Raw genomic sequence first — 245,345 nt, forward strand, 5'->3', positions numbered from 1 at the left:
AGGAGAGTCTGAAACGGTTTGTGACCAGGGTGGGAGGGGTCAGCTTTAATCTTTCCTGCTTGCCTCTGAGTCCTGGAGGCATACAGTTCCTGAGCGGAAGGAAGACTGCAGCCAATCACCCTCTCTACAGAGCAAATGATACGATGCAGCCTGACCTATTTATCCCTAATGGTGGCAGCAGCGTACTAGATGATGATGTAGAAGGTGAGGATGGACTCAATGATGGCGGATTAGAAGTGCACCATCATTGTCTTTGGCAGCTGAACTTCTTCAGGTGTTGCAGCAAGTACATTTCCTGCTGAGTGTTTTAGTGAGGGAGGTGATGTTCATCTCCCACTTGAGATCCTGAGGTATGATGATGCCCAGGAAACGAAAGGAGTCAATAATGGCGACTAGAGAGTCGCACAGGATGATGGGGGTGGGTGGGGTTATGTTCTTTCTGAAGTCCATGATCATCTTCACTGTTTTCAGAGCATTGATCTCCAGACTGTTCTGGCTGCACCAGGACACCAGATGGTCAATATTCCTCCTGTAGGCAGACTCATCCCCCCCAGAGATGAGCCCAATGAGGGTGGTATCATCCACAAACTTCAGGAGCTTGACGGACTGGTGACTGGAGGTGCATCTGTTGGTGTACAGGGAGAAGAGCAGAGGGAAAGACCACAGCCATGAGGAGAATTGGTGCAGATGGTCCTGGGATCAGAGATGTGTTTTTCCAGCTTCATGTGCTGCTTCCTGTCTATCAGGAAGTTTGTAATCCACCTTCAGGTGGAGTCAGGCACGCTCAGCTGGAAGAGCTTGTCCGAGAGTCGTTGATGGAGTGGGGGGCTTTGGGTTTATAGTTTGTGATCTGTCTGAACCCCCTCCAGACAGATGTGGTGTTGTTTGCAGAGAACTGGTCTTTTAGTCTCTCTGACTACAGCAGTTTAGCTTCTCGCACCTCAAAGGGTATGGCATGCAGATTGAGAAAAGTCATTGAAGTTATCCATGTTAAACAGTCTTACTGCATCCCTGGCATATAATAAGGGATAATATATCATTAATTCAAGACTATTTTGACATCTCTAATTTATTGGGAATAAACCTTGGTCTGATTTCCCTCAACCAAGAAAAGGCATTTGATAGGGTGTAGCACCAATACTATGGAATACTTTGAAGGCTTTTTGTTTATCCTCTTATTTCATTGCCATGATTAAAACCCTCTATTGTGACATTGGGAGTGTTTTAAAGGTCAATGGCGGTTTAAGTGCTCCTTTTAATGTAAAGAGAGGTAATCGACAAGGTTGTGCAATGTCAGGTATGTTGTATTCTTTAAGAATTGAACATTTGTTATGCAAAATTAGAAAAAGGTTATGGGGGGTAAAACTGAATGAAGTTTCTTCACCTTTTAAGCTTTCTGCATATGCTGATGACATTGTTGTGGTTATAACAGGAAACTCAGATGTTCTCATTTTAACAGAGATTATTGAATGTTTTGGTTGAATGTTCTATTGATTGTTCTTCATCCAAAGTAAATTGGAGTAAAGATAAGGCTTTATTAGTAGGTAAATGGATAGGAGAAGGGCCAAATAATTATAATGTCAGGATCTGGGTTGTGCTGCCTTTTCTTTTGCTTTTTCATTGCAGGTTCTGTTGGAGGGCGGAGCTGTGCTGCCTCCTTCCCTCACAGCTGTGAGGGATCAGGCTCATCAAGGGAGCATATAAGGAGTAGGCTGTGAATCATTCGATGCCTGAGTGTCAACCCTAGTGGTACCTCTAGCCCTCTGAGCCTTGTACCGATTATTAGGCCCGAGAAGCAAAGCGCTGCAAAGGCCTATTGTACGAGCAGCAAAGCGCTGCGAAGGCCTATTGTAATTGCTCCGTTTATTATTATTATTCAGGCAATAAATGAATTGCCATTTTCGCGGCTTTAACATATTCAAAAAGTCAGCAAATTTGGCGGAGCCATCAGTCATGGTGAAAATTTAGGTATTTTAAAGGTTTCGCAAAAGTCGCAATAAAAATGGCTCAACAGCGACCCCCTGAAATTTTCAAAACAACCTCCGCATTGACCTTGCTTTACCGTACAGTTATGAAATTTGGTACACTTGTAGAATTCCCCAAGAACTACTTAAAACTCTTGCACCCATGTCCTACACCAAACAGGAAGTCGGCCTTCTTGGATTGAAGTTTCAATTTTGACCCTATTTTTGCTGTTTATAGCCTCTGTATTTGATCAAGCCTCTCCTAGAGATTTTGATTGATCGCCTTGAAATTTGGTCAGTTTACTCAGAAGGGATGGGGGATCTAAAGTTATCAAAATTGTGACTTTTTGAGCATGCTGAGGGGGCAAAGCCAGGCCTCAAAGTTTGACAACTCGCCGAAAAAATTTGAAATTGTTATAGCTCTTACAAGGAAAGTCGCAGACACACAAAACATTCTGCTATTGATCCACATCTGGCCCCAAACAATATTCAATGGTCAGATCCTGCCATCATCTAAGCCCTGCCCCCTGAGAACAGGAAGTGTCGTGTCATGCTTTACTGTGAAAGGTCCAAATTTCACCCCCGTCACATAATCAACACCAAACTGTCCCCAGTGACAGATAACAAGATGGTCTAAGTTGATTTAGAACACAGAGACTTTACGCGGGAGGGTGTGGCCGTGGCGGCGTGGTGAGGAGAGACGTCACGCCATGGCCTTACGTTTGCCTGTGATTTCCACATTTCTAAGCCAATCGCCACCAAACTCAATATGATTGATACTGGTCCAGCCCCCTAAAGATTTCCAGTGAAAAATCGGTGGGCGTGGCCTAATTGCTGCACAGCGCCCTCTAGGAGCACTAAAACAACCAGCCCCAAGGCATGCTGTGTCTGAGGTTTATGAAATTCAATACACTTTTGTAACTTATCAGGACCTACAAAAAAGTCTCTTGGACCCATTGTCCAAACCCCACAGGAAGTCGGCCATTTTGGATCAAAGGCGCCATTTTCTCTCCTACAGCTTTTGACTTACAGACTTTGAAATCAATGAGTATAGTCTTAAGGCACTGGGGATCAAAAGTTATCAAAAGCTTTTTGCTACATGAAAGTATGTGGGCATGGCTAAGTCTCAAAATCTGACTTCTCGCTATGAAACACGAAACTGTTATAGTTTCCATTTGATGACTGGAACAATATTCAATGGTCAACTGCTGACATCATTGAAGCCCCGCCCCCTGAGAACAGGAAATGTAATGTTTCACTTAATTTGGGCCATATTTCATCTCCTTCATCTAATCAACATGAAACTCTCTCCAATGACAGATAACACGATGGTCTAACTTGGTCTCCAGTACTACTGGTTTGCCTAGAGGGTGTGGCTGTGGCGGCGTGGCGAAGTCTGATGTCACGCCATGGCCATACGTTTGGCTCTAAATTACACATGCATGTTCCAATTTACTCCAAACTGAATATGGTTTATCTTTGTCAGCCCCTAAACACCTCTATTAGATTACATTGAAATTTGGATCAACAGCGCCCCGTAGGACATTACAAGTGCTCTATCTCCTTCATACATCATCAGATCCACTTGAAATTTAATATACATCATCATGGATCAATGCTGGACATGTTGACACAATCGACTGACGACATTAATTTATCCCCGCCCACTAACAAACAACTGAGTGCAGCTTCCATCAGGAAGGTTGTATTTCAGCCAAATTTGGAACATTTCTTACCAGAGCAGAACTGAACATGACCCAACAATGGATGAAAGGTGGCTCGCAGCGCCATTTAGTGGGAACGTGCAGAATCAAGCGGCGGGCTCCTTGGTGGCTTGGAGGAGGCAGTGCCAGGCTCCCGCGGTCGCTACACAAGCCGAGCAGAGCTTGGCTTCGAGGGCCGCCCAATGCTGCTTGCAGCTTTAATTTGAGTTTTGTAATCGCTCTAACCTTAAGTTCTCCCCTTTTCTGAATGTGCCTCCCAAAGTCCTGGCTGTTGTTTCCTCTTTGTTGCTTCCAACACAGCAAGCCCGGACTCTGTCTCCTGGATTCCATGCTCCCGAATCTCAGTCTGACTCCTACGCTACTCTGAGCTATTTCACTCCTCATGCCAAGACCCTGTCCGCCCTCCAACAAACTGCTTCCTCCGCCATCAAATAGACAAGACCACCTTCCTACATCCGACATCAGCTCACGGTCCGGGAGTGAAGTAAGCCATTTCCCCCCCAGGTTATTTTCTCCTTACACTGAACCCCTTCTCATCCTCTCTGTTCTCTCTCCTAGTGGCGAGCCTGACCTGTCAGGATCTGGGGTTTGTTGGTTCTGTTCCTGTCTGTTTTTGTCCTGCAGCTATCCACCAGGGGGCCTCCTGCAGTCTGCTGCTGGCTGAGCACTCCTCCTGCTGCACCTTTTCACAGGTGCAGCACATCAACTGTAATCAGCCTGACAGAATAAAGAGGCTGTTAGCCAGTCACTCTTCGTCACTGGTAACAAAAAGCCACCTCTTGTTATTCTGAGTATTCGTTCTAGTATCTAGCTACCTCTGAGCCAAGCCTGAGCTTTCTCCTGAGCCTTTTGTGTTGTCCCTCCACTAACCTTCGTTTTTGTGTCTCCCCTCTTCAAGGGTTTCCTCATACCAGCCCAGACTATGATGATCATTTGTGGACTCACCTTTTCCGTTCCAAGCTTCCTGTGCACTCTGGATCACTACTTCGGCGACTGGCTTCCTCTTTACTGCACTACCTGTCCGCCCAGCATCGCAGCCATCCGAGCCCACTGGATTGCACCTCCGCTGCAGGCAAGCAGACCACAAATCATTCTCTCACAACATCAACATCTCTCACTGCCTTCATTCCTCACAGACCTCTCGTTCTCCCCCCGCTTGGCGGATCCTTCTCCAAACACCCAATAAGCCTCTCATTGTTTATCCTCATCTACCAACTTCTCCTACTTACCTTCGTTTCTGTTACCGAGCTCCCAGTCTCCCCGCGTTGCTGTTTCTCTCTGGACCTGATTTCTTGTTCATAACAATTCATTGTACAATAAACCTTTTAACTGATCTTTTCACTCCTGAGGGTCTTCCTGCATGTGGGTCAGAAATTTCCCCAAAACGATGACATGACCGAACTGTCGAGGTTCTCTTCTGATGAAGCTTATGATGTGCTTTAAATAAACATCCTAAAAACGTATTAGTCTCCTGGTAGTTTCTGCATGTGGGTCAAAAAACTTCCTAAAACAATGACAGATAAATCAAATTTGGTAAACAAATGGTTTAAAATATTTAGGTGCTACCTGTATGACCCCTTCTCTTTTCCAATGGTTATAATCAGTCTGACAGAGAGAGGAATGCCGATCCTTGTGGTTTTTAGTATAACAATGGCCATCAGTGGGCTCTAGATGGACAAACTTTATCAGTTTATTATTTTACTTAGTGCCCCTACATATAGCCCGTTCTGGGGTGGCCAGGCTCTGGCACTCGGTGGTTTGGTCTGGCCTCCCCGGCGGCCCCGCGCCGTTCCGGACCCTTTGTGGGGTGCCTTGAGACGACATTGTTGTACATAAACGCTATATAAATAAATAAACGGAAACTATCTCTATAGTTATGCTGCTATAGGCTAAGGCTGCTGCAGGACATAATGACCACTTTAACCCTCTTCGCTACATTCTCACACTACTCTCCAATTTTGCATTATTTGCTGTTATTTCAGTTTTTCACTTTATGTTCTCTCTCTTTTCTCTTCCTAGAAGCTACACCTGGCCTGACTCTATGTCTAACTGTGACACCTTTCTGGAGAAGGGCATCATCCAAGCTTCTGCTGGCAACAACTTAATGCTCACCTTCTACAGATGATCCACTTGGCCCTGTCTTTCAGTGTTTAACCCTTTCTCTCTCCTAGATATAGCAATAGACTGAGCTTTTACTGTGACTAACTCTATGTGCTCTCTTTCAGACTCTAAACTTGAAAACTAGCTCAAAGTTAATCTGTTCTTTCTTTCTAGGTGAAACAACTAAAGGAGCTACATCCACTAACATTTACTTTTCCTTCCCATAGAATGTACTCCTGGATCAGTGCTTCTGTATTCTTTATGTGTCTCTGCTCTGTTCTCTCAAACCCCCAGTTGGTCGTGGCAGATGGCTGCTCACACTGAGCCTGGTTCTGCTGGAGGTTTCTTCCTGTTAAAAGGGAGTTTTTCCCTCTCCGCTGTCACTACATGCATGCTCAGTATGAGGGTGTTGGGACCCACAGCCATGGAAACATTAAAACTCCGGTACAAACTTTTCTGGAACTTTCAAAATAAATTGCATTTAACTGACTTCCAGCAACTGAGGAAAGGGGGGTAGCAGCGGACTTCCCATGATGCCACTGGCTGTATAAAAGCACCCCCTTTCCAATGGTCCGATCTCTTTCTACTGCTCCTCTGCCGGACCAGGATAGGGGAGGCCCTGCGCACTAATGTCTCTTTGCTGGCAAACAGACATAAACTCTTCAACTGGATCCAAGGGTGTCATAAGATCATGCGATCATATGCACAAGATAAGTAGAAATGAATTACTGTCTGCGTATCCGGTGATTTTCATTCATGAACGGGGTTGACTGTTCTCTCTGAGATCTGCAGAAGCGAACTGTTTCCAGAGTTCCTAGCACAACGCCGAGTGCAGCATTTTCCCAAGGAAGGACGACGGAGGCCGCATCACCATGGTAACGTGCAGTTTCGTGGGCCCGACAGAGCGGCTGCACCTTCAAACTCCTCCGCAGCTAAGGAGGTTAGCTGTAGCTAACCATTATTCACTGTGGATGCTCTCTTCAAACTTCTTCGCCGCCCCGGACAGCTACTCCTCAGCATGGTCAGAGGTTAGGTTTGGGCAGAACAATAATAGAAAGATTTAGATTGAAATGATCTAAGCATTTTTCATTTTATGAAGTTTGGTTTTGTTTGTGTTGAACTCAACTATCTTGGTTTTAGCAGAATGTCTGCAGCACATGTGTTCAGGTTGTGTTCTTTGTTTGTGTGTTTTTAAAGTTAAGACAAACTTTATTTAAAGGGAGATTTTAAACACAGAAGATTGCTCATAACGTGCCGTCCGCGCTTATGCATTTTAACCCTTTTATTAACACTGGTATTTTAAAGGTATGTGTTTGATTCTGGTACTAAGCTATCAGCTTCTTTTGTTAGCTCAACTGCTAACCGGTAAGAACACCTGCTTGCTACTAACGCGTATTTAACAGAAAGGCTGTTAGTTTTCAAGCTTGTGAATAATAGTCCCTAAACACAATTTTACTGAATTTGATAACTAAGTAAACACCATTAAGCCCCATTTCTCCAGAAATATTTGGCTCTTTTCCAAAATGCTGCCTTAATAATATTTCTTTAAATATTATTTTAGTAAATAAAAGCAGCTAATTAGACGCCGTTGAGAATTCATCCAGAAGGCTGGTTGTATTCAGCAGATCATTTTTTAAAACATTATTTTATTAAAATAATATTTTATCTGATCTTGCATTGTGAATGGTTGGAGAATTATGGTTGTCTAAACGTTTGCTGATTATTGCCTAAGTTGGTTCCAAGACTAACTTAACTTCATTTCCAGATTCTTCAAGATAATCCTTGGTTCTCAAACATAAATAACATTGCATGGTAATATTGCATCACTCTTTCGATCATGGTTTTCAATCATCTTTAATCAACTTGTTTATATTGTACATATCGCATTAGTCTTCATTATTCTTTAATTCAGCTTGGTAGTTTAGTTGGATTATTCTAGTTTAGTAAAGAGTTTGTTGATTGAAATATGTTTTGACTTTGAGTTGACTTATTTTTGTTAATAAATTCTTGTATTTCAAGAAATTGTGTGAATTCATTCCATGTGTGTGCAGAGTTTATGCTGTTCAATAATGTCAGAGCTCATCTCACACCTTTCTATTTTGTCCTAATACCATTGCCTTACTGGGCTGGTATTCACAGGACAACCCTTAACAGACCGAAATATTATTTGATAAAATATTTAAATATTAAATAATATTCTCAGATTAATAATCATAACAAAGGATTGCTGCAAAGTCAACGTCAGTGACTGTCCACTGTCTCTACAAGCTCATCCAGGAGGAGTGACTGGTACAAATCTCTGACTCGATGCAATCTGCTGGGTTTCCTTAGAAAAACTTTTTATCCAATTTGAATAAATAACTGAATCTGACTGCACTGTTCAATGGTTAGGATTAATTGGAATGTATGTACCTGACTTTTGTGAAGTGCCTTGAGACAACATGTGTTGTAAATTGGCGCTATATAAATAAACTGAATTGAATATGGGAGATTCCATGGAGATTATGAAAAAAACTGGGAAGGTTTTGTTTGGGCTGATGGAGGGTAAGTTAAATAAGTGGCATTGCCTTTTGACATGAATTTATTATAGGGGTAGCTTACTTAATAATAATCTTGTTGCTTCATCTTTGTGGCATTGTTTAGCTATTTTGAAACCTACACCTTGGTTATTAATGACATTAAAGAATATAATTTTAAACATTTTTGGGACAGATTGCATTGGGTCCCTCAAAGTGTTCTGTTTTTGCCAAGGAAGGAGGACAAGGTTCGATACATGTCTGAATCTTTACACTGGCTCTTGCTTTTACAGTGGTCATTGACTTATTATTAATAATCTCGTTGCCTTTGTTGCATCATTTAGCTGTTTTAGAGACTTTACCTAACAGTCATCAGTCAGTGATTTTCTATACTACTTATTCCATAGTGGGTCGCGGGGAAGCTGGTGCCTATCTCCAGCCTCTCTCCATGGGCGAGAGGCGGGGTACATCCTGGACAGGTCGCCAGTCTATCGCAGGGCAACACTCAAGCAACCGAGCACACACTCATTTAGAGAGACCAATTAACCTAACAGGCATGTTTTTGGACTGTGGGAGGAAGCCAGAGTACCTGGTGAGACCTTTACCTAACATATTAATGAAATTACAGACTATTATTTAAATTTGTTTTAGGACAGAAAGCATTGTCTCCCTCAAAGAATTTTATTTTTGAAGAAGTCAGGAAGGATTAGGAAAGGTTTGATTCATTTAGAAGAAAGGCAGCTTTGAAGTTACAGTTCTTAGAGTTTTGGTATGGGGATCAACATGTTTTGGAGAAGCAAGTTGAAGAATTTTTTTTTCTCAATCTGGGTAATCTTGATTTTGGAAAAACCCAGATTACAAATTGGGCGGAAACCCACCCAATCTGGCAACACTGGCTGCAGCCTGCACATGCCCTGACCCGAACTGATGATGTTTATGGTCTGCATCTGTTATAACTTAATATTCATATTTTTAACAGCTTTTATAATACCTAATAATGTCCACGAACAAAATTAAAACTAATAATATCTCGGAAAATATAGCAGCACAAATGAAGCACTGAAGAATGGGACCACTCAAGTTAATTTTGGAGCAAGCTAGGCGGATGATTTCGTCATCACCCAAAATTAAAAGTTATATCTTAGAATTTATATCAGCAGAAACGAAATTTTTGATGGCACAAACCAGCACAAACGAAGCACAAAATCGCTTAGAATCTTTGCCCCAATTTTTCATGTAGGTGGGATGTCAGCTTCTTCCAGCGTCTAGAACCCCTTCCCCTCTGACCCTCTGCCTGCACAACAGCTCACTGAGGAAGACAAACAGGCTCTTTGAGCACCAGAAGACCAAAAAAGCTCCAGGACCTAATGGTGTTTTATCCATCTGCCTGAAAGAATGCACTGACCAACTGACGCCCATCTTCACCCAGATCTTTAACAAGTTACTGGAGCTGTGTGAGGGTTCTTCCTGCTTCAATCATTCCACCATTATCTCGGTCCTATATAAACATACCTTTGCAGGATAATATCATATGTTCTCTGTGGGTAAATAAGTAAAAATAATATCATTATAAGTGCAGCAGTGAACAGCAGCTAGTCATGTCCGGACATTTCCAATAAAGGCATAGGGTCGTTGCATGGAGATATCAGAAGTGTGTGATTATCAGAAAAAGAGCGCAAACCAATTATAAGGTAGATATATTCAAATAGATATAAACATGAAAAATCTATTGTGGCATTTTATGAAGGTTTCTTAAATTGCTTTGGCTTAAAATTTCAAGTTGTCTGTTGGTCATACACTATTAGGTCTACAGAGGAGACAAATACTTCAACAGGAAATGTAAGGTTATTCAAAATAGTGATTAAATTTTCTTTCTGTGTAGCAGTTTGTTTTCAGAGCAATGAGATCTTAATCCAGCAGATATGTAGTTGAAGTTTGGCATTGCTGTGACAGATGGCACCAAGAATCTGTGTTTGTTGTGAATTCAACATCTGTTGGATGGGTGCGAGGACTTGTTATCACTCATGTAAAAACTTTGTGCTGTAATGCACCTGCAGTCTGCTCTTTGGTATGCAGCTTGTCTCTGAGTGCAGTCCTCCCTCCTGTGTGCGAAATCACCGTTATCTATTTCCCAAGAGAACCAGCCTCCTACCAGCCACACACACACACACACACACACCCTGTCTGAACTGTCTGTTGAACTGTGCATATGAATAAAGAGATAGGGTGTCAAAAACTTTGTAGTTGCACTGCAAAGTGGGCTACCCTTGTCACAAGTAAAACTGAGTGTATCGTTCTTACCTCTGAGTTGACTAAATAATACCTAACATTATTTGGTCCTTCGTAGCCAGATTAATTCAATAACCTTATTTCTCTTTGCTTTAACAGTGACTCTGGGATCCGTGGGGGAAGCCTGACGTCGAGCAAAGCACCGCTGCACAGCCTCCATTAGCCGGAGTGACTGAAAGTCCCGGTGTGTGTGAATTTACACCTGGCCAGTGGGTTATCGCCTTACCTCTGAGTTGACTGAATAATACCTAACAGCATCTCTTTCATACTTTCGCAATTGGGCTGAAATATTTCCCAGTCACTGACTACATTAACTAGATTATTTTTTCACTATGTACAGGTCCTTCTCCAAAAATTAGCATATTGTGATAAAGTTCATTATTTTCTATAATGTAATGATGAAAATTTAACATTCATATATTTTAGATTCATTGCACACTAACTGAAATATTTCAGGTCTTTTATTGTCTTAATACGGATGATTTTGGCATACAGCTCATGAAAACCCAAAATTCCTATCTCACAAAATTAGCATATTTCATCCGACCAATAAAAGAAAAGTGTTTTTAATACAAACAACGTCAACCTTCAAATAATCATGTACAGTTATGCACTCAATACTTGGTCGGGAATCCTTTTGCAGAAATGACTGCTTCAATGTGGCGTGGCATGGAGGCAATCAGCCTGTGGCACTGCTGAGGTCTTATGGAGGCCCAGGATGCTTCGATAGCGGCCTTTAGCTCATCCAGAGTGTTGGGTCTTGAGTCTCTCAACGTTCTCTTCACAATATCCCACAGATTCTCTATGGGGTTCAGGTCAGGAGAGTTGGCAGGCCAATTGAGCACAGTGATACCATGGTCAGTAAACCATTTACCAGTGGTTTTGGCACTGTGAGCAGGTGCCAGGTCGTGCTGAAAAATGAAATCTTCATCTCCATAAAGCTTTTCAGCAGATGGAAGCATGAAGTGCTCCACAATCTCCTGATAGCTAGCTGCATTGACCCTGCCCTTGATAAAACACAGTGGACCAACACCAGCAGCTGACACGGCACCCCAGACCATCACTGACTGTGGGTACTTGACACTGGACTTCTGGCATTTTGGCATTTCCTTCTCCCCAGTCTTCCTCCAGACTCTGGCACCTTGATTTCCGAATGACATGCAGAATTTGCTTTCATCCGAAAAAAGTACTTTGGACCACTGAGCAACAATCCAGTGCTGCTTCTCTGTAGCCCAGGTCTGGGGAATGTGGCACCTGTAGCCCATTTCCTGTACACACCTGTGCACGGTGGCTCTGGATGTTTCTACTCCAGACTCAGTCCACTGCTTCCGCAGGTCCCCCAAGGTCTGGAATCGGCCCTTCTCCACAATCTTCCTCAGGGTCCGGTCACCTCTTCTTGTTGTGCAGCGTTTTCTGCCACACTTTTTCCTTCCCACAGACTTCCCACTGAGGTGCTTTGATACAGCACTCTGGGAACAGCCTATTTGTTCAGAAATTTCTTTCTGTGTCTTACCCTCTTGCTTGAGGGTGTCAATAGTGGCCTTCTGGACAGCAGTCAGATCGGCAGTCTTACCCATGATTGGGGTTTTGAGTGATGAACCAGGCTGGGAGTTTTAAAGGCTTCAGGAATCTTTTGCAGGTGTTTAGAGTTAACTCGTTGATTCAGATGATTAGGTTCATAGCTCGTTTAGAGACCCTTTTAATGATATGCTAATTTTGTGAGATAGGAATTTTGGGTTTTTATGAGCTGTATGCCAAAATCATCCGTATTAAGACAATAAAAGACCTGAAATATTTCAGTTAGTGTGCAATGAATCTAAAATATATGAATGTTAAATTTTCATCATGACATTATGGAAAATAATGAACTTTATCAAAATATGCTAATTTTTTGAGAAGGACCTGTATGTTCTAAGATCTGATTGATTTTTTTTTTTTTTTTTTTTTATACTGCTCCTATTTCGATTACTGCTGGGCAATATTGTATTGTTAAGGATGTAAGAGCTGAAATTTCAAAATCCTAAAGCTGTGAAATCTTAAATATTCTAAGTCAAACTTGATAATTAGAGTAATACTGTGTTCTTATTTTAAGCACTGAGGCTATAACTACGCTACAACAGAGACAGCATACACTTGCCACTTTGGTTTAAAGCAGGAGTCAAGTACGGCTGGGGAACATAGTCTAACCTTGAGTTTTACTGTTGTCCCACCTCACACTAATAAATGATTCAACAATCTTTTTTCAATTATTTCCATTTCAATCCATCTAAAGCTCTATACCCAGACAAAAACACCCTAATGTTGTTTTACGTCATTTTACGGAGTCATGCTGACTCCTGTGGAAGCTTTTCAGGAATATTTAAAGAGAAAGTTAAATCAATCTTGTCTTATATCAGGCGTCAGCTTGGCGCCACAGACTCAGCAGCAGCATTTAAATCATCTGCTGTCAGGCCTGACAAAATCTGTAAAACATCATTAAGTACCTGCTTCGAAATGCAATCACGTTCATTAGATCAAATTTGTTTAACGGAGCATAATGTCATTACATTTATACACTATGAGCATTATAATACCAAATTTAGCTCCAAGCTAAATGTAGGTGGTTGAGGATATTTCATCAAAGCTCTGTATCAGCATTGTTTAGGATCACAAAAACAGATCTACTTTAAAGCTTTACAGATAAATCAGTCTCCTCTTCTGCTCCTAATAAAACAGAGAAATGAGCCATATATTAATCCAATGACACCCCACTGAATCTTTTAAAACATAAATGCTCATGAACATAAAAGCATTAAATCATTTTTGGTCATGGGTGTATGGATAAAGGTGCACATGCCAAAGTCCCAATAAATACCGGCCCACCAAGGACTGGCAGAAAATTAAGAAAAGCCCAGATCTTGATCGTATTGAGATGCTTTGAGGTGTAAATCAGTTATGTCGGAAATAACTGGTACCCTTAATCCCTTTGTGTTATATGTAATTACATGAGAATTCCTGGTTGCACAGAGATCGAAAGCTAAGAGTATATTTAGGTAAGGACTGTTTTACAATAAATTTTGAATTTGGTTGATTGCGCTTATTCAACTGTGGTCAAGTAATATCCTCATCTAAGTTCTCTCAGCCTCCCTCAACCAATTTACAGTTATATTCAATAAACTAGATGTGCGTTCCATTGAGGCACGTTTGTCAGATTAAATTATCTTTCTAAACTAACAACCTTTAAGCAGGTTATTAAACATACTTTTCATTAAGCCCACATTTCTGCATTAAAAATGTTTTTTTTATTGGTCTGATGTAATATTCTAACCTTAAATGTCTCTTTTTCATTAGCTGTAAGCAAGAAATCATCATAATTAACAGAAATACAGGCTTTAAAACATTGGTCTGTGTGTAAATAGTCTATATAATGTGTTTTACTTAGTTAACTGAGTCAGTAAAAATAACTTAACTTTTTAGTAATATTCGAACTTCTTGGATATGACCGTATCTCTGTCCTCATAATCTTGGACCTCCTTCTCACTCTGTTCTTCCTGCCTGCCCTCCAGCTGTCTGACTTTTCCAATCTCTTTATATCTGTCCTCCTTACTGTGGTCATATCTTTACATAAACTCCAATTAAAACATTTGAAATGAGCAAGCTGTAGATACAAAAACAGCCTATTGTATGCCTAAACCTATTTTATTACTTACCACGGAACCTTCCTTTGCCCTCTCTGAAACTGATGCATCCTGAAACTGCCTATCGTAAACATGCATGGTGTACAGTTAACAGAGTAGGCTTCAACCCAACTAATATCATGACAAATATAGATAGCATCTATTTGAAATAGGCTATAATTTAACCTCAGCATTTTTCTTTGTCTGCTTACAGACTTTATGTTGAAAAAAGAATCAATCTTATCTGCCTTTTTCTTTTGTGCATCTTAATACGGTCTTGAAAAAAGAGTGTGGTAAATCTAATAGTAATCTGGGTCTGGGTGACAGGACTGTGACACTGCTAACCTACATTTACTGGCACTAACTCATCTACAATAGCCCTTCAGAGCCGTGTGACAAAGTGGGTGAGAAAACCATTTGCCCAGAGTTTAGTTTATTATTTTCATTTAACATTCTTGTTTGTTTTGGTTTAGCCATACTTCATCCTGTAGTCTGCAAACATTTACTATCCAGTTTTGCATCCTAATTGTAATAGGTTTTGTTAAGTGCATTTTTTATTTATGTAGTGCAATTGATTTGTGCATTTTATTTTGGGTTATAAACTTGCCTGACTTACCTGTGTTCCAGGAGCAACTGGAGACAATGCTTCCCGTATTTATAACTTCCTGTAAAAAGCCGATTTTACAGGAAGGAACCAAATGAAGAGTGGGATAAGAAGCTGTGGAAATCAGTATGGTGCCATATGAATGCCAACATCTTACTAGCAAAAATTAGATCAATCTACAGCAATGCATCATATTCAAGATCATGTTTGTAGAATCACTGTCCTTGGAGAATCATGTATCTCTACTACACCAACGTTTTATGAGCTTAGGAACATCTAGTGAATTCAAGAGAGTACCTCATTCATTGTTAGTAGTAAGAATGTTCTCAAGCACTTCATCCTTCAGTCCCAAACATTCAAAACCAACACATCTGAAGATAGGTTGTGTATACTTGATAATTTTAAGATGCAGTGCAGTATATGGCTATAATTGCATATAAGAGAAATACTAAATAATAGTATAGTAAGTTGTCAGAAAATATATTTTCTTGGTGGTTTACTATTCACCATTTTAGAATTAGAAATTGACATTGTGGACATTTCATTTCTTTTTGTTTTTCCTTTTGAGCACCTGAGTATTCTAATCTTGAAAACAGAGAAATGATGCCCATGTGATGTTGCGGGGTTGAGGGGAGGGGGTTAAGCAGGGGTGTAGTCAGGAGGATGAGGGAAAGTGGCATCACCCCCTCATCATCATCATTAAGAGAGGCTTTACGGAGCCCAGCGGGCCTAAATCTAATCAGTTCGAGCCGCTGACTAAAGGCGCTGACAGCGATGTCCGAAGCCAGCACTGCTGCAGCAGTGGAGGAACAATTCCGTAATCTGACTCGCTACGAGTCGTGTCGGAGTGACATGGTTTTACCCGAACGTGGGGCTGTGACGTAAGCATTTACCAAGCTGTACTGTTTGAACCAAGTGGAACATTCAACTGCAGTAACCACCATTTAACCCAAAGAGGGCAGCACTAAGATGGTTTTAGGACAAATATTGCAGAATTAAACAAGTTTGCATGAAATTAAAGCTGCAAGCAGTGTTGGCAGCCCTCGCAGCAAAGCACCGTTTTGTAGTGACCACGGGAACCTGGCATCACCGCCTCCTCGTTACTGTCAAGCCTGCCGTGCCATTCTGCATATTGCCACTAGGGGGTGCCATGACCGAGCATTCATTCGACCTTCGTTCATGCCGAGTTGTGCTCCCAAATTTGACAAAAATCTGACCATCTCAATGGAAGTTGCGCTCACTTGGTTGTAAGTGGGCAGGGCTAAAGGGATGTCATCAATTGACTGTGCCAACGTGTTCAGCAGTTGTCCATGATGATGCATACCAAATTCGAAGTGGATCCGATTATGTATGTGGGAGATAAAACAGTTTAAGTTTCCTAGGGTGCACCATTTATCCGCATTCCAATGTAATGCAATAGAGCTGTTTGGAGGATGAAAAAGATCAACCATATTCAGTGAGCAAATCGGATCATGCATGTATGATCCTTGGTCAAAGCATGGCTTAGGACTGATTTTTTTAAATTTCTAGGGGCCGGTGTGGAGAATTTAGGCAACGCCCACCAAATATTTCACTAGATCCATTTTCAGTTCCATTAAAATTCAAAATTGAGTTTTAGTTTTAGCTTCGCCTGGTTCAAATTCTGTAAAAAATCTCCAATTAAGCAACTGTAGGAATCCAATTATTAATCAATTAATCAAAAAAATAGTGTTCAGATTAATCGATTGGCAAAATATTCATTAATCTGGAACTGATATGTGACTATGTAGCTATTCAGGTCATGTAACTATTTTACATAGTCACATGACCTGAAAATAATAGAGTTTGTAAATGTTTCTGTGAAACATACAGTGTATTTGTAAATCTTTTCTTAAAATGATGTTACTAGGAGCTACTTTTAGTCTACTTTTTGAAACAAACATGACCACTGTTTGTTTCATGACCAAACAAACAGTGGTCATGTTGATATTAAGTTTTTGTTTGTATTGTTAATGTGCAGCCATTTGAAACAATAAAATGGTCTCTTAATGCAATGACACACTGCTAAATACCCTTACATAATGTTTACAGCACACTTACGGTTTTGTGAAGATGGTTTAGTGACGGGGCATTCCTGAACAAGGCAAGCACCCGCCTGGCAGAGTTTTGCAACTGTGCCTGTTGTATGGACATAAACGACAAAAAAAAAGACATGTCAGTCAGCTAGTGTTAGCTGATGTCAAGTTTACAACTACATGCGGCCAGCAGATAGTAGCTGCAATGTAAGTTACTAAAATATTTTAAATGAATGTCGAGCTAAGGAAATGATAAACTGGATTATACCCAATATGCACAGAATATTATGCATTGTAAGACATAAATAATTTACCTCCTGACGTTGCCGTCATCTTCTTTATCTTCTGACAGAGGACAGGGACTGTAACCAATCATGAGTAGAGATATAATGCAATATAATGTCTAGTGAATTTATTCACAAAAATAAAAAAAAGTAAACAAAAACTCCCACCAAGGTTTTCCAAACAATCCGATTTCAAGTGACTATGCCAATCTGAGATTGACAGACGTCATCCACGACAGCTTACCACCCAGCCAGCGGGGCATCCTGAAGTGACATATGACCCGTGGATTTTACCGTTGCTGAGTATATAATGGCCTGGCCCAAGAGGAGATACAAGATCTCAGAAGAGAACATTGTCACGCTTTAATTAGCTAACTTCTGTTCGGGTTCTTATTCTTTAGCTGGGACCATATAGTAACACAAAACCAAAATACACAAGTAATACAAATTAGTCAAATGCAGTTCAATGTGATATTATTTACAGTGAACAAATTGTATAATACAGATATCAGTTCTGTTTTTGGTTTAAATCCATGTCCTTTTTACACACCAGCAAAAAAGATAAATCCAATCCATTCATTAACTCCAAATAAAAAGCTACTCATATTCCACTCAGTACTTTACCACGGAGACCTTCACAGCAATGCTGCTAGGTAAACAACTCAGTAAGTGTTCTGATCGCAGTTCAGAGTTTCCCAGCACTTTTTACAATAGATAGGAAGTACTCAGAGCCCCTTGACTTGCCAGAAAAGTAGCAGCAGATGATGAATGATGTCAGATTTCAAACCATAAAGCCAGTCAGATTGAATCTGGACAAGGGTCTAGAGTCCTGTGGTATATTCAATCCAAGACAGCGGATCCTCCAGTTAATAGATGTGCGCAATACTGCAGATTTGACTCACGACTCCCCTGCGTTGGTGAGTAAAAGCGTGAGGATCTGACATTCTGATGGCTTACACCTGACAGTTGCACTGAGATGTCTTGATACCTCCTGATTCTGTTTAAAGTTTGGTACTAATTTAGCTGGTTGTGATTGGTGATCAAAATGATGGGTTTGACTGTGGGCATTTCAGTGGTTGCAGATTGGGAAATTCAGTGGTCCGCATATTGACCACCCCTCCGCCCCCATGTGAAAGCCAACCAAACGTAAGGCATTACCATGTCTTCAACACAAACCGTGACATTTTCTTAGATGGACTTTAGTGAAGTGGAGTCATTTTGGAGGTTGTATAAAGACCTTTATTCGTCTGCCTTGCCTATGGAGAAGTGATAAGTGCAGGAGCATTAAAGGTTCTTTTCCATTAGTACCTGCTCAGCTTGACTCAACTCAGCTCTACTTGACTCCCCACAATTTGGGTCGTTTTCCATTACAATTGAGTACCGCCTCAATGTAGGTGGGGTCATCATACCAAGGAGGTTCGAAAACTAATATGTTGGATGACATGGATGCAATTTTACACCTGCTGCTCAACCTGCTTTTTATCAGACTCAAAATAAAAGAAGAGAGCATGAAAAGGCTTTCCTGCTGCAAAATAATCGTTGCAGATGTCAGCCTGGTCACGTGATTTGTGTGTGTACTAGATGCGCTACGACTGCGCAAAATCACAGGCCTTCGGAGCTAGCTTGCGCATTGCCCCGTTAGCTTCCAGCAGTGTTCTTTCTAGATTATCGATCATTTATAATGGCACAGAAGAGGAAAATAAGCATTTGGAAGTTTTGTACAACATTTGGTGGACCAGTGATATGGAAAGGGAATATTCTTCAGACAGCTGCATTGTGTAGGATGAGGAAGAGGATGATGAAGATGCTCTTTGAAGGAGAGGGGGCTAGTTCATGAGTGTTATTTCTTATTTCTAGCAGATTTACATTACATGACTACTCTTTCTATAATGTTTTGCTTATTTTAGGTTTATAAATACTTTTGTGTAGGACAGTTGTTACGTAGGACATCTGTAAACAACAATCATCCACCCCTTCTGCAGAACAGAGAGTCTACATGATGGCTGTTTGAGTGAGACTGGTTCAAGGCTTGTTTGTTTTGAGTTTGATTCAGAGTCACTATCAACTTTATTGGTTAAATTTGTGTCACAAACAAGGAATTTGACTTAGGGTTCCACAAACAAGAATATGTAAAAACATTTTAGAGAGAAACAAATAAGGACAAAGGGGGGGGGATTGATAATTTTTTTTCCACATCTGTATACTTAGTTTTTCATTGAATATTCTTTTTGCACAATGGTTTACATAGTTTGTGGATTGTTTCTTTTTTTCAATAGAATTCCTCCAGTTGGAGACAAAAGAATACGATTTAGTTTGATTTCTTTTCATTATATTGATTTGTATGCTGTGCACAAAAGCACATTTTGATGATACAAATGTCATGACCAAAGGCTATGTCATCTGCAGAAGGAGTCCTACAATGGAAATCAGCACTTTTATTTGACCAGATTCCATTTTATGAGGTGAAAGACTCATGTGGCGCAAATTTGGCCCATTTGGCCCAATTGGCTAAATTTGTGCCAAAATGCCATCTCCCCCTGGCACATGGCCCACTAAAACTTTTCTGGAACAAATATGCTTCAACTGATTCCGTCCAAATTGCGGCAGTTATTGTCAGTATGTTGATGAAAACAATTTGAGACTTCTCTTAGGTTTTCAAAACAATTTTTATGGTGTTTTGCAATTTTAATTACAAAAAACATTGACTACGTTTTAAAAAAATGTTTTTTTTTCTTGGTTTACTAACAAATAAGCCAGACATAGTAACAGTTGCAAAATGGTTCCACTGGAAAAATCTAATTTTATGTCTTAGTTTTACACGGGTAACAAAGGTTTGCATTAGAATTTCTAACTGTGGAGCTATATTTAATTTACAGTACAGACCAAAAGTTTGGACACACCTTCTCATTCAAAGAGTTTTCTTTATTTTCATGACTATGAATATTGTAGCTTCACACTGAAGGCATCAAAACTATGAATTAACACATGTGGAATTATATACTGAACAAAAAAGTGTGAAAGAACTGAAAATATGTCTTATATTCTAGGTTCTTCAAAGTAGCCACCTTTTGCTTTCATTACTGCTCCGCACACTCTTGGCATTCTGTTGATGAGCTTCAAGAGGTAGTCACCTGAAATGGTTTTCCAACAGTCTTGAAGGAGTTCCCAGAGATGCTTAGCACTTGTTGGCCCTTTTGCCTTCACTCTGCGGTCCAGCTGACCCCAAACCATCTCAATTGGGTTCAGGTGACTGTGGCGGCCAGGTCATCTGGCGCAGCACCCCATCACTCTCCTTCTTGGTCAAATAGTCCTTACACAGCCTGGATGTGTGTTTGGGGTCATTGTCCTGTTGAAAAATAAATGATGGTCCAACTTAATGCAAACTGGATGGAATAGCATGCCGCTGCAAGATGCTGTGGTAGCCATGCTGGTTCAATATGCCTTCAATTTTGAATAAATCCCCAACAGTGTCACCAGCAAAGCACCCCCACACCATCACACCACCTCCTCCATGCTTCACGGTGGGAACCAGGCATGTAGAGTCCATGCGTTCACCTCTTCTGCACCGCACAAAGACACGGTGGTTGGAACCAAAGATCTCAAACTTGGACTCATCAGACCAAAGCATCCAGGTCCTTCTCAAAATATTAGCATATTGTGATAAAGTTCATTATTTTCCATAATGTAATGATGAAAATTTAACATTCATATATTTTAGATTCATTGCACACTAACTGAAATATTTCAGGTCTTTTATTGTCTTAATACGGATGATTTTGGCATACAGCTCATGAAAACCCAAAATTCCTATCTCACAAAATTAGCATATCATTAAAAGGGTCTCTAAACGAGCTATGAACCTAATCATCTGAATCAACGAGTTAACTCTAAACACCTGCAAAAGATTCCTGAGGCCTTTAAAACTCCCAGCCTGGTTCATCACTCAAAACCCCAATCATGGGTAAGACTGCCGACCTGACTGCTGTCCAGAAGGCCACTATTGACACCCTCAAGCAAGAGGGTAAGACACAGAAAGAAATTTCTGAACGAATAGGCTGTTCCCAGAGTGCTGTATCAAGGCACCTCAGTGGGAAGTCTGTGGGAAGGAAAAAGTGTGGCAGAAAACGCTGCACAACGAGAAGAGGTGACCGGACCCTGAGGAAGATTGTGGAGAAGGGCCGATTCCAGACCTTGGGGGACCTGCGGAAGCAGTGGACTGAGTCTGGAGTAGAAACATCCAGAGCCACCGTGCACAGGCGTGTGCAGGAAATGGGCTACAGGTGCCGCATTCCCCAGGTCAAGCCACATTTGAACCAGAAACAGCGGCAGAAGCGCCTGACCTGGGCTACAGAGAAGCAGCACTGGACTGTTGCTCAGTGGTCCAAAGTACTTTTTTCGGATGAAAGCAAATTCTGCATGTCATTTGGAAATCAAGGTGCCAGAGTCTGGAGGAAGACTGGGGAGAAGGAAATGCCAAAATGCCAGAAGTCCAGTGTCAAGTACCCACAGTCAGTGATGGTCTGGGGTGCCGTGTCAGCTGCTGGTGTTGGTCCACTGTGTTTTATCAAGGGCAGGGTCAATGCAGCTAGCTATCAGGAGATTTTGGAGCACTTCATGCTTCCATCTGCTGAAAAGCTTTATGGAGATGAAGATTTCATTTTTCAGCATGACCTGGCACCTGCTCACAGTGCCAAAACCACTGGTAAATGGTTTACTGACCATGGTATCACTGTGCTCAATTGGCCTGCCAACTCTCCTGACCTGAACCCCATAGAGAATCTGTGGGATATTGTGAAGAGAACGTTGAGAGACTCAAGACCCAACACTCCGGATGAGCTAAAGGCCGCTACCGAAGCATCCTGGGCCTCCATAAGACCTCAGCAGTGCCACGGGCTGATTGCCTCCATGCCACGCCGCATTGAAGCAGTCATTTCTGCCAAAGGATTCCCGACCAAGTATTGAGTGCATAACTGTACATGATTATTTGAAGGTTGACGTTTTTTGTATTAAAAACACTTTTCTTTTTTTGGTCGGATGAAATATGTTAATTTTGTGAGATAGGAATTTTGGGTTTTCATGAGCTGTATGCCAAAATCATCCGTATTAAGACAATAAAAGACCTGAAATATTTCAGTTAGTGTGCAATGAATCTAAAATATATGAATGTTAAATTTTCATCATTACTTTATGGAAAATAATGAACTTTATCACAATATGCTAATATTTTGAGAAGGACCTGTAGATTTCCAAAGCGGGTATTGTTACATTTTTATCTTCATCCATTATAAAGTCTCTACAGTATCCAGCCAGATTTGTTTTTGGTTCTTTCTTTTTGTGTCACCCACTGCTTCCACTATATTTGGTATACATTTTATGATAAGAGACAGCCTAGGTTTTCAGACTAAGCATTTTAGATGTTAGTGGAGACGGTCAAATTCAGTCCAGATTCTTTAAAAAACTATAAAATGGTCTTTAGTTTGAAAAACTGAGCTAGGTCAGATAGTATTAGCAAAGTTCTTTCTATTTCCTAAATGCCAGAATAATGAGAAAAATACATTTTTAGGGGCTGTTTTTACTTCAGTGTCAGAGGTTTACATACAGTTGGTTCTAAAATATTCAGATTTAAAGTAATCTTTTTATTTTACCAACATTTATCACAATATGCTAATATTTTGAGAAGGACCTGTAGATTTCCACTGGTCTAATGTCCATTCCCTGTGTTCTTTATCCCAAACAAGTCTCTTCTGCTTGTTGCCTGTCCTCACCAGTGGTTTCCTAGTAGCTATTTTACCATGAAGGCCTGATTCACACAGTCTCCTCTTAACAGTTGTTCTAGAGATGTGTCTGCTGCTAGAACTCTGTGTGGCATTGACCTGTTCTCTAATCTGAGCTGCTGTTAGCCTGCGATTTCTGAGGCTGGTGACTCGGATGAACTTATCGTCCGCAGCAGAAGTGACTCTTGGTCTTCCTTTCCTGGGGCGTTCCTCATGTGAGCCAGTTTCTTTGTAGTGCTTGATGGTTTTTGTGACTGCACTTGAGGACACTTTCAAAGTTTTCCCATTTGTTCGGACTGACTGACCTTCATTTCTTAAAGTAATGATGGCCACTCGTTTTTTTTTACTTAGCTGCTTTTTTCTTGCCATAATACAAATTCTAACAGTCTATTCTGTAGGACTATCAGCTGTGTCCTGCACAACAAAACTGATGGTCCCAACCCCATTTATAAGGCTTGAAATCCCACTTATTAAATCTGACAGGGCACACCTGTGAAGTGAAAACCATTTCAGGTGACTACCTCTTGAAGCTCATCAACAGAATGCCAAGAGTGTGCGTAGCAGTAATCAAAGCAAAAGGTGGCTACTTTGAAGAACCTAGAATATAAGACATGTTTTCAATTGTTTCACACTTTTTTGTTCAGTATATAATTCCACATGCGTTAATTCATAGTTTTGATGCCTTCAGTGTGAAGCTACAATATTCATAGTCAGGAAAATAAAGAAAACTCTTTGAATGAGAAGGTGTGTCCAAACTTTTGGTCTGTACTGTATTTCAGTTATGTAATTTCAGGCGGAAACTGTTCTAAAACCCTTCAGGGCTTAACAGGTTAATGCGAACTTTCTACCCATGGAGGTTCGGTATCACCGGTAGACGGCGGCACTGAGGAGCCGGGGGTTGAGCCAGTCCCAGGCTGGCTGGAGAGCAGCTAAGCGGGGGAGAACAGTCACACTCAGAGGGCTGCTAGGAGGAGGAAGGTCCACTCGACGGTTCATGGTTTTCTTGGGATTTAAACAACCTGACGTGTGCGGGTATCCGAGGAAGAATTTTAACAGGGGAAAATGAATATTCTTTGGGCGTGGACGATGTTGACGATTGCGACTGTGGAGGTAAATATTTCTTTCATTTTATAGAGAGAGAAAGAAAGAAGAGAGCAGCTGTAGCTGCAGGAACAGATAGATGCGCTCGGAGGAAAATGGGACGTTGCGATTGGGTCTGAGTTATTCTGTGGATTCTCTGCTGTTCTCACTGATTCAGGATGGCCAGACATCACATATATTCATGGCTGTATGTCAGAAAGGTTCCACTGGTCCCAGACCTGGCTCCGTGTTGCTAATTGCTCATAAACAAGATGAATGCAGGCGGTGCGTGACGGTTTGAAATGTGTGCTGAGAGGCGCAGTCAGTCAGGAAGGAAAGAGACTAACATCCTTCTGTCCTATGTGCTTCATCCTGACGGTGGAGGCTTTTTCTCCCTACTTACGGTTCCTCAGACTTATTGAAGGTTGAGTCAGACTAAAACAAATGCTGAGGATAAAGATGGCAGTTTTCTGAGCTTTAAAGATTGGCGTCGCCTTCGATATGACTCTTTAGCTACATTTGTGTCTGTGCTGACGGCCTAACCTCCGCTTCCATGGATTTGGGACAAAATGAGGGAACCTGGATTCGGTGTGAGCAAGAGTGTTTTGCCTGTTGCAGCACACATCATTCAAAACATTCCATAATGTGACCTAGTATATGGTACAGATATTATCTGTGATGATGGCTCAGACCTTTTCCCACCAGTAGTACTGAGCCACTAACTTTGACTAGACCCCCTCCGAATTTGACATTTCTGCTAAGCGCGTTCTTATTTCCCCTCAGTTATTATCGATAATTTCAATACTTTTTAGTTGTGTCTTCATAGAAAGGTGGGTTGGTGGAATAAATAAATCTGAAATCAGCAATCATCGGCATTATTCGGAAGGCTGGGCTGGCTGGTAAAACATGCTGAGCTGAATACAACAAAGGAACATTTTTTCACTTGTGTGCACAATTTAATATAAGGGGTCAAAGGTCAGATTTTCAGATACAACCAGCAGCAGTGCCTTACCCTCAGAACAGCACAGTCAGCACTGTTGAAGCTTTCCTTTTGTCCAGTCAGATCTTCCTGCTTTTGTCCGCCTGCAGCTACAGACTGTAGCTTTCTATTTTCTTTAAGGCACTAGGGATAACTGGTAGTATTATTTCCAAAATGCCTTGATTCCAATTTTATTGAAATGTTTTTGCTTTCAATTAGAAATTTCTAAAAAGCAATTTTGTTAGTATTCCAAATGGGAAAATATCTATTGAAATTGTGGGAATTTTCTGGACGTTAGTAGACACTGGGTATAATTTAAACAAACTGTATCATATCAACCATAAGTATAAACATTTACTTTTGTCATGGGCACACATGCATGTAAAATAATACAGGGTAAAACCATTCTGTTTCAACAGATTAAACAATAAGTAGAAATACACTACCGGTGTAAAACCTTTTTCTCATTTAATGTTTTTCTTAATGTTTATGACTATTTACATTGTACGTAGATTCTCACTGAATTCATCAAAACAGTGAATGAACACATCTGGAATAATGTAGCAAACAAAAGATTGTAAAAGAACTTTAAATATGTTTCATATTTTAGATTCCTTAAAGTAGCCGCCCTTAGCTGTGATGACTGAAATATTAACCTTTGGCCGTCTCTCAATGAACCTCTGGGAAGTTCTTTTAAGACTCTTTAGAAAACCATTTCAGGTGACCACCTCATGAAGCTCATGGAGAGAATGCTAAGAGAGCAAAGCAGTCATCAGAGCAAAGGGTGGCTATTTGGAAGAATCTAAAATATAAAAATGTTTAAAGTTATTTCACACTTTTTGTTATAAAAATAACAAAAAGTGAAACAATTCCATGTGTGTGTTTTCTTATAGTTTTGTTGCCTTTGGTTAGAATCTTTGATGTAAATAGTCATGAAAATAAAAAGACCCATTAAGTGTCATGTTTTGTTTTGGACATAGGACCCAATCGCAGGATGAGTGGAGTTGGTGAAAAGTTTTAATAGAAAATAATCAAACTTACAGCTGACCAGGCACAGGAAAAACATAAACAGGTTGGAAGCAGGCGCATGAAAATCCAGGCAACACAAATGGAAGGAATCAGGATTGGACCAGGGCAAAGACACAGGGTAGGTAACAGGATGATAACGGGATGTTAATGGAAGGATCCAGTGGAGAACAATGCAGACCAGAGAGCTTATAACCTGAGGGAGGTGAAGTGAGAACCAATAAGCTGGCAGACACAGTAATCAGAAGTGAATATGGCTCCGGTGTGGACCAGGGCGGCAGGGAGACAGAGGGAGTGACCAATTAACACAAATGAGCATGGGGAGCATGGTGATGACCAGAATACAAGAAAACGATGACTAGACTAAGAACATAAACAATAACCAGATGTATCTGAATATAACTAAACGTATCTAACACCAGAACACAGAAAAACAACTAAACTAACCAGAAGGAATCTAAAGAACCATAAATGAACAGAAAAGCACCAGGCTGAGCAGTAAGTAAACAAACACAAACCTAACATAAAATAAAACTTGACCGGTAGGGTATATGAGGTGTTAATCATTTTATTGAAGAATAATTTATTTTCCAGAACCTGAAAAACATGAAATATTAAGTAAAATATTAATTATCCTGGGCTGCACGGTGGTGCAGTTGGTAGCACTGTTGCCTTGCAGCAAGAAGGTCCTGGGTTCAATTCCCAGCTCTGCATGGAGTTTGCATGTTCTCCTCGTGGATGTGTGGGTTCTTTCTGGGTACTCCGGCTTCCTCCCACAGTCCAAAGTCATGCCTGTTAGGTTAATTGGTCACTCTAAATTGACCTTAGGTGTATGAGTGTGTGCATGGTTGTTTGTGTGTTGCCCTGTGATGGATTGGCGACCTGTCCAGGGTGTACCCTGCCTCTCGCCCATAGGCTGCTGGAGATAGACACCAGCTTCCCCACAACACACTATGGAAGAAGCAGTATAGAAAATGACTGATTACTAATCCCCTCACCTCTTCTTTAATTTCTTAAGCTAAAGACACAGCTGCTGATTTTTCCAGTGATAACCAATCAAACAACAATATATAAGCAACAGATAAAAATAAACTAGCTAAACGGTTGTAAATGGTACAGTAATATCACAGAATTAATGTCACCCTAGAAGATTATTTGGTCAGTAGCCTCAGAGGTAATCATCAGAGCAAAGCGGGTATTGTTACATTTTTATCTTCATCCATCATAAAGTCTCTACAGTATCCAGCCAGATTTGTTTTTGGTTCTTTCTTTTTGTGTCACCCACTGCTTCCACTATATTTGGTATACATTTTATGATAAGAGACAGCCTAGGTTTTCAGACTAAGCATTTTAGATGTTAGTGGAGACGGTCAAATTCAGTCCAGATTCTTTAAAAAACTATAAAATGGTCTTTAGTTTGAAAAACTGAGCTAGGTCAGATAGTATTAGCAAAGTTCTTTCTATTTCCTAAATGCCAGAATAATGAGAAAAAGACATTTTTAGGGGCTGTTTTTACTTCAGTGTCAGAGGTTTACATACAGTTGGTTTTAAAATATTCAGATTTAAAGTAATCTTTTTATTTTACCAACATGTCTCTTTTAAATGGAAGTAATACAGTATAAACATTTAGGAGCGGCCCTGCCAAAGTTTGGACTTGAATCAGTTTAGGGGCAATGGAAACGAAGGCGTTCAAACCTAAAAGACATGGAGCTCATCACCAAAGATGGATTGTCAAAAATACGAGTTAAATCATGTAAAAACCTTGTCAGCAATTATAAAAATCGTTTACTGCCGCAAAGTCAAAGATCATTAAAAGGGGTACAACAAAAAATAAACAGATAATTGTTTTTTCAACAAAACTGTTGCTGTTTGTACATTGGCTTTACATCTTACAATATTATAATATTGTATTGTAATTGTATTGCAAATGTTGGTCCTGTCCTCTTACAAGGGACAATGCAACAGATCACCAGTCCTGCAACAACAATAGGTCAGAGACTCTTACCATCATGGGAGAAGAAGTGGAGGGGTATAAATACCTCGGTGTTCACCTGGACAACAGTCTGGAGTGGAGATGCATCTGTGAAGCCATCTACAAGAACAGACTGTATTTCTTGAGGAAGCTTAGGTCCTTCTGTGTTTGCAGCAAGATGCTGCATATCTTCTATAAGTCTGTTGTGGAAAGTGTGATCTCTTCTGCCATCATCTGCTGGGGAAGCAGCATCAGAGCCAGGGACTTGAACCTATGGAGATCATTGTACAAAGAAGGATCCGCTGTAAGACGGAGCGCTACAAGAGAACCTTCCTGCCCACAGCCATCAGCATCTACAACGGCTCTTTGAAGAAACCTTCATAATGAGCTACAACAACATTTCATTTCACTTTAGGGTGAATAAAGTATTTTGGATTTTGAACCCCTGTACTTCACAGTTGGGATCATCTTCTCAGGTTTGCAAGATTTCACTTTTTTCCTCCAGTTATAATAATGGGCATCTTGGCCATAACACTTTAATTGTAGTCTGATTAGACCACAGGCCATGTCTCCAAGGATATTTTTCCCAGTGTAACTGAAAAGGTAGTTGTTCAACAACTTTGTGTTTGCTTTGCCCAAGTACAGCCAACCTTAAACTAAATAAAAATTATTCACACCTCTAAAGTAACATCAGCAATGAAATGCACAAACATTGTGTGCTTTAGCTCTGAGGAGGACATGGTTCATTTTTTCTGGTCCTTTTGATCATGTTTTTTGTCTGGGATGGTAGAATTTAACCAGTTCAGAGTCCCTGTCTGCTCATCATAAGAACCACAAAGAGCATGTTAACTGGCTCTCAGCCAGTTTCAAGCTAATAAACACATCTACACAAGATGTGTTTTCTGAGTATTAAATCAAAGGCATTTAAATAGCTCACTTTTTCCTTTTGATGTGATATTTTGAAGAAAATATCACATCAGAAGCATTAAAGCAGCATAATCTCCTAAAACAAACCTTTTACTCCAAATTTTAGTAATCCGTATACTAATTCTTTGTCACATGACTTCTGTGATTAAAATCAAACAGAACTTTGTTAGAATAATAGATGTTCATAGACTTAATTAAAGGCAGACACATAAAGTAATACTTTGCTTTTCATGAATAAAATTTTAGGGCCCTGTTAAATCTGGATTATGTTTATGAAAATTCCACTTATTCCACTTGTTTTTTTCTGACTTCCATGTTTTTCAGTACACATATTCTCCTGATCAAAGCCAGATGTTTCTGGGATACTGCTGGGACCAATGATGCACTTACATTATTTCATTAAATGAAAACATTCCCAGATCATGACGAAGCCTCATCTCCAGTGGGATTTTCTTGTTATCTCAATATTGTTGAAAGCCATCAGGACAGCCCATATTATAAAATAAATTTTTCTTCCAATTTTGAATATTCCATGTTTCATACTTCTTTCCATGTCCAAACCAGGCTGGTTTTTGGCATGGTAGGAGACGTGACCTTTGATGTCCGTGTTCTTTAAACCATGATTATTGGGCTACTGCCAGGATGAGTAAATTTGGGTCAAGGATCTGCCTGTGTCTTCTTGGAGAACCCGCTGGAGCCTAGGACTCAGCGCAGGGGAAATGTTTGGGGGTCCATCTCTTGACCTTTTGTTCCATAACTCTCAGGATTTTTAGGAAATTTAAAATGACTAGCTTACTCCCTCCACTCGCTGCAACCCTGTTCAGAGACTGAAAGGCCGTTTGCTGTCAGGGGTCATGTCATTGCAAAGGCCAAACCGACAATAACATGAAAGGCTGATTGATATGCATGTTTTGACCATTAAAATACTATAGTCAGAAACTTTTATAACCTGATAATTTTCCTTGATTTGTTTGAGTTTTTAATAATTTGTTTGGAAATGGAAATGTTTGTAGCTTCTTTTATCATCTTTAAAGTTTGATCAGGAGTTCTTTGATATAAAAAACAACCAGGTTAAAAAGTTCAACATGTTACTCATTCAGATTTTGGGAATGGAGGGACTGCTTCTGAAGAAGAGCTCATTAGAGCAGAATGTCCCTTTATTAATTCCCCCTAACACACCCCCACCCCCTTCCCGAATTCCTTACAAACACACTCACGGGCAAATGGAATGTCACAGTCTAAAGTTTTTGGCTTAAGCGGAAGTAAAACAGGGTCCTTACTTGAATCATACAAGTACTTGCCTCACACCCTTCTGAGCAACAGCAGCTGCTCTCAGTATCCCTGTGGAGTAGAAGGCTGGTAATATGTTCTCCTGTCTGTTTCACTCTAAATGAGGAACAGGGAGTGGGGCTGGGTGGTGGGGTGGGGGTCATGTCCAGCTCAAACAGAAGACACTAAAGTTTAGATGCTTATTGTTGTCGAAATAATTGAGCCAGTTATCTGCTGCTCGTCCTGGTGATTAATAACAGTGTCTGACTGGAGATTAGCAGAATGTATTTGCCATGTTGTGCTCTAATGGAGCAGAAAATAAATAAATAAAAGAAACGTTGAAACAATGTCATACTTGTCTGAGCTAAGTGCTGCTCTCATAACTGTAGTTTGTCATGCTTTTATTCATTCAAAAAAACATCCAAGAAGAAAAGCAGGGGCAGTTATAAGATTTCACTTGGCAACATATTTTAGTTTAATTCTTTGTCTGCAGCTCTTTGTTGCAGTTTCAAAGTGTCAAAGGGTTGTTATGGGAACAAAGTGAGAAGATCACAAGAGTTTTCTTTCTCTCATCTCCCCCTGTCTGCAGGTTGCTATTCTGGCCGTGCAGTCGTCAAGCCGGCAAGAATCTTTGGCATGCACAAGGGGCTTTTCACAAGATGAATACTACGCTAAGACTGAGCCAGAGATGGCAGAGGGGCAGGCTGTCTTCAACGGTCAGCACACACACACACACTCACCCAAACACACACAGACACACAAACACACACTCTTGAATGGACAACTCCAGGAATACTCCCTACAGTGAGTGGGAATTGTTGGAGTGTCCTGCTGGTTTCTGAATTACTTGTTGGAGCTTTAGGACCGACTCAGTGGGGATTATTGATTTTGAATTTGACTAGACGTTCTGTTAGGGATGGATGGACTCTGGTCTGTGTCACTCTGGTTTCAGCAATATTAGAAACAATGCCTGTAATGTTTGTGGTAAACTTTTGGTTGATGATTAGTTTTTTCAAAAAGCAACCATTAAAACTTTAACTTGTTTTTCCTCAGTATGATTTTAGACAGTCTTAATCCCAGTTCTAACAGATGCCCTGCTGCATTGGTTTGAACATGATGATTACTGCTTCGGATGTGTACAGGATAACTCCAGCAGCTGGAGGTATTGTTGAAACACAAGAATGTGTAAATTGTCTTACTTTTTCTGCAAAGTAAAGCTTCTGTATTCTGCATGCACATAAAAAGCATAGTAAGAAAAAGAAGCCTAACTGGTCTCTTCACTTCAAAAATCATTCAGTAACAACTTAAAAGATTGGTTGCCTTCAATATTTACAAGTCACAAGCCGTGCTGTGTAACTTACAGTAGTTCTTCATATCCAGGCCCACCCAGTCCACTGAAACTTAATTCAACTTGTTGTTCTAACAATCCAAAGCAAAATAGGGTGCTCATTTGGGAAGTTAATGCTTCCTCAGACTAGGAAGCTTCTATGTACGGAAAAAAATGTAATCACAATTATTTTGGTCAATATTATTATTTCAAACTGTTTCTCATTGACTTTGGAAACACATCACATCTGTTGCTCTGAACATGAAAATGTTCAATGTTGTTCCTTTTGTGATCATTTGGAGCCAAAACTGAAATAGAAACAGAGGCGTAGCTCAGGCGTCACCAATAGTTTGTAAAGTTATTAGGCCTGTTGGAGAGATCAGCGGCAGTTAGGAAAGAGTTACTGTAAAATATCCAAACACGATATGTACGAAAGGATCCAATGAGAAATTCCATCGGAAAGTTTTTAATTGAGACTTACAACTTTTTACTGCTTAATGATAATTGACTAATAGTACCCAGCTGAAAGCATCAGACTACTTCCAAGTAGACAATGTAATGGTTTTTGTTGCAGTAGTAATATTTCAACTGGGCACATACTAACATGTGGTTGTCTTTGCTAGTTCAGATCACGCTTCTTTAGTTGTCATAACAAATGTATTTTTAATGGCTAGGAAGCTGTGTCTCCTCTGCCTCCTCCTGCACCACAGAAACATTTTGGGATGACCTGCAAAGTTACGGAAAACAGAGAGATTGATTGAGGGGGGTGGCCATAGTTTCACTTCACTGAAAAGCTAATCTTCTGGCGATGACATTGAGTTTTCTTTTAGCCATTCAATAATCAGAAGTGAATACCTGACTTGTCCCCGAGTATCTGTGAAGAAAGAGGTGCTGACACCAGTTTTTGTCCTACAGGAAGTGCTTGGATTCTCTGTAAGGGTTCTTGCATCAGTTCGTATTGTTGTTTTAGCTTAAACATATTGGTGCTCAGCTCCCAAACTAGCTTTTGTGATTATAAATTGATTACAGGGAGAAACCTAACAAACACGCAGCCTGAAGATCTTATATTTGAGAGCTAAGGTGTAATCGTATGTTTTTGGGCTTTGATGTGTTCTCTCAAGTCTAACAGATGGGATCTGAAACATTCAGTTACATCTAAAACAAACACAGGGTTCTTTCTTTGGAAATGCTTTTGATATGGCCTGTTGGAGGAGGACCCCTTTCACCTTAGTTGACTCCCAGCTGTTTAACCACCTCACTGACAAAGGCCCCAAAACACTGCTAACACTGGTGTAGCCTCAGGTCCAAAAACACAGAGCAGACTAGACTTTGTGGTCGGGGTCATCTCAGGAAGGAGATGTGTGTGAAGGGCAGTGTCAGGATGGATCATTTCTTTTACCAACTGTTTTTTTAAATACTTTTTACTGCATTGTATGAAATGACATCCTAACATTTTCAACAAATTACACCTGTAAGTCTAGGTCACATAAAATAAAGGTTATGACCATGAAAATAGAGTGCAGCAGAGATAAAGAATACAGCTCTCTGTATAACAAGAAAAATGCTGCAGTTGCACCTTTTTTTAACCAGGAACCGACAGTAAAGACACTCTGGTCAAGATTAGCATTAAAGTTGAAAGTGTATGAAAAAGCTGGTTATTGTTATAGCACATTAGAGGAAACTGTAGATGTGTTAGTCAGGTTTCTGGAAAGTTGATTCAGCTGTGATCAGAACAGTGTTTTGGCAAAGGCCGTTTTTGAACTTTTGTGTGTTTATGGTAACTGTTAGTACTATTAGTCAGAGAGCTTTCACTGCCCTAAACGTCTTTTGAAGTGCAGAAGGCCTGAATGCTCTGACCTTTCCATTTTCCCATCCACCCTTCCTACTAAGGCAGTGAGTGTTAGTCACTGATACTGCCCTGTCCAGTTGGTTGCTTGTTAGTGCAAACCCGCCCAGCTGTGGAAACTCCCCATTCACTGGGTCAACAGTCACTGCACACATTCAACTATCCAACCCACCTATGAAATCTCCACCACTTTCTTGTTTGTCCCCTGTTCGTATTTTTCTGCTCTTGACATTGTCAAAATAAGATGAGATCTTTCCATGTAATCCATGCAACATTTATTAACTGCTCACAGTTAAATCCATAAACATTTCAATAAATATCCTTTTTGTAATCCATGCAATAATTATTAAAATACACAGTTGAAGCAGTGGAGAGTGACAAGTATATTCTCATATTCTGGGACTGAGAGAATGGAGAGGCCTGTATGGAGTCACATATTATCTGTCTTATCTTTTGCAGAAATATAAACAAGTGTATCTAAAGAAATGATGTATGATGATTTTCCATTATTTTACAAGTATTAAATGAAATTACTAATCTTTGATTTTCAAGTTAAAAGATGTATGATTGAAATATGGTTAAGAACTGATAATTAAAGTAAAAAATCAGCTATATACGAAAGAGATATAATGTTGATCAGTTGTGAAGCATGAATAAAAGGAATGAAGTGATGGTTTTGTAACTGTGTTTTAAAGTAAATGCAGAAAGCTGAGAATGGAATGTGTAATATTGTGTAAAGTTTAAGACTGAGCAGATTAGGGAGAGAACTGTAGGATGACTAAGAGTGACGAGAGCCAGCTACATGCTGACAGCGAATCTTTTGAAGACCAACGCAAGGAAGGGAGGATGAGTCTACAGCCAGCTGCGTGGCTATTACCAGCATCTCCAAGGTCACAAGCCGTGCAGTGTAACTTACAGTAGTTCTTCATATCCAGGCCCACCCAGTCCCCTGAAACTTAATTAGGCCCGAGCAGGAAAACTGCAAGGGCCTATTGTAATCGTAGGATTTCTTATTCTTTCTTTCTTTATTTCGCGCTGCATGCTGGGTGTTGGTGGTGATGGTGAGGCTGCACGTGGTGAGTCTGACAGAGTGGAAGAGTTGTCTCTAACAGTTTTTCTGACCTTTTATTTTTTTTATGTGTTGTTTTTTTTAGTATCCTTTATTTTGTACTGATTCTAAGTCTCGGAGTTGTTGGATTTTTTTTTAGCGTTGTAGCGCTGTTTGTTTGCGGGGATGGCGTCTTTAGGGGCGCCACCCCTCTCTTTAAGGAATGGGATTTGGATTCAACCTGACCCGTCAATCTCAGTTGAGACAGTTCTCCTGGCTGTAGGAGATATTGTCGGTCACATCAATTTAATTTATGCTTCAAGAACGAATAAGGGAGTAGTGGTTTTTTTGAAAGAAGAGCGCTTTGTTACTCAGTTGATTGTCAGCGGGCTGACAATAGGCGGAGAATACCTGCAGGTGTCCCCGCTTGCAGTGCCCTCCACCCGGGTGGTTGTTTCGGGTGTGCCGCCCTTCATTCCGAATAACTTGCTGGAGAAAGAACTCCAACGTTTTGGAAGACTTGCTAGCGGTTTCAAAACTGTGGGTTTGGGATGTAAGGATGATAAACTAAAACATGTCCAATCTTTTAGGAGACAGGTGTTTATGTTTCTAAACTCTGCTTCACAAACGCTGGAAGTGTCTTTCAGAGTTAAATATGAGGAAGGATCTTATATGGTTTACGCGAGCACTGGAAACATGAAATGTTTTGAGTGTGGGGATATCGGACATAAACGAGCCGCTTGCCCGCACAAAAACCCGACAAGGCAGGTTGAGATAAATCCAAATGGAGAAGTGTCGCTGGCTGCTGGTGTTCCTCCGGCTGCGGAGGGGGCGGTGCCTCCCCCGTCAACTGTCTCTGAGGCTGGGGAGGGAAGCAGCGATCTGGTTATACAGCCTGTTAAGAATGACCTTGAGAAAATTGGAATCGTTGTTCCAAAAGATTCCCTAATCTGTGGCAATTTTGATTTAGAAACAGATCCTACAGCTAACTCGAACCCTGGTGCAGCGGTGCTGCCCGCAGGTGAGGGTGTAGCGGTCCAGCCTGCAGCTGAAGATGAACAGGTAGAAAATATGGAGTATGACAGTGATTCAGACAGCATTTCAATAGCAGATTCCCAAACATCCAGTGGTGATTTGTACACTTTGGATGAAATCTATGTTTTCCTTGATGAAACTTTTGGAAAACATGTTAAAGTTCTTGATTATTTTCCTGATGCGGAAAAATTTATCAAGAGCGCTCTCATGGTACAGAAAATAGTAGATTTTAAAATGTTAGATGAAAAGAAAAGGTTCCGGTTAAAAAAGCACATGACAAATGTCCGGAAACAGTATTTAGCAAACAAAGGAAAAGGTTCAAAACGGTTAAAAATATAGAAATGAGACTGATTATAATACACTGGGTGGTCTTATTTTTGCTGTTTCTGTCTGTTTTCCCTCTCCGTTTCACCTGTATGAATAATATCAGGGTGGGATCATTAAACATCAATGGTGGGAGGGATCCACAGAAAAGGATGGTTAGTTTAGAGCTGATTTTTCAAAAGAAGCTTGATGTTGTGTTTTTACGCATACAGATCATGAAAATGAGGTAGAGTGGGGTATGAGTTGGAAAGGGAAATATTTTTTGTCTCATGGGACCAGGTCATCTGCTGGTGTAGCAATTTTATTTTCACCAAGACTGGATGCTAACATCATTTCCTGTATTGAGTTAATCCCAAGCAGGGTCCTGGGGATTAAAGTAGAGATAGAAAGTTTCTCTTTTTGCTTTATTAATGTTTATGCACCAAATCAGCGGGATAACAGGATGAAGACTTTTGAGAAAATATACAGTTTTTTGCAGCAGTCTAATCAAAATGAGTGTATTGTGATGGGTGGGGATTGGAACTGCACTATTCATTTTACAATAGATAGAACAGGAGAAGAACCTCATTTTCCATCATCCTCTAAATTAGCTCAGGTGATATCAGAGCTTAATTTGGTTGATGCTTGGAGGATTAAACATCCGCAAGCTAAACAATATACATGGGTAAAAATGAAAGAGGGGACAGTGAGTGGGGCCAGGTTGGACAGATTTTATATTTCAGAAATTCATAGAAATAGACTATCCAACTGCCTAATTTATCCAGTTGGTTTTTCTGACCATCATTTAGTTTGTATGGATTTCCTTTTTTCAACCACTACTAGATGCAGATCTTATTGGCATTTCAATATAAAACTACTTCAAGACAATTTTTTTTGCCAAAGTTTTAGTAATTTTTGGCAGATATGGAAGGCAAGAAAATCAGGTTTTACATCCTTAACTGACTGGTGGGAGGTTGGAAAGGCTCAGATAAGAGTTTTTTGTCAACAATACACAAGCCATTCTACAATTAAAATTAAAAATGTGATTCAGAATTTAGAAATTGAAATAACACAGTTAGAAAATGATGTAGTTACAGAAATGGCTAATAATGAACAGCTTAAACATAAGAAAGATCAGTTAAGTTGTTTCTTGCATGAAAGAGCTAAAGGGGCTTTAGTTCGGTCAAGGTTTGCTACCGTTAAGGATATGGATGCCCCTACATCCTTCTTTTTTAATTTGGAGAGAAATGTCAGCCAGACAAAGCAGATGATGTGTCTTCGGCTTCCAGATGGAACTCTGACCACTAATCCCACCGTCATGAAGGAGCATGCAGTGACTTTCTATAGTGACCTTTTTAGACAGCAGGCCTGTAACAGCAGCTGTGTGGATGCTCTACTGGATGGTCTTCCTCAACTTTCTGCTGCAGATCAGGCAATTCTGGATGCTGAAGTTTCATTGGAAGAACTGACGGCTGCTGTTGGACAAATGGCTCCTGGCAAGACTCCAGGTCTAGATGGTTTGCCTGCAGATTTTTATAAACATTTTTGGAGGCTGTTGGGAGAGGACTTGTGGGAGGTGCTCAAGGAGTGCACCTTGACAGGTATCTTGCCACCATCCTGCCGGAAAGCTGTTCTTTCCTTACTTCCAAAAAAAGGAGACTTGACTTTGTTGAAAAACTGGAGACCTGTTGCCCTCCTTTGTGTGGATTATAAATTATTTTCTAAAGTGCTTTCGAGTAGGTTGAAGAACATTCTACCTGACAGATCTATCATGGATAATCTTTTTCTTTTAAGAGATTTGTTTGACATTTGTAAACTTTATGAAATTGATGTTGGTATTATTTCTTTAGATCAGGAAAAAGCCTTTGATAGGGTTGACTATTGTTTTCTTTTTTCAACATTAAGAGCTTTTGGATTTGGTGATGGGTTTATTTCTTTGTTGGGTTTATTGTATAATGAAGTGTTTTGTGTTATTAAAGTTGGGGGAGGATTAAGCTGTCCAGTTAAAGTTCAGAGAGGTATTAGACAAGGATGTCCCATATCGGGACAGTTGTATTCTATTGCAGTTGAACCTCTTTTACACAAACTGCGCTCTACACTAACTGGTGTAATTCTCCCAGGTTTGTCAAATTATCCAAGTTTAGTGGTTTCTGCTTATGCTGATGATATAAACATTTTTATAAAAAATCAGAATGATGTAATGGGTCTTCAACATTGTTTGGAACTTTATGAAAAAGCTTCTTCAGCTAAAGTGAACTGGGAAAAAAGCTCTGCCTTAAAAATTGGTCCATGGACTAATAATAATCTCCCTAAATTACCAGGTAATATTCATTGGGTTAACCAAGGTTTAAAATTCTTGGGTGTTTTTTTGGGGACGGATACCTTTTTAGGAAAAAATTGGGAGGGTTTAATGGAGAGAGTGTGTGCCAGATTATCCAAATGGAAATGGCTGCTGCCTCAGCTGTCTTACAGGGGAAGGGTTTTGGTAGTTAATAACTTGGTTGCTTCGGCCCTCTGGCATAAACTGACAGTGTTAACACCACCATTATCTCTCATACAACATCTCCAAAGGACTCTAGTGGATTTTTTCTGGTCTGGACGACATTGGGTGAGAGCTGCAGCCCTGTACCTACCAGTAGAAGAGGGAGGACAAGGACTCATAGATATAACCTCACGGATCACGGCTTTCAGGCTTCAGACAGCGCAGAAACTGTTATATGGTGTTGGATTACCATGGCTGGATACTGCACGTCTTCTTCTGAGGAAAGCAGGACGTATTGGATATGATAAACATCTCTTTTTGCTACGACAAAGATCCTTGGACTTGACTGGTCTTACTCCTTTTTATCAATCGATATTAAATGCTTGGCAGATTCTCACCTTTGAGAGGAAGACTGATGCAACGCCAGGGATGTGGGTTTTTGAAGAACCTCTGTTTGAAAATAATTTCATTTCGTCACAGCTGTTTTCATCTGTTACTTTAAGATCTAAGATGAGAGAAGCAGGCTGTGTGAAGCTGGGTCATCTGATGAAGTTGTCTGTGTCCAGTCTCACTGAGAGTCTTGATGTGCGATCTAACAGATTTGTGTTAAGACTGAAAGAGGAAACCTGCGCTTCTCTGCCAGACTCCATCAGAGGTTTTGTTGCTAATAGTACTTTATTTGACCAATCGGATGATGAGTATGAATATGTGTTTCCTTCCCTGATTGTCTCTCCTGCAGTGGACCCATGGCAGGATGAGCCAGGAAAACTGATGTCTCTACAGCATGCACCACTAGGTTGTTTTGAAGGCTTGGGGAAGAAAGTCTTGTACAATATCTGCGTGAAGGTTCTAAATTTACGGTATCTGGCAGAGGTGAGGGTGTCAAAGTGGACTGGTTTTTTTGACACCAGCTCGACCCCAAGAGGCTGTTGGCGGTCCCTATACAAACCCCCTATTGAGAAACGGGTGGGTGACCTCCAATGGAGGATTGTGCATGGGGCCATAGCTACAAACAGGTATCTGGCACACCTTAATCCTGACATTAGTGTTGCCTGTCCTTATTGTTTGCAGGAGGAAACTTTGTATCATATTTTTGTTGAATGTTCAAGATTGAATCCTCTTTTTGTTCTCTTGAATCATTTGTTTGGTGGGTTTGGTGTACAGTTTTCTAACTGTATTTTTATTTATGGTCCACGGTATTGTGCAAGAAAGAAATCTATTTACATACTTTTAAATTTTATTTCTGGGATGGCAAAATTAGCAATATGGATATCAAGAAAGAACAAAATTAATGGACATCAAACGGAAGATGTTTGTGTTTTATTTAAGCGACTAGTAGTTGCTCGTGTTCGTGTGGAATTTGAATTTTTTAAGTTGACAAAGAACATAGCTGTCTTTGTAAATAAGTGGGGTATTAATGATGTTTTGTGTTCAGTGGATGATGCATCTTTAGTTTTTGCTTTTTTTTATTTAGAATGTTTTTTTGTTTTATGGATTATTATTTTGTGTTTTTTTATTGATGGTTAGAGTGTGAAATACAGTGTGAAATAAAGGTATTTTTAAACTCAAAACTCTTTCTTTCTTTCTTTCTTTCTTTCTCTTTGCCATGCACGAAAACTCACCAGATTCTACCCAAAAATTGAAATTGTGACATTCGTGTTCCTTAATGTCGTTGTCAGTGGGTGTGTCCAAGCGGCTCTAGAGCGCCCCCTAAAGTGAGATAGGCCGAACCGTAAGTCGTAGACATCTGAAATTTGGCACACAGGTAGAGCTCCTCAAACCAAGAAAAAAAGTATCTTGGGGGTATACCCTAAACGCACAGTAAGTCGGCCATTTTGGGTCGAAAGCCAATTTTGTCCGTTTTTCACTTTTACTCACCTCGAACTTCAACGAACTCCTCCTAGGGATTTTGAGCTATCGGCTTCATATTTGGTCAATATGCAGTTAAGGCATGGGAGATTAAAAGTTATCAAAATCGTGAGTTTTCGGCCATGTTTAGGGGGCGTGGCCGGGGCACATAAACAAACGGCAATCGCGCCCAAAGTGAAAAAATGCAATAACTTTCCCAAAGACATGCCAAATCCCACCAAAGTTGGCATGAAGGAGGACCTTTGGGTTCCCGAAGATTCTATTGGGTCATATGCCGACATTATCAAAGCCACGCCCCCTGGGAACAGGAAGTCACTTTTTTTTACTTGGAAAGGTGGCTATCTGCCCGTCTACATTCAATCTGCTTCAAACTGTGTCAGGTGACTGATAACTAGTTTTGTATGCAGAAGTGAATTCAAGATGGCGACACACGGTTGGTTGGGCTCCGTGTTTGCTTCCCACAAATTCAACTTTAAAGCCTTTAAAGCCTTTTCACCCAGTATAATTCTAACTAAGGAGTCATCTGAAGGATTGATGCAGCAACAATGCAAAGACACAAACCAACAATGGATTTCTGGTGATCTATTCACCGCACGCGGTAGGCTTGCTCCAAATAGACAAGGAAAGTGGCCTCACTTCCTCAAAATCTTTCTGGCTCAATTGTTTCTTCTGTTTGTTGTGGGATTTCTGCTACGTCGCCTTTTTCAAACTGAACAAAAACAGGACTTTCAAAGTGAAATCACCGTTCATTTGAACTATTTCGGACATGGTCATTTTGCAGTATATTATGCTATCTACAGACTAACTTCGAGGCGTACTACAACACTTAAGAAATCAAGCCGCTCAAAGGACATATTGACATCAGTACATATGGCCCTCCTGCTCTTGTTAGCGGGTGATGTACAGCTTAATCCAGGACCAAATACATCTGCTGATGCCGGTATCGAAGGGCTACTCACCAACGAGCCAGGGCTGGTTGCTGGAGACCGGGGCTCCGGTGGTGTTGGCGGTGATGCGTTGGAGGGCGTGTTTTACATCCAGGAACATGTTGGACAGCAGTTTCATCAGACTGTTTTGTGTGGCGAGCGCGGCGTGACTAGTGGGAGAGCTGCGGCTTGCTACGTTGCTACAGCATCTGATGTATCAACAAGATTGATTGAACAAACGTTTGTAATGACCATTTTCATCTTGGAGATCTTGGGACCGCCCCCCTGTTACACTGAATACTACTTTTGGGATTATCACCAACGAACTGTTACAAAGAAGTGAAAGTGAGAACTCGATGGCCAATTTCAACAAGACCAAGAGACATAGACCGGGCCGACGTAAGTTAAAGACATTACAAACTGAAGCAATAAACAAACAAAAAAATTATCTATTTTTTCAAACTGTTAACCATGCTAGAGTGGTCTGGGACCTTGCACTTAAACCTAAAGGTATCTTTGGAGGACATTTAAATATAAGAAGTCTCATACCCAAATGCGAGGAAATAAGAACATTGCTAACCGGATCTAACTTGGATTTTTTATGTCTAAGTGAAACCTGGCTAACTAATAACATTCCTACTAATATGATTGATGTACCGGGATATACATGTTTCAGAAAGGATAGAGTTGTAGGCCGAGGAGGGGGAGTATTAATTTATATACAAGACTTATTTAACGTCAATGAGATATTAATAGATATTGGAAGTATGATTATTGATTAAGTAATCTTGATCAATAATTATAATAAAAAATCATAATTTGACAAAATCAACTTCTTAACCAAAATCCTCATATATGAATCGAGACCAGAGATGTTTCTGGTGTTGTAATTGTGGCTCAACGACTTTGACAATCACAACCGTTAAATACTCCGTAATAATTAATAACTATTGCCGGAGATGTCACTGTTTAATCGACCGTTTCTGCCGAAACGTGTGGAACTTTAACCTTATCTTGACTGACGAATCACTTTTGCACACAATGAACACAAAACGCCTTCTGTTACCATCTATGTGAATATTTATTAATCTTCACCTACTCAACATGCAAAGTTCTACATAACAAGGGTAACACATCTAACTAAGCAAAAATAAAGCAAACAGCAGTGGGTGTGTATTGAATCAACCAGCAGTTATGGCAAAAAAAAAAGAAGGAATGAGAATATGAAAAGGGGTGTGGTGGCGAGTGGAGGTGGGTTGCAGCTCCACTGTAACTCAGTGATGTCCAATCATAAAACCCCCAACTCCTTAGCACACAAAGAATTATAAAACTTTTGGCGGCAAGCTAGCGAGCAGTGAGATTGGAGACAAAGGAAAATGGGGAATTTCACCATGAGGTTATTTTAACAGTCAAGTCTTACAGCGCACCTGCGCTGACTCTCAGATGGTAAAACACGCCCAGAGCTAGGAGCGCAGCGGCTTCAGACATCAACACAGTATATCAAAGTCTCAATAAACAAGGTTACATGCACAAATCATTCAGAACACATTAGATTCTGAATGCACTAAAAATCTCCTCTACCCTGCCCGGCTATTCCTAATAAAGAAATAAAAGACTAAAATAAAGGATGGGTTTTACTTGGTGAAGTTTCCTTCTGGGGCAGCGAGTGAGAGGGAAAAAAAAAAGGGGGTGAAGCGTTGCTGCGCATCCGCAGTTAAACTCCAAGAAAGCGGTCAGTCCTCGTCCTTTGGCCTTCTTGGCGAAAAGGAAAAATTTGATCTGACCATCAAAGTCGACTTGGGATGAAACACGGTGGCGGTTCGTTTCCTCGAACTCCATGTTTTTAGTTACGTGTTAAACTCACGTCTTCGATCGGCAAAGTGAAATTTGTGGCCTTCTTATTCCAGAAAGCTCAGTTATGAATTGTTCGTTGGCCAACGAGCGAGAATAAATGAAATCCACTCAGGACCCTTCTCCAGGTGATGCTTCAGATGTTGGTGATCGGGTCACGATCTCCAGCTGAAGGCGGGGTGTTCAAAACAGAGGCCTTCCTATATAGTGTCTTGTGACGTCAGACTTGGGATGCTATATCAGTCGCAGTGCTCGACGGGATATGTAGTAGAGGGCTGTCCTGGATACAAAATGGCCGATGCCTTTGGAGAGGCACAGTGACGTCCAACAACGTGCAGATAGTCCAATACTCAGCAAACAAGTGGTCCAACATAGATGAGCATGTATTAATAGAATGTGTATGTATAAATGTTTGCCTTTCACCTCGTATGAATTTTAATATTATGGTAGTGTACAATCCTCCATCATGTTTCTGCTCAACTTTTTATAATAACTTAAAAGAATCGTTAACAGGATTTAAACACAACAGTGAAGTAATCATTTTGGGAGATTTTAACATTAACTAAATGGACAATAAATTGAAAAAACCACTTAAAGAACTGACAGCAAAATTAGATTTTCATCAATTAATCAATGGTCCCTCCCGTATCACCAAAAACAGTCAAACATTAATAATTTACATTTTTTCAAATAAACCTGGTCAAATCATAAAAGCCTATAACTTAGTGTGCGGCTTATCCGACCATAATATCACTCTCATTGGAAGAAAATTATCCCGAAATCGTTTTGTCAGTCGTTATAATACACAGAAACAGATTGTAATACAAATTCCAAGAAAGGATGTACCCAAATTTGAGGCCGAATTGGCAAGGGTTAAGTGGGATGACGTCTTAAACTATAATCAGGTAAATGATTGCTGCAATACATATATTCTCAAAGTTTGTAATTCTATGAATACGTTTCTTAAAACTCAAAAGAAGGGACGAAGAAAAATACAGCTACCTTGGGTATCGGATGACATTCGGAAGTTAATGAAAAAGAGAGACTATGCCCTAAACTCTTTTCTTAAAAACAAAAGGACCACAGATTGGCTGCTTTTTAAAAGTCTGAGGAACAGAGTAGTTAAAGAAATGTTCAAATCTAAAGCTAAATATTACAAAAATGTTTTGTTAGAATCAGGAGGGAATGGTAAGATGATCTGGAAACAATTAAACAGTCTACTGAATCCCAATGCATGCACTAAGCACAAATATGGAAAGATCATAACTGATCCTGCTCAGCTAGCAACAATGTTTAATGATTTTTTCCTCTCTTCAGTTAAAGACTTGGCATCAAAGTTCTTACCAGCTCCAATGGATATACATGGTACAAAACAGACGAAAAAGTGTTCTAATTTGTTTGAAATAAAGGAAATTCATTATTCTGACGTTCACAAAGCTATCAATAGCTTAAGCAATTCTTACGCAAAGGATATGTATAATGTGTTGTCATTAATAATAGTAAATCTGTCTTTTGTAAAATAGTAACAGGGACTCCACAAGGAACTATCCTAGGACCGGTCCTTTTTAGTCTGTATGTTAACAGTCTTCCTGAAATTTGTTAACCTGCAAATGTATGCTGATGACACCATTGTTTACACATTGGACAAGAGCAGTATTGTAGTTAGTGAAAAACCTCAGGACAGCCTGCGAAGATTATCATCATGGCTAAATGACTCTTGTTTAACTCTCAATACAAAGAAAACAAAGTGTATTTGCTTTTCAATCAAGAAAACGTCATTACAGTCCTTGAATATCTAGATCAATGGGGATCCTATCGAGCAAGTATCACGAGAAAAATATTTAGGAATAATTCTGGATGCTCAGCTAAATTTTAGGAGCCACGTTGATAAAATCAGCAAAACTGTTAGATCAAATATAAATTGTTATAAAATTATTAGAAATTGTTTAACACTTCACTGTGCAGAGATGTTTTTGAACTCAACGATTCTCTCACATTTTTTGATATGGAGCCACTGTCTGGTCTCGACGGGTCAAACTATACTCAAACCATTAGCAAGTCTCTATAATCGGGCTTTAAAGGTTTTATATCAAAAGCCAATCAGATTCCATCATTGTCACATTTTGGCCAAATTTGGCATTTTAGACTTTACTAAGTTTATAAATTATAATCTTTTAAAATTGATTTTTAAGTGTTTACATGGATATGCACCTACACCATTAAGCGATTGCATACAGAGACTGCAGGGCAATAGGAGATCTACCAGAGCGGCTTCAGATGGAAATTGTAAGGTCCCCTTTCGAAGAACCACTTTTGCTCAAAGTGCTCTGTCCGTGAGAGGAACTGCAGTTAGGAATTCACTTCCTGTTGATTTAAAGTCTGTAACCAGTTTCAGTACTTTAAAAAAACAAACAAAACTCTGTTTATGTCAAAAACAGAATTGTACCCATTTGTGATGTTTTATGTTTCACTGTTTTGTTTGTTTGTTTGTAGATGTTGTCAACATTATGTTGTGCTATTTTAAATGATTATTACTTTAATTTTTAGAGGTACTTTTAAAAAAAAAAAAGCCCATCTAGGGACAAGTGCTGCGAATTAGCTGTTGCTATTGCACTATGACGCAAACATGGGACTGCTGTTTTGTTCAGTTGGTCTATGTCAATGTGTGTCTGTCCCTATCAAATAAACTTAAATAAATAAATAAAATAGTGGGTCTAACCTAGTTTGAAGCACAATGACTTTTCATAAAACGGCATGGCCGTGGTGGCGCGGCAAAGTTGGACGTCACGCCATGGCCATACGTTTAGCTCTAATTTCCACATACACATCTGATCTGCACCAAATTCAATGTGATTGATCCTAGTCCAGTCCACAACAGAGATCTGATGACATATTTGGTGGGCGTGGCCTAATTCGTCCACAGCGCCCCCTAGAAAAAAAAAAAAAAGAAAACAGCCCCAAGCCATGCTTTGACCGAGGAATCTGAAATTTGGTACACATATGTAACTTGTCAGGAACTACAAAAAAGTCTCTTGGAGCGTTGGTCCAAACCCAGCAGGAAGTCGGCCATTTTGGATATAAGTTGCCATTTTGACCCTGTTTTGGGCGTTTCTAGCCCGCATATCTGAGCGAACTCCTCCTACAGCTTTTGACTTGGAGCCTTGAAAATCACTCAGTATACTCTTAAGGCAATGGGGATAAAAAGTTATTAAAAGCTATTTGATACATGAAAGCATGTGGGCGTGGCCAAGCCTCAAAATATGACTTCTCGCCATAAAAGACAAAATTGATATAGCTCCTACAAGGAAAATCACAGACACATGAAACATTATCGAAGCCCCGCCCCCTGAGAACAGGAAGTGTAATGTTTCACTTAGTGTGGGCCATATTTGATCTCCTTCACCTAATCAACATGAAACTATCTCCAATGACAGATATCACAATGGCCTAACTTAGTCTCTAGTACTGACAGGTTTGGCTGGAGGGTGTGGCCGTGGCGGCGTGGCGAAGTCTGATGTCACGCCATGGCCATAGGTTTACCTCTAAATTACACATGCATCGTCCGATTTGCTCCAAACTGAATATGGTTGATCTTTGTGAGCCCCTAAACTGCTCTATTAGATTACATTGGAATTTGGATCAACGGCGCCCCCTAGGATATTTCAACTGCTCTATCTCCCTCATACATTATCGGATCCACTTAAAATGTAGTATACATGATTGTGAGTTAATGATGGACATGTTTACATGGTCAATTGATGACATCACTTTAGCCCCGCCCACTAACAAACAAATGAGTGTAGCTTCCATATGGAAGGTCCAATTGACTCCAAACTGAATATGGTTGATCTCTGTCAGCCCCCAAACAGCTCTATTGGATTATATTGAAATTTGGATCAACAGCGCCCCCTAGGACACTTTAAGGGCTATATCTCCCTCATACATCAACGGAGCCACTTGAAATTTAGCTTACATCATCTTGGATCAATGGTGGACATGTTGACATAGTAAATTGATAACATCACTTTAGCCCCGCCCACTAAGAAACAAATGAGTGTAGCTTCTATCAGGAAGGTCCGATTTACTCCAAACTGAATATGGTTGTTCTTTGTAAGCCCACAAACGGCTCTATTGGATTATATTGAAATTTGGATCAACAGCGCCCCTTACGACATTTCAAGTGGTTTATCTCCCTCATACATCATCAGATCCACTTCAAATGTAGTATATATCATCTGGAATCAATGCAGAACATGTTGCCACAGTCAGTTTAAGACATCATTTCAGGGCCGCCCACTAATAAACAAGTGAGTGCAGCTTTCATCAGCAGGGTGAGATTTCAGCTCCATTTTTAATGCTTCTCACCAGAGCAATACTCGGCTTCACCGAAGATTATACGACAGCCTGCTTACACTACCGCCTACTATTGATGTGCACAACTGAGCAGCGCGATCATCGGTGGCGTGGAGTAGGCGATGCCAGGCTCCCGCGGTTGCTGCACAGGTCGAGTTGCGCGGAGGTGCGAGAGGCTTCAATTTGTTGTTCAATTTGTTGTTCTAACAATCCAAAGCAAAATAGGGTGCTCATTTGGGAAGTTAATGCTTCCTCAGGCTAGGCAGCTTCTATGTATGGAAAAAAATTAATGTAATCACAATTATTTTGGTCAATATTATTATTTCAAACAGTTTCTCATTGACTTTGGAAACACATCACATCTGTTGCTCTGAACAACATCAATGTTGTTCCTTTTGTGATCATTTGGAGCCAAAACTGAAATAGAAACAAAGGCGTAGCTCAGGCGTCACCAATAGTTTGTAAAGTCATTAGGCCTGTTGGAGAGATCAGCGGCAGTTAGAAAAGAGTTACTGTAAAATATCCAAACGAAAGGATCCAATGAGAAATTCCATCTGAAAGTTTTTAATTGAGACATACAACTTTTTACTGTTTAATGATAATTGACTAATAGTACCCAGCTGAAAGCAGCAGACTACTTCCAAGTAGACAATGTAATGGTTTTTGTTGCAGTAGTAATATTTCGACTGGGCACATACTCACATGTGGTTGTCTTTGCTAGTTCAGATCACGCTTCTTTAGTTGTCATAACAAATGTATTTTTAATGGCTAGGAAGCTGTGTCTCCTCTGCCTCCTCCTGCACCACAGAAACATTTTGGGATGACCTGCAAAGCTACGGAAAACAGAGAGATTGATTGAGGGGGGTGGCCATAGTTTCACTTCACTGAAAAGCTAATCTTCTGGCGATGACATTGAGTTTTCTTTTAGCCATTCAATAATCAGAAGTGAATACCTGACTTGTCCCCGAGTATCTGTGAAGAAAGAGGTGCTGACACCAGTTTTTGTCCTACAGGAAGTGCTTGGATTCTCTGTAAGGGTTCTTGCATCAGTTCGTATTGTTGTTTTAGCTTAAACATATTGGTGCTCAGCTCCCAAACTAGCTTTTGTGATTATAAATTGATTACAGGGAGAAACCTAACAAACACGCAGCCTGAAGATCTTATATTTGAGAGCTAAGGTGTAATCGTATGTTTCTGGGCTTTGGTGTGTTCTCTCAAGTCTAACAGATGGGATCTGAAACATTCAGTTACATCTAAAACAAACACAGGGTTCTTTCTTTGGAAATGCTTTTGATATGGCCTGTTGGAGGAGGACCCCTTTCACCTTAGTTGACTCCCAGCTGTTTAACCACCTCACTGACAAAGGCCCCAAAACACTGCTAACACTGGTGTAGCCTCAGGTCCAAAAACACAGAGCAGACTAGACTTTGTGGTCGGGGTCATCTCAGGAAGGAGATGTGTGTGAAGGGCAGTGTCAGGATGGATCATTTCTTTTACCAACTGTTTTTTTAAATACTTTTTACTGCATTGTATGAAATGACATTCTAACATTTTCAACAAATTACACCTGTAAGTCTAGGTCACATAAAATAAAGGTTATGACCATGAAAATAGAGTGCAGCAGAGATAAAGAATACAGCTCTCTGTATAACAAGAAAAATGCTGCAGTTGCACCTTTTTTTAACCAGGAACCGACAGTAAAGACACTCTGGTCAAGATTAGCATTAAAGTTGAAAGTGTATGAAAAAGCTGGTTATTGTTATAGCACATTAGAGGAAACTGTAGATGTGTTAGTCAGGTTTCTGGAAAGTTGATTCAGCTGTGATCAGAACAGTGTTTTGGCAAAGGCCGTTTTTGAACTTTTGTGTGTTTATGGTAACTGTTAGTACTATTAGTCAGAGAGCTTTCACTGCCCTAAACGTCTTTTGAAGTGCAGAAGGCCTGAATGCTCTGACCTTTCCATTTTCCCATCCACCCTTCCTACTAAGGCAGTGAGTGTTAGTCACTGATACTGCCCTGTCCAGTTGGTTGCTTGTTAGTGCAAACCCGCCCAGCTGTGGAAACCCCCCATTCACTGGGTCAACAGTCACTGCACACATTCAACTATCCAACCCACCTATGAAATCTCCACCACTTTCTTGTTTGTCCCCTGTTCGTATTTTGCTGCTCTTGACATTGTCAAAATAAGATGAGATCTTTCCATGTAATCCATGCAACATTTATTAACTGCTCACAGTTAAATCCATAAAAATTTCAATAAATATCCTTTTTGTAATCCATGCAATAATTATTAAAATACACAGTTGAAGCAGTGGAGAGTGACAAGTATATTCTCATATTCTGGGACTGAGAGAATGGAGAGGCCTGTATGGAGTCACATACTATCTGTCTTATCTTTTGCAGAAATATAAACAAGTGTATCCAAAGAAATGATGTATGATGATTTTCCATTATTTAACAAGTATTAAATGAAATTACAAATCTTTGATTATCAAGTTAAAAGATGTATGATTGAAATATGGTTAAGAACTGATAATTAAAGTAAAAAATCAGCTATATACGAAAGAGATATAATGTTGATCAGTTGTGAAGCATGAATAAAAAGAATGAAGTGATGGTTTTGTAACTGTGTTTTAAAGTAAATGCAGAAAGCTGATAATTGATTGTGTAATATTGTGTAAAGTTTGTTAGGTATTAATTAGTCAACTCAGAGGAAAGAAGTATGACACAGGGCCTCTGTTCTTCTTGCGCAAGAGGTAGCTCACACTTTGCAGTGCAAATCTACAAAGTGTTGGCACCCCTCTCTCTTTATTTATACACGCTGGTTCACACACAGTTCAACAAACATTCAGTGTGTGTGTGCGGTCTGAAAGGTTAGGGTTCATGTGTCTTGATTTTAAACAGAGAGGGAGTGGGGACTTGGTACGAGCAGCCCCTAGATGTTGCTGATAAAAGCATAACTCATTCCTCTCCCCATCTCCCTTTCTGTGGCATGTGGGAGGGAAAAGCACTTTCCCTCCCACATGTTTCAGGGTTTCCTTGCAGAAGACCAGCAAACAAGATCGGACGGAGCGAACAAGATCGGACGGAGAAAAGACGCTCAGATGAAAAAGGACCAGAGACACAGCCCAGCTGATCGACTGCATTAAAAAGAGGATCAACCCATATGCCCTGGAAGGACTGTGCCTCAAGATTAAAAATCTGATTTCATCTACAGCCTTTTTATCCAGACAACAGAAGTGAACTTGATCGGTGAACAGCTGATTGCTCTAAGTTTCAGACTTGTGGAAGTCCTGAATCAACCTCATTTATGTCACCGGGGTTTCCTTCAACTCTTCAGCCTCTGGAAGCTACTGTCTTCTGAGACATATGACAACAAAGTTCCTGTTCAACCCTCAAAACCTGGAGCATCAGTGCCCTTCCACTAGAGGAAGAAAACTGAAGATTAAGTCGTATTCCCTTCAAGGAACCACTCGTTACCAGAAGAAACATCTCCATCAGGTGCATGGATGAGCCTCCGTCTTCAAAGCCTCTCCAATCTCACTAGTTTCAGCATCAGGGAAAGACAGGTTGAGTTGATTGATTAATTTCTATTATTGAAATTATTATGTGTTGCCGAATTTAAGCTGTTACTGACTCCTGCATGAGCGTTACTAATTAGAGAAAGCATATACAATTCTAGTTAAATCGTGGACATTCAATTATTTGAGTCACCTTATTTTTGGTTTTTCATTGGTGGTAAAAAGTCCTGTTGCCTGGTTCTAAGATATTTTAGGAGATTTTTATAGGTTGCCTTAGCCAAGTTTGTTAAAACAGCGCCCTTGGGGCTCGTGCCAAGCCACTAAAATTAACCTAGCCCATATACCAAGAGCCAGTTGTAATATTAGGTTAGGGAATGAGCAGCCATGAACAGAAGTGACTGTCGAAGTGTGAATGACTGCTGTGGGCTGCTCAGTCGTCCAGACCTCCAGTTGAAGAATGGTGAGACTTTTGAATGAAGGCTGTTAGAGGCTAGGCGAGTCATTTCCCGACACCAGCTTAAACAGAGCTTTCAGTAAACCTGCTTAGTAAGATCTTCCAGGATTAGGGAAGTCCAGACTCGTTGGATGGAGAGCTGGATTGAGCAATCCCCTTAGACATAGGGAAGTAGGAGGGAGGGGTTAGCTCATCTGACAACAAAAGGCTGCAGGAGATTGCCCTAATATTCTCCAACCTCTCCCTTTGAGCCAGGTTGGGCATTTACAACTGATATAGTTATGAGAGAGTGAGACTTTTCACTCTTTTATTTTTTTTTACAAGTATCTATCTCTTTAAAATTCTGATTTAACCATTTCTTCCTCCCCCTGAAGGGCTCGATAACACTGTTGTAGTGGCAAAGTCTTGTTAATTTCAACGTATTAGCCCCTTCTCTACCGAAAGCCCCGGAATTTAAATCCCCAGGATTTGTTTTACCAAGATAATCGGAATTGCATGGAATCTTGTACTTTCTTTTTCCATTGCCACGGACCATTTATTTAGATCAGCCTAATGATGTATAGGGAAGTAGTGAAAAAAACTGCAATACACCTTCATTCCTGCAGATGGCGTTACTCCTTTACTCCTTTCACACCAAACGCGATTTCTGCGAAAGAAGCGGCCAATTTACATGTTATCCCTATGTAGAGGAGCGTTCAGGAGCGGAGCGGCGGGGCGCGGTGCGAAGGACGTGGAGGGCGCGGCGCGGCAAGCGAAGCGGGAGTGGAGCGGCGCGATGGACGAGTTGAAAAATCGGAACTTTTTCCTAAATTCGTGTCGCGTCAACCAATTAGGGACTGGATGTGGCTGTGACGTAGGGTGAAGGACCAAAGCGGAGAAGAAGCGGTTGTCAGTGAAGATGGAGGACCAGATCATAGTGGCGGTGTGCGGCAAGCCAGAGTTGTATGACTCAACTAATTACTTTTACTGAGACAAGTACAGAAAGGACCTGGCCTGATTATGTTTAGGCACAAATATCTTATATTTAGGAGATGTGGACATTAAAAATCGGCTGTTTTTTTACTGAGCTGAGATTTATTTATTCACCGAAGACAGATGGACAGGCGTTCAGCAGCGGGGATACAGTGCCGGTAAACCACGGTGAAGTTAGTTTGAAGTTGGATGTTCAAGCTCCGCGGAGTTAGCGGCATTAGCTCACGGTTGATCCGATTCAGGCACTCCGATTTTCCATGATTGTTTGGTTCGGAAACTTATTGACGGTCCTTAGTGAACCACCGCGCGTCAGAAGAGGGAGCAACAGAGAGCAGCTAGCCGAAATCTGGGTGCCTGACTCAGATCGGCCATGGGCTGGATGCCGCTGGCTCCGCGGAGCTTGAGTGTCCGGTGTCCGGCTTCGGACTGGCTTCACTGCGCTCTCCGGTAGTTGGCGTCCCGGAGGCCGATTCGTCTCCCAACGCGGGGCAGCAGATAGTCAAACTGGGTCCTGGATAGACGGAAGTACCGCTGAAATTGATCGTCATCCAGATGCAGCTCCTGGAGTAGGTGGTGGTACTCTCCGAACTGTTCCCGTCCCTGAAGAATCTGGTGAACCCAGGGACGTTGACGTCGGCAGTGTTTTTCGGCTCTCCACAGGTAAAACACCGTGATTATCCATGAAATCCATGTCCACTATGTTCAGTTGAAACCAGCAAGCAGCAGATGGAAACTCCTATTTGATGACGCGGCGAAGCGTTGCTGCTTGTTGCCGAATGCCAGCGCGGAGTTCACGCGGAATGTGAAGCGGGCTAAAGCACACAAATGATGTGAACAATTAGCAGAAATCGCGTTTGGTGTGAACGCACCGTTACTCTGTTTAAAAGATAATAAATCATTTTTTTGTGTTAACTGATAAATAACAGATGATGAGCAGGTTTAGAGTTATAAGTTTGATTAATTCCCTCCATTACTCCATAGGTTGCACTGGATCATTGTTTTACATCAATTTTTTTTGCCAACCTGCATCTGGCGTTATCTGGAGTTGTTGCTTTACAACAGCATGATTCATTTACAGTAACTACTAAACACTACTTAACACACTTATTTTTCTTGCATTAAGATCAGGTGAACTCATATCAGATAACTACATATTTTTAGTAAAAAATATATATATTTATTTGAATAAAAAAATGATAATTAGTCCCGCATTACAAGGAACTGATACCTTGACAGTCTAATCATAAGCAAATAGTTATATAAAGCAGAGAAAGAATTGAGAATAGCGCAGAGAGTAGGAGGATCACAGAGCCTCTGCATCCAAACCCGGAACTGTGGTTTCTCCTCCTGCAGAGCCGTTTGCATAAAACTATGAAAAATTTAAAATATTAAAAATTTCATACTCCACTAGTTAGATTTACATGAAAAGACAGTCTTAGGGAAATGTGTATTTTTTATGTACATGGAATATTTAAAGTTCTCTGATCATCAGCACTGCAATAAAACATTTGTCTTACAGAACTGTGGCTGAATAGACAATTAATGCCAACAATAACTTAGGAGTAACTCAGCATCACTCCTAGATGGGATAATTCTAATTCTTGCAATATTCCAGAGGTGAAAAAGGAATTCACCACATACCTACTAAATAGTTTATATTCACTTTCAGCCGCCACAAACAGTTAACCGGTTCCGGGAAATGTCTGAGTGCCCGGCCAAGATCAGGCAGCGGTTAGTGGGGAAGTCCCAGTCCAGCTGCCTGGTTAGCTTAGCAGCCAGACCAGCCTGTAAGCGGAGCTCCACTGCTCCAAAAACTCTGAAAAAACATTTAAATGTAGGCTCATTCTGGATTAACTGACTGCACAGATGAAGTTTTGAAGTCTACTTTCTCGATTAAAAACATCTTAAAACCAATGTTTGTGACAAATAATGGTATAAAAACTATTAATTTGTATAGTACCCTCCGCCATTACTGCAGCTGCCGGTACCAAGCCTTGCTGCACACAGCTTTAACAAATTCCGGGGAAAACCGAAAAGACCTAGTCTAGAGTAAGACCATTTACCCGTGAAAGTAAAGACTCGGGGAAAGTGAAATTACCTTGGGAAATTTGTATTGAAATACATCCTGAACTTTACAAAGCCAGGGCTTTTCAAAAGCTTGGGGCTTTCTTCAGGCAATGGCAAAGGGGCTTTTGTATCTTCTAATCTGTTTTGAAAACGGTTTTGTGTTTATATTACAAATGTTAAAACGTAGGAAGAAACTGAGAAAGTGTCGAGGTGTGTTGTAAAAGTAACAGATGGGGTCAAGGTTGGGATTACATCAGGGATAAGATCTGAAATCCTTCTGTCTGTCCAAAAATCAAAATAAATAAAAAGATGGATTGTTTGCAATATAAGGTTGAATTGACCAAATATAGTGGTTTTGAGCTTGTGTGTTGCAATAAAGGACTCAAGTGCTGACATAGACAGTTCTGTTAAAAAGTATTTTTCCCTGTAGAGTTTTCTTGTTTTTTTTCTTTTTTTGTAAAATGTTTTGTCTTTTTTTGTTGATGTTGTTGTTGATGTTTTAAACTGTCAGACAATCTAAGTAAATACAAAAAGCAGCTTTCAAATGATGATTTCATTTATTTAAAGAGAAAAAACTATCTGAACCAACCTGGCACTATATTAAAAAGCAATTATTCCCACTGTCAGATCATAAATTGATTTTAATTAATCACCTTTCTGTGGTCAACAGAGTTAATTTCCACTCAACACTAGGGTTATCTTAATAATAAAATTTTAAACTTGATACCAATACTAAAACACTTATTACCATTTTCGATACTACACCAATATTTTTTGAAGGCACAGTAGTAATATGGTGTCAAAATGGTAGGGAAATATGTATAATATCGGTAAATATTGGTTTCAGAATCAGCTTTATTGCCAAGTTCGAACATACAAACAAGGAATTTGACTTCGGTACACTTTGCTCTTTTGTTCTGTTTTTGCATTACAGAATATACAAATTTACAATGTACAATATACACATATATAATAAAAAGGTGCATTTGCAACATCTGTATGCTGTTGTTTTGTACTCTATTGAATGTTCATCAGAGAAACAGCCTGGAGGAAGAAACTGTCTCTGTGGTGGCTGGTTTTAGTGTACAGTGCTCTGTAGCGGCGGCCTGAAGGTAAAGTTCTGAACAGTTTATGTGCAGGGTGTGTGGGGTCTGCAGAGATTTTAGCAGCTCATTTCCTGACCCTAGATCTGTATAAGTCCTGGATGGAGGGAAGGTCAGCCCTGATTATTCTGTCTGCATTCCTGATTATTCGTTCGTTGCAGTCCGGACCTGTCCTGTTTTGTGGATGAGCCAAACCACACTGAGATGGATGAAGACAAGACAGACTGAATGATGGCAGTGTAGAAGATACCCAGCAGCTCCTGTGGAAGGTTGAACTTCTTGAGTTGCCTCAGGAAGTACAGTCTCTGCTGGCCCTTCTTTCGAACAGTGTCTATGTGTGAAGACCATCTCAGGTCCTCAGAGATGGTGGTTCCTAAGAACCTGAAGTGGTCCACAGCCGATACAGTGTTGTTGAGGATGGTGAGGGGGGTGTATGGGGATGGTGTTCTTCGAAGGTCCACCACCATTTCCACAGTCTTGAGTGGGTTCAGTTCAAGGTAGTTCTGACCGTACCAGTGTACCAGCTGATCCACCTGTTGTCTGTATGCAGACTCATCACCGTCCTGGATCAGTCCAATGACAGTGGTGTCATCTGCAAACTTAAGGAGTTTCACGGACGAGTCCGATGAGGTGCAGTCATTTGTGTACAGGGAGAAGAGGAGTGGGGATAGAGCACACCCCTGGGGGGCACCAGTACTTATTGATCTGGATCGGGAGAAGATGCTCCCCAGTCTCACCGGCTGCTGTCGGTCCGTCAGGAAGCTGTTGATCCACTGACAGGTGGAGGTTGGGACGTTGAGCTGGGTGAGCTTCTGGTGGAGGATGTCTGGTATGATGGTGTTGAAGGCCGAGCTGAAGTCAATAAACAGGATCCTGGCGTACGTCCCTGGGTGGTCGAGGTGTTGCAGGATGTAGTGTAGACCTAAGTTAACAGCATCATCTGCCGACCTGTTTGCTCAGTAAGGTTTTTGACCATAACAGCAACAAAAATATTTTCACAGCACTGTAAGAAGAAAGCTCAAATTGCCCAGCCAAGGCTAACCTTTCCCTCTTCTGGTGACTATATTTTGCTGATGTTTATTTAAACAGACTCCTTTCCGTCTAATTTAGTAATCCTGTTCAGCCTTACTCTCAAAAATGCTTAGAAGACAGTCTGTCTACACACGACAGATGGAAGCAGACATATTTTCTTAAACATGCTATATTTATAATAGCATTTGTATATTACACTGATAAAAGCCAGACTCTAAGCCTCACAGATATGGCTGGAATGTGTGTAGTGTTAGTGTGTGTGTGTGTGTGAACACACTCCCACGGTTTCTACTCCTGTTGTGGTGGTGCATGTTCAACTGAATCCTGTCCTTTGTCTCTTTTTGTGTTCCTTTCTCCCTATCTGTTTCTGTGTTCCAGACATTGTCTCTTTAATGAATGATGGCTACATGCCTGACCTCACATCAGACTAATGAGTGTGTGTGAGATGTTGCTCTGGGTACTTATGAGTGGTGCAGCAGGTGCTTTAAGGGTACATCACTGCAAATGTGAAAATAAAATTGCTTACACACTTGATATTTGCACACAAGGTGTACTTCCACACCATGAAGAGCAATGTTCTTTAACACTGGTGGGTTGAGCGGAGGAATGCCCATTTTTCGACAGCTCTAAAAGTCGGTCAAACACTGCCCGTTTTTTTTTTTACCTAAATCCCATGAAAGAGGAGCCTTTATTGTTTAGAAAGCAATTCACTAAATTAGTTTTTCACAAATAGTTTTGGTTTGACAGCGATTTAAACACATAAGATGATGCTTAGTGGTCCTTCAGACATATCTGAGTCTACATGTAAATGCTACAGGAAGCCATGTGCTTTCTCTCCACTTTTTTGGTACCAATGGAAACTAGAGAATCCCACCATTGCGACTAGGTATCGTATGTCTTTGTAAGACATTTTCCGGTTATGTAATTCCTGTGCGTATCTGAGGTTATAAAAGTGGTTGTAACTTTCGCTTTACACACAGCTCGTTTTACACACAGGTACGCACACATCTTTGCTCGTTGTTTCTGTGTTTTGTTCGTAAACTTCGAACATTATAATGTCGCAGAAAAGAAAAAAGCACTTTGGAAGCCTTGGATAAGCACAATGTTTTTAAGCGAAATTGTAGCTGTGTAAACTTGACATATCTGTTTGGTTTATCAAGAAATATAAAGTGGCAACTGACTGGGTGGTCGATGCTCTGTATACCTGTGGAGAATGGCTAACTCCGGCGCACAATGTTATTAAAGTCCTTCTTACTTTCCCTGCTTAGTGGAAGTTAAATACAGATATAATTCAGTCAGATGATATCTAACGGATCATGTTTGTTTTATATCAGTGTTTCATTTGTCACTGAGCAAATCGGTTTGACTGAGATTAATTTTAAGCTGAATAAAGGGATAGTTTTATGTAAGTTTAATGTCTTACTGGAGAGTTGGAGAGTATATATGGAATGAATTCTTAAATCTTTATTCCTTGACGTTGATGCTGGAAATCCAGATGTTGTAAGTCAGTGGTTTAAAAACTGAAGCTGAGTTAGCAAGTGTCAGTGAATGCACCTGTTTTTTTCCAATTACCAATGAATCTAACATCAAAAGATTGTTAAAATTTCCCCCTTTATATAATGTTTTAATTTATTTGTTTACACTTGTAGTGTAATGAAACACTGTTATGTCCCCTTAAATTATCGACATTTGAGCTCTCAGCCCGGTAACATGTATAACACAGCGATGTCTGTCCAAAAGTCCGATGTTGTCTTTCAGTTATGTTGCTGGGTCTAATATGTTTACTTTGAAACAGATGCAAACCGTCTATATGTACATTTACACCTTGCATTCATGTGGTATTTTAGTTATTTGCTGACTCCAGCTAGCTGTATTCCACCTGTGAAAGACCCACTGTTGACATGTTTGCAGAAGTTTAGCACCCATGGCAAACAAAGCGAGGTATGTCATGTTATAGATTTATATTGTTCTAAGTTTTAATTGTGAGGAACTTTGCATGTTGTGTTTGGTTTTATGAATATAACTGAATGTAAATGGCACATATGTGGTTTTTTTGCCTTTATTTTACATTTTATGACAGAATGTGTGATAATGTTAATGCATTCAGTTATGTTTAGAACCTTGTTTATCAAACACTGTATGGATATCCATTTACGTTTATTTTGTAGTTTTCATGGTGCTGGAAAGTGTTATGGAGATTATCTTGAATTCTCTGAAATAGTTCTAGGATTTGTTATCATGTTAATGTCATGCCTAGCTAGTTTCTGAGTCTGTGTTTGTGTTTTTGCTCTGTGTCCCTGCAGTCTATGTCACACCTGTTCCTATTTTTCCCTTGATTACCCAGTCCCTCTATTCATTGGTTCTCCCTGTACTTTCTGTTTGTATTTAAGCTCCTTAGTTTTCATTGTTGGCCACTGGTTCATTGTGTGTGTTCCCTGTGTTCGTCGTGTCAGTCCTGTTGTCTGGTATCCTGGTCTGGTTGGAGTATGCCATACTCCTGTTCTTGTTTCTGTGAGTAAGGATATTAAAAGCCTTCTTACCTTCATTCATCTTGCTCCCGGCATCTTCTCTGCACTTTGGTCCTAACCACAACATGAAATATGACAGTTAAGGGGTTAAACATGTGGCCTGTGAAACTTTAAATGATAATTTCTAATCAGTCTGAAATGTAAATTTCAGTGTGTAGAGTAGAACAGGTGAGTTAAAAGATTTTTACAAGCAAGTAAAGTGTCAGTTTCTATCATAGAAAATGATGATGGAGATCCTAAAACATAATTGGGACTAGTCCACGATATGAAAAAAAATAATCAGTAGATTAGTCGACTATTAAATGCACTGCCTCAGGATGTAATTTTTATTTATTTTTATCTGGTTGATATTTATTAGTAAATCTTAAACTAGTTTGAAAATTAGAAAATGTATCTACATCAAACATTGTGTATTGAAGTAGTCTAAGGAAGTAGACTAAGTGCTATGATATGTCAAGACAGACATAAGTGCGAAAGCTTTAGGTTGGATGCGCTTGTCCTCATACAGGTCTGTCTGTGTGCTGACACACAGCTGCCCTGTCTGTCTGATCCTGCTTTCCCTCAAGCTCATAATGTAATTTACTTGTGTATGTGTAAAGCATAAGGCTCTTCTCTACATGTTGCTCCCTGTCAATGTGTGTGTGTGTGCTCAATGTAAGGGACTGTGCTGCTGTCTGATACTGAGATGATGTAGTTAGTAGAGTCTGCCATGGTTTATTAGAGTTTCTCTGTCACGATTTAAGGCCTCATTCAGCCATAGCCCCTAAAAAGCATGCCATTAGGTGGTAGACACGTGCATATATACATGTAATGTGTAATGTAATGTGATGAGACATGGAATGCTACCAGAATATGTACAGTTGATATGTGTAGGTGACATGTTTTAGGTTAGCAATTAAAGAGTTAACAGTATTTACATGTAATGTGTTAATGGGAGAGTGAAATGGGTGTGTTTCCTCTAATGTGGGGAAAAATGTCCTGCAGCTGTTCACAAAACACATCCAGTGAGGGATACTCAAACAGAGATAGTGGCACACCCATGGCATGCTATCAACAAAAATAACACATGACCATGCAATGACATTGTCACCAATTGTTAGCTACAATGAAGTCACATAAAAAGGATTGTCTTAGAGCCAGTAGTGCTTAGAGGCTCCTTCATAAAAAAACTCTCCATGTACCTTTACCACTGTGCTACTGAACCCATACAAGGGTCTGTATTCTGTTTCCCTGCGGTATAAATATGACACATAGAATCTAATTTCTGTTGGCCATTGGCCACTAGGTGGAATGAGTATCCTTTGTCTTTATCTCACACCACACACAGTGAGCAGGATGATAAGGGATATTAAACAAAATCCAGATATTACTGATGGAGAGCGGCAGAGTGACATCTGGGGTCACTAAGTTTTAAAAACAATCATTAGAGGCCATCTACATTGAAACTGGTTGTTTGTGAGTGATGCCAGAAATAAGTATTTTCTCTCCTACCATCGCAAACATAAACATGTGGAGTTGCTAAATTCCACTTGTGACAGACTTCCCAACCACCAGTTTAGAACTAATTCAACCAAAAACAGTCAGTCTGTCATTTTCTACCGCTTATTCCATAGTGGGTTGCGGGGGAGCTGGTGCCTATCTCCAGCAGTCTATGGGCGGGAGGCGGGGTACACCCTCCATCATGGGGCCAAAAACAACTTGCACCAAATATCAAGCAGTTTTGAATATTTTCTGGAAATATTTGTGCAGTGTGAATAGTTCTACAACAAACGTCTAATTTTTTTTTCCTTCAGCCATGAGTGCTTCTTCCACTGTCTCTGCTTGGCTGTCCCTCTATTTCTGACATTGATAAAAAGTTAATTAACACCTGTAACTTGCAGTCCAATTATTGATGGACTGATCTGTCTGCCGGATTTGTCTGACACTACTGTGCTGCAGCAACAAGTCATGCATGTGGCATCGTTCATTGTGTATGTTGCCTTAAGTTGCGGTCATGTCATGCTTGCACAGTGTGACATGTTCAAGAACTGTGCCATTTTTGGGACCAGTAATGAGCTTTTCAGCTCAAAAGCTGAATTACTATTAATATTATTTAATTTATTTGTAAAGTGCTTTACAAACCAAAAGGCAACTCAAATAAAAACTAAAACAGAGGATAAAAATAATAAAATAAAACTATAAGCGATGAAATATAAGGTTCACAGTATATGCAATAAAAGGCATAGAAAAAACAAGGATTGGCCAAATGGTCATGCTCTTAGGAATGAAAACCCAGTTTAAAAAGATGAGAGTTTTTAAAAGATATTTAAAATCATGACTGACTGACTGACTGATTTAAAATCAACAACTACGATCTTTTGGTCTTGAGATCCTAGAGCTCTACAGGGGAGGTGTGAATGCAAAAGCTCCAGGTAAAGAGGTGCCAGACCATTTTGACATTTAAAAATGAAAAGCGAAATCTTTAAATCTAACTCAAATCAATACAGTTAATTTATATATTCACCACACGTCTTAGGCACTTTACAATTAAAAAAAAGTCTATTTAATCGAGTCACACATCTTCCAAGTCAAACCGGTGATTGCATCCCAGTTGACCATAGTTATCAAACAATGTAGTCAAACTCAGTTTATTATTTAAATAAGTTAAAAGGATTTCTACCTATGGGACCCCAGCAGATTGTATTGAGTCAGTTATTTGCAGCATTCACTCCTTATGGATGAGCATGTAGCAATAGCAACAGTGGACAGTAACTTGGATTGTGTTGGTGCATCCCTCATTGAGCATGCATGTAGCGACAGTAGAAAGGTAAACTCCCATTTAACAGGAAGAAACCTCAAGCAGAATCAGGCTTGTAAACGACCATCTACCACGAGCGATTGGGTGTTTGAGAAGATCAAGCAGAAACACAAAAAACAAAGGACTGTTCCAGGAGTAGTTTCAATGTGGCAGAAAAGTAAAACGTTAAAGGTAGTAGTAGCTCTTTTAGTGGCTTCATCTAGAAGAGAAACGCAAATAAGCTCTGAGCCAGTTTTCAGATCTTTAGGATAAAAGAATACATGCAGTTAGTCACAGTAGACGCTTAGCCAGTAACTATGTCTAGGAGAGACAGGGTTACACACTGAAACACAGGCAGCGTAAGTCTATAGCAGCATAACTCAGGTATAGCTCAGGATATCCTAAGCCTGTGGTTACTTCCCTTTTTTCCTTAGTGCCCCCTGTCTTACTTCCAAGCCAAGCTAAGCCCCCCAATCCCTCGCTACTCCCCACCTCTTCCAAAGATGCGTTCAACCTTAATCTCTTCATCAAAATAAGAACATAATAAAGTGAATATTTAAAAGCTCCTCCTTGAACCGCCACCTTAACGTGGTGGAGGGTTTGAGTGCTCAAATGATCCTAGAGGCTATGTTGTCTGGGGCCTAAATGCCCCTGGTAAGGTCTGGCAAACAGGCTCTAGGTGATGGGTCAGACAAAGAGCGGTTCAAGAATCCCTCATGAGGACCAAAGTATCGAGGCACGTGATGTCGCCCGGTACGGCAGAGCCGGGGTCCCACCTTGGAGCCAGGCCTGGGGTCGGGACTCGCTGGAGAGCGCCTGGTGGCCGGGTTGCTCCTCGCAGGATCCGGCCGGGCCAAGCCCGAACTAGAGACGCGAGGGAATCCCCCAGTGGGCCCACCACCTGCAGGGGGAACCGTGAGGGACCGGTGCAAAGAGGATTGGGTGGCGGACGAAGGTGGAAACCTCAGCAGCCCGATCCCCAGATGCTTAGGCTGGCTCTAGGGACGTGGAATGTCACCTCGCTGGGGGGGAAGGAGCCTGAGCTTGTGCGGGAGGTCGAAATATATCGACTAGAAATAGTCGGGCTCGCCTCCACGCACAGCGTGGGCTCTAGAACCCATCTCCTTGAGAGGGGTTGGACTCTCTTCTACTCTGGAGTGGCCCACGGGGAGAGGCGGTGGGCTGGTGTGGGTTTGCTTGTTGCCCCCCAGCTCAGCCGTCTCTTGTTGGGGTTTACCCCAGTGGATGAGAGGGTCGTATCCCTGCGCCTTCGGGTTGGGGATAGGTCTCTGACTGTCGTCTCGGCCTACGGGCCGAGCGGTAGTGCGGAGTACCCGGCCTTCTTGGTGTCCCTGTCGGGGGTGCTGGATAGTGCCCCTCCCAGGGACTCCATCATTCTGATGGGAGACTTCAATGCCCATGGGGGAAACGACTGCTGACCTCGACTGAGGACATTATCGGGCGGTGGAAGGAGTACTTAGAGGATCTCCTCAATCCTGCCATCACACATTCTGTGGTGGAAACAGAGGCTGGGGACTCGGGGCTGGACTCTTTCATCACCCAGGCTGAAGTCACCGAGGTGGTTTAAAAGCTCCGCGGTGGCAAGGCTTCGGGGGTGGATGAGATCCGCCCTGAGTACCTCAAGTCTCTGGATGTTGTTGGGCTGTCATGGTTGACACGCCTCTTCAACATTGCGTGGCGGACGGGGACAGTGCCTCTGGACTGGACGACTGGGGTGGTGATCCCCCTTCATAAGAAGGGTGACCAGAGGGTGTTTTCCAACTACAGGGGATCACACTTCTCAACCTCCATGGTAAGGCCTACGCCAGGGTATTGGAGAGGAGAGTCCGTCCGATAGTCGAACCTCGGCTTCAGGAGGAGCAGTGTGGTTTTCGTCCCGGCCGTGGAACACTGGACCAGCTCTATACCCTCTACAGGGGCTGCCCTTTGTCACTGGTCCTGTTCATAACTTTTATGGACAGGATTTCTAGACGCAGCCAAGGGCCGGAGGGGGTCTGGTTTGGGGACCAGTGGATTTCGTCTCTTCTTTTTGCAGATGACGTGGTCCTGCTGGCTCCCTCTAGCCAAGACCTACAGCATGCGCTGTGGCGGTTCGCAGCCGAGTGTGAAGCGGCTGGGATGAAGATCAGCTCCTCCAAGTCCATGGTACTCGACCGGAAAAGGGTGGCTTGTCCTCTTCAGGTTGGAGGGGAGTTCCTGCCTCAAGTGGAGGAGTTTAAGTGTCTCGGAATTTTGTTCACGAGTGGGGAAAAAATGGAGCGGGAGATTGACAGACAGATCGGTGCGGCTGCCGCAGTAATGGGGGCACTGTGCCGGTCCATGGTGGTGAAGAGAGAGCTGAGCCGAAAAGCAAAGCTCTCAATTTACCGGTCGGTCTACGTTCCTACCCTCACCTATGGCCATGAACTTTGGGTCATGACCGAAAGAACGAGATCCCTGATACAATTGGCTGAAATGAGCTTCCTCCATAGGGTGGCCGGGCACTCCCTTAGAGATAGGGTGAGGAGCTCGGCCATCCGGGAGGGGCTCGGAGTAGAGCCGCTGCTCCTCCACATCGAGAGGAGCCAGTTGAGGTGGCTCGGGCAGCTATACCGGATGCCTCCTGGATGCCTTCCTCAGGAGGTGTTCCAGGCACGTCCCACCGGGAGGAGGCCCAGGGGACGGCCCAGGACACGCTGGAGGAACTATGCCTCTCGGCTGGCCTGGGAACGCCTTGGGCTCCCCACGGAGGAGCTGGAGGAGGTGTCTGGGGAGAGGGACGTCTGGGCGTCTCTGCTGAGTCTGCTGCCCCCGCGACCCGGTCCCGGATAAGCGGACGACGACGAGCACGAGTATGAGTATTTAAAAGCTTTTATTTGCAAAAGGAAAACATGGTAGTTGTACAGTGTAAATTATAACTACAAGAACATTGTTGTGACAATTAAAACAAAATGTTTCTTTAAAAACTGACTAATCATACCTTGGTACCTTGGGCTTGCATTTTCTGGCTACGGCTTTGATGTCAGGTGTGGTGTCTGTCACAGCCAACCTAAAGTCTTGGTGGACATGACGTCTGTTGTAGGCTTTTGTTTTTATTGACACAAGAGTGCTGAAGGCTTACTCAGACAGGTAAATGGTGCTGAACTGCGTTTTGTAGACATCCTGATGGTAAAGAATTAGAATAGTCCAGCCTGGAAGTAACAAATGCATGGACTAGTTTTTCAGCGTCACTCCTGGACAAGATATTTCTGATATTTCTATCTATGGCAATGGGGGATTCTAAAGTAAGATAATGCCTGTTTTTCTTGTTGATCTAATAATTTATACTTTTTAATATTATTTATAATCATGTGCACTTTCCGTGTAAGAAATTGGATTGAATTCATATTGCTATTAAAATATGAGGTCTAAACTAATTATTTGTAAAATGTTTGTGTGTGTGTGTGTTTGTGTGACTGTGTGTGAGTGTGAGACAAAGGAAAGAGTATTTGTTTTTGAGAGACAGAAAACGACAAAGAAATGACGGTGACAATAACCGCAAAATGGTAAAAGGGAATATCCAAGCAGACGGTCCCCAGCATCCAGATACAACAATGAAAGCATCATAGAAAACATCTGGTATTTTTAACTGTTAACTCTAACTGTTGCTTTTAATAAAGCAGCAGATGTATCTCTTAGTCCCGGAGGACCTGGTGACCATTTTACATAGGGTTTTTCTGTCATTACCGCTGACCATGCTCCCTCTGTAGTAAATCTCCTCCTAACTGGGAACAGGGCCGATCCAGGATTGCCTTTGAGAACAGTTTTTTTATACTGTTGTCCATGTCATTTAATTTCATTGAAATTCAAACATACTTTATTAATCCCAAAGGGAAATTAAATGTTGTAGCTCATATTATACAGGTTTCTTCAAAGAGCCGTTGTAGATGCCGAAGGCTGTGGGCAGGAAGGATCTCCTGTAGCAGTCTGTCTTACAGCAGATCTGAAGAAGCCTCTGACTGAAGACACTCTGTTGTTGTACAACAGTCTAATGAAGAAGATGCTCAGGGTTCTCCATAATGTTCTTTGTTTTATGAGAATCCTTCTTTGCACAATGATCTCCAGAGGTTCCAGAGGAGTCCCCAGAACAGAGCCAGCTTTCTTTATTAGCTTGTTGAGCTTTTTTAAGTACCTGGCTACGATGCTGCTACCCCAACAGCTTAAATTGCTTGAATTTTGCTATTATAGATCTAGTTCAGTGGTTTTATTTAACTCTGTTACATTCATTCATTTATTATTTGAAAAGAACATGGCTTTTGTTTGGCGATTATTTCTGGTAATGAATGCCGAGGAACTATAAGGTTTTTAGATATCTTTGGAAAGTTACTTTACCTTTGGAAAGTTGTTATGATGTGTAACCATAGCAAGAAGCTGTGTTTTTATAACCATGAGCAGCTAATTTACTTCTCAAAAGCTCAAATAAGCTCCAGCAGAACTAGTAAGAGATGTGTGGTTAGGGATGAAGAGGATTACAGGCTTCAAGCAGGGTAGATGGAAGTATGCACAGAGCCAATCAGCTGAACACATTCTTCAGTATGTTCAGTTTAGGAACAAGCTCTGCATTCTCCTCTTCTGCCACCAGCCAGACACCCTACCCTTTCTTGACCCACAGCCTTCGTCACACCTGTAAGGTTTTATCTTCCACCTTGGCCACAGACCATTCTACTATCACTTTGGGTCTTCGACTGAATCAGAAGATGCTAGTGCTCTCTTTGCATCCCCCTCCCACCTGTCTGTCTCTAGAAGCGAGGTGAAGAGGCAGCAGTAGAGACTAAACTAAAATAAGTATGTAGGTCCAGTTGGTGTCAGCAGGAGATAGTTCTAGTGTTGTGGAATGAGTCAAGGAAGATATCCTGCCATGTTCCAGTACCAAAGAAAGCTCACCAATCAGTCCTCAATAACTATAGCCCTATTGCCTTGACATCCATATCTTGATGGTCCTGGAGAAACCTTTGTTGACCTGGATCACCTTGATAAGTGACTACCTGACAAACAGACTGCAGTTTGTGAGTGTGAAGAGGTAATCTCACCATTCCTTTTCACTCTGTAAACCTCAGACTTCCAGTACAAGACTGAAAAACATTTTCTTGTTTTCTCCAGACAGCTACTTAATTTCTTCTCTAAGTTTTTCAGGTGTCCGGTTCTCTGTTTCTGGCTGAACTTCAGAGATTTAATCAACTCTTGAAATGCCTTGTGGACAACTTCTACAAGGACAAGTCTGGCATATAGACTGGATAGCTTGTGGACAATGAAATCTAGGAATGTTTTGCTTCACTTCTCCTTCCTATCTCAACTCCCCTTCCATCTAACCTCAGATAGGATTGATGACAAGGTGAAGTCCAACCTGGAGCCCAACCTGCACTGGCGACAAACTAGACTTTTTCCTAGAATGCAAACACCGCTCTGGCTTTTCTTATACAAGAACTGTAAATTCTAAAATGTCAAATAAAAAATTGGTTAATCTTGAAGTTTTGATTACTGCAAAATCTGTTGAAATGTGATGTTTGTAACTGATAGTTTCAACCCAAGAAGGTGTGCTACTGTGATGAATGGAAAAATCTGATCCACACCAAAAGCCAAAACACCACATTATCTTGGTTTTGCTGTGCTTGGGGAGGTTTTAGTGCAGCAGGAAATCCCAGATCTCAAATATTTTGTCACAGTGTCCCAAACTGCAGTGTGTGCTCCCATCTAAGGGGTGGAGCTGGGGTTCAGAGGGGATTATGGGATCTGTACAACTGAAACAGGTGGATGTTTTCTCTTTTTAAGATTTTTTGTCACAGCACTAGTGGCCGTAATTTTTGTTAGTTTTTAGTTTTTTAAGGCAAGCAGACAGAAAGCAGGGTGGAGCAAGGGGGAAGACAGCAGCACAGGTCTCTGGGGCTGGGACTTGAACCTGGGATAGCTGTGTCAAGGATGGAAGCATCCATATATGGGAAGCATGCTCTACCGCTACACTATGCGCCATGACCCAGTGGGTGGATGTTGATTTTAAGATGAAGTACGCCTTCATTCCATCACTTTAGCCTGGAAACAGCCCACAGCTTTATTCTCTTTACTTTATATGCCTGTGTGTGTGTGTGTGTGTGTGTGTGTGTGTGTGTGTGTGTGTGTGTGTGTCTTTACTGGATCAATCAGGACAGGGTGACAGCTGTCCTGTATGGATTAGCTGTGTGTGTCTGTCGTGTCTGTGTCCTGTTGTTCCAAGTGTTCTGCTAGAGGTGTGTAGTGGAGCACATCAGCGGGCTGACTCTACTCTTGGCCTACAGATCTAATCACTTTGCCCTGTCACTCAGATGTTTCTAACCTTCCAGTCTGGTTGGATCTTCGCTGCACAAGATGTCGTTAAAATATAACTACAGCTCTTAACATTATAATGGCTTTTAAAATACCCAAAGACAACCATATTGTACAGACATACAAGAGGAAGAAGGTGTTTATTTTTTTTAAATGAGGTTGACTGTTTTAATGATGTCTTTGTGTACGGTTCAGTAATTCAGGGATCTGGAAGTAGTGATGAATATGTACAGAAATCTCTTGACTCTTCTCTTCTGTGTTCAGGTGGTTGTAGTAACAGCTAAAAGCAAAATTGACAGTGTGAAAAGTGTCAAATTGCGCAGCAGAAAATGTTTCCTTTCTCTCTAGACATCCTGCATCCATGACTTAGCTGTAATATTTCTGAACCACATGGGGAAAGTGTTTTTATACAACTCTATATGCAGTTTTCCTAAAAAATATTTGTCTTCTTACATTTTTGTTTTTTGTGCTTTTTGTCGCATTTAAGTGAATCATATCTATTTATCTGTGTTGTTTTATTTGTTTATTTTCTTTGTTTTAATTGACATGTACAAGTTATAAATGGAAAAGAAAGTACAGAATTCCCTGGGATTCCTATTACCCGGTTATAACAAATTCTGGGGCTTTTAATCCTGGTGCTTTTGGCGGAAATGGGGCTATTATAACAACCTTAAACAAAATTGAATCAATAAATGATGGAGTTTTTCACATGCAGTTGATAAAGACAAAAACTTAGAGGCTTATGTAAGCAAAACTTTACAAAAACAAATTATCACGTTTGTTTTCCGTATGTTTGTTGTTAGGAAAATGGATTTTGATTGGAGTAGAGAACTGTTTTAGTTGCTCTGTCAAATTACTCCACAGTAAACTAAACCAGTGGGTGCTGTCACTCTGTAGTAACACACTTTGATCAGCTGTTCAAAGTGTGTTACACATAGATGCCATTCAATAGAGATAAAGGAAGAATTTATTTAACAGATTGCATGACTAGGCAACCAATTATTCATGTTTATAAAGTACATTTCATTTTCCTTTTTTTTTTTAAAATAACAGATCTATATGAAAATTGGAAAGACCTCTTGTTTTATTCAAAATAGGGCAATTTTTTTATGGTTAAAGACGTAAATCATTAGTGGATCAATGTGTTTTAGTCTTTTACTGCCATACAATGTGCTTAATCTGCTTTATGTGTGCAACAGGGTAATTTGGCCGATGTAAGAAAACAGAAAAACAGAAAGAAATAGAAAATTTCAAAAGTGCATGTTTCAACCAAATGAACAACAGCAACTCTGTACAACTCTGTGTAAACCACCTTTAGTTTCCCAAAACTTCAAACACCAGCATAGCGCTGCATTTAATGATTCATTTACAAATAAATTATTTGATTGATTATTCTGATGATTAATCAGGCAATCTGATAAAAAATATACAGATTCTGCAGATCTTTCATTTTACTATGTATGCTTATTTTTGAGTAATAGAAATATATGAAAGAGAGAATGTAAGCAAAAAATAATTAAATACCAGTTTTTAAAAAAGAAAAAAAAATGTATTGCTGAGACTGCAATAATACAGCATGCCACTTGAACATTTGTGGAATGGGATTCATCTGCAGCTAAAAAAGAACTTGTAATATCAACATGTGAAAAGTTCAGCCTGTTCTGGTTGCCCTAACATCAATACAGTGCTCGCTACTTCTGTAGTGAAAATTTTTACAAACAAAAAAGTGCATAATGGTTGACTTGCATATTGCATTCTGGATTTTTAAAGAGATTTACCATCAAAAAGGATAATGTTATTCAGATAAAATAGAACCTTGTGTCATATTGGTAGCTAATTTCCTGACCCACATGCTCAGACAGGGAGGCAAAAACAGTTTTTAACAAGGTTTATTTGTCCTTAAAACTCGGGTTCGGAACGTAGGCCTTAATGGCTGGAAGTGGCACGTTCTGCAGAGGAGAGACTCAGTTAGATGCAAGCTTATTGAGTTTAGATAAAGGTGCAGTGATGAGATGATGGTGCTTTTACTCTTCAGGGTGTGGGAATGTTCTGGGGAGGCGTTACGGTTCCGTCGTTTCTCCAGGTGGTGATCGGTTCTTTAGGATCCGTGGAGACTCTGCTGGTACGTGGGAGAGCGGGCAGGCAGGTGTTCAAAGCGGCTTGGTTCTGCGGGTACTGACTTGAGGATGGTTTTCACTGCCCTTGAAACCTCACTTTTCCTCATGCATGCACATGAGTGGTCTCCCACTGCAGACATCTTTTATTTACAGAAGTGTTCCTCCAGTAAAATACGTCTTTCTGGTGTGCTTTTGAAACACGAGCTGATTGACACGTGATGGTCCACTGCTGCAAAGGATGTTTTCAGGTATTACAGCGTTGAGGACATTACTTGTACTCATTGTCTTCTGCTTTATCCGGGACTGGGTCGCGGGGGCAGCAGACTTAGTAGAGAAGCCGACACTTCCCTCTTCCCAGACACCTCCTCTTGCTCCTACAGGGGGAGCATTCCCCAGGTCAAGCCACTTTTGAACCAGAAACAGCGGCAGAAGCGCCTGACCTGGGCTACAGAGAAGCAGCACTGGACTGTTGCTCTGTGGTCCAAAGTCCTTTTTCGGGTGAAAGCAAATTCTGCATGTCGTTTGGAAATCAAGGTGCCAGAGTCTGGAGGAAGACTGGGGAGAAGGAAATGCCAAAATGCCAGATGTCCAGTGTCAAGTACCCACAGTCAGTGATGGTCTGGGGTGCCGTGTCAGCTGCTGGTGTTGGTCCACTGTGTTTTATCAAGGGCAGGGTCAATGCAGCTAGCTATCAGGAGATTTTGAAGCACTTCATGCTTCCATCTGCTGAAAAGCTTTATGGAGATGAAGATTTCATTTTTCAGCACGACCTGGCACCTGCTCACAGTGCCAAAACCACTGGTAAATGGTTTACTGACCATGGTATCACTGTGCTCAATTGGCCTGCCAACTCTCCTGACCTGAACCCCATAGAGAATCTGTGGGATATTGTGAAGAGAACGTTGAGAGACTCAAGACCCAACACTCTGGATGAGCTAAAGGCCGCTATCGAAGCATCCTGGGCCTCCATAAGACCTCAGCAGTGCCACAGGCTGATTGCCTCCATGCCACGCCGCATTGAAGCAGTCATTTCTGCAAAAGGATTCCCGACCAAGTATTGAGTGCATAACTGTACATGATTATTTGAAGGTTGACGTTGTTTGTATTAAAAACACTTTTCTTTTATTGGTCGGATGAAATATGCTAATTTTGTGAGATAGGAATTTTGGGTTTTTATGAGCTGTTTGCCAAAATCATCTGTATTAAGACAATAAAATACCTGAAATATTTCAGTTAGTGTGCAATGAATCTAAAATATATGAATGTTAAATTTTCATCATGACATTATGGAAAATAATGAACTTTATCACAATATGCTAATATTTTGAGAAGGACCTGTATATATGTTAGCACAGGTCCAATAACAGCATCCCCAGGTCCTTTTTTGGATTTTAATAATGTCTCCCTGTCCTCCACTCTCCCGACCTTCACCCTGTATGTTACCTGCCACACCAGAGAGAATAAAACCCTGCACAGCTAATTTGGAAGTGTTAATTCAATTCCTAGGGAGTTAAATTCAAAACTTTTAAAGTGTCTATATTGGTCAACTTTAAATCGAGTTAAAATAAGTGAAAGTGTTAAACAGTTAACACTCTGATGGAGTTGGAACAACATTCTTAATAGTTGTTATTCACTTATCCCATAAATTCAGTCGGTGTTGAATTTATATATTTATTTTTATATAACACTGGTGTAGTGTAAGAAGTACACTATCAATGTGTTTTTTTAACACTTGATAAGGTTTAAATTATATTGACACTATAGTGTTAAACATGACATACAAATATTTTATGGTTGGTTTAAATAAACAGTTGATTTAAATAAAAAATACTACTACAAATAATCTAAAATTTCACTGCAAAACAACACGTCACTTGAAATTAAAAATAACACCACATAGGATGCTGGTTGAATCAACCTGTAATTTAAACCAATACACCACATAAAACAGCACTATCTTTGCAATAAGCACAACACAGGTCACACAATATGACAATGTGGCACAATGTGTGTTTTTTCACACATCTCATTAAATAACTGTTCGCCATAGGGTCTGTAGAAAATCTGCTCCATAAATGGAAAAACAGAAAATAAATCTGCTCTCTCTCATAAATACAATATGCACTGAAATGATCATCAAAATAAAGAGTGTCAACTTTGCAAGTCAAAATAACCTTGTTCATCATGTGTAATGATGATGTTGACCTTTCTAAAAATAGGAATTTCCATATTTCTAATACAAACAAACATACAAATCTGATATTCTGTTCTATAGTAATATACATAGTAATTATGTTTGGACTAAAACTTCATGCACCACACATTAAGGACTGGACCTATTTTTCTAATACATCGTGGATAATGAATCATCAAATGATGCTTTGGGATTCACCTTTTATGTGAAAACAAAGATCTAAATAGCTTGTGGTGCTCATTAATCAAGTGTTTCAAATAGTAAGTTATACCATTAATTACAATAGGTGTAAACACAATATTCACAATCAGAATCAGGAGGAGGAGCAGATTATTTCTTTCCAACATGTCACCAAAAATAAGGTTTGGATCCTCTGTGACAATGATTCTAAAGAAAGATACTTATGACGGACAAGATACTGAAAGACAGGTTTTGAGTTCGTACTGTACAACGCTTTCAAGTAAATCGTGCAATATGTCAACTGCATAGTTGTCACAGGTGTGGAAAAAAGGTTTACTCAATGTATTGAGTAAACAGAGATCAACAAGGCAAGGATGCTGTCTGTCACCCACTCTTTCTCTCTCTTCATAGAACCTCTGGCACAGGCTGTTTAAATGGATTTAAATAATGGACTAACAAAGGAGTCACGGCATGGGTGTGTTTTGTTGTAATTGTATCAGTTTGTTCTAACTGATTGTAAAAGGAAAAAGCTTGTACAAAAATGTTGGACAATGTCATGAAGCTGTGTCAGAACTGGAGAGCTCCATTCTGCATCCTAGGGGCACAAAGAAGCGTTGTCGCAGATCCTTCCACCACTGTTAGACTTTTAATATTTCACTGCTCGCAACAGTCTAAAAAAGTGTTTACATCCTTGCTGTTATATGCATGGTTTTACAATTTTTTTGTAAATAATGTGGGTTTTTTTTATGCACAAATATACAGGGGTTGGACAATGAAACTGAAACACCTGGTTTTAGACCACAATAATTTATTAGTATGGTGTAGGGCCTCCTTTTGCGGCCAATACAGCGTCAATTCGTCTTGGGAATGACATATACAAGTCCTGCACAGTGGTCAGAGGGATTTTAAGCCATTCTTCTTGCAGGATAGTGGTCAGGTCACTACGTGATACTGGTGGAGGAAAACGTTTCCTGACTCGCTCCTCCAAAACACCCCAAAGTGGCTCAATAATATTTAGATCTGGTGACTGTGCAGGCCATGGGAGATGTTCAACTTCACTTTCATGTTCATCAAACCAATCTTTCACCAGTCTTGCTGTGTGTATTGGTGCATTGTCATCCTGATACACGGCACCGCCTTCAGGATACAATGTTTGAACCATTGGATGCACATGGTCCTCAAAAATGGTTCAGTAGTCCTTGGCAGTGACGTGTCCATCTAGCACAAGTATTGGGCCAAGGGAATGCCATGATATGGCAGCCCAAACCATCACTGATACACCCCCATGCTTCACTCTGGCCTTGCAACAGTCTGGGTGGTACGCTTCTTTGGGGCTTCTGCACACCGTAACTCTCCTGGATGTGGGGAAAACAATAAAGGTGGACTCATCAGAGAACAATACATGTTTCACATTGTCCACAGCCCAATATTTGCGCTCCTTGCACCATTGAAACCGACGTTTGGCATTGGCATGAGTGACCAAAGGTTTGGCTATAGCAGCCCGGCCGCGTATATTGACCCTGTGGAGCTCCTGACGGACAGTTCTGGTGGAAACAGGAGAGTTGAGGTGCACATTTAATTCTGCCGTGATTTGGGCAGCTGAGATTTTATGTTTTTTGGATACAATCCGGGTTAGCACCCGAACATCCCTTTCAGACAGTTAATCCTGTTGGATGTGGTTGGTCCTTCTTGGTGGTATGCTGACATTATCCTGGATACCGTGGCTCTTGATACATCACAAAGACTTGCTGTCTTGGTCACAGATGCGCCAGCAAGACGTGCACCAACAATTTGTCCTCTTTTGAACTCTGGTATGTCACCCATAATGTTGTGTGTATTTCAATATTTTGAGCAAAACTGTGCTCTTACACTGCTAATTGAACCTTCACACTCTGCTCTCACTGGTGCAATGTGCAATCAATGAAGACTGGCTACCAGGCTGGTCCAATTTAGCCATGAAACCTCCCACAATAAAATGACAGGAGTTTCAGTTTCATTGTCCAACCCCGGTATATGCACAGGTGGTACATTTTTTATTATCATACTCAGTTGCACATTTCTTTTAATCTGAGTATTCTATTTTGGATCATTTATTTTATCTTTTTTACTTTTGCATGAATCTGCATGCTTCAACTTGACTATCACTGCTGGTACAACTCAATTTCCACACTAAGGGACAATGAAGGTTAATTCTGTTCTGTTCTATTGTATTCTGTTGTATTCTATTTTGTTCTATTTCTATTCTATTCATGAGGATACCATACAATAAACAGCAAACTGCAGAAAGACAGTCCATTGTTGCTGCTACCTAATGATCTAATACAATACTAAATGTAATTCATTTAGAGGTACATTATTTGCAATTTTCTTGAACATTTCCATTTTCTCTTTTGAAACAGTATTCATAGATTTGTATGATCATCTACAGAATCATTTTTTGAAATTAATCAGCAGACTGACTGCTGTAAAAGAAGCGATGTGCTTGAAATCATACACAGCTTGCCTGTTATGTAACAAAAGCAGATCCCTGAAGGAAGCACCACTATGTAAGGGTCATATTTTTTTCTATCTTTCTCTGCACATCTCATTCTTAGTTAACTGAAGCGCTAACAGAGCTTTTTCTGAAATAAAACATATCAACCAAATCTTACCTCCAAACTTACTGCTTTAGCATGCTGCATTTTAAAGTTGTACCAAGGAGGTACTAGAGAAACAAATGGCAAATTTATCAGGTATGCTTAATCAAAGTGAACATCATTTCTGCTGTGCATCTGATCTACCTCTTGGGGTCATTATAGAGCTGTAAAACATTGGGTTGTCTGGTTCATGAGATGCTTTTATTTAAGCATCTAAATATTTCTATAAAAAGCACAACACATTATTCATCTGACTAATGGTTTTTTCTCCCTTTATGGTGTCTCTGTCTGTTTTTCTTCCACAGTGACATTCAGGAACTGCAATGTTGGAAATGTTCTACTGAAGGCTGGAGATTCCTATGCTTTCACTGTGAGTCAGGAAGGTGTAGTTTACACCCTACAACGGCTAAGCCTGGTGGGTAAGGAAAAGGCTCAGGTGATGATCTATGCTCAAGACCTGCAGTCCAATCAAATTTGGCAGGCCAGAGTCCATCTACAGATTCACCAAAATGGCAGCAACACAACACCAGAGCAGGTACGATGCAAACACACAGCCAGAAGTATAATAAATGCTGCTTTTCCTCAGCAAAACATGATTTATTGTTAACAACCAAGTATTACCTCAATTAACTGCTTTTTTTAATAGAACAAGGAGAAACACCACATTTGGAATTTGGAAGACAGCTTGAAACATAATTTCTTCACCACTCTGTTTTCATAATGCTTTTTACTGCATCTTGCTTGAGACTTGAGTTAAAGATTCAATAGTACTTTTGTGTATTTGCAAACTCATAACTGTCTGCTACAAGCCCAAAACAAGTTTCACCTCAGGTTTCACAAACAAAGCACTGTGTTCCAAAGATGTCATCAGGCTAAGAATTAGCTTAAAATACACTCACCAGCCACTTTATTATTAGCACATATTCCAATGCTTGTTAAGGCAAACAATGACTCAGTTAATCACAGGACAACTCAGTGTCTTCACACTTCAAGACATGGTGAAGACGACTTGCTGAAGCCTTAAGTGGGCATCAGAGTAAGGCATTTAAGAGACCTTGTATGTGACAATGTTGTTGATTCCAGACTGGCTGGTCGGAGTATTTCAGAAACTGCTAACCGCTAGGTTTTTACCCACAACAATCTTTCCAGTTTTACAGAGAATATATTGTTGCTGACCATGTCTTGAAAGGCTACTTCCAGCAGAATAATGCTCTGTCTCACACAGCTCAAATCATTTCCAACTGGGTTGAGACTGATCATTACACTGCTTTTACTGTAGTCTAATAATGTCCAGAGTCAACAGATCTCAGTCTAGTAAAGATTTGGGATGTAGAGGAACAGGAGAGTCGTATCATGTGTAGCTAACAAGTCAGCAACAACTGCCTGATGCTTTCATGTCAATATTGGCCAAGATTTGCTTCAGACACCTTGTTAAATCTAGAGAATTAAGGCAGCTCTGAAAGCAAAATGTTTTCACCCTGGTACCAACATGGTGTACCTAATTCTGTATTGTAGATATATGCTGCAGGCTGCTCAGGCCTATAACCAATCTGCAACACGTAACCTTTTTCCACAGCTAAACCTGAATTGTTTCTAGTTACTAATGATGACTTAATAATAATCACAAATGTTTACATATCATTTGTTTTAGTCCAGTAAGAAAGACCAAAGTCATTTCTATTTGCTAAACTAATGACAAATTTTTTCTTATTACATTCTTGATATTCTGTAGTTTGAGTTCACAATTCAAGAAGTATAAACACCCTGATAGTGTTCTGCTGTCATACCATTCAGTTAGGCAACAAGTTGTGTGTCCTAGAGATGAATGTGCAAAATATGTGAATCAGCCCAAGAACAAAAGCAAAAAGGCTGCAGTTGGGTGTCTTGTAAATCACAAAAGGTATGGAAGGAATTTGTGAAAATATTAATGTAAAATCTCAAGAAAGCAGCCAGGTCTAAATGGACATTGACCCTAAGCATACCATCAAATTAGTTAGAAACCAATTAATTGGAATGGCCATCTAGAACCTTTGAACTTAGACCAATAGAGTATTTGTGGGCATAGCTGAACAGCTGTGTTTGAGTGGCGCACCAGCCCGACTCTGTTCCAGCAGTTCTGTCAGGTGGAATGGGCCAGAATCCCAGCAAACTATTGTGAGTAAGCCATGGAACGGTACACAAATTTTCTGCCCCATTCATACTGTTTAAAAGGCAATTCTACCAAATGAATAAAAAGGATGTATAAATGTCTAACTTTAAAGGAAGTTTAAAAAAATCTCTAAATCATATTAATCTGACATTGAAGAAATACAAATAAGTTGGCTAAAAGAATAGGTTTAGTCTGATTTACCATCAAACAGTAAAAATAAAGTTGACTTTTTTATGTATTTTGTTATTTAGTGTATGTAAACTTTGCTTTCAACTCTACATTATCTGCAAACCTTAATAAGCTGCTAAAAACTAATTCAGATTAATATTTCCTTTCTCTTGTTTTGTGTAAGTTTATGGTTTATATTCTTTACTTTTAGTTTTTTATAGGTTTGTGTTAACATAACTCTATTGGTGGTTTTGTTTGCTGATGTATGAAAGACATTCGTTCCTCCAATGTTACATGTAGCCTGATGAAATTCAGTTTAATGCCACCTTCAACAGTCATAGCCGCAGAGCCAGCTTGGTTACTATCAGAAGAGGGATGCTGTTTTCATTCATTAGTGATGTTAAGCCTCTTTCTCTTCATCCTTTTTAATCAAACTTAAGCCATGTGATTGGAGCCCAGTGTTTCCTGTATGTACTTATCAAATTGAATCTTTGGAAGACACAACTGCGTCCATGCAGTGGGAATGCCACAAAATGTCCAGAACAGGTCACGTTTAATTGGCAGAAACTCTAATGAAGCAATTAATTATAAGTGATATATTTTAAGACTGAATGCAGGAAAACATGAACATGTCAATGAAACACAATTTAACCTCATGTTACTGCAAGGAGTGTTTCCTTTTTAGTAATTCATCAATTTCTACATTTCTAACTACAAAAAAAAAAAGTCCTTATTGAGAGTAAAGTGGAACCGAAACCAAATTCCTTGTTTGTATGCACAAATTTGGTAAATAAAGCAGATTCTGATTCTTCACTCATTTTTAGTTAGTTGAACTATCTTGTTTGACATCATTGAACGATTACTAGAGTTATGTAATGAATAAAAGTTCTTAAAGTATTTAACATTGCATTCAGGGAGATCTTACTGTATTTTATAGGTTTTTGTACAATTTTAAAGTAAATATTCTTCATCCTCAGCTGTCAGTGTTCATGCTTACCTGGGTCACAGTCTGAGAATGTCATCATGTGAGACATGTACATCTTCCATCTACATTTGTCTACATCCACAAACTGACATAAAATCACATCTTTTCCAGCCCAGCAGGCGTCTGAGGATGGCCGAGTCTTAACTGCTGAGAGAAAATGAGTAAAGCTGCCATCTGTTAGTTTGTTTCATGTACACCAGTAAAAATAAGACCCTCTGCATGTGTTTAGACAAAGCAGTGATTGACTCTTCTTCCAAACACAGCCCAGAAATAGTTGGCTACCATATGGTTTTAATTAGCATTTTCATCGCTTGTGGCAGTCAGTGAGAATCCAAGATAGTGGAAAAAGATCTCAGCAGATCTCTGAAGACTGTTTGAGACACCTTCAGACACAGGTGTGCGGAGCAGCAACGGAAATTAACAGCCATTTGCCAAATGAGGATTGTCAGCTCTAATTCTACAGCTTTCAAACAGGAAAAGGAGATTAAATTCAAATAAAGCTGAGCAGTGATACAACCAAGACATCATATCCAAAATCCAACTAAAAAGATTGAGTGCAGCTGAGTCACCAGTTTTTTTTTGTCAGATTCAGTGTAGAGCAAATGTAAGATATAATACTCAGATTCTACTTTCAGGATCTTGTGTCTTAAGTATGTCTGTATTTACACCCATTTTCCTCTTTGTGCCTTGAAATTCCTCTACTTATTAGTTGTCTGTTATTTCTTGTAACTGACTAATTGGTACAAATTAGCTACTGCTAAGATAAACACATATTTTAACTGTAGTTACTTTATTCTCAGTGCAGCTTATGGACTGGTGCTCAGAATCTTAAGATAATGTATAAATAGATCTGTCATCTAAGTCACTTTTTTACCTTTAGTTCCAATCTAGTATTTTATACTAATATCTGGTTTAATAGATTGGCACATTGTATATCAGGTTTTTATAGGAAAACATGTTGCCGTCGCTATTTAGTATTTATCACAACATTCAGAGGGAACTTGTAATTAAGAGAACTGTGAGAAGATGGTCACAGAATGATGATGAGGCCCTGCAGGGTTGCTTTGAGGCAACAGACTGACACGCACTGTGCCAGCACATGGAGAGGACATCAATGCCACCACTGAATTTGTGACACAATACATAAACATATGGATAACACCATTCACACCAGAACAGTGAGATGCTTGCCTAATAACAAACGCTGGATTATCAGTGACCCGAAGGACCTGCTTAACAAGAAAAGAGCAGCTTTCAGAGAGGGAGACAGGGAATTATTGGGGAATATGTAAAAACAACTTAAAGTAAATATTTGACACAGCATGAAAGCGTGATCCCCCCCCCCCCCAAAGTTTGGTTGGTATCAGCCCCAAAGACCTGAAGGCCTGTGCAGAGCAGCTCTGTGGGATTCTGCCGCACTTCATCAACCTTAGCCTGAGCCAGGAGAAGGTTTATGTGTTGTCTGAGACATCCTGCCTTGTTCCACTACCAAATAAAACACCCACTGGCCCAGCTGTGTAAGCACACAAGGACATATCAGGACCCCTGCAGTTTGCTTATCACCATAGAGTTGGAGTTGCAGATGCCATCATATGCATGCTTCAACAAACCCACTGTCATCTGGACAAAGCCAGCAACACTGTAGCCTCTTTCACTGTAAAAAGTCCTGTTCTTGAACCAGTTTGGTTTGAGTGCCTTTGGACCTGGGTGTTTTGTTAGGAACAGACACAGGTTTCCACCAGCTTCAGGAACAGCAGAAGTAAGTGTAGTAGCACGGTAGTTCTTCGTCTTCGCCACCATAAATTGTTGTTTCTATTATCTTCCTCTTTGACCTGCCCACAGGTGATGTCACAGTTTGCGCAGAAAACAAAATATTCTGCAGTGCCCGAGTTAAACCATAGCTTGTCCTCTGGAACCTCTTTTTTTCAGTCGATACCGATTTGAAATCACGTTCGGGAACCAGAACGTGCACCCACATTGAGGGAAAAGGGGTATGTGAGCATCATGTTCTTTCATTTCTCCAGTGCATTTAACACAGTTCAGCCTGAGTTGCTTTGTCAGAAACTCCAGAAGACTCAGGTGGAGGTCTTAACAATCTCCTGGATCAAAGACTACCTGACAAACATACCACAGTTTGTGAGACTGAAGGGTTGTGTGTCTAACCAGGTAGTCATCAGCACAGGAGCACCACAGGGGACTGTACTCTCACCATTTCTCTTCACCCTGTACACCTCAGACTTCCAGTACAAGACAGACTCCTGTCATCTGCAGAAATACTCAGATGATTCTGCAGTCGTGGGGTGGATCAGAGATGGACAAGAGCTGAGTACAGGAAGGTGGTGGACCGCTTTGTGGCATGGTGTGGAAACAATCATCTTGAATGTGAACAAAACAAAGAAGATGATTGTAGATTTTAAGAGAAACAGGAATAGATCAAACACTAGTTCCATCTTGGGAGAAGAGGTGGATCACACATGAGACACGTTAGTGCTAGGTGTGGATGAGGGCCATACACTTTCCACAGTCACTGTCCTAAACACAAGGTGTCCTTGATGAATGTCATACCTTTACACACTGGAAGTAAAAGCAACAGAAAAAATATTATCAGGAAGTACACTCAAATGCAAAAACAAATGTAACTAATTAATCTGCGCACTGCTTATTTAAATTGTAACGGTTTGTATTGATGGTATTTAAAGCAACACAGTTCATGTATTGGGATTACTCATAACACCTTATTACTGTAGTTACACCCAGTCGTAATGGACATGGGTAACGCTGTTTTAGGACTTACCGATGCTTTCAGCGTTTCACTGTGAACACTGAATATGTCGTCCTCCTTTTAACACAAACTCAGCAGGCCAAAACATTTTCACTATCTAGTTTGAGCAGTGCCAACATGTACTTGCATGTAGTGGTCTCAGCCAGTCTGTTTACCTGGCCTGATCAAATAGTGTGAGTTGTAAAATTAAATGATGATTTATTATAAAATGCTTTGTTTCATTGTTTGTTTTTTTGCCATTTGCTAGCTTTTTGTGTCAATCTAGCTATAGACCCAATTCATCTTTCTATCTTTGATTAAATCAAGTTGATAAACTAGATTTAACTGAATCAATTTATACTAAGAATAACTGTAACATCTGATATCATCATGAGCCCAGGCTGTTTGGAGGAAGGTACCAAGTCTCTGTTTACCCAGTAGTGTTACTGCTCATGTCCATTTAGTAATGGGCACAATGACAGATGATCATTTGGTCATTTATTAAGACTGTAATAAGGTCAGTAATCCGGGCCTGGGAAATGAGCTCAAAAATGGACAGTGTCACCATGTTTCTCCAAGTCTGCTCTTGGTGTGTTGATGCCAAGTGCATGATTAACACTTGCTTGTTAATTGTCTGCAGGTAATGCCTGGTGATGCAGCACTGACTCAGCAAGTTCCAGAAGTCCTGTTTCCATGGCGTAACACAGTTGTCAGTGGTGATGGCACTGTGAGACGGGTTAAGAGGGACTGGGTCATTCCACCTATCAATGTTCCGGAGAACTCACGAGGGCCGTTCCCAGAGGTTCTAGTTACGGTAAGTTTCAATCCCACACATGATGACATACAGGTACATCCCCAAAAAATTTGAATATTGCGTAAAAGTGCAATATTTCTTGTCGGTCATCTCAGAAAGTGAATTATATTATATAGAATCATTACACATAGAGTGATATTTCAAGCCTTTTATTTTTTTTTATTTTGATGGTTATGGCTTACAGGTAAAGAAAACCCAAAATTCAGTGTCTTAGAAAATTAGAATACTGAGAAAAAGTTCACTATTGAGCACTCATGGTGTGACACCCTAATTGGCTAATTAACTCAAAACACCTGCAAAGGTTTCCTGAGCCTTTAAGCGGTCTCTCACTCTGGTTCATAGGTTACACAATCATGGGGAAGAATGCTGACTGGACATATGTCCAGATGACAGTCATTGACACCCTTCACAAGGAGGGTAAGCCACAAAAGGTAATTTCTGAAAAAGCTGGTTGTTCACAGAGTTCTGTATCCAAGCATATTAACAGAACATTGAGTGGAAGGAAGAAGTGTAGCAGGAAAAGGTGCAACAGGGAGAACCGCAGCCTTGAAGGGATTGTCAAGCAAAACCCATTTAAGAATTGTGGGAGCTTCACAAGGAGGTAACTGAGACTGGAGTCAGTGCATCTAGAACCACCACACACAGACAAATACTAAACATGGGCTACAAATGTTGCATTCATTGTGTCAAGCCACTCCTGAACCAGAGATAACATCAGAAACATCTTACATGGGCTAAGGAGAAAAGGAACTGGACTGTTGCTCAATGGTTCAAAGTTCTGTTTTCAGATGAAAGTAAATTCTGCATTTCATTTGGAAATCAAGATCCCAGAGTCTGGAGAAAGAGTGGAGAGGCACATGAGAATCCATGTTGCTTGAAGGTCCAGTGTGACGTTTCCACAGTCAGTGATAATTTGGGGTGCTATATCATCTGCTGGTGTTGGACTACTGTGTTTTCTACCAGGAAATTCTAGAGCACTTCATGCTTCCCTCTGGTGACAAGCTGTATGAAGGACTTGGCACCGGCTCACACTGCCAAAAGTACCAAAAGCTGGTTCAATAACCATGGTGTTCCTGTTCTTGATTGGCCAGCAAACGTCCCTGACCTGAACGCCATAGAAAATCTATGGACTCTTGTCAAGAGGAAGATGAGAGACAGCAGACCCAATAAGGCACATGACATGAAGACAGCTATCAAAGCAATCTGGGCTTCCAATACACCTACGTACCACGGGCTGATCACCTCTATGCCACGGTGCACTGATGCAGTTATTCATGCAAGAGGAGGCCCAACCAAGTCCTTGGTGCATAGAAATGTGCATACTTTTGAGAAGTCTGACATTTGTGCTTAAAACATCCTTTTTTGATTTGTCTAATGTGAGATTCTAAATTTATGAGGTCCTACATTTTAGGTTTTCTTTACCTGTAGGCCATAATTATCAAAATTACAAGGAATAATTAGAAATATTTTACTCTATGTGGAATGAATCTCTAAAAAAGAATAATTTCATTTTCTGAGATCACTGGCAGAATATATTCAACTTTTACACAATATTCAAATTTTTGGGTATATAGCTGTAAGCTTCACACAAAAACATTTTAGGTTGATTTTTTTAATTTGAATGAATCAATGCCTCTTGGCAATAAATCTTACCACCGAAAAGCCAATTTATTTTCACCTAAAAAGTGCCACGTTCTTAGGAAAAATGCATTTGTAGGTTAAGCACCAGTGCTGAGTATATGGGTTGCACCCATGCAAAACTTGCCAAATCCTGTCTGTGTACAGTTTTTTACTACTGAGACCCATGTTTGTTAAATAAATAATTTGGTATGTCTTGTTTGTTTAAACTTCAATCATTCAATCTAGTCGATGACACCAAAAAAAGTCAATAATAGAATAAGCTGTTTGAAATTAGCTGAGTATTTGGCCAAGACGTTTTTCTATCTAGATAGTACAGCATCAATTTTGTCTTGGGAATGACATATACAAGTCCTGCACAGTGGTCAGAGGGATTTTAATCCATTCTTCTTGCAGGATAGTGGCCAGGTCACTATGTGATACTGGTGGAGGAAAAGGTTTCCTGACTCGCTCCTCCAAAACACCCCAAAGTGGCTCAATAATATTTAGATCTGGTGACTGTGCAGGCCATGGGAGCTGTTCAACTTCACTTTCATGTTCATCAAACCAATCTTTCACCAGTCTTGCTGTGTGTATTGGTGCATTGTCATCCTGATACACGGCACCGCCTTCAGGATACAATGTTTGAACCATTGGATGCACATGGTCCTCAAGAATGGTTCGGTAGTCCTTGGCAGTGACGCGCCCATCTAGCACAAGTATTGGGCCGAGGGAATGCCATGATATGGCAGCCCAAACCATCACTGATCCACCCCCATGCTTCACTCTGGGCATGCAACAGTCTGGGTGGTACGCTTCTTTGAGGCTTCTCCACACCGTAACTCTCCCGGATGTGGGGAAAACAGTAAAGGTGGACTCATCAGAGAACAATACACGTTTCACATTGTCCACAGCCCAAGATTTGCGCTCCTTGCACCATTGAAACCGACGTTTGGCATTGGCATGAGTGACCAAAGGTTTGGCTATAGCAGCCCCGCCGTGTATATTGACCCTGTGGAGCTCCCGACGGACAGTTCTGGTGGAAACAGGAGAGTTGAGGTGCACATTTAATTCTGCCGTGATTTGGGCAGCCGAGGTTTTATGTTTTTTGGATACAATCCGGGTTAGCACCCGAACATCCCTTTCAGACAGCTTCCTCTTGCGTCCACAGTTAATCCTGTTGGATGTGGTTCGTCCTTCTTGGTGGTATGCTGACATTACCCTGAATACCGTGGCTCTTGATACATCACAAAGACTTGCTGTCTTGGTCACAGATGCGCCAGCAAGACATGCACCAACAATTTGTCCTCTTTTGAACTCTGGTATGTCACCCATAATGTTGTGTGCATTTCAATATTTTGAGCAAAACTGTGCTCTTACCCTGCTATTTGAACCTTACACTCTGCTCTTACTGGTGCAATGTGCAATCAATGAAGACTGGCTACCAGGCTGGTCCAATTTAGCCATGAAACCTCCCACACTAAAATGACAGGTGTTTCAGTTTCATTGTCCAACCCCTGTATATCTATATATATATATATATGTAGTGTAATTTAAAAAATACATTTTCAAGTCAATGGCACAAAAAAATGCAGGGGGGCAAACAGATTGCTCTATGTAGTTTAAAGGGGAAAAAGATTCACTCCAAAACACACAACCTTGTCAAGGTGCTCGCAGCTTCTCCCCTTGGGAAGTATTCCACATATTTTATCACATGTTTAGAGTTTGAATCATAAGCTTGTCTTATTTTTCCTTTTCTTTTCTTTTGCCTGTTCGGTAGATTCGTTCGAATAAGGACAAAAACTTGAATCTGCGTTACAGTGTGACAGGTCCAGGGGCTGACCAGCCTCCAACTGGCATCTTTATTATCAACCCAATCTTAGGCCAGCTGTCTGTCATCAAACCTTTGGACAGAGAACACATCTCTAACTTCCATGTAAGTCTCATGCATGAAAGCAAAGCTGATGTTTAAAATTTTCAAATTCAGATCCATGCTGCCAACAGGTGGACTAAGAATGACAGCTTCACTGTTCGTCTTCAGTTCAGATCAGGATGTTTTTAGGTTTGGATAGAATAAACACTGAAAGCAAGACAGCTGCTGTAGGATTGTAGCCAAACATTGATGTAAAGTGAGTCACAATTTAAAGATAGTTTGACACATATAAAAAACGTTTCCATGGTCCATGTTTTAATTTGTTTAGGTCTTTATCTGTAAATGAAAAGTGAATTAGATAAGATCTACTCTTTTAACACACAAACTTCCACATTATTACTCAGAGAAATCATAGATAACCAGCTAATCAGGGTCCTTCTGTGTACATCCATTTTATTTTAATGTCCGTGTTTATGGCTACGTAATACAAAATATCTGACAGTATAAAAGTCACATGTATGTTGTTTTGACTGGTTTGGCTTGCATTCTCCCATTAATACATGTACTTTTTTATCTAGCTATTGGGTGAATTATGCTAGAATGTAGCTGTGCACTGTTAACAGAGTGAGAAAGCTGTTGAACCGTGACAACAGGGTGTGGTGCTGGTGGTGTAGGGGTTTAAGCGTGGGATCAAAAACCAGCCCCGGTGACGTTTTCTGCACAACCTTTCCCCACTTTTTCCACTGCTTGCTATCAAAAAATAATAAAATAAGGGCCACTAGTGCTGCAAAAAAACATAAAGAAAAACAGCTGAGATGTACTCTCAGTGCAGCAGAAGAAGAGTGTTTAGAGGAGATACATTCTTTCTACATACAGTACAGACCAAAAGTTTGGACACACCTTCTTATTCAAAGAGTTTTCTTTATTTTTATGACTATGAATATTGTAGCTTCACACTGAAGGCATCAAAACTATGAATTAACACATGTGGAATTATATACTGAACAAAAAAGTGTGAAACAACTGAAAATATGTCTTATATTCTTCAAAGTAGCCACCTTTCCAAATTCTAACAGTCTATTCAGTAGGACTATCAGCTGTGTACTGTATCCACCTCCTGCACAACACAACTGATGGTCCCAATCCCATTTATAAGGCTTGAAATCCCACTTATTAAACCTGACAGGGCACACCTGTGAAGTGAAAACCATTTCAGGTGACTACCTCTTGAAGCTCATCAACAGAATGCCAAGAGTGTGCGGAGCAGTAATCAAAGCAGAAGGCGGCTACTTTGAAGAACCTAGAATATTAGACATATTTTCAGTTGTTTCACACTTTTTTGTTCAGTATATAATTCCACATGTGTTAATTCATAGTTTTGATGCATTCAGTGTGAAGCTACAATATTCATAGTCATGAAAATAAAGACAACTCTTTGAATGTGAAGGTGTGTCCAAACATTTGGCCTGTACTGTATACACAATCACAACATGCAAATAATTAACATCAATTCAATATTATTTCAATGCAATCACTGCTTTCTTTGTACACTTATATACTTTTTCCCTTTTGGGGACTGTGGGTGGTTTAGTTATTTTGACATATACTTATCATTTCCATTTTTGTAACATTTTGAACATATGTTTATCACAATACCAAGAGTTCAACGTCAACATTTTCAGAAGATGTAATTTCTTGGGTTAGAGTAAAGAAAAAATAATATGGACCAAAGCCTGAAAAAATAATATACATTTTATCAAATCTTGCATATTTTTTTATAAAATGTTTTTACAACAACTCATTTTATTGAATGGTTTTATGAATGAAATTGGCTTACCCAAGTCTTAGCGTCAGAAAAGTAATGGAAAATACTTTCAATCAATAAAGTAAATACATGTAAAATAAATACCATAAATAATATTTAGCAATATCACTTATTTGAAATGAGCATTGCATTGTATTCATCTTCACTCAGTTTTAATTAGACTAATACTAAGACCACAATAGCTAAATAATGACTATGTGTTTTTTCCAAACTAAACATTTATTAGACAACTATGTACATTTTATATATGATTACTGACTTATGGTTGTGAAGCACCTGATTTTTGCTGGAAGTAGGTTTCCACTTTCTGGAACCAGCTCTGACAGAATCGTACATCGCCCACAACAACTTACACCTTGTCAAGAATGTTGCAGAATGATGAGCTGTTTGCATTTTTGTTGTTTTTATTTTCATTATGTGTCACAGTTTGGATCTTTTTGATCTTACAGAAATGTAGTAACTTGCAAAATAATCAAGCAGTCATGTTTTGTAACAAATGATAAACAAATCAACAATACATGTTCTATATTAAAGCAGAAATCAGTGCAGATGACCCCTGCGTTAAAGGCATTCTAAACAGATGCTGTTTTTGCATCCCTGCTTTGGCAGTTCCTGTAGATTGTTCTTGTTACATATTCTGGATATAAGTTTTTTATTGTGTGCTTTCCATGAAATATAAGGTGAGTCTGCTGTGGAAGAGAACTAAGAAGACTTTCTGGGAGTTCTGGACTTCTTGTGAAGTATGAAATGCCCTTACCATTTGTATGTCATGTTGTGGTTGTTGTGGATTCAATCAAATCACAGATTCCAAGTCAAGTACATCCATTCCAGTTGATCCTAGTTATCAAACAAAACAGTCAAGTTTAGTTTATTATTCATGTGCTGGTATAGTTATGGAGTAATGTTTGAAGTGAATAGGTTCCTTATGCGTCATGTTGTGGTGTAAGGTATTTTGGTAAGAGGAAGTTTGGAGTTCATTGTAAACTGTCATGGTTGTCATGGCAAAACAATTTAAATTGGTTAAATAGTTTTCTATCTAAGGAAACCCAGTCAGTGACTTGCAGCATTCACTCCTCCTGGAAGAGCATGTAGAGACAGTGGACAGTTGCTTGCATTGTGTTGATGACTTAGTGGCAATCCCTCATACTCAGCATGCATGTATGTAGCGACAGTGGAGAGGAAAATTCTCCTTCAACAGGAATGAACCAGAACCAGGCTCAAAGGTTAAATGTTAAAGGCAGTAGTAGTTCCCTTAGCGGCTTCATCTAGGAGAAAAAGACAGCTAAGCAGATTAACTCTGAGCCAGTTTTCAAGTCTAGAGTATGAAAGAGAGCACATATAGTTAGTTACAGTAGAAGCGTAGCCAGTAGCTATGTCTAGGAGAGACATGGTTAAACATTGGAAAACAGGGCCAAGTGGATCATCTGTAAAAGGAGAACATTAAGTTGTTGGCAGCAGCAGCTCAGGTGAACTCTCCTCCAGGATGATGTCACAGCTAAACACAAAGGTCAGACGTAGCTTCTAGGAAGAGAAACAAACAGAGAGAGAACATAAAGGTAAAAGTTGAAATAACAGAAAATAACATAAAAGGATTTAACCTATATGGCAAGTAGGTATGGGTACCAAATTCGGTGCTTTGATAGGTACCAATCGAATTGGCACTACTGAGTACATATTTATGTAAAATCAAACTGTACCATGTTTTGGTACCTAAACGCATCATTGTGACACTGAGGGAGTGGAAGAAAGGGGGATTTTCCATGCCGGATATAAACAGCATTGCATGCATAAGAGCATAATGACATCAGTAACTGCTGGTACAGGCAAAGCAAGCATGGCTGATAGAAAGCGCTTGAAAGTATGGGTCCACTTTTCAACATGTGGTGCAGATTACTCTTGTTGCAATATTTGTGATGCAATGTGCAAGACTAGCTGTGGGAATACTTCGAATCTGAGGAAGCACCTGGTTAAGCACAAGATTTTTCTCAAGGCTGAAGAGTGCACTCAGATCTACGGCTACAACTCTGCATTCGGCACCGTTAACACGCCTGCATCCGTTAGCAACTCATCGCCTGCAGCCAGCAACATGGGAGAAGAAATGTTTGAAACAACTGAGATGTTACAATACAGCTGGATGTTGTTTTGATATATTCATTAAAGTTTAGATATTGAGAAATAAATGTTAAGTTGTAAAATACATGTTTTGATTTTATTACTAAATTAATTAACATTTATTACCACAAACACACAAAAAGTACCGAAATTTGGTACAGTTGAGTACTGATACCGATTCCCAGGTACCCCAGGTTCAACCCAGGTTGACGCTGATTGGCTGAGAGTCCTTCAGTTGAAAAGTGGCATTATGAAATAAATAGGCCATGGGGATAAATGACCCTTTTAAAATAAAAGCTGTTTTTTTTAAATAAAAGCTGACTTTAAAAAATGACATTTTGAAATAAAAACTGCTGGAATTACATAAAAATAGCCTCATTAATAATTTCAATTAGGTCAAAATTCTATATGAAAATTATTTTATATTACAAAGCTTATTTTAAAAGGAAAATTAAATATATTTCATAATAATGAGCTGAGAATTTAATATGCATTCAATTATTTCACAATTTCATTGTCACATGATATGTTCATCTATTATTTGTTGATGTAGATACTTATTTCATCATGTTTCATTTATTTATTTAATTTTGAACACTTCGGCGTTCAACTCCCGGCTGGGGATCTTTCTGCATGCAGTTTGCATGTTCTCCCCGTGCATGCGTGGGTTCTCTCTGGATACTCCGGCTTCCTCCCACAGTCCAAAAACATTTTCTCTAAATATCCCTTAGGTGTAAGGTGAGTGTGTGCATAGTTGCTTGTGCTGTATGTCTCTGTGTTGCCCTGCGATGGACTAGCGACCTGTCCAGGTGTACCCTGCCTCTCACCTGCAGACTGCTACAGATAGGCACCTATGGATGGATGGATGTTTTGGTTCTCAAATGTCTACAATTTCTTAAAATGAGTCTTGAAAAGTATGGCATTTTGAAACAAAAAACTTTGGAACTTATTTTAACACATATGTAAAGAAGGATGCAAATAACTGTGGTTGGTGCTTTATGTTTACTGTGTTGAGAAAAATGTAAACCCACTGATTTGACATAAAAATATCCCAATCCAATGTCTACTTTCAAGTGTAATTTCTTATTGTTAAAAAATAATAATTGTCTTCATTTCCTTTTTTGGGGGGCTGCACGGTGGCGCAGTTGGTAGCACTGTTGCCTTGCAGCAAGAAGGTCCTGGGTTCGATTCCCGGCCGGGGGTCTTTCTGCATGGAGTTTGCATGTTCTCCCCGTGCATGCGTGGGTTCTCACCGGGTACTCCGGCTTCCTCCCACAGTCCAAAGACATGCCTGTTAGATTAATTGGTCACTCTAAATTGACCTTAGGTGTATGAATGAGTGTGTGCATGGTTGTTTGTGTGTTGCCCTGTGATGGACTGGCGACCTGTCCAGGGTGTACCCTGCCTCTCGCCCATAGACTGCTGGAGATAGGCACAAGCTGCCCCGCGACCCACTATGGAATAAGCGGTATTAAGTTTAGTCTGCATATTTATTTCTGTTGATGGATCTGATCCAGTGTGTGTGTGGTCTACTAAACCACACACTTGGTGATCGTCACCTTCTTCTTTTTATCTTCTCTGTCACACTCTCAAATATGTTAAAAATAAGTGCTCTCTATTTTTCTCACTGTATTTAATGTAGTCACTGACAGCTGGCAGACCAGAGCCTAACCTTTTGATCTGTTGGAATGTGCACACGGATAACACTGGGGATTGAAAATCTGGAGTCACAGCAGGGTAATTTGCATTTAAGCTATGTGATGAATATTCATGTGTCTGGATGTAGCTGTCAGTGCTCGGAGCTGAAATTGGCCTACATGTTTATTTATGAGGGAGGTTTTGCCTCTTTGAGCACCTTCTGCTGATACTACATGTACTGTAAAGGAATGACTGATCAAGGCACATCAATTTTCAGAATCTTTGACAATATTATGCGAAACGGATACATCCGAGAGGCCAATATGTTAACCATGGCTATCATAGTTAAAATAAAAATTGAACATGCAATGAAGTATGTAAACTTAATGTTGTTGTACAACCCCGATTACAGTGACTTTGGGATGTTGTGTAAAATGTAAATAAAAACAGAATACAATGATTTGCAAATCCTGTTCAACCTATGTGGAACTGAATACACTACAAAGACGAGATATTTAATGTTCAAACAGATTTTTTTGCAAATATTCACCCAAAGTTATGGGAGGACACATTCAAATGTTATCCTTTACCACCCGCAACATGATTTATCAAACCTAAAATGGATGGAGGATGCTGTTTCTACATCTATTTTTAGCACTTTTGGAAGGCATGTACAAACTGGCAAACAAAAATGCTGTGCAATGTAACTAAACAAATAACCCTGAACATTAACAGCCACTAGAGACAAGAAAACCATCAGGCCCATTGAAGAAAAAACAAATAATTAAAAAACTATCCTGAATGAGTTGGATGTACATACTGTTGAGGTCTGCGGTTGTGTTGGACCAAAATGCAAACGTGCTTGGGCTCAGCATGTTGTAAAACAGATCTTTTAATCCGGGCTCGGAAAGCAGTACTTATAAAGTCTCGGGAGATAACTCTGGTGTCGCAATCAAAGAAGCACAGGGAGCTTGAGGAAGGCCGTGACATTCATGGATTACATGAAGTGACAAAACATGAGGAACCAGCGAAGAGTGTAGCAAACAAACCAGTTAATAAACAGAGGGAGTTGGAGTATGGACCAATGAGGGAGAAAGGCAGGTAATCACATGGAAGTGGTAACAGGTGTGATGCCCTGGTGAAGTGATCTGTAACTAATGTGAGACAGAGGCATCGGAGAAAGCTAGACTCAAGGAAATAACCAACCGAGTCACAACAAAGGGGTCTAAGGCCAAGGGGGAAAAATAACTGATAAACTAGAAGAAGAATGCAGGAAGAATAACTAAACCTAACAGTAAACAAGCACAGAAACACTAACTAGAAAAACCAAAGAAGGAAAATAAACAAAGAGAACTGTAATAATAATAATAGTAATGATGATAATAATAATAATAACCAGAGGAAACAATTCTAAGGAATAAATAAACGAGGAGGCAACCACCAAGGGTAGGCGAGGGGAGAAAGAACTATTAAAACTAGGAGGCAGGATAACAGAAAGAATAAACAAACATAACTACTAAACCCAAAGGAATAGAAAGACCTAACTGAAAAAATAAACAAACACAAAACCAAAACAAAGTCCAAAATGGCAGATTCTGACACATACAGCTGTTTACAGATGTTTTTTGATGTAAGTCTGACTGTGACTGACAGCTTTTCTCGGTTTAATAATTTATATTTCATGTTTGACTGTAGCTTTTAGTGTTTTCATGTTTTTACTGTTGTTTTGTAGCACTTTGAGATACTTATATATATGCAATTTATTATTATATTATTATTATTTCAGTCAGTCAGTCAGTCATTTTCTACCGCGTATTCCATAGTGGGTCACGGGGAAGCTGATGCCTATCTCCAGCAGTCTATGGGCGAGAGGCGGGGTACACCCTGGACAGGTTGCCAGTCCATCATAGGGCAACACACAAACAACCATGCACTCACTCATTCATACACCTAAGGGCAATTTAGAGTGACCAATTAACCTAACAGGCATGTCTTTGGACTGTGGGAGGAAGCTGGAGTACCCAGTGAGAACCCACGCATGCACGGGGAGAACATGCAAACTCCATGCAGAAAGACCCCCGGCCGGGAATTGAACCCAGGACCTTCTTGCTGCAAGGCAACAGTGCTACCAACTGCGCCACCGTGCAGCCCCATATTATTTTTAAATTAATATTATTATTGTTCTTATTATTGTTATTAATATTATTATTACTGGGCTACACAGTGGCACAGTTGGTAGCACTGTTGCCTTGCAGCAAGAAGATCCTCGGTTCAACTCTCGACCAGGGTGTCTTTCTGCATGGAGTTTGCATGTTCTCCACGTGCATGCGTGCCTTCTCACCCAGGTACTCTGGCTTCCTCCCACAGTCCACAAACATGAATGTTGGGTTAATTAGTCTCTCTAAATTGTCTATAGGTGTGCATGGTTGTTTGTCCTGTGTGTCTCTGTTTTGCCCTGTGATGGACTGGCAACCTGTCCAGGGTGTATCCTGCCTCTCGCCTGTAGACTGCTGGAGATAGACACCAGCTCCCCTGTGACCCTGTATTAAAGAAGTTGGTATAGAAGATGGATGGATGGATAGATTACTATCACCTCTAACTCAATGGCTTCGAACATCTTTATTTTATGGCTGCAGGGAAACCAGTGGGGAAGGGGGCAATAAACAGGGATGAGCTAAAGGAAGGATCAGGCACAGCAGCCCCAGGCTCGACTGCGGGATTACTCTAAATAACTTCAATACTTTAAGTCGTGACAGATTAACTTTCAAAAACACAATGAAAACCCCAACATTCGATAGAAACTTGCATAGGAGCGATCAGCTCGATCATTGAGTGCACATAGTTTAAGGCATATCAAATTTATTCTTATGAATAAAGATCAGAGATACACTCTGGTGGTGTGATTATTGGGCTCACAGCACTTAATAATTACAATTAGTTATTTATCATTAAACCACGCCAAATGTCACTGTTTTGCCGAATGGTGGAACAATAACCTTATATTGACAGATCATCAAAATAGACACAAAATAAACACGAACACTGTATCATTATGTATGTGAAAATGTATTAAACCAATAGTCTTTTCTGGTCAGCAACGTCCACCTAATTAAGCATGCACTATTCTACAAAGGGTACATTAATAACCAAAAATAAGGATAGATGCTGAGGGTAGATGGAGATCAAACCAGCAGTTTATGGACTGAGTGGGAGTTGATCAAAGCTTCGAATTGACTTCAAATATGGAAAAACACAATCAGTGGGAGGCAAAAAGTGTCCACATAGGCAGCACGTTTGGGAGGAGCTGAGATCTTTATCTAGGATTGTGGGTTTCTTGGGAACCGGGATGATGGTGGATTGTTTGAGTAGGAGGGGACCTCACACGTCTCCAGTGATTTGTTGAAGATCCGTGTGAAGATCGGAGCGAGTTGATTTGCACAGGCTTTCAGGCATGATGGGGAGACGTTATCAGGTCCTCCAGCTTTCTTTGTTTTCATGCGCTGAAAGAGCCTATTTACATCTTCCTCGGAGATCTTCAGTGCAGGCAGAGGATCTGAAGGTAGGGGGTTGGTAGCTTTGTGGGAAGAACTTGTTCCTGAATGGGATGTGGAGGAGATGGTTTGAGGTGTAAACAGCTTCCTGTCATGTCTGCAGTAGAAGCCATTCAGACGATTAGCCAGGCGAGGACTCTGTTCAGGATGGGTGGAGGGGCTCCTGTAGGCAGTCAGGTTTCTCAGACCAGTCCATACAGCCGAAGTGTCACCAATAGAAAGGCTGTTCTTTAGGTTCTCACTGTAGCTTCTCTTGGCTGCTTTGATCTCCTTTGTTAGTCTGTTCCTGGCCTGCGTGTATCGCACCCAATCTCCACTGCTGTGAGCTTCTTCCTTTTCCCTGCGCAGATTCCTGAGGTGTGGAGTAAACCATGGCTTGTTATTCCCAAAGGTGCAGAATGTCTTGGTCTGCACACACATGTCCTCACAGAAACTGATGTATGATGTCACCACATCAGTGAGTTGATTTAAGTCAGTGGCTGAAGCTTCAAAAACAGTCCAGTCTGTGCATTCAAAGCAGGCCTGTAGCATCTGCTTTGATTCCTCAGTCCACTTCTTAACAGTGTGAACCTTGGGTTTGGAAGCTCTTAGTTTCTGCCTGTAGGTTGGGATGAGGTGGATAAGAGAATGATCCAAAAAACCCAGAGCAGCCCTGGTAACAGCATGATATGAGTCCTTTAAAGCTGTGTAACAATGGTCCAGTGTGTTTTTGTCTCTGGTGGGACACTTAATATGCTGTCTGTATTTGAGGAGTTCATTAGAGAGGTTAGCATTGTTAAAATCTCCCAGTATTATGATGAAAGAGTCCGTGTATTTTTCTCCACGTCTGTAATCAGCTCAGCGAGATGTTTTTAAGCGGCAGAAGTGCAGCCATGCGGTGGAAAATATGAGCCGATTATTATAAACGAGGAAAACTCTCTCGGTGAATAAAACGGTTTACAGATTATGGAAAATGTCTCCAGATCCGGACTACATGTTTTCCCCAGCACGTTTACGTCTCTGCACCAACCTTCATTTATATAAAAGCAGATTCCTTCTCCTCGCTTCTTTCCCGATAGCTCCACGCTGTGATCCGCTCTGAACAGCTGGAAGTCCGGCAACAGCAATGCGTGGTCTGGGATGTTTTCACTCAGCCATGTCTCGGTGAAGCAGAGAAACGCTGATTCGCGGAGGTCCGTGTTTTTACCGGTGAGGAGAAGCAGCTCGTCCATCTTGTTGCTTAAAGAGCAGACATTTGCCAGATGGATTGCAGAGCTTTTCCAGGGCGCCACCACGCTTTCCCCTCCGGCGTTCTTGGCGCAGTATCCCATAGAGTGCCGCAGCTCCGCTTGCCAGGAGCTCAGTGAACCTCGGATCAATGAAGGATGGTGACAAAATCCCAAGAGAGGACTCTCTGATGTTGAGAAGTTCCTCTCTACTGAATGAGACCACAGAATTGTGGCCGGAGACCGCAGTACTGAGGCTCGAAAAACATATAAACACACAAAATACAAAAACAAAGAGAGAGCAAAGCTCCGAGGCTGCCATTGTCGGCACCATCTTATAATTCTATTAAATTTTTTTATCATTAATAAATCTGTTCCATTTAGAGTCAAATATTTGTGTTTTTTGAATGGGTAAATGTACTGTATGTTTGGTGTATTTTCTAATAGAACCCCCAAACACAATTGTTATTAGATGGAATGACCCTCTATGGTGACATGGTGGAGGCTGCACAGGTGTAGTGACAAGCAACAAGCTCTGGCAAACACACCGTGAAGAAAAAGTCCCGTGCCTTTGCTAGAAGTGTTTTCCAGTAGGTCAAATTGGGTGAGATCCATACTACAGCACAGTCTTTCAGGGACCACACTACAAAGTCACAAAACGTTGAGCTACTAACAAACATCTGCATTTGTACTTGACTGTAGTACTGGTGTGTCTGGTTCAGATGTAATGCTCCATCAACAAAGCTCAAGGCAGCAACTGCTCTCATCCGCACAGGCCTGTGTGATAAAGTTGTTGCAGTGTTTAAAAGTACATTTGATTTCCAGAGAATCTTTCCCACAACATGAGCAGGTAATGAGCCCATCTGGAGAAGCACCAACTTCTGGGAAGGATGGGTTTATGACGAATCCACATTTCTCCATAGTCAGGTGCTCATGAAGCGATGCCAACAGTTTGACATAAGCTTGCCTTGCTTCTTCCATGTGATCTAAACCTCACTTGGCATTGGAAGCTGTAATTCCTCCTGCTTTCAGTCTGCCAAGCAGGAGAACAATGCTGCTGTCTTGTCTGAACATCAACCGCTGCTACCTGTGTCTGTGTTACTGCTATTGGTTTTGTAAGGCTCTGACAGTGCTGCTGCAGAACAGACAGTTCACATCCATACTTTGTTGGGACCCGAAGATGAAGCAATGACTTCAGCACCACCACTGGCTTGATAGGCTCTGTATAATGATGGTAGTAGCCCTCCATTTCAGACAGATAGACAGCCCTGCTATGAGTGTGCAGGACTTTGAGTAATGGTGACAGGTCAGACAGTGTTGGTTTATGTCCACAAAATCTTTTGGAACCATACTCCAAGCGTACCTGGCTGTCTTAGGATGCGCTGGTCAAGCACCTTCTTCTTAGCTGCTCCCGTAGAAAAGTCAATCTCGTGACCAATCTCTGCGTGAACTTTGTTGACGTCACTGGGCATCATCCAGTAGGCTAGAGCATCAGTCACTATTTTGGTCCCCCGTATCTGGACTGCAGCTTCACATTTAAACAGGACAGCCTCAACATGCGTACATGACTCTGTGATGCCAATCATGCGGGTGCAGTGTGCAGAGTCCACTTGTCCAGAAGAACAGATGACACACCACAGCTTTAGTGGAGTTTCATTGAGGCCGTGAGAGTGCAAAACCTAAGACAAAAAATGTCCAACATTAATACTACAATTAAAGTAAGTCTAAGTAATGATGATGCTAACAACAATACCAATGAAAGTTAGAAATTGTAAGGAATATGATTATTGATTAATGAATATTTAATCAAAAATTATAATTACAAAATCATAATAAAAAAAAAAAAATTTTAATCATTGCTTACTAATAGAAATCGGAGATGTCCTCTAGTGTTGTGATTATGGGCTCAAAGCACTTAATAATTACAATAATTAATTATTATTAATAATTGATCATTATTAACCAAACCATGCAAAATGTCACTGTTTAATCAGCCGCTTCACCAATCGGTGGGGGAACTTTGACTTTTGTGAAGATTTATTGAAACCGTATAGCCCTGATATACAGGTCCTTCTCAAAATATTAGCATATTGTGATAAAGTTCATTATTTTCCATAATGTAATGATGAAAATTTAACATTCATATATTTTAGATTCATTGCACACTAACTGAAATATTTCAGGCCTTTTATTGTCTTAATACGGATGATTGTGGCATACAGCTCATGAAAACCCAAAATTCCTATCTCACAAAATTAGCATATTTCATCCGACCAATAAAAGAAAAGTGTTTTTAATACAAAAAAGGTCAACCTTAAAATAATCATGTAAAGTTATGCACTCAATACTTGGTCAGGAATCCTTTGGCAGAAATTACTGCTTCAATGCGGCGTGGCATGGAGGCAATCAGCCTGTGGCACTGCTGAGGTCTTATGGAGGCCCAGGATGCTTCGATAGCGGCCTTTAGCTCATCCAGAGTGTTGGGTCTTGAGTCTCTCAACATTCTCTTCACAATATCCCACAGATTCTCTATGGGGTTCAGGTCAGGAGAGTTGGCAGGCCAATTGAGCACAGTGATACCATGGTCAGTAAACCATTTACCAGTGGTTTTGGCACTGTGAGCAGGTGCCAGGTCGTGCTGAAAAATGAAATCTTCATCTCCATAAAGCTTTTCAGCAGATGGAAGCATGAAGTGCTCCAAAATCTCCTGATAGCTAGCTGCATTGACCCTGCCCTTGATAAAACACAGTGGACCAACAACAGCAGCTGACACGGCACCCCAGACCATCACTGACTGTGGGTACTTGACACTGGACTTCTGGCATTTTGGCATTTCCTTCTCCCCAGTCTTCCCCCAGACTCTGGCACCTTGATTTCCGAATGACATGCAGAATTTGCTTTCATCCAAAAAAAGTACTTTGGACCACTGAGCAACAGTCCAGTGCTGCTTCTCTGTAGCCCAGGTCAGCTGCTTCTGCCGCTGTTTCTGGTTCAAAAGTGGCTTGACCTGGGGAATGCGGCACCTGTAGCCTATTTCCTGCACACGCCTGTGCACGGTGGCTCTGGATGTTTCTACTCCAGACTCAGTCCACTGCTTCCGCAGGTCCCCCAAGGTCTGGAATCGGCCCTTCTCCACAATCTTCCTCAGGGTCCAGTCACCTCTTCTCGTTGTGCAGCGTTTTCTGCCACACTTTTTCCTTCCCACAGACTTCCCACTGAGGTGCCTTGATACAGCACTGTAGGAACAGCCTATTCGTTCAGAAATGTCTTTCTGTGTCTTACCCTCTTGCTTGAGGGTGTCAATAGTGGCCTTCTGGACAGCAGTCAGGTCGGCAGTCTTACCCATGATTGGGGCTTTGAGTGATGAACCAGGCTGGGAGTTTTAAAGGCCTCGGGAATCTTTTGCAGGTGTTTAGAGTTAACTCGTTGATTCAGATGATTAGGTTCATAGCTCGTTTAGACACCCTTTAAATGATATGCTAATTTTGTGAGATAGGAATTTTGGGTTTTCATGAGCTGTATGCCAAAATCATCTGTATTAAGACAATAAAAGACTTGAAATATTTCAGTTAGTGTGCAATGAATCTAAAATATATGAATGTTAAATTTTCATCGTTACATTATGGAAAATAATGAACTTTATCACAATATGCTAATATTTTGAGAAGGACCTGTAATTACTACTCTGGTCCAAAAACCTTCACCTAACTAACAAGCACCATTCTACACAAAGGGGATAAAAATGACTACCTAACAATTCAATTCAATTCAAAGATACTTTATTGATCCCCGAGGGAAACTAGAATTCCAGTACAACCCATCCAAACATACATCATGACACAAGACAAGGGGGGGATGGGTCACTGAGGCTTTGCTGCCCACTCACAGGCGCTGCCCTTGCTAGATGAGAAAAGAGGCCACATTAGGTAAGTAGGGGAAAAAAAATCATATTTCACACTTTATCCTTAGCATAATACAGTTTGAGATTGCAAAAAACCTCAGCACAAAGAAGCAACAAGTTGACAAAACAACATTATGCCTGGAACGGTGAAGGTTGTGTGAGGGGTGCATATGTTTATCTTGAGCATCAGAATCAGAATCAGAAAAGCTTTATTGCCAAGTACGTTTTTGGACATACAGGGAATTTGTTTTGGCGTAGTCGGTGCAATACACTACAAATTAAACAGTATAAACATATCTACACTATAATATAAATATATGTGCACAGTTTTAAGTGAGTGTATGTGTGTATGTGCAAGTGAGTGTGTGCAAGTAAGTCCATGAAGCACTGTCACAGAGGCCATTGTCCTTGATGGTTCGTTGGAATGTTCATCAACCGGCCAAGTTCTGAGCAGGTCCACAGATGTCCTCAGGGAAGGGAGGGGGCAGAGGGAGCAGAGCGTCATGTTTACATAACTTCCAGGAGAGGTTGCAGATAGCCATCCATCAAGGCCATGCAGGGGAGCCAGATTCAGAAAAATAATAATTATTTGGGTTAGGCTGACTCTTCATTTTCCGTCAGCCTTGAGAGTCTCGCTGGTGCTTCTCAAAGGCGAATCCAAACAGCCAAATTCCTGGTCTTTCTGCCAGATCCGAGCGAACAACTTTCTCCAAGATTTATCCCATTTCACCCCTGAGTCCAGGAACCGCAACCTGCCTGCGATCCTAAGGATCACTTCCAGTCTGCGATTCAGCTCACGTAACATCTCAGTCTGAGTGTTGATTGCTCTGAAGATCCCATCACACATGCCAGGCAGCCTTACAATGGCCAGAACAGCTGCTGACATTCTCCGAATTTCTCCAGGTAACCGCTGACTCCAAAAGGCAGAAATCCTAACATCAAACATCCAATTATATATATATATATATATCTTCCACATCCTCGACTGACATTATCGACAGACACACAATCCTCCACTTCTGCCAGGAGTCCATCGTGTATCCGGAGAAAAATGTCCCGTCCGGGCAAGTGGGCTCTCCTGACCCCTGTCTTCTCATCGAGAAAATGTGATCAATTGCATTGAGAAACCAGCTGACCAAATCCATATTTTGGAAGAATTTGGGAGATGTGCAAAAGGAGGCTCCAAAAAAGACAAGACACAGAGCTGAAGCAGGGCAGATATGGGAGGGGTGCGGGAGACAGAGAAAAAGCGTCCACCTCCACCGAGAGCAGGAAAAGATAATTATAAAAGAAAATATATGCACTTTGAGTGTCTATGAAGATCAAACCAGCAGTTTTTTGGACAAAATGTGCAATTTGGGTTAACTTGGAAAGAGAAGCCCTCCTGGTGTACTGATAGACGGTGGGCTGCACCTTAACCTCTAGCAGCTGATTGCCCCAAATCTTGAACAAAGGGTCACAAAACTCTGAGGCGGGAACTCCGTGGAAAATCTCCAGTAATAAAACTGGAACAAAGGAGTGGTCAGGGGAGGCCCAGACCGCAGCTGCTTTGAATGGAAAAGTTCTAAGTCCTGTCTAATTTGGGATCAGCCGGACAAAAACATGAAAGTGCACTTTGCTGATCGAATCTGTGCTGCATGATTCAGCACCTTTGCACAGCAAATGGAAAAACAGCTCAGCATAAAACACCTCAATCAGTATTGCATGCAACAAGTTGATACCTTGGATTAACTAGTGGTGATTCTAAATCACCTTAACTTTGCCTCATCCTGCCCAGACTTCTAAATTTACCTATCCGATTTAATATAAAAAAAGAACAAAATTACTTTGATGTTGATTTTTTCTCTCCACCGGTTTAAGGACGGGTCGGTCATAGGTCTGAAGAAAATGAGGGTGAGGTGTGGGGGGACCAGAGTGTCATGCGTCTGTGATCAACTCAAAAACAGTAAACTTCTCATCCATCCAGAACGGGGAAAATATGAGGAACCATTGCAGTTGACAGAATCAACAAGGAGGAAACTCATCTTGGAAACAAACCTTTGTGGGTTTTCACCTGCGCCAGAGTGTTTGCGAGGTCTTCGATCAGTATATGAATCTTCTGACCTTCTTGTATCAGACAGAGCTCCAGCTTTCAAGCTCTTCCAGTAATGGCCGTGTGGAGGAAAAAACGAACTCGTCTGCGAGTTTCTGTCACTCCAGATATGCGTCTCCGTTGTGTCGTCCCGTGAGACACGCTGGAAATGACAACGAAGGTTTAATTTACACAGGTTTTATAATCCGGGACGGCGTCAGAGCTGCGACATCTGTTGAGCTGCGCATGTCGAACTGTGCAGCCCAGCCGGTGTATCCCCCCAAAATGGATGAGCCCAACATAGTCTTATTTTACAATCAACATAGCCTTATGTTGTGACTATGAATCAGAAAATATTATTTAATATTAATATTTTATCAAATAATATTTTGGTCTGTTAAGGGTTGTCCTGTGAATACCAGCCCAGTAAGGCGATGGTATTAGGACAAAATGGAAAGGTGTGAGACGAGCTCTGACATTATTGAACAGCAAAACTGCACACACATGGAATGAATTCACACAATTTCTTTAAATACAAGAATTTATTAACAAAAATAAGTCAACTCAAAGTCAAACATATTTCAATCAACAAACTCTTTACTATACTAAAACAATCCAACTAAACTACCAAGCAGAATTAAAGAATAATGAAGACTAATGGGCTATGTACAATATAAACAAGTTGATGAAAGATGATTGGAAATCATGACCAAAAGAGTGATGCAACATTACCATGTAATGTTTATGTTTGAGAGCCAAGGATTATCTTGAAGAATCTGGAATTGAAGTTAAGTTAGTCTTGGAACCAACTAAGGCAATAATCAGCAAACCTTTAGACAAACAGTCACAATGCAAGATCAGATAAAATATTGTTTTATTAAAATAATGTTTTAAAGAAAGATCTGCTGAATAAAACTAACCTTCTGGATGACTAATTCTCAATGGGGTCTCATTAGCTGCCTTTATTTATTAAAATAATATTCAAATAAATATTATTAAGGAAATGGTAAAATATTTAAGGAAATATTTTGGAAAAAAAACTAATCTTTCTCGAGAAATGGGTCTTAATGGTGTTTACTTAGTTATCAAATTTAGTAAAATAATGTTAGGGACTATTATTTACTGGATTGAAAACTAAATATTCTTTGGCAACAAGCACGTGTCCTTACCTGTTAGCAGTTAAATCTAACAAAAGATGCTGATAGCTTAGTACCAGAATCAAACCCACACCTTTAAAATACCAGGGGTAATAAAAGGGTTAAAATGCATAAGCGCGGACGGCGCGTTATGATCAATCTTCTGTGTTTAAAATCACCCTTCAAGTAAAGTTTGTCTTAACTTTAAAAACACACAAACAGAACACAAAACTGAGCACGTGTGCTGCAGATAGCCTGCTAGCACCAAGATAGCTGAGTTCAACACAAACCAAACTTCATAAAATGAAAATGTTCAGATCATTTCATCCTAAATATCTATATTACTCTGCCCAAATCCCTAACCTCGTTTGAACTATGCGGAGGAGTTGTCCAGGCGACGATGAAGTTTGAAGAGACATTCAATTTGAACAAAGGTTAGCTTCAGCTAACCTCCAAAGCTGTTGGGGGGGTGCTCGCTGTCAGGCCGACGAAGCTGCATGTTACCACGGTGATGCTGCTCCTGTTGTCAGCTTCGTAGAGACAGTGTTTCTGCAGGGAACTCTCTGGAACACAGTTTGCTTCTGCAGGCCTCAGAGAGAAAGTCAAGCAATGCTTATACCTTAATTACCCCTTTTTATGAATGAATATCGGATACACAAACAGTGATTTATTCGTACTTAACTTGTGCATATGATCGCGTGATCTTATGACACTCTCGGATCCAGTTGAAGAGTTATGTCTTTTTGCCAGCAAAGAGACAGTAGCGTCTCCCCTGTCCGGTCCCTCTGTAGGCCGTGTGTAAGAGACAGATTCCTTGGAAAGGGGGCGCTTTTATACAGCCAGTGGCATCGTGGGAAGTCCGCTGCTACCCCCCCTTTTCCAAATGTTGGAAGTACAGTACAGACCAAAGGTTTGGACACACCTTCTCATTCAAAGAGTTTTCTTTATTTTCATGACTATAAATATTGTAGCTTCACACTGAAGGCATCAAAACTATGAATTAACACATGTGGAATTATATACTGAACACAAAAGTGTGAAACAACTGAAAATATGTCTTATATTCTAGGTTCTTCAAAGTAGCCACCTTTTGCTTTGATTACTGCTATGCACACTCTTGGCATTCTGCTGATGAGCTTCAAGAAGTAGTCACCTGAAATGGTTTTCACTTCACAGGTGTGCCCTGTCAGGTTTAATAAGCCTTATAAATGGGGTTGGGACTATCAGTTGTGTTGTGCAGGAGGTGGATACAGTACACAGCTGATAGTCCTACTGAATAGACTGTCAGAATTTGTATTTTGGCAAGACAAAAGCAGCTAAGTAAAGAAAAATGAGTGACCATCATTACTTTAAGAAATGAAGGTCAGTCAGTCCGAACAATTGGGAAAACTTTGAAAGTGTCCCCAAGTGCAGTCGCAAAAACCATCAAGCGCTACAAAGAAACTGGCTCACAGAGGACCGTCCCAGGAAAGGAAGACCAAGAGTCACCTCTGCTGCGGACAATAAGTTCATCCGAGTCACCAGCCTCAGAAATCGCAGGTTAACAGCAGCTCAGATTAGACAACAGGTCAATGCCACACAGAGTTCTAGCAGCAGACACATCTCTAGAACAACTTTGAAGAGGAGACTGTGTGAATCAGGCCTTCATGGTAAAATAGCTGCTAGGAAACCACTGCTGAGGACAGGCAACAAGCAGAAGAGACTTGTTTGGGCCACCTTCTGGCAAAAGGCAAAATCTCTAAATGACATGCAGGTTTAGTAACAGATTTTATGTGTGCTACACTTGGTTGTACCTTTCAGCATTAGTGGTGCCTTCACAGGTGTGCAAGTTAACTTACACACCCCCATACCATCAAAGATGCTAGCGTTTGTAATTTGTGCTCATAACAATCTGGATAGTCCTTTCCCTCTTTGGGAATTTGGGGATTTCCAAACCAAACTAAAAAGTGGGCTCGTCAGACCATAGCACACCTTTCCACTTTGTAGATTATGAAATCCCAAAATTTATTGCAATTGTACATTGAGAAACGTTCTTAAACAGTTGCACTATTTGCTCTCACAGTTGCCCCCAAAGTGGTCCTTGTGAAGGACTGAGCTTTTCGGAGATGCTCCTTTCATACCCAATCATGACACTCACTTGTTTCCAATAACCTGCTTACCTGTGAAATGCTCCAGACAGATGTTTTTGGAGCATTTCTTGACTTTCCCAGTCTTTTATTGCTCCTGTACTAGCTTCCTTTGGAACGTGTTGCAAGCATCAACTTCAAAATGAGTGAATATTTGCAAAAACAAATCTATGTTTATCAGTTTTAACATAAATATCTTGTCTCTTTAGTGGATTCATGTGCATATAGGCTGAGCAGGATTTGCAAATCGTTTTTCACAACGTCCCAATTTCATTGTAATTGGGGCTGTAGTAGTTTCCTTGGGGTGTAGTAATATTTCAGAGTCAGGCTTTAGAGAAATCCTCATAACAAACAAAAACACATGACAGTGAGTCCAGTCAAATAAAAATGGCTTCCCAAGAGGAAATGTTTTTGAATATACTTATCCAGAGTACAGAATCCCATCTCTGGGGTAACCTGAAGAGGGCTGTGGAAAACAGGTCTCCTCCTCCCATTCGAATGCATTTGAGCTTTTCCAAGGCACCGTCCAGTCACTTGGGACGATAGGTTAGACTGGGAGATCAAACAGACAGTCTTCTGTGAGACTTGATGCCAGAGGCAACACAGACGAACAATCCTTCCAAACTGATTCATTATCCAAAGGCCAGGTCAATTTTCAGGCAATGGTCATTCACTGAGATACAGAAGAGGCAATATTTCTCAGAGGGCTTAGGCAAGAGTCCTAAGTCATGAGGCAGAAAGAGGGTCAATGTCCAGATATCAGAAACACAGAAGAGATTTGTCATGGACAAGGCAAGAAGGATCTTTGGGCATATGCAAGGTCAATCACAGGAAACACTAGAAAGCAAGATATAGGAACACTGGGTTTTTACTGACAGTAGGCAGAGGCTGTGTAGTGCTTAAGTAGTGCAGCTCACAGGTGAAGCAGGGAGACAATCAGGCATGGCACAGGTGGACTAGATCAGGCCTGTAAGAGGAGGGAGAAGGCAAGGGGAAACATGGTGGCACAGAAACACAAGCATGACATGAAAAATTGTGAATCATTACAGAAACATAAGAATGACCCAAAACATACCAATACATTCACCAAGGAATGGCTGAAAATTAAGAAGTGGATAGTCTTTGGCATAATCAATGTCCAAACCTTGATCTTATTGAGAAGCTGTAGGGTAACTTGAAAGTGAGAAGTGGGGCAAACTTTCCTTGGGCCGATGTCAGAGATATGCCTACACCAAACATCTTACTGAGGTTATTTCGATAAAAGGGAATGAGACTAGTTATTAGGGGTTAGGGTGTCCTAATGTTCCAGTTTGTTAGAATATACATTACTGTTAATTTTGTTTGTAAAACAAGATTATTGCTTTGTGTTTATCTGTAAATAAATTACTTTCTTATTGAGATGTAAAAAAAAATGTATCAGACATTTATAGTTGAAAATGTTCTTATGTCAGAACTATGATTTTTGACATGACAGTGAAAAAAGACTAGAAACTGGCATTTGAGCAGGATGTAGGCACTTGTTTTACTGTATTCACTCTAGCATTAACTTTGTGACATTACACAGACATTCAGCAATAAAAGGCAAATGGAGTATCTACAATTTTTTGTTGTTTTGATAAATAGCTCTAGAAACTTTGTGGATAAATGTGAAGTCAGACTGTGATTATTTTTAATTCATGTAAAGTTTATAGTCAGGATCAATTTGTAGATTGGTTTATCTGTTGTTACAAAATAATCTGCACACTCCCTGGTAATGCTGTTTTGAACCTAGGCTGAAAACTCTTTCTTGTTTTGCTTTCTGTTTTTGCTCAAGTCTTCAACAGATGGGTTCAAATCACCACTCCACCTGAGTAGCTTCCTAATCTTTTCTAGTTGTATGATAATGTCAATTCCTTTGCATTATCCTTATATTCTGTATTGTATATACTCTGGCACATACAGTACTTAGCATTCTAGGACAAAGATGGCCTTCCTGATGAGCTAATTTAACCTCTTCCTCTCAGCTGTAGATAAGCTGCTGCTCCAACATACTGCATCATAGAAGTTGGCTGATGGCACCATAGAGAAAAAAAAGGTCTTTAGGAGCACCCCGTGCACTCTAAACGATGTCCTTGTGGTGGGGTCAGCTCCTTGATTTTCCACGTGTTGATCATCAGATGGTTCTGCTGGCACCAATTCACCAAGTCCTAAGCCCACTGTCATCTTCACCTGTCACAAGGCCTGCAGTGTAGAGGGTAAACAGGAATGGTGCCAGCACAGTTTTGCTGCAGTGCCCATGTGTACTGCACACCAGTATGTCAGAGACACAGCCCTGTGTCCCTATATAAATGCTCCTACTAAAAGAGAGAAAGGGAAATACTTTTCTCGTTTTATACAATTTTATCTATCTGCCAATTTGATTTTGTCCTAATCTTTTGCTTTTCGACAAGACAAGAGAACTTATGTAAAATCAGCTGTAGAGATTCTTAGCATTTCACATTAACTTCTTTGTTTCATGTTTTGCATATAGTTACGAGCCCATGCTTCGAATACGACTGGCAGTGAAGTGGAAAACCCTTCTGACATCGTCATCAACGTCATTGACCAGAATGATAACAGACCAGAGTTCATGCACGCCATCTTCAACGGTTCTGTTCCAGAGGGATCCAAGCCCGGTACAAACAAATAAACATGCACAGGCTGACTAGCATTGCCCATTTTAGGGGGAATTCTTCTGCAAACAGCAAGCAGGCCTTTAGAAGATAAATTACATCAACACTTTTATTCTGTTCGGTTTATTTATCTCTGGCAATTACAGCTGATGGCACTTTACAAACAGATCCAATTCAGATGATTTTATGGTGGTCCCAGCTGTGTCCAAAGTCATTTCAATTATTACATTCCAATCATATAGTCACATTTAGACCTTGTTACATACAGTTTATTTTTATCCCCAATTTTTAATTCTATTCAGGATTTAACAGGGAGCCAATGAAGGGAAGCTAAAATAGGAGAAATACGACTCACTGTTTAATATTGTGATCGACTGTAACAAATGCAGCACTGAGATCTAACAGAACAAGTACAGACACAAGTCCATTATCTAAGGCTAGGAAAATATCGTTAATGACTTTCACTAGTGTTGTTTCAGTGCTATGTTGAGCTCTGAAACAACAAGAATAGAAGATTGGATATAGGTCTGTAATTAAGTAAATTATCCTAATCAAGCGAAAGTTTCCTAAGTAAAGGTTTAATTACAGCTATCTTAAAAGCTTGTGGTACATATCCATCTACTAAGGATAGATTAATCAAAACTTGAATGGGGCTGGTAATCAAAGGGAACACTTCCTTAAATAATTTGGTTGGAACTACTCTAACATTGACGTTGAAGGTTTAGATGAAACTTATATTTTTGATGACTCAGGAAGCTCCACAGGATCAAAACAGTCCAAACACAGATCAGTTTCTACAGTTACCTCCAATGTGTTCTCACTTACTGCGGATGAAGTAATTATGTTCGGGAGTATGTCAATGATTTTATTTTTAATAGAATCAATTTTATGTACAAAGAATCCCATAAAGACATGACTAAGAGCTAAGGGAATGGATGGCTCAACAGAGCTATGACTCTGTGTAAGTTTAGCAACTGTACTAAAGAGAAACCTAGGATTATTCTTGTTCTTTTCTGTTAATGATAAGAAATAAGCTGTTCTAGCTTGCCGAAGTGTCTTTTTATACAACAGTAGGCTATTTTTCCAGATTAAGTAGGAATCCTGTAGGTGTGTACAGGGCCATTTTCTCTCCAATTTTTTAACATTGTGCTTTAAAGTACGCAGCTCTGAATTAAACCAGGGAGCCAGTCTCCTATGAATAATTATGTTCTTTTTCAAGGGGGCTGCATAGTCTATTGCACCACGCAATGATGAAGTAACACTATGAACAAGAGAATCAATTTGCGAAGGGGAAGAAACAAAATGAATGCCCTCATCTGTGTTTTTCTGTGATAAAATTAAAAGTGGAACAAATTGTTTAAAGGTTGTTTTTCCATTATTAGAACTCAGTTAAATAAAACTCAAAGGTTATTAAAAAATGGTCAGACAGGACAGGGTTATGAGGAAATATTGTTATTTCTTTACACTCAATGCCATATGTCAGCACAAGTTCCAGAGAATGAAGACAAAGGTGGGTAGGTTTGTTAATGTTTTGAGCAAAGCCAATTGAGTCTAAGATAGCATTAAAGTCTATATTTAAGCCATCACTTTCAGTGTCAACATGAATGTTAAAATCCCCCACTATAATAACCTTATCTGTATTTAACACTAAATCAGATAAGAAGTCTGAAAACTGATCTAAAAATTGAGAGTAAGCCGTGGTGGACGGTACAAAACAACAAACATAAGTGGTTTTAGTGCTTTGCAATTTGGATGAGGAAAACTAAGGATTAAATATTTAAAAGAGTTGTAGCTATTGATTGGTCTGGGACTAATCAATAAATCAGGCTGAAAGACGGTTGCTACTCCTCCTCCTCGCCCAGTATTTTGAGTTATGAGAACATTTAAATAATTAGAAGAATAGGACTAATTTATAGTAACATAATCCTCTTGATGCAGCCAGGTTTCTGTAATACAAAATAAATCAATCTAATTGTCACAAATCAGGTCACTAACTAGCAAAGTCTTTGAAGAGAGAGATCTTATGTTCAGTAGGACACATTTAATTGTTTTATTTTTCTTTTCAGTCTGAGTTGTTTTTAATTTTGTGAGATTTTCATGGTTTCCTCCTTAGATTTCCTCCTTAGATTTTTTAATCTCTTCAGTTTTGGCTGTGGGTGAGCCACTGTCTAATAGGGTAATGGGTGGGTAACAGTACAGAAGATGCAGAGAGGAGTGTTAAACTACGGCCCTGCTTCCTGGTCTGAATCCTGGGTTGTCCAAGTTTTGGTAGAAGTAATAAATTCAGACAGATTACTAGAAAGTGGAGGTGATCCATCCAAAGTGGGATGGATGCCATCTTTTCGGATCAGACCAGGTTCGCCAATTATCAATGTAGCCCACATTGTTTTCTGGACACCACCTAGACACCCAGGGGCTGAATGACAGCATGCGGCTAAACATGTCTTTACTGGTCAGATCAGGGAGGGGACCAGAAAAAATTAGAGTCCGATAATGTTTTGGCAAACTTACACTAACTTTTGTGAATTGGTGTAAGTGAGTGTCACTACCGGCAACATGGATAACAATATTACTGTATTTACGCTTATCCTTAGCCAGCAATTACCAGAGTCGGCTTCTTAGCAGGTGTGTCACTGAGCAGGGAAAATCTGTAAGAAATGCAGACGGGTTTTTGGCTACTCGTGGGCTGGGACCTAAGACTGTGCTTGCTATATACCGTCACCCAGCCGGCCTGAGTTACCGGCTGCGCAAGCTCTGCTGAAGGACTGCTACGGGGAGCTACCCTTGGTGGCCCTGGCTAAGGGGCCCCTGATATCTGCTGATTTTTCAACAGCGATGAGCCGGGCCTCCAATTCCGCCAACCGTGCCTTCAAAGCTACAAAAATGCTACATTTGTTACACGTACCATTATCATCAAAGGTGGCAGAGGAGTAGCTGAACATCTGAATGGGTAGCCATGATGGAGCAAAAGCTAAGCTAGCGACCTCTTACCACTATGTGAAAACCATGTAAAACACGGAGGGTTACCAAACGTAAAGTGCAGCAACAAAAAATGTGTTTTAACGTGCTTATGTCTTAGATTAAGTCAGATGTCACAGTAAAGAGAAATAGATCAAACCAAGAGAGCCTTAACACACCAAACAATCCACAGAGTGCAACATTGAAAACAGGAATTCACTTTACCATATTTAAACCTCCCCCCAGAGTAGGAAATCATCTAGCTGTCAATCAGTGTGTAGAAAGCTGCAGATCAGCTGCAACTGGTAAACTGATTATCAGTGTTTGAGCAGCTTTACAAAGGCCTGGAGCATGTAGGTGTTTTAATACAATGCAATGACCTGACATAAGCAATTGCTGCTGTCCATAAATATATAAGATATAAGACTTTTAAAACCATTTCAAAACATTTATAGGTTTAATGCTCTCAAGTGGGAACGATTATTCATTCACTATGGTGGCCCACAAAGGTCAACAAAATGCAAACACTGCAACACACCCGCAAAAGCCACAACACAACAACAAAAGTCACAACGGAAATGTTAGATAATGTGTAGTAATGTCTGTATGAACTGAGTTTTGGGGATGACACTGGGACTCTTATGTGTTTAGGGTGATAATGTTGGAATGACACTAAGCTATGTTATAGTAGCTCTTATATAATAAGCCTGTTTAGCCTAACTGATGTCCAGCCAATTGTGGGAATAGGAAGCATTGTAGAATAACCAAATGGGCAGTATTCAGCTATGCAATAACTGCTGTTACATCTGTTATGCTAGTAAACCAGACTAATGTTAAAATTTAAACTAATATTTTAAGCTTAGCTATGAGCTCAGCTATGAACACTTAAGTTTGCTGCCAAATTGTTTTCTGGGTGTTACGCAAAAACAATTGGATGACAAAACATACGATACAATCAATACTGGAACACACGTTATCCATCTTGTTCAGCAGTCTAAATGCCCATCTGGGAGACCAGATGCAATGTATTGTTTGCCACTATAACTAAGAATATGCACCCAAACTTCAGCCATGATCACTTTTGTTCTAAGATTTAAGATAATATATCTTCTCTGTGACAATCTGTAGGGTTTTGTATTTGAATTTTCTTTTGTGTGGGTATTTTGACCATTTCTTTGTTGTTCATCATGTTCTTTCGGTCTTGCTTTCTTTTATTTATTGTGCCCATGCTTTTCTATTGTTAAGTGTTTTTATTAATTGCTTATTCTTTTGTGTTTGTTTCCCTCTGATCCCTCATCTTCAAAGATCCCAAATATGGGGCGCTAAATTGCTTGTACAGAAAAAATAAATTGCACATGCAATAAGTGGGCATGTTGCATGTGACTTTTGAAGATTTTGCATGCTATAGATAACAGATGCATAAGAGGTGCAGACCGCCCTATTTAAATTAGCAAATTGCGTGTGCTACTGGCTGGCTGCTACTGTCTCCAGTGCCTAGAACTAGAAGAAAAGTGAACAAAAGCTGTGTTGCTTACAACATGCAGGGGTTGTTGAGCTTCATAATTATAAATGATCCAGTTACTGATCTTTCCCTCTGTTTTGTTCTGCTCCTGCTTTTCTGTACTGTTACAGTTAGTCAACTTTTGTAGTCACTATTCACAGCTTTATGTTTGGGGTCTGGACGGACCCACTGAGGCAAGGACTACATTCTGCATCGCCTTTAATAAAAATATTGGATAACAGGCTATTGCGTAGGAGGGCAGAGCTGAGTGGTGGGCGCCCTCCGCCATTGGTGCACACACGGAGCAGCTGGTTTAGGCTGACAACACCACCGGATCGCGCACAGCTTGTTAACTGTCTTGCTCGACGTAACTCACAACAAATTGGCCAATCAATTGTAACAATATAAAAGACAGACATGTCTGTTAATTAATTTATTAGAGCTATGTCTCCCTTGATCTTTTAATTCTTTTCGGAGACTCACCGTGTTCTTTGTTTTTTTTAGTGTATGTGTTTGAAACATTTAGAGTTTATCATAAACAGCTAAAATATTCAAGCCTAAAAGTAATATTAGTAACATGAATGTAGTTTGTTGTAAGAGTTGGCTATCTGTATATTATAGCTTTCCCAATTTTAAAACATAACGTCACATCACTGTCCTGCACAGAATTTAAACTGAACATTTATGTACGTATAAATAACGTACTTTCCAATGATTTTCCTGAATTTGTTTAGTTTGTTTTGCCAATGTTTTAAAGATATACAATGAGTTTGACTGTATAAATAGTTTTTGGTGACACAAAATCCACCCCTGACATAGGTTCACATTTGAACAACGTAACCAAACTGATCCAGCTCCGATTGCTCTGCAATAACTCAATAATCCACAATAACTGTTTTGTTGAGTGACGAGGTTAAAGCATGCACTCTTTCTACCACATGGAAAGCAACCTTAAAATGGTGATTTTTCACCTGCTAAGAAGGGATTTTTAGCATCCAGTTTGCAAATTAAGTCTGCCTTATAATGACTTTATTTCCAACCTCTTATTTATATTATCAACATCACAGCACAGTGGGTCCTTTACATGATGTGCAATTACAGTTAACACGCTGTGCGCGCTTGATCAGTTATGTGCGCACTTCGCCATGATCAGGTTTGTGCGTGTTCAGCAGCAAAGGTGCACTGGAAGGATCCAGACCCAAGTAAAAATGATCACAAGGAGTTTTATCATAGGAGACATGTCATGGCTTTTGTTTGTTCTGGCTGGGCTGTTGTCCAGATAATTATCCCAGTGGATTATTTTATAAATGAAAAAACACATATAGGACATCCTTGCATATACAATAAAAGAGACTTTATTTGTGTTTATTTGTGTTTGTGTTTTTGTTTTCTGTTTATTTTTTTATCATCTCACGCAGATTACTTTAATGTGACAATGTAACACAGTAACGTTAATAGCAGCACAGAGCACTACACTGGCTGGGGGCAGAGCTTCATCCACCATAGCTTCAGCCATCAGCGGGCCAGTGGAAACACAACTGATACCGTACTGAGTAGAGCGAAAGCGAGTAGAATGAAACAGAGTGGAGCGGAGCCACACCGGCTAAAACGAGCCAGTGGAAAATGGGCAATAGAGTCCTCTATTCTCATCCATTTTTATTATTTTTATTTTTCACACCCAAATCTGTTGACACATGTACAGATTATGTCTCCCTGTCATCTGTCGTTCTGTCTATGCCTCCTTCTCGTCTGATTTTACACACGCAATCCAATTAGCACCTCGTTTGTAGATCAGCTTTGCGGATGCAAACAGGTTGGCGTCTGGTTTTGTATTCGCAAACCTTATGAAGATCAGGCCCTCAGAGTTTATTCCTGTTTGTTTTGGTAGATTGTTTCTCTAGGTTTTCTTGTTCAGCTCCTTTCATGACTATCAGTCTTCACCTTCAGTAATTAGGTAGATCCTGCACACTTGCACCCTCTCATTTAGTCCATACCCTGTTATTTTACCAATTGAAGTTCCTGGTTTCCTATTGTTCCTTGCTGGATTGTACTGTTTCTGTTCCATTTCAATGCCCGCAATTTTGCCTACCAGATTCCATGCCTGTTTTTCGTCCACGATCATGTTTTGTTCTCCTCCAACCATCCAGTGAGTATTGCGTTTTGAAAGTTAGTTTTATTATTTTTTATATACTGCCTCTGCCTGTCTATTTGCATGTGGGTCCTACTCCAAGAATCCCCATTACATTCTCTTTTTATGTATCTCTGTGTATCTAGGATGGAGATATGCTTAGAATGTGAAACAGAGAGCAACATGTCAATGTGTTGCTTAATAAATCAGGGTGTTTTCTGTAATTTTGCTTTCAGATTCAGTGGGATAATTTGAGAATTTCCAGCATGTACACATACCATAGGCCAGCTTCAAAGCCTCATAACAGCATCAGCAGACAACCAGAGGAAGATGCTTTGACAAATTCCAGAGTGGGCCCTGGTTTGACTTTTGCTCTACAATATTTATCAGCTGTAGAAGACTACATACAACCTACACACAATCCAAATATCAGGGCCTATAATTTTAGGTTGTAGTTTTTCAACAGACTCAGAGAGTTACATTTAATATAATGATAATGATAAAATCAAGGAATGGGGATTTGTATCTATTGTGTAAAAAATCTGATTAAAACGTCCACCCTCGCAGCGTTCAGCTCCTTCATGTAATTTCCCAGAGTTCACATTATCTCTGCTGAAAATGATCATTTTGTCTCCAAAGTGGAGCGATGACAGGACCCAGTTGTTTTCAGCAAGCCTGGTGCTTAGTGTTGCTTTTCCCCTTTAGTCAGTGTCCAGAAACAGCTGTGTTAGCCAGCATGGAGGACAGTCCCTGCTTCTTGAACGTCTCTCTACAGAGTTGGATGTGGGACCAAGTTCACCACAGAAGTCCTGAAGAAATGGATGGAAAGTTCATTAAACTCTTTATTGCTCCATTTGGATAAACAACTGGGTGTATGGTCTACTCATCTTTAGGCTTTCTGTCTGGCAACTTGATGTTTTCAAAAATAAAAAATTAAAGATATTATTATTTACTAGACAACCTGCAAAGGGACAAATCCAAATAAGTGTTTAGCAATAAAAAAAAAAATTGTTTTTCTTGTCCACATCCTGATCCTACATGTCTACCAATACTCGCACGAGTATAGTTCTCACATACAGTTTGTTTTTTTTTGTTTTTATTTGAAAGCATTTAAACTATTATAACATGTATATTCCGGTACTGCTAACTACAAAGTAATGAAGTTAGGATTACTACATTTTTCAGTTATTCATTCTCAGGTTAATGCAGCTGTGTCAATTCCGCCAAGTTACATTAGAGGTTCGACACAGAATTGTTCCCAACTGCACGTATAGATTAAAATAATTTAGAGTCACAAATGAAGATAATCTGCTTGTTTATGAACAAGAAGGCAGTGGTGTAACTGGAGAGGTCTCTTTCTCTCTCACTCACACACACATACACACACACACACATCCTTGTCTTTCCAGCTTTACAAGGACTTTGCATTGACTTCCATTTATTTCTATGGCCTAACCCTAAACCTAACCATTACCAGTACATACCCAACCCTAACCTAAACTCAATTCATTACTTGGTCCTAAACCTAACCCCTAACCCAAAAACAGAATGAAAAAAGTGGGGACCAGGAAAATATTCTCATTTCCAAAAATGACCTCTCTTTGCTGGTTAAAGTCTTTTGACAATCCTCTCTCTGCCTCAAATACAAGAACACACACACGGACTCAGGGAAGTGGGGGAGTTGGACATTCTTAAGACAAGTGGTTTGGGCCAGGAGCCAACTTTGTGTAATTATTGCACCACTATATCACCCAACTGCATTGTCAGGTCTGTTTTAAAATTTTTCGTTCTCTTTTGTGTTCTAGAAGGTTGTAGCATAAATACAATTAAATATAAAATATCAGGTTACCTTTTGACTGGAGTCTGCAATTATAACAAGTGTGATACCATCACTGAGCATTGCAATGACAATATCGTTTATGATTAACCCATTTTCCTGACTTTTTCCACTGTTTGCAGTGGAAGAAGCATCCCCTATAATTGTGATATTGAATACATTGATATTGCAATGAAGAATGTGATTCAATGTATTTTGCAGCTCTAGATTCAAGGACAATGATTGCCCCTCTGTGCTCAGCAGATATTGTTTGGCTCTATCCATATATCTCACTTCCTTCTTGCTCCAAAACAGACAGATTAGGGTTATTTGTGACCTTAAATTGCCACATGATAAGTGCTAATGGGAACAAAGTGAAAAAAATAAACAGGTAAAGAAGATGACTGTATAGACATAGCATTATCTGAACTTTAAGTGTAATTTGTCCAGTTGACTCTCCTGACTCGTCATCACTCTTTTATCCCTCTCTACTCTGAGCTCTGTTCAGCAGGTAAAGGATTAACCAGTGTTCATTCTGGTCCAAACTCACTATCACATTTATTAACTTTTGGAATGTATATTGATATCGCAACAAGCAGCTTTCAGTCTGTGTATTTACTGAATCAATTCTGCTACACCCGCTAACAGGATGTTGAGAATACTATCTAGCAGATTGGATACCTCTCATTTCACAGTCAGGAAATGTCATTGTCCGGTTTCAGAATTCTGCCATACTCTGTCCATTTGGGGTTATTCTACAATGTTTGCCATTAACACAACTGGCTAGAAATCATTTAGGCTAAACATGCTTATTATATAATTGCTACTATGGCATCTGTTTAGCTTATTGTCATGACAACATTACTACCTTAAACACATACTGAAGTTTGACATGAGTCCCTGTGTCATCCCCAAAACTCAGCTCATTTCATAAAAGCACATACCAACATTACCAAACATTATTTGACATCATTGTTTTACTTGCTTCTCTGCTTTTTTGACAACTTGACCCCTTCTTCACATCTCCAAATTGTGCAGCTTCCTCCGCTCTTAGTTCTGTTTGCTGCTCTTGGACATGTTTTTGTCTGCGCACATGCAAACTGGAAGTAGCACCGTTCACAAACCAGAAAGGGTGTCAGACTATGGGGCCTTAGAGTAGTGTTTCATCTTACAATGGAGTCGAGTGTTGATTGATTAGATTGCGAACACTGCTGTCTCACGTTCACTTAGTTTTTGGCATAATTAACGTATTAGGTTAACTTCCGTTTGAACAAAACTTCCATTTTTATTATAAATGTGGCTTTTGTTGTTGTTTTATGGCTTTTGGTCCTGCCAAGTTTGGACATCCCAGCTTTACTAACTTTACTTCAAATTCAGAACAAGCTTTTCTCAAATAAAATATACACAAACCAAAGTAAATCTCTTTAGACTGTATTCTTTAGTTATAGTGTTAGATGTAAAGTCTATTGCAGTAATGATAGAAAAATGTGAGACAAGTAAACATGTTTTTTTTAGAAGGGTAATAAAAGCCTCATCTCAATAAAAAGCACAGTGCAATAGCTACTTTGTAAAAAAAAAAAAATTCTAAGACTTCTGGATATATGTTAGTTGGATAGATGAACTAGATTCTGACATTTATCCCAAATCAGGCCTATTTATTAGGCCAACAAACTAAGATGAAACATTTTTTTGTAACATGAATGTTACTGGCACGTACACAAGTTCCTGACTTTCTGTGTTTTTACTTACTACCTGTTTTCCTGCAGGATCCTATGTAATGACTGTGACAGCCGTGGACAAGGATGACCCAAAAACGCCCAATGGGATGTTGCGATACAAGATACTTTCACAGAATCCCCAAAGCCCATCGTACAATATGTTTACCATAAACAACAGAACTGGTGCCATCATCACTGTGGCTGCAGGCCTTGACCGGGAGGTATGTTGGGTTCATCTTTGAGTTGCTGTTTTGCAAGAATCTGGTCCAATTAATAATTTTTTCATCTCTTACTTCCATTTCATATTCCGTTGTTGACAATAAACCCCAGCTTACCTCCACTCACTTTGTCCCCATTAGGACTGCTGTGCAACAATATGTCGGTTTGGCTATGAATAACTACTAATGGCAAGGGCAATTATTAATGAACTTACTGATTTTTCATTAAAATGAATAAGTCTGGAACCCACCTGATTATCAGGCATTACTAGCCAAACAGCTCTCAGTCTTTGTCAGTTACTGTTCTATCAATACCAGCCTGGTGTGGTGTGCATGGGCACCGTTACGTTAAAGTTTGCTGATGAGTCTGTTTTATTGTCCCTTCTCAGTAGTAATGATCCTGATCACGGGCCAGTGGTCAGGGATTTCAGTGGTGTGAGTCCTTCTTTTAAAAGATATATGTTTCCAAGACAAAAGAAATGGTTATCGATTTTACAAAAACTGGGACTGTCTTCCTATCTGTGTTTATTCTACTTTTATGAAAACGTTCTATTCTTGTACCATCGAGTTTGTATTACCTTTTACTTGTATCGGATGGGTTGGTCTTTCAACTTGTAGAAGGTTGGGAATTGTCATGGTGTTCAGCAAAATTGTTGTCTTTGGGCCTGATCTTCAAAGATCTCAAATAGCGGGTGTTAATTTGCGTGTACTATAAATAAATTGGACATGTAATAAGTGGGCGTGCTGCCTGCGGTTTTCAAAGATTGCGCATGCAATAGATAGTAGGTGTAAAACAGGTGCAGACCGCCGTATTTAAATGAGGAAATTGCATGTGCTCCTGGCTGGCTGCCACTGGCTGGAACAAGAGGAAAAACAAACAAATCCTCTGCTGTGTTGATAGAAATATGCAGAGATTGTTACGCTGCATCATTATAAATGATCCAGTTGATGATTTTTTTCCTTCTGTTCCGTTCCGCCCTTGCTTTTCTGGACTGTTACAGTTAGTTAACTTTTGTTGTGCTACTCTCAGCAAGTTTGTCATCTGGCCTGACGAGATTATTTCTCTTATCTTGCTCGATGTAACTCGCAACAAATTGGCCAGTCAATATTAACAATATAAAAGACAAATATGTCTGTTAATTAATTTGTCTCCCTTTTAATTCTTTTCACCAGGTTCTGTTGTTTTTTTTTTGAGAGTATATGTTTAAAGAGTTCGGAGTTTATCATAATCAACCACACTATTTAAGCCTGAACGTAATATTAGCAACATTAAAATAGTGTGTTGTAGGAGTTGGCAATTTGTATGTATTAGCTTTGCTAATTTCAAAACATAGCGTCAAATAACTGTCCTGCAAAAAAGTTACATCGAACATTTATGTACCTAAAAATAAATTATTTTCCGATGATTTTACTAAATTCGTTTAGTATGTTTTGCCAATATTTTAACAATATACGTGTTTGATTGTTTAAATAGTTTTTTGGTGACACAAAATAATTTCTTTACTGTATAAACAAAACCCTCCCCTGCCATGTGTTCACATTTAAACAACGTAATCAAACTAATCCAGCTCCAATTGCCCTGCAATGACATAATGTTACTGTCAATGTGTTTGTTTTAGTGACAAGATTGAAGCATACACGGTCTCTGTCACCACATGGAAAAGCTGCCTTAAAATGGTGATTTTTCATCTAAGAAGGGATTTTAGCATCTAGTTTGCAAATGAAGGATTGAATCTGCCATATAATGTCTTTAGTTCTTTCCTGTTAATTATATTATCAACATCAAAGCACAGTGGGTCTTTCGCATGATGTGTGATTACAGGCTGTGTGCGCTTGATCGGTTATGTACGCAATTTGCCATGATCAGGTTTGTGCGCGTTCAGCAGATGATCGCAGAAAGCAATATTACACTGGAATGATGTTGAATGAAGTGTTGCAAGGAATTTTACCATAAGGAAATATCATGGCTTTTGTTTGTGATTGGCTCCAAATCAGAGCTTAGATAATCCAACATAGAATCCTCTATTCTCATCTATTTTTTATATTTTTATTTTTGACAACCCAAATCTGTTGACACATGTACAGAATGTTCTCTCTCCCTGTCATCTGTCATTCTATCTATGCCTACTTCTGGCCAAAGTGACAGCAGACATTTTTGTGTCCCAGTTAGGGCCTCCATTTCAAACATGCTAAATCCACACCCAAAAGTGTCACCCGCAAACCGTTGCAGGCTTTGAAAATCGCATTGCGGGTGATATAAATTTGCATATCCTCTTCCCATGGATTTGCGCGTTTGGGTCATTATCATACATTTTGCATATTCATGAAGGCAGACAAGCTAAAATGTTTGCGCCCACAGTTGCACTGATTTTGCACATGCAATACGAATACCACCCCGTTTGTAGACCAGCTTTGCTGTTGCAAAGAGGTTTGCATGCAGTTTTGTACACGCAAACCTTTTGAAGATCAAGCTCTTTGTGTTTTACTGCTGGCGGTGCTGGCTGCTGGATGTTAATTGTCCCTAGGGCATAAGAAATATTATTGTACTTTAACTTGACTTCCAGCCTTTCAGCCAGCGAGGAGGAGGTTCCATTGTCCACCACTGATACAGCTGCAGCGATTTTTCCCACCCCTTTGTCTGCCACAGCACCTTCTCCCAGGCCTGCTGCGACATCCTCTCTGCTGTCTCCAGTTCATATTTCCGAAGCCTGATGAGCTGGAGAATTACAAACTCAAGCTTTTTAGAAGGACTGTTACTTACGTCCTTCTCCTTTGTTAGAGGAGAGATGGAGGAGAATTACCGGCCACCTTCATCCATGTCAGGTCTCCATAGCGCTTCTACAGCTCAGCCCACATCAGGTCTCCAGAGCGACGCTACAGCTCAGCTCACGCCAAGTCTCCAGAGCCGTCCTGCAGCTCAGCCTACATCATGTCTCCAGTGCAAAGGGATCTGGTTCTACCACCTCTACACGTAGCAGACGCCGGCATGCCGCCTCAGCTCCAGTCATCGCGGGTCTTGCCGACGCCTCGGCTCTAGCTATTGGAGGTCCGGTCAAGGCCTCGGCTCCAGTCATCAGAGGTCCGGCCGACGCCTCGGCTCCAGTCATCGGAGGTCCGGCCGATGCCTCGGCTCCAGTCATCAGTGGTCCGGCCAACACCTTGGCTCCAGTCATCGGAGGTCCAGCCGACGCCTCAGCTCCAGTCATCAGGGATCCGGCCGACACCTCGGCTGCAATGATCTGGGGTCCGGCTGACGCCTCTGAGGGTCTCTGCGACGCCTCAGGTCCTGCTCACGCCACTAAGGGTCTCAGCAACGCCTCGACCCTGTGGGTCAGCCAAACGCTCCAGTCTCTGCTGTGGGTCAGACAGATGCCTCTGAGAGGATGGAGGTACCCAACCTCCAGTTTGTGGTTCCAAGGCCTTTCAGGGGTTCAAGAAGAGACTGGTCCTCGTCTTGGCCACTGAATCCAGTGACGAGGGGTTCGAGGTCACTGCCTGATCCTGCTGCTGAGCGGTTTGAGGACGACCCTCTGCATGATCCTGCTCCTGAGCGGTTCAAGGAGAAACCATCACCTTATACTGCTACTGAGCGGTTTGAGGATGAACCTCTGCGTGTTCCTGTTCCCGAGCGGTTCAAGGAGAAACTTGTCCTTGTCCTGGTCGCTAAACTCGACGATGAAGGGTTCGAGGACTACCCGCTATCTGATCCTGTTCCTGAGCAGTTCAAGGTCAAACCGCTGTCTGGTCCTGTTCCTGGTCCTGCCTCCGCCAGGCACCATCTCTGCCTCCAAGGGTTCGCCAGGCGTTGAGAATCAAGGATGACTGGTCTGCAGGTCCTCACCTTCGTCACCGCCGCTGGCTGCCCAGACTGCTGCGCGTCCGCTGTAGGCTGCCCAGGTCTCCACGCCTCTGCTGGCCTCCAGGTCCCCATCTTCGCCGGCCAGGTAAGGTCTCCACACCTCTGCCAGCCTCCAGGTCGCCGTCTTTGCCGACTGCCAAGGTTCCTACGTCTCTGCCGGTCTCCATGTCTTCGCCGACTTCGTTGTCAGCCTCAAGATCAGTCTCCTTATCTTTGCCTTTGTCGCTGCCGCCGGCCGCCCAGGTTCCTACTTCTTTGTCAGCGTCTAGGTCTTCGTTGACGTCGCTGCTGCCAGCCGCCCAGGTCTCTACATCAAGGGTCCTGGCTCCTGCCTGAACTTTGTTCCTGCACGGGACGGCTTCCTGGTTGCCCTCCCGAACTCTGTGCCAGCTTGGGACGACCTTCCGGCTGTCCGCCTGAACTCTGTGCCAGCTCTGGACGATCTCATAGTAGCCCGCCTGAACTTTTGGGTTGTTTTTGGTTTTTGTTTCTGGCCCTCCTTCCGAGGCCCCCTCCACCATCCAGTCCAGTTTGTCCAATGACAAGAAAAACATATAAAAATATTTTGAAGTGTGTTCATTTTTATTGTACTATTTCTACCCCCGAGTGATATTGGAAGGTTCCAGCGACTCAAATCTTCTTTTGGTTAGCAGAGGTAGAAAATTAGCTGTATATAATTCTCTAAAGAGAAACTTTATCCTCTCAGCCTCTCCTTTATATTCCCTCGATCTCAGCATCCCCACGCACAGCAACGTTCCAGAGGCTCGAATAGCTAATAAGAGAGGCAACAGGGGGCAGCTCTGTCCTGTGCCCCGGTGAAGTGGCAAGTAAGGGGACATTGTGTTGTTGGCCCATTTGTGGGCCATCACAGTAAAACCTGATCTGGGTCACAAAGTAACTACCAAGTAGCTCCTTCAGTGGCTTCACAGTTAGTCACAGTAAAAGCTCATCCAGTAGTTATGTCTAGGAGAGAGACAGGGTTAAAAACTGAAAGATAGGGCCAAGTGTATCATCTATAGAAGAACATTAAGTTGTTGACAGCACTAGCTCAGCTGATGCCCCCCTCCAGGAAGGTCACAGCTAAACACAGAGCCAGGCTAGTAGCTGTAGGAAGAGAAAAAACAGAGAGAGAACATAAAGTTAAAAGTTGAAATAACAGCAAATAACACAAAATTAAAGAGTAGTATGAGAATGTAGCAGAGTGATGGAAAGAGGTCATTAGAGATAGCCCACGATAACTTTAGCCACTCTAAGTTTTATGAAAAAGGAAAGTTGAATGCTTAGTCCTAAGAGTAAACAGGGTGTCTGCCTCACGGACTAAAACTGGGAGTTGGTTCCACAGGAGAGGAGCCTGATAACTAAAGGATTTGTCTTTCATTCTACTTTTAGAAATTCTAGAAACCACCAGTAAACCTGAAGTCTGAGAAGTGAGTATTTTGTTAGGAACAAACGAAACAATCAGATCTCTTAAGTATAATGGAGCTTGATTATTAAAGCTGCAGTAGGGACTTCTGAGAAAACCTGTACTTAGCCTGAAACTTTGAACAAGTACACTTTAGAGGTCCCTCCCCCTGTTCTTCGCTGTGCTACAGCCCTCCCTCCACAGCTCCTGCGTTAACTGCAGAGCCTACCATGAACGCACTGCTTGCTTTTCGTCATTGACCTTCTTCTGTTCACCTGTGTTTGTCTTCTGAGTAGTTGCCACTCAAGAAATTTTCAGTTTTCTTGTAACTTTATGTTGTGTCTCCGCCATTAGCATAGCTGTAGCACACTGGCAATGTCTATTTTAAACGATGGTACATGCTGTGCAGGTAGGGGGATGATCGGCACCTCACCCCCACACGAGTGTAATTGACACTGTTAAGACATTCCTCCTTGCTCTTGGATGAGCCAGAGGAGCTTGATTTTTTCACATATTATCTGTCTCATATTCTGTCAGGACACAGTGACAGTTTTCACTCATATGTACGGAATACATTTTTACAAAAGCTACCTACTATAGCTTTAAGGGCTTTATATGTGAGAAGGAGAATTTGAAATTCTTCTTCTCACAGATGGGGGGTAATGTTTTTTAGGAAATGTGAAAACTAAATGATTAGAAAAGGAGTTGACTCATATATACTAACATAATCTTATTGCTGCAGCAAGGTTACTGCGAGACAAAATAATTCAGTCTGATTATTACAAATCAAGTCATTAACTAAGAGTCTTTGAAGAGAGAGATCTTGTGTTCAATAACCCACATTTAATTGTTTTATTTTTCTGTTCAGTCTAAGTTTATTTTAAATGAAATTTTCATGTTTTGCTCTATTTAGATTACTTTTTCATTCATTAGATTTTAGCCATGGGCAAAACAATGTCTTAAATGAATACTAGGTGGGTGACAGTACAGTGTTTAACCTTGTCTCTCCCAGACATAGCAACTGGCTGAGCTTCTACTGTGACTAACTGTATTTGCTGTCTTTCATACTCTAGACTTGAAAACTGGCTCATCTGCTTAGCTGTCTTTCTCTCCTAGATCAATGCCTTAAAACGAGCTATAACCATTAATGTTTCACTTTTCTTCCACATAGAGTAGGTACTCCTGGATCAGTGGTTCTGTGCTTCTTTTGTGTCTCTGCTCTCAAACCCCCAGTCGGTCGTGGCAGATGGCTGCTCACTCTGAGCCTGGTTCTGGAGGTTTCTTCCTGTTAAAAAGTTGTTTTCCTCTCCACTGTCATTACATGCATGCTCAGTCTGAGGGATTGCCGCAAAGTCAACGACACAATGCAAGCAACTGTCCACTATCTCTACATGTTCATCATGGAGGAGTGAATGATGCAAGTCACTGACTGGATGCAATCTGCTAGATTTCCCGTTTTAATCAATTTGAATAATAAACTAAATCTGACTGCAGTATTTGATAGTTAGGATTAATTGGAATATATGGACCTGACTTTAAATCTGTATCATTCGATTGAATTGACTAAATTGCCTTGAGAAGACATGTTGTGAATTGGCGCTATATAAATAAAACTGAATTAAATTGTTAAACTATGATCCTGCTTCCTGGTCTGAACCCTGGGTTGTCAAAGTTTTGGAGTGCTAATCAATTCGGCCAGATTCCTAGAAAGAAGAGCTGCTCTGTCCAAAGTGGGATGGATGCCATCTCTCTGGATCAGACCAGGTTTTCCCAAAGATGTTTGCCACTTATCAATGTAGCCCAATAACCAATGTAGTGGGTTTGAGGACACCACCTTGACAACCAGCGGTTGAATGACAGCATACATCTAAATGGTCCATGGGACCATTAGAAAATCTAGCAAAATTCAGATGTACTCCTGCCTATGATGTACACTTCGTCTGTTTTCTGTTTTGTTCCAGAAAGTCCCTCAGTACACCCTAATTATCCAGGCTACTGACATAGAAGGAAATCCTACTTACGGCCTTTCCAACACTGCCACCACTGTCATCAGGATCACTGATGTCAATGACAACCCTCCTGAATTCACCACAGACGCAGTATGCACACACACACACACACACACAAGTAATTTTTGCAACCCAGGAAAATAGCACTTAAGCAGACAGAGCTAGTGTTGGCAGAGTAGACAGCCAATTGAACATCCGATATTTAGATACTTCTGGGAAAAAAGTGTTTGAAGAAGATCCATTTTCCATTAGGATTTCTAGTAATTGTTGCCTATAATACTATTATGATATGGTATAATTCCATTGTTGTCTTTGTAGTAAAATGCAATGTGTTTTTTTTTTTGTCCTCAGTTCTTCGGTGAAGTTCATGAGAACAGAGTGAATGTAATTGTTGCTAACCTCAGCGTGACAGACAAAGACCAGCCCCTTACGCCAGCCTGGAACACAATGTACCGGATCATCTCTGGAGACCGCAATGGGCACTTCTCCATTCCCACTGATCCCACCACGAATGAGGGCTTGATCACTGTGGTCAAGGTGGGGTGTAATATAGACACCACTAACATACAGAAATTGCACATTTTGATCAATGATTGTTTGTAAATAGTGTAAGTAAATGGCAGAGAATATAAAGATTGTGATTATGTGCTGGTACTGGAGTAAAATAAGGACAGGATAGACATAATTATAAAACCTGGTGGACATCTCAAAATACCCATAAGGTTACCCAGTGTTTTAAAGCTAAGAAGCTCTACTACAACTAAACTCCAGCATCGACATTGTAAATATAGCAATCTGCATGTCGGTCATGAAGAATGTTGTACTGCTCCCAAACGTTTCACTGATGCTTTCTACGATTTGCTGGTGGTCTTAAAATCTGATATATATGTATATATATATATATATATATATATATATATACATATATATGGTTTGTTTTAAGACTTTTGAAACATAGACAATAGAGCCCATCAATATATACTACTGGATTGGACATTGCCTATTAGCTGTCAACATAACCATGCATGTCACAGCACCCTTTCTTGTCTGCTTGTTATAAAATATGTCTCAAATTTGCCGATGTTATGAAACACAGATATTTTAACTCTCCCTAAGCATAGTTGGGAGAACAAGTATTTGATACACTGCCAGAATCTAAAACAAAACCCAGAACCTCACATTAATTTTTAAGTTATTTATTAGCATTGTATTGGATGACATAAGTATTTGATCACTTAACAACCAGTAAGAATCCCAGCTTTCACAGGCCTGTTAGTTCTTCTTTAAGAAGCCCTCCTGTTCTCCACTCATTACCTGTATTAACTGCACCTGTTGGAACTGGTTATCTGTATAAAAGACACCTGTCCACACACTCAATCGAACAAACTCCAACCTCTCCACAATGGCCAAGACTAGAGAGCTATGTGAGGACATCAGGGATAAAATAGTAGATCTGCACAAGGCTGGGATGGGCTACAGGAAAATAGCCAAGCAGCTTGGTGAGAAGGCAACCACAGTTAATGCAATTATAAGAAAATGGAAGAAATTCAAGATGACGGTCAATCTCACCTCAGTCTAAAGCTCCATGCAAGATCTCACCTCGTGGGACATCAATGATCATAAGCAAGGTGAGGGATCAGCCAAGAACTACATGAGAGGACCTAGTCAATGACCTGAAGAGAGCTGGGACTACAGTCTCAAAGAAGAACATTAGTAACACACTACGTTGTCATGGATTAAAATCCTGCAGCGCACGCAAGGTCCACCTGCTCAAGCCAGCGCATGTCCAGGTCCGTCTGAAGTTTGCCAATGAACATCTGGATGATCCAGAGGAGGAATGGGAGAAGGTCATGTGGTCTGATAAGACAAAAATAGAGCTTTTAGGTCTAACCTCCACTCGCCGTGATTGGAGGAAGAAAAAGGAGTCCAACCCCAAGAACACCATCCCTACCGTGACGTATGGAGGTGGAAACATAATTTTTGGGGATGCTTTTCTGCAAAGGGGACAGGACAACTGCACTGTATTGAGGGGAGGATGGATGGAGATCTTAGTCAACAACCTCCTTCCCTCGGTAAGGGTATTGAAGATGAGTCGTGGCTGGGTCTTCCAGCATAACCACGACCCAAAACACCTAGCCAGGTAACTAAGGAGTGGCTCCATAAGAAGCATCTCAAGGTCCTGTAGTGGCCGGGCCAGTCTCCAGACCTAAACCCAATAACAAATCTTTGGAGGGAGCTGAAAGTCTGTATTGCCCAGCGACAGCCCCGAAGCCTAAAGGATCTGACGAAGATCTATATGGAGGAGTGTTCCAAAATCTTTGCAGCAATGTGTACAAACCCTGTCAAGAACTACAGAAAATATTAGATATCTGTTATTGAAAACAAATGTTTCTGTACCAAATATTACGTTTTGTTTTTCTGATGTATCAAATACTTATGTCAAGCAATAAAATGCAGATAAATTACTTAAAAATCACACAATGTGATTTTCTAGATTTTTGTTTTAGATTCCATCACTCATAGTTGAAGAGTACCTATGATAGAAATGAAAGACTTCAACATGCTTTGCAAGTGGGAAAACATACAAAGTCAGCAGTGTGTAAAATACTTGTTCTCCCCACTCTAAATATATAAGCATAAATATATAAGCAATGTGGAAAATGTTAGTTATAGTGTTGACAGGTACACCTACAGAGATGCTATAAAAATCACCATGCTGTTAATTGATTTTTAACAGCTCAAGCTCCATTGTGTTGTTTTGGTTTTCTTTATGTTTCTGACCTTGATGATGGAATTTCTAAACTAATATATCAAAATAGGGTTCATGTGACTCCTGTCACCTAGGCCCAGGAGCAGACTGGCCATCAGGAGGACTGGGACCAAAGGCTTGGTTTGGGTCGTGCTTCTTGTACTTGTACTCGTCGTCTTCCGCTTCGTCCAGGACTGGGTCGCGGGGACAGCAGACCCAGTAGAGACACCCAGACGTCCTTCTCCCCAGACACCTCCTCCAGCTCCTCCCAAGGTGTTCCCAGGCCAGCTGAGAGACATAGTCCCTCCAGCGTGTCTTGGGCTGTTCCCTGGGCCTCCTCCCGGTGGGACGTGCCTGGACTGGAACACCTCCCGAGGAAGGTGTCCAGGAGGCATCCGATATAGATGCCCGAGCCACCTCACCTGGGTCCTCTCACTTTTTGGAGGAGCAGCGGCTCTACTCCGAGCCCCTCCCAGATGGCCGAGCTCCTCACCCTATCTCTAAGGGAGTGCCCGGCCACCTTACGGAGGAAGCTCATTTCAGCCGCTTGTCTCCGGGATCTCGTTATTTCGGTCATGGCCATAGGTGATGGTAGGAACGTAGCCTGGGTGACGACCGGTAAATCAAGAGCTTCGCTTTTCAGCTCAGCTCTCTCTTCACCACAATGGACCGGCACAGCGTCCCCATTACTGCAGCAGCCACACAGATCCTTCTGTCAATCTCCCACTCCATTATCCCCTCACTCGTGAACCCAAGCCCAAGATACTTGAACTCCTCCACTTGAGGCAGGAACTCCCCTTCAACCTGAAGAGGATAAGCCACCCTTTTCCGGTCGAGAGACATGACCTTGGACTTGGAGGAGCTGATCCTAATCCCAGCCGCTTCACACTCAGAAACACCCCGACTACATACTCCTGGAGCACCCCCCCACAGGACACCACGAGGGACAAAGTCGAATGCCTTCTCCCATGAACCCTCGAGTACCCTGCAGAGGGTGTAGAGCTGGTCTAGTGTTCCACGGCCGAGACGAAAACCACACTGCTCCTCCTGAAGCCGAGGTTTGACTATTGTCCGGACTCTCCTCTCCAATACCCTGGTGTAGGCCTTACCAGGGAGGCTGAGGAGTGTTATCCCCCTATAGTTGGAATGCACCCTCCGGTCACCCTTCTTATGAAGGGGGACCAACACCCCAGTCTGCCGGTCCAGAGGCACTGTCCCCGACCGCCATGCAATGTTGAAGAGGCGTGCCAACCATGACAGCCCCACAACATTCAGAAACCTGCGGTACCCCAGTCCGCTGCGGATCTCATCCACCCCTGAAGCCCTGCCACCGTGAGGTTTTTAACCACCTCAGTGACTTCAGCCTGGATGATGAAAGAGTCCACCCCCTAGTCCCCAGCCCCTGCTTCCACCAGAGAATGCATGACGGCAGGGTTGAGGAGATCCTCAAAGTGCTCCTTCCCCGCCCGATAATGTCCACAGTCGAGGTCAGCAGCTCCCCACCCCCACTGTAAACAGTGTTAGTGAAGCACTGCTTCCCCCTCCTGAGGCCCCGGACGGTTTGCCAGAATTGCTTCGAGGCCAATCGGTAGTCCTTCTCTATGGCCTCACCGAACTCCTCCCAGGCCCGTTTTTTTGGCCTCACAGTAGCCGTCAGCCGCCTCAGGAGTCCCACAAGCCAACCACAGCCGATAGGACTCCTTCTTCACCTTGAGAGCGTCCCTTAGTGCCGGTGTCCACCACCGGGTTCGGGATTGCCGCTGTGACCGGCATGGCAGACCTTACGGCCACAGCTACGGGCAGCAGCATCGACAATAGATGCGGAGAACATGGTCCACTCGGACCCTATGTCTCCAACATGCCCCGCAATCTGGTCAAAGCTCTCCCAGAGGTGGGAGTTGAATACATCCCTGGCTGAGGGTTCTGCCAGGCGTTCCCAGCAGACCCTCACTATGCACATGTGCCTGCCAAGTCTGACCGGCTTTCTCCTCTTCCACCGGATCCAACTCACCACCAAGTCAGTGGATAGCTCAGCCTCTCTCTTCACCCAAGTGTCCAAAACATGCGAAGATCTGACGACACGACAACAAAGTCGATCATCGACCTCCTGCCTAGGGTGTCCTGGTGCCAAGTGCACTGATGAACAACCTTATGCTTGAACATGGTGTTCATTATGGACAATCAGTGACTAGCACAGAAGTCCTGGAAGATCCTGGAACACCTTCCTCGGGAGGTGTTCCAGGATCGGGGAGGCTATTCCTCCCGAGCACGCCTCTCCAGGTGTCACTGTCGTTTCCTACGTAGGTGTTGAAGTTCCCCAGCAGAATAATGGAGTCCCCGGAAGGGGCACTATCCAGCACCCCCAACAGGGACGCCAAGAAGGCCGGGTACTCCGCACTACGACTCGGCCCATAGGCCGAAACAACAGTCAGAGACCTGTCCCCAACCCAAAGGCGAAGGGATGCGACCCTCTCATCCACTAGGGTAAACCCCAAAACGAGAAGGCTGAGCTGGGGGGCAACAAGTAAACCCACCCCAGTCCGCTGCCTCTCCCCGTGGGCCACTCCGGAGTAGAAGAGAGTCCAGCCCCTCTCGGGGAGATGAGTTCCAGAGCCCACGCTGTGCGTGGAGGTGAGCCTGACTTTTTCTAGTCAATATGTCTTGACCTCCCGCACAAGCTCAGGCATTGGGTCGTGCTTGATTTTTTTAAATAAACAATGTTTATGCTGTTCATTCAGATATCTAACTTGCTGAAGCTCTGACGCCCCTTCATTTCTTTTTCTAAAGCCGTCTGTCACAACAGCAGAGCAGAGACATACACACCACGTACCCACAGGGCTTGTAAAATGGAGCAAGACAGCCAAAGAGGAAAGTAGGAGCAGAAAGGGAGAGGATACAAATGAAAAAAGCACTGAGCGCCAATGCAGCAAAGTGTTGTAAAATAATATTTGTTTATGAGGGAGCAGGTAAGACATAAACACTGGTGGTGAAGATTGAAAATGTTAGCATAGCTTATTTTAGCCTAATGCTAAAATTCCAGGAATTCAGATTCTGTGTTCCCTTAATAAACTACACAAAAATGTATATCATTATTGAAATCCTTGTTTTAAATAATTTTATTTTTGTTTCAGTATTTTAAAAAATGTACTTCTTTTTATGGCATAACTGTGTTGGTCGCTTATTTTGTCTATTTATATAAATGTATCTTGGTTACATTCAAGTACACTGTCAATGCAATATGTCATTCTACTCATGGAACTTTGTTGTCCTTTAAAAGAAGTCCGGAGTCCTGACTCAGTGCATAGCAATGGGGCATGTGTGTCATACTGTAGTCACGTGATGTCCAATTCAGCAATATATATCGATGATAAAACCCAACTGGCGAAATGTTTTCATGTTCATAATGTATGGAATTTTTAAGAAAAAAATGTGTAGGAACCTAGGTTTACAGAGAGCAAAGATTATTTTGTAATGAAGAATAGGGTTGTTTGTTATATTTTTATTTTTTAGGATATGCACTCCAGCCCATCTCTCAACCTGCCCTCCTCTCTTTTGACAGCCCATAGATTTTGAGTTGACCCGTTCATTCATGCTAATTGTGGAGGCAGAAAATGCAATCCCACTGGCCCAAGGCATCCATCTCCCTCGTCAGTCCACAGCAACTGTGTCGGTGCGAATCCTGGACATCAACGAGAGTCCAAAGTTTGACCCCAACCCCAAAACTACTAAAGTGGAGGAAGGTTTGCCAGTGAGGTCTTTGCTGACAACTTTCACTGCCCAGGACCCTGACAGCTTCACGAGACAGAGTATCCGGTAAGAAACCACAAAGGAGCAAATATATGAAGTTATTGCAGTTTGGAAAACTGATTAAATTAATACTCCCATTGTGCAAGAAATGAATAAACGAATATAAATACCTTATAAAGAAATTATTCACTTAAGACATAAAAGAAAACAAAGATAATAAGAAACATCTATTAAACAGAGTATCACAGCACTCTATTGTACCTGATTTATAGAGCCTTTTTCTTTTCGGGTTAAAAGAGGCAAAATGAGTCTCTCAAGTGATTCTATCTTTTAAGGCTGTACAACATTGCTGTACAAGGTCAATGTGAATTTGTACTCCAGTTTAACACAGTAGCCTACAATGAACATTGCTTAACCCGACACCTCAGATTAGTACACAGCAGAATAAGCCACACAGAAATGTACACATGACAGAGTGCACAATTCAGTTGTTACTGTCTTACTGAAGTATAGATCCTCTGCTGTGGACATGATCAAAGCTAGATTACATTTTATGCAGCTTGAAATGCTGTAAGAAAATATCTCCAACATTTAATATGAAAAGAGAGGCCTTTATTGATGGAATTTCTTCATCTCAGTTTAAAAGACCCATACAATTTCACATTAAAGTTTTACATAGAAGTTTAGTTGAACATCTTGCTAATACCCATGGGGGACTTGGCAGATTTTACATTTTTGAATGTGCTACACGCAGGGGCATTGGTTGAATGCGGCAATTTCCACAAGCTGGGGAACTGGTTCAGTGCGGGGCATCGGTCAGGTGCTCGGGCACTGTTTGGGTGTTGGGATTATGATTATTGATTAATTAATATTTATCAAGAATTATAATTTAAAATCATAATTTGAGAAAATTAATTTCTTAACCAAAAATCCTCCTTTATGAATCGAAAACAGAGATGTCCTCTGGTCTTGTAATGGTGGCTCAAAGCCCTTGATAATTACAATTATTAAATTCTCAGTAATAGTTGATAACTATTATTAGATCAACCGTGTCTGCCGAAACGTGGGGAACTTTAACCTTATTTTGACTGACAAATCACTCTTGCACAAAATAAACGCCAACACTTTATCTATGTGAATATTTATTAAATCAACAGCCCTGATACAACTCGCTCTTCCGATTCAATAATCTTCACCTAATCAAACATGCAAATTTCTACTCAAAAGGGGAAAAAATATCTAACTAAACACAATAAAACAGCCTTGAGTGTTGATTAAATCAAACCAGCAGTTATGACAGTTATGGCAAAATACAAGAGAAATATTATGCTAAGCGAAGCTTTGACTGTAACTTCCCCCACCAGGCGTCAAGGGTCGTAAAACTTCAACCAGCGCTGCAAGCTCAGCGCACACAAAGAGTTATAAAACTTCTGGCAGCAACCAATAAAACATGAAGCTGAAGACAAAGAAAATGGTTGATTTTCACCATAAGGTCATTATAGCAGCTCAGCTTTACAGCGAACCTGCGCTCAGGTGTTCACACAGTAAAACACAACTTGCGAAGCTCGGTGGCTTCAGAGTCCAGCGATCATCAAAATTCAATAACACTTGGCATACAAATACACTTCAAACACATTAGACTATAAGTGGCGATTCTAAATTGCCCTAAAATCCTACTCTATCCTACCCAAGCTATTTTAATAGAAATTAAAAAAACGAACGGACTTTACTTGGTGTAGTCTTCCTTGGAGCAGAGAGGTAGAAAAAAAAGGAGGGGGCGGGAAGAATTTCCACGCATCCGTGGGTAACTCAGGAGAGCGGTCCGTCCTCGTCCTTTGGCCTCCTTGGCAGAAAGGTGAAAAATATAATGGACCGTCACTAGTCGACTGGAACAAAAAAAAACAAGGATGAAAATTTCTTCTCCTTGAAACCTCCATGGTTTTTTTGGTTACATGTTAAATCCACATCTTCGATCGGTAAAGTTGAAACTTACAAGCCTTCTTATTCTTGTAAGCTTAATTCGCTTAGTTTTCTGGCCAATGGGAGAATGAATGAAAGTCCACGTGGGATTTCTTCTCCAGAGTGCTGCGCCCCAGGGGGTGGTCTCAGAGTATGTTATATAGCCCACTGTGACATCAGAGCTGCAACGCCCCATCCTTTCAGCCGCGGTGCCCACTGGAATTTGTAGTAGCGGACTATCCTGGGGTACAAAATGGCTGATGGCGTCCAGCAACGTACAAATGGTCCAATATTCAGTAAACAAATGGTCCAACATGGTGAGCCTATTTTCAGGCGCTGGTTCACCAGTTAGGGGCTACTTCTGCCACTCCTTTCTAGAACTCCCACCCAATCTCGGGTGTTTATTTCTTTGTGGACCTTTAATGGTATGCCTGGAGACGTCCCTTGGGACTCTCTGAAACTGCTGTATGCAGAGACTAAATCACTATTCCTGGATGTTCTTTTGAGTCATTCTAAATCAAGTGAGCTTTGTAAAAAATCATAGTTATGCTAATTAGCAGCAATGTTGTGTAATTTGCAAAACCTATTTTTGTTATCGCCTCCTTAGCAAGTTCAAACCTTACCCTTTGGAAATGTGGTTATATTAAATGATCACATGCTGGTTTGGCTGGGCGTGTTACATGGCGTGCTGGTAGGGGCAGGGCTGGGGGTGGACTTGCTGGGAAGGGCTTGGAACCCATTCATAACTGCTATGCAGTTATAATTTTAATAGATTTTCCTGTTTACATTTTTAGTCCTTCTAGTGTTCTGTTTTTCTGTGTTCTGTGGTTCACTCAATACTTTCCCTCAGTGCATGTGTTTAATACACCACCACAAATCCACAAATGTTCCTTATCTGTACATTTACTTTCCTGTGTTGCATTCAGTAGTCAAAGTCCCCAGTATGTATACTCCTTGTTTAACTTACTTTTTGTCAGATTCTTTGGTCACACCTGCTTTTTCTCATCCTTTTTATTAATTACTGTAAAATCATCTTCACTCACCACTCTCCTCCAACTTGTCTCTGTGTTTGTGTCCTCAACCCAACCAAATCATGACAGACAGTTGACATGGTTCATGACAGAAATTTTAACCAATGTTCTTGAGTTTATTTTTTGCAAAGGTAACTTCTTTTTCTATAATGCTGGGTTAATTCACAACTTTTGGGTTAAATGAAGGCACATCTGTGAATGTATTTTAAACCAACTCGTCAAACAGAGTACTGTCTTGTGTAAAATCAAAAGAAACCAAACCTGTGTGTTTAATGATCAGTTTCCAAAGGAGATCCTGTACCACAGACGTGCTCTTTCTTCTGTGAGGCAGAAGCGCTGCGCAGAGGGAGCTCGCGCTGTAGAGACAGTTGATGTATACGGTTGAAATGTAGATGATTCCAACTTTTATCACAGTCTCTCTTCTGCCCTGTCAACTCCGAATGGAACAGCACTTGTGGTGGGAGGAGATTTTGACCTCACTCTGAACACAGAGTTAGACAGGCTCAGCAGATCATCTGCACTTCATGACCTTCAGTCAGTTAATACACTAAAGCAGTATATGGAAGATGTTTGGTCTGAGAGATGTCTGGTTCTCTTGTCACCTGTCAGATAAGGAATTTACTCTCACCTTTTCACCATTCTTATTCCCATATAGACTTCTTTCTAATTTGCAAATATGTTATGAATAAGGTATTTGAGGCACAAATTCATCCCATTTCCTTAAGGGACCACGCACCAGTAACTATGATGGTAATGAAAAACATTAACACCACCTGTAAAGCTTTGGAGGTTTAACAAATCATTACTTCAAGATGAAGATTTTACCAGGTTGTCTGAGGGAGAGTGGACACATTTTTTAAATAAATGCATTTTGCATGGGAAAATTGTTTCTTTTTCATTATATAGGGAAAAAAAAGAAAAGCAGCTGAAGTGGAACTAGAACAGAAAATTAAAGACTTAGAAATGACTTATGCTCGATCCCAAGAAGAAAATTGAAATAAGAAATTTAAAATCAAAACTTAATAAAATAATGAAGGCAAGAATAAAATTCCAAATCCAGAGATTGCAGTTGGATAACTTTGATCATAGAAAAAAATCTAGCAAAAGTTTTGCAAGTTATTAAAAGAGAATAAATAAAAGGTAAGAATTTCAGCAATAACTGGTATTAATGGTATGCCAACTAATGATCCTAAAGAAATTAATAAACTTTTTGTAAATGTTTACAAAAATCTATACTGAAACAATATTGATTCAAATAATATGATTTCAAATCTGACAGATGAAATTTTAAATCAGATCAATCTTCCTAAACTACACGAGGAAGAGAAAAAACCTTTAGCAGCAAGTTAACTCCATGAAGCACTTAAAGTACGCCTAATGGCAAAGCTCCAGGACCTGATGGTTCCCTCCAAAATTCTACAAAGAGTTCTGGCCACTGCTGGCCCCCACCTTCCAACAGGTGGTCACAGAATTTCAGGAAACTTTGATATTCTCTCCAAACATTAATTGCGCTAACATAAATCTTATCCTCAAGCCTGATAATGATCCAACACATCCATCTAGCTACCACCCAATATCATTTATGAATGCAAATCTTAACGTCATCTGCAAGGCATTAACCACAAGGCTTCTAAAGATAACAGCTCATATTATATATCCTGATCCGGCTGACCTATGCCTGGGAAGTGTTAAAGTTTTTGACAAGTAAAGTAATGAAGGTTTCGACTATAACTACAGTTCTGTGAATGCCGGATGACTGCCAGAGGCGGTGCTTCAAGCACTGAATGATCATCCTTTTGCATGTACAATTTGAGAAATAATAACAAAAAAGTCACTCGTGACCTACGGATGATCAACGTAAGTCTATATAATCAATTGACACCAGGAGCTCAGTCCCAGTAATATTCTTGTGAGTACAAGGATTCCGAGGGACCAAGCACTCTGGCGGTCATCCGATATTCATAGAATCGTAGTTACGGTCGTGACCTTCATTCTATTTTATCCCTACTGACCGCCAGAGGTGGTGTTTCAAGCAATGGATAACGCATAACAACAAGGTCACGAGGAATCCGCAATCCAGACAAGTAACAGCCATAATAACACATACCTCAGCAGGAAGTAGAAGGCTGCAGCTCCAGGATGCCCTGTAGGGGATGGGGGTGTGGACACATTCACTCTGTAAAATCTGCCAAAGGTGTCTGGGGAAGAGGCTGCCTGGCAAATGACGTCCAGCGGCACTCCAGTCATAGCAGCCCACGAGGTCGACAGGCCCCTTGTGGAGTGGCATCTCACTACCACAGGCAGAGGTCTGCCCTGTCGAGCATAAGCCTCAGTAATCACCCCCACAATCCAGTGGGCCAGCCGTTGTTTAATTAGGACTTGGCCTTTCCGTGAGCTTATGTAACATGAAAAGGCCTTCCGTAAGGTCACTGTGGCACTGACATACGCCTCGAGTGCACAAACAGGGGCAGAGAGGCTCAGAAGGATTCCCAGAGTAGAAATGGGCAAAGTGAAGCGGCTGGGCATAGCCCACCGCAAATGGCACCTTAGGAAAAAAGGATGGAGTAGTCCACAGTGTAACACCTGAACCATCAGGGTTCCATCGGCATCACTGTTCACTCACGGACAGAGCGTGTAATTCCCGACACGCTCAGCTGGGGTCATTGCCAAAAGGCAAGCAGTCTTCAGCAACACCCACCACAGCCAAGGGCTCAAATGGGGGTCACCGAAGAGCCTCCAGTATTAAAGAAAGGTCCCATGCTAGTGCCACAGGACATGCAGATGGATGCAAGCGCCTGGCACCTCTCAGGAACAGGGCAGCATCCTTACCCCGGCCCACGGAGCAACCATTCAGTCCTACATGCCAATGCAAAATTGCAGCCATGTACACCTTCAAGGTGGACGGGGACCGCACCTGACTCAGCAGCCCCTGAAGGAAGGCAAGCATGCCAGAAACTGGGCAACATAAGGGATCTAGTCCCTCACCAGTTCTCAAAGACAGTCCATTTGTTGGTTAAATGGTCCTAGTGGATGGTGCCCATGCACTAGCCATCATGCGGCCTACCTCCACACCGTATCGGGAGAAGGTGGAGTCGGGCCTTGAAGGGGCCAAACCCACAGCCTGAGGCGCCCCGGGTCGGGGTGAAGAATCCGATCCCCGAATGGGGGGAGAAGAGATCCCTCCTGGAGGGGAGGCACATCAGCAAGCCAGAGCAAAGCCTGCACAGCAGAAGAAACCAAGTCCTCGCCAACCAGAGCGGGGCCACGAATAGAAGCTTGTGCCCCTCCGGGAGAACCCTCAGGAGAGTTGAAAAATTAAGGCGAAGGGGTGGAAAGCATAAAGGAAAGTCTGGGGCCAGTCGTGCGGCAGCGCATCGCAACCCAGAGGACTGGCGCTGTACATCAGGGAGAACCAGAGGAGACAGTGGGGTGTGTCCCTGGAGGCAAAGAGGTCCATACCCCCCTGCCAAGGGTTCCCCAGATACAACTCACCACGTCCGGGTGTAGCATCCACTCCCCAGGAAGCGGTTTCTGGTGAGACAGAAAGTTCAAAAGCATGTTCTGCAAGCCTGGGATGCAGGCTGTCCTGAGGGTGGCAAAATGTGGAGCCGCCAAGACCAGGATATGTCGGGTCAAGGAAAACACTCTCCACTTTTTCCCTCCTTGATGATTCACATGAAAGACAACAGTGGTGTTCTCTGGTCTCACAAGTACATGCCTGTTCTACAACCCTGAAAGAAAAGATGAAAGTGCCAGCCACAATGCTATCAATTCCAGGGTATTGATGTGCTCCTGGCTGTGCTGTGGGGACCATGTCCTCTGTGCCATGTGGCCCTGCCAGGTCGCGCCGCAACCCACGGAGGACCCATCTGTGTGGACAACCTTCCTCCGACACAGGAGGGGGCCAAGCGGAACCCCGACCGTGAGATACAACCTGTCTCACAAACGGGACAGAGACTGGAGGCACGACACAAAGCCTCCTGTGTCTGTGTGCAGACCGTGCGGGATCCAGATGCAGGCCCTACAGTCACATTTGAAGGGGCCACATTGAGAGCAGTCCTAGGGGCACCACAATGGACATAGCAGTGAGCATCCCCAGAAGGCGTAGAAATAGACCAAGTGGAGGAGTGCTGCCACGCCGGAAATCCAGGAGCAAGCTTAAAATATCGCTGACCTGCTGCGGGAATGGACAAGCGGTCATAGAGACTGAATCCAGGGCAATGCCCATGAACACTGTTACCTGAGATAGGGTCACCCCGCACTTTTCCAGGTTCACCCGCAGGCCCAAATGACCCACATGAGCAGGTACCGGCTGTGTGTCCCGGACTGCCTGAGCAAGTGGTTGTGACACAGATGAGCCAGTTGTCCAGATAAGGCAGGATCCGCACTCTCTGTGCCTGCAGAGGGGAGTGGGCCGCTGCCACACACTGGGTGAACACCCAAGGAGAAAGAGAGAGTCCAAATGGAAGGACCCGGAAGTGAAAGTGCCTCCCCTGGAATGCAAAGCGGAGAAACTGCCAATGATCCAAAGCAATGGGGACATCAAAATATGCGTCTGTCAGGTCGACAGACGTGAATCAGTCGCCCAGGAAGATTGCATGCAGAACCTCCTTGGTGGTCAACATGTGAAAGGGCATGACCCTCAAATAAACGTTCAGACACCGGAGGTCCATTATTGGACAAAGACCGCCAGTCTCTGGGGCACCAGAAAATAAACTGAATATGAGCCCCCCGGATCCTGCAGGGCGTATACAGGCACAGCGTTTCAGAGAGTCATGGATGACAGTACTGAAGTGAAGATGGTACCCGGAGGCCAAGGTGGATAGCACCCACAAATCCAGAGTGCGGGCAGCCCAACAATTGAGCTTTCCCAGGGTAAAGCTCAAAAGCCCAGGGCTGACTACCAGCCCCAATACCTCATCTGCGGGGTCCCTGGCCTCTCGAAGTCCTAGGGGGATCCTGACTAGATTGTGCAGACCAAAAGGGACGAAAGGATTGGGCCCCCTCGTGGTCACCCTGGTTCCTACCCGATCTTGGGCCCAGCCTGGAGCTGGATCCTGAGACACAGCGAGAGGAGCAGACGGAAGGGAGCACCTTCATGGAAAACCACCAGTCGCCCAACCACCAAGAGGCTTATGGTTACGCCTGTGAAGTCCGGCCAGCCTTTGCCGTGTTCCGGAGGCCTGAGCATGGCGCCCCAGGGCTTACGAGCCCAGCTGAGCCGAAGAGTTCCCCCAGAACCACAGGGAGAGCTCTCAGAGTCTGCCTACAGGATCAGGTCATCAGAGCAAACGCCTGAAGGGACGCATCAACCATACCCTGAGGTGACTGGTCCAGAGGGACGGACTCCAAAGAGGACAGGCCCAGCAACAGATGAGAGAGAAAGTTCCCAAGCTGGTCCAATCTGGTTCCTGAGTCATAGGCCCTGCAGAGCAGGTCATCTGTAACACGGCACTGTGGCCAAGGACAATGAGCATTAGGCCGCAGAACCTCATCAGGAGGAGCAATGAGGGAGGCAATGCCAGGCTCCACCGCAGGCGTCTGCCCTAACCCAAACCGAGATGCCTCTTGCATAGCAGCAAGGGCTATGCCATCAGTCGTTGGATGGGAAAATGCTCTAGCATTCGTCAAACAGGCATGCAGTTCACGGATGTACCCCTCCAATGGAGGGACCACAAAGGCGGCGGCAGCATCACGGTGCCAGAGACCTGGGAAGAGTCCACCTGCAGGCGACCAAGAGTCGTTCTAAAGGCCACAGACACTGGCTCCCTTGCACAGGCCCCATCCTGGTCAGGGAGGAGCCAAGTCGGAACCGCCGTCTGTCTGAAGGGACTGGAGGAGGGCATTCATCTGGGCCGATGTCAGATGGTCCATCTTAGTGAACAGCCTCCCTGCATCAGACCGATTAGGTCTCTTACCAGACATTGAAGTCGCCTCTGCAGCCGAACGCTTTGGGCACACGGGTTGCTCTGGTGGCAAAGAACTCTGCTGGGCAGAGACTGTCCAGTAAGCAGGTTGCTCCACCATGGCCAGCCGAACCACCCGCATCGCTCGTGACAGAAAACGACATTTGGAACAGGCATTGTCGGAAAGTGCTTCTCTGAGATGGTCAACACCAAGGCAGGAGGGTCCAAGTCATGCCTGTCCTCAGGCTGAATTAAACGGTGAAACACTGGCAGAAATGTAGAAACCCAGAGGACTCAGCACGAGCAGAAAATGCTATTGGTGAGTCTATTAAAGTAATCACACGCAACAGCATAAGATGAACAATGAAAACACTGCCAGACAATATAAGGAGAAACAGCACGAGCAGAAAATGCTACTGGTGGGTGGGTGTGTTTAAATAATACAAATGCGACAACATAAAGTGAACAGTGTAAACACTGTCACACAATCTAAAGGAGGATCTAGGATCCAGCATGGGCAGAAAAACCTACTAGTGGGTCAGTTAATCAATGAAACTAATAACAAGGAATAAAACTTACCAGTCCCTGGTGAACAACGGCAGTCTGAAAAAAAGCAGCTTGCACAGCCCCGGAGGGCAAGACACATCCACAAGTCCGACCAGAAAATGGTCATGAGGCTACAAGCAGCACGCAGAAGTAGTAAGCAATATATACTCAACAAACCTGGATGCGCAAGGATGATCATTCAGTGCTTGAAGCACCGCCTCTGGCCATCAGTAGGGATGAAATAGAACTGGATATATGCTTGCAACAACCCCTTCTTCAGATAGTATTTTCGTTTATGAACTGCTTCTGAGTTAAAGAATTATTGCAGTGATACTAATTTCCATTAGTGAAAATTATTCAGTATTATTCACTACTGTGTTACAAGTATCTGCAATTAAAATGGTGACCCTTCCTTAAAATAAAGTGTATCTTCTCTATGATCCCTGTTTAACTATTGGTTCAATAGCGTAGATTCTATCATATCAACATTTTTATGGGTATGTAAACCTCTAGCATAAGTTTAAAAACTTTACACGAGGCTTAAAGTGTATGAGGATTGGAACTCCCAAATGTTTATAAATATTACCTGGCACATAGATTACAATATATCTTAAATAGACTTGAAAAATCCATCATACAGCTTATGTATAGAACCTGAACAAATGCTATGGAAGGAAATCTGTATGTAGGATATTTCCAGGGGTGAAAGTAGTTTTAAATTATTGCCGGTACTTAGGGGCAGGGCTAGAGGGGGGTTGGGGAGGCACTGGGGGCATATATGCATGCATATATATATATATATATATATATATATATATATATACAGTACACACCAAATGTTTGGACACACCTTCTCATTCAAAGAGTTTTCTTTATTTTCATGACTCTGACACTGAAGGCATCAAAACTATAAATTAACAGGTGGAATTATATACTGAACAAAAAAGTGTGAAACAACTGAAAATATGTCTTATATTCTAGGTTCTTCAAAGTAGCCACCTTTTGCTTTGATTACTGCTCCACACACTCTTGGCATTCTGTTGATGAGCTTCAAGAGGTAGTCACCTGAAATGGTTTTCCAACAGTCTTGAAGGAGTTCCCAGAGATGCTTAGCACTTGTTGGCCCTTTTGCCTTCACTCTGCGCTCCAGCTCACCCCAAACCATCTCGATTGGGTTCAGGTCCGTGACTGTGGAGGCCAGGTCATCTGGCGCAGCACCCCATCACTCTCCATCTTGGTCAAATAGCCCTTACACAGCCTGGAGGTGTGTATAGGGTCATTGTCTTGTTGAAAAATAAATGATGGTCCAACTAAACGCAAACCGGATGCTGTGGTAGCCATGCTGGTTCAGTATGCCTTCGGTTTTGAATAAATCCCCAACAGTGTCACCAGCAAAGCACCCCCACACCATCACACCTCCTCCTCCATGCTTCACGGTGGGAACCAGGCATGTAGAGTCCATCCGTTCACCTCTTCTGCGCCGCACAAAGACACGGTGGTTGGAACCAAAGATCTCAAACTTGGACTCATCAGACCAAAGCACAGATTTCCACTGGTCTAATGTCTATTCCTTGTGTTCTTTAGCCCAAACAAGTCTCTTCTGCTTGTTGCCTGTCCTCAGCAGTGGTTTCCTAGCAGCTATTTTACCATGAAGGCCTGATTCACACAGTCTCCTCTTAACAATTGTTCTAGAGATGTGTCTGCTGCTAGAACTCTGTGTGGCATTGACCTATTCTCTAATCTGAGCTGCTGTTAACTTGCGATTTCTGAGGCTGGTGACTCGGATGAACTTATCGTCCGCAGCAGAGGTGACTCGTGGTCTTCCTTTCCTGGGGTGGTCCTCATGTGAGCCAGTTTCTTTGTAGTGCTTGATGGTTTTTGCAACTGCACTTGGGGACACTTTCAAAGTAATGATGGCCACTTGTTTTTCTTTAATTAGCTGCTTTTTTCTTGCCATAATACAAATTCTAACAGTCTATTCAGCAGGACTATCAGCTGTGTACTGTATCCACCTCCTGCATAACACAACTGATGGTCCCAACCCCATTTATAAGGCTTGAAATCCCACTTATTAAACCTGACAGGGCACACCTGTGAAGTGAAAACCATTTCAGGTGACTACCTCTTGAAGCTCATCAACAGAATGCCAAGAGTGTGCGGAGCAGTAATCAAAGCAAAAGGTGGCTACTTTGAAGAACCTAGAATATGAGACATATTTTCAGTTGTTTCACACTTTTCTGTTCAGTATATAATTCCACATGTGATAATTCATGGTTTTGATGCCTTCAATGTGAAGCTACAATATTCATAGTCATGAAAATAAAGAAAACTCTTTGAATGAGAAGTTGTGTCCAAACATTTGGTCTGTACTGTAAAATGTTGGAGAATTATATGGAATTGATAAAAAGAAAGTCTTTGAATATCACCAACTAAAATATATTATCCAGTGCAAATTTAAATTTAAACAAATTAACATAGAACTTTCTCTAGTAATAGCTAGCCTTTTTAAACCTCAACCTCCAAAATTACTTTTCAAAACCTACAAAAAATTTTCAGAAATAGATTTAACAATCTCACATCCTATCATTAAACGGTATGCTGGTTTATCCACAGTACAAATATTAACTATTGGAGTAAATGACTGACTGACTGGCTGGCTTTTGGAATGATCAAAATTACCAACCTTCAGCTGATACAATACAAAATCTCTCATAGAACCCACTTCACAGGAAAAAGGATGTTTCAAATGGAATTTTTACTTACCAACACCTGTCCAAACTATAGGAGTTTTATCTGACGACTACCTAAGTGATCTCTGGCACTGTCCTGCCATCTATGGCTTCTGGCTAAAACACCTATCAACATGCCTAAAGTATACAGTTCCAATCTGCCCTTCACGTCGACTTCTTGGTTATATCACAAAAGTTGTAAAAATAAAAGGAGTTTAAATATAATGCATTTTAAAAATATGTTTTTAGAATTTGTTTATTTAGAATGTCTGCTCGTAAGAAAACCCCACAGAATAACTTAGAATTGGTTTGCATCACCTAGTGGCATAGGGGGTATGGGCATTGCCACTTCAGCATCAGAGGCCAGGAAGTATAGGGATGCTGGCACCAAATAGGTGCCAAGTGGTCTTGCTGCAGGTAGTTGGTGCGGTCCCTGGGCGTATGGGTGTATGTGTGAGTGCGCTTGTGTATATAACGATTTTCCATAAAAATATGCAGTAGCGAGTGTGAGGAGCCACAGACCTGCCCCTTAGGACCCGAGACAGGCAGGGAGGAGATCTGAGCCACTGACATCGAAAGGCCCCCCAGAGCACGGGAACCCAGGGAGGACCACTGCCGGGACCACTGCAACCCCCCCAGAGAGCCCCAACAAAATGCATTCCCAGGGAGCCAGCTCCCAGGCTGACCCAAATAGGCCAAAAGACCACCCAGTCCCAGATGCCACCCAGCCCCGCACCTCATTGCAGCCACAACCAGGCCAGCAGAGCAGCAAAACACACCCCACACCATGATTGAGGTGGCCCATAAGCCACACCCAACACAACACAGGAGGCCAACCCAAATGCAAACCCCAAGGAAACCCACTCTGAAGCCCACAGAGCCAAAACCAAAACCCACCGAGAAGCCGAGACCACTTCACACAGAGAACACCAGGTCCCAAGCCCCCGAGGCCTAGCCAGGACTCTAACCCAGGGGCGACACGCTCCAGGAACCCCCAAGCCCACCCAGTCCTTCCCAGGAGGCCACTGGCACATGCCCCCAAAAAGCATCACATGCATCCACCAGATGTCACCCCCAGAGCCACCAAAGCCTTACCTCGGTGGGGCCACAGGCACAGTCCTGGTGCCGGACCCCCAGCAACCCCAACCCAGGGATACCCCAGATGCCCCACACCCAGACACCCCCTGTATCAGCAACGCCCAGCAGGATGAAGTCAAAGTCCCCTGCCCCCACTAGATGATGGAGCCGATCAAAGGAGCCCAGAGAAATTGATCTTATGTGAAGGCAGAGACTGTCTCTAGACTTGTGTAATCCAACAAAAGGTTTCTATACTGGGTAATACTAAGAACATTTTTATTTTTCCAATTCATGAGGATAGTTTTCTAGCGATACATCCTACTTTTAATGAAGCCTTTTAAATAGTAAATTACTGTATCATTGCAACATTTATTTTTTATCTTTTTACATTGCTCATAAGTCAGTGCAGCTAGGTTAAGTTTTCACAGCCCATTCTTTAACAAGAAATTATACTACAAATAAATATTGATGTGCTTTTAACCATCAATTACATTTCTAAACTATTATTAAATTATTTTGGTTATTTAGGTAATGCAGCCTCAAATGGGGAACTGTGTCCTATGTCCTATTTTTGCCTGTCCCAGGCCCAGATAAATGCAAAGGATTGCGTCAGGAAGGGCATCCGGCCTAAATTTTTTGTTACATCTATCATCCGAGTTAAGAAAATTACCTCCATTGAATCAGTTGAGGTCCAGGTTAACAACGACTACCATTGGTGCAGGTGACAGACAGGGTACTGGTGGAAATTGGGCTACTGTTGGTCAGCAAAGAAAAAGAGGAGGAAGAGAAAAAGCAAGAGTCTAGGACTGAGAGTAGGGACTATCAATGTTGGGACTACGACAGGAAAAGCTCAAGGTGAGTTCATGATGCACAGGAGAAAAGTGGATATATTATGTGTTCATGAGACCATGTGGAAAGGTAGCAAGGCTAGAAGCTTAGGAGCAGGGTTCAAGCTGTTCCACCATGGTGTAGATGTGAAGAGAAATTGTGTAGGAGTTATCCTGAAGCAGGAGTTTATCAGGAATGTGTTGGTGGTGAAAAGACTGTCAGATAGGGTGATAAGTCTGAAGCTAGAATGTTAAGGTTTGATGTTTAATGTTGTAAGTGGTTATGTTCGACAAGTAGGATGTGAGTTAGAAGAGAAAGTGAAATTCTCAAGCAAGTTAGATGAAGTGATGCCCAATATCCTCAGACGTGAAAAAGTGTTTTTTGTGCAGATCTCATCAGACATGGAGCAGGGAACAGTGGTGATGAGGACGTGTTGGGCAGGTTTGGTATTCAAATGCAGAAGGACAGATGGTGGTAGACTTTGAAAAGAGGATGGAAATGGCTGTAGTGAATATTTTCTTCCAGAAGAGGCAGGAACACAGCCTGACATTTATGACCGGAAGTAGGAGCACACAGGTGGATTACATCTTGTGTAGACAATGTAATCTGAAGGAATTTAGTGACTCGCTGTGGTGACCCCTGAAAGGGAAAAGCAGAAAGAAAAATAAGAATTGAAATTATTTAGGCTAAAGAGACAAGATAGAAAATAATAAAAAAAAAATGTAGATGAGATATCATATTGTTTAATGTCAAAGACCTCATCAGTGATAACATGGAAAAACTGGTTTCATAATAATCCTGTGAATTGGTGAAATATTTTTCCACATGGTACTGCAGAGTTATCTGCTCAGTAACATGCAGGATTGCTGTTTTTTGTCCGCATCTTTTTTTCCTAATGGATCCCTTCATTTCTCTAAGTAGTGCTGAAGCCTGTGTATCCTAGCAACAGCGAATGGTGGACACACACTGTGTTCACAAAAACATGCAAGTAGACCCACACTCATACTCAAGTACATAAAGGAACTGTTTCCACTCTATATATGGTTCTGGTGGAGCATTCTGTTTTCAGATCTATTTATTGTTGCTTTCTGTCTGGTTGTTGCTTTGTCTTCAGAATTTCTTCATCACTGCAAATTTTCAGACAAGACAATAGAACAATAGACCTACTTTACAAAGAAACAAAAAGAGCACAGAAGCCCTGATCCAGGAATACGTTCTTTGGAAAAGAAAAGTAAAATGTTAATGAATGTTGCCCCTTTAGTGGCTTCATGTAGAAAAGAGAGACAGATGAACTTTGAGCCTGTTTTCAAATCTAGAGTATGAAAGAGAGCACATACATTTAATCAGAGTAGAAGCTTAGCCAGTAGCTTTGTCTAGGAGAGACAGGGTGAAACACTGAAAGACAGAACCAAATGGATCATTTGTAGAAGGAGAGGATTAAGTTGTTGGCGGCAGCAGCTTTGCCGATGCCCCCCTCCAGGAAGGTGTCACAGCTAGACACAGAGTCTACATACATTAATGCAGCTAGGTTAAGTTATCAAAGCCCATTCTTCAACAGAAAAAAAATGCTGCAGATAAATATTGATGTTCTTTTAACCCTTAATTTTATTTCTAACCTATAAGTGCAGCTTATGTCTAAACAGCAATAACCATTCTAAAGGCAGAAGACCCCATCGAGGGAAGCTCAATTGTTTTCCGGGTTGACAGTGAGAGTTGATTGAATGCACAGTGAAATCACGACCGGGTTGTTCTGTTAAGGACTAGATTAGACTGAACTTTGTTGCTGGTGGGAAGAAAAACAGCAATGGATTGAAATGAAAGCTGAACTGAACTTAGTATAGTTGTAAAAGTTTTCCCTGTACAGCTTCTCTAAATAAAAATACTAAAAACAACATAATGATACTATTTGTCTAATCAATTGCAAATATTATAATAGCTAATATTTAATATTCATTAATGGTGGCTTTTCAGGAGCAGTACTTTTTGAATGAAGATATATGATGTATATCATTTCCAGTTCTGTTCAGATAAATATTATAACCTGTGAACATCCAATAATGACCTGGGATAAACTCTTAGAAGGGCTCCATGCCCCCAGGTTCTGTTTAGTAGTCAGTCAGGTACACAGAAAAAAAAGGTATTACCATATTGGCTTCTCATTCTGGCTCTCCTTCTGATCTCAGATACTCCAAGATCTATGACCCTGCCAACTGGCTGCTAATTGACCCGGTAAATGGAAGGATCTCCACCAATGCCATCCTTGATCGAGAGTCTCCCTTAGTCAAGAACAACCTCTACAATGTTACCTTCATGGCTTCTGATAATGGTGAGATATGCGGATTGTCCCCCCTAAAACCAGAGTTTTTTTTCCTATACCAGGTTACTACAGTGCTCCAGAAGTAACTTGGAAACTGTAGAGATTTAGATTAGATTGATTGCACGTTACTCCTTGGTTGTTTCACATAAAAAGTACTTAGAATAATGTGAAATGTGTCATTTATGTACTTTTTCCAAGTTTTCTAATCATAAACAGTGGTCTGTATTTATTACAGCACTTTTGTAGTTTTATTTACCACTGAAAGGGCTTCTAGACTACGAGTTCAATTCAATTTCAATTGCAATCACAGCAGTAGCTACTTTTCTTACCATGAGATAAAAAAAAAAAACACAGAGAGAACATAAAGATGATAGTAGAAATATTGGCAAATGATTTATGCATTTGTGTCATCACAGTTAGATTACTGCAATGCCCTGTATACTTGTTTGGACAAATAATCCTTTTCACGCCTCCCAAATTCTGCTGGCTCAGAATTTGTCATTAGTCTCACACATACGACTAAAGACCAAGGGGGACCAGAGCCCTTCTGTTCAAGGCACCAAGGCTGTGGAGCAGTCCACCACTATAGCTTCATTTAGATGACTGTGAATTCTTACAGTTAAAAACTTTCCTGTTCAATCAGGGTTTCTGTTGACCTGCATTTTTTAATTGTTTTTAATAGTTTATTCTCATTGTGTCTTATTTCATCTTTTTATTGACTATTGTGGCATCTATTGTTGAGGTACTGGTAGTGAAAAGGTTTATAGGCTAGACCCTGGTTCTAGAGCATTAACATCCAAAATGGTGCCGCTGATGGCAGCCTCGGAGCTTTGCTCTCTCAGTTTCTGCGTGTTTTCGTGGCGCTTTCTACCACCATTCGGTGGTCTCTTTCAGCAGAGAGGAATTCTAAACATCAGACAGTCCTCTCTTGGAATTTTTTCACCATCATTCATTGACGCCAGCTTCCTGGAGATACTGGCCAACGGAGCTGCAGCTCTCTACAGCAGGGGCTATGCGCACCCCTGCCTTCAATGCACCTGGCAAATGTGCATTCCCTGGCCAACAAGATGGACGAACTGCTTCTCCTCACCTGTAAAAACTCAGGCCTCCGCAGTCCTGCTGCCCTCTGCTTTACCAAAACCTGGCTGAGTGAGAACACCCGGACTGTGCATTTCTGATACTGGGCTTTCAGCTATTTAAAGCAGACCACAGTGCCAACTTATCGGGGAAAACGCGAGGAGGCAGAATCTGCTTTTATATACACATAGGTTGGTGCAGAGATAGCTAATCGTTGAAGACATGAAGTCCTGAACTGGAGTCATTTCTCATAAACTGTAAACCGTTTTATTCACAGCGGGAGTTCTCCTCATCTGTACTGGTTGGTGCTGACATACCACCTCAAAGCTCCACTTCAGATGCTGAAAAACAACTGGCTGAGCTGATAGCAGACGTGGAGAAAAAACATCCAGAATCTCTCATCATTGTTGTTGGGGATTTTAACAGTGCCAACCTCTCCAGTGAACGTCCCAAATACAGACAGCACAAGAAATTAAAAGCTTCCAAGCCTGTGGTTCGGACTGTTAAGAAGCGGACTTGTGACTGGAAGCAGATGTTACAGGCCTGTTTTGACTGCACAGATTGGACTGATTTAGAAACTTCAACCACTGACTTAAACCAACTTGTTGAACATACATCAGTTTCTGTGAGGACACGTGTGTGCAGACCAGACCAATACAATGACAATAAACCTTGGTTCACTTCTTATCTGAGGCAGCTGTACAGGGAATAAGGAAGAGGCTCACAGCAGTGGGGACCGAGTCCTGTATAAGCAGGTCAGGAAGAAACTGACCAAGGAGATCAAAGCAGCGAAGAGAAGCTACAATGAGAAGCTAAAGAAAAGCTTAGGGGACATTGGTTCCTTTATAAGGCTGATTGGGCTGCTGCCCTACTACATCTGTGATTTAATTAAACAGACAAGTGTTGATTTTTAATCTTTGCCTTCAAATGATCAATTGTTGCTCTCCGTTTGAACTGGGGAAAAAGGGCTTTTCTTTACTCATGGAACATATTGAAAAAGCCTGGAAATTAACTGAACTTGTTTCATTGAGCATTTTTAAGTCCAGACTGAGGGCACTAGAGATGACCCCCTTAAACTGTGACTGTTTTTCTTAATTTGTATGGTATTTTACTTATGTAATCTAATTTTAATTGTTGTGTAACGTTTGCTGCCTCTTGGCCAGGACTCCATTGAAAAACAGGTTCCTAATCTCAATGGGACTTTCCTGGTTAAATAAACACAATAAATTGAGATTCCTGTAAAGTTCTCTTAAGATCCCACCGAAGCATTTTAGTAAGGTTGATTTCTGAACTTTGACTGGACCAAATCAATTGTTCATTTTTTTCATTCCATTGTAGATTTAGTTCTATGTCTGGGATCAATGTTCTGTTGATGTACTAGCTTCAACTGCCAGGCTACTTACCTTACACATGACTTATAATGACTTATGGTATACAGGTGAGGCCATGTTCATGCTCATTTTAAAGACTGCAAAGTGTCCATGTCCTGTGGCTGCAAAACAAGCCCAAATCATCACCTCTCCAGTCCAAGTTGTTATAAAGTGTTCATGATGAAATGCTGTTTGGTTTTCCCCAGACATGGCTCCCTGGATTTGTTTCATTTGATCTCCTCTCTGTAAAGTCCATTATTTCAGATTTGTTAAGGCAACTAGAGAAATACAGACTGGGTTTTAATTTATTTTTAAACAAGTACTTGAGGTTAATTTTACTCAGTTTTAATACCTGGTAAAAACCATCCAATCTTTTATAATCAGCAATGTAAAACCTTAAAACTAAAAGTTATTGTATTTTGTTTTTGCTGTGGAAATGGCCATTTATATCCAGATTTACCTGCTATCCTGAAATGGAGTTTAAACGAAAATTCAGAATGAAAGACCCACCCTCGCCGACTTCCCCGTGCGTCTCCCGGCCTTCCAATCAGCATCCTGTCCGCCTGATTCATCATCCAATCACCTTCCAACGCCTGGTTTTTAAAGGACCTTCGGCTGTGTTCGTCCTCGCTTGTCAGCTGAGCTCATCTACGACTCCCACGCCTCCTCGCACTGTTCGTAACAGACTCTCCTTCCTCCCTTACCACTCGGAGGAGCGCTTGCCTCGCTTCATGTCTCATTTCTTCCTTGTCTCAGCTCTGAGCAAGTGGAAAGCGCATCAAGAACTCCTACACTTCTCCTGCTAAACGTCACCGAGGTAGCCCGGCCTCCTCACCGGCTCTCGCCACTGCATCACCCGGCCTGGTCTCTCCAGCAGTTTCTCCTTCCATCTTCATCCCTCAAACCGATCATCTTACAACTTTCCATGCTTCATTCATCTCGTTCATGGATTCTCTCCAGCATTCCATGTCATCCCTTACTCACCTGCTCTGTGACTTCACCGCCATCTCTGCCACATCAGCATTTCCTCTTCCCTCTCCATCATCGCTGCCTGTTCCTCGGCCCCTCCCACCGCCGTTCGCCCTTGCTAGCGCCCGGCCTAGCTTGTCTCTAGGTAAGATGTATCACTCCTCTCTCTCTTCTCTATCTTTTTCATTCATGTGCTCTTCAAGCGTGCAGTGTTTCCCACCCCTCTTTTCATTCAGGTTGATCATTTACTCTCATGTATTTTACCATCTCGTTCAGCCTCAGCTCTAAATCCTACGGAGGCAGCTCATTAATCTGGTTTCTCTCATTTTACCATCTCCCGAGGCTGTCTAAATGAATCGCTTCCTCTGATTACTTTTCTGCTTCATTTAAATCATCTCGTCCCCGGCTTTCTGTCCGAACTACCGTACCCTGCTGCCGGTCAGACCTCTCGGAGATTCTCTGGTCCTTGGTCCCCAGAAGCGATCACACTCTCTATCTAACACTGACTCTTAAAGGAACAACTCTCAAACAGCTTCTAACTTTCTGCTCTTTAATTCTAAATTAAGCAGAGAAATGATTACAGAGATCAGCGCTGAGGCTCCTGTCTCGGATCATCGCCGTATGTGAAAGATTGACAAAGAGCCCTATAAGGAGGTCACATGTAGTTTTATATCTGGCACTCCAAAGCAATAGATGTGCACTTCCTTAGTGTTTATCAGTAGATTACTTGCCACCATTGCCGTGTCTGTCTGATAGGTTGTGTAGTAGCTGGTGTCCATTTTTAATCTAAGTGTGCTGCTGCATTCCAATCAAACAGTTATCGGCTACTCCCTTTAAAAAAAAAAACAGTGCCCCAGCCACAGGTCATTCATGTCAAAACCTTAGGCTATTTATCCCCGTATGTGTGTCGACGTGTATTCTTATCTTTATGGGATGTATGGAAGAAATCAGCTATGCTTAATATTATTATTAAGATTAAGATTCTCCCTAACATTTCTTAGGATCCTCTTTTGGCGCTCAGCCGTCTCTAGGCATTCAGAGTCGCCAGCTGCATAGTTTCACCCGAGTATAGATAATTCAATACTTTCCGTCCCTCATCGTTGTCTTATTTCTAATTTGGCTGCTCGTTTTTCATCAATATCTCTAGTCCTTCTCAGCCTTAGCTGCATCCACCCTCGCTCCAGTCTCGTTCTAACTGGAACGGTATCTCCTTCTCTTCCAGCGTCGCCGTTTGCTCGGCTGACTTGTCTTAAGTTTTGCAGTCTGTAGCGTCCCGGTTTAAAAGAAGGTCTCTCAGCAGATGCTTCACAATCCTTTGGTTGAAAGAGCCTTGCATGTGATCACATCGTAAGATCTAAGGATATGCAGAATGTAATGCCTTTTAATAACTCAATCTATATGCTGCTTTTAACCTCTTTGCCTCATTACCTTACCATAAAAGACTTATTTATCTTCAATTATTACATCCCTTTTGTCCTTGACAATCTTTCCCTTGAGTGATTTTACCATATATTTATTAAACATCTCACCTCCCTATATTTCCCAGTGCCATGAAATGATATAAAATATATATTTCAACTGTCTGTGACTTTACTTAGTTTATGATATCGAACCTAATAAACTTTCGTATTGCGATTAAGCGTGCATAACGTACTAAGAATATTGGCACCCTCTACTAAGAAATTAAATAAATAATGTAACTTGGTATTTGCATGTCAAATAAGCTCAGCACATGACCTTGCTGCACTCCTTCTCTTCTGTTTGTCTTCCATTTAAACACAGAGTTGTAAAGGAAGAGCCTGTGTGTGCTTCTCTGTGACTCAACAAAAACAAAATTGTACTTGAGTGACAAATCTTTGTCCTCGACACAGCTTTTAATATGTAAGCACTTATTTTTGCCGGAAGCAGCCAGATTTTTAGTTTACGAGAAAGGCTTGTCTTAATGGTCTTTGCCAAAAGGCTTTGAGAAAGTTATTTTAACAGCAGAGTTTAGCTATAAATACATTTAGGTGTTTATCATCTGAGTAACTAGTTGAGATGTTTCCTTAGTGCATGGCTAAGAGATCATTGAACATTTCTTCTTTCTTCCTGTCTGTGACAACTGGCACCATGCTCCACCGTAACCTGCGAACAGGTGGATATGACTTGCCAGGGGTGGAGTTAAGCATGTGCCTCTCATTGGCTACCAACCCTTATCTCCTGATGGTGGAACCTCAAGCAGCCAGTCAGGGATTATTATTATTATTATAATATTTAAACCTTGTTCCCTTATCAACCAGGTGCTAAAACTATTTCCTGTTTTGATATTCATCATAACTATCTTTTCCCGTGATGATCATAAAGCACACTTTCTCTGTGCACATTGTGTTGGCGCTGCTCTGTTCAGTGGTTTACAGCCTCTCCCCGGACTATGCGTTTCAACATAAGCACTAATCGTGCTACTGCCACAGCAGCTTAACAAACTCTTATGAAACATTTATGAACAGTAAATTTTTACTAAGGTTATTTACACGGACGTAGCTCCGTCCGTAGGTTTTGGGGGTTTCTCAGGGCAATTCGTTTCTGCTGTAAGGCCTTCTTTCTTTCCTGATCTGAATCCCCAGCTTTCTATGAGATCATCCCATCACTATAGCCTGCTGCATTTGGATCATTTTCTGATAATGCAGCAGTGGTCGATCCCGTTAGTCAAAACCGCTCGTCCTCTAAGGCATTATGCCTTACCTCTGGTGCATCCTGGCAAGTCATAACTCATAACTTCATCATTCCTGCGCATCATGTTCCAGGTTATTCTATTTAGTTCCTAGGTCTTCTGTTATTTCTCCCCATCAGTCTACTTCAATTTCTCTTTTAAAGTCTAAGGTTGATTGAATCCATCTCTTCATCCTTGCTAATATCAACCTGCATTCTATTATTTATCAGGTTTAACCTTTTTTCTACTTTCAAATCCTTTTCCTTCGCATGCCCCATTTCTCACGCTAGAAGGAGCCCCATGTCCGCATCCTGTTCCCCAATATTATAGGCATGTACAGTTCAATGCATTACGCCCCATCCAGTTTTCACGCCAGTCCTTCAGAATAGGAGCAGCCACTATTGCAGTGACCCAATTTCTCTCCCTCAGCCGCTCTCCAGCAATTGGGTCGTTGGTCTTCTTCATCCTTCTCTTCCTATGTTTGCCCGAATTTCCACTCTGTTTTATCTGCTCAATGTTTTATCAGCTCTCAGGTAAGAGCTCCCAACAATTCCTGGTGGTGGTTGGCGTTTATCAATCATTGGCTTTGTTCAATCGTCATTTTACTGTTTTGCAAGTCTCTTCCCCTCAGCACCTGCCAGTCTTGTCTAATTTTCTCCCTCACTATAGCTCACCTATGTTCTTCAAAAAGTACTTCTATTCCTTTTGCCCTTCCTTAATTGGAGGCTGATTATTCCTTGTCTTCACATGCTTTGTGCAATTACTTTACTCATTCAATTCAATTCAATTCAAAAATACTTTATTAATCCCAAAGGGAAATTAAATATCTTCATCTTCCTGCATTTACCTTGATGTTCTTTAATTACTCAACCCCGACTCATAGATCTTTATTTTAACCTTATTTCTTATCGTCATCTGTATTTCTTTAATGGCATTTTCAGCACTCCATAGATTTCTGTAATTTCTTCATCTCATTTTTCTTCATCCTTCATCTTTTTATTCCTTCATTACCTGTTCTATCTGTTCTTTACTAGCTGATCCGTTCATAACTTCATATCTTTATTCAAATCCTCAGCGGAATATACGTCTAATCACGCATTGCATATCTATCATCTCGCTCTGGTCTCTAAAGTTTGAAATAATCACGCATTGCCTACATCGGCATATCTATCACTTCGCTCAGCTATTTAAGCATCAATCATCATGCATTGCCAAGTGGCATATCTATCATCTCGCTCTGCTTTCTAAAGTTTGAAATAATCACGCATTGCCTACATTGGCATATCTATCACCTTACTCTGCTCTCTAAGCTTTCATCAAGCGTTGCATCGGCTTGCATTGCCAACACGGCATATCTATCATCTTGCTCTGCTTTCAAAGTTTGAAATAATCACGCATTGCCAAACACGCCATATACCTCGCTCAGCTATTTAAGCATCAATCATCATGCATTGCCAAGCGGCATATCTATCATCTTACTCTGATCTCTAAACTTTTCATCAAGCGTCGCATCTCCTTGCATCACCTAAACGCCATATCTAACACTTCTTATTGCCCTTTTCGGCATATCTATCATCTCCTCTGCTTCTCAGTTATTTTCCTTACTTCATACCATATTTACAAACTTCTCTTTTCTGCTTTAATCTTTCCTGCAGCCTTCGCCCCTCTCATTTTCCTATTTCATCCCACTCTCCTTGGTACTCAATTAGACCTTGTCACGTCCTTGACCTTATTTTTTGGGGGGAAGACATCTCTAAATCTAAGCCTTACAAATGTTCATCTTAGCTCATATCATTCACAGCATTCATGTCTTCCTCCCAGGTCTGAGCGCCAAAGATATAATTATGTAATTTCACATCATTAAAACTTTTCTAATTGCCAACCTTCTCTTTGTGAGTCTTTTCAGATTGAAATTGAGTTTAGACAAAAATTCAAATTGAGAAACTCATCTCAACTTCCAACTCCATCTAACTACACCACTACGTTCTCCGCTCTAACCACTCAGTTTCTGGTCCGCATTGCTCTTCAACCAATCGTCCCTCAATTTTTTGTTTTAAAAGAAACTTCATACGCAGAATGTCTTGCTCTTCAGCTGAGCTTCGACCCTCCTCCACCCCATCTCCACCATCAGGCTTCCAACGTGCTTCCAACTCCCTGATCTCCTCAGGCCTCCACTCCACCACCAGTATCAGGATCCCGGGGGGAAGACTTCTCTAATTCTAACCCTAAGATGTTCATTTAACCTCATATCATTATCAGCATCCATATCTTCCACCGGGGTCTGAGTGTCAGAAGAAAACAAACATCAGCTAATAAACTCCTCTAATTGCCATCTCTGTGTATCTCTCATTTGTGAGTCTTTCCAGGTTGAATTAGGCTGCACTCAGACTTTTTAGTGCAGTTAACAAATACTAACTGGAGGAAGAAAAACTTACTATCTCCTGATTTTAACCAACAATTTTAGTTATTAAATTTCCTTCAGCATTATATAGTGGTCATGTGTAAATGACACATAAAAAAACTGGTTCAAATGCAATAACTTCTCTGAAGTTTTTATTTCAGGAGAAACAAGTTTATCTTCAAAGTTTTGGTTCAATGGGTAGCAATTAGGGTTCATACACAGTCTGAATAAATGTGTAAAAGTATGGTTAGCATTTTTCAGGTTTGAACAAGTACAAAAAAAGAAAAGTCACCATGGCATCTTTATTTTCCAGGCTTAATCCCTTATTCTGTTATCTAAGATATCTGGATTTCTAAAGAATAAAAAACTTCTTATGGTGATTTAACTTAAGTCCTTCATTGTTTGAACAGCCATGTCTTAAGAAAGAGAAGTGATAGAACCCACAGATAAACACATTCAAAATAAAATATAGACTCTTTTAAGCATCTTGTAAAATGTTTTTAGATCTGAGTTTTGGGCTGGACCTGAGTGTGGTTTTAAAACGTGTTGAGGCTTTGGCAATCAGAATACTTGCAGCAACAATGAATGTAAAAACAGTGCTATAAAAATATCTGTGTTGGATAATTTAGTTCAGCTTTCAAAGATTGAAGTGAGGTTCGAGGTAAACCAAATTTAACTTGCAAAACTGCCTATTCCCAAAATGCCTAATCAGACGCAAGCCCCAATGCATTCTTCCTTCTTGGTTTATAAAACACACAGATAATAAAGTCAAACTTATTAAAAGAACGTATTCAAATACTGAAAAATATTTTAAATGTGAAACAGGAAAGCAAGAAATTGTGAAATGGAAAATGAGTGAAAACCTTGTTTTCTTCCTCTAAATTTAGACACTAGCTGTCAAGCTATCTCCTTCAGACAACTAAGTGGGACATTATTGAAATATTATCAAAATAGTGCATAATGCTCAGTGCTCTCCACATCCTTTCTGACATGACGACCTTTGTTGAATGTTGCCTTGTGGTGGCAGTATCTATTCTATAAACCGCAGATTGATTATCCAGGGCTGAATATTGGCGTATTACAGAATTGCAACGAATCTCAGATACAGTCCTAATTTCTAAAGGAAATTCTTTTTTTCTCTATTTATTGTATGATATTTCTCCTGCCCAAAGTCTGTCTCTTGTTCTCACCACAAATGTGCTTTTTAAGCAGTGGAAAGAGCCTTCTCTGTTCCTGTGGAGGATTGATGAAGAAGAATGTCATTTAGCTCAGTTGACTCACTCGACCCTGCCACCTCTGCATATAGAGAGCCTGTTCTCTGTTCGCCGACTGTTTTACCATGTCTTCTGCTATTGTCATTCATCCACCGATAGAAGCTTATTGACTCCAAACCACACTTAGACACATCAACAGATACACATTCTTTTACAAATAGAAAAATCCAAATGTGCGCAGTTTTTCAGCATTCTCTGTAAAATATAAAAATACACTGTGGATCCACACAACTGCCTTAAATTTCTTATTTCTTATGTTATGTAAGTTGCTGTACCTTTTGTACATAAGTTGTGCATTTTTTTATTTCGTTTAGAAATAAGAGACTTTACATTCAGTAGCATAAATATCTTTAGGTGAGGATTATGGTCATTTGTAGCAAAGTCATGTATAGCAAAGTATTCCAAGCAGTGGCTTAACTCAAACTTCTGAGGCCAGTGGTCAAATTTTATATTGGACCTTAATGTAATTTTGACCTTCTTCCAAGACGATATGATCTACCAGAATACTGTGCGATGTGTTTGCTATGTTTGGTAGATGTTAAAGCTCAAATAATTTTCTTGTTGTCCAGGCATCCCTCCTGCCAGTGGTACAGGAACCCTTCAGATCTACCTGCAGGACATAAATGACAACGCACCTAATGTGTTCCCTTCTGAAGTGGAAATGTGTGAGAAGCCAGATCATAGGTCCTTAAACATCACAGCTAAAGACCCCGACCTGAATCCCAATGCTGGACCCTTTGTGTTTGAGCTAGGAAATCATCCATCAGATGTACGCCGCAACTGGACCCTCAGTCGCCTGAATGGTTAGTACAAGATAAAATGTCTCAAATTCTCAGGGGTTTTTTGACATATACTGTAAGGGTGTTCGTCCATCAGGTTGTTTTAATATTTCTGCTTGAAGGACAAAATCCATTCATTTGTAAAGTATTAGGTTATTCATGGAATACAGCTGCAACATATTAGTAGAATATATTGAAGTGAAGCTGTTTAATATACATAAAGTGAAACTAAACCCCATCTAAAAGAATAACTCGGCCCCAAGACAAGTTTTGAAAAATGCCACCAAAGTGAGCAGTGCCAAGTGTGAGTATGAGCAGAGCGGTTTAAGCAGGGGTGTATTCAGGAGCACGAGAGAAAGTGGCAGCTAGTTTAATTTCACAAATTCAAACATGGAGAGTGAGGAGTGACGCTGGTAGTTTCACCATGGATAGGTCTTTTGAGGTGGAGGATTTTTCACCCCCCCTAGTCACTGGAGGTTAAGAGAGGCTTTATGGAGCCCAGTGGGCCTGAGCCTTATCAGTTTGAGCTGCTGGCTTGATAGGTTATTTCATGACATTTAAAGACATACCTGGGGATGTATTTTAGGGAAACACCTCAAACGAACTGCTTCTTTGTGTGACATCATAAATGAAAAACTAAAAAGACCCAGAGATCAGGAAGAGAATTGTTGATTTCCACTCGAAAGACTGCAGCCATTTTCTAGAAAACACCTAATGCATTTGTCAATTGTCGCCGTCTATTACTGTCAATTCTATGTGTGATTGTGCTGTTTGTTTTAACTGTGACAGTGAATGTCCCTACTAATGTTCGATCGCCAAACATTGCTGAATCTTTAAGTTTCACCCAACTCTTGAAAATAGATACATAAACACCATACAAAAAACGTATTATGGGGATCCCAGCTCACCTGATTCCGCCCCTGCGGCGAAAAGACAGATGTTGTCAGGGCAAACACAGTGGGAGGCTGGTGAAGGTGAAGGCTTTTTGCGGTGCTCTCCGTCTGCTTCTTTTAAAGATTATAGATCGGTGCCTGGAATTGTTATTTCTTAGTGTTCGCTAGACCCTTTCGATGACTGGCTGGTACCTCTTGGCCAAGATGAAACCTTCCAGCCCCACCACCCCTGGTCTCCTCATCCCTGCTGGCGTGGTATGGATCAGAGGAACTTGCGGCATCTGGGTTGGGTTTCCAAGACAGCCAAGGAAGCGTCAGGACTGGTCTGGTCAATGCTCTCTAGCAAACAAAGCATTTGTTCTGAAGGAGTTCTTCATTCCACAGCAATTGGATTTTCTATTTGTGACGGAAAGTTGGCAAGTTGGCATTGGTGAGTCCAGTATATTTACCGAACCTCTACCAACTATTTTACCTCTGTGCAGATGTCCAGCCGAGGAGGAGATACAGCTAACATCTTTAACAGTTCTTTTTAGTCTCCTCTTTTACCAGCTTTGAATTGAGCACATGTGAGCCCCAACAGTGTTGTGTGCTGTGGTATTTTGGCCTCCTAAATATAATAAGGACATTTTTAATGACTTTTCTGATTTATTAGCAAAAATTCTGCCTAACTATGACTAAGTCCTTATTATGGGTGACTTTATTATTCATGTGTGTTCCCCAGATAAGCCTTACTTACCCTTTTAACGTTGTACAGTCTGTGTCTGGCCCCACACATGAACATGGACTTACTCTTGACTTGATTTCATGATATGGTCTGCCTGTCCTTAATAATCTTGAGATTTGTGACGCTTTGTTTTCCGATCATATGCCCATTTTATTCAAAGATGCTTTAACCTGTGCTACGAGAACTCAGACGTGAGTCCCGTCGAGCTGAGCGAAAGTGGTCAAAGGGTAAATTTCATGTCATTTCAAATACTAAAGAACTGCTGGCATCAATATCAAACAACGCCAGAAGAAAGCATTTCTTGGATATTATCCTAACTGTCACAATCCCTGTGTTGTTTAGGACTATTGACTCTGCTTTCAAATCTCCCCAGGCAACTGGTATTGATTCATCTCCTGCGGCTTGTGAACCTTTTCTTCATTTCTTTATTTATAAGCTAATATCAACTAGGGTGTAAATCTGACATGCTGATTGTGACCCGTAAGTCTCTGTTATCTGCTCTGCTGTTTTTAACTAGTTTGAGCATGTGCATTTGTCATCTTTACATAAGATTGTTACAAGTTACTCCACCTCCATTTCAGGTGTTGTGCTGTTACTGGTAAATTACATAAATGGTGATTAGGTACTTTATGCTTTGGAATTAACTAACTCATCTGGTTGTACTCTAAGGGATCATAAACCAGGGTCACAAGTATTCCCAAACTGTGTGGTTGATCATGCCCAAGCCTGAAGACAAAAAACTGGTGCCTCATTAGATTATACTTTCAGACAGTTTAGGTATGAAAGACTCTATAAGACCTGAAAGTAAAGGCCCTGCTGATAAAACATATTCTAGCTCCCTGGATGGAACACATTTGGAAAAGATTATGTCACTAATGAACCGGGTGAACTTATGTGCTGCCCAGAGAGTTGATCCTACACTAAAACACTCAAGGTGGTGAGTCTTGAGGAAGTTGAAAATGAAATATAGCCTATTTCATTAAAAATGGTGTTTTCATCCTAGTTTTTAGTACCTGAGGAGGGACACACGATGTTTGATGTGATGTAAGCAGACTGCTGTTTAGTGACTGGTCATGGGACTAGGAGAAATGAGAAGGTTTTCAAAGAGGTAGTGCAGGAAAAGTTTAATAAAACTTAAGAGCAACTACAATAATATAAAGGACCACAATGCCTAGAGCGGGTCAAACTGAAATATAATTTTACCGTTTACAAATCATAAACCATGCTAGAAGGCTGAAAGAAAAGAAAAAAACACTATGTCAGCTTTCTGAATTACATGCATGAATAACATCCTAAACCTATATACATCTTCATGTCACATTGCCGAAGACAGCACTAGTTAGAGTGAATCACTTCAGCATGGACTGCTTTGAGAACTCACATCAGGAGTTGCAGAAGGGCTTTGACTGAAGAAAAGTTCAGTCCCTACTGTTTGTGGCAAATCTGCAAATGACAGGAATGCAAGTACTTGTTGTGTTATAAGTTTCAGTTTCGTTTTCACGTGTACGAAATGCTAGTTGGAGGCAAGTCCAGATACAGCTAATTTGCATAAAAGTGACAGAGCCCTAAAACAGCTCATTGTGAAAGGAGTTCAAAAAAGGGGAAACTGTGGAGGTGAAATCTCAATATCTGAGAATGATTTTGTACGAAAAATGTAATTAACATGTATTGGATAACCCACAAACCTAATTCAAATCAAATATTTAGAAGGAAGTATAATAGCTCACCTGTAAAATCCTTAATTTGTCTGTAATTTTTGTGAACTTTTTTTCCCCTTTCCCAAATATTGCTGGGTAATCTTAATAATAAAGCACATCACTTCAGTTAGTAAAACAATTACAACCAATACATAAATGCATTGTTTAAGCATTGTAGATTTTAAGATTTCTTGTTGTTTAGTGTTTCTTTCTTACCTTTAACTTAACACAGTTGTTTCACTTTATTGCCGGTGTGACTTTACATCCTCTACCTAAAATCTATTTGTTCTTAACATGAATCACTACCCAGTATAAGGATTGTGTGTATTAAATAACGTAGTTGCCATGGTGACACTTTCAGGATGTGATCACATAAAGAAATAATCCGCTATTTGCAGCATTATATATATATATATATATATATATATATAATAACATAATAACAGCGATACAACCCTGATCCTTAGGTACAAATCCCAGTTCCCTGGAGGTGCCACATTCATTTGTTTAAACAATTAAAAGGAAGCCATCGTAACATGTCCTGCTGCTTATTGTATATATCAACCTGGAAACAAAAGAAAAGGTCTTGTAAAGGTGCTGGTGAAACGGCCCTTTATTATTCAATTCCTTTCAGTTTATTTATATAGCACCAATTCACAACACATCGTCTCAAGTCGCTTTGCAAAGTCAATTCAATCGGTACATACATTCCAATTAATCCTAACTGTCAGTCAAATTCAGTTTATTGTTGAAACTGTTTTTCTATCTTAGGAAACCCAGCAGATTGCATCCAGTCAGTGACTTGCAGCATTCACTCCTCCTGGATGAGTATGTAGAGACAGTGGACAGTCACTGGCGTTGACTTTGCAGCAATCCCTCATACTGAGCATGCATGTAGCGACAGTGGAGAAGAAAACTCCCTTTTAACAGGAAGAAACCTCCAGCAGAACCAGGTTCAGTGTGAGCGGCCATCTGCCACGACCGACTGGGGGTTTGAGAGAAAGAACAGAGCAGAGAAGGAAAAAGAACACAGAAGCATTGATCCAGGAGTCCTTTCTATGTTAAGAAAAAGTAAAACATTAATGGTTATAGCGCCTTTAGTGGCTTCATCTAGTAGAGAAAGACAGGTAAGCAAATGAGCTCTTAGCCAGTTTTCAAGTCTAGAGTATAAAAGACAGCACATATAGTTAGTCACAGTAGAAGCTCGGCCAGTTGCTATATCTAGGAGAGACGGGGTTAAACACTGAAAGACAGGGCCGAGTGGATCATCTGTAGAAGGTGAGCATTAAGTTGTTGGCAACAGCAGTTCAGCCGATGACCTCCTCCAGGAAGGTGCCACAGCTAAACACAAAGCCAGGCCAGATGTAGCTTCTAAGAAGAGAAAAAAACTGAGAGAGAATATAGAGTTAAAAGCTTAAATAACATCAAATAACACAAAATTGGAGAAAAGTATGAAAATGTAGCAGAGTGAGGGAAAGTGGTCATTATGTCCTCCAGCAGTCTAAGCCTATAGTAGCATAACTACAGAGATAGCTCAGGATAACCTAAGCCACTCTATAAGCTTTATCAAAAAGAAGGTTTTAAGCCTAGCCTTAAAAGTAGACAGGGTGTCTGCCTCATGGACTAAAACTGTGAGCTGGTTCCACAGGAGAGGAGCCCGATAACTAAAGGATCTGCCTCCCATTCTACTTCTAGAGACTCTAGGAATCCAGTTAAACAACTCCTGTACCAACATGGAACACAAGGCCCGTCAGCGAGGAACAGGCCTTTCCTACAAAAGTAACACCAAATAACAGATTATAGTTCCAATGCAAACTTGTCCCAGTTCAGTTCAGAGGAATGGCCCAAAATTCAAGCAAAGTCTTGTGAGAAGCTTCTGGAAGTATACCCAAAACATTTGATTTACACTCACCGGCCACTTTATTAGGTACACCTGTCCAACTGCTCGTTAACGCGAGTTTCTAATAAGCCAATCACATGGCAGCAACTCAATGCATTTAGGCATGTTTTCATGGTCAAGACGATCTGCTGCAGTTCAAACCAAGCATCAGAATGGGGAAGAACTGTGATTTAAGTGACTTTGAACGTGGCTTGGTTGTTGATGCCAGACGGGCTGGTCTGAGTATTTCAGAAACTGCTGATCCACTGGGATTTTCACGCACTATCATCTCTAGGGTTTACAGGGAATGGTCCGAAAAAGAGAAAATATCCAGTGAGCGGCAGTTCTGTGGGCGCAAATGCCTTGTTGATGCCAGAGGTCAGAGGAGAATGGCTAGACTGGTTCGAGCTGATAGAAAGGCAACAGTAACTCAAATAACCACTTGTTACAACCAAGGCATGCAGAAGAGCAATGACAATGAGTTTACTGTACTGAAAATGGCCTCCACAGTCACCAGATCTCAATCCAATAGAGCACCTTTGGGATGTGGTGGAACGGGAGATTTGCATCATGGATTTGCAGCCGACAAATCTTCAGCATCTGTGTGACGCTATCATGTCAATATGGACCAAACTCTCTGAGGAATGTTTCCAGTGCCTTGTTGAATCTATGCCACGAAGGATTAAGGCAGTTCTGAAGGCAAAAGGGGGTCCAACCCAGTACTAGCAAGGTGTAACTAATAAAGTGGCTGGTGAGTGTAAATCACATAGTTATAAGGAAATTCTATTTATCTAAACTTCTGATTTTGAAGAAAATTAAACCTTTGCCTATACACTGTGGGCCTCATCTTCAAAAGGTTTGTGTGTACAAAACCACCCGCAAACTCGGCTGCAAACGCAAAGCTGATGTACAAACCAGTACAAACCAGATTTATGAAAAATCAGCTGCTATCTGATCAGCTAGAGTATACTCATCTAATATATCACGCATCAATCTACACAGGGGAACCTTTATCATTGGAGGTTGACCTCTTCTGCAAGTGCTTCTTGTAGGTTGTGGTAACCCCTGTTGGCATTACTATGTCAGCAGCTGGGAATATCTTAATTGGGGAAACAATCAAGATATTCGTGTAGGGGCACTAAGTAAAATAATAAACTGATAAAGTTTGTCCATCTAGAGCCCACTGATGGCCCACTTTTTCTATACTAAGTAGCAAAGGATTGATTCTTGAGGTTTGTCCTCCTGACAACTGGCCCCTACGTAAATTGAAGTATGATTTTAATTTCAACTTTCTGTTTGTATTACTGAAGAGTGTTAAACATCCTGGCCAAGTATGAGTCCATACAAAGTCCCAGGAGGGGCACCACACGGAGTTCCCAGGTACAGCTCTTCCATAAGTGCATAGGTGTATATCTTATCCCCTCAAATTTAGTTCTTGTCCTCCGCAATTTACCACATCACAATCAAATTGAAATGTTTGGCTTGCTGATAGATTGTAATGTAGGTCTACTTTACTCTACTTTACAAGGCATTTGCCATTGCTTTTGTTAATATTTCCCGTGTTGTTTTAGTGCTAGATTAGGTTCAATGCTTTTTTCGGGTTTCTAATTGTTTCCCTGAATTTTAGTCAGATTTTTTATTTTTGGTTTCTAACCAGAGTAACGAAAGCACTATTATTATAGATGTTAAGAAAAAACAGCCCAGAGTGCCAATGCTTTGACATTTCGCTCTCCCTCTTCAGTTTCTGCACCCATGTCACTCAGGTGCTTTCAGATATCTCTGAGGTTTCTGTCTGTAGGTGGTTCTCCTTTCCTACAGTGTGATTTGTGCCAATATCTGCTACCTTTGACTGTCCATCGTCCAACCACACTCTCAGTCCGTAGGTAGTGGAACTTGCCACTTTAAAGGGACCTATTCACCTTGGCTGATTCCACGTCTGATGGAACACCTTATTTATCCACTCTCCTTCCTTGATCTTCTCAGGCTCCTTTCCTGTTGGTTCTTTGGTGAGGAGGTCCTGTACATTCTGAGATAAAAAACTTCACAGCAGATTGCAACTGTTGGATATAATCTGACATCTCCTCCCTTTGTGAGTATAAATTAGGCTCACAACCACTACTCATCCAAGCAGTGAATGGACAGGGCATTTTTCTTCCTGTCAACAATATATGTGGAGTCAAATCAGTTCATTGGGTGATGACAAGATTATTTCCTCCCTGACCAAAGCTTTGCACTCATGTCAGTTTTCACTGGCAATAGATGCAGCCATGTTAGTCTCTGAGCTAGTATAATGGATATTGGGTTGGAGCAAGATTTTCTGTAGTTTAGTAGTTTGTTTACACAGAGTAAACCTATTGTTGGAGATAAACATTTACTACATATTTCTTAGGACTACCCATGGGTTTTTGGCCACCCCCATAAGGGGCTCAACTGCTGTCAAGGTAGAGAGGCCAGCTGTATTCTCCAGTCTGACCAGCTCATGGGACTCAAGGTGTGCAGCGAGGCATGTTCTGACATTTCCCAGAGCTAGCTCCAGACCAATAAACCCCTTTAAGAATTCTTTTATCCACGTATGAGCACCTTTATGTGTGTCTGGTAAGGTGGATTTCAACAGAGTGCTATCCTTTGGTTTCCACCAGGGGCATCTGGTAATTACCAGAATAATCTTCTCTGGGTTAATTTTTCCTGCTTACGTTTTACCCATGTCCTGTAGGGAGAGTTTTATATGTGCCCTTTCCGCTTGTGAGACAATCTGCTGGGTATACTCTGCACCCTCTCATATGGGTTGAATCTGGCTCTGGTGAATGACTTGTCCTTTGACCATCTGTGTCTGATTGTTTAGTTGCACTGTTTTCAAACACCTTCGGTCTCGCTCCTTTCTTAGTATTTTTTTTTTCAGTTTCCTGGTGTAAGGCATACAGAGAATAAGCAGGATTTTTTAAACTGCCTTCTGTCGAGCTCATTTCCTGACCTCTTCTTTACCATTCCTTTACCATCTTTCTCAGCACAGTTTTTCCAGGCTTTCATCCCTTTTTTCCACAGCTCCTGTTCTCTTTTCCATCATTATATTTAACTCTTCCTCCAGTTCTTCCTCTTCCACTCTAAATGGATGCACATTTCCTGTTTTCTACTCATTACTCTCATCTCCTTTTGTTGTATCTGTCTCTCTTCCCTTTTCCTGATTTAGGGTCATTCTCTGAATTACTTGTAAGACTTCCTTTATCATACTTTAAATTTTTTACGATCTAGCTCATTGCCAAGCTCTTTCTTTTTTCTTGTTTAGAATGCCCTAATTTAAAGACTAATTGACCCTTCTGTATTTGTACCACTGGCATTTGAATAATAAACTCTCCACCTGGGTGTCTTTTTTTGTTTATTTTTGTTTATTTCTGACTGTTCTGGGGATGTGGACTGTTGCATGCCCAGAGTGAAGCATGGGGGTGGATCAGTGATGGTTTGGGCTGCCATATCATGGCATTCCCTTGGCCCGATACTTGTGCTAGATGGGCGCGTCACTGCCAAGGACTACTGGACCATTCTTGAGGACCATGTGCATCCAATGGTTCAAACATTGTATCCTTAAGGCGGTGCCGTGTATCAGGATGACAATGCACCAATACACACAGCAAGACTGGTGAAAGATTGGTTTGATGAACATGAAAGTGAAGTTAAACATCTCCCATGGCCTGCACAGTCAACAGATCTAAATATTATTGAGCCACTTTGGGGTGTTTTGGAGGAGCGAGTCAGGAAACGTTTTCCTCCACCAGTATCACGTAGTGATCTGGCCACTATCCTGCAAGAAGAATGGCTTAAAATCCCTCTGACCACTGTGCAGGACTTGTATATGTCATTCCCAAGACGAATTGACGCTGTATTGGCCGCAAAAGGAGGCCCTACACCATACTAATAAATTATTGTGGTCTAAAACCAGGGGTTTCAATTTCATTGTCCAACCCCTGTATATTCCATAAGCTCCATCCATTCTTGGGCCTCCTGATATGGATGCACTAACCTTGGTGAAGTGGAGGCCTGTACTGAGGTGTGAACCTCCATTCTTTGGTCCTGGCTTTTCCTTTTGTACTGCCTGCACAGTGGGACAGTTTGCACTGTAAAAGCAGATGCTAAAATGAATTTTTCTTGTGCTTGTGACTGTCTGTTTTTAAGAGTTGTGGTATGACACCTGCACTGCGTGAGGGTGTGTGGGGGCCCCTTCTAAATGAGCAAACACTCCCTCCTTACAAAGGTACTGGTACCATTGTTGGAATAGTTTTAGTTGATGTTTGACCTCTTTTGCTGGCTTGAAATGTATTACTCTACACCTCCTTGTAGCCAGAAGGACACCCAGGTACCCTTCTGGAAACTCATTTTCTGGATCACACTTTTTTTTTCACCATCTTTGTATGGAGCCATCTTGTACACCTTCTCACCTTCACGCGCTCTGGCCACCCAGGAAATATGGCACATTATGTCCTGAGTACCTGGAGCTTAGCGAGGAAGGAATCTAAAGTTCCTCCCTGACATCAGAGCTTATATTCCACCACACACTTTACACCCTAACCAGAGATCAGTGTACTCCAACATATAGTGGACTCAAGTTAGCACTGTTAGGTTTCCTTCCCACTGCTTCCACTGAACTCTGGTTTATTGTTTTATTTTCATATACACACAGAAAAATAACTCCTACACTATATTTCCCTATCGTTCAAGTGATTCCATAATTTTCACTACCAGTAACTTCTTTTTCTCATCGGACAGCCCGGCTCAGCCCCCTTAACCCGTACAGTTAATTTTGTTTTACCGAATACTTCTTACCTTCACTTTAAATTCCCTTTTTTCTTTCAAAATCCCAGAATCTTAATGCCTTAATTCCTATTGTAGTATCTTTCAACCTTTAATTAGCAAAACAGTGTACTTTAGATCGATCAACACAACCAAATTATGTCTCAATGAGACATGCAGAAATTATAGAGAAGGTTTTCCTTCTACCTTATCTTATGTTAAATGGGAGTTTTTCCTCTCCACTGTCACTACATGCATACTCAGTATGAGGGATTGCTGCAAAGTTAATGCCAGTGACTGTCCACTGTCTCTACATGTTCATCCAGGAGGAGTGAATGCTGCAAGTCACTGACTGGATGCAATCTGCTGGGTTTCCTTAGACAGAAAAACTTTTAAACACTGGGTCACCTCACTGGGTCCATCCGGACCACAAACGTAAAGAATCTGTTTGTAGAACAACTTCAAACTCTCCTGCCTTCTGCATGCGCAATTACGCACTCAGAAGCACCCTGCGCAAATTAACAGAGACGGGAAATAATCTCTTCAGGGCAGAGGCTGCAATGACAAACCTGCTGCTGTGAATAGTGACGACAAAAGTTAACGTACTGTAACATTCCAGAAAAAGCAGGAACAGATTGGAACAGACAGAAAAATACACAACTGGATCATTTATAATGATGCAGCACAACAACCCCTAAATGTATCAAGCACCACAGTTTTGTTCACTATTCCTCTAGTTTCGCTGAGGACAGTAGCAGCCAAGCAGTAGACACAATTTCCGCATTTAAATATCCATTGCACACGCAATGTTTGTAGATTGCACAAACATTATAGGTGTCAGACAATAAATTCACAAAAAATATATTTATTTCAAGTTTTGTTAAAAAACTTTTTTGTTTACCTGACATTTGCTAAGAAATCTTTAAATAAAGACCACCTAGACCATCCTTACTAAATAATGTAGAAATGTCATTGCCAAAAAAAACAGCCAAATATGCAAAACAACTAAAGAACATTTAAGAAGAAATGTTGTAAATAAAAAATTGTTCTTCACTTTTCTAAAGCATTTTGGGTTGGATCTTTCATGAGAACACTAGGTTGCAGGTGTTAGTGACATAAGTGCCCCCACTCCTGCAAAGCAAATAATCCCCAGCTAGCTGAACAGCTTTTATCACCACACTCAGGCACTGGTGGGCAGCTCAGTGTAAAAGTAATTTTTTTTCTTAATCGTTTTATTCTTTCCTCTGTATCTCATGTTCTAGGCGAGTATGCCCAACTTCGCCTGCGAAGCGGCTCTCTTGCCATTGGCATCTATGAGCTTCCCATCGTGATCACAGACTCTGGCAACCTGCCCATGTCTAACACATCCTTCCTGAGGGTGAAGGTTTGTCAATGTGATCGCCATGGAGACTGTGTGGACATGGAGAAAATGACTGCCGCTGGACTGAGCACTGGAGCTATTATCGGCATCCTCATCTGTATCATCATATTATTAGGTGAGTGTCTCTTTCAAACACGTTTCATATACAACCCCTGACGGGTAAAAATGATCAAATCACTGATCTTGGAGGATGTTCAGCTGTTTTACTTTGTAGCCAAAACACTGATATGACACAAAATTGATTTACTGAACAGCTAAATATTGTACTTTTGTCCAACTCTCCTCACAAAAGGTTTTTAATTAGAATCATTCCATGATTTTTTTTCTTGTATTTGTTTTCCTTCTTGATCTGAAAAAAATGCTAATAAATACAATAATGCTATCTTATTTTCAGAAACATGTTTTATACGGATTAAGCATTTACCTGTTGAGTAACTTTACTTTGTTTTTTTTTAAACATGTAAAGGGTTGAACAGTGTTTCTGCAGGGTCTTAAAACTTCAGAAAATTTCCTTTATTTCCTCATAATACTGTAAGGCTCATGATACAGAGTAGCAAACTGCCATGTTGGAAGGAAATTATAAGGAAACATAAAGCTATTCGTGCAAACACATGAAAGCATAATTTTTAATGAAACTGGCGTATTGAGATAAATGACATCAAACTTTGTTACATTTTCCACTACAAGCTCCTACGCGTGTATATTTGAAGGGGTCCAGCTTGAAAACTTGGATAGCTAAAACATATGGTCACTTACTGTACAGTTTACTGTATAAAATATGTTAACATTAGGTAACTTATATGGAATTGGCGAGAGCCAAAATTGCAAAAATTCCACTACTGGGAGAGAGAGAAAAGTAAGAGCTGTTTCCACTCTGTCTCCAGATCTATCAAAGCTTATCAAAGACAAGTAAGTTCAGGTATCTTATTAGAGCTCAGTTAAATGATGAAAACAAAGTAAAAATTATATAGTGAGCCTGAATATTATATATTAGATACAATGATTTTCATTTAGTAATCGGTTGTTGTACATTCTGCATTCTGTCTCATGGCTCAGACAGTAAACAAGTCAGTACACAAGTCAAAACGGGTTTGGAACCACTGGCTTAAGTCCAGAGAGATGCATGTTTTCAACAACTTATGTTTTCTGTAGATGGGTTGGTTCATATTTACACCAAAAGAGAAAGGCACCAGAGTTTGTTTGGAAGTGGACCACCACAAAAAGTGGGTCTTGGTCCATTTGTTGGGTCTGGATCAGTGTTCACTTGAGAACAAGGGGGAAAACTAAATCTGGTCTGCTTGTAACGACCAAACGTGTCAGATGTGAATACACCTCAAAGTTCATAAATAAGGTAGAATTAATTCAGTTAGAAGGGTTAGGTTATAAGTTAACAGTTTCTTGTATGAATCACATAGCTCTTAAATTTGTGTTATAATGGTCTTACAAAGTTTGATCTACCTGCTGCAACTAGCAGATACCCTAGTATACCTGGCCACAGAAACAGCCATAACTCTGAAATTAATTCCTTAAGGTATACTTGTTTGTGTCATGTTTCTAGGAAGAACCAGTAGAGATCCTCTGTTCAGGAGAGAATACATGCTTGCACACAAACTCACACTATAACCTCCATTACACATTTTTGTTAATGTGTAATGGAGGTTATAGAAAATGTAGCCACTTGCTAATGACTCTGAAGCAGACATAAATATGTAACTTTGTCAAGTTGCCTATTAAGCCCTAAATGTCAGGGCTATGATACCTTTGGGTTTTTTTTCCCACAAGTCTGCGCTGAAGATTAGATTATCTGTAGTTCCAAATATAGATCTAATCCAAACTGGTTAGCGCTATGCTGAAAAGAGATTCTTTGACACAAACTTTGAGATTTACTAAACCTTTATTCTATTTCTGAAAGAATATGGAATGTTTGTTTGCATATTGAGATCCGCATGAAAATCACAACATATAGACAACATAATGACTGTTTCTGGACTAAAGTATCGAACAATTATTTTTGTAGAGATACTTTAGGTAGAGATACTTTAAAGAGTAACTCTTCCTAATTTCTGAATGCTAATTTCAGATAATGTATTGTTGGTAAATGGGGCTCTATACCAGCCAGAATAGGTTCTGGTCTAAGCATAAGGCAAAACACCTTTACCAAGGGTTTGTACGGGCGCTTGAAATCCTTGAAAGTCCTTGAATTGTAACAAGGTATTTTCAAGGTTTGGAAAGTGCTTGATTTCTTTATAAAGTCCTTAAAGGGGCTTGATAGTCTAGTGCACACTAACAGTTTGATTAAAAACCTGAATTTATACTAGAGGGATCATTTTGCCTTTAATGAAGTCTCAGAAAGCCTCGCTGCCACTCAGAGTGGGTTTGCTCCTTTTTTGTAATACCAGCGTGTGAGCAGCAGACATCACCTGATGAAAAGACCCGTTTCTGGACCGGCTGCGTCCTCCGACATAGCTATGAAGCAGACCTACTTTGAGCATGTAACTGTGTCTTGCTAATTGCACGTCTCCAGTGAGAGGGAAAAAACAGCATTCCAGGAAGTCAAAAACCTCCACCTGCAGCTTGCAGGATGGGGAGGGGTCAGATATTGGGCGGGGTCAGATGTCCGACACCACCCTCAAACCATATTGATTGAATAGTCCTTCTTCTTCCCTGTAAATGTCTGCTTTTACTCCTTCAGTGAAGTTAATTTTAAGTTAGATGTTAGTTTTTAGTTGGATATTTAGCAGACATTTTTTCTCCGTGATTCATTGCAGGCAGGGATGGCTTTTCATGCCATTTGCTTTGCAGAGAGGGCGGATAGTACGACTCCGTGTTCTCGCTGCTGAATGCTGTGGTTTGCATAGGGACCATCAACAAAATACAGTTGATCAAAACACTTTAACAAACCCCCAAAAATTAATTACTTCCAGGTGACCCAAACACTGCTGAATAGTGTTACAACACTAGACTGAGACACAACAGATATCAGGAGATTTTCATTGATTTCCTAATTTATTTAACAATTTGGTAACACTTTATCTTAGGGAACACAAATTAATCATGAATTAGCTACCAATTAATAAACATATTAATTGAATATTATCTCTTAACTCAGTATTACTTTTTAATGACTTATTGTAACTGACCCAATTCTAACTTTAACAGACCATAAGAGTTTTATCAAAATAGTCAACTAATTATGGTTTGTTAAATCCAAGTAAAAAAGTAGTTGTATATTAACGCTGATCTCAATAAGCTCTGCTCTTTATGTGGCTTATTAACAAATAACAGTTTGCCTGCCTTCATAACATGTAAAAAGTATCTTTCTATTGCTATGTAGCCAAACACCAAACTACAAGTATTATTAGAGCCAAAACAACAATCGATTAACCACCAATTAGTGAGAGTATGTTCCCCATTTTAAAATGAGTTGTTGCTCATAACTAATTATTAGTAGTTACGTACTTATTAATTCAAACAACTATAAAACAGTTTCCCATTGTTCTGCAACAAAGGGTTGAATTCAAACTTGACAAAAAATGGTTAAAAGCACAGATATAGTGTCGTATTTTTACTCCCTTAGGATAGCTAGATATTCATGTTTATAAACATGGGTGAAAAACAGTCTTTTTGACATTTATAATAAAGACACATCTCCACAAGAATACAATTATTCTGCAATGTTTGCAGAGAAAATGTTATTGTAAAAGTTCTCGTACTCGTCGTCTTCCGCTTTATCCGGGACCGGGTCGCGGGGGCAGCAGACTCAACAGAGACGCCCAGACGTCCCTCTCTCCAGACACCTCCTCCAGTTCCTCCAGGGGGAGCCCAAGGCGTTCCCAGGCCAGCCGAGAGACATAGTCCCTCTAGCGTGTCCTGGGCCGTCCCCTGGGCCTCCTCCCGGTGGGACGTGCCTGGAACACCTCCCGAGGAAGGCGTCCAGGAGGCATCCGGTATAGATGCCCGAGCCACCTCAACTGGCTCCTCTCGATGTGGAGGAGCAGCGGCTCTACTCCGAGCCCCTCCCGGATGGCCGAGCTCCTCACCCTATCTCTAAGGGAGTGCCCGGCCACCCTACAGAGGAAGCTCATTTCAGCCGCTTGTATCCGGGATCTCGTTCTTTCGGTCATGACCCAAAGTTCATGGCCATAAGTGAGGGTAGGAACGTAGACCGACCAGTAAATTGAGAGCTTTGCTTTTTGGCTCAGCTCTCTCTTCGACCACAATGGACCGGCACAGCGCCCCCATTACTGTGGCAGCCGCACCGATCCGTCTGTCGATCTCCCGCTCCATTCTTCCCTCACTCGTGAACAAGACCCCGAGATACTTAAACTCCTCCACTTGAGGCAGGAACTCCCCTCCAAGCTGAAGAGGACAAGCCACCCTTTTCCGGTCAAGTACCATGGCCTCGTACTTGGAGGAGCTGATCCTCATCCCAGCCGCTTCACACTCGGCTGCGAACCGCCACAGCGCATGCTGTAGGTCTTGGCTAGAGGGGGCCAGCAGGACCACGTCATCTGCAAAAAGAAGAGACAAAATCCACTGGTCTCCAAACCCGACCCCCTCCGGCCCTTGGCTGCATCTAGAAATCCTGTCCATAAAAGTTATGAACAGGACCGGTGACAAAGGGCAGCCCTGCCGGAGTCCAACATGCACTGGGAACAGGTCCGACTTAGTGCCGGCAATGCGGACCAAACTCCTGCTCCGATCGTACAGGGACCGGATGGCCCCTAGTAAAGGGCCTCCGATTCCATACTCCTGGAGCACCCCCCACAGGGCATCACGAGGGACACAGTCGAATGCCTTCTCCAGGTCCACAAAACACATGTGAACCGGTTGGGCAAACTCCCATGAACCCTCGAGCACCCTGTAGAGGGTATAGAGCTGGTCCAGTGTTCCACGGCCGGGACGAAAACCACACTGCTCCTCCTGAAGCCGAGATTCGACTATCGGTCGGACTCTCCTCTCCAATACCCTGGCGTAGGCCTTACCAGGGAGGCTGAGGAGTGTGATCCCCCTGTAGTTGGAACACACCCTCCGGTCCCCCTTCTTATGAAGGGGGACCTCCACCCCAGTCTGCCAGTCCAGAGGCACTGTGCCCGACCGCCACGCAATGTTGAAGAGAAGTGTCAACCATGACAGCCCTACAACATCCAGAGACTTGAGGTACTCAGGGCGGATCTCATCCACCCCTGAAGCCTTGCCACCGCGGAGCTTTTTAACCACCTCGGGGACTTCAGCCTGGGTGATGAAAGAGTCCGACCCCGGGTCCCCAGCCTCTGTTTCCACCACGGAATGCGTGATGGCAGGATTGAGGAGATCCTCGAAGTACTCCTTCCACCGCCCGATAATGTCCTCAGTCGAGGTCAGCAGTCTCCCACCCGCACTATAAACAGTGTTGGCGAAGCACTGCTTCCCCCTCCTGAGGCGACGGACGGTTTGCCAGAATCGCTTCGAGGCCAACCGGTAGTCCTTCTCCATGGCCTCACCGAACTCCTCCCAGGCCCGTGTTTTTGCCTCTGCCACAGCCCGGGCCCCAGCACGCTTGGCCTCACAGTACCCATCAGACGCCTCAGGAGTCCCACAAGCCAACCACAGCCGATAGGACTCCTTCTTCAGCTTAACAGCATCCCTTACTGCTGGTGTCCACCACCGGGTTCTGGGATTGCCGCCACGACAGGCACCGCAGACCTTACGGCCACAGCTACAGGCAGCAGCATCGACAATAGATGCGGAGAACATGGTCCACTCGGACTCTATGTCTCCAACATCCCCCGGGATCTGGTCGAAGCTCTCCCGGAGGTGGGAGTTGAATACATCCCTGGCCGAGGGCTCCGCCAGACGTTCCCAGCAGACCCTCACTATGCGCTTGGGCCTGCCAAGTCTGACTGGCTTTCTCCTCCTCCAGCGGATCCAACTCACCACCAGGTGATGGACAGCTCAGCCCCTCTCTTCACCCGAGTGTCCAAAACATGCGGCCGGAGATCTGATGATACGACAACAAAGTCGATCATCGACCTCCTGCCTAGGGTGTCCTGGTGCCAAGTCCACTGATGGACACCCTTATGTTTGAACATGGTGTCCGTTATGGACAATCCGTGACTAGCACAGAAGTCCAATAACAAAACACCACTCGGATTCAGATCGGGGAGGCCATTCCTCCCGATCACGCCTCTCCAGGTGTCACTGTCGTTCCCCACGTGGGCGTTGAAGTCCCCCAGCAGAATAATGGAGTCTCCGGGAGGGGCACTATCCAGCAACCCCGACAGGGACGCCAAGAAGGCCGGGTACTCTGCACTGCCACTCGGCCCGTAGGCTGAAATGATAGTCAGAGACCTCTCCCCAACCCGAAGGCACAGGGATACGACCCTCTCATCCACTGGGGTAAACCCCAACACGAGACGGCTGAGCTGGGGGGCAACAAGCAAACCCACACCAGCCCGCCGCCTCTCCCTGTGGGCCACTCCAGAGTAGAAGAGAGTCCAACCCCTCTCAAGGAGATGGGTTCCAGAGCCCACGCTGTGCGTGGAGGCAAGCCCGACACTTTCTAGTCGATATCTCTCGTCCTCCCGCACAAGCTCAGGCTCCTTCCCCCCCAGCGAGGTGACATTCCACGTCCCTAGAGCCAGCCTAAGCATCCGGGGATCGGGCCGCTGAGGTCTCCACCTTCTTCCGCCACCCAATCCTCTTTGCACCGGTCCCTCACGGTTCCCCCTGCAGGTGGTGGGCCCACTGGGGGATGGCCTCGCGTCTCTCGTTCGGGCTTGGCCCGGTCGGGTCCCGCGAGGAGCAACCCGGCCACCAGGCGCTCTCCGACGAGTCCCGACCCCAGGCCTGGCTCCAGGGTGGGACCCTGGCTCCGCCGTACCGGGCGACGTCACGTGCCTCGATATTTTCTTCTTCATGAGGGATTCTTGAACCACTCTTTGTCTGACCCATCACCTAGAGCCTGTTTGCCATGGGAGACCCTACCAGGGGCATTTAGGCCCCAGACAACATAGCCTCTAGGATCATTTGAGCACTCAAACCCCTCCACCACGTTAAGGTGGTGGTTCAAGGAGGGGTATTGTAAACGTTTCCATACTTAAATCAATAGTATGGATTTTTAGTTATTAACTATTGATTTAAGTATTGTAAAAGTTTCCATACTTAAATCAATAGTTAACAACTAAAAATGTTTTATTTAGGAATTCTAAGATAGGAAATGTTTTCTATTTTAAAACAGTGAATAGCTTAAGATGGTAGAACAATTAGTGAAATAATACAATGAACAAAAACCACTTTACTACTACTACTTTATTCAGTATCTTCATTGCTCCAATGAAGACATAGAGAGGTAATGATCCACTGCTATTAACACATTTCCAAACAGAGCTTAAACGAGATAACAAGAAGTAGGTCCACTCAGTTACATCCAAGTGATCCCTCAACAAGTTTTCTGTGCGGTTCCCTCTTAATCTCCAGATTGTTGACCTGTAAACGTCATCAATTTAGCCGCTGCTTTGACCCACATGCACAACACACTCAAGAGACAGAGGAGAATTTAAGATGTTTTATTGTAAATAATAATATTTGTTGAAATCGGGAACCAACAACACTTCAACTGTGCAGGAAGGAGGACAGGGAGGTTAGAATGGAGAATGGAGATTCTATGCTTGCACTTGTTGAGTAGCTGTATCGCCAGGGAGAGAATGAGGTGGGTCTGGGAGTGGAGAGTTTGTCCTTGGATGGAGAACTTGATCCAGGATTCCCAAGCTGCTTGCTGAAGGTAAGAGTTCCAGAAGGAAGGCCAGAACCAGACAGGGTGGAGTTTGGTGATGAGCACGGTGGAGGGTGAGCAGGGTTCGTTTACCAGTATCTTGAGAGAGGAGCCACAATGCTGTCAGCTGGGATCTTGTCCAAAAGGGTGTCTGAATCATCGAAGGAGGTTTGAAACCAGAAGAACTGAAGTGGAATCCAGTGAACTATGTAACCTGGGGAGGAGCACACATAAGGTAAGATTCTTTCTAGGGAAAGTACTCAAAAGTTTCAGTGGGCTTGAGTTTACCACTGCAGGTTAACACTCAGGCGCTGAAGTGCTGACAGCAGGCTCCTCTTATACTGCTAGGATGATGAGGCTTGATGAAGAACATCTGTCTCACCCTCAGATACCATGCTCTGGCACCACCTAAAGGAAACCAAAGGAAGCAGCAGGCAGCAGAGGAGACTCCCAGATTCTCCCAGACCCCAATAGTAAATACCCCAAAGTCTCTCAAGAATCTGCATATGTGCACCTGTAATGGGGTCAACAAAAACTTATTGATGGTTCACAGTTAGATGATTGTAACCTTCTTCCTGGAGAAGACATTAAGACCTCCATCCATCTGAAATTTCTGTGCTTCCTCTTCGGATGTAAATCTTAATGACACATGAAGATACATTTTGTTGGGTTTACAAGAACAAGAACTGAAGCATTTCAATATTTAATTTACAAACTAAACATTTCACGAATAAAAAACTGTAAAGAATCCATAATGAACTTAATAAATGAATAAACATTGTGGGAGGCTTCACCTGAACAAAAGGGTTTTGCCAGAAAGCTCCAGAAAAAGTAATAAGCTTCACAAAGTAGACATTTCTTCAAAGTGAAACATTCTAAGTTTTAAAAGACCAGGCTTTCCTGAGAGCCTGTTATAACTGCTACTATTACCTCTAGTCAATAATGTTACCATATGCTCAATGACAGAGAATTTCAAAACCACGCAACAATACAGGAGAGGGGAGAATCTTGAAACATCAAAAACCATACATACCTTTCTTTTATGGCCAAATTTGCTCTCATCAATGAGAACAATTTCTACTATCCTTCCAAATATCTGCTTGTTTCGTTTTCTCATTCTTTTCATCACTGTTTTGCATACCCTCCTCAGGCTGTTAGCAAGTTTAGTCAGAGTTGCAGAGCTCTGGGTTAATCCTTCCTGCAGCATGTCCACTTGTCGTAATCGAAGGCTTTGGCCAAATCTATGATGCAAAATAAAATCATAAGTTAGAAAAAATAGCCTAAATGCCAGCTACTTCAAAAGTCACACATTTGCAACATAATGACAACCACCTTTAATGAAAAAGTCAAGCAGAATCCAGCACACATTGGTAATTAAAGAGAAACCCAAGAACTAAAGATCTGAGCTCTAAAAACTTTTATGGGGTTATTAACCACCCACCTGTAGATGAAATACATCCAGGTCTCCAGTTTAACATGCGAGTTCTCGAATATGGAGTCTGTTTAAATGGATCATGAGAATGATTTTCCTTTGTGACATGTGTTGTGGAATTTTCTTATCAAAGTGGAGAGAAGTTGACTCATAACAAGAGAAAATCCAGACTTTGTCTTTATAAGTTTTATTCAAAGGCATTCAGCGTTTGAATGACTCTGTCACCGAGCAAGTCAGTTAGGCAGAGCCCCGATCAACAGTTACGCACAGTATTTATACCAGAACATGACAGTGTTATCTCAACTTCAAAGAGTCTGTGTTTTATGACCCCAGACCCTTCTCGGGTTCAGAGGTGACAAAGTTATCTAGGAACCCATCTGTCCTTCCCGAGATATCACCCTTAAAGCATGAGTTTTAACCATTAAACTTCTGATAATGGCTTTTACAGCTTCCTCCTCTAACACAGATGTTCTGAGGAGTGAGGTAACCTAAAGGTCATACACTTTGGGACACTTAATAAAAGAATTTCCATTACACATGAATCTCAGCACAACCTACAGGGGTTGGACAATGAAATTGAAACACCTGTCATTTTAGTGTGGGAGGTTTCATGGCTAAATTGGACCAGCCTGGTAGCCATTCTTCATTGATTGCACATTGCACCAGTAAGAGCAGAGTGTGAAGGTTCAATTAGCAGGGTAAGAGCACAGTTTTGCTCAAAATATTTAAATGCACACAACATTATGGGTGACATACCAGAGTTCAAAAGAGGACAAATTGTTGGTGCACGTCTTGCTGACGCATCTGTGACCAAGACAGTAAGTCTTTGTGATTGTATCAAGAGCCACGGTATCCAGGGTAATGTCAGCATACCACCAAGAAGGACGAACCACATCCAACAGGATTAACTGTGGACGTAAGAGGAAGCTGTCTGAAAGGGATGATCGGGTGCTGACCCGGATTGTATCCAAAAAACATAAAACCACGGCTGCCCAAATCCCGGCAGAATTAAATGTGCACCTCAACTCTCCTGTTTCCACCAGAACTGTCCGTCGGGAGCTCAACAGGGTCAATATACACGGCCGGGCTGCTATAGCCAAACCTTTGGTCACTCATGCCAATGCCAAACGTCGGTTTCAATGGTGCACGGAGCGCAAATCCTGAGCTGTGGACAATGTGAAACATGTATTGTTCTCTGATGAGTCCACCTTTACTGTTTTCTCCACATCTGGGAGAGTTACGGGGTGGAGAAGCCCCAAAGAAGCGTACCACCCAGACTGTTGCATGCCGAGAGTGAAGCATGGGGGTGGATCAGTGATGGTCTGGGTTGCCATATCATGGCATTCCCTTGGTCCAATACTTGTGCTAGATGGGCGCGTCACTGCCAAGGACTACCGAACCATTCTTGAGGACCATGTGCATCCAATCCTATACCATACTAATAAATTATTGTGGTCTAAAACCAGGTGTGATCCAAAAAAGAAAACAAACCTAATTATGTGCCAAACAGAGCCAATTTACATTTTGACACTGCGCTCTAGTAGGTAGTTATATTTTTAACTGTTTCTGTTGAAAAAAGTTGTTAGGAGCCCGTCTGCTAAAAGGAGTGTGTGGCTGTGTTGTGCCTCAGTTAAAAGGGGGTCTTTTTGGCACAAGCAGTCATACGGCTCTCTACTGGTTGACGAATTTTCCAGCCAGAATGCTAGAAGCACTTCTGGTATGAACATGAGTTCCAGGTGTACGCCTTCCAACACTTTGGGGTTGTAAGTTTCCGCACCTGGGTTCTTTAAAGAGCAAAGAAATGATGCATGACTGCATCTGGGAGGAGTTTTCTGGGTTGCTGGGTGCAGCTGTGTCTCAGAGGTGCCCATGACCGGCTCTGACAAGGGCCTGAGAGGCTCTTTGGGCTCCTCTAAGCTGGTGACCTGGTTGATCACAACGGATCGTTCGCTGCTTGCACCCAGTGGGTTTGGCACCTCCGCCTGGATCCAGAGTTGGTCCTGGTGGCAGTCAATGAGTGGGGCCAGCCTGTCCAGTGGGTCCTGGCCACCAAGGAAAAGCTCTTTGTTTAATGTGCACATATAGATGGGGTGCACCAGAGTCATGTCTCTGAGTGTGATGTCCAGCTCCATCCAACTAGTGATGCATGATCTGTCTTGGGTGGGGCTAGTGAGGCTTACATCACAAGCTCTGGCCTGGAATGGTTCATTGAAGGGGAGCATGGCTCTACTCACCTCCTCAAACATGATTGAGCACATCAGGTTGATCTCTGATCCTATTTTAAAATAGAAACTCAGTTGAAAATGTCCTCCTATCATGATCAGACAGTATAGATGACGTGCATGTCCATTTTGGTTCAGTTTACCTGAGAACCTTGGAAAGATGGTTTGTGGTGTTTCTCCTGGGGAGGTCTCAAGGGGTACTTGGAGTTTCCCAGGTTTGCGTCCCCTTGAAACTCCGTGGTTTTGGTTACGTGTTAAACTCACATCTTCTATCGGCAAAGTGAAATTTCTGGCCTTCTCATTCCAGAAATCTCGTTCATGAATTTTTCGTTGGCCAACGAAGGAGAATAAATTAAATCCACTTGGGACTCTTCTCCAGAAGTGATGCGCTTCAGTTGCTGGTCCGGTCTTCAGCTGAAAAGCAAAGCGTCTTTCAACTGTTCCTTCCTATATTGCCTCCTGTGACATCAGACCTGGGACGGCCCCGTCATATCAGCCGCAGTGGCCGCTGGGTTTTGTAGGACAGACTATCCTGCGGTACAAAATGGCCGATGACGTTGGAAAGGCATAGTGGCGTCCAGCATCGTGCAAATGGTCCAATATTCAGCAAACAAGTGGTCCAACACAGTCAAGTAGTAAAATACAGGTTGTATCTGCTTTTTTTTTTCATTTTGTTTTAAGATCAACTAATATAAATGTGTGTAATTTCAGTTTGACTGCCCAAGAGAGAGCTGTTTTGCTATGTTCTCTGTTAAACACATAGCTTGTTTTTTCACTTTAGAAATGTCCTAGAGACTACCAGCATCTAAATTTTAAGATTTTTCTTTCTTTTTTTTACCAGTTTTGCTCTATTCCATACTATTTTGGGAATGAAAGAGCAAGTTCCTACAGAGCTGCAAACTGTTCTTGTTTTAATGCAAATGTTGATCTTGTAGTGGTCATCACAATTAATATTCCAGGAGAAAGGAATCAACATGAAAAGTTCAATAAAAGAGATATTTTGACATTGGTTGTCTTTGTGCACCTTGAATTTACATTTTGCAACTAAACAGGAACAAGATCTGTGTTTTGAGATTGACCCATTTTTTAAAATCGGAATACAACAACTTAGTTGCAGAAACTGTCGTGAAAACTTTTTTAAAACCATTACTACATTACTACATTATTAATACATATGTAACTACTAATAATTAGTTATGAGCAAAAGCTCACTTTAGAATGGGGAACATATTCTCACTAATAGATGTTTTATTGATTGTTGTTTAATACTTGTAATTCGGTGTTTAGTTAAATAGCAACAGAAATATAGTTTTCATATTTTATTAAGGTAGAAAAACTATTTTCCTTGAATTACTTCTTAATAAGCCACATATAGAGCAGAGCTTAAGATCAGCATTAATATGCAACTACCTTTTTACTTGGACTTAACAAACCATAATTAGTCGCCTATTTTGGTAAAACTTTAATTTATGGTCTGTTAATGTTAGAATTGGGTGAGTTAAAATAAGTCATTAATAAGCAATTAACAATGAGTAATATGGAAATAATATTCCATTAATATGTATATGAATTGGTAGCTAATTAATGCTGAAGATAAAGTGTTACTTAAAAATGTTTATGGAAAAGTATGGGTTTTTATTCCAGTTTCCAGGGGCTTCATGTACGTAGCATGCTTATAAACAAAATCCTAGCGACGCAATATTTTACGCACAACTCGGCATGTACAAAGATGAACGCTGCATGAAAGTGTGTGGAAATCCATGAAAACTTTTGACCTGCCGTGAGAATGTGCTGAAGCCACTCAAACCTTTTCAATCAATAATAATAAACTACAGAGAACTTAACCTCACCTAAATACACTGAAATATGACTCCATTCACTTTTACAGTATTTCATTCATGGATCATCAAACCTGATGTTTTTTTTATGAGTTTCAGCTTTTATGGTTTAAACCTGAGCGATGAAACTAATTCACAATTAGCCTCATACAATAACGTCTCACACACCTCAGAAAATGAGTGAAACAACTTCAGTCGAATGTAAACTGTGATTCTTTCTCTGTTTTTGTCACCTGTCGATGTTAATGCTCATCGGTCTATGCGCTGAGGAGCATAAAATGCTTGGGAATCATCTATGGGGCACTTTCATTCTCACTGAAAAAGAAAACTGTCGGATCAACAGATTAATTCCTAACAAGTCAGATGTGATGATTCCTAATGTGGACAAGCTGTAGACAATCACACATGTCCATAAATAGCTGCATAAAGTTATGCATAATTGTGGAACGACGGCAGCTTTGGCACAGCTGGAGGACTTCGTCAATGGAAGAGTCGGAGGGAGCATTTGTGTCAGAGATTGCACTGATCTGCTGGCACATGATGATGCATGGCTTATCAGCTGGTTTAGATTGCCCAGGGCAATTATTTTGGAGGTCTGTACGGAGTTGGCCTTAGGTTTGCAGAAGGAAAAAAGGAGGAACACTGTCTCGCAGGTGCCAGTTCAATTCCTCATTGAGCTGATCCGTCCCATATGGCTCATATAAAGTTCTGGTTAACTGTGGCTCTCATTTGCAGCCAGGGCCCGATTTCTGAATCTAATCAAAGCTATGGACTGGAAGTCATCTGTAAGCCATCTGTAAGTCAATATGCTTTTGTGAATAGAAAGCATTTTCATTAAATATATGTGTGACCTACTTGTGATGTGCAAATGTTTCTCACAAATGCAATGGAACAATGGCCTCCTCAACTCATGATTCCTTTATACTATAATAATAATTATTCTAATGATAATAGTTGTGTTGGGAACAAACCTCAAGCAGGCTCTGTGCGTGATGGCGGGCTTTTAGACATTTCTTTTATTTATTATTTTCTTTTATGTGACGTCCTGAATGGTTTTAAAGTAATTCACTTAGTGTGTATGGTGACAGTCTTCCTAATAGAAATACAGGAGGCATATTCACGCCATTACAAGGATCACTGAGCTATAATTGAGCTCCATGTGGCAGCTAGACAACGCAGTTTGGATTTGATGCAGAAATGGTTGAACTAAACTATGGAAGCAAATGTGTCTTAAGTTTATGTCACTAAATGCAAGGGACCTTAGAGAAAATGTCAAAAGACAGGCAATGTTCCTGTAGAAACAAAAATCCACATCGTATTCTTTTTCAAGAATCTCATTCAACGGACTGTGATTAAACACTTTGGTCGAACCAATGGGGAGATCAGATAATTTATTCGCATGCTACATCCAAATCAGCTGGTGTCGCTATATTAATGAATAACTTTCCAGGGAAAATAATATATACAAAACATGATAGTGACGGCCATTGGTCTCTCGCCATTTTACATATTGAGGACTCATTAATAATCCTAAGTAATATTTATGGTTACTGCAAAATTTCAATAACTAAGGAGCTTACAATTATTGAAGTAAATGTTGAACAACTTAAACAAAAATTCCCTACTAAATATGTATTATCAGGTGGGGATTGGAATATGGTTATGGACGAAGGGCTTGATAGACACCCAAACAAATGGGAATTGTGTGTGTGTGTGTGTGTGTGTGTGTGTGTGTGTGTACACACAACAATAGTTTGACGGTATTAAATAAGCAATTTGATTCACGTTTATTACTTACTTTCCGATCGCCATCCATGTTGACTCGGACAAGGAAATAGATGGCGGTGTCATGGAACAGAAGAGATGTAGAACTGCAGGTCTGAAACTGCGGTCTTCGGATCTGCAGACACATGCTTCTCACAAAATCAGACGCAAACACAAGGATTGTGCAATGGGATAAGGGAGCACAATTTTGCGTGCAGGTAGTCGTGGAAAAAAAATGATTGGACTTTCCTCCTCGTCTCCGCCACCTAACGTACAAGATGCGTAATGGTGCGGTCTGGGGCAGGGGAAGCAGAGTTGCCACTGACGTCACTCTCCTGCGCCGCTTGGAATTGTGAAGCCAAATTGATTTATGGAACACTTTTTGCGGGCTCGGGCATGAAAAAGAAAAAACTTTTTCCTCTTACTTTTTTCTTTAGTTGTGTCACACAGTGAGCAGTCTTGAAGAAGAAAATGAAAACGCAGTTTGGATTATCTATTAGTCATTTTATTCATGAGTCAAAAAATGCAGCTTCATTGTGAAAATGAAAAAGCATTTTATTAATCCATTTTGATTTCAAAATTGGGACACATTTGTTTCCACACTAAAGGGGTCTGAGCTAACAAATGTTTTACTTTCAGTCAGGTTTTAGTTGCTGATGTCATTCAAAAAGCCGATGGTGTGCTGAAATTCACTACAAATGTCCCTAATGGTACAGTCTCTCTCAGCGAATTTCCACCGATAGAAACCGGTTTGGTTCTTTGACTATCACAGCAGCATTGCCATGGTTATTTGGACACGTGGTGGGTGTCTTGCGGTATACATACTACTTTGCATATGTATTTATGGGCGGAGACTGGGCTGTCCAAGCACCACGTGCAGCTGCACAGAATTCATTGCAAATTGGGATGTGTGTAGGCTATGTGTGTGGTGAAATGCCCAGGCCTGGTTTCATACATCTTTTTTTTTGGTTTTTTTTTTACTCTATTGGCCTTTATTATTTTCAAAGCATTTTTTGACAGTAGTTAGACAGGAAATGGTGTGGAAGAAGTGGGGTAAGGGAGTGCAGAAAGCATCATAAGGCCAGAATTTGATTCCGCACAGCCTGCTTGGAGGACTATAGCCTCTGTACATGGGTCGTTATATATATATATCAGGTAACGGTGGTTAGCTAATGGTTTAATTACCACAAAGTAGGTGTGGATTGGCAATGTTTCACTATGCGTGCTGTTGCTCTGATGTCTTCTGCCTATATGTCCATTTCATATTAATACTATATGATAGTCTTCATTAGTTTACATGTATTTTTTTCTCCAAAGTGGTGCTGGAAAAGTTAGAAAATTGACCTTAAAAATGCTTGAAAAGTGCTTGAATTTTACTGTAGGAAAAGTGTACAAACGCAATTTACCTAAATGTTAAGTTTTCTTATAATGTTTTGCTTTCATTGGCATGCTGGTGAATAAAATATCTGATATAATGTGTAATATATATTTTCTTAATTATTATTATTTAGTGGATTTAAACGTTTACAGAAAACTAGGCTTTGCATTTGACTTAGTGACATGCAGTCTTTGCTCGTATAAACTTTTGTGAGTTGCATCAAGAGAACAGGAGAAAGACGATTTGTATGAAAATCACACAGACACATTCAGATGTCACTGCAGAAAATAACATACCCAGAGATGATGCAGTGGAACGCTGTAAAGCCCAACCCACCAGTCTTGATATGCATACACTGTTCAGAACGGGAGTGTCTAAAAAGCAACACATACTTGAAAGACGTAGAAGGACTTGATGTCTGACTTGATGAGCAAAATGTGCTTAATTTCCTCATGTTTATACTCAAGTAACACATTTTACAACATTCCAGCAGACATGGCAAGAGAGCAAACAGTGTGACAGCAACTATAAATAATCAGTAGGTCATGCCGAGTCTCCCTTTGACTGAATGTCCCACTGTGAGTCTTTAACAGAACTAGACCAAAGAAAGGACACCATCTGTCTGAACTGTTTGAAATAAATAAGTATTTAAAATACCAGAAAATGAAAAAGAAAAATGTTTAAAAAATTGGAATTGTGAAAGACTGAACATTTGTCTGATTATTTTAAAACATCTCCTCCTTACATTGTCATTGTCAACATTATTAAGCAACAAGTTTTAACATTGTTGCATATTCAGATGTAGAGCATGAACATTAGAGCATATGGAGGGTTATTAAGACATAAAATAACATGTATTGGAATGCATCTTAATGAATAATACTATATCCAAACTGTTATTTGGTAATTTTATATACTTTTTTTCTAAATTTTGAACAAAGAAAATTCCCATTAGATTTTTTGTCATTGGATTCTTACTTTAACCTAAAATCATTATTTATATTCTACATACAAAACCAGGTACTGTGTATCCTGTACCACAAACCATTCCTACAATAAAAAGATGATAGCATTTTTTTAAATTATTCAACCAATAAACTTGGATTTGAGGATTTATCAGAATTAAACCAGATCTGCCTGAATTGCAGTAGTTGTTCAGGAGAGACCTAAATTAAGACAAAGGTCATAGATATTGGTCAGGAACTGGTGATGCAGTCTCTGTGAGATTTGTAAGTTTTGTATTTTACCAAATTTGTTGTTTCCAAATGTTAAATATTTAGAGATGAAAACACATGTAAATACTAGATAAAACACACAGGGCCTTTCCATCTTATAAAAGACTGAATTAATTTTAGCTGAACATTTAGGCTTCAAGCCGATTTATCATGGATTAGGTTCTTAAAACAAAAATACTCTCCTGTTTTCTGTTGTTCTCTACACTCTCTGCAGTTTTTCCAGGGAAGTTTAATACTTTTAGATTGCACAGCAGCAGCCTGCCCTACAACAAATATTGTTCCCTGAAGATTGATTTGTTTCTTGCATTAAATAGTTTCCCTGTCCTTGTTTATCATGTTTCCCTGTAGTGCTGGTACTCCTTCTTGTGATGTGGATGAAGAGGAGGGATAAAGAGCGTCAGGCCAAGCAACTTCTGATTGACCCAGAGGACGATGTCCGAGACAACATCCTCAAATATGATGAGGAGGGAGGTGGAGAAGAGGATCAGGTATAAGCAAGCCAAATGTACACACATACACCCCCCGACACACATAATATTAAATACCTTCAGAGTCAGACATTCACTTTCAAATCCACATATGCAACAGAAAGCTCTACAACCCAAACATTGTGCCTCTACAGTTTGCAGTCTTCTGTCCAAAAGCAAAGATTAAATGTAATACAAAGGCCGAAACAGGATTAATTGCACTCTGTTGAAGAACAATTTCATCTGTCACTCCAAACAACTTCTCTGCTCATGGCAATGCATAAGCCGCTTTCCATTTCCACTGAGGAAACATTAACCCTCGCTCACCCAATCAATTGGTATGTATGGAGTGTATACTTTTGCAGAAGCAGCTCCTTCAGAGTGAGAACAAGGTGGGAAGTGTGGTCCAATATAAAATTTGTACAGATCAAAGCTCACCATCCCACAATAATAATAATTGATTCAGCAATAAATCTCTTCTACTGAGAAACTTTTACATTTTTAACAGTTTGGTCGCAATTACATTACCATATGCTACTACAGGTGCTGTAATCATCGTTCAAGGAAATAGCTCTTTCAAGACGTTCACAACATGGCACTGGGTGTATGCCTAATGTTCAAACTTAACGAGTTCATATTGTGAGCGCTGGTCAAATGAGACATTTTAACTCTTTAAATTTAATTCCACCCTTTCAGGTATTGTGGCGCAAATGGCAGTGCACATCACTCCAAAAATGTCATACCAGCAGTGAAATCTAGGGGTGAGAACATTATGGTGTGGGACTAATGAAGCATATGATATTGGCAGACTTTTTTTGTTTGAAGAAGATCTCAAACCCACTGTCAAGGAAACACTCAAGGGGAAATTCTCAAGAGGTGGCAAAGTAAATTTGAAATTGCTACCTAATAAGAAGAGATGGAAGTTAGAGCTCTTTGAAAGTTCATGTGGATCTGTTTAAAAAAGCACATGTTCACATTTATTTGTTTTGACTTTGGAGTACCCTGGTTTGAACCAGAGACCTTCTGGCTGCAGTGCGACATTGCACAGAACTGGCCTAGAGGCCAGCTTTGTACTGTCTTTAAATGACATATTTTCTTCAAAATATTTTAGTTCGCTTTATTGTTTTTGTCTTTAGAAATTAATCTACATGTTGTGCCTTTTTTCTTTTCACAATTAAATTCCATGTATTTATATAGCACCAATTCACAACAAATATCACACAGTTTAATTATAGTTATCAAGCAAAACAGTCAAGTTCAGTTTATTATTCAAATTAAAAAGCTTTTCTATATAAGGAAACCAGCTGAATGCATCAAGTCATTGACTTGCATCAATCATTCCCCCTAGACCAGTGTGTAGAGACAGTGGACAGTCGCTTCCATTGTGTTGTTGACTTTGTAGTAATCCCTCATACCGAGCATGCATGCAGCAACAGCAGAGAGGAAAACTCCCCTTTAACAGGAAGAAGCCTCCAGGAGAACCAGAACAAGTGTGTGCAGCCAGCTGGCACAACCAACTGGGGGTTTGAGAGAATAGAGCATATAAACAAAAAAAGAAGCAACACACTGATGCAGGATGATTCAGAAAAAGTAGAGTTAATGCCTGTAGTATCTGAATTAGTGCTTTTATCTAGGAGAGAAACACAGCTAAAGATTTTTTTTAAGTCTATAAGATGAACGAGAGCACATACAGTTAGTTGCAGAAATGGCTGTGCCAATTGCTATGTAGAAAGAGAACATTGGCAGCAGTGGCTCAGCCTATGCCTCACTTCACAAAGGTGTCATAGCTAAACAGAATGGCAGGCCAGATGTAGTTTCCAAGAATAGAAAAACAGAAGGAACATGAAGTTTAAAACTGAAATAACAGCAAATAATGCAAAATTGGAGAAAAGTAGGAGAATGTAGCAGAGTGAGGAAAAGTGGTCGGTATTTAGCAGCATAACAACAGAGACAGCACAGGATAACCTAAACCAAGGCGCGTGCATAGATAGACTCTTAGTGGTGCTCAAGATCTGGATAAGAAAAGTGCCTTTTCTGCAGGAACCCATTATTTTTTCTTTATTCATCAATATTTAAAAATGTAAGTTACCCTCTCAACCCTCAAATTCCTACAAAAGTGTTGTAATATTTGACAGGCATCTGAGTTCGACACCAGGCTGATCCATGGTGTGCACAAGCCCCTGCCTTGCCCCTCCCTCCTCCATTTAGCCTTCATATAGTGCTAAGTGCCAGGCCAGGTGATGTCCGTGTTTGTTGAGTTCCTGATGTTTAGTGCAAAATTAACCCCAAGGCTTAACATTATAACACAGCTGAAAATATTACGTGGCATCTGGCCTGGCGCATAATGTACAGTCTACAGGTTTGTACTCATGAAATCCTTGATTTCAATGCCTTCCCTGGCTGTTTACCAACATTTTTCAGGTTTAGTCATAAGAAAGGAGGAGCAACACATCCATGGTGACAGCAGCAGACATTTTAAAGGCATTAGATCAGTTCACTAGTTTTGTTTTATTTCAAGTCTTTTTGATGTCAGAAAAAATGCATAACCACAAAACGTTTGCAGGAGAATATCAAGTAGTTCTCACAATAAAATGCTTAAATAAAAAATATACAATATTTTATTATTACAGTATCCTGGCCAAAACTCTTTTCTGTGTAGGAAAAGTCACATTTAATCAAGGAGTTATATTCACTCAAGCATTTATACTTGAACAGTAATCATTAGGTTATTAGGATTACAAACCAATATATTTAGAAGGTAAAATGTAATGCTCTATGATGTAGAGCAGCATACAGAAAAATGATGAATAAATAGAAAATATTACTTAGCTGCCTATTTGATTTTATTAGCATAATACAAGGCCCATTGTTACTATTGACTACCTAGTAGGTTTCTGATATGAAATGAGAAGTGGGTCCTAAAGCAGGTGACTGTGGCTCAGTAGAAAGAGTAGTTGTCTTGCAATCACAAGGTTGTGGGTTTGATTCCAGCTTCCTCCTGCCATATGTCAATGTGCCCATGGGCAAGGCACTTAACCTCAAGTTGCCTACCGATCGGTGTATGAATGTGTGAGCGTTAGTGAGTGCGATTGGGTGAATGTGGCTCTAGTGTAAAGCACTTTGAGCGGTCTGTATGACTGGAAGAGCGCTATATAAGTTCAGTCCATTTAAAGGGGACCTATTATGCAAAATTAATGGTCATTTTTATACTTCCATTTGGGTCTCTAATGCTTCTACAAACAGTCCAAAGGCAAAAAAAAACAAAAGAAAAATTCATTTTCTTTCTAGAAAAAAACGTAATTGTGCAGTATGCAGTGTAATTGTGACAATTACATTGGCACCTAGCAACGTTACCTATGTCCTGCCCCTGACAAGCAACTAAAGCGAAGCTCCACCCACTTGATTTTTAGTAGAGGATCACGTCTCGCCGACTGGTTTTACCTTCGAGACGCTTTACAATGGCTGCCCTCAAAGGCAGATGTTTTGTTGGCTGCAAAGATGTACGTTCTTCCCGCTGTAGGATAACTGAGATTCGTGGCTTCATTTTATTTCTGAGGGCCATCTTCATGTCACATTGCTGAAGACAGTACTAGTTTGTGCAAATCACTTCACCACAGACCGCTTCAAGAACGCACATCAGCACATGTTAGGATTTGCAGAAAGACTTCGACTGAAGAAAAATTAGGTCTCTACTTTGTGGCAAATCTGCAGATGACAGAAGGAAGTACTTATTGTTGTCTTATAAGCTCCAGTTTCGTTTTCACGCGTACGAAGTGCTGGGCGCGACCATAAACAGCTAATTTGCATAAACGTTACAGAGTGCTAAAACAGCTAATTGAAATCTCATTATCTGAGAATGATGTTGTGTGAAAAATGTAATTAGCATGTTTTGTATAGCCCATAGACCTATCGCAAATGTTTCAAAGGAAGCATAATAGGTCATTTTTAAGTTAAGCTACCCAACAGTCAGGCAAGGTATACTGATATTGGTAATGGTATATTATTAGTGTGCTTCAACTTTTGTCAGAAAACAGTTAAATAAAGTATACTGCATCCTCAGCTTTATAGAGATTAAGTTATTAAGTTTTAAGTTAGAATTTATTTTGATGATTAATATATTGTTTTACTATTAAAAGCATGCCCAATTCAGCATTGTTTTGTCTGGTTTTGCCTGGTATTTATTTATTTATTAAATTTGATTTGCGTTAGCTAAAATAACAAAACTAAGTATGCAAGTTGAATATATCCTACTGTGCCATTTTTTGCTTGAGCACCTGCCCTTAAAAATATCTGTGCACATGCCTGCTTAAGCTACTCTAACTATAAGCTTTATAGTTTATAGTTTTGGATCAGCTGAAAGAGTTAAAAGGAAGAGAAGGGTATAAGAACACAAGAGAGAAAGAAGGACAAAGACACAATACAAGATAACACCCTAGAAGACTGCTTATACACCTGCAGAAAGGGAGAAAAAAATCCACAGACATGTATTGAGTGGCAACTGCAGCTCAATATAGATTATACACTGCCTGGCCAAAAAACAAAGTTGCCACCTTGATTTAACTAAGCAAATCGGTACAAACCGCCCATTGGATAATTACTGCATGGGCAATTATGTTTCAACTGGCAACAAGTTATTTAACCCCAACTGGTGCAATGAGTTGCTTCTCATTTCTTTTTAAACAACCATGTCGAAAGACACATCCTGTGGTCATGGAAAAGATGTCAGTCTGTTTCAGAAGAGTCAAATCATTGGCACGCATCAAGCAGAGAAAACATCTAAGGAGATTGTAGAAGCTACCGAAATTGGGTTAAGAACTGTCTAACGCATTAAAAACTGGAAGGACACTGGGGACCCATCGTCTTCGAGGAAGAAATGTGGCCAGAAAAAAGTCCTCAATGATCGTGATCATCAATCACTTAAACATTTGGTGAAATCAAATCGAAGAAAAAAACAGTAGAACTCCAGGATATGTTTAATAGTGAAAGTGAGAGCATTTCCACACGCACAATGTGAAGGGAACTCAAAGTATTAGGACTGAACAGCTGTGTAGCCTTAAGAAAACCACTCATCAGTGAGGCTAACCAGAAAAAAAGGTTTCAATGTGCTGTGGAGCATAAAGATTGGAATCTGGAGCAATGGAAGAGGGTCATATGGTGATGAGTCCAGATTTACCCTGTTCCAGAGTGATGGGCGCATCAGAGTAAGAAGAGAGGCAGGTGAAGTGATGCATCCATCATGCCTAGTGCCTACTGTACAAGCCTGTGGGGGCAGTGCTATAATCTGGGGTTGCTGCAGTTGGTCAAGTCTGGGTTCAGCAACAGTATGTGTCCAAAGAGTGAAGTCAGCTCACTACCTGAATATACTGAATGAACAGGTTATTCCATAAATGGATTTTTTCTTCCCTGATGACACGGCCGTATTTCAAGATGACAATGACAGGATTGATCGGGGTTTAATTGTGAAAGAGTGGTTCAGGGAGCATGATACATCATTCTCACACATGGATTGGCCACCACGCAGTCCAGACCTTAACCTCATTTAGAATCTTTGGGATGTGCTGGAGAAGGCTTTGCTCTACCATCATCAATGCAAAATCTTGGTGAAAAATGAATGCAACACTGGCTGGAAATAAATCTTGTGACATTGCAGAAGCTTATCAATATAATGCCACAGCAAATGCTGTAATCAAAGCTAAAGGTGGTCCAACAAAATATTCGAGTGTGTGACCTTTTTTTTTGGGTGGCGATTTTTTTTTTTTGGCCAGGCAGTGTGTCTGTGTATCTGTAAACATCTGAATCCAAACAGCTGTGGGTGTGGATGTGAGCATGCTTGTGTATATACGGTTTCTCCAAAAGGATTTTCAGAAGTGGACATGAGAAGCCCCCAGACCTTCCCCCAGGACCTGATGCAGACACGGAGGAGATCTGCTCCACAGACATCCAAAGGCCTCCCAGAGCATGGGAGCCCCGGGAGGACGACTGCCGGGACTATCACAGCCACAGAGCTGAAGCCCCAGGGAGCTGTAGCGACGAGCCCACAGGCCTCACTGGCAGCCAGCTACGCTGGAACTGATCCTGCCATGGACCCAGAGACCTGAGTTCCAAGGGCACACCAGCCCCCAGCAGAGGCCCGTTAGAGCCAGGGGGCCCAGGCCCTGCCAAGCAGCCCCCGGAAGTGAGCCAGCTCATATCCAAGCACCCAGCCTTGGACACCAAGAACCACCAACGCACCAGCAAGCAGAGGCACCAGCCAGCGTCAAGGAGTGTGACAAGGAGGAATAGACCCCACATTTGATGGGGGGCCTAAGATGATCCAGGAGAGGGGGCAGCCCAAGACCTGACCTCATGCTTACATATACTAACACTCACACCAACACACTCAATATAAAGACAAAAGAATGGATGCCGTACACTCACTCGCACTCCCTATACACCCTGGTCCAGTTACAGATACCCCGCAGGGGAAACTAGCCCTGGACCCAGAGGATGGTCCCCTTTATTACGGCACAGAAACAGGCAGACTGCCCAAGCCACCAGTCCAGACTAGGGCCAGGCACCACCCGAACCCGAACGACCTTGGTAATGTTTGCAGAATGTCCTTCCCTTTCCTGTTGTACTATTAGAAAAAATGAAAAATAAAGACCACTAGTTCCGTGAAACAAAATATATATAAAGAAAAAGGTATAGTGAAAAGTGACGAGGGACTAGTAGGAGTGAATGTTATTTTAATTTTGACTTTAATTTTAACATTAAGAAATTAAAATGGTTTACGTGAAGTGATTGTGCCGATAAAATGTAAAAACTAAAGCGCTTGTTTTTGGACCTAAAAGATAATAAACTACATACAAAAATGTATTACTACTTTGTAGTAATACATTTTTTATTACTACTTTATCATTCGTATTATCTTAAATCGTTATTATTAATGTTTTTTTGTTTTGGTTCTCTATCTTTTTTTTTTTATTAAATTCTTTCTAAATTTCTTATTTTTTCTTTTTGTTTTTTTTCCAAGGGCAAAAGAGAGATTTGGGCACTTTTAGGGGCTACGATGGCCCAAAGTGGTCAAGACAATGCTTCACAAACCCCCGATTGAGTTAAGAATACATTCCTAAGATTTAATTAGCTAATTGGTTACAATACATAGGAATGACTTTGTTAATTATCTGAGAATTCTTGAATTCTGGAGTTCTGCACCAAAATTTGTGCAGCTCAAAACTTTTGCCATGAATTCCAGATGGCTCAAGAATTATAATAACATACTAAGAATAAAATACGAATCAGTTACAACTTCAGGAACTTATTACAATTTAACTAAGGATCCTAAAATGTTAACATTCTTGGCAATTCTGTTATTCGTGGTTTCTGTGGAATAGGGGGAAGCAAAAGAAGGAGCAGAGACAGTGATGTTGAAGGAGGGTTGGAGCTGTGGCTGAAGTGACATGTGGAATAACCTGACCAGTACAGCCTGGTGCTTCCACTCTGTCTACTCCAACAGCTTCACAAGGCCCAGGGAAGAGGACGTAATTCACCTCAAACATTTGTTATAGACACATGGGGAGCAGGGCTTAACCACAGTGTAAAGAAGTCTGCTTCTTGGTGGCTGAAATCTTCTGTCATGCTGTGTACATGCTTGTTACATACTGAGATGCAGGAACATGAACTTACAATTATGGCACAAAGAAACCAGGACATGAAACATTTCATTGTTCCTTACCAACGAGAAACAATGAAAACATGGAGCTAAATACTGAGGAATTGGTGGAGACCAGCATTGAAACCAGGTGAGTTTAATCAGAGGGATTAGGAAGACCTGTTAAAGAGTCATGGCAGGGAGACTAAGAGAAGCAGGCTTATTAAAAAAGAGGATTTAAAAGGATCAGAACTAAAACACAAAGCGATCTACAAATTAAAAGGGGAACAAGTCTTCACAGGAACATAAAAGAATAAACCAAATAGACACAAATAGAACACATGAAATATATGTATGTATGTGTGTATATATATGTCATATATGTAGCTCAGAAACCTTAGCTATGCAAGTGTAGCAAAATAAAAAGATTTTAATTTCTTTTTGTGTAGGGCTGTCACTAACAATGTTTTAATTAATCAACTCATTTTTTTATTAATTGATCATTCTATTGTTGTGTTTTATTGATCAGTTTTTTTTATTTTTATAAGAAGTGTTAACAAAGTGTAGGTATGAATTATATGTATAAAGTGCCACCGTCAGCATGACAAAAGTAAATAAAACAAAGCCCTTATTATTTTCATATTTACAAATAAGAAAAGGATTTATAATGTCAAATATGCTGAGACTGAAATGGAAATTAACCAAAAGAGGTCTCAGTTCAGTCACCATCAAAGGACAAAAAAAAAATTTCTATTAAATCTTGTATCTCAAATGTCATTATAGAGACTGTAACTTCAAAATGACTAGTATTTATAAATCTTATTAATTGTTTGGGAATTTGTTTTGATTAATTTTAAATCACTTAAATATTAACATTATCGACAGAATTAAATGTAATTCAAAAAAGGATGATGTAAAATCACTTTGGGCTTCTGCACATTACCACTTGTAAGTATTGGCTGGCAGCTGATTAGTCAAGGACGATGTTTTCGTCCCAGCCGTGGAACACTGGACCAGCTCTATACCCTCTACAGGGTGCTCGAGGGTTCATGGGAGTTTGCCCAACCGGTTCACATGTGTTTTGTGGACCTGGAGAAGGCATTCGACTGTGTCCCTCGTGATGCCCAGTGGGGGGTGCTCCAGGAGTATGGAATCGGGGGCCCTTTATTAGGGGCCATCCGGTCCCTGTACGAGCGGAGCAGGAGTTTGGTCCGCATTGCCGGCACTAAGTCGGACCTGTTCCCAGTGCATGTTGGACTCCGGCAGGGCTGCCCTTTGTCGCCGGTCCTGTTCATAACTTTTATGGACAGGATTTCTAGACGCAGCCAAGGGCCGGAGGGGGTCTGGTTTGGGGACCAGTGGATTTCGTCTCTTCTTTTTGCGGATGACGTGGTCCTGCTGGCCCCCTCTAGCCAAGACCTACAGCATGCGCTGTGGCGGTTTGCAGCCGAGTGTGAAGCGGCTGGGATGAGGATCAGCTCCTCCAAGACATCATTCTGTTACTGCAACACTTCTTGACTTCTGCAAAGTCTTGACACATATCCTGGGTATAACATTTTTTGTGTTTGTTGTCCATTAACTATTATACAATGGGAGGGACCTAAGATGACTTTCCAGAAATTCTGCATTTCAGTTCTTGTAAGTAGGAAATGTCCAGGCCAGAAAGAACTCTGGCCTTGTTTTGCTTTGCCACCTTGAGTTAAAGAACAAATTTCTGCGTTCTTATGGAGTATATATTGACGTTTAAATGTACATGAAAAAAGATAAGACATAGAAGACAGTGAACCAGTCTAACCTGAGAAAGCATTCAGCAACTTTTTTTTTCTTTTTTTTGCTGATTGGCTGATTTTCAGCTGCTTTTGCATGGGTCTGCTTCGGTTTCGAATGAAACCTTTTAGAGGCTCCAAATCTTAGTTCATTGTTGCCTACCTTGAAGTACTTCCATACCTTAGCCCAGTGTTTGGTCAGCAATTTCAATTCATCGAAAGCCTGTTTATCAGCCATTAATTAAAATCAGGAGTGCTAAAGCACAGAAACATCTAACACATGTAGGGCAGTGTGCTTTAAGAACCAGGACAAAAAGCACTGCCTATAACTATAGCAGACTCTGCTGAGTCCGCATCCAATCTGCTATAGTTTTTCCCTATAACAATCTGCTATAGGGAAAAACTATAGCATTCTGATTAAATATCACTACAAAGTAAACGTAAGGACCTTAAGAATGCTTTTCCATAAAAAATGCTATTGGGGCTAATTTGCAGTCTACTCTCCATTAAAGTCTGTTGTGCTTATACATATACACTTTGAATTAGATAACTGTAATGTCAGCCTATCAATGTTTGACTGTTATTTGGCATTTAGGACTATGACCTAAGCCAACTGCAACAGCCTGATGCTCTGGACCCAGAGTGTGTCAGGGTGGGGATCAGACGTCTGGATGAGAGACCAATCCATCATGATCATCAATACCCCCTCCGCTCTGCTGCCCCTCAACCAGGAGATATAGGAGATTTCATCCATGAGGTATGAAAAAGGTGTACAGATTTATGATTGAATATTTATAACAATTCTAATTACAAATCGTAAGTAATAAGTTACACGTTTTAACCAAAAATCATTTCGTACGAATGGATATCAGAGATATACTGTGTGGTTGTGATTATTGGGCTAACAGCATTTAACAATTACAATTAGTTAATTGTCATTAATAATTGATGATTATTAATCAAATCCACGCTAAACTGTTTTACTAATTCAATTCAAAAAGACTTTATTAATCCCAAAGGGAAATTAAATGTTGTTATAGCTCATATTATAGGTTTCTTCAAAGAGCCGTTGTAGATGCTGATGGCTGTGGGCAGGAAGGATCTCCTGTAGCTGTCTGTCTTACAGCAGATCTGAAGAAGCCTCTGACTGAAGACACTCTGTTGTTGTAGGACAGTCTCATGAAGAGGATGCTCAGGGTTCTCCATAATATTCTTCATTTTATGAAGAATCCTTCTTTCCACAATGATCTCCAGAGGTTCCAGAGGAGTCCCCAGAACAGAGCCAGCCTTCTTTATCAGCTTGTTGAGCTTTTTTAAGTCCCTGGCTCTGATGCTGCTTCCCCAGCAGATGATGGTAGAAGAGATCACACTCTCCACAACCGACTTATAGAAGATATGCAGCATCTTGCTGCAAACACCAAAGGACCTAAGCTTCCTCAAGTTGTACAGTCTGTTCTGTCCCTTCTTGTAGATAGCTTCACAGTTCCATCTCCACTCTAGTCTGTTGTCCAGGTGAACACCGAGGTATTTATACTCCTCCACCTCCTCCACCACCTCCACTTCTTCTCCCATGATAGAAATAGTTTTTGACTTATTCCTGTTTCTCTTCAAATCTACAATCATTTCCTTTGTTTTAGTCACGTTCAAAATGAGATGATTGTTTCCACACCATGCCACAAAGCGGTCCACCACCTTCCTGTACTCAGCTTCTTGTCCATCTCTGATCCACCCCACGACTGCAGAATCATCATGGTGTGGAACACTAGTTGACAGATGATCACACAGAATAAACACAAACGCTGTATTTTTATCTATGTGAAAATCTATTAAACCAATAGTTCTCTCACAATCGAATATTCTGGTCCAGCAACTTTCACATAATTAAGCATGCAAGAAAACATTGTGTGCCACGGACCAGTGAAACACATGGTAATCCCATGAAACACAATCCCAACTTTTTTTACAAGTTTAGATTGTGACAACTTGTGAAAAAACAAAAACAAAGTGGCAATCTTAAATCACCATAATTTCATACTTTTACCCTGCCTAGACTTTAAGGTATCAAATAAAGAAAAGAACTAAATTACTTTTGCTGACTTCCTACTGCGGAGTCTGAGGATGGGGGGTGTGGGCAAGTGGTCACGCATCTGTGAACAAATCTAAATGGTCAACTTCTTCTCCTTCAGCAAAGGGGAAAAATTTGATAAACTGTTGGCAGTCGACTGAAACAAACATGGAGGAAAATTCGTCTCCTTGGAAAAACCTCTGTGGGGTTTTCAACTTCACCTTCACTTAGCATTGCTACAGCCAGGTCTTTGATTGGAATGGTAAATCTTCTGGTCCTTATACCAGAAAGATGCTTTCCTCATAGTTAGCATGTGTAGAGAATGGAGTTAAACCCCCTTTGAGAGTTTCTGCATGATCACTAGCAGGATACCACAGCTGGAAAACGACTAGCGTCAGCTTAACACCTTTGCCGGTAATGTTAGAGCTGCAGTGCATGCTGGGAGGTGTAATAATAGTCTGTTTACTTGACAAAATGGACGGTGGCCCAACAAGGGACATAGTCTGTGTTTTGTTTTGTCAGTGAGTCTTTAATTACAGTGGTGACAGTGTTGTGTAAAATGTTATTGTGTCTTTTGGTAAAACCATAAATGTAGGTTCTGCAGGGGAGGGTGTTTGGTATATACTAATACATAAGTACAAATAAAGTAATCAGCTGGAGAGTCTGTTGGTTGTGCTTTTAGTGTTTCATACATTGTACCACTCATATGCATTAACTTGACCGACCAGAGGTTATCAGACATACAGGTCCTTCTCAAAATATTAGCATATTGTGATAAAGTTCATTATTGTCCATAATGTCATGATGAAAATTTAACATTCATATATTTTAGATTCATTGCACACTAACTGAAATATTTCAGGTCTTTTATTGTCTTAATGCGGATGATTGTGGCATACAGCTCATGAAAACCCAAAATTCCTATCTCACAAAATTAGCATATCATTAAAAGGGTCTCTAAGCGAGCTATGAACCTAATCATCTGAATCAACGAGTTAACTCTAAACACCTGCAAAAGATTCCTGAGGCCTTTAAAACTCCCAGTCTGGTTCATCACTCAAAACCCCAATCATGGGTAAGACTGCCGACCTGATTGTTGTCCAGAAGGCCACTATTGACACCCTCAAGCAAGAGGGTAAGACACAGAAAGAAATTTCTGAACGAATAGGCTGTTCCCAGAGTGCTGTATCAAGGCACCTCAGTGGGAAGTCTGTGGGAAGGAAAAAGTGTGGCAGAAAACGCTGCACAACGAGAAGAGGTGACCGGACCCTGAGGAAGATTGTGGAGAAGGGCCGATTCCAGACCTTGGGGGACCTGCGGAAGCAGTGGACTGAGTCTGGAGTAGAAACATCCAGAGCCACCGTGCACAGGCAGTGCAGGAAATGGGCTACAGGTGCCGCATTCCCCAGGTCAAGCCACTTTTGAACCAGAAACAGCGGCAGAAGCGCCTGACCTGGGCTACAGAGAAGCAGCACTGGACTGTTGCTCAGTGGTCCAAAGTACTTTTTTTGGATGAAAGCAAATTCTGCATGTCATTCGGAAATCAAGGTGCCAGAGTCTGGAGGAAGACTGGGGAGAAGGAAATGCCAAATTGCCAGAAGTCCAGTGTCAAGTACCCACAGTCAGTGATGGTCTGGGGTGCCGTGTCAGCTGCTGGTGTTGGTCCACTGTGTTTTATCATGGGCAGGGTCAATGCAGCTAGCTATCAGGAGATTTTGGAGCACTTCATGCTTCCATCTGCTGAAAAGCTTTATGGAGATGAAGATTTCATTTTTCAGCACGACCTGGCACCTGCTCACAGTGCCAAAACCACTGGTAAATGGTTTACTGACCATGGTATCACTGTGCTCAATTGGCCTGCCAACTCTCCTGACCTGAACCCCATAGAGAATCTGTGGGATATTGTGAAGAGAACGTTGAGAGACTCAAGACCCAACACTCTGGATGAGCTAAAGGCCGCTATCGAAGCATCCTGGGCCTCCATAAGACCTCAGCAGTGCCACAGGTTGATTGCCTCCATGCCACGCCGCATTGAAGCAGTCATTTCTGCCAAAGGATTCCCGACCAAGTATTGAGTGCATAACTGTACATGATTATTTGAAGGTTGACGTTTTTTATATTAAAAACACTTTTCTTTTATTGGTCGGATGAAATATGCTAATTTTGTGAGATAGGAATTTTGGGTTTTCATGAGCTGTATGCCACAATCATCCGTATTAAGACAATAAAAGACCTGAAATATTTCAGTTAGTGTGCAATGAATCTAAAATATATGAATGTTAAATTTTCATCATGACATTATGGAAAATAATGAACTTTATCACAATATGCTAATATTTTGAGAAGGACCTGTACTTCTCGAAAAGACTCCCAACTCCTTTAAGTACTGTAGCAACCTTGACACTTCACACTATCTTGAGAGTAAAGAGTTGTCATTATCGATGCAAGTGTGATATACTGCTGTCAGTTGCTTCCATATTGTGTGTGTGTGTGTGTGTGTGTGTGTGTGTGTGTGTGTGTGTGTGTGTGTGTGTGTGTGTGTTCTTTGTTTGACCTGGATTAAGGCATCTGCCTAGCACAGCTCTGGATAATGAGCAGGAGCTTCTGCACGCATGAACTGATCAAGGCGGCCTATTCCGACAAGACCTCACAAGCTGATTCCTCTCATCCTGTCTCCACCATTTGCACAAATTCCCTGCTTCATCCCGCCATCCTTAGAGTTTCACAGTGACAGGAGCATCTTTCAGTCTGACTGAGCCCTAAAAAATATTCACAGCTTATTAGATTTATCTCTTTCATTTCAGTCATCCTGAGTGACAAGAATCAAAAAAGAAAAGCTGATATTTTTACTGGGCCATAATTATTTGCATAATATTTGGAGATTTTACTTCTTTGCAGCTTTTGAAAGAAATTTATGACAAGAAGTTTCCAGGAGAAGCACTCCTTTCTCTATGAAGAATGGCAGCATGACTAAGTTATAACAAAATAATCTGAATGAATAAAATAATAATTATCCCTTTAGCCAGTTGAAACCAAATGAAAGGTGTGAAGACACAGTAAGGTCCAGCTCATTTTGTATGTCCTCATACAAAATAAAAAAGAAGATTCTTACTTATCCCTTGACTGTTCCTGAGGCAACTATGCATTTGGGCTGGTGGTTTCACTTCAGGCCAAACTGGGTAATCGGCTGAATCTACTCACTGACACAGCATCTGTCCGGTCTGACCCAAATCCTTCTCTTTTCTGCACTTCTCTATAATCTCTTCTTCTCCCTGAGCTCCTGATAGTGTCTGTCTCAACACATTAACACAGACAAACACACAGCCCTCAAAATTGTCTCTGATAAACCTTCTCACTTGAATCTTTTTCTGTAGGACCGATATGTCCTAAATGTGGTGACTAAGGTAAAGGGGTTGCGGGTGGGTGGAATAATCCCAGTTGTTTGTTGAAGTGAGCTCTGCTTCTTTTAGGGGTTCTCAGTCAGTCTACAAGAGTCATTATATAGGGCTTTTATGGTTTTAGATTGATCTTACATTGCTCAGCTTTAGTACAACAGTGGAACAATCATAGCATTAGACATACAGCAAAATGATGTATAACTATAGAATATACAATTCAATTCAGTTTTATTTATATAGTGCCAATTCACAACACAGGTCGTCTCAAGGGACTTCACAAAGGGTTTGGAATGGTGCGGGGTTGTTGGGGAGGTTAGATTAAACTACTGACAGTTAGAGTTTGGCCATTTTAGAATGGGCTATGTGTAGGGGTACTAAGTAAAATAAAAAACTGATACGGTTTGTCCATGTAGAGCCCACTGGTGGCCATTGTTATACTAAAAACCACAAGGATTGGGGGTACCTCTCGTTGTCAGACTGATTATAACCATTAGAAAAGAGAAGGGGTTGCACAGGTAGCGGAATACAATATCCTTTATTATCATTGTTATAAGTACAACATTTAGGAAAAAGAAACTATTCGATCAGAGCATAAGAGCAGTTTGTTAAAAACATAAAATAAAAAATACAAAAAAACATAAACACACAAACATACTGTACAATCCCCATCATTCCATCTTGCTTTACATTCTGGCTGTATTGAGTTTAACTATTCCTGTTGTTGTAAACAGTTGTTTGGCTATTAGGAACTAATATACAGTGTATCACAAAAGTGAGTACACCCCTGACATTCCTGCAGATATGCAAGTATGTTTTCATGGGACAACACTGACAAAATGACACTTTGACACAATGAAAAGTAGTCTGTGTGCAGCTTACATAACAGTGTAAATTTATTCTTGCCTCAAAATAACTCAACATACAGCCATTAATGTCTGAACCACCGGTAACAAAGTGAGTACACCCCTTAGTGAAAGTTCCTGAAGTGTCAAAATTTTGTGTGGCCACAAAAAGCTGATATTTCATAAGACGTATCTGTAGCGCCACTACCCAGGTGTTCAAAAAACGTTTTTCCAAGGAGACGAGTTTTACCTCCTTGTTTTGTTCCAGTCTACTGCCAACTGTTTGAATGAGGAGAAGCTGACCATTTCAGAGCAGTTTGCGGACGCACAAATGCTCGCAACCTCCATACTTACCCCGAAAGAAGCCTACAAGTAAATTTGTTTCTTTTGTTACTTACATAATCTAGGTAGAATAAAGTAGGGAGAACTAAGGTAAGTACAAATAAGTACAAATACAATTTTCATTTACAATGTTTACTTATACACTTACACTGTACATGCGTTTCACTCATGTGATTTGCCTTTATTGCAGGCAAATCACATGGTCATGTTTTATGACTTGAAGCGCATGTATAAAGGGTGTGTACATACATCATTCTAATTCCAAATTGAAACAACCAATGAGCAATTATTGTTTGAAAACAAATAAATTTGTACATATTAAGTTTATGCAAATCTAGAAAGATTTCTTTGGCTCCATGTATTTTTGCTACAGAGAGTTCAATATGAATAATAAATTTAAATGTATTGAGCAAATTGGTACATGTGAGGTTATTTGGAGATTGCCAACAATTGCTAACATCTTTTTGGCTGCAGTTATTCCTGCCAATTGTGCTTTCTTTTATGGAAAGGTCTAATTTGGTATATTTTTGTAATTATTTATTAATAATTGTCAACATGGCGGATGTGGTAGCTGCTTGTGCCGCAAGTGCTCCTATGTCTCGTTCTAGGCTAAAACCTGAAATCTACAAGACTTTGGATGGTAAAATTATTGTGGACAGTGAACTCTTAAACTTTCTTTCAGTAAAATTGAGAACCTTAAGCCAAGATGAAATTGTTCTATTGGGAGTAAAAACGTTTAACTCTGAATCCATAGAGACCTCTATGGATCCCTGACAAAGGGAATTGTTTACTCTAAAGCTATTGCCATAGCAAAACATCCCTTGGCTGCACTCTTTGTCTACTTCTTTGTCACCTCTTTCTTACAGGGTCTGAAGGCTGCTGACCATGACCCCACAGCTCCCCCCTATGACTCTCTGCTAGTGTTTGACTATGAGGGGAGCAGTTCCACTGCCGGAACTCTCAGCTCCCTGCATTCCTCTTCAAGCTGTGGAGACCAGGATTACGATTATCTCGGTGACTGGGGGCCACGTTTCCGCAAGCTGGCCGACCTGTACAGTGGAGGAGACGACTAGCGTCATCAGCCCTCCAGTAATGGACCCCACTCTACTGTATTGCTGCAAGGTTTAGGTGGTGAGCGGGTCAAAACAGGAAATAAGGGATTACGTGGGTTTTGAATCGGCACTTCTATATTTCCATGGAATGGCTTGTTTATGAGACACGCTGCCTCTTGAGGGTAATTGATGACGGCAACAGACCATTGGGACTGTTGGCCTAGCAAGGCCTCCCACTGATAACCATTCAATGGACTGAATCTGAGAGTTAGTTGTTGTGCTTATAAATGTGTGCTGTTAGAGCAAAGTGAAGATTAAGAGCTACAACAGCCATGCTACAGATGCTCTTTTTCACTTTAATCTTACAGTACAGCAACACTGGGGTCAAATGTGCCTTTTTTGCATTCTTTTGAGTGTGTCCACTCTTGTATGTTCATTTAAAGGTCCTTAACTACAGGGGTATTTTGCCATTATAAGTGTATATGCGTATATTAATTATCCCCTTCATTGTTTGTTGGTATGTTTCTGTGTGTGTGTGTGTGTGTGTGCGTGTGTGTGTGTGTGTTTGTGTGTGAGTGAGTGAGTGAGTGAGTGAGTGAGTGAGTGAGTGAGTGTGTGAGTGAGTGAGTGAGTGAGTGAGTGAGTGAGTGAGTGAGTGAGTTTCAAAGAAACTGAATTATTTCCACGAAGATATACTGGATATGTTCTTTAAAAGAAAAAGTCTACTTGGGATGCCTTGGATGATTCTACCAGCAAAACATGGCTTTACTGTGTAGCTCTGTTCCCTAACAGCTCAAAACAAACACACGCAGCGTCATTCATGCCAACCAAATGTTTATTTTCTGTTTTTTATGAGTACTCACACTTTTTAAAAGGATCTTATGTTTAGCAGTATATGAAAGGTACAAAACATCAACATATGGTGGCATCGTGTGAGTGAAAGTACTTGCAGCAAGTACAGCTTAAATCAGATATTTATTTACACTGTATAAAAAAAAGACAAAACATTTTTTTCTCTTTCTATCTGACATTAAAGCAGGCTAAACCATTACCCATTTAGGACACTTAGGAATACTAAAATTATTTCTGTTTGCTAAATTTCAGAATAATGAGTGGATATTTTTTTTTATTAATACACAATCTTACATAAATTTCCTAAGTATTTGGTAAAATTGCTTTATTTTGGGTATTCTACCACAAGTGTCCACCCCCCCACCTTGGGTGGAGATTACCATGCACCTGGAAATTGTACACAAGGATGAACCAGACTTGAGGATCTTCACAGGTCTCTTCCTGAATGAAGCAGCATGTTTGAGGTGTTGCCTCAAAAACAGCTACAAGTATGCCTCCGTTTAATTCAGATGTTGTTAATTCGCTTATCGGAGCCACGTCAACATCATCTTTCTTCCAAATAGTAATCTAAGGCTTGGGACACACTTTGATTGTTTTGCCCGAATTTACCCCCGATTCCCAACCTGCATCAATCTGTAGTAGTGGTGGTGAGTCAGCTGGATGTGTGGGCCTAAAAATCTCTTAGTGTAAATGGGTCTAAGACTGGAGTTTGTGTGTGAGGGAAACCTACCCGACCTCAGTTGGTGTCAAAGAAACATGTTTGGGTTTTTTGAGTTGAACGTGGACGCAGTCAGGTAGTGTGAACTATATACCAATCCAACTCCAAATGCATGTTGCCAACAGCCAGTGAAAAAGAGAGGCTTGAACACGACATGAACCTTTTTCTTGAGAACTTTATTTGTATTTATATACAAGTATAAACATAAATACATAACAGCTGTCAGCATCATACAAACTATTCAACCAACTTATTACACTCACATCGTGATAAAAAATTTAAAACAATTCAGATATTGAATATGCTTTTAAATAAAGAAGAACAAAGATTTTAGTCATAAATTCAAAACTGTTATTCCCACAATCTAGTCAAACATCATTGTTGTCTGTTAAAATACATATAACAAGTTAAAAATAAAGCCAACATTAAAAGTCATTCCAAAACTGTGTCACAAACTGAAATGAAAAAAATAAATATTCTGAACTCTCAAAATTAGTATTGCAAAAAACAGTCAACAATTTCCGAATTAAATTTCCATTTGATAAATTTACCTGTGGGATAAACCTAAAGTGTTTTATATTTCATTGCCAAATGGATTGGGACAGAATACAGTCTGTCCAAATTCTGAGAGTTCTTTTTTTAAGGCAACCTACTGGTATGTTTGTTTATTGTGTCAAACGTTTAGCCCTGTGAACGTTGGCTTGATAAATCCTGTAGTCTGTCGAACCTCAGAAGGCCCAGTTAAGTGTGTGAATCTGCTGAACTCAGGTAGTATGAACTCCGAGTCTTTTCAAAATCTATAAAGACGATGAAAGCTGTGAAGTGTGTTCCCGGCTTTAGTGAACTTCAGTCTTTGAAGTACTAAAAAAAAACTAAAACATTCTCTCTCTCCTTATTCCAGCATTTAGCAAGTAGAGATAATTTTTGATTATCCTAACAAGTTTAGATTTAAGATCTGATTTAAGAAATGTCTTTTTATGCAGTGTATTTAAAAAGCTGTATGTTTAATCTCATATACTAAAAATCTAGATCAGAAGGAAGTCTAACATCAATAGCACATAATCAAACTGGTGGGTAAAAAGTGATATTCACAATGCAATAAAAAATATTTTTTTAATTTTAAAGGAGTATTGTATAAACTACACAGGTGGCAGGATTGTGATTGCAGCAGTTCAGTAAAAACCAATCTCATTTACGATTCTTCTGTCTTTGAAGATTGTCCATCCCATGAATTGAATAATACGGCTGCCCCTTCTGGGTTTCAGCACCATTTTATTGTCCGGGATAATAGGTTCCAAGCTGTCTATGAATCACTTTCTGTATCTAAGATTTGGACAAACAGAAAATGGTATTGGTGCAGCAGGAATTTAAAATGGGTATAAGGCTAGCTTATTACTGGGATGAAGAAGAAAATTAAGGAAAATGACTTTTTAATCAAGAATAAAAAAATAAATACAGGAGAAAACTTTGGTGTTAAATTGAATCCACTAACAGAAGTAAAAAATATATTAAAGATGTTTTTAAAGCAGAAAAGCAGTAACTTAAATCATAACATCCAATGAGATGAAATTGTCCTGCTAAGCCAGAGCCTTCTATACCTTTTGTGTAAGAAACATTAAGAGCCAAAGCTGTGTACCACAGTGGCTTTTTTGCCAGTTTGATTTTCCAAATCTAATGAGGAACACTTGCTCAGTAATGCTAAACATTAGAAAGATACTTTGTATGTTTTGTCTTGCTTTAATCACAGTGTAACCTATACATCTGATGACCCATAAAGGATGTCGTGTCGTCAGTTCCAGGTTTTACAGGTGATATTCAGCTGTGGTGGATTACACACAAAAATGTCACTGTTCCTTCTGTCTGGAGATGATTTGCCTTAGTTTCTGATAATCTCCAACTGGTGACTTGACTGTAAGATGAAATCTGTACAAATTGTATTTTTTCCTCTTGTTGTCCCTTGGCTGTGATCTCTTAAAATGACATGCTTATATCCTGAATCCTTGTATATGTTTAAATTGGGTCACAAATTAAAATGTTTTTGCATGTTTTTTATCTTTCCGTGCTATTAATACAAATTGTTTCTTATATTAAAAACATAAATAGAACAATGATTTAAAAGGGATTAGTAAAAAAAAAAAAAATCACCACTGTTGGCCCTTTGGGAAATTGTTGGAATTTTACTATCCCATTCAGCCAAGACAGAGAACCCATGTCTTTAATTGTAAAGTTGTGTGTAATTCAGCGATTAGTGGGAATTGTAACAGTGGTCGGAGGAGCAGCAGATGTGGATTTGTGTATTCAAAATTCAAAGATTTTAAAGTCAGATGAACATCAGTAGTCATCAGTAGGCATTTTACAATGAACAATAAAGCATTTTCTTACATGATCAGTACTGGCCATGAGTTCACTTATGTAAAGAATCAATGAAAGTAATTATTCAGTCATAATCTATACTTCAGGACTACTGCTATATTGTCATCAGTTTTTAACAATATTCTAATTTATTGAATGGGTCTGCATATTAGTCAAGATACAGAGACAGACCACAACATCAAAAAGAAGAACAAGGAACTATCCAGCCTACTAATTTCAGGTGATCCGGAAGTCTCTGGAATTCAGCCAGGAGCAGGACGCTTCATTTACTGCTGAGAACCACACGCTGAGGGACAAAGGTATAAAAAATAAAAAAAACATACCAAAGGAATGATGCAGCTGTCAAAACAAGAATATGTGGGACACCAATTTGGATATTCATGCTTGAAGCATATGGGACAACTTTGTCCTCGCTTTCATACCTGAGCATACCATATATACCCCAGCATTCATATCCGAGCATACCATTCATACCATATCTTTTACCAAAAAGCCGAGGCCACTGTGCAAGATTTTCCAGTGCCAGCTGATGTTTTATTTTTACAGCCCCTTTCTCAGACAGCAGTCACCAAATGCTTCAAAGTGAGAATACATAGACATTTAAAAATACATTGTAACAACATACAGTTGGTCATAGCAGCCCAGAGACTGGTGAAGCTAGAATGCTTGTTCAAAAGTGAATGTCTTAAATTGCTTTTTAAAAGCATCAACAGTCCAGTGATCTGACGTAACGTGGTAGTTCATCAATAAATTCTGCTCGGATGATCTCAAGCTACGAACTGGGATCATCCAAAGCTGGATCAAATCACAGATGTAGGGAGGAACCTGACCATGCAAGGCTCTGAATGTCATCACCAGAATTTTATAGTTTTAACTATATAATACAGGGAGCCAATGAAGAGATTGTAAGACAGGGGTAATGTGGGCTTTTTGATTCTACCAACAGCATGGAATTGGTAGACAAACTTTGCTGCGTCAAAATCCTCCCAGCAAAGTTTTGTATCAGCTGAAGATAAGCCAACTCATTTTTGTTTAGACAGGGGAACAGACTGTTACATTAGTCTAAAACTGATTAAACTAAGCAGAGATAAGATAGGAGGAGAACCACTTCAACATTGAACCAGTCATGCCAACCACATCCTCCTGTTTATTAGGGTGTGACATTATGGAAGGCCAAGGAGAGGTCTAACAGGACTAAAACAGTACATCTCCCTGAGTTGGCAGACATCAGGTTGTCACTGGACATTTTGAGTAAAGCTGTTTCGATGGAGTTGTGTTTCCGAAAACCAAACTGAAAAGTTTCATAGATGTTGTGAGTCTCTAGGAAAGATGTGAGTTGTTTGGACATCATCTTTTCTAAAACCGTGGCCAGGAACGGGAGCTTGGATACTGGCTGAAAGTTCTTTGGATCTTATGGGTCAAGGTATGTTTTTTTTTAAAGTTTTGATTCCACAACAACAATTTTAAAAGAACTGGGGAATACACCAGATGACAGGAACAGGTTAAACATTGTAGTAAGCCAAGGCCCAATTGAGTCAGAGATTCAGGAAGAGCCTGGTGGGGAGGACATCAGATGGGCTAGAGGAGGACTTTTATTTTGGATATCATTACTGAGATATTCTCTTGTGGTACAGGTTTGAATAAAGATTAGATGTGGGAGGGGGGCTCAACAGCTAAACTGCAGCAAGAAAAGTGGGGGAATGTTGTCCTCTATGTCCCTGATCATTTCGATGAAAAAGTATAAAAAATCATTGCAGTCAGCTTTACAGAGCACAGTGGCAGCCGGGACAGCAAGAGACAAAATAGAATTAATTGTGTCAAACAGCACTTTTGGGTTTTTCTTATTTGCTGCTATCAACCAGTAAAAATAATTAGACCTGGCAACTTTAGAGAAGACTAACTCCCTCAGATTTAGCCTGTGAACCTTAAGTTTAATACATTTCCATTGGCACTCAATTTTATAATGCAGCCTCCTGAGATTCAAAATGCTCTCTTGACCCATGGACAGGGCTTTTTATACAATTTGATTTGAGTGATCCCACCTGATTTAAAATGGCTGCAAAGTGACTGTTAAAATAGTGCATAAAACTCCCCAGTGACAGTGTAAACAATATCACTTTTCATAGTGATCAAAAGAACCATGTTCTGAGGGACAGACAGTTGCTGCCCTGAACATTCACCTCATCTGCACTGCCATCCTTTATGGTGGGTGGAGGATCTGCTTCAAACATGCTCAGATCCTTCCTCAAAAACCCCTGCTCTGCACTCTTCATTAAATTTGTAAGTTCTTATAGTTGATGCTATTTTACTGAATTATTTGGCAAGTCAAAGGATGGTTTGTGTTGAAACAAAATCCTCCAACTCCTCTGCAGTGGGTTCTAAAGAGTATCTATTAAGTGTTACTATGGAACATGCATGCAGACATACAGACATGATTTTTTTAAGGTAAATAAATTACTGTTGAATATTTCTGTGATGCCTTCGGAATTGTTAGATGCAGGTCTACAAATTTCTGCTCTGAATTTATTTCCTGAAAATTGTATTGACATTTTGTACAGTACTTTTCCTATTATTTTCAATGTAACAAGTTTAAATACAACTTTTGGTGTACAAGAGACAGTGGTGCTGATCTTAATGAGAATGTTTGGGCCCTTGACTCAAAGTGTACAGAAGAATAGCATCTTTTAAACTAGTTTTAAAACAATGGAGGATGATGATGAGAAAGGATGTTGAGCATCAGACAACTGAAATAACTGTTCTACATTACTGTACATGTGAGGGACTGATCATCAGAGGTCATATGATGAGTTCTTAAGGCCACCACTCAACCCATGCACAGCTAAAAACCTATGACCTAACATAATGTCTCCTGATGTGTCATCCACATGCTATCATGTGCTCCTAATTACACAACACCCAGAAGGCGATGCAGAAACTGAAGAATGGTATTTGTATATGTAATGCCTACTATATGTATTCAACTTTCTGCCAAATTGTAACCATTAATTTCAATATGGTCCATCTGGATTTTGTATGATTGGCTTACACAAAGTAAATAATTGGGAAATAGAAAGAAAATGATGTTTTTTCTTTTTAAATCTGAAAAGTGTGTCGCAATTATATATTCATCCCTCTTTTATCCTATTCTCCTAATTAAATGTTGGTGCAACCAGTTGCCTCCAGAAGTGATTTCATTTGTAAATAGGATCAAATAAATCAGTATAAATACTATTTTATGATGGTATTTAAGTGTTTAGAGAACATTAGTGAACAAATAGTATTATGAAGACCAAGGAAGACAGCAGACATATCAGGGATAACATTGTGAATAAAACTAAAGTAAAGTTAGGTTATAAACAGTATCCCAAGCTTTGACTGAGCCCCACAAGATAGTGGTCATCTAACAAGCCCTTACCTCTCCCTACATCACATATTCTCACGTGTCCCCACATGATTCCTTGTGTCGTCACATGCCCTGAAATGTTCAAGATCCCCCTTAAGGTCAGTATATATATATTGTTGGGACCCCAGCCATGGGTTACAACATTAAAGGCCAGTAAGAACTTTTCTAGAACTTTCAAAATAAATCTCATTAACCTACTTCCAGCACAGCCACGAACAGGAGTAACATCGGACTTCCCGTGACGTCACTGTTTGAATAAAAACCCCGCGCGCCAACAAACAGACCTCTTCCACGCAGGTCCCCAGCGGAACTGGAAGGAGAGACAGCATGCTAATAACTCTTTGCTGGCAGACAGACATAACTCTTCAAACTGGATCCAAGAGTGTCATACAATCACGCGATCATATGCACTAAGTTGAGTAGGAAGAAATAGCTTTTTGTGTATCCGATATTCATTCATGAACGGGGGTAATTAAGGTGCAAGCATGTCTTGACTTTTCTTTCTGAGGTCTACAGAAGCAAACTGTTTTCGAGGGAGTTCCCAGCAGAGACCCTTTCTCAACAACGCCAAGTGGAGCAGTTTTTCCCGGTCTGAAAGAAGGACAACGGGACCGCATCACCGTGGTTACAGCAGTAATGTGCAGTTCAGCCGCCTGGCAGAACCAGCCCCCGCACCCCTTTCCCACAGTTATGGAGGTTATCTGCAAGTTAACCCTTTGTTCACTGTGGATGCTTTGTCGCCCCGGACAACTTTTCCTCAGCACGGTGAGGAAAGAGGTAGTGTTTGGGCAGAGAGTTTAGCTTAGAATGAAATAAACTAAACATTTTTCATTTTATGACGTTTGGTTTTGTTTGTGTTGAAAGCTCAGCTATCTTAGTGCTAGCAGGTTATCTGTTTATGTGTTTGTGTGTTTTTAAAGTTAAGACAAACTTTATTTAAAGGTTGATTTTAAACACAGAAGATCGACCATACCATCTGTGCTTATGCATTTCAACCCTTTTATTAATGGTATTTTAAAGGTATGTGTTTGATTCTGATGATAAGCTACATATTTCTCTTGAGGCTACAACCGCTAACAGCTAAGAACACAGGCTTGCCTATGAGTTAGCTAAAGATCATTTACCCAAAAAGGTTGTTAGTTTTCAATCTAGGAAATTATATTTCCCTAAATATTATTTTACAAACTTGATAACTCAGTAAACACAATTAAGACCTATTTATCCAGAAAGATTTGATTCTTATTCAAAATAATATTTCCTTAAATATTACTTTAATAAATAAAGGAAGCTAATTAAACATCGTTGAGAATTGGTCATCCAGAAGGTTGGTTTTATTCAGCAAATCATTCTTTAAAATGTTATTTTATTCAAATAATGTTTTATCTGATCTTGCATTGTGAATGGTTGTTTGAAGGTATACTAATTATTGCCTAAGTCAGCTCCAAGACTAACTTAACTTCATCTCCAGATTCTTCAAGATAATCCTTGGTTCTCAAACATAAACATTGCATGGTAGTATCGCATCACTCGTTTGGTCATGGTTTTCAATCATCTTTGATCAGCTTGTTTATATTGTACATAGCCCATTAGTCTTCCTTATTCTTTCATTCTGCTTGGTAGTTTAGTTGGGTTGTTTTAGCAAAGTAAAGAGTTTGTTGATTGAAATATGTTTGACTTTGAGTTGACTTTGAGTTTGAGTTTTGCTGCTCAATACTGCCAGAGCTCAGCTCATCCTTTCTATTTTGTCCTAATACCACCGCCTTATTGGGCTGGTATTCACAGGACAACCCTTAACCGACCAAAATATTATTTGATAAAATATTAAAGTATTAATGTTAAATATTAAATAATATATTCATAATCACAACAATACACTACCTGGCCAAAAAAAGTCGCCGTCTGGTTTTAATTAAGCAAATAGGTACGAGCCTCCCATTGAATAATTACAGCGAGGGCGATTATGTTTCAACTGGCAACAAGTTATTTAACCCCAACTGGTGCAATGAGTTGTTCTCATTTCTTTTTAAACAACCATGTCAAAAGACACATCCTGTGGTCATGGAAAAGATGTCAGTCTGTCTCAGAAGAGTCAAATCATTGGCACGCATCAAGCAGATAAAACATCTAAGGAGATTGTAGAAGCTACCAAAATTGGGTTAAGAACTGTCTAACGCATTATTAAAAACTGGAAGGACACTGGGGACCCATCGTCTTCGAGGAAGAAATGTGGCCAGAAAAAAGTCCTCAATGACCGTGATCATCGATCACTTAAACATTTGGTGAAATCAAATCGAAGAAAAAAAAACAGTAGAACTCCAGGATATGTTTAATAGTGAAAGTGAGAGCATTTCCACACACAAAATGTGAAGGGAACTCAAAGGATTAGGACTGAACAGCTGTGTAGCCTTAAGAAAACCACTCATCAGTGAGGCTAACCGGAAAAAAAGGCGTCAATGTGCTATGGAGCATAAAGATTGGACTCTGGAGCAATGGAAGAAGGTCATATGGTGATGAGTCCAGATTTACCCTGTTCCAGAGGGATGGACGCATCAGGGTAAGAAGAGAGGCAGGTGAAGTAATGCACCCATCATGCCTAGCGCCTACTGTACAAGCCTGTGGGGGCAGTGCTATAATCTGGGGTTGCTGCAGTTGGTCAGGTCTGGGTTCAGCAACAGTATGTGTCCAAAGAATGAAGTCAGCTGATTACCTGAATATACTGAATGACTAGGTTAGTCCATCAGTGGATTTTTTCTTCCCTGATGACATGGGCGTATTTCAAGATGACAATGACAGGATTCATCGAGGTTGAATTGTGAAAGAGTGGTTCAGGGAGCATGAGACATCATTCTCACACATGGATTGGCCACCACAGAGATCTTGCCATCGATTAGAAGTCACTCACACAACATGATGCTGCCACCCTCGTACTTCATAACTGGGATGGTGCAAGCTTTTGCCTTCTATCACCAAATGTAAAGATAATCAGAATGTTTTTTTTTGTTAGTTTATGTGAACAGTTATGCAGTCTAAGGTACACTAAGGCTACATTCACACTGCAGGTCTTAATGCTCAAATCAGATTTTTCTATGAAATTTAATTTTTTTGTGTGGGCATTCACATTTCCAAATATATATGACTTGTAGTGATCTCCTGTGTGAACTGCATTCATATAATTTAAGTGTCCCGCATGTGCAGTAGAGGACGCAATGACGTTACATGTAGCGAGCATGCTTAGTGTTTGCGGAAGTAAATATGGATGGAAATGTTGGACTGTATCTTACGATTTTTAAGTTATTTGCCAACTGGAGCAAGCGCATTAACAACGCAATACTTTTAAGATCGTAAAGAAAGTGAGTCACGTCTGCCATGGTTGTTGTTTTTCTTCCCGTGTCTGCGTAGCAGGACCCAGAATAGTGATATTTGTTGAGTATCAATGACGTACAGGTCGGATGAATGCGGCCATTCAGACACAGGTTGAAGATCAGATATGTATCGTTTAGACTGTCATGAAAAGTTTTGATACAGGTCGCATAAGGGCAAAAAATACGAATCTGGGTCGCTTCAAGCTGCAGTGTGAACGTAGCCTAAGATGGGTTGAAAGGACAGAACTGTGAGGCCGCCCACGGCCCACCCACAAACTGCCTGAGGTATCTGAGGTTGGTTCCGCCTGGTTTTACCCACCTACCATGTTTGTACATGCCTTAACTTCCATGGAAACAATCACCCTTCCCTTCCTGAGTTCAACATTGTTTGAAACAAAAGTGAAAATAACAAAGGGAGCTTGTTGTGATAACTGCGTTAAAATGCATGTTTATATAATATAGGGTTTGTACGGGTGCTTGAAATCCTTGGAAATTGGGAAAACGTTGGCAGCAGTTCTGGCCATTGCAAGGTTGGCCGGCTTATGTGAAGGGATCTGCAGAGCTATCAAAACTGAGACTGAAATGTTAAGCAGAATCCCAAACTGGATGTGATCCTCCAAGATCGCAGGCTGGCTGCATTTTCTGGACTCAGAGGTGAAATGGGATAAATCTTGGAGAAGTTGTATTCTCAGATCTGGCAAAATACCAGGAATTTGGCTGTTTGGATTTGCCACTGAGAAGCACCAGCAAGACTCTCAAGGGTGACGGAAAATTAAGAGTCAGCTTGACCCAAATAATTGTTGTTTTCTGAATCTGGCTCCCCTGCACAGCCTTAATGGCTGGCTATCTTCAACTTCTCCTGGAAGTTATGTAAACATGACACTCTGCTCCCTCTGCCCCCTCCCTTCCCTGAGGACATCTGTGGACCTGCTCAGAACTGTGTGGCCGGTTGACGAGCATTCCATCATACCATCAAGGACAATGGCCTCTGTGACAGTGCTTCATGAACTTACTTTGCACACACACACATGCTCAAGATAAACATACAAACCCCTGACATTACAGCCTTCACCGTATCTCTGCTATATGTTGTCTCCTATATGTGTTGCTTATTTGTGCTGAGGTTTTTTTTATATCTCAAACTGTATCCTGCTAAAGATAACGTGTGAAATATGATTTTCCCCTCCTCTTACCTAATGTGGTCTTTCTTCTAATCCTCTTTTTACCTAAATGTGGCTCATAGATTTTTAGATTGTTTAGAAGGATTCCTAGAGTTTTAGATTTCTTAGAAGGATTGTATTATAACTATTTCATACCAGTGAAAGCCAAACATTATTAATTTTTGAAAATTTGGACTAAAACTGTGTCATACCAGTGGCCCAGTTTAGAAGGATTCATAGATTTTTAGATTTCTTAGATGGATTGTATTACCAGTAAAAACCACACATTATTTTTTTTTAAATAAAGGACTTTACTTATTTTTATTCCGTTATAAAGAATCCTAGCCCTGGCTCCAAAATAAAACTCTTCACCCCCAATCTGTGTTCCCCAGAGCAGACATTTTGAGTATTAATGCATTTCAAAGCCATCAAAATGACTGGAACTCATCGTTGGCTTAGATCTGTTTTTTAATAGGTAATAGGTCTACCTTTAATTAAGTATTATAATTTTATGGACCCAAAATCTTTGGCTCATGGGCTTCATGAGTCCAGGAACCACAGAAGTGATTAGGTTTCCTTTCCTTCCCCAGAGCAAAACAAAAAAAGAAACTGCAGAACCAAGCCTTTCATAGTTTTTCAGGACCTGATATAAGGTACAGTGTAAATCAACACGCTGCATGAATCAGAAAAGGGGGAATAAAAAACCTAATATAACCTCTTCCCAGCAGCTGCTGAGAAAACAATGAATTTGTACCTTCCATAAGCGTAACTTAGCGCTTGCGGACAAAAACTGCACCCCACTGTAAGTACTGTGTCAGAGACTGTATGAGGACCATCTGCAGTAAAACTAAGCCTGTTTTAATGAGGTCTCTACCCATTAGATTTATGGGATACAAACTCTGACAACAGAAAATAATACCTGAAAGAGACCCATCAGGTGTTACGCGTGCGCTGGGTTTTAAAAATGCTCCTTCATGAGATCTGTCCTGAGAATGACATAGAAACACATGGTTACTGTTGAGTTTTGGAGATGTTATAACTTCATCTGCTTTTTAATAACTTTTAATAACTAGAATAATTGTCCTTGAATATTTCACGATGAGAGAGAGAACTTGCTTCTCTAAAGGAATTAACTGAAAAGTATAAAAATGAGTATAAGTTATCACCCTTTTGAGTAGAATTTTCTAACCCTAAAATAATATTTTAGCCCGCTACATCTGTCAAGCAACCGTGTCACATGAGCAGCGATTAATAAGCATTCTTCCTTGCAGAAAATAGAAAAGATATGTGCAAATGTGTGTGTGGTAGTACCCTCAGTTTCTTGATTGCTCCAGAGTCAGACTGTCATGGCACACAATCCTCTATCAGTACAAAAACCCAGGCCCTCCCCAGGTCTGTTGGTGGGACATTTGCTCCTTCCTTGTCCACTTTAACTTCTCCAGGAGGGAGAAAGAACTTTGCTCCGGCCTGTTTCTCTTCTGCCTGCATAAGATGTGCTTTTAAGATGATTCCAGTGTATCACTCTTCTAGCTCCGGCAAACAGCACGGATTGTTGTTCATCTCAGTGGGTTTGGGGTTTTTGGCCACACTTCTGCTGAGTTTCATTCTGGTGGAAACTCCCACTGTCATTTGCAGCACCACAGCACACACACAGCGACATCCTTTATGCTGTATGTTCTAAGGTAGGACAATCCTATAACACTCCTCGTCCTCAGTAGAAAAGTTTTGTTAAATTTTAAACTTTAATTCTAATTAGTAGGACCTTTTAAATTTTTATCATTTTAATCTTTTAAAATTCTTATTTCAGGCTTTTGAATATATTCTATGTTAATTTTAGCAAGCCATTAAGCAGATTAATAATGATAATCAATTAATCAAATTACGCTGATTGAAAATCTCACCAACTCCGGAAAAAGTTAGGTTCTTTTAGGGTTCCAGTGCTGAGCCTCTAAAAACATCGACTTAGAAGTCCTCCTTTCTTCTAACTGTAATCAGGGTTGAGGCAAGGAAGCTGTTCCCAGGTTGATCAGACACTTCTTTTGTTGATGTCCTCAGAAGAAATCAGTCAAGGAATCCTGCCTGCAATGCCATATTATAGTGGAAACCAATCAAATTTACCAAAGAAGGAGATTGATGATCATCACTCAATCAGCTTTATTAATTTCATGAAGATTTCCAGCATCAGACGGGCTACTGAGCTGAGACAAATCTGTTCTGACCAGACAAAGGGGAAACACCGCCTTATATCAGCATTGTAAAATCCCAATGCAGCCCCCCTCTAGGAAGAGCAGAGGTGAGAAATTGAATTAATTCCCTCCTCAACGTCTCGGTTCCTCTGTGATAAACATTCCCCCTTGAGGTTTTTGGAAGAGTTGTTTCGAGCGCAAGTTGTCGCTGACCAGCTGTGGAATAATCAATTCACTTATCTGTTTTCCCTGCATTTTTAAAAAAAAGTGTCAAATGTGATTTAACATGGACACAGTCAGGACAAACCAACTCGCAATATCTCTCCGAACGCATTAAGAAGCATGAACAATCAAGAGTTCATAGGTAAAACTATGCCAAGCTAGCTGTGCTCGCTGTGCAAGCTAGCTGTGCACCTGAGGCTGTGATGCCAAATCTGAGAGGTGTTGATAAAAAGCTTTACAGAGATCCAAAGAAAGCTGGGATATACCAGTCGGCAATAGACAAACTTATAAGGGCTGGATATGTGCTCCAAGTTGAACCACAAGAGCTAAGGAAAGGAGTTGAAGCATGATATATTCCTTACCACCTAGTCAGCCACAATAGGAAGCATAGACTGGTATTCAACTGCTCCTTTCAGCACAGAGGTCAAACCCTGAATGATTATCTCCTTCCTGGCCACACCCTAGGTGCCTCCTTGCTTGGGGTCCTTTTAAGGTTCTGTGAGCATGCAGTGGCAGTGAGTGGAGATATAAAAGCTATGTTCCATCAAGTCCGCTTACTACCTGAAGACTGCCCTCTTCTACGCTTCTTGTGGCGTAACCTACAACAGAAGGAACCACCTGCTGTGTATGAGTGGCAGGTGTTACCCTTCGGCACCACCTGCAGCCCATGTTGTGCCACATTTGCTCTGCAACGCCGTGCCAAAGACCACAGTCAGCCAGGAGAAGAGGTGAGGACTTCTTTAGAGAGATGTTTTTATGTGGATAACTATCTCCACAGTGTGCCGACTACCACAGAGGCCAAAGAACTGGTGGGCCAACTGAGAGCTCTCCTATCATCAGCTGGGGTTGTCCTCAGGCAATGGGCCAGCAACAAGTCATGTGCCATTAGTCACCTACCTGAAGAAGATCGATCAGACAGTGCTGAACTCTGGCTTGCAGAGAGTCAGATGGAAAGCCCAGAATCAACCCTGGGTCTGAGCTGGCACTTAGCTACGGACATGCTTGGCTATAAACACCATCCAGTCCAGCATGAGGCTCCTACCATGCGCATCATCTACAGAGTACTGGCCAGCCAGTATGACCCGTTGGGGTTCATACTACCATACACCACCAGGGCAAAGATGTTTGTCAGATGCCTGTGGGATACAAATCGGGGCTGGGATGACCCCCAGCTGCCACCTGACCTCCTACAACAGTGGTATATTTGGGAACGTGAACTGCAGTTCCTTCCTGAAGTCCATCTTCCCAGACCATACATATCCCCTGATGCAGCAATGGATGTGAAGGAAAGGGAGCTGCATGTGTTTTTGATGCATTGTAGCAAGCCTATGGTGCAGTGGCGTATCTTAGAATGATAGGAAAGAATGATCAAACACGTGTCCTTTGTTATGGCCTGCTCCAGAGTAGCCCCAAAACATCTGCATTCTATTCCGAGGCTGAAGCTATGTGCTGCACTTATGGGAGCCCAGCTTTCTAAGCTTTTGAGAATGAGCTCTCCCTACAGATTGAGAAGAGAGTGATGTGGACAGACTCTACAACAGTGCTTACATGGCTGCGATCCGAATCCTGCCGCTCAAAGTTTTTGTGGGCACGCGTATTGCTGAGATTCAGGAGTTGACTCAACTGGACACCTGGCACTATGTGGAATCAGCTAAAAATCCTGTTGATGACAAAACTCGTGGCAAGTCACTGCAGGACTTAGCAAGGCCGAACAGATGGAGTCAAGGTCCTCCCATCCTACATCTGCAGCGAGATCAGTGGCCGAAGTCAAGTCAGGTCAAGTTTATTTATATAGTGTTTTTTAGCAACAAGGCACTCAAGGCGCTGTACATGAGGAAAAACATTACAATGATACAGAAAATCAAACAACAGAAAAACAAATCAAATGACATTAATAATCCTTGGGGGTTTACTCATAAGAGCTGGTTCTAATCCAATCTTTCTAATAGAGGTAATTAGCTCATCAAGTCCTCTGTGGTAAGGAATTAATCCTGTGCTAGAAGAAAAATGATAATATTAATCCTTGAGGTCGCTGGTATGAGGCAGTTTTGGTCCCATCATTCAAATAATAAGAGTCATGGGCACTCACTGAAGTCTGAGTAGAGAAGCTGGGTCACTGGTATAAAACAGTTTTAGTCCAAACTTTCAAATACTAATAATGTTTGAATTTCACTGGTATGAAATAGTTGTAATACAATCCTTCTAAGAAATCTAAAAATCTATGAATCCTTCTAAGCAATCTAAAAATCTATGAAGCCACATTTAGGTAAAAAGAGGATAAGAAGAAAGACCACATTAGGTAAGGGGAGGGGGAAATCATATTTCACACTTTATCCTTAGCAGGATACAGTTACACAAATAATTAAATTCAATTTAGTTTTATTTATATAGTGCCAATTCACAACACATGTTGTCTCAAGGCACTTCACAACAGTGAAATAAGCAACACATATAGGAGACAACATATAGCAGAGATATGGTGAAGGATGTACAGTGTATCACAAAAGTGAGTACACCCCTCACATTCCTGCAGATATTTAAGTATATGTTTTCATGGGAGAACACTGACAAAATGACACTTTGACACAATGAAAAGACTCAAGATACAGCCATTAATGTCTGAACCACCTGCAATAAAAGTGAGTACACCCCTAAGAGACTACGTCCAAATTGAGCACTCTTGTCATTTTCCCTCCAAAATGTAATGTAACTCGTTAGTGTTACTAGGTCTCAGGTGTGCATAGGGAGCAGGTGTGTTTAATTTTGTAGTACAGCTCTCGCACTCTCTCATACTGGTCACTGAAAGTTCCAACATGGCACATCATGGCAAAGAACTCTCTGAGGATCTTAAAAGACGAATTGTTGCGCTACATGAAGATGGCCAAGGCTACAAGAGGATTGCCAACACCCTGAAACTGAGCTGCAGCACAGAGGCCAAGATCATCCAGCGTTTTAAAAGAGCAGGGTCCACTCACAACAGACCTCGCGTTGGTCGTCCAAAGAAGCTGAGTGCACGTGCTCAACGTCACATCCAAATGCTGTCTTTGAAAGATAGGCACAGGAGTGCGGTCAGCATTGCTGCAGAGATTGAAGAGGTGGGGGGGGTCAGCCTGTCAGTGGTCAGACCATACGCCGCACACTACATGAAATTGGTCTGCATGGCCGTCATCCCAGAAGAAAGCCTCTTCTGAAGTCTGTCCACAAGAAAGCCCGCAAATAGTTTGCTGAAGGCATGTCAACAAAGGACATGGATTACTGGAACCATGTCCTCTGGTCTGATGAGACCAAGATTAATTTGTTTGGTTCAGATGATCTCAAGCATGTGTGGCGGCAACCAGGTGAGGAGTACAGAGATAAGTGTGTGATGCCTACAGTCAAGCATAGTGGTGGGAATGCCATGGTCTGGGGCTGCATGGGGAGTTGCATTTCATTGAGGGACACAAGAACTCAAATATGTACTGTGAAATACTGATGCAGAGCATGATCCCCTCCCTCCGGAAACTGGGTCGCATGGCAGTGTTCCAGCATGATAATGACCCCAAACACACCTCCAAGACGACCACTGCTTTATTGAAGAGGCTGAGGGTAAAAGTGATGGACTGGCCAAGCATGTCCCCAGACCAAACCCAATAGAACATCTTTGGGGCATCCTCAAGCATAAGGTGGAGGAACGCAAGGTCTCGAATATACTTCAGCTCTGTGATGTCGTCCTCGAGGATTGGAAAAGCATTCCAGTGGAAACCTGTGAAGCTCTGGCAAACTCCATGCCCAGGAGAGTTAAGGCAGTTCTGGTAAAAAAAATGGTGGCCACACAAAATATTGACACTTCAGGAACTTTCACTGAGGGGTGTACTCACTTTTGCTGCCGATGGTTCAGACATTATTGGTTGTATCTTGAGTTATTTTGAGGGAAGAATAAATTTACACTGTTATATAAGCTGCACACTGACTACTTTGCATTGTGTCAAAGTGTCATTTTGTTAGTGTTGTCCCATGAAAATATATATTTAAATATCTGCAGGAATGTGAACTCACTTTTGTGATATACTGTATGTCAGGGGTGTGTATGTTTATATGAGCATGTGGATGTGTGCATGTACGTGTATGCATAGTAAGTCAATGAAGCACTGTCACAGAGGCCATTGTCCTTGATGGTACGATGGAATGTTCATCAACCGGCCACACAATTCTGAGCAGGTCCACAGATGTCCTCAGGGAAGGAAGGGGGCAGAGGGAGCAGAGTGTCATGTTTACATAACTTCCAGGAGAAGTTGAAGATAGCCAGCCATCAAGGCTGTGCAGGGGAGTCAGATTTAGAAAAACAATTATTTGGGTAAGGCTGACTCTTAATTTTTCGGCAGCCTTGAGAGTCTCGCTGGTGCTTCTCAATGGCAAATCCGAACAGCCAAATTCCATTTCGCCAGATCCGAGCATGCAACTTCTCCAAGATTTATCTCTGAGTCCAGGAACCACAGCCAGCCTGCGATCTTGTAGGATCACATTCAGTTTGCGATCCTGCTCCCTTAACATTTCAGTCTGAGTGTTGATAGCTCTGCAGATCCCTTCACATAAGCCGGGCAGCGTTGCAATGGCCAGAACTGCTGCCGACATTTCCCAAATTTCACGATATCCCAGGTAACCGCAAACTCCGAAAAGTGAAATCCTGTTATCAGAAATCCAATTATGTATCTTCCACATCCTCGACTGACATCATTGTCAGACACACAATCCTCCACTTCTGCCAGGAGTCCATTGTGTATCCGGAGAAGAATGTCCTGTCTGGAAAAGAGGGCTCTCCCTTACCCTGTCTTCCCCTCGAGAAAATTTGATCAATTGCGTTGAGAGACCTGTTGACCAGATCCATAATTCACAATTAGGGAGATATTCAAAGAGAGGCTCTGAAAGAAGACAAGAGCAGAAACAGGGCAGACAGGGGAGTGTGCAGGAGACAGGAGAAAAGCGTCCTCCTCCACCGAGAGCAGAAAGGAGCCTTCTGTTTCTGGTCTCGATCCCGAAGGATCCAAACAGCTTTGAAATCTCCCCAGATTCATCTGAGCTTTGCCGATCAACCATCTGTGGTGTGACATCTACACCCCCATCTTACATGAGTCAGTTTGATACCTGGCAGGAGCTTCTGGATGTGACAGTACAGGAGCTTCATGGGGCGGCGAAGGACAATTGAGAGTTTCCCTGATCTTCTCAGTGCATGGGAAGCAGTTCAACGGAGTAGTTGTCTTTTGACATTGTCTCTAGAAGTGGATGAAAGTGGGGAACTGATAAGAGTAGCTGGCCGTCTACATCGTGCTGAAGACCTACCCTTCAGCAACCTGCACCCACTGATTCTTAATGCCTCTCATCCAGTAACTAGGCTGCCCATCCAGGACTGTGACAGCTGACTACGGCATTCTGGACCAGAACAAGTTTTTGAACAGTTGAGGCGCAATTATCAGAATCAGAATCAGCTTTATTGCCAAGTTCGTACATACAAACAAGGAATTATGGGACTTTGAAAGGAAGAGAAGCAGTTTGGCGCTTCCAGAGAAGCTGTCCAGATGGTCAAAGATGTAGAGGGAGGCCTACTGTCCCCAAGATGGCTGCCTGTAGCTCGACTCCGCCTTTTCAAGCCAGCCTTCTTTCCCACTGGAACTGACTGCTTTGGGCCCTTTGAAGTTAAAGTGGGCCGTCGTTGGAAAAGAGATGGGGGATAATATTTAAGTTCATTTCTCATAGAGGGACACCAAATGAGCTTTACTCAGACCAGGGCACAAACTTTAGAGGAGGTGATGCTGAGTTGAAGGAAGCACTTTTGGCCATGTCATTGGAACTTCAGCAGCTGCTTGCCCCATCCAAAATCCAGTTTCACTTCAATCCCCCAGCAGCTTCTCACTTTGGAGGTGTGTGGGGTTGAGAAATCCGGTCTGTCTTGACAGCACTGTAGGCTACAGTTGGAGCACAACCCGTCACAGAAGAAGTCCTCCGTACGGTACTCGTGGAAGTAGAGAGGATCCTAAACTCTGTTGCATCATTCTTTTGGTCATGGTCCTCAATAATCTTATATCAACTTGTTTATATTGTACATAGCCTATTAGTCTTCCCTATTCTTGAATTCTGCTTGGTAGTTTAGTTGGATTGTCTTAGCATAGTAAAGAGTTTATTGAATGAAATATGTTTGACTTTGAGTTGACTTATTTTTGTTAATAAATTCTTGTATTTTAAGAAATTGTGTGAATTCATTCCATGTGTGTGCAGAGTTTTGCTGTTCAATAATGTCAGAGCTCGTCTCACACCTTTCCATTTTGTCTTAATACCATCGCCTTACTGGGCTGGTATTCACAGGACAACCCTTAACAGACCGAAATATTATTTGATAAAATATTTAAATATTAATATTAAATAATATTCTCAGATTCATAATCACAACAATGGTAAAATAGCTGCTAGGAAACCACTGCTGAGGACAGGCAACAAGCTGAAGAGACTTGTTTGGGCTAAAGAACACAAGTAATGGACATTAGACCAGTGGAAATCTGTGCTTTGGTCTGATGAGTCCAAGTTTGAGATATTTGGTTCCAACCACCGTGTCTTTGTGCGGCGCAGAAGAGGTGAACGGATGGACTCTACATGCCTGGTTCCCACCATGAAGCATGGAGGAGGAGGTGTGATGGTGTGGGGGTGCTTTGCTGGTGACACTGTTGGGGATTTATTCAAAATTGAAGGCATACTGAACCAGCATGGCTACCACAACATCTTGCAAGCGGCATGCTGAAAAGCGCTATATAAATAAACTTACCTTACCATTCCTTACCGTATGAGGGCCCGACGTCCACAAATGGGGGTTGTGCTCACAGCCCAACACAGTGCTGGCATTTGCCAGAGAACACCAGGATTGGCAAATTCACCACTGGCGCCCTGTGCTCTTCACAGATGAAAGCAGGTTCACACTGAGCACATGTGACAGACGTGACAGAGTCTGGAGACACCGTGGAGAGCGATCTGCTGCCTGCAACATCCTTCACCATGACCGATTTGGCAGTGGGTCAGTAATGGTGTGGGGTGGTATTTCTTTGGAGGGCCGCTCGCCAGAGGTAGCCTGATTGTCATTAGGTACTGAGATGAGATCCTCAGACCCCTTGTGAGACCAGATGCTGGTGCGGTTGGCCCTGGGTTCCTCCTAATGCAGGACAATGCTAAACCTCAGGCTGGAGTGTGTCAGCAGTTCCTGCAAGATCAAGACATTGAAGCTATGGACTGGCCCACCCGTTCCCCAGACCTTACTCCGATTGAGCACATCTGGGACATCATGTCTCGCTCCATCCACCAACGTCACATTGCACCACAGACTGTCCAGGAATTGGCGGATGCTTTAGTCCAGGTCTGGGAGGAGATCCCTCAGGAGACCATCTGCCGTCTCATCAGGAGCATGCCCAGGTGTTGTAGGGAGGTCATACAGGAACGTGGAGGCCACACACAATACTGAGCCTCATTTTGACTTGTTTTAAGGACATTACATCAAAGATGGATCAGCCTGTAGTGTGTTTTTCCACTTTAATTTTGTGTGTGACTCCAAATCCAGGCCTCCATTGGTTAATAAATTTGATTTCCATTGATGATTTTTGTGTGATTTTGTTGTCAGCACATTCAACTTTATACAGAACAAAGTATTCAATGAGAATATTTCATTCATTCAGATCTAGGATGTTATTTGAGTGTTCCCTTTTATTTTTTTGAGCAGTGTATATTTGTGTATAGAGGTTCGTCCTGTAAGCGGTAGGTTGCTGCCAGTTCGAATCCCTGCTCTGTCTGTCTCAGTTGTTGTGTCTCTGGGCAAGACACTTCATCCTCCTTGTCTGCTGATAATGGTCAGAGGGCTCGGCGGTGCCTGTGTATGGCAGCCTCATACACTGGTTGTCAGTGTGCACCAGGGCAGCTGAGACAACAATGTACACTCAACGGCCACTTTATTAGGTACACCTTGCTAGTAGCGGATCGGACCCCCTTTTGCCTTCAGAACTGCCTTAATCCTTCGTGGCATAGATTCATTAAGGTACTGGAAAAATTCCTCAGAGAGTTTGGTCCATATTGACATGATTAGATTTGTCGGCTGCACATCAGAGAATTTAAGTACACCCTTTCATCAAACTTTTTGACAGGTGGGTGGGACTTCCGGTGAGGGTGGGATTTCCGGTTGGAGCCATGTGGGCGCCATGTGGGCAGGAGGTCACGTGGTCAAGCAGGTGGTGTGTCCAAGGGGGGGTAACCGTGGATGCTGATTGGTTGTCATCATTAGGGGCGATACCTTAAGTGAGTCAATTAAAACACAGGGGTGTGTTTAAGGGTGTTACGGGGAAGGCCTTAAATGAGCCAATTAAAACACACAGGGGTGTGTTTAAGGGTGTTATTAATAATCTGTATGTTTTTTCAGGCGTTAATACATCTAAAAACAAAAAAGACATGCATCCTTTTATATTTTAAAGGTATAATCAACTTAATGTTGACCTATCACATGAAATCCTAATAAAATGAACTGTGTAACCTGACAGAAATTGTAAGTTCATTTTGCTTTTACAGCAGGACCTATTTTGTTGAATATATGAGCCAGTCTAAATCAGTTCAAAATAGAAAAGACCTAAAAAGTAAATTAAAAGATTGTGCTTCACTACATCGATGGAATGAGAAAAACCTTCAGCTTCTGCGTCAACATACTGGAAAAGCAGATGAAAGAGGTAAGACAAATATGAGATTAACAGAAAAAAAAAAGAACTTCAGTATACTGTTTCCAAGTTATAAATTGACTCTAGCAATGATGTGTTTGTTTTTGAATCATGAGAGACTCCATTTTAGGAAAAAGGAATGATAATTTTAGTTACCTGTAGCTTTTCTAAAACATTTACTTTTTCATCTTAGAGTAACAAATTATTCAGGGAGTTACAGTTATACTATATCCATCTGTTAGGGGCGAAGTCAGGAAGGGCAGTTAGGTCTGTTCCTTAGATAACCATATAACCTTTGAACTCAAGAAGGGTTTTGGTCTTAAAACATAGAGTCTTTGCAGTTGAGATAACACTGTCATTTGGATTGCCTCATCCCACTGAACCTCTGTGTTATTGGAGAAAGCTGCAAAAACCATTATTAGAAGTTTTGATGGTTAGGAACATTCCACAACAGATAACACTGTCATGTTCTGGTATAAATACTGTGTGTAAATGTTGTTCGGGGGCTCTGTTTCATTGGCTAACCTCAGTGTCAGGGTCTTCAAATGCTGAATGTCTTTGAACCATAACACTTGTTACATTGAAAATACCAGTACTGACAAGAAAACATGTCGGTAAATATTTCAGGAAACCCGGAAATTGTGGATTCTACTTCTGATAATTCCCAAAAGTACAATGACATCTTTAAAAGTAAGTAAGTAAGTAAGTATTCATCTTTAAGAAATCATTAAATGCATGTGAATGTTCTCTAATTTTGTTTATACATATTGTTTATATATATATATATTTGTTTCTTTGTCATAGAACCCACCGCTGATGACCTTGATGATTTCATCTTGACACAATCAGATTATGGTAAGTAAATGTTAAATGCAATAAAATATATATATATATATATGATCAAGTTGGAGGATTCAGCTGCTGGAATCGACAGTCAAAATTGAGAAGGCGAATTATTTCCAAACAAGAAAAAACCCCAACAACATCTGAACTTTCTTCTAACACAGAAATTAAAACTGATTCTTTGAATACTCCTCCGCCAATTATCATCATTTCCCCTGAAGACACACCGGATAAGTTACCGGCACCACCAGAAAGTAAGTCCTAGGAACTAACTATTTTTCTTTGAGAGTGAATGTATTTTAAACCTCAGATAAAACTGTTTACAGATTCGACTGAGAGCTCTGTGGAAGACACAGCTGTCGAGCAGCAGCAGCAGCAGGGTAGAAAAACCCTTAAACAAAATTTAAATAAAAACAATATATATGTATTGTAAGCATAGTTCAATAAAATGTCATATAAACCTGTTTACAGATACATCCAAAGATGCCACATTGAATCCGCCCACCAGAAGGTCGCTTTTCAAAGATCAAGACAGCTTTCAGCAGAGAGGCACCATTTCAGTTCAACAAGAAGTGAAATCTGGAGGTTTTACCGCAAAGAATCGGAGTAAGATTTAAAAAAAAAACTTGTGTATTTTAAAAACTATTTTCGTTTTATTTATGAACGCTGTGCTGCGCAGCGTAAGATAACTTTTATTGTCTTCTGTTTTTACAGAATATTTAACCCCGGCCAAAAGACAGCGACTCTCTGCGCTACAAAGCAGAGCAACGCTAGTGAGTGGATTAATGAACGGTACGTTTTAATTCATACATACATACTGAATTAATTTGAATTCCTTTGTTTTTTCAGCTTTAATGTGATTATTTCAATATATATATATACATATTTTTATTTATTTATTTTTTGTTCATTCTCCTTACAGAGGTAACGTTGATGGTAGGACAGATTGGCCACAGAAACGGACAACGCAGGAAGACAGTCTCTACAGCCTCATGGAATCTTCGTAATAAGGCCTCATCGTTAACGCTTCTGGCAGCATGTCAGATTCTGTTAAAGAAGCATTTTGGTGACATCAAGGTGATTTTAAACTGAACTGATCACTGTGTTTTGTTTTTGTTTTTCTGTAGGTTAGTTTTATTTATTTATTTTTTTTCTTATGTTCATAGAAATGGATAACCGAATCAGACTTGCCCTGGATGAAATAAGAAATTTAGTTAATGAACTTAACGAAATTCCCGTTAATGCAGAAGTAGCAGATAACATCGTTTTAAATGCATCTCCTGCTAACAGTGAAAATGTAATAAATGAAGATCAGCCCGGTGACTTTTTAAACGTAATCAATCAGGCTCTTGAAGATTTAAATAGAGCATTGTATCCACTCAGCATTGAGCAAAATGATCCACCTGACACTCATCAGAATCCTTCTACGTCACATGCCGCAGATCGGCACGGTGACGTTTTAAACGTAATCAATCAGGCTCTTGAAGATTTAAATAGAGCATTGTATCCACTCAGCATTGAGCAAAATGATCCACCTGACACTCATCAGAATCCTTCTACGTCACACGCCGCAGATCAGCACGGGGGTCATTTCAATACGGAAGTAGCGGTTAGTTCTGATCAAATAGGACGAAACCCTCCAGCCGTGGTTGAACGTGAACATTAAAATAACCATGAAATAAGGAGACCTTTTACCATACCGCCGCCCTGTCCAAGTAACGTTCCAGATTTAGCCGCATTCTATACAAACATCATGCGTATCCTCATTGAATTAGCCGACGCAGCAAGATCTTTAACCAGACGTAACGACGTTGTGCAGCTGGAATTAGTGGGTGAAAATCTCAATCGTCACATCACATTTACTGTTACAGATGATGGAAATATGATCCTGCCTGCTTTCGAAAACTTCCTCGACGATTTAGTACAATCGAATGCAAATATACCTGTAGATAATAACATGGAATTTATTCTTCAGGTTGTTAATGACCCAGCAGGAGGTTCTAAGCGTAAAGCTGCAGGAACGTTAGACTGTGAACTGTTTAATAAGAAAATGCGTCATTTGTATATTATAAACAATACCGGTAATCAGTTATGTTTTGCAATCAGCCTCGCACACGTCTCTGATCCTGAGCTCACGGATCACCGTGCTGTAGAACTGGGGAGTAGATGGCAGCATCAGGCAGGCCTCGACGAGCAAACAGCAGTTACTTTTAGTGATATTGGTAAATTTGAAACCATTCTGAAAAGAAAAATTGTAGTGTTTCACAGAACCACGGGCTCTACTGCTCTGTGTAAATTTGAGACCAGTTTCCCTGATCGTTCAAACCCTCTGTTTTTGCTGTTATTTCAAGGTCATTACTATGGGATAAAAAATCTCAAAGGTTTTATGGGGTGCAGATATATTTGTAATTACTGTTACACCAGCTATGAGAATGCAAATACACACCATTGTGAAGGTTATTGTCCAATGTGTCGAACATATACATGTATGCAAGAAATTAGCAATCCTGTAAGCTGTGCAGGCTGTCAAAGAATCTGTCGTAATTCTTCATGTTTCAGCAGACACAGGGAACCGCGCATCAGAAATAGTGCTGACAGGCCTATGAGTGACTGTGAGTTGGTAAAACTGTGTAAAGTATGCAAACGGATATACGTTATTCCAATCAGTAAACCGAATAAACCACACGTGTGTAATGTAAAATGCAGTATTTGCGGTGAAAATGTACCCCCCAGCCTAGACATTACATGCGATGATCATAAGTGTTACATTCAGCCTTGCAGTGCAATTAATCAGCTTGATGATAAACTGATTTTTTATGATTTCGAATGCCTCGTCAATGAGAGCGGCGTGCATACCCCCTTTCTGGTCTGTGCTAAAACGTTGAAAGGTGATAAATGGTACGCTTATGGACTGAATTGCACCCAAAAATGTCTCCTGCATTTCAGGAGGCCGAAGTACAGAGGCTTCACCTTAATAGCGCACAATGCGCGGGGGTATGATGGTTACCTGATTCTCACAGCAATGCTGCAGTTAGGCATTAAACCACATCTCGTCATGGTAGGAAGTAAACTTCTCTTTTTAACCGACCCTGATTACAGGTTAAAATACATTGATAGCCTGTCCTTCATGTGCATGAAGCTTAGTGCCATGCCGAAAGCGTTAGGCTTTACCGATCAAAGCAAGGGTTTTTTTACCCACCTATTTTCCTCTGAACAACGTCTCCAGTATGTGGGGCCTTTTCCTCCTCCATCCTGCTACGCTGTAGAACGCATGAGTCTTCAAGAACAACAGGCGTTTAGCAGCTGGTACAGAGAAGCGAGCAAAGAGATCTTTGACTTTAAGAAAGAAGCTATTCGTTATTGTAAAAATGACGTTGAAATTCTTTTTCAAGGATGCTTAAAATTCAGAGACGAGTTCTTTAAGGAGACAAGTGTGGATCCGTTTAAAAGTATCACAATAGCATCAGCCTGCATGAAGGTTTTTGTAACCAATTTCCTTCCTCCTCAAACCTTAGCCATTCCATCACCTCTGGACTACAGACGTAGCAGTAAAACGTTCTCCAGCGCGTCCATTCAATGGCTCGGCTGGATTGCAGACAGCAGAGCCATATTTATCGAGCCTGCATTAAATAGGGGTGAAAAGAAAATCGGGCCATATTCAGTGGATGGGTATGCAGAGATTAACGGTGTCAAAGTTGCGTTTGAATTTTACGGCTGTTTTTTCCACGGCTGTAAAAAGTGTTACATGCCTCATGACAAGTGTCCGTTGAGAGGGGTCGCATTTGAACAGTTTTACGCAGCCACTGTTGAGAGAAGCAAGGTGTTACAAACTGTGTACGGCCTTCGTCTCGAAGTCATATGGGAGCATGAGTGGATTGAAATGAAAAAATCAGACCCTGGGGTGATCAGCTTTTTTGAGAAAGTTAATGCACCCGAACCGCTATCCCCCCGGGATGCGCTGTATGGTGGACGCACCTGTCCTATGAAGTTGAGGTACACAGCGGAACCAGATGAAACTGTACACTATGTGGATTACACATCTCTGTACCCTTATGTAAACGCCAACTGCGTTTTTCCCCTCGGACACCCCACCATCATTTACAAAGATTTTGATGACCCCAGCAGCTACTTCGGTATAATCAAAGCTGTGGTCTACCCACCACGTAACCTGTTGTTCCCTGTTTTACCTTACAGAACATCCCAAGGTAAACTTGTGTTCACTCTCTGCCGCACATGCGCTGAAATAAATAACCAGTCAGGTCCCTGCATGCATAATGATCAGGACAGAGCTCTGACGGGAGTTTGGGCGAGTGTAGAACTCTGTAAAGCGTTGGAGTGTAGTTATCGTCTTGCTAAAATCACAGAGGTGTGGCATTTTGAAAAGAGAAGTGATACAATTTTTAAAGGTTACATTCATTGCTTTTTAAAGGGTAAGCAGGAGGCTTCAGGCTATCCGTCTGAAGCAGTGGATCAGGAGAGTAAGTCAAAGTATATAAGCGACTACAAACTGCATCAGGGCATCCAATTAGACCCTGAGAAAATCGAGATGAATCCTGCCAAAAGGCAGGTTGCAAAATTGTGTTTAAACAGTTTTTGGGGGAAATTTGCGCAAAGAAGTGATCTGTCTCAGACCACAGTCATCACTAATCCTGAAGACTTTTTCAGCTTCATGTTCTCGAGTAAATACAGGGTTAACTATTTTCATTTTTTCAACCCTGAAATGTGTGTAGTGCAGTGAAACTACAGCAAACGTGTCATATATCCACCAAGTAAGACAAATAATGTGTTTATAGCAGCATTCACCACCGCTTATGCACGTTTAAAACTTCTCAGCAGCATGGAGAAGTTACAGGACAGATTGATTTATATTGACACGGACAGTTTGATTTATGTGACAAAAAGTGGTGAAACTCCTCTGGAATTGAGGAATTATCTGGGTGATCTTACTGACGAGTTAGATGGTGACAGCATTTCGGAGTTTGCATCGACAGGACCCAAGAGTTATGCATACCAAACTAAAAACCGTAAAAAAGTAGTGATACGTGCTAAAGGCATCACTCAGACGCATGAATGCAGCGAGAGGGTCAATTTTGACAGCATCAAAGGGCTGGTCGAGGGCTACTTACAGAGGTCAAGTGAGTGTGTCATTGAAATCCCTCAGCACACGATCAGGAGGGATAAAAAGAGATTCCGTTTGACAAACGCGACATTTCTTAAAAAGTTTCGACTGGTGTATGATAAGAGATGCCTTTTTTCTGACGGGACAACTCTGCCTTTCGGTTATTAGAGTTGAAGAAGAAATAAAATAAAAAGTCACATGGATTTACAGGAGATTGATTTTGATCCTAGATTTAGAGCACCTTTCTCATGTATGATAGTTGGACCCAGCGGCTGCGGGAAAACTTTCTTTGTAAAAAGTATTTTACAAAACTGTAATCATGTCATGGATATTGTTCCAGAAAATATTGTATGGATTTACACATCTTTTCAACCCATGTATGCTGAATTGCAGAAGATGAATAAAAATATTACCTTTGTGGAAGGATTGCCTCATTCTTTTGAAGATGAAAACCTGTTTCCTCCTGATCAGAATCATCTGATTATTCTAGACAATGTTATTGCTCAAGCCTCAGATGATGAAAACGTGATGAAGGTCTTTACCCAGTTTCGTCACCATCGTAATATGAGTGTTATGATGTTGACTCAGAATGTTTTTCATCAGGGGAAGTTCAGTCGCACTATTAGTTTGAACTGTAATTATATGGTGTTGTTTAAGAACCCGAGAGATAAGCTGCAGCTGAATATACTGGCCCGCCAAATGTTTCCATCGCAAAAGGGTCTCTTCTTGGAGAGTTTTGAAGACGCAACGAGAGAAGCTCATGGATATTTAATCATCGATTTTACGCCTACCTGCCCAGAACATTTCAGACTGAGAACGGGGATACTTCCTCAGCAGTGGCCTGCTGTGTACGTACCCAGAACAAAGTAAGTCATCATGTCAGCGCGTATAAAAAGGAATTTACCATTATTCAGAGCTTTGTACCAGGCCTGTCCACAGAAACGTAAAGATATTCTCGCACACTGCTCTCCCGACTTTATTCAGGCTCTGTGCGAGATTGCACTGAATATCCTAAAAGGTAACATTAAACTATCCCCCTCTCAACAACGACAATTGAAGAAACAAAGAAAAATCATCAGATTGTTGGGTGATAAAAGAACCGGGATAAAAACTAAACAGTTGGCTCTCAAAAAGCAACGAGGTGGTTTTATTCTCCCCATCTTAACGGCTCTTGCACCCTTGATCGGTGATCTAGTGGGTGGAATCATCAGGAGATAATGTCTCTCAGAACATCGCAGAAGATGTTTCTCATTTCACCTCATCAATTCAAGCGTCTGACCCAGTCAGACACGTCCATCAGACAGACGGCGGAGGAGAATTTGGATGCTGAAATGAGAGCGATATTAAACGAGCCGGTTTTGACTTCTTATGAAAAAATCAAGAGATACGATGCTCTTCTCCAGAGGTATCTGACTTTACTTAAGCAAGGTGTCAAAGAAGAAAAACAGCGGGTCAGTTTAACGCTGCAGCGTGACATAGAGGTTCCTGAACATGAGCGGTCCCAAGAAAAACAAGCCCCAGGGCAGGACGAGGCCCCTAAGGATCAGGTTCTTACGGAAGTACTGAAAAGCCTTCCTAAACACAACCGTAAAAATGCCGAGTACATTTTGAAGAAATTATCCGAAAGAAGTGAGAGTTGGACTTCGCGAGGTGAATTTGTATTTAAAGGAAATGTTATAAAAGGGTCCCACATGATTGATTTGTTGAAATATCTCATGCTTCCGTTTAAAAAATCTGGAGCATCACAAACCCGAGGATGGTCTGATTTTCTACACTCCATGTCAGAAGTAAACATCCCTATATCTTCAGTCATTAACCCTTATGCTCGTGAAGAATATAGACGTTTCAAAACAGAGGGTACATCGATTGAAAATGGGGGTACACCCCCCAGCGTTAAGCAGAGAAGAAAAAGAAGAAGAAGGCAGATAACTCATTCTCCCTACTGGTCGAGATCTGAGCTGGAAGATCCAAAAAATGCTGATGGGAGATCAAAAGTCTCTTCGTAAGACGACACTACCACCCCGATGGATTACATTTTCATCATAAACCGTTATAAGAAAATGAAACATGTAGTCTATTTCTTTTATTCAATAAAATATTTATTGATTATATTTTTCAAGTCTAACTTCGTTCTCTACTTCACACACTAACATATGATATCATTACACAAATATACAAATATTAAATCATAAGAAAAAAAAAAAAACAATAAAAAAAAAATAAGACAATTTAAATTCCATAACAGTCCATAAATATCTCCAAAGAGCATGTTCCGTGAGTATAAAATGTACAACTTTGATTAATGACACATTTCTGATATTTTTTCACAAAGTTAGATACCATTAAATCATTCTTAATCACATCTCCGGTGTATTTCGACAACACTTGCTGCAGTGATAATCCGCACGCTCTATGACATAGATAAAAAATGCAATGGTGACCGCACACAGTGGACAGAGTGTTTTGAAGCTGATTATTATGATACAATATTTTTGAGGATCTGTCTTCTAAAAATGTTACGATGCTTGACGGGTAGAACTCGAAATCCGGAGAGAATCCATAAAAGTCAAAAAAGCTGGATTGACCATTCTCATCCAAAGTCAGAGCTAGGCATCCTTCACACATCCTTCGGCATGTGTGAAGGATGTGTGTTCACAATAAAGTAGGCTGGCCCTGGGAATTTGTCAGCTAGCAGCGGCAGCTGGTAGCACGGCCATACACCACAAAACAAATCTCCCAGCAGATGACGCATCAGGCTCTCAATTTCATGATTATTCATGCCTGATTAGATTAATAATAATCCACCAGCACACGCCTCTTTGAATCAATCTCTAAAATAGAGTCATAACAAGCGTAGATGATCAGCGTGGTGGTATGAGGCAACGGGTTTCTGAAGCGCATTTCCAATCTTAAATTCCCATTGGAAACTGGAGATAGAGCATCTGTGTCCTCGCCCGGGTTAAGATTAAATGTGAATAGAGAGTATCCTTGATTAAATTCCTGACGTGTTATACTCAGTGGAAGATCTTTTAGATGTCGTCCTGTAGCCGTAAACAAGTTGTAATACTCTCTCACTGAATGACCTTGGTTAAAATTGGGCTGGAAGGCTTTAGCAGGAATTTGTCTGCCATCCTTACACAAAGCTAAATATTCCATATCAAAATGATTAAAGTCAAACGGATTGAGATTGCGTGTTCCTGTAAAAGCATCATAATCCAGTAACGCAATCACCACATACTTGGGAAAGATGCCTAAGAAAAGATTCTCTTGGTTGCACACCCTTGAATTTTCAGGGATGGAATATGTTTTTACATTCACACAGTGGATACAGAGCATTTGCCTTCATTAAAGCTGAAGCGTGCCCCAGTCGTACAGCTGGAGAGACAGTAACTTTTTTGATAAAAAGAGATGCTCCTAATATCCTGAGTTTGTAAGTGGAGTCTCTTGCTGCCATGAGACAAAAGGCATCGTTGGCTCTTGTAAGTTTAATTTTGAGGTCAACAGAGTTTGAAAGAAGTCTCTCACAGAAAAATATGTCTGCATGCAGGGGGCCTAGGAGATGTACCTCCCTGGAATTTGGATTGTGAAATCATTCGATCTCCGAGAGTGACGTCACACTGACTGAAGATGGTGTTTAACGGGTAGTTGATGAGCCCTACAGGTGCATCATCTGGCAGGTTTGTTCCATTCTCGTTAGTAATTTTCACTCTGAGATGCAACAGCGTATCGTTGAGATCCAGATACTTTTCTCCGTCTCCCGGAATGAAAAACTCGATCGGGCCTCCATCAGTGATTGCTGATAAAGGCTGGATCTCGGTGTAAATTTTATCTTCGATCGATAGTTTTTTGGGGGTCTGACTTTCTGTAAAAACTGATTCAAATGCCTTTACCACCTCAGCGGCTGTTTTCCTCTTCAAAACTCGTACATACGCCCTTTTTGAAAAGATGTCAATGACTGTTAATAAATAATTATAACCATCATTTTCCATGGCCAGAGCTTGCATGTCACAGAGATCAGCCTGGAACTGCCTCAATGGTCTGGTGACAAAAACTCTGTTTCTCGGGAACTTTATTCTTGCAGGTTTATGTAGAGTATAGGTATCTTCTCTTGATAAAAAATCTTTAACTTTTTCAACCGCAACCTTCTTTCCCGTTTCATCTTGCATAACCCTCCTCAGCCTATCTACACCCCCAAAACTTCCCGGATTTGAAGGGCTATAATATACTTTCTTCATCAGCCGTCTTCCTGCCATCTCTGCCTTATGCTCACTCTGCCGATTACTTGTTAAATAATGAGAAAAAACACACAGGAGGGTAGATTTATCCTTATTTTTTATTTATTTTTGTATTTAATATTAAAAGAAAACAACCAAAAAACAAAATCAGATAAAATGCAGATTAATGCAGATGAATTCAAACACTACTAGCTTTTAAACAACACTTTTGGGAAAGGTTACTATGTTCCTACTTTAATTGTATTTAATAGTAAAAAGAAAAAAGAAGAAAAATCATATAATGCAGATTAATTAAAGTACTGGAATACTAAAAAGAAAATGATACAACAAGTCATCAAACATGTGAGATCAGTTTGTCAGTCCATAGCACTCTGAAACAGAGTTAAGTTGTTTGATTCTCAGTGTCTGTGAGCTTGCAGTTATCCCCCCGTATATATATATCATAGGAAGGGGCGTGTCCTCAGAAGAGGGTTCGTTCTAAACGTAAAACAGGAAACGTCAGGGTTTTTTTCACTGACATGACATCGATCCAACTTCGTGACTTGTGGAAAAGGTCGGAAAGACAATGTCCAATTTCACTCATCTTCTCTGCCCAAGCTTCAAACGGCAGAGCCAGCATTGTCTTGAATACGCCACAGTCCTGATTGAAAGCCTCCAACACAAACAGATCTGAGGGACTCGTCCGGTTGTTCCTGCGTTTGCTTGCCCGAAAAGACCAGCGGCCATTTGCTGTGGTTTTTGACCCCCACACTGCGCTAAAGAGAGGTTCTCTCTCAGCTATTTCAACATCGGATGGTATATGAAACATTCTCGCCCGTTTTACAGGTCTAGGAGACAGTTCATTTTCTTCTTCTTCCTCCCTCTCCTGCCTTGAGACTGTTTCAAGGCTATCGTTAAGGTGTGGGATTGCAAGCCTTAACACAGCCCAGTCGCTGTGGTTGAGAGTACACAGAGCCAGTGATCCATTAAATACCTCATCTTGATCCAATTGATACAGGCAAAGCTCTCCTATTTCATACATGAAAATATAACCCCAGCTGCCAACCAGGCCATATGGCTCCAAAGACCATTCTTCCTGCAGAGTGTCGAACGGGGGTCTTTGTACCCTGCAGATGTAGTATGTTGATTTCTTAGGAGCATTCAATTCACGGGATGAATACTGGTAGACGGTCACTGGGGTTTCGCACAGAACTGACATACCTCTTGGCCGACCCGAGGTCTGATTTTCAACCATGGTTGTTGAAGTTGATGTTGGATCCTCATCATCGGTAGAGTATGTCATGATGGGAATTCTGATAGGTATCTCCGTTGAGGAAGTATATGATGCAGTTGCTTGTTCATCATCATCATCTTGGCACGCGTTGTGTTTCTCCTCCGCTTGACGATAAACTCTCTTAACTCTAGCCATTGTTGAACGGGTGTTCTTTTTCCAACGAATGCTGCATGTAAAGTGCAGAGTTTTATCTCTGTATTTAAAGTAAACACTAAAGCACTCCCTATTCTCACATCCATGATGCGAATCTCCCGTTCTACCACATCTCAAAGCATTAACAAGCCATTTGCGCCCACCGAAGGGCTGCTCACTGGATATTTTCTCTTTTTCGGACAATTCTCTGTAAACCCTAGAGATGGTAGTGTGTGAAAATCCCAGTAGATCAGCAGTTTCTAAAATACTCAGACCAGCCCGTCTGGCACCAACATCCATGCCACGTTCAAAGTCACTTAAATCACCTTTCTTCCCCATTCTGATGCTCGGTTTGAACTGCAGCAGATCGTCTTGACCATGTCTACATGCCTAAATGCATTGAGTTGCTGCCATGAGAGTGGCTGATTAGAAATTCAACTGGACTGGTGTACCTAATAAAGTGGCCGGTGAGTGTAGTCTTCCACTGTCAGTGTGTATGAATGGGTAAATGACTTATTGTAGTGTAAAGCGCTTTTGGGTTATAATGGAAATTCTTTTATTTAGTGTTCTAAAGTGTTCCAAAGTGTATGACCTTTATGTTACCTCTCTCCTCAGAACATCTTGTGTTAGAGGAGGAAGCTGTAAAAGCCAGTATCAGACATTTAATGGTTAAAACCCATCCTTTAGGGTGATGTCTCAGGAAGAGCAGATGGTCTGCTCGTAGATAACTTTGTTACCTCTGACCCGAGGAGGGTCTAGGGCCATAAAGCACAAACTCTTTTAAGTTGAGGTAACACCCACATACTCTTTAAATACTGTGTGTAAATGTTGATCGGGGCTCTGCTTCACTGACCAAGCTCAGTGACAGTGTTTTCAAACACTGAATGCCTTTGAATAAAACTTATAAAGACAAAGTCCAAAATTTCTCTTGTTGTGAGTCAACTTCTCTCCCACTTTGATAAGAAAATTCCACTACAGGGTCTCTGGGGACTTGCTAAAGCGCTATACAAATGCAGGCCATTTACCATATGTATGAATATGCATATACAGGGGTTGGACAATGAAACTGAAACACCTGGTTTTAGACCACAATAATTTATTAGTATGGTGTAGGGCCTCCTTATGCGGCCAATACAGCGTCAATTCGTCTTGGGACTGACATATACAAGTCCTGCACAGTGGTCAGAGGGATTTTAAGCCATTCTTCTTGCAGGATAGTGGCCAGGTCACTACGTGATACTGGTGGAGGAAAATGTTTCCTGACTCGCTCCTTCAAAACACCCCAAAGTGGCTCAATAATATTTAGATCTGGTGACTGTACAGGCCATGGGAGATGTTCAACTTCACTTTCATGTTCATCAAACAATCTTTCACCAGTCTTGCTGTGTGTATTGGTGCATTGTCATCCTGATACACAGCACCACCTTCAGGATACAATGTTTGAACCATTGGATGCACATGGTCCTCAAGAATGGTTCAGTAGTCCTTGGCAGCCCATCTAGCACAAGTATTGGGCCAAGGGAATGCCATGATATGGCAGCCCAAACCATCACTGATCCACCCCCATGCTTCACTCTGGGCATGCAACAGTCTGGGTGGTACGCTTCTTTGGGGCTTCTCCACACCGTAACTCTCCCGGATGTGGGGAAAACAGTAAAGGTGGAGTCATCAGAGAACAATACATGTTTCACATTGTCCACAGCCCAAGATTTGCGCTTCTTGCACCATTGAAACCGACGTTTGGCATTGGCATGAGTGACCAAAGGTTTGGCTATAGCAGCCCGGCCATGTATATTGACCCTGTGGAGCTCCCAACGGACAGTTCTGGTGGAAACAGGAGAGTTGAGGTGCACATTTAATTCTGCTGTGATTTGGGCAGCCGTGGTTTTATGTTTTTTGGATACAATCCGGGTTAACACCCGAACATCCCTTTCAGATAGCTTCCTCTTGCGTCCACAGTTAATCCTGTTGGATGTGGTTCGTCCTTCTTGGTGGTATGCTGACATTACCCTGGATACTGTGGCTCTTGATACATCACAAAGACTTACTGTCTTGGTCACAGATGCGCCAGCAAGACGTGCACCAACAATTTGTCCTCTTTTGAACTCTGGTATGTCACCCATAATGTTGTGTGCATTTCAATATTTTGAGCAAAACTGTGCTCTTACCCTGCTAATTGAACCTTTACTCTCTGCTCTTACTGGTGCAATGTGCAATCAATGAAGACTGGCTACCAGGCTGGTCCAATTTAGCCATAAAACCTCCCACACTAAAATGACAGGTGTTTCAGTTTCATTGTCCAACCCCTGTATATATATAAGCACTAGAACCACTTGTTCCTGTTTTGTACTTTCCACCAGGCCATTATTCTCAATTTTAGATTAGTTTCCAGACTTCTGACTTATTGTTAAATACAGTATAGTAGGGGATTTTAATCATGTCGACACTGAAAGAGATAGCCAAAATATGGCCTTTAACGCTACCTTAAATTCAATTGGCTTTGGTCAAAACATTGGCAAACCTACCCACCTGAGTCTTCATTCTCTGGACCTTGTGCTGACATATGACATTGAGTGTAAAGAAATAATATTTCCTCATAACCCTGTCCTGTCTGACCATTTTAATAACCTTTGAGATTAATTTAACAAAGTTCTCCACAAGAAAAGTTCATTATAGTAGATCATTATCAGACAATGCTGTAGCAACCTTTAAAGAATCTGTTCCATTTTTAATTTTTCCATTATCACAGAAAAACACAGATGAGGGAAATTATTTTGTTTCTTCCCCTTCACAAATTTATTATCTTGTTCATAGGGTTACTTCTTCACTGCGTGGTGCATTAGACAGTGCAACACCCTTGAAAAAGAAGGTAATAATTCATAGGAGACTGGCTCCCTGGCTTAATTTAGAGCTGCATTCTTTTAAGCACAGTGTTAGAAAATTAGAGAGAAATTGGCACTCTACACACCTAGAGGACTCCCACTTAATCTGGAAAAATAGTCTACTGTTGTATAAAAAGACACTTCGTCAAGCCAGAACAGCTAATTACCCAGCCCCATTTTAGATATGATTAATCTATCCTTAGGAAATGGATATGTACCAAGGGTTTTAAGGTAGCTGTAATTAAACCTTTGCTTAAGAAACCTTTGCTTGATCAAAATGGTTTACTAAATTACAGACTGTCAGGGACCAAACAGTTAGACAAAAGACAAAAGTATACAAGAAATATCCTCTATTTATTCTTCCATGAAAGTTACCAAAAATCCATCAAAAAGCACACAAAATAATCTAGAAAAATGGGCCCATAGGAAAGAATCAACCAACACCTAACCTAAACTGACAAAGCAGGACTGACTTCTTACACCAAACACAAGGGAATTTAAACATACAGGCTAGCCTACGTGAAACAAGGAAGGGAGGGACAAGACAACTAAGCCAAACAATAAATAAACCTAAACAACTAATTCACCCTTACAAATCATAACTACAACACAAATATAAAAACTAAGACATTCTAACTCCAAACATTTTTTAAACAATGGAGCTTTCAGAGTTTGACAGCTTCTCCAGAGTTAAGTCCCCCTTTTTCACCAGCCTGATGGCTTCCTCCACTTCCTGGTGTCACGTCACATTTGCTCCCCCCAGCTAGTTCCTTCCACCTGAGCTAAAGAACCAACCAATAATAATGTACACTAACATAGGGTGTTTACTAACTGTGTGCACCCAGCTTAGCAAACATCCAAAATAATACAAGAAAGTGCCATCAAACAAATATGATGTGTAGAGGAAACATTAAAATACTAACACTGTGAAATAGCTGGAGGAACCTCCACACAGACCTACAGGTCCTTCTCAAAATATTAGCATATTGTGATAAAGTTAATTATTTTCCATAATGTCATGATGAAAATTTAACATTCATATATTTTAGATTCATTGCACACTAACTGAAATATTTCAGGTCTTTTATTGTCTTAATACGGATGATTTTGGCATACAGCTCATGAAAACCCAAAATTCCTATCTCACAAAATTAGCATATTTCATCCGACCAATAAAAGAAAAGTGTTTTTAATACAAAAAACGTCAACCTTCAAATAATCATGTACAGTTATGCACTCAGTACTTGGTCGGGAATCCTTTTGCAGAAATGACTGCTTCAATGCGGCGTGGCATGGAGGCAATCAGCCTGTGGCACTGCTGAGGTCTTATGGAGGCCCAGGATGCTTCGATAGCGGCCTTTAGCTCATCCAGAGTGTTGGGTCTTGAGTCTCTCAACGTTCTCTTCACAATATCCCACAGATTCTCTATGGGGTTCAGGTCAGGAGAGTTGGCCGGCCAATTGAGCACAGTGATACTATGGTCAGTAAACCATTTACCAGTGGTTTTGGCACTGTGAGCAGGTGCCAGGTCGTGCTGAAAAATGAAATCTTCATCTCCATAAAGCTTTTCAGCAGATGGAAGCATGAAGTGCTCCAAAATCTCCTGATAGCTAGCTGCATTGACCCTGCCCTTGATAAAACACAGTGGACCAACACCAGCAGCTGACACGGCACCCCAGACCATCACTGACTGTGGGTACTTGACACTGGACTTCTGGCATTTTGGCATTTCCTTCTCCCCGGTCTTCCTCCAGACTCTGGCACCTTGATTTCCGAATGACATGCAGAATTTGCTTTCATCCGAAAAAAGTACTTTGGACCACTGAGCAACAGTCCAGTGCTGCTTCTCTGTAGCCCAGGTCAGGCGCTTCTGCCGCTGCTTCTGGTTCAAAAGTGGCTTGACCCGGGGAATGCGGCACCTGTAGCCCATTTCCTGCACACGTCTGTGCACGGTGGCTCTGGATGTTTCTACTCCAGACTCAGTCCACTGCTTCCGCAGGTCCCCCAAGGTCTGGAATCGGCCCTTCTCCACAATCTTCCTCAGGGTCCGGTCACCTCTTCTCGTTGTGCAGTGTTTTCTGCCACACTTTTTCCTTCCCACAGAGTTCCCACTGAGGTGCCTTGATACAGCACTCTGGGAACAGCCTATTTGTTCAGAAATGTCTTTCTGTGTCTTACCCTCTTGCTTGAGGGTGTCAATAGTGGCCTTCTGGACAGCAATCAGGTCGGCAGTCTTACCCATGATTGGGGTTTTGAGTGATGAACCAGGCTGGGAGTTTTAATGGCCTCAGGAATCTTTTGCATGTGTTTAGAGTTAACTCGTTGATTCAGATGATTAGGTTCATAGCTCGTTTAGAGACACTTTTAATGATATGCTAATTTTGTGAGATAGGAATTTTGGGTTTTCATAAGCTGTATGCCAAAATCATCCGTATTAAGACAATAAAAGACCTGAAATATTTCAGTTAGTGTGCAATGAATGTAAAATATATGAATTTAAAATTTTCATCATGACATTAT

General features: G+C 41.1%; 1 protein-coding gene across 1 annotated transcript; it reads left to right on the forward strand.

Moving 5' to 3' along the window:
• Positions 1-23,868: 23,868 nt before the first annotated feature.
• Positions 23,869-209,313, forward strand: LOC124873599 (cadherin-2-like). Its single transcript, XM_047374346.1, has 16 exons — positions 23,869-24,075; positions 30,808-30,934; positions 75,480-75,709; positions 81,878-82,051; positions 85,449-85,604; positions 107,616-107,760; positions 117,927-118,099; positions 125,319-125,456; positions 125,718-125,903; positions 131,675-131,928; positions 148,122-148,264; positions 158,605-158,838; positions 170,052-170,285; positions 188,141-188,280; positions 198,251-198,412; positions 205,169-209,313. The coding sequence occupies exons 1-16, from the start codon at positions 24,028-24,030 to the stop codon at positions 205,373-205,375; spliced, it is 2,751 nt and encodes a 916-aa protein (XP_047230302.1). The 5' UTR covers positions 23,869-24,027; the 3' UTR covers positions 205,376-209,313.
• Positions 209,314-245,345: the final 36,032 nt, after the last annotated feature.

Source organism: Girardinichthys multiradiatus, chromosome 9 (genome assembly GCF_021462225.1).
Source record: "Girardinichthys multiradiatus isolate DD_20200921_A chromosome 9, DD_fGirMul_XY1, whole genome shotgun sequence".
Lineage (NCBI taxonomy): Eukaryota > Metazoa > Chordata > Actinopteri > Cyprinodontiformes > Goodeidae > Girardinichthys > Girardinichthys multiradiatus.

What these genes read in the sequence shown, in the direction of transcription:
- LOC124873599 (XM_047374346.1), top strand. Translation starts at nt 24,028, where the DNA reads ATGAATATTCTTTGGGCGTGGACGATGTTGACGATTGCGACTGTGGAG. An exon ending in TGACGATTGCGACTGTGGAG is followed by an intron (nt 24,076 to 30,807) that starts GTAAATATTTCT and finishes CCCTGTCTGCAG; the next exon opens with GTTGCTATTCTGGCCGTGCA. An exon ending in GAGGTGGAGAAGAGGATCAG is followed by an intron (nt 188,281 to 198,250) that starts GTATAAGCAAGC and finishes TTTGGCATTTAG; the next exon opens with GACTATGACCTAAGCCAACT.